This window comes from Toxotes jaculatrix, chromosome 1 (genome assembly GCF_017976425.1).
Source record: "Toxotes jaculatrix isolate fToxJac2 chromosome 1, fToxJac2.pri, whole genome shotgun sequence".
In the NCBI taxonomy this organism is placed as follows: domain Eukaryota; kingdom Metazoa; phylum Chordata; class Actinopteri; family Toxotidae; genus Toxotes; species Toxotes jaculatrix.
In genome coordinates, this window is record NC_054394.1 from 13,701,832 (window position 1) to 13,939,491 (window position 237,660).

The 237,660-nt window shown below is 40.1% G+C and overlaps 6 protein-coding genes across 6 annotated transcripts; 2 read left to right on the forward strand and 4 right to left on the reverse strand.

Annotated features, from left to right (window-relative positions):
- The first annotated feature begins 16,844 nt into the window (after nucleotides 1-16,844).
- LOC121184019 (frizzled-3-like) lies at nucleotides 16,845-46,804 on the forward strand. Its single transcript, XM_041041366.1, has 11 exons — nucleotides 16,845-16,890; nucleotides 17,985-18,951; nucleotides 36,633-36,829; nucleotides 37,494-37,796; nucleotides 37,924-38,086; nucleotides 38,342-38,641; nucleotides 38,937-39,188; nucleotides 42,282-42,430; nucleotides 43,016-43,130; nucleotides 43,650-43,813; nucleotides 43,909-46,804. The coding sequence occupies exons 2-11, from the start codon at nucleotides 18,571-18,573 to the stop codon at nucleotides 44,129-44,131; spliced, it is 2,247 nt and encodes a 748-aa protein (XP_040897300.1). The 5' UTR covers nucleotides 16,845-16,890; nucleotides 17,985-18,570; the 3' UTR covers nucleotides 44,132-46,804.
- Nucleotides 46,765-55,223, reverse strand: kif28 (kinesin family member 28). Its single transcript, XM_041041353.1, has 26 exons — nucleotides 55,053-55,223; nucleotides 54,871-54,921; nucleotides 54,593-54,745; nucleotides 54,446-54,481; nucleotides 54,208-54,327; nucleotides 54,008-54,115; nucleotides 53,538-53,692; nucleotides 53,344-53,455; nucleotides 53,168-53,235; nucleotides 52,908-53,050; nucleotides 52,703-52,824; nucleotides 52,206-52,296; nucleotides 52,016-52,076; nucleotides 51,599-51,722; nucleotides 51,361-51,496; nucleotides 51,168-51,286; nucleotides 50,867-50,974; nucleotides 50,638-50,730; nucleotides 50,027-50,167; nucleotides 49,847-49,917; nucleotides 49,503-49,637; nucleotides 48,821-48,987; nucleotides 48,488-48,582; nucleotides 48,012-48,144; nucleotides 47,683-47,810; nucleotides 46,765-47,354 (listed from the first exon to the last, which is right to left on the reverse strand). Exons 1-26 carry the CDS (start codon nucleotides 55,206-55,208, stop codon nucleotides 47,196-47,198), a joined length of 2,985 nt encoding a protein of 994 aa, XP_040897287.1. The 5' UTR covers nucleotides 55,209-55,223; the 3' UTR covers nucleotides 46,765-47,195.
- A 1,385-nt stretch (nucleotides 55,224-56,608) lies between these two features.
- ahctf1 (AT hook containing transcription factor 1) lies at nucleotides 56,609-76,363 on the reverse strand. The gene is made up of 40 exons (XM_041035301.1): nucleotides 76,165-76,363; nucleotides 73,803-73,929; nucleotides 73,139-73,289; nucleotides 72,928-73,030; nucleotides 72,221-72,401; nucleotides 71,810-72,017; nucleotides 71,372-71,488; nucleotides 71,171-71,255; nucleotides 70,873-71,023; nucleotides 70,435-70,567; nucleotides 70,003-70,184; nucleotides 69,689-69,750; nucleotides 69,241-69,369; nucleotides 68,971-69,061; nucleotides 68,688-68,777; nucleotides 68,102-68,242; nucleotides 67,723-67,827; nucleotides 67,390-67,486; nucleotides 67,137-67,260; nucleotides 66,955-67,011; nucleotides 66,388-66,534; nucleotides 65,917-66,107; nucleotides 65,593-65,737; nucleotides 65,325-65,456; nucleotides 64,996-65,143; nucleotides 64,754-64,904; nucleotides 64,554-64,661; nucleotides 64,011-64,155; nucleotides 63,685-63,900; nucleotides 62,893-63,562; nucleotides 62,568-62,741; nucleotides 62,042-62,147; nucleotides 61,832-61,953; nucleotides 61,411-61,697; nucleotides 59,372-61,201; nucleotides 58,845-59,088; nucleotides 58,484-58,660; nucleotides 58,311-58,399; nucleotides 58,037-58,125; nucleotides 56,609-57,788 (listed from the first exon to the last, which is right to left on the reverse strand). Exons 2-40 carry the CDS (start codon nucleotides 73,921-73,923, stop codon nucleotides 57,590-57,592), a joined length of 7,698 nt encoding a protein of 2,565 aa, XP_040891235.1. The 5' UTR covers nucleotides 73,924-73,929; nucleotides 76,165-76,363; the 3' UTR covers nucleotides 56,609-57,589.
- Nucleotides 76,364-77,978: 1,615 nt separating this feature from the next.
- On the reverse strand, nucleotides 77,979-84,691 carry si:dkey-127k13.1 (PWWP domain-containing DNA repair factor 3A). The gene is made up of 14 exons (XM_041044670.1): nucleotides 84,468-84,691; nucleotides 83,450-83,615; nucleotides 82,992-83,302; nucleotides 82,614-82,872; nucleotides 82,199-82,342; nucleotides 82,015-82,085; nucleotides 81,783-81,859; nucleotides 81,388-81,448; nucleotides 81,214-81,289; nucleotides 81,035-81,085; nucleotides 80,673-80,914; nucleotides 79,158-79,370; nucleotides 78,937-79,025; nucleotides 77,979-78,836 (listed from the first exon to the last, which is right to left on the reverse strand). Exons 2-14 carry the CDS (start codon nucleotides 83,454-83,456, stop codon nucleotides 78,728-78,730), a joined length of 1,710 nt encoding a protein of 569 aa, XP_040900604.1. The 5' UTR covers nucleotides 83,457-83,615; nucleotides 84,468-84,691; the 3' UTR covers nucleotides 77,979-78,727.
- Nucleotides 84,692-87,280: 2,589 nt separating this feature from the next.
- Nucleotides 87,281-164,481, forward strand: kif26ba (kinesin family member 26Ba). The gene is made up of 27 exons (XM_041043486.1): nucleotides 87,281-87,340; nucleotides 88,817-89,209; nucleotides 111,109-111,831; nucleotides 118,527-118,708; nucleotides 124,425-124,632; nucleotides 136,054-136,269; nucleotides 136,865-136,958; nucleotides 141,496-141,641; nucleotides 141,933-142,049; nucleotides 143,084-143,270; nucleotides 144,542-144,731; nucleotides 147,922-148,093; nucleotides 148,880-149,218; nucleotides 149,331-149,501; nucleotides 150,095-150,233; nucleotides 150,454-150,730; nucleotides 150,836-150,937; nucleotides 151,159-151,286; nucleotides 152,115-152,294; nucleotides 152,460-152,776; nucleotides 152,970-154,556; nucleotides 154,815-155,047; nucleotides 155,237-155,386; nucleotides 155,528-155,742; nucleotides 158,229-158,494; nucleotides 159,744-159,894; nucleotides 160,831-164,481. The coding sequence occupies exons 1-27, from the start codon at nucleotides 87,281-87,283 to the stop codon at nucleotides 160,977-160,979; spliced, it is 7,092 nt and encodes a 2,363-aa protein (XP_040899420.1). The 3' UTR covers nucleotides 160,980-164,481.
- A 3,547-nt stretch (nucleotides 164,482-168,028) lies between these two features.
- On the reverse strand, nucleotides 168,029-233,760 carry smyd3 (SET and MYND domain containing 3). The gene is made up of 12 exons (XM_041058884.1): nucleotides 233,563-233,760; nucleotides 218,321-218,384; nucleotides 218,045-218,152; nucleotides 217,598-217,655; nucleotides 217,184-217,338; nucleotides 183,444-183,511; nucleotides 179,355-179,457; nucleotides 178,661-178,771; nucleotides 176,946-177,033; nucleotides 175,808-175,982; nucleotides 169,400-169,508; nucleotides 168,029-169,271 (listed from the first exon to the last, which is right to left on the reverse strand). The coding sequence occupies exons 1-12, from the start codon at nucleotides 233,721-233,723 to the stop codon at nucleotides 169,170-169,172; spliced, it is 1,302 nt and encodes a 433-aa protein (XP_040914818.1). The 5' UTR covers nucleotides 233,724-233,760; the 3' UTR covers nucleotides 168,029-169,169.
- Nucleotides 233,761-237,660: the final 3,900 nt, after the last annotated feature.

A 237,660-nucleotide genomic window follows, 5' to 3' on the forward strand; every position in this document is an offset into this window, starting at 1 on the left:
CAAAAATTTTTTTGACCTCAAAAAGTCATAAAAAACGTCATAGTATAGTATGGCGTTTTTTTCGGACAAAAAAAGTCAAAATTTTTTTTGACCTCAAAATGTCATAAAAAACGTCATAGTATAGTAAGGCATCATAATCTGACAAAAAAAGTCAAAATTTTTTTTGACCTCAAAATGTCATAAAAAACGTCATAGTATAGTATGGTCTTTTTTTCGGACAAAAAAAGTCAAAAAATTTTTTGACCTTAAAATGTCATAAAAAACGTCATAGTATAGTATGGCGTTTTTTTCGGACAAAAAAAGTCAAAATTTTTTTTGACCTCAAAATGTCATAAAAAACGTCATAGTATAGTAAGGCATCAAAATCGGACAAAAAAAGTCAAAAATTTTTTTGACCTCAAAAAGTCATAAAAAACGTCATAGTATAGTATGGCGTTTTTTTCGGACAAAAAAAGTCAAAAAATTTTTTTTGACCTCAAAATGTCATAAAAAACGTCATAGTATAGTATGGCATCAAAATCTGACAAAAAAAGTCAAAATTTTTTTTGACCTCAAAAAGTCATAAAAAACGTCATAGTATAGTAAGGCATCAAAATCTGACAAAAAAAGTCAAAAAAAATTTTGACCTCAAAAAGTCATAAAAAACGTCATAGTATAGTATGGCGTTTTTTTCGGACAAAAAAAGTCAAAATTTTTTTTGACCTCAAAAAGTCATAAAAAACGTCATAGTATAGTATGGCGTTTTTTTCGGACAAAAAAAGTCAAAAAATTTTTTGACCTCAAAATGTCATAAAAACGTCATAGTATAGTATGGCGTTTTTTTCGGACAAAAAAAGTCAAAAATTTTTTTGACCTCAAAATGTCATAAAAAACGTCATAGTATAGTATGGCGTTTTTTTCGGACAAAAAAAGTCAAAATTTTTTTTGACCTCAAAATGTCATAAAAAACGTCATAGTATAGTAAGGCATCATAATCTGACAAAAAAAGTCAAAATTTTTTTTGACCTCAAAATGTCATAAAAAACGTCATAGTATAGTATGGCGTTTTTTTCAGACAAAAAAAACCAAAAAATTTTTTGACCTCAAAATGTCATAAAAACCGTCATAGTATAGTATGGCGTTTTTTTCGGACAAAAAAAGTCAAAATTTTTTTTGACCTCAAAATGTCATAAAAACCTCAAAAAGTCATAAAAAACGTCATAGTATAGTATGGCGTTTTTTTCGGACAAAAAAAGTCAAAAATTTTTTTGACCTCAAAATGTCATAAAAAACGTCATAGTATAGTAAGGCGTCATAATCTGACAAAAAAAGTCAAAATTTTTTTGACCTCAAAATGTCATAAAAAACGTCATAGTATAGTATGGCGTTTTTTTCGGACAAAAAAAGTCAAAATTTTTTGACCTCAAAATGTCATAAAAAACGTCATAGTATAGTAAGGCGTCATAATCTGACAAAAAAAGTCAAAATTTTTTTTGACCTCAAAATGTCATAAAAAACGTCATAGTATAGTATGGCGTTTTTTTCAGACAAAAAAAGTCAAAAAATTTTTTGAACTCAAAATGTCATAAAAACCGTCATAGTATAGTATGGCCTTTTTTTCGGACAAAAAAAGTCAAAAATTTTTTTGACCTCAAAATGTCATAAAAAACGTCATAGTATAGTAAGGCATCAAAATCTGACAAAAAAAGTCAAAAAAAATTTTGACCTCAAAAAGTCATAAAAAACGTCATAGTATAGTATGGCGTTTTTTTCGGACAAAAAAAGTCAAAAATTTTTTTGACCTCAAAATGTCATAAAAAACGTCATAGTATAGTAAGGCATCAAAATCGGACAAAAAAAGTCAAAATTTTTTTTGACCTCAAAATGTCATAAAAAACGTCATAGTATAGTATGGCGTTTTTTTTCGGACAAAAAAAGTCAAAAAATTTTTTGACCTCAAAAAGTCATAAAAAACGTCATAGTATATTAAGGCATCAAAATCGGACAAAAAAAGTCAAAAAATTTTTTGACCTCAAAATGTCATAAAAAACGTCATAGTATAGTATGGCGTTTTTTTTTCAGACAAAAAAAGTCAAAAAAATTTTTGAACTCAAAATGTCATAAAAACCATCATAGTATAGTATGGCGTTTTTTTCGGACAAAAAAAGTCAAAATTTTTTTTGACCTCAAAATGTCATAAAAAACGTCATAGTATAGTAAGGCATCAAAATCTGACAAAAAAAGTCAAAAAAAATTTTGACCTCAAAAAGTCATAAAAAACGTCATAGTATAGTATGGCGTTTTTTTCGGACAAAAAAAGTCAAAATTTTTTTTGACCTCAAAATGTCATAAAAAACGTCATAGTATAGTAAGGCATCAAAATCTGACAAAAAAAGTCAAAATTTTTTTTGACCTCAAAATGTCATAAAAAACGTCATAGTATAGTATGGCGTTTTTTTCAGACAAAAAAAGTCAAAATTTTTTTTGACCTCAAAATGTCATAAAAAACGTCATAGTATAGTATGGCGTTTTTTTCGGACAAAAAAAGTCAAAAATTTTTTTGACCTCAAAATGTCATAAAAAACGTCATAGTATAGTAAGGCATCAAAATCGGACAAAAAAAGTCAAAAAATTTTTTGACCTCAAAAAGTCATAAAAAACGTCATAGTATAGTATGGCGTTTTTTTCGGACAAAAAAAGTCAAAAATTTTTTTGACCTCAAAATGTCATAAAAAACGTCATAGTATAGTAAGGCATCAAAATCGGACAAAAAAAGTCAAAAAATTTTTTGACCTCAAAATGTCATAAAAAACGTCATAGTATAGTATGGCGTTTTTTTCGGACAAAAAAAGTCAAAATTTTTTTTGACCTCAAAATGTCATAAAAAACGTCATAGTATAGTATGGCCTTTTTTTCGGACAAAAAAAGTCAAAATTTTTTTTGACCTCAAAATGTCATAAAAAACGTCATAGTATAGTATGGTCTTTTTTTCGGACAAAAAAAGTCAAAAAATTTTTTGACCTTAAAATGTCATAAAAAACGTCATAGTATAGTATGGCGTTTTTTTCGGACAAAAAAAGTCAAAATTTTTTTTGACCTCAAAATGTCATAAAAAACGTCATAGTATAGTAAGGCATCAAAATCTGACAAAAAAAGTCAAAAATTTTTTTGACCTCAAAAAGTCATAAAAAACGTCATAGTATAGTATGGCGTTTTTTTCGGACAAAAAAAGTCAAAAAATTTTTTGACCTCAAAATGTCATAAAAAACGTCATAGTATAGTATGGCATCAAAATCTGACAAAAAAAGTCAAAATTTTTTTTGACCTCAAAATGTCATAAAAAACGTCATAGTATAGTATGGCCTTTTTTTCGGACAAAAAAAGTCAAAAATTTTTTTGACCTCAAAATGTCATAAAAAACGTCATAGTATAGTATGGCGTTTTTTTCGGACAAAAATAGTCAAAAAATTTTTTGACCTCAAAATGTCATAAAAAACGTCATAGTATAGTAAGGCATCAAAATCGGACAAAAAAAGTCAAAAAATTTTTTGACCTCAAAATGTCATAAAAAACGTCATAGTATAGTATGGCGTTTTTTTCGGACAAAAAAAGTCAAAAAATTTTTTGAACTCAAAATGACATAAAAACCGTCATAGTATAGTATGGCGTTTTTTTCGGACAAAAAAAGTCAAAAATTTTTTTGACCTCAAAAAGTCATAAAAAACGTCATAGTATAGTATGGCGTTTTTTTCGGACAAAAAAAGTCAAAAAATTTTTTGACCTCAAAATGTCATAAAAAACGTCATAGTATAGTATGGCGTTTTTTTTCGGACAAAAAAAGTCAAAAATTTTTTTGACCTCAAAAAGTCATAAAAAACGTCATAGTATAGTATGGCGTTTTTTTCGGACAAAAAAAGTCAAAATTTTTTTTGACCTCAAAATGTCATAAAAAACGTCATAGTATAGTAAGGCGTCATAATCTGACAAAAAAAGTCAAAATTTTTTTTGACCTCAAAATGTCATAAAAAACGTCATAGTATAGTATGGCGTTTTTTTCAGACAAAAAAAGTCAAAAAATTTTTTGAACTCAAAATGTCATAAAAACCGTCATAGTATAGTATGGCGTTTTTTTCGGACAAAAAAAGTCAAAATTTTTTTTGACCTCAAAATGTCATAAAAAACGTCATAGTATAGTATGGCCTTTTTTTCGGACAAAAAAAGTCAAAAATTTTTTTGACCTCAAAATGTCATAAAAAACGTCATAGTATAGTAAGGCATCAAAATCTGACAAAAAAAGTCAAAAAAAATTTTGACCTCAAAAAGTCATAAAAAACGTCATAGTATAGTATGGCGTTTTTTTCGGACAAAAAAAGTCAAAAATTTTTTTGACCTCAAAATGTCATAAAAAACGTCATAGTATAGTAAGGCATCAAAATCGGACAAAAAAAGTCAAAATTTTTTTTGACCTCAAAATGTCATAAAAAACGTCATAGTATAGTATGGCGTTTTTTTTCGGACAAAAAAAGTCAAAAAATTTTTTGACCTCAAAAAGTCATAAAAAACGTCATAGTATATTAAGGCATCAAAATCGGACAAAAAAAGTCAAAAAATTTTTTGACCTCAAAATGTCATAAAAAACGTCATAGTATAGTATGGCGTTTTTTTTTCAGACAAAAAAAGTCAAAAAAATTTTTGAACTCAAAATGTCATAAAAACCATCATAGTATAGTATGGCGTTTTTTTCGGACAAAAAAAGTCAAAATTTTTTTTGACCTCAAAATGTCATAAAAAACGTCATAGTATAGTAAGGCATCAAAATCTGACAAAAAAAGTCAAAAAAAATTTTGACCTCAAAAAGTCATAAAAAACGTCATAGTATAGTATGGCGTTTTTTTCGGACAAAAAAAGTCAAAATTTTTTTTGACCTCAAAATGTCATAAAAAACGTCATAGTATAGTAAGGCATCAAAATCTGACAAAAAAAGTCAAAATTTTTTTTGACCTCAAAATGTCATAAAAAACGTCATAGTATAGTATGGCGTTTTTTTCGGACAAAAAAAGTCAAAAATTTTTTTGACCTCAAAATGTCATAAAAAACGTCATAGTATAGTAAGGCATCAAAATCGGACAAAAAAAGTCAAAAAATTTTTTGACCTCAAAAAGTCATAAAAAACGTCATAGTATAGTATGGCGTTTTTTTCGGACAAAAAAAGTCAAAAATTTTTTTGACCTCAAAATGTCATAAAAAACGTCATAGTATAGTAAGGCATCAAAATCGGACAAAAAAAGTCAAAAAATTTTTTGACCTCAAAATGTCATAAAAAACGTCATAGTATAGTATGGCGTTTTTTTCGGACAAAAAAAGTCAAAATTTTTTTTGACCTCAAAATGTCATAAAAAACGTCATAGTATAGTATGGCCTTTTTTTCGGACAAAAAAAGTCAAAATTTTTTTTGACCTCAAAATGTCATAAAAAACGTCATAGTATAGTATGGTCTTTTTTTCGGACAAAAAAAGTCAAAAAATTTTTTGACCTTAAAATGTCATAAAAAACGTCATAGTATAGTATGGCGTTTTTTTCGGACAAAAAAAGTCAAAATTTTTTTTGACCTCAAAATGTCATAAAAAACGTCATAGTATAGTAAGGCATCAAAATCTGACAAAAAAAGTCAAAAATTTTTTTGACCTCAAAAAGTCATAAAAAACGTCATAGTATAGTATGGCGTTTTTTTCGGACAAAAAAAGTCAAAAAATTTTTTGACCTCAAAATGTCATAAAAAACGTCATAGTATAGTATGGCATCAAAATCTGACAAAAAAAGTCAAAATTTTTTTTGACCTCAAAATGTCATAAAAAACGTCATAGTATAGTATGGCCTTTTTTTCGGACAAAAAAAGTCAAAAATTTTTTTGACCTCAAAATGTCATAAAAAACGTCATAGTATAGTATGGCGTTTTTTTCGGACAAAAATAGTCAAAAAATTTTTTGACCTCAAAATGTCATAAAAAACGTCATAGTATAGTAAGGCATCAAAATCGGACAAAAAAAGTCAAAAAATTTTTTGACCTCAAAATGTCATAAAAAACGTCATAGTATAGTATGGCGTTTTTTTCGGACAAAAAAAGTCAAAAAATTTTTTGAACTCAAAATGACATAAAAACCGTCATAGTATAGTATGGCGTTTTTTTCGGACAAAAAAAGTCAAAAATTTTTTTGACCTCAAAAAGTCATAAAAAACGTCATAGTATAGTATGGCGTTTTTTTCGGACAAAAAAAGTCAAAAAATTTTTTGACCTCAAAATGTCATAAAAAACGTCATAGTATAGTATGGCGTTTTTTTCGGACAAAAAAAGTCAAAAATTTTTTTGACCTCAAAAAGTCATAAAAAACGTCATAGTATAGTATGGCGTTTTTTTCGGACAAAAAAAGTCAAAATTTTTTTTGACCTCAAAATGTCATAAAAAACGTCATAGTATAGTAAGGCGTCATAATCTGACAAAAAAAGTCAAAATTTTTTTTGACCTCAAAATGTCATAAAAAACGTCATAGTATAGTATGGCGTTTTTTTCAGACAAAAAAAGTCAAAAAATTTTTTGAACTCAAAATGTCATAAAAACCGTCATAGTATAGTATGGCGTTTTTTTCGGACAAAAAAAGTCAAAATTTTTTTTGACCTCAAAATGTCATAAAAAACGTCATAGTATAGTATGGCCTTTTTTTCGGACAAAAAAAGTCAAAAATTTTTTTGACCTCAAAATGTCATAAAAAACGTCATAGTATAGTAAGGCATCAAAATCTGACAAAAAAAGTCAAAAAAAATTTTGACCTCAAAAAGTCATAAAAAACGTCATAGTATAGTATGGCGTTTTTTTCGGACAAAAAAAGTCAAAAATTTTTTTGACCTCAAAATGTCATAAAAAACGTCATAGTATAGTAAGGCATCAAAATCGGACAAAAAAAGTCAAAATTTTTTTTGACCTCAAAATGTCATAAAAAACGTCATAGTATAGTATGGCCTTTTTTTCGGACAAAAAAAGTCAAAAATTTTTTTGACCTCAAAATGTCATAAAAAACGTCATAGTATAGTATGGCGTTTTTTTCGGACAAAAAAAGTCAAAAATTTTTTTGACCTCAAAATGTCATAAAAACGTCATAGTATAGTAAGGCGTCAAAATCGGACAAAAAAAGTCAAAAATTTTTTTGACCTCAAAAAGTCATAAAAAACGTCATAGTATAGTATGGCCTTTTTTTCGGACAAAAAAAGTCAAAAAATTTTTTGACCTCAAAATGTCATAAAAAACGTCATAGTATAGTATGGCGTTTTTTTCGGACAAAAAAAGTCAAAAAATTTTTTGACCTCAAAATGTCATAAAAAACGTCATAGTATAGTAAGGCGTCAAAATCGGACAAAAAAAGTCAAAAAATTTTTTGACCTCAAAAAGTCATAAAAAACGTCATAGTATATTAAGGCGTCAAAATCGGACAAAAAAAGTCAAAAATTTTTTTGACCTCAAAAAGTCATAAAAAACGTCATAGTATAGTATGGCGTTTTTTTTTGGACAAAAAAAGTCAAAAAATTTTTTGACCTCAAAAAGTCATAAAAAACGTCATAGTATATTAAGGCGTCAAAATCGGACAAAAAAAGTCAAAAAATTTTTTGACCTCAAAAAGTCATAAAAAACGTCATAGTATATTAAGGCGTCAAAATCGGACAAAAAAAGTCAAAAAATTTTTTGACCTCAAAAAGTCATAAAAAACGTCATAGTATAGTATGGCGTTTTTTTCGGACAAAAAAAGTCAAAAAATTTTTTGACCTCAAAATGTCATAAAAAACGTCATAGTATAGCGTTTTTTTCGGACAAAAAAAGTCAAAAATTTTTTTGACCTCAAAATGTCATAAAAAACGTCATAGTATAGTAAGGCGTCAAAATCGGACAAAAAAAGTCAAAAAAATTTTTGACCTCAAAAAGTCATAAAAAACGTCATAGTATATTAAGGCATCAAAATCGGACAAAAAAAGTCAAAAAATTTTTTGACCTCAAAAAGTCATAAAAAACGTCATAGTATAGTATGGCGTTTTTTTCGGACAAAAAAAGTCAAAAAATTTTTTGACCTCAAAAAGTCATAAAAAACGTCATAGTATAGTAAGGCGTCAAAATTGGACAAAAAAAGTCACAAAATTTTTTGACCTCAAAAAGTCATAAAAAACGTCATAGTATATTAAGGCATCAAAATCGGACAAAAAAAGTCAAAAATTTTTTTGACCTCAAAAAGTCATAAAAAACGTCATAGTATAGTATGGCGTTTTTTTCAGACAAAAAAAGTCAAAAATTTTTTTGACCTCAAAATGTCATAAAAAACGTCATAGTATAGTAAGGCATCAAAATCGGACAAAAAAAGTCAAAAATTTTTTTGACCTCAAAAAGTCATAAAAAACGTCATAGTATAGTATGGCATCAAAATCGGAGAAAAAAAGTCAAAAAATTTTTTGACCTCAAAAAGTCATAAAAAACGTCATAGTATAGTATGGCGTTTTTTTCGGACAAAAAAAGTCAAAAAATTTTTTGACCTCAAAATGTCATAAAAAACGTCATAGTATAGTAAGGCATCAAAATCGGACAAAAAAAGTCAAAATTTTTTTTGACCTCAAAATGTCATAAAAAACGTCATAGTATAGTATGGCCTTTTTTTCGGACAAAAAAAGTCAAAAATTTTTTTGACCTCAAAATGTCATAAAAAACGTCATAGTATAGTATGGCGTTTTTTTCGGACAAAAAAAGTCAAAAATTTTTTTGACCTCAAAATGTCATAAAAACGTCATAGTATAGTAAGGCGTCAAAATCGGACAAAAAAAGTCAAAAATTTTTTTGACCTCAAAAAGTCATAAAAAACGTCATAGTATAGTATGGCCTTTTTTTCGGACAAAAAAAGTCAAAAAATTTTTTGACCTCAAAATGTCATAAAAAACGTCATAGTATAGTATGGCGTTTTTTTCGGACAAAAAAAGTCAAAAAATTTTTTGACCTCAAAATGTCATAAAAAACGTCATAGTATAGTAAGGCGTCAAAATCGGACAAAAAAAGTCAAAAAATTTTTTGACCTCAAAAAGTCATAAAAAACGTCATAGTATATTAAGGCGTCAAAATCGGACAAAAAAAGTCAAAAAATTTTTTGACCTCAAAAAGTCATAAAAAACGTCATAGTATAGTATGGCGTTTTTTTTTGGACAAAAAAAGTCAAAAAATTTTTTGACCTCAAAAAGTCATAAAAAACGTCATAGTATATTAAGGCGTCAAAATCGGACAAAAAAAGTCAAAAAATTTTTTGACCTCAAAAAGTCATAAAAAACGTCATAGTATATTAAGGCGTCAAAATCGGACAAAAAAAGTCAAAAAATTTTTTGACCTCAAAAAGTCATAAAAAACGTCATAGTATAGTATGGCGTTTTTTTCGGACAAAAAAAGTCAAAAAATTTTTTGACCTCAAAATGTCATAAAAAACGTCATAGTATAGCGTTTTTTTCGGACAAAAAAAGTCAAAAATTTTTTTGACCTCAAAATGTCATAAAAAACGTCATAGTATAGTAAGGCGTCAAAATCGGACAAAAAAAGTCAAAAAAATTTTTGACCTCAAAAAGTCATAAAAAACGTCATAGTATATTAAGGCATCAAAATCGGACAAAAAAAGTCAAAAAATTTTTTGACCTCAAAAAGTCATAAAAAACGTCATAGTATAGTATGGCGTTTTTTTCGGACAAAAAAAGTCAAAAAATTTTTTGACCTCAAAAAGTCATAAAAAACGTCATAGTATAGTAAGGCGTCAAAATTGGACAAAAAAAGTCACAAAATTTTTTGACCTCAAAAAGTCATAAAAAACGTCATAGTATATTAAGGCATCAAAATCGGACAAAAAAAGTCAAAAATTTTTTTGACCTCAAAAAGTCATAAAAAACGTCATAGTATAGTATGGCGTTTTTTTCAGACAAAAAAAGTCAAAAATTTTTTTGACCTCAAAATGTCATAAAAAACGTCATAGTATAGTAAGGCATCAAAATCGGACAAAAAAAGTCAAAAATTTTTTTGACCTCAAAAAGTCATAAAAAACGTCATAGTATAGTATGGCATCAAAATCGGAGAAAAAAAGTCAAAAAATTTTTTGACCTCAAAAAGTCATAAAAAACGTCATAGTATAGTATGGCGTTTTTTTCGGACAAAAAAAGTCAAAAAATTTTTTGACCTCAAAATGTCATAAAAAACGTCATAGTATAGTAAGGCATCAAAATCGGACAAAAAAAGTCAAAAAAATTTTTGACCTCAAAATGTCATAAAAAACGTCATAGTATAGTATGGCGTTTTTTTCAGACAAAAAAAGTCAAAAAATTTTTTGAACTCAAAATGTCATAAAAACCGTCATAGTATAGTATGGCGTTTTTTTTCGGACAAAAAAAGTCAAAATTTTTTTTGACCTCAAAATGTCATAAAAAACGTCACAGTATAGTATGGCCTTTCTTTTCGGACAAAATAAGTCAAAAATTTTTTTGACCTCAAAAAGTCATAAAAAACGTCATAGTATATAGTATGGCGTCAAAATCGGACAAAAAAAGTCAAAAAATTTTTTGACCTCAAAAAGTCATAAAAAACGTCATAGTATATTAAGGCATCAAAATCGGACAAAAAAAGTCAAAAAATTTTTTGACCTCAAAAAGTCATAAAAAACGTCATAGTATAGTATGGCGTTTTTTTCGGACAAAAAAAGTCAAAATTTTTTTTGACCTCAAAATGTCATAAAAAACGTCATAGTATAGTAAGGCATCAAAATCTGACAAAAAAAGTCAAAAAAAATTTTGACCTCAAAATGTCATAAAAAACGTCATAGTATAGTATGGCGTTTTTTTCGGACAAAAAAAGTCAAAATTTTTTTTGACCTCAAAATGTCATAAAAAACGTCATAGTATAGTATGGCGTTTTTTTCGGACAAAAAAAGTCAAAAAATTTTTTGACCTCAAAATGTCATAAAAAACGTCGTAGTATAGTATGGCGTTTTTTCGGACAAAAAAAGTCAAAAATTTTTTTGACCTCAAAATGTCATAAAAAACGTCATAGTATAGTAAGGCATCAAAATCGGACAAAAAAAGTCAAAAAATTTTTGACCTCAAAAAGTCATAAAAAACGTCATAGTATAGTATGGTGTTTTTTTCGGACAAAAAAAGTCAAAAATTTTTTTGACCTCAAAAAGTCATAAAAAACGTCATAGTATAGTATGGCGTTTTTTTCGGACAAAAAAAGTCAAAAAATTTTTTGACCTCAAAATGTCATAAAAAACGTCATAGTATAGTAAGGCATCAAAATCGGACAAAAAAAGTCAAAAATTTTTTTGACCTCAAAAAGTCATAAAAAACGTCATAGTATAGTATGGCATCAAAATCGGAGAAAAAAAGTCAAAAAATTTTTTGACCTCAAAAAGTCATAAAAAACGTCATAGTATAGTATGGCGTTTTTTTCGGACAAAAAAAGTCAAAATTTTTTTTGACCTCAAAATGTCATAAAAAACGTCATAGTATAGTATGGCCTTTTTTTCGGACAAAATAAGTCAAAAATTTTTTTGACCTCAAAAAGTCATAAAAAACGTCATAGTATAGTATGGCGTTTTTTTCGGACAAAAAAAGTCAAAATTTTTTTTGACCTCAAAATGTCATAAAAAACGTCATAGTATAGTAAGGCGTCAAAATCGGACAAAAAAAGTCAAAAAAATTTTTGACCTCAAAAAGTCATAAAAAACGTCATAGTATAGTATGGCGTTTTTTTCGGACAAAAAAAGTCAAAAAATTTTTTGACCTCAAAAAGTCATAAAAAACGTCATAGTATAGTAAGGCGTCAAAATTGGACAAAAAAAGTCACAAAATTTTTTGACCTCAAAAAGTCATAAAAAACGTCATAGTATATTAAGGCATCAAAATCGGACAAAAAAAGTCAAAAATTTTTTTGACCTCAAAAAGTCATAAAAAACGTCATAGTATAGTATGGCGTTTTTTTCAGACAAAAAAAGTCAAAAATTTTTTTGACCTCAAAATGTCATAAAAAACGTCATAGTATAGTAAGGCATCAAAATCGGACAAAAAAAGTCAAAAATTTTTTTGACCTCAAAAAGTCATAAAAAACGTCATAGTATAGTATGGCATCAAAATCGGAGAAAAAAAGTCAAAAAATTTTTTGACCTCAAAAAGTCATAAAAAACGTCATAGTAAAGTATGGCGTTTTTTTCGGACAAAAAAAGTCAAAAAATTTTTTGACCTCAAAATGTCATAAAAAACGTCATAGTATAGTAAGGCATCAAAATCGGACAAAAAAAGTCAAAAAAATTTTTGACCTCAAAATGTCATAAAAAACGTCATAGTATAGTATGGCGTTTTTTTCAGACAAAAAAAGTCAAAAAATTTTTTGAACTCAAAATGTCATAAAAACCGTCATAGTATAGTATGGCGTTTTTTTCGGACAAAAAAAGTCAAAATTTTTTTTGACCTCAAAATGTCATAAAAAACGTCACAGTATAGTATGGCCTTTCTTTTCGGACAAAATAAGTCAAAAATTTTTTTGACCTCAAAAAGTCATAAAAAACGTCATAGTATATAGTATGGCGTCAAAATCGGACAAAAAAAGTCAAAAATTTTTTTGACCTCAAAAAGTCATAAAAAACGTCATAGTATAGTATGGCGTTTTTTTCGGACAAAAAAAGTCAAAAAATTTTTTGACCTCAAAATGTCATAAAAAACGTCATAGTATAGTAAGGCATCAAAATCGGACAAAAAAAGTCAAAAATTTTTTTGACCTCAAAAAGTCATAAAAAACGTCATAGTATAGTATGGCATCAAAATCGGAGAAAAAAAGTCAAAAAATTTTTTGACCTCAAAAAGTCATAAAAAACGTCATAGTATAGTATGGCGTTTTTTTCGGACAAAAAAAGTCAAAATTTTTTTTGACCTCAAAATGTCATAAAAAACGTCATAGTATAGTATGGCCTTTTTTTCGGACAAAATAAGTCAAAAATTTTTTTGACCTCAAAAAGTCATAAAAAACGTCATAGTATAGTATGGCGTTTTTTTCGGACAAAAAAAGTCAAAAATTTTTTTGACCTCAAAATGTCATAAAAAACGTCATAGTATAGTAAGGCGTCAAAATCGGACAAAAAAAGTCAAAAAAATTTTTGACCTCAAAAAGTCATAAAAAACGTCATAGTATATTAAGGCGTCAAAATCGGACAAAAAAAGTCAAAAAATTTTTTGACCTCAAAAAGTCATAAAAAACGTCATAGTATAGTATGGCGTTCTTTTCGGACAAAAAAAGTCAAAATTTTTTTTGACCTCAAAATGTCATAAAAAACGTCATAGTATAGTAAGGCATCAAAATCTGACAAAAAAAGTAAAAAAAAATTTTGACCTCAAAAAGTCATAAAAAACGTCATAGTATAGTATGGCGTTTTTTTCGGACAAAAAAAGTCAAAATTTTTTTTGACCTCAAAATGTCATAAAAAACGTCATAGTATAGTAAGGCATCAAAATCTGACAAAAAAAGTCAAAATTTTTTTTGACCTCAAAATGTCATAAAAAACGTCATAGTATAGTATGGCGTTTTTTTCGGACAAAAAAAGTCAATTTTTTTTGACCTCAAAATGTCATAAAAAACGTCATAGTATAGTATGGCGTTTTTTTCGGACAAAAAAAGTCAAAAAAAATTTTGACCTCAAAATGTCATAAAAAACGTCGCAGTATAGTATGGCGTTTTTTCTGACAAAAAAAGTCAAAAATTTTTTTGACCTCAAAATGTCATAAAAAACGTCATAGTATAGTAAGGCATCAAAATCGGACAAAAAAAGTCAAAAAAATTTTTGACCTCAAAAAGTCATAAAAAACGTCATAGTATAGTATGGTGTTTTTTTCGGACAAAAAAAGTCAAAAATTTTTTTGACCTCAAAATGTCATAAAAAACGTCATAGTATAGTAAGGCATCAAAATCGGACAAAAAAAGTCAAAATTTTTTTTGACCTCAAAATGTCATAAAAAACGTCATAGTATAGTAAGGCATCAAAATCTGACAAAAAAAGTCAAAAAAAATTTTGACCTCAAAATGTCATAAAAAACGTCATAGTATAGTATGGCGTTTTTTTCGGACAAAAAAAGTCAAAATTTTTTTTGACCTCAAAATGTCATAAAAAACGTCATAGTATAGTATGGCGTTTTTTTCGGACAAAAAAAGTCAAAAAATTTTTTGACCTCAAAATGTCATAAAAAACGTCGTCGTATAGTATGGCGTTTTTTCGGACAAAAAAAGTCAAAAATTTTTTTGACCTCAAAATGTCATAAAAAACGTCATAGTATAGTATGGCGTCAAAATCTGACAAAAAAAGTCAAAAAAATTTTTGACCTCAAAAAGTCATAAAAAACGTCATAGTATAGTATGGTGTTTTTTTCGGACAAAAAAAGTCAAAAATTTTTTTGACCTCAAAAAGTCATAAAAAACGTCATAGTATAGTATGGTGTTTTTTTCGGACAAAAAAAGTCAAAAATTTTTTTGACCTCAAAAAGTCATAAAAAACGTCATAGTATAGTAAGGCATCAAAATTGGACAAAAAAGTCAAAAAATTTTTTGACCTCAAAAAGTCATAAAAAACGTCATAGTATAGTATGGCGTTTTTTTCGGACAAAAAAAGTCAAAAAATTTTTTGACCTCAAAATGTCATAAAAAACGTCATAGTATAGTAAGGCATCAAAATCGGACAAAAAAAGTTAAAAATTTTTTTGACCTCAAAAAGTCATAAAAAACGTCATAGTATAGTATGGCGTTTTTTTCGGACAAAAAAAGTCAAAAATTTTTTTGACCTCAAAATGTCATAAAAAACGTCATAGTATAGTAAGGCATCAAAATCTGACAAAAAAAGTCAAAAAATTTTTTGACCTCAAAATGTCATAAAAAACGTCATAGTATAGTAAGGAATCAAAATCGGACAAAAAAAGTCAAAAATTTTTTGACCTCAAAAAGTCATAAAAAACGTCATAGTATAGTAAGGCGTTTTTTTCGGACAAAAAAAGTCAAAAAATTTTTTGACCTCAAAATGTCATAAAAAACGTCATAGTATAGTAAGGCGTCAAAATCGGCCAAAAAAAGTCAAAAAAATTTTTAGCCTCAAAATGTCATAAAAATGGTCATAGTATAGTAAGGCGTCAAAATCGGCCAAAAAAAGTCATATTTTAGTAAGACCGCAAAATGTCATGAAAAGTGTCATACGGCCGTAAGACGTCAAAATAAGCCTAAAAAAGTCATATTTTAGTAAGACCTCAAATTGTCTTATAAAACGTCGGTAACACTAGAATAATGATCCTTATAAGACATTTATAAGCTATTAGTAGATATTAGTAATTAACTAATCATGAACTAAACACTTATATACATTTGTAAATGATTATTAAAACACTTATTAAGTTACCAGACATTTATAAGCTATTAGTAGATATTAAACTAATCATGAATAAACCATTTCTATAAATTTGTAAATCATTATAAAACCATTTATAACTAAAGTTGTACAAAATAGACATTATTAAAAATGCTTTGTCAAAATTGTTTGTACATGATTTATTCATCAACTAATTTTCAATATGATCAACCTTATTAGTAAGTTTTTGGTGAAACAGTGTAGATGTGTTAAAAAACCTGCTATACCACCATTTGTTTATTCATGTTTAAGATGATGATGATGATTTGTTAGGCATTCATAAAAAAATCTATAAATCATTTGCAGATGTTATTATGTCCCTTAATCTAAAGTGAAGACTATTCATTATTTACACATCTTTTAATGTGCCACCATTTGTTAATTCATATTTAACAGATGATTTGTCAGGTATTCACAAAAAATCCATAAATCATTTGCAGATGTTATTATGTCCCTTAATCTAAAGTGAAGATTATTCATTATTTACACATGTCTGTTTATAAATGATTTGTGGACCTTTTACTCACCTCTTATGAACAATCTGGCTTTAATAAATAACGCCACCAAACTTTGGGGAGCCACAGAGGCCACGCCCTTTAACTTAGAGAAAAGCTTTTAATAACTTTTGATGATCATGGTCTTGAGGTGAGGTCCACCAAATATGAAGTTGATCGGGCGAAATCCCTAGCACGAATTCGTCCGCATACCAATGGTGTAATTGTCCAAAATCGCCAACTTCCGACCACGATTGCGGACTTCCTGTTGGGTTGAGGTCATGGTGTCAAGAGACTTTTTGGTGCGTCTAGGTATGATGAACATGTGTACCAATTTTCGTGCACCTACGACAAACTAAGCTCAATGCGGGGCGGGGGGGTTGAAATACAATGTTTACAATAACCACAAAATATCAAATCCAAACCTGACAAGTGTTCAAAATTTCAGGAGTTTTTGAGTATGGGAAGAGGTCGAAAAATGCAGTTGTTTGGGAGGACTAATAATAATAATAATAATAATAATAATAATAATAATAATAATAATAATAAACATTAGGAAAACAACAGGGCCTTTGCACCACTCGGTGCTCGGGCCCTAATTAAAAGTATATCTGACTTTGGATCCATCCCGCCTTTATTAAAATGAAATACACAACGCGCGTATTTCCTGGAGCTCTAGCCAACAAATACCCATTATGCATCTATGGATACTGTCGTACATTTGTACATTCGGTATGTCCACAACAGCATGTAGTGTCCAGTGGGGCCAATTTGGTCGTGTCTGTGCGCGGCCACGCTGCATCCGCGTTCACGATGTGTCGGCTGCACGCTGCAGGGTACCAGCTGCAAACAGTGGAGCAACGAAGTGCTGCAGTGAACAGAGCCGGTGGAGCCGAGGAGCGCCCGAAACCGCTGTATATTCTTCGCACAAGGTAAAGCATGTGTAACTGTAATGTTAGTCTGGATATGGGCAATTTATTTAATTAATTATTGTCTGCAAGGCAGCCAGACTTCGACAATGAATCATGAGCACAAACAAGCGCGCTGCTGGGCTGAAGACACTGCGGTGACAAACACACACGGCTCCCAAGATTGATAGGCTCTCTCCGCTGTGATCCTGGCGTGTCACCGTCGTGTGTGGCTGTGCAGCGAAGACGCCTCTCTGAAGCCTACCTTTTGAAGGGTTGTGCTTACGAACAACCGGCCAGGTTCTTCTCCGTCGAGCAGGAGAGCGCTAACGTTAAGGGCTGTGACCTGTTACGGTAACAACATTAACCATCCACCGGCTAACGAGGTGGACAGCACAATTTAACGGTATCAGTTTATAATAACGTTAACGTTAGCTTACCAGCTATCAGTGTTATTGCAAGTTAGCCTGTGTCTAACGGTCGACTGAGAGCAGTTTGACGCAGGTGTAAATTAAAACTTAATGTGTGTAAGTGAACGTTCGCATTCGCCGTTTTACTTCAACAGTAACGTTATGTAAAACAGTAACCGTAACAGTAACGTTACGGTTACTGTTTTACTTCAACAGTAACGTTATATTATCCAAACCCTTTTCTGAAGTTTGCCGTGTAGTCAACCATAAAGACACCGAGTCGCAGAGTGTGAAACATCGCAGGGGAGCGCTACTGTTGCCCCGCCAACCTCACACAAACATGAGAGCGGGGGAGTGTCTGATCGTCCGCAGGTGTAGCGTCCACATCAACGGCTTCAAAAGCGTAGCAGTTGTCGGGGTTTGCTTTGAACATGTTTTCATCAATCTACCGCATAAACTGTGCATGACCCCGCTGACATAATAATGAATAGATAACCGGAGAGTCCTAGGCTATTGCTCTAAGGGGTTTTTGTAAGTATGCTTACAAACTGGTGTAGACTACATCAGATATTTTAATCCAGACTTGTATAGAGACAAAGGTGTGGCTGATCAAAGACCAAACCAGATCCAGTGCAACTTTACTCTAAGCAAGCCCACTCTGCTTGTTTGACCATTAGGCCTTTCTTCTTTGTGTTTTTGAACCTGCAGGACCTGCTTGATGAATCCACTCCAGTGTGGCAACGGAATGTGAAAGACAGTATTTTGTGTCTCACAGAGGAATCAGCAAAATCATTTGGAGGATAATGACATATTGTGGGCTCGAGCTCAGGTGAATCTTTGAAACAGCAAGAGAAAGAAGAGACAAAGACAGGGTGGAAGAAAGGAACTTACAGAAACCCAGTGGAGACATCCAGCAGACATCTGATGGTGGAGCTGCTATCTGAGGGACATGCTCTCAGTTTGGGGATGGAACAAGAAGAATCTGTCTTTGACTAAGGGAAGTGCCAGAGAGTGGAGAGAAACCATGTAATTTATTTTTTACATGAGAAATAATTCAAATAGTACATTTAAAGGCACATTGTGAGACACTGTACAAGAAAAGCAAATACTACAATGGCTTTTGATTTTGAAGATTGATACAAAGGGCAGATTCATGGTATTCCACCACATGTGCTATTCAGGGTACATTTCCAGAGTGTGCCTGCCTTTGGATTCCTTTCTTTATTTCCACCACTGACCCTGAAAATGGACTCAATTGCTTCTAACGTTAAGAAGCTTTAAAAACAATTCCTGCATGTCTTTGGTGATATCTAGTGGTTTTCTGGGTGATGAAAAATCCATCAGTCTGAGCCACTGTGCAGAAATGTCAGACATTAAGATGCAGGCACCTGCCAGAGGAGGATTTATGACATACTGGTTTTCAGAAACTACAACAGTCTACTGCAGACAGCGAGTTCCTGTCTGTTTTTCTTTCTTCCTTATCTCTATTTTCTTACTACTTTTCTCCCTGGTTACACCTGCTCTGTCCATTCATATGGAGTCCATAGAGAGCCACAGTGAGTTTAGCTGTGAGCCCATCAGACTGAGAATGTGCCAGGATCTGCCTTACAACACCACCTTTATGCCCAATCTACTGAATCACTATGACCAGCAGACAGCTGCGCTAGCCATGGAGGTAGGTTATTTGTTTCATTCAGGCAGTATATGCTGTGTGTGTGTGTTTGTGTGCAAGTATCACAGCACATGGGGAAATTGGATAGCTGTTGCTGTGAATGATTTTTAAACTGTATTGTGGTGAGTTTTAATTTTTTTTTTTGCAGAAATCAAACAATAAGTTACCATTTCCTACAAATGTACAGATGTCTTGGTGACAGGGTGCAGAAACTGAAGAAACTATGAAGCAGTAGCCTGCAGAGTTTCGCGCTGTAGTGCCATGCACCTGCTGAGAACAAAAGGACTTCACATACAGTGTAAAGAGACAGTGTCAGAGACTAGGGTAGCTCAGAAGTGATTGAGACATCCTCTGAAATGGAAAATATCTCAGCAAATGTAAAAACAATTATTGTTGGCTAAGGTAAAAAAATATATAAATTGCACTCGTGTTAATATAGCCTGAAAAAAGCCACCTTAGGCAAATTAGTGATTCTAATTTACTTAATCAAAGCAGTGTTGTGATTTCAGTATTAATGATTCTAATCAAATCACTGTCTGATTATTTATGTCCTCTGTAAATATAGCACTATACAAGCTATCAACCAGCAAATCACCCACGCCCTTTATCCTCGGAGTACACAGGAAATATTTGCATATAAACAATTGAGAGGCCTTGTTTTGCGCTGCTTTTGTAAAACGCCACCATAAAGCCTCATTTGCAGTGAAGTGACTTTTAAACAGGCGTGGAATATCAAAGCATTAACAGGAGCAGGGAAACACATGAGAAAGGGTGATAGTCAATCTAGCCTCCTCATATTACAGCTCCATCTTCTCACTGCATGTTACTGTTCCATGTGGACACAGATGAATGTGTATGCACTCGCTCAGTCACTCACGACCTTTCTTGAATGCTAATAGTAGCTGACAGACAGAAGGTGCTCTCTGAATCTATGTCTATGTGACTGATACATCCACATCATTGGTTTTAAGCAACGCAGTGGTTGAAAATACTGTGTTACACTCTGAGTGCAATAGTAGACACGCACTGTCATCTGTATCATGTTACCCCTCTTTCCTACTCCTTTGTTACTCCCTTGAGAGGGAGAAATAGCACAGAGCAAGGTGTTGCTCAATAACTAGACTGTAATTGGCTGTTTACAGCAAGTATTTGTCAGTACTGTATGTGGGACTTGGAGACGTTTGGGTGTGTTACTTTTACCAAACTACTGTAGGACTACTTAGTCATTTCCTAACTGTAAAAGAAGATAATTTATTCCAAACAAGCAATAAACACAAAGACAAAATCCTTACAGGCAAGGCCCAGCCTGTTTTAGAGTGAAAGTCAGGTTGACTTCATACTTTGTCACATTTCTGTGTCTTCATCCATCCAAATATCTGCAGATATCTGCCCCACTACACATGCAGATTGGCTTAGTTTTAGCCATGTTTTGGCTACCATACAACTGTGGTTTGCAATTTGAAGAACACGGAAGGATAACAAATATCAGTTGAATTAAATCTGCCTCCAGCTGTTCATAGTTGGCATATTAAATTACCCATGCTGAAAAGCAGATGAATTTGGACAAGGCCTGTGTTGGCTGTGCACTAGGCGTGTTTAATCTTGAGGGAGTTTTATTTTTAGTTAATGTTTAGTTAATATATTCCCATGTCAAAACCAGATGAATGTCAGCCAAAAGATCAAGCCACAATTTGCTGTGCTGTTATCTGAATATTTAATCACAGGAAGCGATTTCTGACATTTTCTATTTGCAAAATATGATGCAGTGCAGGAGACTGTTAGGATCACTGATGTCAGACCCTCCTTTTTCTCCCTTCAGAAAATAGCAAAATGAAGCAAGATGATATTTTGGATCGACAGCATGTTGACACTCTTTTAGATTCACTCAGCACATTAAGAACCATGCAAATGTTCAAATCAAGTCCATTCCCCAGTGTCATGTCAGAACACGCTGTGTCAGGGATCGTAAGAAGCATTTGTTGTTGAACTTGATTTGACCCAGATGAAGAAGGAGCCAAGTAACTGACACCCTCAGTCCCTCTAGTCATGGAAGAGACAGCTTTCTGAAGATGGTTGTGTAGCAACATGAGCCTTGTTAGTGTGCCTGCTCTGGTCTGCTTTGACCAGGCATGGTAGTCCTGGTGGGAACCCTGGAGGAAATTTAATAATATCTCTCACGGGACACAAGCTGCATAATACCAACTTGTGTGCTTGTGTGTGTACACAGATATATACATGGATGTACATTAATTTATGTGCAGGTATGACAGTGCTCAACTGAATCTAACTGGCTGGAAATAATGTTGTTACACGTGTATGTTTTCTGCATTTTGTTTGTTAGTACTTTAGTAATTAAACAACATCTATGAGGTTATTGTAGTATTGTCAAATATAAATCATATAGAATACATTTAGACACATGCATTTAATGGTGTCTTTGGTTTTGCACTCTTTACCTTTAGACAGGAAGCTAATATTGCTGCCTTATGTTGTACTAAAAAATCAACAGTGAAATGTGCAATTCAAATGATGTCCAATGGAGAACACAATTTCCAGTTAATTCTGCAGTTTGTGTATCTCACAGTCATGACAACTGTTTTTCCATTCTGAGAAAATCCCCACTGGTTTGATAAAATTATTTTGTCTTTTATTGTTACAGCAATATCAGTTGAACCCTGACAAAGTAGTACCTATGCTCTAGAGCAGTTGTGCAGCAGTTCAACATGTGGACTGTCAACAAAATAATCTGTATGAAACTGAGATTTTGGCGCTCAGTGCTCAGATGTGTTTAACAGGAGTTGGTTCCTGATGAACCATTTTGTCAAAGTCCGTCCACCTCCAGTGTTGTGTTTGGTTAGTGTCACAACATGATAGCTTAAGCCTTGCTTAGTCCTTGCCAGTTCTGGTTTCAAAGATGCCCTACAGTAAAGAATGGCTTTTGTTTAAGTATAGACTTTTTTTTTGTTGTTGTTTTTTTACCATGTGACAGCTGAGATGAGTGATTCAGAAACATAATTTTGTGTGTCTGTTCAGGAGTTTTACTTGCTGTAACAAAATGTAAAAAAAAAAAAAAAAACTGCTGCTGCCAAATCAGCGTGAAGTATTTCAGATGCCTTAATGAAACTGGAGCCATTGTCAGCAGCTGCTCTAGTCACTTTTTGGGTCATATCACATGATGAATGTTTGCTCTGCCTCAGTGGCAAAGTTTGCATGTCTATGCTTCTTGCAAAGCAGATTGATCATTCTAGTGAGCTGTCATGTTACTTATGTTTTTGTTGTGAGTTGTCCTCCAGTCATGGGTTGAGACTTATTCAAGCCCAGGACTGAAAACATTTTTGAACCATGCACTATTTTGAAAACTGTGGAGACGTGCCCCCTCAGTCGTGCCAGAGTCATGATATTGAAAATATTGCCTGTTCTTCTTCCTTTTAGACATCAAGCTAAGCCAAAAATTGATTCTCTCCTCAAGTGTCTGTAGATGATTAATGTACTAGGCCACATTTGTTCAGCATTTGAATGACAGACTTTGAGGTACAGAGCAGTATTTTTCACGTGTGTAATTGCTCTGCCAGGCTAACTGCTAACTGTACATTAATATTTCCTGTATGTGTGGGTGGTGTGTGTGAGTGACAGGAGAGGTTAACGGTGCCAGCTGTCATCTCTCACTACTGCTAACTAGCTGCTAATCTCTCTCTCAGTTCCACAATAAAGACATTGATTCCCACAGACCAACCGCCGCCCCATCTGCCACAGCAGTCAATTAAACCTGAGTGAAGAGGGTGAGGGAGACTGAAACATAAGAGGGGGAAGTGGCAGACAAGGGAAATGGCTTTCGAATAGGAGAGTGTTTAAATGGCGAAATTATTTATTTGAAGATATGTGTTTACAAGTGTGTGTGTGTGTGTGTGTGTGTGTGTGTGTGTGTGTGTGTGTGTGCGTGCGTGCGTGCGTGTGTGTGTGCGCGCGTGCATGCGTGCTTGCATGTTTGCATGCTTTTGTGTCTGCATGCCATTTAGGAATATGGCCTCTACTGTCCATCTGCCAGAATGTTATGGTTCCCAGAGGATGTGCTATGGGTCTGTGACATTATCTGAGGTATGCATGCTAGACACAAAAATGACAGCTTATTTGTGCTTAGATAACGTTGTGCAGTTACACTCAAAGAAAGATGGCAGGAAAGAGGAAATGCCCCTTCAAACAAAACTCAAGACAGTTATGAAAAGAATAGCTCATCATATCCATTATAGTTCTTCTTTGTTAAATATATAAATAAATTAATAGGCACGCATCATGCGAGTGTTGTGTGCCTGAGGTCTCCGGAGCCCAGATGTCTGCTTGGCCCGGGACTTTCCCCTTGAGTTATTGGGTAGATATTTGTCTCTCTGCACTGGAGTTTTATTGTGGTGTAATTTAGGTGAGACAGAGGGCATTCTCTGCCATTAACAGTCTAAGATATTCAAGTGATTGCTCCTGACTGAATGAGGGTAAATACATTTTATTAAATCATTCAAATGAAGAAGACAAAAATAACAAAACTTAGAGGGATTTGGGTTTACGGTCTTGCAAATCTGTCAAAACCTAGATTAAATTTCTTAATTTTCCAGTTTGCGTTTGTTGCATGGAAACATTCCCATTCTCTGATATAATTTTCTCTTACTGACTAAAATAATACAAAAGCTCTGCTGTAGTTTGTAATGGTTAAAGAAATCTACACAACAGAAGGGTATTCTGTGCTTTTGTTAGGTGAGACAGAGGACATTCTCTGCAATTAACAGTCTAAGATATTCAAGTGATTGCTCCTGACTGGATGAGGTGAAATACATTGTATTAAATCATTCAAATGAAGAAGACGAAAATAACAAAACTAGAGGGCCTTGGGTTTATGTTCTTGCAAATCTGTCAAAACCCTAAATTAAATTTCTTAATTTTCCAGTTAGTGTTTGTTGCATAGAAACATTCCCATTCTCTGACATGTTTTCTCTTACGGAATTCAACTCTGGTAACTCAACTAGATGCTGTAGTTTCTAATGGTTAAAGAAATCTACACAACATAAGGGTATTCTGTGCTTTCATTATACCTCACTGAGTTTTTCTAGACAATTCCGACACAATCGTCATTTGGATCCTTGAGTGAAAGAGATTCGACAGCCCCTGGTCTAATGGTCTGTTTAGAGAAAGACTTGTTTGGGCTACAATAGAGCACTCTGTTTGTAAAGCACATAGACAGCAACCCTAGCTCTGCATGAATGAATCTAGAGCTGTCAGTCTCTATTTACACACACACACCACAAAATTAAGTTATTGGAGAAATCAAGTTTAGGCAGGAAATCTGTGAGTGCATTTACATGCACTGCAATAAACTGATTATTATAAAATTCTAATTTACATTCAGCTGATCAGTAATTACATTTCTTATCTACTGACACACCTTTTTAAAGCAGTGCTGACAGTTTAAGTATATTTATGATATAAGACTCTGCAGCCCGAGGAAGTTTTTTTTTTCTTTTGCTAATGCAACATTCAGACTGTCAGAACAGGCTTTATAATAAAGAGGTCGACCAGATTTTCCTTACTGTGTGCATGTGTCTGAAATTTACAGTCTCCTGTTCATCTATGGAAACAAGCTTATTTAGACTTACTTATTTTAGTGTCAGTTTTGAATTAACAAGAGTCACATGGGTTACATGTAGTTGTGTTTTCTTTCAATCTACCACACTGCTGTCTCAGAAACTCAGTTTCATGTATACATGGCCAAGAAATGAGGCTTCTCCATCTGAAAGACATATTCACTGCGCTTCTCTTAATCCCTACCTCAAGTAATGGAACCGGGGTGTTCTTTACATACATTTAAGAAATCGAGTTACTGCAGAAAGCTGGCAGTAACCTCAATACCTAAGTGCATGTAAACACAGTCAGGCATTCTCCCTTCATCTAGCAGGGTTCTGGTTACATGCACAAGTAGCCATCTGACAGTAATGTGATGCTAATATGGTAAATTAGAGCAATATGATGCCCCACTGAATGATTAAAGGTTGACAGCAAATTTTCAGAACTGAAATGGTGCTTTCTCTCTTTGGGTTTTTCACTTATAACAGGTTATTGGTGGGGGGAAAAAGCTCATAAACTCCCTTTTAAAAATGTCAAAAAGTAGTAGGAATTGTCATTGCAGGGAGCTTGTCATTTAATTACAATCTCTTAGAATTGCCTTTCAAGGCTTGCATAATAATGATTAATGTTTGAGTGTGCTCTTATAAACATATACTGTATGGCTACAGTCATGTGACCTGTTATAGATCTCAAGCTATTGTTCAAAAAACAACAATGTAATGGAATATGATGAACTGACATTATGAACTTACATAATTAATTACTATGAAAAGACACTTAAGAGCCTCTTTTTTGTCCCACAAGACCAATGAATTGGCTGAGATTTTTAAAAATGTAATACTTCTCATTTATAAGCCCACATTATATAGTGCATTATAGTGCCCATTTTCTTTGTGTGTTTTTCTTCATGGAAAATGTTACCACTGAACTTCATTTTATTATGTTACTGAGAAAATTTAAGATAATGTAGTTTTGCTGGTATTTCTGAGTTGAAGAGGTATACAGATTAAACTGTGGGTGTCACTAAAAGAGAGGGAGAGAGAGAAAAAGTGTTAAAAGAAGGAAATGTGTGGGGCAGCAGAGCAGAAAGAGAATGTCAGAGACTAAACAGAAGGAAGTACTGACAGAGTGACAGGTTGTGTAAAGTCTTTAGACCCTACTGTCTCCGGTGTTTGTGTTTCTCTCAGCATGAGGTCCTGTCCTTCAAAATAAGACTGTTCTGTATAAGAAGGGCCACCCTGAGGCCACCAGGTCCCCACAACAGAGACCGTGTGTGTGTGCCAAATTTTGAGAGTTCGGCGCTTGTTGTGCTTAAGTGTGCTCTGTTTTGTTTTTCTCTTTGTGTGTCTGAATACGAAAGACAGAATTAGGTTTTATAGAAGTGTGTTTTTGTGAATGTGTGGTTGTGTGTGTCCGTGTGTGTGTGTTTTCATGGTGCTCAGTGCATTTGAAGAGGCTTACCCTATTCTCTCTGGTAGAGACAGACAGGTCCTCATTCAGTTTAAAAGTTCCTGTTTTTTTAGCTGAACTCTTGATTATCCTGCTTATTCTGACAGAGTCTATTGAGGCTGCCAGCCCAAATGAAGCAATCATTTATTTATGCACAGAACAAAGGCACTGCCTGGTGCTGTTTTTTGGCAGACTGTTCCCATCAGCAGAGCGACCACCACTGCTTATCCAGCCTCATGGTGTTCAGTAGAGAGATTTGAGAAAAGATTGGAGCGATTTTTTCATTGCTCAACTACTGCTCTGTGGCCCTCTATAAATATAGTAATACTGGTTTCCATGTAGGCCACTTGAATTCCCTAACTTAATAACATGCGTAGTGCCTTCGGACAATATACAGCTGAATGCGTTGTCATAATGCCTCAAATGTAACTGCATCAGATAATCAAAAACAAAACAGTACAGTAATACCTGCGTTCTGCCATTTACTCCTTTTTCAATTTGTTCATCACCTCTACAATATTTTCAATATAGGACTAGGACTGAAAGTACTTATATTGAGAAAATGGAACCAGTGCATGTATACTGTTTTTGAGTGACAAATAACTTAAACAGGTAATCATAATTGTTGGTGGTACTGTCGATCAAGAGACTGATTAATTGGCTTATCACTTCAGTTTGTATTAGCTTGCCAACAATTAATATCTCTGTTCATCCACCTGCCCTCCCATCCTGATTATCAGTGATGCATTGAGGATGGTGGAGGTCTATAAATGTAGAACTACATATAGAATAATATGTTTATGGTGCTAAGGTTACATAAACAACCTTAGCACCATGCTCTTTACCTAAGCCTCACTCCCTACCAACAGTTTAAAACTGGCCCATCAATTTAGAACTGCAGTCAAACATGTAAACCATAGGTGTGGATCATATAGATTCTATGAATTCTGTACTATGATCTTTTCATCCATTGGTATAGAGCCATGCAGTGTTAGACTCTGATACACATAACACAACACATAAATATAGGTTATCCATGTCTTATGGTCTTAATCTGAACTCATGACCCAGCCTGGGAACTGCGTGTATGTGTGTGCGTCTGGTGAGAGTGGGAGATGTTTAACCCTCACTGCTAAGCCCAACTTCACACTAACATACACACAAACACACTAACACACACATCATTGATCCCCTTCTCACGCAAAGCCACTCAACACAAGGCAGCTCTAACATTTTCAACATACTGCAGGTCAGGACCAGCATCAGCATTAAGAGCTGTATGGCAACTAATTGTGCACTTATCGAACCACATGCAACTCTCAACTCTCCCAAAATAGTTCCCATATAAATGCATATAGTCACATGGATTTTTAAACACTTATAATCAGTGTCAGTAGTTTGAGGATTCAGACCTCTCATTTTGCAGACATATTTAATTTTGGTTTTAGAAAATAAGGTTGCTTGTAGCGCTGCATCTAGAATAACTGCCACCCTCTATTGTCTGCAACTAGTTGAATTTTGCTTTATGTGCACATTTTTAAAAGCTGAACCATGTCAAAACTATGGATGGAGCAATATTTTAAATAACGATTTCTCCATTGCTTTGTAAAATAAAAGAGTAAGTTCACCAGTTCACAGGCAGTAAGTTGGTCTGCTGCTTGTGTGTATCTATTTCTGATCCAGTACATCTCTTTCTCTGCACTGCCCCAACCCTGGCATCCCACTCACTGTGTGACTCACCCAATTAATGTCTGTCACCCTCCTATCTCCTCTGCAACTTCAAGAATCTGTTAGTGATTAATGCACATTTGAACATCTGAACACGGACTGTCTCTTGATCACTGATGCATCCACATGGCTGTGCTTTTTATGTTCTCATTATTATTGATTATTAATTTTATTAACTGAGGAAGAATAGTATGAATAAACCCAGTGGCTAAGAAGCAGTATAAATTGCTCTTTCCTCCAGAGTAATGGTTTTAATTTGTAGAAACAGGACATACAATATACACTAAACAGGCAGTATATTAATGGATGAGACTGCCAAACTTGTTCAACATATGCAATTACAAAACTGATGTTTTATTTGGTTCACTAATTTTCTAGATAATTGTGAATTAAGTGCAATAATTAAGTTATTAGTCATTAGTCACTGGGCAATTTCTTACTTCAGCTTATGAATAAATTTGTATAAGGTTCTTATGCTTTGCAAACTGATTCATTAAAAGAATATATTGATAAAATAATATATACTTTAAAATTTATTGCACCAGGTGGCAGAATATGAATTCTTGATTCCTCAAGTGCTAGAAGTCGTGGGTTTTCTTCTGACTGTAACAGAGCGTATGTGTCAGTGTTAAGCAGATGGATATGCACAGGTGGCTTGCATGGTGTTAGGACATGTGTGGGTGCTATCTGATTCAGCTCCATTGTCACATTCTTGGCTCGCCATCTACATCTCTATCATTTCATTTGACCCTCTCTCCTACGCCTCTCAGTTTCTTTTATTCTCACTTTCACACTTTCTCTCTGTGCTCCTTGTGCGATCTTGTTTGCTATACTCTTTGGATGGTTTCTCCCTTTAAAGGAGTCCTACCTCATTGTGTGTGTGTGCGTGCGTGTCTGCACACATGCATGTTATGAGACATAGTCCAGTGAGAGCCTCCACATCACCTGTTGCCATGGTAGTTAAATAGGCAGAGAAGGAAAGGGAGGAATGGAGGGAGACAGACAGACAGGCAGGGGAGGGAGGGGAGGAAAATTGGATGATGAGTGTGTGCTCTGGACTAAACCAAGGAGAGGAGGAGGAGGGAAAGGACTGCTAATACAAGGGAAAGAGAGGAAATCGGCAATTTATACTTCTCACTAAGTAATTTCGTTGGAAAAACACACATTGCTCTCAAGTGTTATTTATCTTGGAAGACTGAAATAGTGACTGAAAGTCTGCTGTCTGCAATATTGGCAGTCAAATCTGTGTAATCATGGAGAAACATGGTGTAGTTGAGGAATATAACAGCTCTCCAACCAGTGAGAAGGCTGGCGTCTATTCCTGTTCATGTGATGTATAAGGTGGAGACATACAGCAGGCTGGAAAAGTTGACCCTCAATTTTTGCTTTGTTCGTTGTTGTCTGACGAAGGCAGACATGTTTAAACTGGATAAAGATATAATTTCAGGTCATTTCAATCTATATTGTAAATTATTGACAGGTCTCATCTTAAGTTGAATAATATTGACCCTGCTCCACCTAATTGAAGGAACATACTACTCTTTAGACTGATTAGGGTTTGTTTTGCCTTTATCAGTCAGTAGCAAGTGACAAATCTGTCCTGCCAATATTCCAGTTGACATGGAGGCATCATTGTGGTTGCAAGGAGCAGTTAATTGATAAAATGATAATAATGCCACACAGAGAGAATGGGAGGTGAATTGAGACAAAGAGATGAGAGCTAAATCAAAAAGTCTGAAGACAGGACATTTTTGTTAAAAGAAACAGGACAACAAAGGTAAAAAAAAATGCATTTTGATAGCCTGTACAAAGGTTGCTAAGCAGAGAAATAGTAAATAAATTACAAAATGATGAGATGAAATAGATTTTGGGTCACTGACAAGAAATAAAGGGATGGGTAAAGTGAAGAAATTGTGCTCTGGGTTTAGCACATAAAAAAAAGAAACTGCTAAATAGTTATTTGTCAAATGTGAAATGAAAGGATAAAAGAGTAGGAGAAGTCAATGAATGCTGATGTTGGAAGAAGCGAAAAAGGAGAAGAGGAGGACAAGTGCATGTCAGAGTAATTGCCAGGAGTAAATGGGAGGCAAGGAAAATAAGAGATGAATACAGGAGAAAGAAGATAGGAGGAGAGGAGGAGGGGAAGTGAACGTGAAGGGGAATGCCATTAACGGCTTTGTCCGGTCCTCCTGACTGAACGATGGATGGGCACGGATAAATGAACAAATGAATGAAAGAGGGAGAGAGTGTGGGAGAAGGGTGCCCCTTTCTTAACTGTCTTTTCAGAGATTAAGGGGGAGAGCATCGCGGTCTGTTCAGTTCATCTGTTCATGGCCAACGCCTGTCTCTCTCACAGGCGTGTGAGAGGAGGTAGGCACATACTCAGAGGGAGTGTGTGCACGAGTTGTGGTGTGAATTTGTTTATGAACACATTTATCATGTGCTCATTATGGAGTGGGAAACTAGAAAATGCTAGTCAAGATTAAATCTAGCCAATAAAAGTGGAGAAGAGCAGCAGTAAGAAACCAGTGGTGTGCTTAGAGGATAAAAATGAAGATAGTAGGTGAGCTGGTGAAAGGAGAGGGAGACGGAGGGATCACGTAATTGCTAAGTGATTGTGAACTGAAACGATACACTTCTCTTACACTGCAGAGAGAGACAACATAATTGGCTCTGATGTATGGATGTAGTGAATGAGGTGCAGTTTGAGCACAGGAGGAGAAATAGAAGGATTGAGTGGCAGTGGAGAAGCGAAAGCAAATGGGGATATTATAGTTTCTGCAGAAAGACAGAAAATGGAGGATTTTGTTCTAATAGCTAGAGAGCGGATGTTGCGGGGATGTTATATTGTAGCAAGCTAATGGAGGTAGAGCTGATGTGGTCTGACAGCATTTGTGCTGCAGGGCTGGACCGACTGATTTAAGAGTGAGTTACGGCGCGAGACAGAGATGGCACAAGAGAAGGAGGCAATAGAGAGCCTGTGAGGTTGATGTGTCCAGATAGGCTTTCGCAAGGTTTAGTAGCAAAAATCCAGATTTTTCTCATCTAAATTCCTCTTCATCTATCAGAAGTAGGTGCAAGCAATAGTACATTAACACGTTTTTAACAACTTTTTAGTCCTTTTTAATGTGCTGTTTCATAGGACAAAAATATAGGTATAAATAGTGACAAATAGTGCACTAAATATCCATAAAACTTATATTGGCAGGCTGTTCGTTTTTTACAAGATTAAAATTTTAAATTTTAAAGACACTTTGATTTTATTATATATTTCACTGGGTTTTTATAACTGTATAGACAATCACATAACTATGGGTGTGGTTTTTGCCTCATGATTAGGCACTGAAAGCACTTTAAAGAGCACTCAACAGTCATAACCACAACAACATAAAGTCGATGAAAGTCACTGATAAGCTGTGTGGAGGCAGTAACTCTACTTGTGGAAATCCAGGACCAGATTAAATAGTATGCATCTGATAATAATGCATTTGAACATCACAACACTAAGTTAGACACCTCTGGGGGAAAAAAACAAACTTTTTTTTTTCCTCTGAAGCAGACTTGCCAGCTCAGGAGCTGTTTCTTTGGAGGCTTAAACCCAACAGCCTGTCACCTTGATCTGACCACAATACAAAGCTGGTGACAGTTTCAGGAAGTGTGTGTGTGTGTGTGTGTGTGTTCATGTGTTCGTCTCAGGTTCTCACACTCTAAACACTCCTTACAATCCATTTGACTCCCTAATCCACCGGGAAACCGCCACTCTTTTTTCCATTCCACTCCAGTTTTTCTCCCTTTTTCCTCCATCCCTCCCTCCCTTCCTACTCCTCCTCCTTCACTTGACAATGTGTATGAGTTTCTGCAGAGTTGGCTAACTGGATTTTCTACAACTGTTCTAAGCACCAAACCTCTCACATACACACGCATATATACACACACACACACACACACAAAAAACACACCCACTGGATAAACAGAGTACTCAAGGATATTAGCAAGTCCAAAAACCCATATAAGTGTTCTCTTTTTGGATCTGAATCCAGATCAGTGCAACTCCATCAAAGAAGGAACTTAGTTGGAGCTATTACACTCTAAGGGTACTAATGTTGCCATCAACATAGTTTGTGGTTAGACCAGTTGCCATAACTTTGTGGGCTCATGTAATAAAGGAAATGGAACAAAACAACTTATCTGATTACAATACCATTTATCATCTGTGTAAAATTCCCAAGTCTTTTATGAGTAATTATGTGATATGAGATTGTGGATTGTGGAGAGCAACTTCTGATCAGGGACTTACAAAATTTCACTCTTGGTCAGCATTTATCAGGCTAACAAGCTGACTGTTGGACTCTAATTTGTGTACTGTGCAAAGATGTTCTGTCATATAGTCACAATGGATATTGGTTTCCATCCCCTATGCCCAGACTGAACTGGACACTTGTGGGAGGAAACACCACAAAAGTTTTGCAAACTGGCGCGAAAAGTCCTCACATTCAACACGCCCTGTACTTTTTTATGCTGTATTCACTGTTCTCTCTTTGCTACCAACTTTACAGCAGTTATTGGTATCTGCCTCTTGTTTGACAAAAGCTTCACCAATTGCTTGCATTGCGTGACTGTTAATCATACGCCTCTTTCTTCCTTTCGGTCTTCCTTTTCTGTTTTTCTTTGTTGATTTGTTTTTTTCTTTACTTGAAGTTTTTTTTTCTTTCTCTCTCTCCCTGCTGGGTTACTTTGGAGAGAAGGAGTAAAGAGAAAGAAACTTAATCCCTCTATTGAACAAGAGGTGGACCAGTCAGGGGCTTTTTTTTCTCATTTTCCTCTGTCAAAAAACCCACCCTGCTTCTCACTCTGAATGCTCACAATTGGCTGTCGAAAACACACGTTGGAACTCACAAGTAAACCTTTGATTTTATTTATTTTAATTAGATTAGATTTTCTTCTTGCGTTGTCTGTTAACCTGCTGATATTTTGATGTATAGTTTATTCATGGCACCTATCTGTGGTTTAGCCATTCTGATATTCTGCTGAATAGCTATTAGTTGTGAAATGGAGTAGTTGACATCACTCATACTGCCTATGAAAGCTGAATTTGTGAATGTTGAAATGATTGTGTGAAATGTTTCTCACAAATTTAGTTGCCAAATGAATGGTTGAGGTCAACCCACCATTCATTTTAAAGCTTCATGGGTGGGGGAGACATCAAGTTGGAGCAATGCATGATGGATGGCATTTTGGTAGCATGTGGTCTGCGTAACAAACTTTGATAATTGTAGATTTTGTTTTCTTCATCATACTGGTTTAGTTTGGATTTTTTTTTCCACAGATGTTTTACTTTTTTCTTTTTATCATGTAATGTGAGCCTGAGTTTTAGTCTTTGAAGTAAGTGTGGTCCACCGCAGTGACTCAGCAGTGCCAACAACAGCACAAAGGCATTTTTACTTTAAGACCAACCTTAACACAGTTTCCAGTCAGGGGCTGTGGACTGTTGTAGCCACAGCTTTGTTGAATAAATTGCATACTACTGCATAACAGGGCTTGCCATTTTAACACACATTTACACTTGATTTTACATCAGCATGTCGTTCCTACATAGGATGTCTTGACCTGGCACAAAAATTCAGCAGCTCATTACAATAGCACATCTATTTTTTTTTTTTTTACAATTTGAGCAACTTTTAGCCAAATAACCAAACCATACTGCACTTGGTATAGTGTAGCTTCAGCACCCAGTAGGTGCAGCGTGGAGCTGGTTGGTTTCATGTTATTTGAGGTAAAATTGCAGAGCGTCCAAGACGCAGATGTATTGTGTTCCCATTGTCTGTAATGACCGGAAACTAATTCTCTCTCCTATGTTATTAAGTAGATTCAGTTCACTACACTACTGACCAGGATGGAAGGAGAGAAACAAGCAGAGAAAGATTGATTGCAGGGTGCTGATGCACTACATTCCCTCTTACTGTTGTATCCTCTTTTCCCCACCCTTATATTCTTCTGCCACATCATTCCTTGTTTTTAGTAGGACTGTTCATTCACCCTCAGGCCAGGTTTGTAGGCTTTTCTGCTTCCCTTTCCCTGCTCTTCCATCACAACTGACTACAAAATGCCAGACAATTCACTGTAGTTGCCTTCCATGGAAGACTGATTGCCATCCCCCTCCACTCTCTATGGGAGGCACAGTTAGGCCACTTAATATCAATATTCTCTTTGTGGTGGAAGATCGGGGGCAATTGCCGTGACTGTCAGAATAATTGCACACAGATATCTGCACACAGGCATTGACTTGCACACTCACACACTGGAAAACACAACAACTGGGACATACTTACACAGAATACAAGCACAGTGACACACACATACATATGCACATGCACACCCATGTAACCCCACATGCACTGTTGAACCGGGCAGAATGGGGACACACAAAATGGGAATCACACACATATTCGCTGTAGAGTTAGTAGAGGAGACATGAGGAAAGGCCCCATTCTGCTGGGCAGTGAGACACACTCATGCAGAAAGCAACTAGCATTCAGTTAAGTGTGGCCTCAGGCTCTCTTATAAATCGTTTTTTATTGACATATCTTTGTATCTTGCATTAATATGCGCTCAGAAAAAAAAAAAAAAACAGCAAATATATTTGTCCAAACTGAGTCTGTATAGGTAACATTACTGTGGGCTGCTCTTCACAGTGAGAGCTGGTACTAAGGAGGCTTCATGAGAAAGATATAATAATAAGTGTAACTAGGCAAGTAAGTTTTTCTTTTTCAAATTCCACAGGGCTTCGGTCTGTATGCTCATCTCTTATTAATGAAGAATAGTAGTTCTCTATTAATATCGGTGCATCTTTGTTAAAGTCACCAATGAAGCAGCACCTTTTTTTCACCAAATCTTCTCTGTACATTGCAGGATAATGCTTGTCAGTCAGTCTACTCATATTTAATTGCTTATCAACTCAGGTATGAGGTTTGGCCCACAGCTTAAGCTCCTCTGGTTCCTGTCTTTCCCAACACAGTGAAACTTGCATGTTAACACGCAAGAAATAAAAATGCATGGGTAGTAAAATGTGAATTATTGAATGAAGTTGAGTGGTTTGTGTGTATATGTGTTTGTGCATGCTCGCATGTGTTTCTGTACAGCATTCAAAACTATGTCACACAGCTCATGCACCACTGCACCCATTTACTGGTGGAACATCTCAGCAATGTGCAGATCTGGAACACAGCAATTGAGAACGATCAAAACATACTCACAAGGCCTGACTCCACACAGAAACATGCATAAAACACACACACACGCACACATATTCACTGATGCATGGCCATGAATGCACTCATACAGTCTGTAGGCATATACTATAGCTTTTGTTGTAAGCAATCAGTTTAAGTGCACTGTTTTGTGTCACATGTACACACATTTCATAATCACACCCACATTGCGGTGTTGTGTGTGGTCAGCCTAAGTGTTTCGTTCCATCGCTCTCCATTCACTGCTGTCGTGGCTCTGCTCTGATTTCTCTGTTTTCTCTTGTTAAAGCTCCATTGAAAACTCAGCGTCTGTGCATCCAGATGATATGAACTTTGAAATAGCTGAATAGATGCAGGTCATTTAGCACGCATTACCACATTAACGCTGCACTGTGCACATCATGTTGCTGAAAGCTGCTGATGTATAAGCACATCAGTAAATTATGTTGAATATACATTTTTTAAAAGCAGAAATTGACATTTGTTTACCATAGGAGTCTGAGTCACTATCTTCGGTACTCTACCTCATTAAAACCTACAGTAGTAGTTCTGTTTTGATATTGAGCCTCATAAACAAGGCTTTGACTTAATTTTGTTCAGAAATGTTTAGACATGGAGAAACATGAGCTACTCACACAGTTTTAAACTGGTGTACACGTTCACAAATCTCAGTGCATATTTTAAAATGTTCTGGCTTGTATTTTCAGTATTCGAGTCCTAATTTAATTTCTGTGGAAAGGTAGATTTTTATAACAAACTGATAAATAATTCACCTGTCAGCATTAGCAGAAGCAACTCCCAGCTAAAAAGAGAAACTCTGTTTTCATTAACAGAAAAGAGAAATTGCTTTACTGGCCACATAACTTAAGTGGCCTCTGACAGAGCATCATAGCTGTGGTGTTTTTGCAGTGTAGCTTTCACCAGGACAAAGAAAAAATCAGTGTCACACAGGATCCTCACTTAGAGTATGTGTTCAGCCCAGGGTAAGTCAGCAGTAGTTGTTAAAGGAAAAACTAAGGGCCCTTTTTGTCCATCCCATTCCAGTTTTCCAGGCCCTGTGCAGAAGGTCACAAGCCTCACTCTCCTCTAGACTACCACTCCAGGGAGCTGAATATACAATCTTTAGTGTGTAGATGGCCCTTCTGTTCAATATATTGACACATGGCTGTGGCTCAACCTTCAGAGGGCCTGTCTCTCCACTACTTCAAAGCGATGCTTGGTAATACGATTGCTGCTATACATATTTCATAAACTTCTGAATATTGATGGAATACTGAGTAGTGTAATTTGCAGCTGAGAAGTAAGAACACACTTGTCCTCTCGCTCTCCCTCCATCCTCTTTGATGGCTATTTCAGGTTAAATATGAGCCTTCTCATATGTGCCACTGAAAGCAGCTAACTTTTTCCTGAGCCTGTGTGTGTGTGTGTTTCCCACATGAATGACAAATTTAATAACAACCTTGTCAAGCTGATTCACAGTGATATTGAAATATAACATTGGAAAGATGAAATGTGTAGGTGTTTGCAAGAGAGTTTTGCCACTGTATGACTATGATACACTACTCTTGCCAATTGTTTCAATTTTGTTGCAGGTTTAAACAAATTAAAAATTTTAAATCTTTTTGTTTCTCTCCATCTTGGTCTCTCCTGTAGCCTTTTCATCCCATGGTAAACCTAGTGTGCAGTACTGACCTGAGGATGTTCCTGTGTGCCCTGTACGCCCCAGTGTGCACGGTGTACGGCCAGGTGTCCATGCCATGTCGATCACTCTGCCAGCGGGCCAGAGACGAGTGCCACAAACTCATGGAGATATTTGGAGTAGCTTGGCCAGAAGACATGGAGTGCAGCAGGTGTGTTTTAAAGCAACTCAGTACTAAACAGTGCCATTACACACAGGATATTGAAGCATCTGAAAGAACAGGCAATAATATTATTATGGTTGTTTCACATATGTACTGTACATTTACCCAGCAGTAAGCCTGCAATATATGTTTTGCATATAGGTCTAATCTGCACTGTTATTGTTTGCTTCTCCTCTTTGAACTCATGACAACCTCAACCCCACATCAAACTAACTCTGAACTTCAGAATCTTGCTACTGTTCTCACTTTTTTTTTTCACCTTTGGTTTCCAGCAGCCCGCTTTCATCTTTTTTTTTTCTTCCCTGTCTCACTTCTTTAAATCTTTCATTCTGCTGTCTTCCTGGTTTCTGACAATGTTTTAACTGTCTTTTCTATAGGCTTTTTTCCCCTTATGAAGTCAGTTGCCAGCTTTTGAGGTTCACCTGACTAAAGCTAATGCACTCTAATCCACCAGCCCTGCAATAAATCTTACTCTCGCAAAGGAAGTAAAGTTTAAGTTTTTTTCTTTAAACTGGGTAAGAGAGGTGTTGATTCAAGCTCTAGGTCATTTTAGAGGCTGTACTTAGTGCTGCTATTTGTTCCTAACATTTAGTTATAACAGTGAAGCTCTCAGAAAAATTGATGGCAGATTAATGTAATTATTCTTCTCCAGGTTTCCAGATTGTGATCAGCCCTATCCTCGTCCAGAGGACCTGCTGACAGACTCTGATCCTACTGACCAGTCATCCATGACTGTGCAAAGAGACTTCGGTTTCTGGTGCCCTAGAGAGCTCAAGGTTGACCCAGACCTGGGTTACACTTTCATGGGCAGGAAGGATTGTTCTGCCCCATGCCCCTCCATGTTCTTCAACCAGCAGGAGCTGACATTCACTCGATACTTCATAGGAGTCGTCTCTATTGTCTGTTTGTCTGCAACACTCTTCACCTTCCTGACATTTCTCATTGATGTTACCAGGTTTGAATGCTTTAATGTTGTCCTAAATCTGATGTCAACTTGCTGAGTATGATTTATCGTGATGCTTTAGTTAGCCCTCAACAACAACATAAATCAATGTTTTTTGTTTTTTCTACCCCCCCACTAGGTTTCGATACCCTGAGCGTCCAATAATCTTCTACGCTGTGTGTTATGTCATGGTGTCACTGGTGTTTTTCCTTGGTTTCCTATTGGAAGACAGGGTAGCGTGCAATGCAGTCAGCCCTTCTCAGTTCAGAGCTTCAACCATAACACAGGGCTCACACAACAAGGTGGGAACTTGAGCTAACACAAAGATTTCATGGTAATATTTTTGGTTTGTATGTGGAATGTCTGATATATAAACAAAAAGTACAGTATACTTCTGATAATGTGTAAAGCTAAAAACCTTGTTTGATGAACTCTCTCATGGTTAATCGTAATGAATTTAATACAGATGGCTAAGTAGACAGAAAAGTAAACAAATGCATGTACTGTATACTCTTGAAAATAGATCAGAAGTTTTTTCTCCCACCCTTCTCTTTCAGGCATGCACTCTGTTCTTCATGGTCCTGTATTTCTTCACCATGGCGGGCAGCGTGTGGTGGGTCATACTGACAATCACTTGGTTCCTGGCCGCTGTGCCTAAATGGGGCAGCGAGGCTATTGAGAAGAAAGCCCTCCTCTTCCACGCCATTGCCTGGGGGCTCCCAGGGGCCCTGACTGTCACCCTGCTGGCTCTGAACAAAATTGAAGGAGATGGGATCAGTGGAGTGTGTTTCATAGGCCTGTATGACATAGACGCCCTGAGGTGGTTTGTTCTGGCACCACTCTGCCTCAATGTGGCGGTGAGTACATTCAGAAGATAAATGAGCGGGTGGGTGGATGAAAGAAGCGATGAGTGGGATGATAGGATAGATAGGTGAACAGATTAATGGGAGGGTGCCTGAAATGATACAAGTGTGGACTGTAGGCTGAAACTATGGAGAGATGGATAGATTAGTTAATGGATGGGTGGATGGTTGACAGTGTTTTGTTCTGTCTGCTTGTCAGTCATCCAGATCTTTAAAAAATCATCAAATTTAATTTTGTCAATTTGTCACAGAGTTTCAACTTCACGTTTGTCTAACTCTCTCTCTTCAGGTGGGGGTCTCTCTCCTGTTGGTGGGCATTGTGGCTCTGAATCGGGTGCGCATGGAGATCCCTCTGGAGAAGGAAAACCAGACCAAACTAGTCAAGTTTATGATCCGAATGGGAGTGTTCTCGGTGCTCTACCTTGTCCCCCTGCTAACTGTGATTGGGTGCTACCTGTACGAACACACCTACCGTAACATTTGGGAGACAACATGGATGGAGGAGAACTGCAGGCGCTATCACATCCCCTGTCCATACAAGGTAGAGAGAGAGAGAGAGAGAGAGGAGAGAAAATGTATTTGTGTGAGACCATGTAACATTGCTGTCCTTGCAAGATAAACTGCCATTTGTGAAGACGTTTTTGTTGAGGACACCTGGCCGTTGACAGGTCAATAGTGAGACATGAGAATCAGAAAAGACAGCACCAGATTCTCTGCCTATTAACACAGTGCAACTATAAATAAAAGTAGGGATCAGTTGTCCTCTAACTGTATACTTAGATTATCTCTTAAATTCCTCAGATACCTTAAAGTAGATTTGCCTGTTGAACAGCTCATCAAATCTGTTCTTCCACCCTCTGTCTGAAAACAGGTGACCTCTCACAAAATGCCTGACATCTCAGCTGGACACTGAAAACAAATAGACACACTCTTAACAGGATTTCCAGCTGTATTCCTACCACAGCTCTATGCAGCTCACTCACACGCCCACTCAGCGTGTGGTGTCACTCTGCCAAAGTTAGCTGGTGTGAAGTACTCAGTTGCCCAGTGTAGAGGATACAGCGTTTTTCTTTCCTCTTTAAGTCACTGTGATAGGTTTATGTGTGTAAGAGTAGTATGCATACCAAGACCAATCAGTAAACAAGATGCCTCTATAGTAGAGGGACATGATACAGGTAAAGGATGGACGCCAAGTCTTTAAAGGATAATTCCACTTTTTTTTTTTTTACAACTTGAACCTTATTTTCATAGTTTTGACCAAACTTTTTCTCAGTTATGGAAACAATGTACTTAACAAAGTATCTTCAGAGTCTGATGGGGAAAGAAACATGCTCATCTTGACGATCAGACAGGCTGTAATGAATACTTACAAGGGACAGTTGGGGTGATTTTATTGTTTGGCTTCAGTTTTCTCTTTCATATAAGGTCATCTAATTTTGTTTACAACCTGTATTACAGTCATCTGGGTGTTTTCGTCCTGTCAGATTTTGGTATTACTGTCTCCCACATCTCAGCATCAACTTGAGTAGTGTTATTATTACCAGTAAAAATAATGGGCAAAACTACAAAAAAACAAGACCCAAGTTATTAACTAAAATAACTGAAATAAAGAGCAAAGACTGTGTGTGTATTTGAGTGAGTGAGTGAGTACGGGATGTGCGATGTGGCTGAGCGAGTAGGTATTTGTGAAGAGGAGGGAGCAGGGCGTAGTATACATCATTAGCTCAGCTAATAGAGCTCTCAAGACCAACTCCACACAAAACTGCCATCTCTGTTTTACTCTGTTTCTTTGTCTCTTTGTCTTTCCCTCTCTCAGCTGGTTCTCACACACTTACTTCTTATACTCACTCTCCCCCTTCTACCCCTCCACTCACTCACTCACTCTGTCTGAGTGTCTCTCTCTCAGGGTTTCAGGGCTTGCTCAGTCATGCTCTGCTGCCTGTACTCTATAATGTCTTTGTAGCAGTTTGCAGCAGTGGTGGGAGTGAGATGTTGTATGCTGTCTGGTGATAAATTAACAACCAAATAAATGTGCACAATGCAGACACAGACCCTGTAACAAGCAGGCAGACAAGGAAACAAAAGCTTTTCAACAGTTTCTCACATAAACCAAAAGATGGGAAAACTTGGACTTCAGAAGCATTTGTTTATGTTTCCCTTTTTCACTATCATTAAAGCAGAGTGCTGTTACACTGGTTTGATAAAAGCGAAGTGTCAGCTAATTTGTGACTGACAGTCTATATGAGAGAGGGTGGAGGCAGGTGCAAGTGCTTATGTTACTTGTGTATGCGTTTATGTCAGTAGCTGTTTGTGTGTGCGTGTGTGTGTGTGTGTGTGTGAGAGAGAGAGAGAGCTCATGAAGAGAGACCCCCTTTACGTCTTATTGTAGCTCTGGAATTTCAATATTGCTATGTGTTATTTGATCTTTGCCCTGGGGCGGTGGTTTGCGTGCAAATGTTAGCGTGTCCATAAGAGTCTACAATTGCATGTTTTTGGATAATTGGAGATTCTGTGGGCATTGTTCAGGCTCAAGTAACTTAAATTTTGTGTGCGTGTGTGTGTGGATGGTAATTTACTGAAGGTTCAGGGTTTCTTGTTTTATCTCAGGACCTAAATCTGAGATATTTAATCTCAGGCTGGGTGAGACAGACTAAAGCTAATTATACATAGCAATTCTCCTGGCCCCTGGTTCTTTCAAAAGCAATATGCCTAAGCTTTGTAAAAGTCCTCCTCCCCTAGGAGTTGCCTTAGGAGATGGCATGAACGCTAAAATACTTAATAGCACACTAAAATGCTAAATAGTTAATAGAATCTTTGTCAGGATTTAATCTTAATAGGATAAAATGGGACATTTAATTGTCTCTGTGGAATCCTGTTACCACACTGATTCTCTGATTTTGATTAAACTATATGTTGAACAACACAATTAAAACATGTTCTTCCAAAATGGAACTTTGGCCTCTTAAACATTTATTGTCAGAGCAAAGTTTTAGCTTTATGAAGAGAAAATTGAGGCGGGATACGTCACATTTTAATATACTGTACACTCTCTGGAGTTACTTTCTATTTCAAAACTCAACACGGTTCTTAGTTGATGTTTCAAAACATCAGCAGTGAACTGGAAGAACATTTTCAGGATTTGGATTCTATAAAATGCGAGTGTGTCCTTAAACCAGCTACAGCTTGCTTGTATCAAGAACCCACATAACCTACTCAACAGCTGTAAAATCCTGCCCTCTGCTGTGAGATACTGTATCCTGCATCTAAGTCAAAGTCCTATGGTGAAGACAGCTGCTGCTATACATCTCAACCATCTCAGTTCAGCTGCTGAAGCAGCAGCAGCGATTTTGTCTAGGATTAGTGCCCCTCCATCATTCATAATGACTCACTGAATTGTGAACACTTCAGTGACGTTAGTGATACATAATTTTGGTCCCCTTATTGAGCAAGTATTTTGTGTGGCATCCTAAGCTGAAGGAAATATCTGCCCAGCATTTTAAACTTGGTCTGTTTCCAAAATAATAAAAGCTTTTCTCTTCCTCTGACTCTTCTACATTTCTCTCTGTATTTCCAACATCTGTTGTCTTTATTGGCTGATTGCAGAGTTAATGTTTAATATTTCTGTCCTCTTTAGGTGGAGCAGACCAGTCGGCCACTCATGGTTTTGTTCCTAATTAAATACTTGATGATGCTGGTGGTGGGGATTCCCTCCGTTTTCTGGGTGGGCAGTAAGAAGACCTGTTTTGAGTGGGCCAGCTTCCTGCACGGACGCAGACGCAAAGAGTAAGACGAGGGACTGTTTGTTTTTAGTCCTGTTTTTACCCTGTCCTTGTATGATTCTCATTTAAAGTGAATATTTATTAGGCCAGAAATATTTTTTGAATGATCAAATTGAGATAAGTTTTTGTTTTCCATGTGAGGTTACTGCTTCAGACAGATAAACCAATAGCATATTCAGAATCACTACCCCAGAGAAACACCTACCCCTGTAGTGTCTGTCTCTGTGGTGACACATGGGTATCCTCTCACCACCAGTAACAGCACAATAACCCTCTCCTCCTCCTCTTCTCCTGTCCCACTGTTTCTCCTCTCCACCTCTGCTGTGTCGCCCTCACCTCCTTATCTTTCCTCTCTGTTTCCACTCCTTTCATCACTCCTCCCCTCTTCTCCTCCAACCCTCCCCTCTTTCCCTGCTGTTGCCATGTCTCTTCTCTCGTTTTCTCTCTCCTGCCCTACTGCTCTCACCACTTCTCTTCTTCCCACTCCCCTCTGCCCCCCTTTAAATTCTTTATCTGCTCCCTCTGGATCTGCCCCTTGTTACCCATTTCCTCTGCACCTTCCCCTTGCCTCTCTCTCTTCTCTCTGCAGCAGTGGCGTGAATGAGTCTCGCCAGGTGTTGCAGGAGCAGCCAGACTTTGCCCAGTCTCTGCTGCGTGAACCCAACACACCCATTATTAGGAAGTCCAGAGGAACATCCACTCAGGTACGACTGTAAACACAGAAGTGCTACAGTGGTATCACAAGCACTCATTGTAATATTATTTGTAGAAGCAACAAATTAAGCAGGAGTAGTATCAATAGTGAATCCTGTATGTTATCTTCACTCCCCCAGATTAGAGACCAGAAGCTATATTCTTGCTTTATTTCATCCATGACTGTCCATTAGCTCCCCAGGCTAGATTGGCCACTCATTCCTTCTTCCCACTGGGCATTGCACAACAGCAAACGGATGCAGATTACTGGCACAGTCAGAGAAAGAAACTAGAAAGAAATAAAGTGCTTAATAAATTATACTTGATATTTGATAACTAAATTCAAACCCAACTGGGGTCCAAAGCTTTATGCAACAAACCAGAATTGAGCTTTAGATTATGGTTGAGACTATGTACTACAGTATATTTTAGACAAGGACTTCTCGTAAATTGTGAATTATTTCACAAAAACTGTTTTCCAGGGGTTAGTTACTACATCTATCTGATCTCTCCTATTTGTGTACCTGTAGGGCACCTCCACCCACGCCTCCTCCACCCACTTGGCCGTCCTAGATGACCTTGACGAACCAGTCAGAACTCATCACGGCCACCCCGCCTCCACTAGGAGCAAAGCCAGCAGCGTCCACAGCAAGGCCAGCTACCACGGCAGCCTGCGCCGCACACGAGATGACAGGTAGAACAGAAAATCCGTGACACACTGTTTGTCTGTCTGTCAGATGGTCTGACTCAGATTAAGCAGGGTCTTTCTCCTCTTTCCTCCTCTCTCAGGAGCGATACTATGGTTTACCGAGGTACAGAGGAGCGCAGTTTTCATGGGAGCATGCCTCGTCTTGACCACCCGCTCTCCACTCACAGCAGCCTCCATCAGTTAGACAGCCGCTCAAGGCACAGCAGCCAGCAAGACATATCTGAGGCCCCACCTACCCTCATCACCCACGGAACCTCGGCAAGTGGCAGCCAAGCTGCAGAAAATGATGGCACCAGCGCCTGAGAAAGGTCATAAATTTTATAGGAAATTATTGTCAGGATGCTGTCGATACCTTTCGAAGGAAGACTTGCCCTCAGCAGATACGCACTCGTCCGTCTAGTGTGTTTGCCTCTATAGAAGATGGAGAATGTACCACAGAGTGCTGTATTGGTGATTTTTGGTGTTAGTTCCTTCCTGATCAGTTGTTAGCTGTGCAGCTAATGGCTAACACGGTTCAGTTAGTGGACGTAACCGATGTTTTGTGGATTCACTTAGGTTTCGCTCTAAACGGGACTGTTATGCTTACTTATTTGAATTCACACGTCAGCTGACTCCTGACAAGAATAAATCCACTTCCTCAGACTTTGGTGACTTCAGTGATACTTGTCAAGATGTTATTCAGGGAAAGTGTTTAACTAGACAGGTAAACTACACACACACTTGTAAAATGTGGAAAGTGAGAAGAAGAATGGTTACAGTGTGTGCAGGTGTACTCTGGATGATTCATCAGATCCTGGATTTGGAGTCTGGACACCAGTTTTGCGATTTAACCTGTGTCATAACCTGTGTTAGGGTGGCATTACCTCCAAATAATGATCTTGCATCCTGCCACAAGACTTACATGAATATTGTTAAATATGTGAACAGTGCTGAGTATTGCTTTTGTAACAATCTTAAATGGTTTGTCCTCTCCCTTGGTAATGTCTCATATGAAACTTGACTTTTTTTTTCAGTCTGATTTCAGCCTGATCTAACTATTCCCAATCTTTGTTTGTCTTAGACTGCAGCTCTTAATGAATGACTGACAAATATGGGCCTAAAGTGACATCGTGGACCTCTCTGTGGTTTAGTGAAATATTTTTTTAATGTGAAAATCATCTGTCTACTGCTGAAAGCTTCACTATGTGACTGTGTGTGTGTGTGAGAGAGAGCGTGAGTAATAGATAGAAGCAAGTGGTCATATATGTTTTAAACTTCAGTTCCCCCCTCTGGTAAACAGAGAAGACCTGATGGAGGGAACTGAATCCAGAATGTAAAAGGGTTGTTTTCTGAGTGAGTAAGAGGGTGATGTAATACAGACGTGGTTGTGTGAAATGAGCTGGAATAATATTTGTGCACTTACGTTACATGCACAGAGAGGTTATTCCAGCTCAGCCTGAAATAATTTTAGCACTGACCATTCTGCAAAGAGGCATTAGCCTGGCAAAGAAAGACAAGGCAGCTTTAGAAACAAGCAAGGTAATAGTTCACTCAGCCATTGCTTGTTCAGTTAGTAGAATCACAATCTGTACAACATTCAATATCCTCTAATCGACCCTTAGAATAAGACTACTGTTAAAATTAGCTGACAACTAGAGTAACGTAAGCAAAATTCAGGTACACATCCTTTCATTCGCGTCTAATGGCTGCATAGACTGGAGTGTAATTTAAAAATGGAAACAGATAATGGTGCTTTTATTTTGAAATCTGTCACATCCACGTGGCTAAAAGGTTGTTTTTTGGGAGGAAGTACTTTTTTTCTTTTCTAATGACATTTTCACTCGTGTAATTGATATGTACCTAAACTGCTTACTGTACATGCTCTGTGAGCTTGTGTGCTTCTGTTGTTCAGACTTAAACTCAGACTTGTCCGAAGCTGTACAAACAATTAGCAGTGCAGAAAAAGAAGTAGTCAGTCATTGTGCTTTTTATGTTGTCAGACTTTACATTTGAGTAAATGTTACAGGAAGTGTATATTGTCACTGTTTTTATATTGTTTGTTTTGTTCCCCAATCCCTCAAGATCCAATTAACCTACCTCGCCTGTACCTTCAGCCTTCTCTGTACCTGCACGCATGTGCACTCACACACACACAAACACATTTTTTCAGGTTCTTTTAGAAAAGTAAAAAATGGTCCTAAGCTCAACACATAAAACCAGTTCAGCAGAAGTGGTGCTTATCCTGAAGAATCTGAGCTACTGTAAAATTTAACACAAACCAAACAGTTAAATTGATTCATGGGCTCTGCCTTGATCACAAACACACGTATACACACACACACACATCAGTAGGATCTCTGTAGCTAGCTGTCTCTCCATCCCCACAGTTGGCTTTGTGTTTTTCCATTCTACCTCTTCAGTTCAAATGTACCTAGCTGACTCTCTGGCCTTTCACTGCTGCCTCCCTCCTCCTCTTATGTTTACGTCTCTGCAACTGTTTTAAGTTTCTTACGACCAACTGCCTACTGTCAACTTGCCTGCCTCCGTATCTGTTGTACATAGATTTTCCATCCTATGTGATGACTAATCTGCCTCACATCTGCCTTCTGCCTCTCCTCCTGTAAATGTGCCCACACTAATCTTTTTTTGGACCTACAGCGACTGTCTGTACTGTTGCAAGTCGTGACTGCGCACAAACATTAACCGTTGTGCTTTTACCTCTGAATTGGACTCTGCAATGAGAGACGCTGTGGTAAATACTACACTCAACCTAATGAAAGAGGAAATCTCTCCTCCTCTCACATGAAACATCTCGTTCTCCATATCAGCCCCCCCACAAGCAGACATGAGGACAAAGAGCCTTCTTGATTTCTGTGCTTCAGAGTGAACCACAGCAGCTTGAAAATATGACACGTTATCAATGACGGTTCAACAACATAATAATATTGTGAATTCTGAAACTTGGGTTGTATTCGCCTTTTAATTTATTTGCAGTTTGGGGACTGTAGTGACTTCTTTTACATGCAGTCTAATAAACGTTTTATAGACTTCATTGCTTCTGTTTTTATTATGTTGATTTGTTACCCTGTTAATGACAGAGTTGTGTATTTATTCCTGCTGACTAATCTGCCTACCTCACCTTACTCTTCTGGAGGATCCTGGAAATATCAGTAACATAAAAGTTCAGTTCAGTGACCACATTTCCTAAGCAGGTTCCAGCGACATAATACTGTGATTTTACAACTAACACAGCAGCGCTTTTAGAAACAGATACTTATAAATGGCAGTATGTTCATCCTACACACACTTTACAAGGGAAATCTCTGCAGTGTTGTGAAACGACCAGAGACATTTACCTTCTTAATACATACTTTAAACAGTTACTCAGTCAGGACCAGATTCCTGATCTCTCACGTTTCCGGCGGACAATGGCGGCTACATCTTGTTTGAGTGTGGAGACGCTCTGTTCCAGCTGCTCTGAGAAGTCTCTCAGCAGACGACTGTGCTCGTCTATAAACAGCCTGAGCCCCAGCAGGTCTGACTCCTCCTGGAAAATACACAGGAACATACACACATAAAACAACAGTTTAGTGACAGTGAGGAATATGTCCACAAAATATAGACTGTAAATTGTACAACTGTATAAAGTAGCTTATAAAACAACCTCTCATGGACCATTTCTAAAATTTCCTGAAATGTTTCCTGACTTTGGTCCAGTCTGACCGGATCTCACTTTTCTTGCATGCCAGTTAATACATGTGTATTATTCTCCACTGATCCACTGCTGATTACCAGCTACCAAGAATTTTGTATTTACACGGCCTCACTGTAGTAATGGTCGTAAATATTAATGCTGCAGACAGACAGATACATACACTGGGTCTGTGCCTGCGCAGGCGCTGCAGCTGACCCCTGACTGAGGTCATACTGTGGTAGAAAACCTTAAGAGCACGAGCAAACTCTGCATCGCAGCTGGGACGCCGACCACGCACACTCTCCCCACCTGAAACAAGAAGAGGTGTGTGTGAGCTAGAAGAAATTAATCACCAAATACTTCTTTTCTCCTTTTTTTTTTATAAATTCCTTTTTAATAGAAAAGTATAGACATGATTTAAATTCTCTTTTCAACTTGTGTTTTCAGTTCACTGGAATGAAAACAAACTGACGCCCACCCTTTGGAGTGTACAGTATGAGTGTTAGTTACCGTTCCTGGCTGTGTTGAGTTGTTCTCTCAGACTATGATTTTCTTTCCTGAGGGAAGCATTAACACTCTTTAGTTCTTCGAAGTCCTGCTGAAGAGCTCTCACTGAACAGCTGAGCTCTGCAGAGTTTGCAGGCTGCAACACACAAAAACACACATTTTACCTCATGAACTGTTCTTCGAATAAGATTTGCATGTGCAATAAAGTTGCCTGGAATTTCCCATTCTATCCTACAGGAACATAACTGTGAAAAAAACAAATATTACAGTTACTGCAGTCTATTCTATGATCAATGGTTGACAGTTAATTAATTCTACAGTCTCACAACTTATCTTCCAGTTCGGTTCATGTATAATGTATTAGAATCCATGTGTATCTCTTCCATAGTTTCGTATCTTTATATATCCAGATTTAGAAACAGGCCACAGATTGAAAGATCACTCCCGATGCAGGGATACAGACTTAACATCAAACTCACTGCAGTGTTTGCCGGGCCTGTCTCGTCGATGATAAAGACACCCTCTGCAGTCATCCTCACTCCCTCCAGAGATGAAGCCAAGTCTGTGCAACCGTCTGAAACAGGAGAGCTACACCCATCAGCAGCCTGGTACTTTTCACTGCATTACTATTTTGACAACGTAGGAATAACATGAAATGAATCTAACCAGAGTGCAAGACAAACATAAATGTCAAATGTTCAGGAGGAAGGAATTAAGACAGAAAGATATCTGATTTTTTTCATTACAGCCAAAATTATAGTTATGGTTATGAAGAGTCTTGTCCAGTTGTGCATCCACTTCTTCATTCTCACCTTGAAGGCCCCAGAGCTCCAGCACGACTGCGCTGCTCTGCAGGTAGTCCAGCAGACGTTGGGAGGTGTAGAGGGAGGCGAAGTGGACCCTGTGATCCAACAGAGGGTTGAAGTTGTGCCACACAGCTGGAGTGTAGAGTGGCTGGCTGCAGTCAAATAACTTGAAGCTAAGAGAGGTGGAGGAAGAGGAAACAAAGGGAGAATAAAGTACAGTTTATCAGTTCTGGCCTTGTGAATCCAGAAAATGAACAGCAATGTTCCCCGTCTATCATGAGACTTCACTCTCAGTCTTCAGCACCTTTGTATGGCTTGTGCTATACACAAATGTTGAAATTACTGTTATCCCTGGTTTAATTTCCACAGAAAATGCTAAGCAGATCAGAATCAAGTCACATTCTAAGCCTTTGCCTTGATCAAAAAAATCAAAAGGACGTTTTCACAAGCCCATTCATGTAACCATTTAACCATTTGACCATTAACCATTTAAGTCATGTCTTCTTTCCATTAAAAGCTAAAATTCATTAATGATCATGAATGTTCTCCTTACATGTTCTGCTGTACCCCATCTTGACCTCCAGTTCCTGGGCTATAATTTATTGTAGGAATTCTCTGCACTTTCCCTGTACTTCAGACTCCCTTCAGGGCCCCGCACAGATCAATATGACACCCCCCTATGCCTCACCCAAATTGAACCCCTCTGTTGCGGTCCTCTCTGATCCAGCGCAGGCCACAACACTGTTCCAGGACCAGCTGGAAGTCCAGTCGTCGACCCAGCAACTCAGACGGGTCGATCAGGATGTCATCTTCACCAAGAGGGCTGGAAAGTGAGAAAGATTATTTATGAATACATCTCTGTGTGTTTATCAGGACTACTTGGCACTACAGGACTACAAGCACTATGAATTACCTTGTGTACGAATGGTGCTATATAAATAAACCTTGCCTTGCCTTGCCTTGCTTGCAATATATATGTGTGTGTGTTTGTGTTTGTGTGTGTGTGTGTGTGTGTGTCTGTGTGTGTCATACAGTCCAGTGGAGTTGCAGGGAACCAGCTGTACTTGAAGAATGGCCTCCTCTGTGCCCTCTGAGCCCAGCACCTGCAGGCAGACGTTATCAGCCAGTCGGCTCTATACTTGTCAACCATCTGCCTATACTGTCAGATGGGGACGTGTGTGTGCATGTATGCAGTATTTTCTATGGATCTACCTCCAGTTGCTCCTCCAGAGGGATGCGGAAGGCCAAAGACTGAAGCCAGAGGTGAGCGGTACCCAGGAGCAGAGGCTCCACTGGATCCCAGAACGGGTCTTTGTCTCTGGGTAATGTAGCTGGAGACGGCCCCTCTACCCTCTGACAGCAGGAGAGTTATTGCTTTGAAATGTAAACCTGTTAATGGCAAAGCTAGCTCATTCTCATTCCCAGCTATAATAACTCAACATGTGGAGAATGATTTCATTATTAAAGACAAAGCACTGTGAAATAACACTGTGATTGTGTGATCATGGACTCTCCTCTTCTGTCCATCTGACTTTTTTTTATGTTTCTCTCTGTTTCCTCAACACAATTTACTAAATTCCAAACATTAGTGCTATAAACAATATGTACATAGCAGGTTTTGTCATTTTCTCAGATCCCATATGTTCTGTTCACAGTGTCTGAACCACGATTCTTTTGCTGAAACTTTTTAGGCTCGCTGATTTCCCACAACACAAAAGAAGGGATAGCAAAAACAGAAGCCAATCAGGCACCTCTGCTGATTTGTAAACATTCTCTTACTACATTTTAAAAAACAAACAAAAACCTTGACTCAATTTACTTACATTGTCTCCACTCTGCTCAGCCTGATGCTGCTGATAGACTTCTTCCATCAGGAATTTACGGTTCACAAACTTGGCCTTGGACCACATCCAGACCTGGGAAAGGCGTATAAAAGTGGTTTAAACAAAGAAACAAAATTCCAAGGCCCAAATACAAACCTAAATTGAAACTGGAATGATAAAAAAAAAGTTAATGTAAACATGAGAGACAGTAAGGGAGCTTGAGACCTACCTGTTTTCTTCCCATTGAGGTGACCCTGACAACAATCTCCTTCTCCAGATCGTGGCCTTTTGAATCTGACAGTGCCAAATTCTTGATCTCCAACTTGAACTCCACCCCCTAGAAAATTATGTAATAAATAACCATGATTACGAGGCTGTAAAAAAAAGAAAAATATTTGTTTACATAAAATTGCCTCCAGTATAAACATACTAACTAGACAGATAATCAGCTTCCTTAACTTTCATTACAACCAGAGAGAAAAAACATTTTAACAAGAACATCGGTGTGAGTGAATGTGGCCGTGTGTCACCTTGCTCAGCTCCTTGCTCATCTGGTTGGCTTCAGCCACCATGGGCATCAGTTTGATGTAGTCGTAGAAAACGGCCAGCAGACTGGGGTCTGCCTGACTGGACCCAGTACTGGTCTCACCTAAACACAGACACATGAATGAGATCACCAAAAAAAACCAAAAAAAAATCTCTTTGTTGATCCCCCCCACTCACCCAGGTGGATGCCCTCAGCAGCAGCCAGTTCAGACTGGAAATAGTCGTAGTCGTAGCGGCTCCAGTCATCCCCGCCCCTCTCAGACGGATAACCAATGAACAGGTAGGTACAATTGGAACCGAGAATGAGACGGTCCTAGGGGGAGACAGAGAGAGAGAAAAATGTTGGTGTGTGTGTGTACTGTAACAGCATGTCACACTGTCATTTCATAAAGTTTGTGTTTGTGCTGAGACCAACCAGATGCTGCAGCTCAGTTGTCTGGGAAACAGCATGACCATTGACAATGACCTTTGACCCTGGAAGTGGAGTCAGTGTTACCCGGCGCTGTTCATTCCTGAACACAGCGTGACGCTCCTGGATCCTAACACACACACACACGTACACGTACACTCATTGCATAAACTTCGGACATGTCTACACTTACTTCTCTTGCATACTCTTTAAAATGGTCACAGAGCCTGCAGCCTATCCCAGCATGCATTGAGTGGAATGAAGGAGAACACTCACAAGAGACTGTCAATGAATTACATCATTCACATCCACTTGTAGACATCGCATACGGACAGATTAGTGTCTCTAATCTAACTTTACGTGCCCTGGGTTTATGGTGTCCTATCATTCCCTGATGTGATCTCGATGTGATGAAAAACTCACCCTAGACCCTTGATGGAGATGGACCTTGGAGAGGAATCGCACAGGCCGATGTCCCAATCACCTGGAACACAAAACAGCAATAATGACACTAAAACTAATCGCTAAAAGTAATAACTGTGGTGATCTGCCCCCGCCCCCCTCCCAATACATTCGGTGAGACATTCAAAGAGACAGGCACAGACAGACTCACCCTCCTGGATGAAAAGCTTGACCACCCCAGACAGCTGAGCGTCTTCGTTGATGTTCAGGATGTAGGGATGCATCTGCATCATCCTCCTCTCCTGACAGCGAGGGAGAGACAGAGACACGTTGTGAATGGCAGTAGGAGACAGGAGAAGACAATTAAATGCTGAAAAATATCCACAAAGATTTGTTAATACACTAAACCAGAGGTGTCAAACCTGTTCCACAAAGGGCCGGTGTGGCTGCAGGTTTTTGTTCCAACCAAGCAGCAGCAGCACACCAGACTTGACTCATTTAATCAACTGATCTCAGTCTTCAGAGAGTTGATTGGTCAAACTGTGTGTTCTTGATTGGTTGGAACAAAAACCTGCAGCCACATGGCCCTTTGTGGAACAGGTTTGACACCTATGCACTAAACCTTCACCAAGTGTGTTCTCCAAAGCTCATTTGAAACTATGGAACTCCTGAGTGTGTGCATGTCTGATTGTGTATTTGTGCGTCTACCTGTGTGATGTTAGCATACTGTTGCTCCCAGTCCTTCAGCGCCTCCTGCAGGTGTTGTTCCCATAGAGTCTGAATGGCTCTGATCTGGAGCTCATTGTGGGTCAGCAGCTGACGAAGCTCCTCTAAACACACAAACGTCCATGTTGACCTCACCAACCATCACGTGTTGAATTCTATTCGATTCTGTTGTAACAGTGACCCTCACTGGTCTCGTCGTTAGCTCTGCGTCCCTCCTGGCCCAGCCGGCTCAGTCGTTGTAGCAGCCTGGCGTTCTCAGCCTTCAGCTCTTTAACCAGACGCTCGGTGGGGCTCTCGTTCACCACTGCCCGGTTCTGGATCCGCTTTGCCCTAAAGACACAGGGGGCGGTTGGGGAACAAAGAATAATGTGTGTTAATGGGGAATAGTTGGAACAGAGGTAACGGACGGCTCATAATAGTTCACACTGGATAAATGGTTTGTTGTACCTCTCAGCATAGCGAAGGGTTGAGAGAGACTCCTCGTAGCACATGTCAGCAGGGCTCAGCGTGGCAATCTTGAAAATTGATTAATTTTTACAAAATGAAAAATAACCAAGATGAAGCCTCAAAGGGGATCAGCTTCCTGTAAAATGCTAGGAATTATTCTATACAGCATCTGTTACCATAACAGTGCGACTGTTGCCTCCCAGTGCAGACTGCAGCAACTTGGTGAGAACTGAGTCTCTGTAGGGAATATGGACGACCCTCTTCCCCACTGCCACATCAGCAAGAGCACTGGGGGAGATGAGAAAGCAGAAAGTTCAAAATACAGATTAATCAATTAAAACAAAAAAACTAAATTAAACAGCAGGTCTACCTGATGACATTTCCCAGGGTGGTAAGGCTCAGGTTGATGGCCGTGCCCTCTTTGAGCCTGTCGGCCTCTGATCCCGACGACCTCTGACGCTCGCTGCCAGCCAGGTCCACCAGGTTAATGTTGGACTGTTTTGTGATGCTCTCTTTGGAAAAGATCTGACAGGGAGTCGCAATAATTACAACAACAAATGATGGAAGGCACCAAATGGCATCACAATACTGTTGAGAGATGAACGCATGTAAATGGACACAAATAAAAGATATGAGTGAATAGGAAAACCATTTAAAAAACAAAACCCATCAATTATTGATCAGAAATTTGGAGAATGATGTGGAATAATACTATTTTGAATTAGTTTTCATTTTGATGACGATTACCTGAACAACCTGTGAAGCCACAACAGCTTCAGAAAACAGCGTGGATTCAGTTTAATGTGATTGAAATGGAGTGCGTGAAGGCATTCACAGTACCTGTTTGAGCTGGAGGATAATCAGCATGTGTGAGCGACTGCTGTTGGCGTTCATGTGAGTGGCAGCTGTGGTTCGAATCCTGGTTCCCTGTTCCATCAGCTGCTCCACCTGCACACCATATTTTTTATTCAGCTACCCCTCACTCTCACATAGTGTCTGCATCTAAAAGACTTTTACTTTCTTTCCATCTCCCTCTCTACCTGTGGTGCACTGTCACAGGGGACTGTCCGGAGACCCTCCACATAGAAGCCCCTCTGCTGCTCCTCTCGAACTCTGAGCCCTCCTGGCGTACGAGACCCCCGAGAGAGCAGGTCAATTACCTGGACAAGGGGGGGGGCAAAAATGTATACAGATCCTTTTCCTCCTAAGAAGGAGGAAAAGGATATGATCCAAAAAAAAAAAAAAAAAAAAACACAACACACAACAAGAAAAATTTACCTGCTCATTATAGATTTCCATCATACTGAAGAAGACCTGTGTGGACATTAGGGACAAAGACATTTTCACAATCACCACACACACACCCAAACATGAAGCTGTGTGATGGTACATGATGATGACATGAAGTTTGCACACATATTCTACCTGACACTGTCTGGTATCCTGGTTTTCTCTAATAGCGTCAAACAGTCGGTCACAGAGTTTAGGAACCAGGCCTTTGTTCGGCCCATAGCCCACCATTGAGTAACTCTTCCCAGAGCCGGTCTGCCCGTAGGCCAACAGTGTGGCATTGTAACCCTGTAGACATTGTTTCAGGACACTCAAAAGTGTCCATGTTAAACAAGGAACACAGAACAAAAGCAGTCTGCACCTCATGATAAATGGGAACAAGACTCTTGAGTTAAATACACAGTGGTCATTACTTGCAGTGCATTCTCCAGTATTCCTTCTCCCAGGTCTTGGAACACACTGTCCTGGGAACAGAAAACATTTTATGAGCCGCAATACATATTTATGCACCGAGAGACCCACAACACTCCTACATGTCAGGTGTAATGACTGTACCAACGCTTTGCCTGTTCTACCAATTTGCCTTGGAGCTGACCTGGTCTGCGTATCGTTCCCCCGGCTCCTCGGGCACGTACAGGCCACTGCGGTCTCGGGTGAAGCCGCTGTGGGACCAGTAGGCGTAGTCGAAGCAGAACGAGCGCCTGTTCTGAGAGTCACGTGGGTCCTGGATGGTGATGAAGCTCGACACCATGGAGACGACACAGCGGCTGCCTGCGTCCCTCTCTCTCTGAGTATAGGAGAGAAATGGAAGAATAAATAAGGAAGAGGAGAATTTAAGGATCACCACAGGGTTACCAGATTATTTACCTGACTTAAACCCTATGTTGTTTTGCCGTTTTATTTTGAAAAGAAATAAATGTGTATGAAGTCAAATCATCCTGAGTTTGTTTCAAACCAAAGTTTTTGAGTTCATACATTTGTCATTACATTGCTGAACATCCATGCATAACACTAATGCTATATGGCAGTATACAGTAATATGCCAGTGTATGTCAGACCATAAGAATAAAGCACATTGTAACACATACATTAGGAAAGCTGCAGGCAAATAACAGAAAAATAAAATAACAAAGGAGTGACAGATTTAAAAAGTGAAAGTATAGAGTAAGTATATCCTACAAAATGGCTGCACACTGACCTTGTTGAACGGTCGGACTCTGACGGCCACTTTGACAGAGTCCTTGCTGTGCATGTCTGAGGCTTTAGCTCTCATTCTCTCTGCAGGCAGACAGGTATCAGCACGGGAGGCTGGCACACTGAGTGATCAGCTCCCTCACACAGAGCACGGGAGAGCAAAGTGTGTCGAGTTACATGCTGACACGGACACTTTCAGGGCGGTGTGACAGGCACTATGGTGAACAGACAAGTCTGTTGGGAAATACCTCCCAGGGTTTTACTGAAAACGTGGAAATTTTTTTTTACTGTGGACGTGACTCTTAAGACTTTATCATTAACTAAACCAGACAATAATGCAAAGTAGACACTGTTTCAGACTAAAGTTAGTTGCATGACAACTGATCTGTTATATATAATAAAAAAAATCATCAGAATTCAAAGTGGGAGGAAATAGTGTGCTTTTAAATTTTTTTTCCCCTGGTGATCTTTTTAGTGAAGAAAAGCAGTGGAGATAAGGCTGGTTTCACTTTCACCTTGTCTCCCACTTTAAATTATTGAGTAGAGACAGCACCCTGGGAAATAAGAGTCAAGTTTATACAGAAGTTACACGTTTACTGCTACATTTATGTCAATATGTCAGTGACTTTCTATGAAATCAAACTTCACCTTAGCAGCTAAATTGCTGATATATACTATAACTTGACTTTTATAAACATTTAGAAAGTTTCCTTTTCGAAAGTGGAAGCTGATGGAGTTTGATGGATGTCGGACACCTGAGGCACCAGCAGGATAAGCTCTCAGCTATTTCTGAAGGATAATTAGAGGCTTGTAGCTCCATTCAGGTGGTTGACTGCACATCTCAGACACACAGAAAGAAAACGGCTTTGTGATACAGTCACTCCAACCACACACCAAACTAAACACGTGCACTTAAGAAACTGAACCCAGACAATCACTCAACATCAGAGGTAGAGAGGTTTTCAAGCGTTGCCATATTTATCAAAGAGCAGTCATCAAAAATAAGACATTCTACATACATTCATCAGAAAATAGCCTATGTGTCCAATGGTGGTTGCCATAAATTTAATTAAACAAGCCTATTAACATGTCCCAAAACAAGTTTAACAACTGCAAACAGCTGTGCAAGTCTTTTTTTTTTTTTTTTTACCCCCCACTCTTTCACAATATATAACATCCCCATGACATAGAAAAACAGTCCAATTCTGTTGGCAATAGTCTGTGCCTCTTTCACAGAAAATCTCCAAAATCAACTGAAATTTTAAGACTATGGCATAGGCAGTCTGATTAGATGATCAAACGCATTCGAAACACTTAAAACTTCAAAATGAACATAATTCTTTAGGATTTATTTATTAACTTTATTTGGAACATAGCAAAAGACTATATACAAATTCAGCAGTAGAAACGTCTTATCTCCACTGGGTTGGGTTGCTTTTCTTCTTAAATAGAAAAAACAGCAGGCCTTGAAGTCTTAAAAGTAAACAACAATGAAAACAAAAAAAAAGAAAAAAATTAAAAGAGAATGTAAATAAAACCTCTTTATCAGAGGTAAGTTCAACTCAGTCTCTGGTTATATTAACGGGAGCCTCTAAAAACCAACACTGATTTCTTTCCCTTGTGCCTTTTTTGTGCCCAGAGAATTTAGCTGATTACAAGGAGCGTCACAAAATGGCCACAGATACGATATCAAGTGAAATAAAGTTCGAGAACGAGCCGGACGTGTAAACTCCAAAAATATAGTCCTCTCGTTGCTTTTATTTTTATTGTCCTACAGGGAGGTCAGAATACAAAGTCAACTGCAGCGCTGTGAGGCATTTGAGGAAACAACGGTGGTGAGTTTAGGCATACACTTTTATTTGACAGCTCCTAACCGAGTTGGTTCAAATCTTGAGGTGGCTGTCTGAGGTTCACTGGTTAAAACCACCACCAACCTCCTTATAGTTTCTTCCTCCGGGTGACTGGTTTCGTGAAAACGGTGTCCATTATGCGTTTGCGTCGAAGGTTCATGGTCGAGGTCGGGGCCTCTCCCTCTTTAACCCTCTTGTGCGTTCGCGGGAGCGGATCGACTGGACTGGGCAGAGGCGAGATCAGGTCCACCTCTGCCACGGGAGGTGGATCTGAAATGCCTTTGGATCTGTAGACGGAGAAAATACAAGAAAGAAATGATGCAGAAAAGAAAATCTCAAACAGCTTGTGAGAGTGTAAAGTGTGATTAAGATCAATAGAGGTGATAAAAAAAATATATATATTTTTAGTAAATACAGAGATCTTAATTGGGTGGTCTTGTTTAAAAAGGTAAACAAAGTTTCTTAGTTGTTAAAACTAAGCAGTGGCTTCAGTGTGTGATATAGGGCACATAAAGACCAAATAAAAAAGTCTTACTTGGCTGTTCGTTTGCCTGTTTTTCTCGTTTTAGTGACGCCTGCTGCTTTCTCCACTTCCACGTGATCTTCTTCAGAAGCAACTGCATCCTGGAAAAAAGAAAAAAAGAACGTTAAAAAAAATGCTTTTCTGAAGACCTCCCATTCATTATTTCTCCTTCATAATGAACGTGATTATTCCTGATTTTTAAAAGGAAACTAAAAGAAGAACTGGCCTATGGACTAACTATGTTGAGGTTAAAAACACAAATCCAGCCTCCGTCAGAGGCAGTCACCTGAGGAGCATCATCTTTGACTCTTCTCCTGTTGCGAGTGGCAGGTGGTGCGGACTCTTCACTTGGGCCAGGAGACTCTGCTCTACGGGCTGACGCACGGACACAACACAGGGTTAAAATCATCACGGGCAAATGGCTGGACGGCTGTATGGATAAACAGATACTCAGCTCACCTCTTGTTCTTCTTCGTGAGGGGGAGTAGATGAATGAGTGCTCGCCTGGACTAGACTCGTCCTCCTCGGGTTCAGGGACCAGGCTGTCTTTCGTGGGAGGCACGGAGTGAGCCTGCTCTGCTGACGACTTTGTACTCCTCTTGCTGGCTCTCACCATTTTTGAGATAACTACTCCTCCTGTGATTTAACAGAGTTTACATTTTAACACATTTTCTATTCTTTATTTTACAGTATAGCAGAATTCTCACCCCTCTTTAATGTGTCACCCATGCCAAAGAAGCTCTTAGTTTTCTCATTTATTTATTTTTATTTTCAGTTTGCAGCTTTATTTTCAGTCCAAAGGCAGAGGCTTCATACGTACCCTCCTGCTTGTCTTCCTCATCCTGGAGTCTCTTAATGAGGGCGTCTGCGACAGGGGTTTCAGAATCCACCTCCAATGGAGAGTCCAGTAAGGGAAGATCTTCCTCAGGGTGGTCCCAGAGTTTGCTCCTAGTTGGTCGACGGGAGTTGGCGCGACTAGCGTTGCTGTTATGCTCAGACTCGAGCAGATCTTCACTTTCTTTGATGTTTTCAGCAGTCGCCTCTCGTTTTGTCTTTTTTGCGCTCTGAGGAAGTGATACAGGAAAGATTTTTCAAAATGTCAAAGCGAATGTTGTGTGACAGATGCATGATAATCACTGGTTACAAAAAAATAGATTATAGATATAGATAAAAGTTAAAAGCATAATATGGAGTGTTCTGTCTCAAATGTCATTATGATAAACATCTGACAGTTTAAAGTCAAACAAAAGTAACTTAATATGTGTCAACAGCAGATGATGGTGAATGAAATGATCTCTGTAGCTCTCTGTAGATCTCTGTAAAAAAAAAAAAAAGCTCAATCCTTACTTGTGGATAAATATTTAGGGTAATCCTGTTGGACTGCCGAGTCGTCCTGCCAGGGCTGGACGGTGGCTGTTTTTTGTCCTCTTTCTCCTCCAGCGGGGCCAACTGTGTCTCTGACGGTTCCGTCTTCATCTTCCTGGAGCTGCGTTTCACAGGGGCAGTAAAGGCTTCTTCCTCCTCTTTCTCCTCACTCAAGACCTCTAATGGTGTTGACTCCACCTCGCTGCTGTTCAGTATCCTTCGGCTGGACCTCCGTGGAGTGTTTCCCTGAGCGGTCCTGCGTTTGGATGGTGTCGAAGTCTTGGAGCTTGTTCGTCGACCAATTTTTATATATGTGACTTCCTCCTCTCGGTCTTCCTCCTCCTCCTTTACAATATCAGCCTCTGTGTCTACAGGCAACTCCTCGCTGCCAGTCTGGGTGCGTTGGCTTGTCCTCGTTGAAGTGGCCCTCTGGGAAACCCGTCGCCTGGCTGGAGAAGAGGCCTTGGAGGTTGATGCAGCTGTGGCACTGGTATCCACAGCCTCTCCCTCTTCAATGTCGTCTTTAGGAGGCTCTGACTGAGCTCTGCGGGTACTTCTTCGAGGTGTGCTGGCCTGGACTTTGATTTCTTTGCTCTGTTTACTTTTTCTGGGTGTACGACTAGGTGAGGCAGGTACCTCCAGAGTGCTCGTCTCTGCCTCATCTATTTTCACATCCTGCTTTGGCTCCTCTGCTTCCTCTGGGACAGGAGAGATAAAACTAACAGCCCTCCTCCCTCTCGTGGTCCTCCGCGTTGGGGTGGAAGGAGCCTTCTTCCTCTGAGAAGTGGGAGTCTCTGGTACAGGCTGTTCCTCTGGCTTGCTATTGGCCTGCTGCACAGGCTTCTCCTCAGCATTTTTATCTTTCCTCTGCCTTCCACTAGTCCTCTTTTTTGTTTCCTTCTCTTTTGTAGTTTCTTCTGTGTTGTCCTCTTCTGTCTCTGCTAAGTCTCTGTGGTCCTGCGGCTGCTCCTCCGCAGCAGGAACCGTCTCTGCACTGGGTACAAGCTCTGTTTCTATATTAACAGGTCCGTTCTCTTCAGGCTCTTCCTGGTCCTCACCAGGTGTTGGTTTATCCTCCTTTTCTCCCATTTTCTCATGTGCAGCATCTTTCTTTTCTGCAGAGTCTTCGTCAGCCGCAACTGCTGGAAGTTCTCCCTCTGGAGTTTGATCAGAAAGAGCTGCAGGTTCGCAATTTTCAGCCGGAATTACCAGCTCAGTGTCCTTCTGCTCATTAGCATCTTCTGTCTCCTGTTTTGTCCCGGTGTCTTCAGTCCGTTGGTGAGTTTGGAGTTCTACAGGTCCCGATTCTGTCAGTCCATCTACCTCAGCTCCATCCAGGCTCTCCATCTCTTTCCTCTGGTCAACTTGTGAGACTTCGCCAGTAAGGGGAGTATCTTGATCATCTGTTCCCAAAAGAATAACCTCAGGTTTGACCACAAGCTCCTCACTAGCCTCCTCTACTGGAGACTGGGTGGAAAGACCGGAGGACTGCAGATCATTCTCCATAGGTGGCGTGTCTGCCTCTTTATCCCCATCCTCGTCCACATCCAGCATCAGAGAGAAGCTGCTGTGAGTCCCAGTCTGTGGGTCATCTGAAACGACCTCTTGCTGAATCTCAGGAAGACACAGCTGAGCGCTATCGACCAGGCCGTGTTGTCCTCCCACAAGCTCCAGGGGTACCAGGAGAGTGGTAGAGGGCTTGAGCTCCATGTATGGTGATCCTTGCTCTTCATTCTCCTCTGCCTCCAGCCCTCCTTCATCTGCCCCGAGTCTCACCATCACCACATCACCCTCCATGTCCTCTTCTACCATCTGTGGAGGAGCAAACACAGCGAGGTTATTTGTTGACAGTTTTCTTTTTTCTTTCCAACTAATCAATGGATTAAGTTTACAATGCAAAATCCTAACATTAAAGGAGTTGGAATCAGAGATTGTTTGGTATTTATCCAAATAAACGACTTAATGAGTTGCCAATTAATTTTCCATCAGTCATCTAATCATCTCGGCTCGATGTCAGTTACCTTCATTTCTGCACTGGGTGCGATCAGAGAGAACTCAGCAGCCTCCTGCTCTGACAGACTTGGCAGGAAGTGTGTGTGTCCTTGTTGTGCGAAGACTGAACTGGGATGAAGGGGAGGCAGCCTCCCATTGCCCTGCACCTCCTCAATGATCTCCACCTCACTACCAGAGTCCTCCTCTTCTTCTTCATCCTCAGCTTGATCAGACTCCTCTTCCTCCTCCTCATCTTCTTCTTCTTCCTCAGACGCAGGGCTAGAAAGTTCTTCGCTATCGTTTACACTCACAACAGCTACAAGACAAAAAAGAAAAAAAAAAAAAACAGCAGAAAAGTGAAGGCGTGTTATAAAATGTGTTACAGTAAAATCATACTGTAACACTAGGAGCACTGGTGTTACTGTGTATGTGTATAAACTGGGTCCTCACAGTGGGAGTCTGTGCCAGTTGGCTCGGAGGACGTCACAGAGGCGTTGGATTTCTGGCTGGTGAAAACTTGGGGAGTTTCAGCAGCTGCCTGCTCCTCCTCTGCAACCTCACCTAATGACTCACTGGGAGAAAGGAGGGGGATAGCTATTTGTAACTTGCTACACGCATATCTTCAAACCAAATTATCATATTTGCAGAAAAGGTAAATACCTGTTGAATGACACCTGTGCCCGTGATGCATTGTGGATTCCTGAGCGGGTGAGCGGAGGAGACAGATCGTCGCCGAACAGATGTCGCTGCACAAACTCTGTCAGATCTGCTGGCAAAGAACGTAAATAAACAAATGGTTGGCATCATCTTTTTCCCACACGCACGTAACAGTAACCAAACCAACACCGAATCAAAGCACTAACAACAGTATGTAAATTCATTAATGCAAAATGAAACCCAGAATCTTTATCATTTCACTTGCTCAGGTATTTTTGATAATACACAAGAGTGGAAATCTTACTATGAATTCAATCATTATAGCCTTGGTATGGTTGGGTAATATAATGTTTTGTTATCTACTAATAGAACTCCAGAAAAGCTCAAAAAACATGAAATATCTGTTTTCTGAATCCGCTTGTAAGTTATTCCATTTCCCCTTAGTGCTGAATCACAACAGTCTTGTCTAATATGAGGTGGGAGTATCTTTGAACTTTTGACAGTATGAATGCATCGATTAAGGATGGACCTGTAGATTGTTCCAGATCCTCCTCTGGCTCGTCTGTGGCTCCAGACAGTTTCAGAGGCTCAGTGAACTCAGTGGATTCAGTGGCCGTGGACTGGACGTCCTGTTCGGTGACTTTCACTGGCTGATCCTGGGATTCGACCCCAGAATCTGTGCTCTCAGGTGCCTGGTTATAAACTGGTGGCATAAAAAACGTGTTACACCACGTTTTAGAGAAGCAAAGGACATGTTTTTGGATTTTGGTGCTGACCAGTACTGGTGTGAAACAAATCAGCTCTAATAATAAGTCACGGAGGAATCGATAGAGCATATTCTGCAAATGAATTACCTTGACTGTGACCAGGTGTCTCCTCGTGGTCAGGAGTTGCAGCATCTCCTTGTCTGATACTTAACTCAGCATCCTGTTCATCTTCCTTTTCAGACTGAACTTCTTCCTCGTTTTTAGCCTCCTGTTCAGGACCAGTCTCCATCACATCTTCAAATGTCTCATCTTCCTTCACCTCCTCTTCTTCCTTCTCCCTGTTCTCTGATGTCAGGACAGGGGTTTGATCAGTGGTTGGTGATGGCTTTTCCTCTGGTACTTCCTTTTCAGTTAGGGCTCTGATGTTCAGCGTCACTACGTCCTCATCTCTCTCTGTAGCTGTGCGCCCCACCTCCTGGTCTTCTGACAGAGGTGCATCATAGTACTCTAGGGTGGTGTCTGTTGACTGGACAGATGTGTGACTAATGTCAAAGCTCAAGCTAAGTCGTGCTTGCGTGGCATCTGATGGTCTGGTTTCTGCAGCGACTTCATGGATGGAGGATGACTCGCTCTCGGAGCATCTCAGCTGTGGTGAGGGAATGCCACCTTCGGGAGGCAAGAACTTTACGTGTTGTTGTTCCCTTTTCTCATCTTGATCCTCTTCCTCGTCAGCAGGCTGTGAGGACCAGGTTTTACCTGTGGCCTTGGACAGCCTGGAGCCTCTGGTCAGCAAGCTAATCTCACTGTCTGCTGCCATCTAGAGAGGAAAACAGTTCCAAAGAGGATTGGAAGACACATTTTATTACAAAGAGAAAATCAAACCTGTTATTTGGCTTCCCCGAGTCAACACACCACTCCCATGTAGCAGCCTTGTCTTACCCCATTGGTCCACCGGATGCCCTTCTCTGGTTCAGGAGATTCCGCCTCTTCGATGAAGGTGATGCGGCTCTCCTTGCTGCGGAGTGGAGGGGTGATGGAGCGCCCTGGAGAAGCAGAAGGGGTGGCAACGGGTGTCGGCCTCAGGCTGCTGCGGAGGATGGACTGGGGAGTGAAGGCTGAGAACACTGGGCCAGAGGCAGCCAAGGCCCGAGCTCGCTGAGGGGACAAAACCCACAAAAAGTATAGGCAATAAAATACCCCAAAAATACACACACACACACACTTTAAAAAAAATTGAAAAAGGAAATCCACATTTGTCTATTCACCTTGACGACCTGTGGTGTTTGCAACAGACTGAGTTCAGGGGCTTTGCTGATGCTCTTTGGAGAAACCCAGAAGCTCGGAGGTCTGGGGGGACTGAGAAGAGGCTGAGGGCTCTGACAGGAGGGGTGAACCACCAAGTCCATCAGCCTGGGTCATGTTAAAGAGGAAGAAATACACAGCATGCATGATTTTAAAAAGCTGTCTTAACAAAACTGGGTCCTGCATTCATGTAACATTTTTGAGAAAATGAATAAGGCGAGTATTTTTTAGGAGGGCATACAAACAATAATTTAATAAATTTAACAACCAAAAGAGTTTGTCAACGTGAGTATATCAGAAATTTGACTTATGCACATTACGAGGTGCCGTGCTTTGATGCTTCATTAAATTTAATTATTTTAGAATAAATTACTCAGCTCCTGGTTGAGAAGCAATTTTAATATATAATCATGTGACATCACAGATCTGGTTAAGGTAAATGTGTCCATATTCAAAAATACTATGAAGCATACATATTGTATGTATCACTTTCACTGAAAAAGTACCTTGACTTTCGTTTTGAGGTCATGGTGATAGGAGTTCCCAGGAAAGGATCAGGAAGGGCTGAAGAGGAGGGCCTGGGGCTCGGACTCTGAGTATCAGCTGCCCTGGGGCTGGCAAAAAGAAATTGAAAAAAGTAAATAAATCAGAATAATAAAAAGCATTAACTTTGGGGTGAGGTACGATTTTGGTATTTTATGCTCACGTCTTGGCTGGTGAGGACTGTGGTGTTGCTCCTTTGCCTAACCACACCTCCTCAATCTTGGTCAGGACATTGTTGATAAATCCAGCCCTGGATATCACTTTCTCAGTGGCAGAACGCTTGGTGATGGTCGACAGTGGCTGTGGCCGAGAAACTGGAACACAGTGGTTTGAAAAGTTTCTAGCAAAATGTTGATACTTTGACCCCAATGTGGTAAACTGTAGCGGACGGAGTGAATTCCTTACCTTCTTTGTGGATGGTGCAGGGGTGCTGGTAGGGCTTGGCTCTCTCCATTGCCAGTTTCCTCTGGACTCTGGGCAAAACTTTGCCATACTGATCCAAAATAGAGTTCCTGGTGTTGGATCGTTCTTTGAGCTTTGGGTCTCGCTCATTCTAAGAACAAAGGTGACAGAAAATATATTTATTAATCTTATATAATTACATGTGATTACATAATTACATGGTCGCAGAATTCTGAACACTTTAACAGATATCAAATATTCCATCATCACTCCACATCAAGAAAATCTTGTGATAACTGATATACGAATTTGTATGTGTGTGTCAAACATACCACCAGATTCATTTTAAGGCTGTGGTTGAGCTGTAGAGCAGGTATGTAGTTGGCCTGCTGAAGGTAATGAACCATCAGTAGTTCTCTGTTTTGAAGACCCCCTGTACCCTGGAGAAACTTCTCCAAACATTCCTGAAACACAAACCCAAGAGTCATGAGTTTTCATCCACTTTATAATCCAAAGATGCAAAGGAAGATTAATCCACAAGCAAAACTATGAAGAGTTTGGGCTTTTAAAAAAATGCAGTAATTAAATTGTCTCTCCTACCTGTTCAGTTGGACCCAGGGGCAATTTGAGCAGCTCCTTGATGAGGCCCAGCTCCTGGCAGCTCTCGTACAGGAAGCTCAGCAGCTCACCCATGTTGAGGCGATTGGAGTGCTGCCGAAGTACGGACCACGCCTCTACGAGACACCTGGAAAAAGTGCAAACTGATTGGTTAATAAAGGTAAGGTAAGACATGTGAAAGGCTGGAACTGAACCACCACGTTAGTTTAATGAAAAATAAAACCCTTTTTCTTCTAGTTTCAAAGCTTCAATAGTGTTGTTGAGTTTTACTGAGTGCACATTAACGTCCTCCCCCTTTGCTCCTACCTGTTGTGTAGCAGTACAGACAGACAGAGTTTGGCCTGGGAGGTGGAGGAAATCGGGGGCTTCGTAAGGTGGAAGTACCGTAGTGCCACTGAGTGCTGACCCTGGCACATGAGAGCTTGCAGGACACGCTCGTGCTGCCACGCAAACTGACACTGGGAGGCAGCTGGATGAAGGAGCAGCTCAAATGAACTCTGATCAACACAAAGAAGAAAATGACATTCAAATAGCGCGAAAACCCAAGAGTCGGATAGTATCATAAAAAAGAGACAGAAGAAGCAGCAACAGAAGTATTTACAGAAATATCATTAATGTTTCCACTGTAAATAGTGATAGTAATATGTACATGCAGATGTTCCATTAACATTTAAATACAAATAAAACTATTTAGCCTTGCACAACCTCCCTGTGTCCAAATTTACATCTTAGGAACAATAAAATGCAATTAAAATAAATAAATAAATAAGTGAGAACCTGGTGGTCATGATGGTCCAGCAGCCAGAGGCCTTGTACCAGTTTCACCAATCCAATAGGGATAGCAAAAGCTGTGGGGAAAGACTCCACTGATGTGCCCTCCTTATTGGGGAAGGAATACATGACATCCAGCAACAGGTAAATCACCTGAGATCACAGGTCAAGGCTCATACAAGCAGTAGGCTTAATGTGGTCTACCCATGGGAGAATCTCTATTCTGTCACAAAAAAAAAAAAAATAATAATAATAATAATATTTAGAATCTCTACTATGAAATAGTAAATAAAACAATTAACACGATGTATCCAGTTCCATATGTTCCAAGCTATCAAAACAATGCATGCCTAATGGATAAATGGAATAAAAGCACAATTAAATCATTTCCAAATCCAAATTATTGAAAATAAGTTGTTGTTACATTTACAGTTGTTATTATTTTCTATAATTTTAAGACTCTGAAATGTGTCTCAGTTGAAAAAAAAATCAAATCAACAGCTGACGTAGTGATGTCAGGATTTATGAAAAATACTGGAGATGGCAAAAGGCCAATTTTATCATGAAGGATACAATTGCATGTTTGGTAGCTTCTTCAATATTGTCCAGTAAATAAATGTCCAACAAGGCCTGTGGATGAAAGACAAACAATTAATATCCTGTTCTTTACAATGCTGTAGCAGCAGATGTAAACTTGGTTTGACATAAACTGGATGGTACAAAATAAGCATAATTCAAAATATTTTAATGCTTACATGCAGTGTAGGTGGTGGATACTGCCCTGTCCCACCCTCATCCCTTTTCCATAGGTTGGTCAAGCGTTCACCACACTGATTGACCAAACCGTCAATCATCAGGCAGTCTGCACACCACTTGCCCCTGAGAAGACAACAAGAGAGTGTCAGCAAGTGATTAAAAAGTACTTAAGACAATATAGCTTCAGTCATAGATTTGGGATGGATTAAAGACTGAATTCATCTTTATTGCTTCTGAGCAAAGAGTACTCACTTAGCTAGCCTGGTGAGCTCCTCTCTGCGTATGGTATAGTAGTTGCTGATGACCGAGTGGGTGTAAAAAGGCCTGGAGATCTGGAGAGCATCGTCATCTGATGGGGAGGGCAGTTAAAACCAGTACAGAAAAGGAGAGAGACAAAATAGCATGACTACAGATATATGCAAAAGTTTTGCCAAAACTTGACTTAAAAACATGAGCCGACTCTGCAGAATCTTTCCAGTTAAAGATATTTAATGCCATCTTATATTTATTAGCATAATATTAAACCTGCTTTCAACCTGCTTTTTTCCACAGACTGTGGAAAAGATGTATTTTGTGATAGTTTACCTGATCCCTCAGGCAGCAAGCCGGTACGACAGAACCAGAGGACCACCTGAGCGTACTTGGAGATCAGACTGGAGACCATGTTTTTGTTTATCAGACCCACCAGACCTACACAACAAAAAAATATAACCAGAACGTTTCAATAACAACAAATGGTTCACACAACACAACAGCCTCTCAGTTGCTAAACATGGCTTAACACTGAACAATGCATTATAACTCAAGTTACACCAAGCCATAAGAGGTGTGAGGGGTTGAATGTTTCATTTAGCACAAATGGGAATTCAGTCACAGTGTATTTGTGCTGGTTGAACCAGCTTCACTAATATCACAGGGACATACAACACTTGGAAGTGTAACTGTTTCTGCGTGGACACTACACCTTTCTGTGTGAGCTCCTGAGCTTCACTGAGCAGACAGTGGAAGATGGTGCTGAGGTTACCCAGCAGTCTCTGGCTGTGCTGTAGCAGCTGCAGTGTCTGAGGGTCTGTGAAGTTGGATGAGCTGTCAAACAGCGGTGCGCCTACGAAACACACACACACACAAAACCACAGATACACAGCATAAATGTATAAACTAAAACAAACTTGTAAACAGCATAAAAACTGAGTGATTCACAGGAGGACTTTATATCCGTTAAGTGATTTATAATTTACATTATCAACAAAGAGGCAAAGCAAGCTTTTCCTGTAATATAACAGCCTGAGAGGTAAATTTACCTTACAAATATGTTATGCAAACATAGCTGCTCTAGTCTAGTCAAATTTAGCACTGGGAGTGGTCACAATAAAGTGCCAAGTATAATGTTTGTACAGATGTCCAGCTCAAGACCACTGATAAAATCCATGAAAACTAGTATTAATAAATAAAACAAAACAAAAAAAAACTTCTCCCCATCTTAACAACATTCTAAATAATTCAGAATATCTTCTGTTGTCCAAGAAAAACAAACAAACATTAAAACATACAGATGCCGTCCAGTTCCTCCTTGGTCTGGACTACTTTGTTCCAGGCCCAATCCAGGATGTAGCGCAGGTTCAGTGCAGAGCCTGGTTGTTCTGTTAAAAAACAGAATTTGAAAAACAGAATCAGAGCTGACTGCAGGGCTCGTGGCTGTGGCATGAATGTAGCAGTACAGATTTAAGGTACTATGTTTATGTATGTGTGAGATGAAGCCAAAGAGTACTACACTAAGGGGCAAATGATATTGATATTATATTTGATTTTGTTATTCCGAGTATGATTCCTCACCTTCTGCAGTCCACTGCTTGATACAGCCAGTGATGAGTCCCAGCGAACTGGTCTCCACCGCTGTGGACAAGATGGCATCCAGCTGTTCCTCCTGAAGGCAAACATCAAGTTGCATGCGTTACTATCAACACTTCAGAATAAGTATTTTTATTTAATTCTGTGAATTCTTTGTGTCACAAGAAAGATTTTTTTTAATGTGAACTAAAAGAGGGAGTACAAAGTACAGGTTTCGTGAACGTGTGCGGACCAAGATGTCAGCCAAATATGTACCTGAGAGAGGCTGGAGGCCTGGGTGTCAGCCAGGCGAGATGAGAGTAGGCCAGACATGAGGCAGCGAGAGTAGCTAGTGGAGATGATGTCACTGGAACAAGGAGCAGCTTTCTTCAGAAAGCTCAGGGTCTGGTTTTAACGACAATGGAGAGGTGTGAAGAAGCCCCCTTTCCATTCAAATCATCATCAATTAATCAATTATACATATCACATAAAATAACCTATACGTAAATATTGTGCAGCCTTAGGAATAAACATCATATCAAGCACCCACAAAGCAAAGGCTACATCCCCATAATATAGAGGAAAACCCATGTAAATTAAAACAGAAACCGTTCACAGCACAGGATTTCACATTTATATGCAGTCACATGGCCACTTCTTATAATTTGGACTAAATGCCATAAAATAAATGATGAGGTGAAAAAAATGAACACAAGAAACTTGCCTCCTTCTGATACCCAGAGCAGGTTAAGTGCACAATTCCAGAGTTGAGCAAGCAGGTAGCATCTGTAACATAAAGAGTGCAAAACAAACACAAAGTCTTTCAACCTCTCTGTAAAACCATATTTCAGCTACAAACCAAGGCAAGCCCAGGCATGTCTGCACGAGCAAAGTTCTGAGCAAAACAAAGAGGCAACACAAGCACAGAAAGCCTGGAATAAATTACATAGACCTGGGAGATAATTCCACATTTCATATTAATGGTCTGTCAATATAACCTTACATCAAGATGGTGGTACATACAGTCTTTACACTTACCAAAATTGTATGTGGTGGGGTTAAAGTACTGTTCTGGTGGGGGGCAGGTGAAGGGCAGGCCCCTGCTTAGGCTGCGGTCGTGCACCACTACATCCAGGAGGGCATGTGGAGACACCATCTGCACCACTGGGTCCAGAGACCAAACTGCCAGGTAGGGGCAATTTTGCAGAGATTCCCCCATTCTGAAAACAACGCAAGTGCAAGTGAAATGCAGTGTCACTTTTTTTTTTTTAATCTGCATCTCTAATATTTTGTCAAACCACCAATTAATAACAGACAACATCCTAAAGCCTGGGTGTCATATCATTCATGTTTTGTTTCTGGATACACTAAGTTTAATATGAATAATGATTTTAATTATAAAAATGTCACTTTTCTTGTTTTAAATTGTAGAACTCTCTTGACCAGCTTCCCAATCAGTTTTCACTGTACCTTAACGAGTCTGGCATTTGTGCGTGATACCAACGGTTGATGTCAAAAACCCCGATGTAGGTAGATGGGGTTCCCTGACCATAGGCCTTGACTTGCCAGCTGAAGATAGACACGCTGGTGTCCGGAGATGCAACTGAAAATGGGAAGAGTTTTGGATGATGTGATTAAGAAACTAAAAGGCAGGTAAGAAATAAGAGGGCAAGAAGATAGAGTAAAGAAAAAGAGACAGAAAGTGCGACTGTTCTCCATTATGCAGTCATTTAAAACAGAAAATGTAATGGTATAGTCGTTTTAAGATTCCTTTTAACTACTAGGACAACACTGAAAATGTCAAAGCACAATGTATTGGAATTTGAATAAAAATGCAGAGAACCTGCACAAATTAGCTCCCTGCATAATCATATCTTCTACAGGTGGTGTCATGAGAAGCAGGCTAACCTTCGTTCATGCTGTCATCCCTGTCAGGATGGGGTCTGAATTTCTCGATGGTCTGACAACTCAGCAGGCGGGTGTTGGTGGTCTGGGCCCTGAGAGGGAAAGCTGTGCCACTTAACTCCTGACTGTAACGTTCCTCACAGTACTCCAGACCCTGAGCAACACAAAGACAAAGAGGGGGGAGAATAAATCAAAGGAAGTTAAATACACAGTATGTTTGCGAGAACTGACATGGGAACACCATTGTAAAGGTTTTATTAAACCAAGAAAATACTGTCGTAATCTTGTATGCACTGCAGACCTCATAAAGAATCTTCCCAGAAGACAGACACTTTCTCTCACTGAAGGCCAGCTGAAGCAGGCGGAGGCTGACGGTATCTCCCTCACTGCATGAGAGAGACAAGGGGCAGAGGAAAAATAAGAACTTGGAAAAACAAAATAAACAAACAAACAAAAAAAAAAAAACAGTTTGTCTAGATGAAGTACTATATGTAATACTCACAGGTCCTGAGAAGACTGAACAGCCCAGAGGTAGCAGCAGTTCCTGGGGTCATTCTCTGGCTCCTGGAAGGTGAAGGCATACACAGCCACCCCGCCGCCCTCTAACTGGGAGTGGTATCTACACATGAACAATAAAACAAAAAATACAGACATATGTGGTGATTTGAAGAACATATAAAATGTACGTATCACCGGTATAAAGTTACATTATATCGTATATCCAATGAACTGAAAACAGCACAGACTCTTGTAATTTCGCTCGACTTTTTCAACTGCATTTTCAGCTAATGTTAACAATAAAAACAGAATGTCTTGTAAACAATAAAACACTTCTGTTTGTAATGCTATGGGACCTTATCTCAAAGGTAAAGTTATCCAGGAAACTCACTTATCTTCCCAACTCACAAAGTACGAACTAAGAAGAAAAACAAAGCCTCACTCTTTCTTAAGAGTCTTCATGTTCCACAACTGTAAGTATCCGTCAGAAAATCCCACTGCCAGCTGGTTGGTCCTGGAGATGTACTGCAGAGCTGTGGCTCCAACTCCACTGGGCCCATTCAGCTGGAGACAAAGATGCCTGCCCTGTCTGGTGCTGACTTCTCTAAGCCTGGGGATCTCTGCAGGAGATTTGGTCACTACCTGCAGGTCTGGGAACAGAAAGTAAATATAAAAAGAGATACTCAATGTCTCACAGCTTGTTTCCAAAACATATGGTGTGCAAAACAGAGGAAACTGACCATTGCTTGTCTTCCAAATAAGGCTTGTAAGGGACAGAAGACAAACAAAGGGAACACACAGACAAGCATGCAAACACCTATAAACCCAGCCCCTCCTCAATCAAGCTCCTCACCTGAAGCCTCCAGCTCATTTTGGCTGCAGGACAGATCATCGAGACAGAGGTCCACAAGCAGAACGTGACCGAGATCTGTTACTACTGCAGCAATGCCAAAGAACCAGCGCAAACTCTGGTGGAGGTGCTGCGTTGAAGTGCTTGCTCCGCCATAACTCACTAATGGCTCAATGGCTGTGATCTATATGAGAGACAGCAGACAGTGCTCAATGTTTTGTACCTGGGCTGAGATATTTTTTTATACAGTTATTACAGTGTGCAAAATCCGTATGTGTGCTTTTCCAAATGCCTCAGAAAAGTGTTTCACAAATAAATTTCAGAATTTTACAAAATGTATCTGAAACACTATTGTGCCACCACAGCTTTTAATTGACTTTTCAAAATCTGAAGTTTTAATTTAGCAATTCCTACTTGAATACCCACTAACACAATAATCTGCTAATGTGAGATATTTCAGAACTACAATTTCCTCTTCCAGGAACATTGCCTGTAGCAAAAACGACACATTTGCATGTGGTTTTTTTTGGTTACAACTGAAAAATAATAATTTTCTATATTCCAATCAATCAATTAATGTTAGAAATACTGTCTTATACTGGTGATTTAGCAACCCATGTTTTTACCATTTAGATTCAAACCATATGACTGTATTTATTGTTGCTTATTTACTGAAGAGCGAAGAGGCCTCTGGTGTAGTGCCAACTCACCCTGCCTGGTATAACCACAGCTTTGACCACCCTTGACAGTCCCAAGTCATAGAGACACAACACACTGCCCTCTGCTTCCTCCAAGCCAACCAGCAGTCCAGACCTGGTAAAATTAAACAGTAAATGAGTTAACATTTGCTATGCCACTGATTACAGTCCTCATTTAAGAGTGATAAACAGGTGAGGATAAAGAGACAGACAGGGCTCTGACCGTTTGAGCCAGCTGAAGTCCCTGGCAGCAAGGACACTGGGTGGGTGCTCCCCTCCGCCACTGAAGCAGTACGCGGACAGCCGTTCTCCTGTCACTGCATGGACAACCTCCAGATGAGGGCCACAGGCCAGCCAGGCCAGGCCACTGCGGCCTTCACACACACAGAAAAGAAAATGAAAGCTTAGGAGGTTGTGATTTAGGGTGTAGGTCATCACCGAGCTGGACTCGTTTTTTTCAGTCACACTGCTTATGAGCCAAAACTCATGATGCTTAAGTCAGAAGACATAAAATGCTCTGGAGAAAAGTCTTTCAATGGGGGGCCGACAATAATATTTACTTCATGAATTCCTAAACTTCCCTAATAACTAGGAAATCTGGAAAAATTGACTTTGTTCACTGTGAATTAGCAACAAGTATCAGATTTCAGACTAAGACAGAAAAAATGATGGGTCAACAGTTTTTACAATGTGTTACTTTGCAAATTCTTAAGTAACTTAAGGTGTATCAGCTGTTTCAAATGCTTTAAAGAAAATTAATGAATCAAAAATGAGTCATGGTCCCCACCTGGATGTTAGAAATTCTTTGATGTGTTGATTTTGCTTATGAAAAGAGCATCCTGGAGTATCATTCAACAATTAATGAAGAAAGGCTAAAAATGGCTTACCAACAGTGAACTTCCCATGAAGAACCGAGTCTAGAGTGATCTCATCCTCCCCCAGAGCGTCTACAGTCACTCCTGGGAAAGGCAGCAGGCTGCTGGTGACTTGGGCAGTGAGGTCACGCATTGTTCACTGTTCAAACAACACAGGACATATATTAGTAAGAGCAGTTTGTCCATTTACCCTTCACAAATAGCTCCTCCAAAGCACACTGAAATTATTGCTTAAGTTATATGGTCAAAAACTGTCATTTTATTTTGTAAATATCACCCTGCCCTTGACACTTTCTCACTAATTAAACATCAACATGTAACAGTAAAATGACAACCTGTGGAACACCCTTTCCCAACCCTTCCAACTCCATAAATCCACTTCAGGCAGTATCTGCTTGACTGGGTTTTACAATACAAAAGAGGTCTTTCTTTCAAACCACTGTTGCACCCAGTTGTCAGGAAATGTGCTGTCAGCAGACCTGCTGACAACTGGGGCTACAACTGGGTTTGCTTTCTAGTCAACGAGAACACATGGCATACTGCTACACGTCTGTTAGCAGGTTCTGACGGTCACTTCTGATCAATTTCTAGAGAAAAGCAATGTACTAAACTGTACAGTGAAATAACGTATAATTAATCAATCTACTTTTACAGTTTGTGCCATCGGGACCCCAAGAATTTGGAATAACCAACCTGTTTAGTTTAAGCTCACAAATTCTGTATAATCTGAAAACATGTTAAAACCTTTTAGAAATAAATGTACTTATAAATCATGACTTCAAAATGGTTATTTACATCATCACGTTTCCCTTATGTCCATGTATACTTAGTTTCCTTATTATATTGTTACCATTACTGACCCCAGTCCATAAATGTTTATGCTGTCCCTCAGCGCTGTTACTGCACTAATGGCCCAACAAGATAATAGTGTCTCCAGCAGTATACACAGTGGTGTTTCCAAGGCCAACTCAAGCTGAATGGAAATTTGCCCGTCAGTTTCAGTGTTCAAAATTGAACACAATACTGCCCTCTGTGACCACAATGGAAAACACAGTGAATTCAAGTGAACTCCCGCGCAACAAGCCTGTCAATGCGCTGCCACATGCCATGGCTTGAGATGAAACAAGCAGGCGTAATGCATTATGATAATTACAAACAAAACAAGTCCAATCCGTGCACTTAAAAACATCGCGACATTATAACTGACATATTGACTGAGGCTAAGGTTATACAGTAGCAAACACGCCAATTAAACTAACAAACGTAGCTTCACTAAATATAACACCTAGCGCTCACGTGTGTCAATGTTTGCAGGGTTTGTATGTGGCAACCTGTAACTCTCATAGCTTGTTACAACTCAGAACAACTTCCAAAGAAAGTCGTGAAACGTATGAAGCGAAATTTAGACGTTATGTGTAATTAATCGTCAGTTAGCTGGCTAATATTAGCGCGTTAGTTAGCACATGCAGAGAAAAGATTAGCTTCATTAGCTGCACTTGTTAGCGTCGAAACTAGCTTGACACAATGTAAACAAACAATTGATCGCTCTCTGTATAATGTAATGCGCTGAGCTGTTAAACACGGGCCACAGTAACGACAGATTTAAAACCTGCATACATGTTATTTGGTGCAGAATAAGAGCTGGTGGCTGTCTTACACACTTTCCTCAGTTACATTAGCAGGCTACCCAGTTAGCTTGCAAGGTCACGCAGGATTACAGTTTATCCGAGCTCAACGTTAAAGTTGAGCTAGCTAACCTAGCTAAAGGCGTATGCGAACATTTTGAGGAATAGCAAATAACTTATTTCACGTTAGGTCTACTCTTCAATTGTCAGATTATGTAACAACAAATGAACTACGGTGTTGATTAACATATCATCATAAAGTTAATCGTCCGAGCATAACTAGTTAAAAGCTAAGTCAGGGTGGCTAGCTACACTAGCCTGAAGTACACTGCTACTTTCGCTAACATACAGCGATTTCTGGCGTTAAGTTCATATTAAGGTTGACAACCAAGAGTGGCACTTTACCGGTGGCAACATCACACTATAGGCTCTTTGTCATCAGTGACGAGTCTTGCCTTTACTTCAGTCTGTGAATTTTAGCTAGGTAAAGGTAATTAAATGGTCTAGCTTTAGCTACAACGCTGCGAACGTAACATAGCAGAACGAAATTAGCTTGTAGCTACTGGCAACATCACAGTATGGTCGATCTTCTTCAACTACGGTTCAAGCTGTGTCTGTAAATCCTTTTTTATGTTGCCAGCATATAAGAGTTTAGAGAGCTAGCCTTGTTAGCCCCCTGTCAACTGTACTGCGTTGGAAAACGTGATGCAATGTACCGCTAGCTGCTGCCACCGTTAACGGCACACTACCTGTCCGAGGATGTTGACGGCTTTATCAGAGCCACGAATGTTTTGTTTTCCTTGACGAATCTCCCGATTCCTTCTTCCCTGTGTCATAATCCGCTCCTTTTCAAAGTACAACTCATGCGTGAAGCCCTGTGGACGCTTCAGCTGACTGACGAGCAACGAAAAGCTCCACACTTCAGGGGTCTACGGCATAGAGCGCCACTTCCACTGTCGGAAAGTGGTTCATGCGCGTCTTCTTCGCCGTCCTAGGTACTGGCAGAATACACTCAGTATTGGCATATTGCTGCCCCCCTCTGGTGGGGAGGTTAAGTAATGTACTCACATGAGTTACGGACTTGTTTTGTTCTTTAAGCTCTGAAGAGTACAGTCAGCTTATGGAATAAAATCTGCAGTGCATACCCTTCAAACTGCTCCTACCTCTTTACAAGTATGCAGGGAAAAACTAAACGAAAATCATTAAAGGAGCAAAGAAGTGCTATGGATCACATATTGTGGGGAAACGGCCTTTGTATCCCCTACATCTGCCAAACCAACAAAAGACAAGAAAGAGTGAAATCTTGTGCCTTTTCTGTAGCTTTCTCAGCTTAAAAATGTGTGATAAAAGAAGTTTGGCTTTGCAACTCCTTTCGTAGGAATATACAGTGAAAGTCAAGTATAACCACATAGAGGAAGTGGCTCTATTCTGCACAAGCAAACCCTGCAGCGAAGATTCTCTCCCAGTCTTTACATCACATCACATCACACCACTGCTCAACAAACAAAAAAGTTGTGTATTACAGCACCATTGTCATCTATTCCAGCTTTTCAAAGAGATCAGTCAAAGAAATCCTCTATGCACAGATGCACTGTGGAAAAGAAACAAACCTGGAAGCACGACAGGGCTTCAGCTTTTTATTAGGACATTTATTTAGCAGTGGTCATTTCCTCTGACATTATAATGTGTTCATAATGTTTGTGCATGTGCCACTTTCACACTGTGTGAGAAATATTATACTTAAATATGCATGAGGGAAAAGTTGTGCAACACCACCAGCACACTGCCAGGACCCAGTGTTGAATTATGACAACAATGGCACAAAAAGACATAAAATAAACAAACAAAATGCATTTCTAGGCCAGCCTGTGGAGCATGTAGTGCACATGTTGATGAAAGGAGTTTTGTTTGTTATCATTCATAAGCTTTGGGGAGTTACCAAAGGAATGAGACTGCAGATACATGCGGCTGAAATGAGTTTCCTCCACAGGGTAGCTGGGCTCACCTTTAGAAATGGATGGTTAGGATCTCTGACATCGTGGGGGAGCTCGGAGTAGTGCCGCTGCTCTGCCGGTGGTTCGGGCTTCTGATTAAGATGCCTCCTGGGCACGTCCTACTGGCAGAACTGGAACATATTCTGTTCACAGCTTTATCCCACCAGTGATTCTTGCAGAAGCTGGGGGTATGAAAAGCCACAAGTTCTTGGAAATGAGAGATTTCTGATGGGATTTTAAGGTCAGAGGGCTATTTTATTCTATTTATATTTAGCTGTTTGCTCTTATAAATTGGCCTTGTCGCTTATATTGGAATATGCTGAACAGGAAACACCTGCAACCCACTTATGCTTTTTTAAATTTTATCTTTGATGTTAGAACATCATCAGTACCTTACTACTCAAAATCAGTGACAACAATGAGATAAGGTGTGTATACAGAGTCTAATCCAGCCACAGTTTTTCTGACACGCTTTGAGATATATGCATTTCATCTAGTGTAGCTCTGAGAGGTAATAGTTCAAAAAGGGTGCCTGTTTTCTCACAAGGATTACTGTATGGTGACTCAGTGTAAGAAGAATGTCTTTCATGAAAAATAACCAGTTCCTTTTTAATAACACTAGGCCTTTTCAGAAATCAGGTGCAACCATGACCTCACAATTGTCATACAATTGCATCACACATCTCATGGGACAAATCCAATACACTGCTTAACAAAGTACAAATACATACATTTTATAGACTGATTTCCTCATCGGAAAAGGTACTGAGTGATTACTAAATATATGTACAGGTTGACAGCACTTCTTTCAATACATCAAAGGGGGACACAATGGTTCATTTTTGTCCTGAGACCCTCTAGTGGCTGTGCTGCTGGATTCATGGATCACCTGGGGTATTATGTTGTGATGATGACTTGTATTGAGAGATCTATTTTTTATTTGGCAGCTGTCCATCCTTCATTGTGTGTACTATTGGACCGGCTTTATTATTATTGATTTTCTTTTTTAATAAAACAAGCACAAAAGTATACACAAACAACAGTTAATGTAAAAAAAAAAAGAAAAAAAGAGCTCTATGAGGAATTTGACAATGTATCAGCAAACAGGAAATAAAGCTAGGTGATTAGAACAGATAAATCATTATTACTGTTCACCTTTGGTTCACATTTTGAACACATTTTTACTTACAAGTACACCGTTACAAAACGCAAAGGAAAGCAGAGTCGGTGTGCTGTGATTTATCATGATTTGCAAGGCACATAGAAATGCATACCTATGAACAAAATATTTGACAAAATACAATCCCCTTTTCAATACTCAGTCTTCTAAACCAATGGGGTCAGAGAACAATGTAATTGCAGTGTTCGGATGCTGCGATTTTTTCCTTATCTCCTGCTCAATCAGGAAGTCAAACTCCTGTCTCTCTCTGAAACAAAGAAAAAAAACAAACAAACAGTCATTGATCATTTTCAGTATTTAGTGTAAAAGAAATGGTTACTTTAAAAGTTTTACCTAATTAAACTTACCTGTTACTTAAACGTCGTCCTTTTAGGTACTTTTCCTCTGCTTTTTTTACTGAGACATTGTCCACCCCAGCTATGGCATAGATGATGGCCTGGACAAAAATACAATAACATTACAACACCTACACTGCATAAACTGTGAACTTCTAACGAGGAAACACGCCACATGCTACTATAAAAGACAAAAATAACACAAAGGAGTGCTGATGAAAGCTTAAGCTCACCTCAGGAAGAAGCACATCAAGGACAAAGGGGACCTGTTCCACCTGAGCCAGACAAGGAGCGATGGCAATGGCTGTCGCATAGAGCTTGCTTAGGTAGCAGTAGACCTGGTCCAACTGCTGGTCATCTTCCAGGTATGTGTTCACCACCCGTCTCCGGTTGGCGCTCAGAAAGGAGCGAAGCCATCTGGACTGCTGCTGCCCACGGATCACAGCCTGTAGGGAGAGTGAAACGGTAAGGGTGGATTTATTCATCCAGGGATGGGTGCTCATCTTGCATGGTCTTCTTTAGTCTGACATACTTGTGTAAGCCTATTAAAATACTAACCACATTTAGTTTTGTGATGTCTGATTGTATCATAACTTTAAAACCTCAAAGTGGATGTCACGAGTGCAAGACAAGTGTCATTGAGAGCAGAGACTCCAATGTCAAATATAAAACAAATTAAGATATGTAGTAAACTAAAACAAATGTATTGCATGTCTGCTCTGTACATCTGGGTGCACCCATGTGCCTTTGCAAAACTGGTTGAGCTCTTGCAAGTAACATATTGGTTGGGAGTCAACAGCAAGTTGTAATTTGACAAAAACTCCTGACTGGATTCAGGTAAACATGCAGGACACTCATTGTGGCCTCCATCACCAGTTCCCTATTCATTCATTTATAGTTTTTAAGGATGGCCTGCTCTGGGTAGAGTCACAGCTGTGCCATTTTTTCCTTTTTTGAAATATTTGAGCTTAATGCAGTCTGTGTAATTTTTAAGTAGCTTTAGAATTTATCAACAATATTTTTTCTACTCTGTCATTTTCTATAACTTTGTTATTGTGGGTTTGGGATGTTTTGGGATCTTTGTTTTCATGATGTAGTTTTTAACAAGGTCATGAACAGACCACCCTCCAGAAACAGTTGTTTTATAGCAGTTTCACCCAAAAATGACAAATCATACCTTGATTTTCATGCAAGTGGTCTCTGCTTATGCTTTTATCATGTGATAGATCTGTACATTTAAATGCTTTCTATTTGTAGTCAATTAAGATCCACATAAAAGTTTTATTTTCTGCTTATCAGTGTCAGAAACGTCAAATAATGTTCCCTGTGATTTAATGTTGTAAAACTAAGAATGAAAAAGCCCAAACAAATCACTAACTGGCCTTGCTGTAAAAGTCACTAGCTAAAAAGCTGAAAAGTGATATATTCCTGTCCAGTCCTAGGTACACACATTAAAATGTGTTTCTTGTTACAGTGGGACAGGTAAGAGACTGATTCCAATGACTCATTCAAATCATTAGCGACAGTTCAACATGTAGAGCTGGTTCATCTTGTCAGATAACATAGAAGTGACTGTTTTTTCACACAACATAAACTAGAATGGCCGAGCCACTGCTAGGCACACCGACCTGTTTCTAAGTGGCAGCATTACCGACATGAACCTGGAGTAAACTGTATTCAGAAAGTGTTTACTTAATCCAACAACTATATTAGCAATACCCCAATACAAGAGACTTTATTAATCATACCAGAAGGTGTCCCTCCACCATGCGCTGCTTGACGATGAAATGCACAAGCTTTTCATTAGCACGGTTGTGGGCGGCATGAGTCCGGTCTGGCAGCAGCCTCTTTGAACCCCTGCTGACCTCCACCTGCTGTTCACTAAAACTGTCCTCTTTATGATCGTCACAGGGCTCCTCCATCATTGTATCACTGGTGATGGTTAGTCTCTCTGAGGCTGCCTGCGGGTACTTCCTCCTCACTGGATAGCCTGGAAAAGTCAAAAACCAACAGTAAAGAGAATTGTCAGGACCAAGGGGGCAGTAGGTGTACTCAAGAAACCTAATATTCTGTGGTGCCATGTCAGTAAATGTCTTTCAGTGAAACTTACTCATGCCGTGAGCAAAGTACTCAATGAAGGAGCCAGAAAATGAGCCACAAGCTATAAAGACAAAACATGGTTAATACGGCTAATAATTCTGTGGTATCAAAACAAGACCGTTTATATAAATGCATACAAATATAAGTGATCTATATGTTTCTATCTGCATGAGAATGGGCAATACTTACCAATCCGTATTCTGTAGTCTGTTATGAGGTCCAAGGACCACTCAATTGCAGCATCATACTTTTCTTTGGCTTTACACTATGACAAAACCAATAGGAGAGACAGATAGTCGGCCACTGTGTCAGGAAAATTTTATTTTCAGAAAATTCAGAGTATAATGTGTGAGGAATTCTTACCACCAGTTCATTAGCTTCTTCACAGTCAAAAGGCTTCAGGGCTTTCAGAGCCACAGAAAACCTTCAAGAACACAATAAACACATTCAACAAAATGTAACTTCCTGATGAAGTGTGCCAGTAATGTTATGTTTTAATTTGCACAGTCAGGTTTAATGACATCATGTCAGATTATAAAGGGATTTTTACAACATCTAGTGCACAGGGAGTCTTCATGACTTTTCATCATTTTAACTCATTCTGAGACACCACAAGATCAAAAAGTGTGATGTGCAGAGACACTCGGTGGCCCGGGGATCCTCAAAAGCTCAAAAGCTATAGTGTAATCATATACACTTTAAAAGTCCAGAGACACTAATCCACAAAGCAGTGCGAGAACATACAGTTTACTTCCTACCCTTTCTTTGTATGAATCATCGGGTCATCAATGAAAATGATGCTGGCTTTTTTCTGCCTACGGTTCACACTTTTTACCTGCAGAGAAAAACAGTATGGATTTTAAACCTTTTAAACCATTAAGGCTTGAAATTCACCAGTTCAAGCTTCTCCAATGTGAGGATTTTGCTGATTCTTTTATAAAAGCATGTGCTTGTGAAAAATCAATGATCCACACAGGTATTTGCGCTTACCAATGCAGGCCAGAATGGATAATTTCTAAATTTGTACCACACAAACGCTCCCTCTGTAATGGCCGGTGGCTCTGAAACACAGGAGTACAAACAACCCAGTTAAGATTTACAGTATATACACATAATGTAGCATATTCACTCCTTGTAGAAGTTATCTGCATTCAGCCACTGCAGTCTCTCTCACTTTTGTCCATCTGCATCGAGAAACTTGGTAGCTCCTCCTCTTCCTCCTCCTCACTTTCCTCATCTTCCTGGAAAGACAAAGATGGCAGCTGTTCCTCATGGTGACTCAGCTCGATTGATAAATCTGAAGACAGCAAAGACTCGTCTTTTTTTGAGGGGTGGAGGGAAAGTAGTAATACAGAATTAGAGTGGATCATTTTACCCACCTGAATTATTTCAGAATGTGAGGTTATGTGTGAGTAGTAGTTACTGGCTTAGAGAAAATAACTCCCCACAGAGCACAATATATTTAAGGCAGATTTTGTGTCACCATTTTATTATACTTTAAAGTGTGAAGGTGATGACATCCTAAAATACACAATTTCTTCAAAGTATTATGTTGACTCTACATGAGACAAACACTAAGAAGACACTACCTTGCTCTGCATCAGGTTTCTTCAGTTCAAATCTTGGTCGAGAGCGTTCAGATGACTGAGAAGAGGTATCCGTCCGTAAATTTCCAATTTGCTGTCTCCTGCCACGCCTGCGCTTTGTTTGTGGACCATTGGTTTTACTGCAGGTCTGCGTTTGCTCCTTCACCACCCTTTTTCTGAGTTGTCTTGGCGGGGAAGCATGACAATTCTTGCATTTGCGCTGATATTTTGATTTGCAGGATGGTGAATCTACCTCTGATGTCTACAACAGAACAGATGTTAAAGGAGTTAAATAATATCACTGAAATTCACTGTGGGATTAAAAATTTGTGGGATCAAAATGCAGAAACAATATTTATCAGTAAAGATATGATCAAATACCTTTAACTGAGTGATGACTTCAGTGTATTCTAGCTCTGCTTGTTTTGCTCCAAAAGGGGGCTCTGAGATACTGGAGTGGTTGTCAGTGGAGGAGCTGCGTACTGGTGTGGAGTGCCGGACTTCTTCTGTTTGTCTTGTTTGCCTCCTGCCCCTCTTTGGAGTACTTGGTAAGGAACATGGTGAGGACTGGCTGACAGTGGCAAAATCCCTGCCATTTGATTCCTCTGTGACTTGAGATGAAGCAGCGTCAGAGGTGACTGTCTTTGCTACAGTCTTCTTAGGTGCTCGTTTTCTTCTTTTCCGAGGTCCACCTGAAAGATCATGCACAGTCACATTTCTACTGTCATTTGCAGTTTCTTCCTATGAGTATGTGTGGTCGTCTTTAGCAGACTACCAAAAGCGTTTCGGTTGCTTACGAAAATCCAGAGTGTGAATAACTAGATTACATGTCGGGTTACCTTTCATTGTTGGTGTAGTCCTCTTGCTGAAAAGATTTCCCTTGAGTTCATTGGATCAGAAGTCCACTGAAATATGTGCCATTTATCAGGGCAGATTTGCTTCACCTGGAGAGGTGACTCTCAAGCGCTGGCGCCAGGGCTGGCCAGCTGGTAAGAGGTTTGACAACTGTGTGGTGGAAAAGAGAAAGGGAACGACAAGAAGATATCGTTCAACATTTAATGTCCTACCTTAGCAGGCCGTACTTTCGCTTTAGCGATGGACCATGTCGACACTGAGATAAATGTCTTCAAAGCGCAGTCATAATTTGCATCTGCTTACGCCAGGTAGATTGAACGTACGGGAAAACCTGTCGCCACGGAAACCAAGCCTCATGCACACACATACAAAGAACAGCTCACTAACTCAATAAGGCTGCTTTGACGTTAGAAAGTCGTTTGCTAGTGGCGAAGATAACATCACGTTGACAACTTTGCTTCCCCTGCTGCAGGAAATTTAATAATTAAGCTCAGTTTTTCAACAGAAGACCTAACGTTAAAGTATTTAGCAATAAACAAAACAAAAAACAACGTCACATATGTGAAAACATTAACGTAAACCACTACAACAGCAAGGTTTTTATTACCCACTGTAACACATCACAACATGAGCTGCGAGCTAACACGGTAGCTTGACAGAAGCAGGACAACTTGACGCTAACAGGCTGCTAGCAAACAAGCTGCAACATGACACCGTGCAATTGACGATAGCACGTCAGTAAACAAAATCCCGACCTGTTGTTTATTGCAAAGACACGCGGTGTGATATAACAAACAAACAAAAAGTTAGGTTTGGACGAATCTCAGTGCAAGTTTTGTGTCAGTTTCATCTGTTCCTCATCGCGACCTGAACCTGGCTCAAACAAACACTAAATCGCCACATGCACGTCTCCAAACTAAGCGGTGAAACCATGAACGTGATAGACAAGTTTTACCAAGAGCAAAACGAAATAAGTCATTTTAAAAAATAAAAGCAACTCACCTTAAAATCTCAAATTCAGCCTACTGTTTGGATAGTTAGCCACCAACTTAGATTCAGTTCAGTAAAGACTTCAGGCACCGCCGTGTCTGCACTGATTCACTGCTAAACAAATCTGTTTATCGCGGACTAAATAAAGACTTCCACACTGCAATAAAGTGTTTAGGTGCTTATTGTATTGTAGCCAATACACTGTACACACAATTCCTGTGAACCAAACCCACCACTACTACTTCGTCGTTGGCCGTTTAAGAGGCGGATACCGCCACCTGCTGTACCGGAGTGCGTAGGTTCATACAGCACTGGTCAGTAATGAATGTTCGGGGCAGGGGTGTCCAAACTGTTCCACAAAGGGCCGCTGTGGCTGCAGGTTTTTGTCCCAACCAATGAAGAGCACACAGTTTGACCAATCAACTGTCTGAAGACTGAGATCAGTTGATTAAATGAGTCAAGTCTGGTGTGCTGCTGCTTGGTTGGAACAAAAACCTGCAGCCACACCGACCCTTTGTGGAACAGTTTGGACACCCCTGGTTTTGGGGGTAACAGCACATAAAATGTATTTGTTTGTGTGCTTAATGTCTATGTGTAGGCCCGTACAAAGTCATAAATCTGTAGAAGCAGTAGGTGTTGCCAATCCTCGGGCATGATGATGGTAATATGTCACACTGTTTATGTTGTAATCCTGTGTTAATGGTGATAATGTGTTATCAGTTGTCAGTAAATATTTCTTTTTCATGCATGCTTCTGTTCTTTCCCACAACAAATTGCCAAAAAGCCTTTATCACAGCAGGCATTTGACTTGTCGTGGAAGGACTTGCACAGGTGTTAATAATAACATTAATAATGACTCTCAAGTGTCCCAGTAAGCCATCACAGTGTGACAGAGAGCCAGCATGCGCAGTACCAGAACCCTGAAACACCTGTGCTTCATGAGGCTATATGTCAAAATGTCTTCTGCGAAAAATACTGGTAAGTGTAAATGTGCAAACGGTTATTCTCTTATTTCTGTAATATAGTTTATATGAGAGAAAAATTCCCTGTGGCCTTTTTATGATTTCACACAACATTCTGCAAAATGTAACCATAAACATTTCTATAAAGATGGAAAATTGAAAAACGGCACCATTACCGTGAAACTGTTTAAATCAGTCCCAACATGCCCTGTATGTAACTTAAACTTAAACTTATTCAGTCAGCTGCTAGGTTCCTGTGTGTCTCCAGCAATAACTTTATGACAACAGCAGGGGGCACTGTGTCATCACTCATATACTGCTCTTTATTTCAGTATGATGGTTCCTAAAAACACTTGAGTGAGTTTATGCAGGGGTGGCAGGGTGCCTCCTCCATTACAAAAACAGTTTAGAAGTTAATGTGTAAAGATTAACTGCTCTTGTGGATCTTAATCTTTTACTCTTAACTTTTCATCCATAAAATTTTTCTTTGACTTTGCACTCCTGAATTCAGAATAGAAAAAGTTCCCTGAGCTACAGTCAGGATTTTATATTTATATTATGTTTATATTCTTAGGTCATGATAAACCAATGCAGCCATCCTGGACACCAAAGATGAAATCTCTAAAATGCTCTAAAATGTTATATTTGTGTGTGTGTGTATCCACCCCCTTCATTCATTCAGTTTACTGAGTTTAATTTAGTGAAATTTTCTACAGATGTGTTTTCATGTAAGTCTAAATGCAGTTTTTAAGACGTTTTCACACTGCCAGTAATCAAATTACGGTAAGGAAATCTGTGTAATTTGACCATTTGTGTAAAAGAGATTAAACTAAAATATATCCCATCTAGAAATACTGGAATCAGTCTAAAATAACCCCATGAGTTAGATTATTTTACCTGTGCAGTGCAAGACCTCAGTGTCCTCAAAGCTACAGCCATGGAAGTGTCCCTTAAATTACAATAGGCCTACACAGGTGCCTCAGGTTTTGGCTGTAAGTATAACATATAATCCTAATAACGACATATCCCTATCTAAAATGTACCGTTTCCTCACTTCAAACAGGCAGCAGTCCACCTGCCACTCAGCTGGAACCTCTGGATGTGTATTGGCCTGTGGTCGATGAGGGGCTGGGAGGCCCCGCCTTCATCCAGATGTGCGTCTCTCTCCTGTCTCAGTCCACTGCTGGCTTCAGCAGAGTGCGGAGCCTCGGGAAGTCAACAGGAGGGTACGGATAGTAACACTTTAACTATAAACGGACTCCTTTTAGATGTGGTCTGCGCCAGCCAGATTTTACACGAGCTAATGAGTCTTGACTTTGTCGGTAGCCCATGAGACCTGAACCGTGCACCGGAATTCGCAGCGCTTTTTTTTTTTTTTTTTTTTTTTACCTGTCCAACCTCAGACGCAGACCTGATGGAGAGAGGCAGGGCTGAGTGCGATGCCAGCCCGGAGCGCTGTTGAGCAGAGACCCCCATTCAGCGCAGAGCAGACTCTGCTGACAGGGAGCGGTCTGCTTTCACGCACGACCTGCGTGAATCCCCAGTCCGCTTTTTACAAGTGATCCGAGGGCTCTCTCTTGAAGAAGCAACCTATGGAAAAAGAGAAGAAAACCATATAGGATTTTTTTTTTTGCTTGTTTGTTTGTTGGCGACCGAATGGGGATGTAACCGGTTTCCACATGCACTTGGAAGTGGCGTGAGGTTGCCTCCAGATTGAGAAGAGCAAACTGCAGGGGCGTGTAGTTAATTGAAATCGATCCGGTGGTCTCTCTTTGAATGTGACGCAGCAGCGGAGGTTCTTTCTCCTCTCCTCTCCACTCCACTCCTCACCTCTCCTCCTCCCCCCCATCTCTCACCTCCAACATGACTTCACTGTCGGGGACCAAGGAGAGGTCTGTGAGCAGCCGGAATAGAAAATATGGGGTAGGTTATTCATCCCAGTAGCCGAGGGATGGACACACCTCTTGTTACCTATAATCCTGGTAAACATAAGAAAAAAAAAAACTTATCATCCATTCAGTGCTGCATGCGCTTTATCTCACAAAACCCACCCATTTAAGCGGGAAAACTGTAGTTCCAGGCTGACATAAATATGAGTCTGACACGTTAGATTTGTGTTCATGCTGTTGATTGATTGCTTTGTGAAGATCCCATTTTGCACATTACTGCGCTCGGTGTCACAACAGTGGCTTGCGTTTACACTGACAGAGCTTCTACATCTCTTAATTATCACTAATGGCTAACTAACTGAGGACCAAGCTGCTAAATTAGGTAGCCTAACTCACACCTGTGTCACTGCTCATGCCCACAGCCTTATTAGTGTTAACTGATAACACAGGGTTGGCTCACATGATACCAACCTCTTCACTTGGGGATGATTGAGCATTCCCACCTATCAGCCTACCCAATTCTGCCTTATTATAGCCCTTGTGAGGGATTACAGCAGCTATAGTACCCAACCTCTCTAGCCATCACCACATCAATGGGTCTCTCCTCTCTGACTGGATTTACCCAGCCGCAAAAGATCTAATTTTCAACTCCTTGCGGCTCATTTGATGTTCTCATGTGGCTGTCTGAGTAGGGAAAAATAACACAGGTCTACACACGGAATCTGACTTGATCCTATTTAGTTATTAGATGCATCCAATATGTTGACTGCCTCGATCTGGGCTGTAGCACCATCACAGTGAATGCTCAAGATTGTTTCCTGTTTGTGGGTTTTTAACTGAATGACCATGATTTAATTACCCAAATGGTTGTTTTCACTCCTTGCCTACCCACTGACTGCCCATTGCTGGTGTGTATTATTGGCACAAGATGACTGTCTAATGTACATTTAGCCTGCAAGTTTCTACATGAATTCATATTCACCATTTATCAGCTGTTGGCATATAAGCTAAGAATGGACATGCAAGCTGTGAGTCAGGTTGATATTTTTCTAAGAGAATGATTTGTTTTTGATTCTCTGTCATGAATTTCAGATATATGCGTAACAGACCCACAAACACTGGATGATTTCTTAAATTCAACAAAGTAGGGAGCCTTCTGAATATAGATGGAGTGGATATATTGGACGCACATGGCTTATAGTCCATAGTTAAGTTTAAATAGCTTGACTGATAATTTGCATGGTACAGGTCATGTTCCCTCACCCCGTCATGATTTTATTCTCATCCCGGTGCAACCTGTTGTGTGGCCACGCTCGTATAGCTTTCTTCATGGCAAACTTTTGACTTGTACAAATAACATTAATATTGGCACCGTTCCATTATTTGCCGCAGTAAGCTATATCAGTGAGCCAGTATGCACAATAGCAGGGCACTGGAATTGCAAAACCTATGGAGGATGCAGACATTATTAATAATTTTTAATTCACTCTTTTTAAAACATTTCTCACAGATGCCTGACACTTCACCGACCAAATCTGCCTCCTTTTTCCCCGACACATGGTACCGAAAGGCCTACGAGGAACCCACCCGGTCCAGCACACACCCCACCCCGGAGGGTGCTGGCTCCATGCCAAGCTCCACAGGCACTCCATCCCCAGGCTCAGGAATCTCTTCTCCAGGGTCCTTCTCTGGCTCACCGGGGACCATCTCTCCGGGGATTGGAACAGGATCGCCTGGTTCTCTTGGTGGCTCCCCAGGTTTCGGTACTGGATCACCAGCCTCAGGCAGTGGAAGTTCCCCTGGCAGTGAAAGAGGGATATGGTGTGAGAACTGCAATGCCAGGCTGACAGAGCTGAAAAGACAAGCGCTGAAACTGCTCATCCCTGGACCTTACTCCAGCAAGGTAAAAACATGATTGCTCTACTTTCCTTTCTGTCTTACGGTGTGTATGAATCATCTTGCATGTGTTTTTCTACTACCTGCTCTGTTACCCAGTGGTAGGTTGGTTATGCTCAGTAGCATAGCCTCTAAAAATAACTTGTTCCGTCATTAATTGTGGCATTCGGACATAACATTAATTAACATGGTTGCTCATGAAAGACTGGGCCTCTAATCATTCCCTTACTTACTGCGGTGTTGTGTTGTCAGAGTTATTGTTCTCATAAATCATAAGGAAGCTGTAATTTGTCTATTCCTCATTTGACCAGCTGTTGAAAAGAGCAGAGACCAAATGGCCTTTGGGATTCTGGATAATTATTGTATCTGAAGCTGTTAATCAATTACTGACAGAGTGCCAAAAAACAAAATGACAAACACAGATAAGAGTATTATGATTTTTGTCTTGGAGTTTCCCATTTCACCTGATTGATCATATCACCAGAATCGATGAGTACACTTCATTCTATATTGCTTTTCCCCTTTTGAGGGAATTAACATGATGGATGACTGAGAGATATTAACCACTTAGAGCAGATACTCATTCATAAGGATTGCTGCCTTTTTCTAATTTCCTTTGACAGGTGATTTCTTTTTTTCTCTGGTTAGTCCATATAATCAATTTTAATTCCATTAGTACAGCGATTCTCAGCCGGCAGATCGTGAGGTCCAAAGTGGTGCAAGTTGATTTATGATAGACAATCAAATCATGTATGAGTTTATCATATATGAATCTTATTTCTCTTTTTCTTATTCCTACACTAAGTAGTTTTCTTATAGTTTCCATGGAAGGCATAAAAAACATACTGAGAGCAAGGCTTTTGATTATGCATAATTTTTAAACATGTTGCCTCTGGGTTCGATGTTCTTTTGCTGCACTTGACTGGATTTTAGTCATGAATACAGTGAGGTCACACATCAGGCTTTGAGTTAATGATAACAAATAAGCAATTATTATGCTCCAGGGGGTTAATAAAGTGCAGCCAGCGAGAGAAAGAGAGAGCCAGATGAAAGACTACAGTGGGACAGAGACTTACTGTAGAGAGACAGAGGTGGAGACAGTGGGTTCTTATTAACGCCAGAACATGACAGTCAGTTGGAAATGGTTAGGAACAGTGGGGGTTAATGGGAACTGTCAGTGGGCAGACCACTAATTAAAACGTTATTTGTGAAGTTGTGTTTAGTTCAGGCTGATTAAAGCGTCCCCACTGTAGTTAACTTTATTGCACTGTAGAATAAGCACACACACGGTATTGTAATTGGTGTGGTTAGCATATGTCTTTGTGGAAAATGTATCTTCATATATGGTAAATTGAGTCGGTATGCTGTTACCAGCTAAAGATATGGAAATTGGCTTAACATTTTCACTTAACCTACAACACAAAAATATTGTATGCCATATTTTGTAGTCATCATAACCCAAAATATCTCTCTTTGGCTCAAGGATTTTGTCAATGAAAAGTAAAGATTTTACTGACTTGTGCGTGACCGTTTCAATCTGAAAAATTAGCTCTGGGGTCATTATCAAAAAATAGAACAGTTGTTGCACAGTCATTTAGCCAGACAGGATTTCTTGGCTGGCTTTCCTTTTTATCATTATGACGTCTTCCCCAGGCTCTTCTCACAAGAGGGAACTGATCCACGCAGGTGTTTTGTGTTGGGGAATGCTGAACTCATGTCCTTGATGAAGCAATGTGACCTAATAATCCTTCTCCTTTGCCAAATGTGCCGGAGGAGCAGTTCAGTAGAGTGTGTGTGTGTGTGTGTGTGTGTGTGTGTGTGTCTTCCCGTTGTGCTATCAGCATGAGACCCCATGTTATTCCCACCGGATACTGGGACATACGTGACCCCTCACAGCAAGAATAAAACACACATCCACCGACCAAACCCCCCCACTACCATCATACACACATACACATACACACACACACCTTTGAACCGTGTAGACCTGTCTTTGTCTCTGAATATGAATACATGATAGGTCATGCTTGACTGGGGCTAGCAACTCCTGCACACACACACACATTCTCACACAGGGCTTTTAATACTATGCTAATGATGACCTTCACCAGCTTACCATTGAATATTTTGCTGTTTGGGTGCAGTTTAGTGTGTGTGTGTGTGTGTGTGTGTGTGTGAGTGTGTGTGTGTGTGTGTGTGTATGTGTGTGAGACTCTGTGTGCTTGTAGGGCATTTAGCATTTTGGGTGGCAGTTTGTTAGAGCTGTGAATACACGAAGAAACACACACGCACACTCTCTCTTTCTCACACACACACACACACACACACACACTCACGTGTCCATGCTAGACTTTGTCACTATGCTTAAATGTTAAGATATTAAGTCGCAGCAGACAAGCCACTGTTTGTATGCACTCATCTGCTTGTAAGTTGTATAAGCAACTATTATTCAATGTAAACAAAGTCTTTTCTTCTTTGCAGTGTTTATTTGTGGTCCACTATACTTTGTCTTAGAGAATGTACATCAATTATTCATTCACTCATTGAGTCATTCACAAGCAGTCTGCTCCCTAGTGGCTCTGAGGAGACATGGCACTTTACGGATGAGGAGACTGAAAGGAGACAAAGATGAACTGAAACAGTTATTGATATCAGACATAAAGGGAGACAGACATACTGTGTATATTCAGTATAGTGTAGGTTTTTTTTCCTGATGTGACTTAAGTGTTATCCTCAAATTAAACAGAAATCCATTTCAGGACACTTTGCCTATACCTTTATTACTGCTGCTCCTCAGTCAGCCAGATAAAGGAGTGAGCGAGGAAAAGAGAGAGGCATGCAGTTCATATTGCCAGAGGCAGTATGGACGGGTGTGCGGGGTGTGAGAGTCCTCTGTTGAGGGATTAGAATGAGCAGAGTAAGTTTTCAGGTTTGGACGCACGTGCACACACACAAAACGCATGCACACTTGAAACCACAGCACTCAAAAGCACATCTGGCTACACATCTGTAGTCACTTAAGGTCACTGTCCCCACTTTGCTGGTGTGTATGTCTGTGTGTCTGCCTGTGTATGTGTATTCATCCCTTACATCCACACCCAAATCACAAATGGATGGAGGGTGAACTGTTTTTGGATGGTCCAGTTCAGCTCAGGAAAGTGGGTCACTGTGTGTGTGTGTGTGTGTGTGTGTATGTGTATGTGTGTGTATGTGTGTTTCAGTCACGAGCAAAGTGTCTGTTTCCGATCAGCTGAAAGTCAAAACTATCCATGTTTATAAAGTGAAACATATACAGTTCCACTTCAGACATAAAAATAGAGCCAAAAAAGGACATGTTTTTGAATACATTCACTCCCTGAGGACCTCTTACTAGCAACTTGAGATTTATAGAGATTGCTTTCATCTGCACTTCTTTTTTTTTTTTTTTTGAACATGTTACATGAAGTACAGAGTACTGACTGCACTTAAAATGTTTATATTAGCAGACCCATTGATGTGTCTGTCTAGATGTAGCTGTAGATTAAACAACTGTCAGTTACTTCTACAGGACATGGATTTTGAACTTTAATACACATCGCTAAGGCTGGGATCATTTATAGATACCTTTCAGTGACATTAGAAAAGTAAAGCTTTCTATGGTTTATTCAGGTGTCATTTATTTCTAATGTTTCCTTAAACAGTTATCTGGATAATGCAGCCAAGGGTCATCACCTAGAAATATCTCTGTCTATCTCCCTCTGCATACTCTTGCAAACAAATCAGTTTTGTTGTCTGATTCACTTTTATTTTTTATAATTATATAGTGTTAAGCACCATTGACAAATAACAGAGTCAGTATTGCTTTGATACAACTTCTTGTACTTGCATCCAGAAAACATCATACCAACACTGAACAATTCTGGCTTTAAATGCTGTTATTGAAGTAATGGTGTTGGTTTTCTGTGTATTGGATTGTCGGAAAGGTGTGAAGTGATGTTCTCAAACCTGCTAGAACTGAGTTTATAGTGAGTTTTGGAGGAAATGGTTAACCTCTCACTCACCTCCTCTGTGTCTAGATAAGGTACAAACTACATAGTGTTAGCGTCACTTAGCTTTGGGCTGGTGACATTTGTGGTGTGCTGGTACTTTAAGAGATAGAAACTTACTAATACATGTGTTGCAGAAATATTCCTTTCTGTAAAGGAAATAATGGCGATGGAGTTTCATTCAAGCTTAGTAGCTGCTATAACTAGGATTTCTTGTCTGTGTCGCCTCCATTAATCATAGTAGCTGGCACGATCACTGTTGGTTTCCAAATATAAAGAGTGAAAAACTGATATGCTGTGCAAAACACATCTTTTCAATTAGATGTAAAATTACCTCTAAAAGTATTCACCCTAATGCTGCCAAAAAGATGCTTTTAATACTCAACATAATCAAAAAGCTCCACATCAGAAGATCGGTCAGTAGTACACTTGACTATCAGGTGAAATAAAGACTGAGATTTAGAGATTACTGATCTGTCTAATGTTTCAAATGCCTCTCCAACCCACAAATACAAGTGGAGTTAATATGCTTGTGGATATAATCGATTTAACTAATCCCAGCCACTAGGTAATTTTCACCCCAAACCACTAGTTATTCTGTAATTAGTCTAGTTATTAGAGCAAATGGTGGAGTATTATTGCTCCACTATCTTTCCTCAAAGGGATTCACAGTATTTTCTGCACACAGGTAGTTAGCTATCCTGTAATAACCAAATCCCATAACATTACAGAAGCAGGCCTCCGGTAACCACGGCAGCTGGTGTTGCCACGGCAGCGACATGTGACAGATGTGAGCCGCATACATATCTCCATCAGCGTTAATGGGCTCCTCTTATATGTGTGTGTGTTGGTGAGAGACAGAGAGAGGGTGAAAATATATGAAGTTCATGTGAATAATAGCACGTGTTACCGTGCATGTGTGTGTGTGCGTGTGTTTTTGGCAAGAGGTAAGAGAAAATATACACTGGAGTTAGTGTGATAGTGTATGCACATACATACATGTGTGTTTGTGAGAGAGAGAGAGCGATCATGCCCTCCTGATGCCTTTCAGGTGTGAAAGACATTACCATATAAAGAGGTGGCTTCATCAATAACAGCATGATGGTGTGGATGGATGGAGGTGTGTGAGGGGAGGGAGGGATGCTGATGCAGGCTGAATGGAAGAGCTTCTCACTGGGTTTATGTCAATTTAACCCACCCCAAGTGCACATACATTCACACCTTCTCAGGATCTAGTATTATTTACTTTACCCTCTCTTTTTCAATCCTATAACTTTACTGGTATTTGCAACTTACTTTAAGTGACCCCAGTTTGCTTCATATACCATGTCATGAAGTAAACTTTGTTTAACGTTAAACATAACAGTGACTTCCTGTCTACTTCAGTCATCTGGACAGTCTAAAGATCTTAGCCCCTTTGGGATGAGGTGGAACCAGCATGAATGTGCTGCTTAAGACCTGCAGCAACAAATTTACATTGACTGAGATCCCTGTGGAATTTTCCCAGCACTTCTTGTTATCTATACCATGAGGAACCTACATGGTATCTCTCTCTCTCTCTCTCTCTCTCTCTCTCTCTCTCTCTCTCTCTCTCTCTCTCTCTCTCTCTCTCTCTCTCTCTCTTCTCTCTCTCTCTCTCTCTCCTGTCTTATTGGCTGTAAGATACCAGCATCATAGACAGACTAACCCACAGCCCCTCTCTCTCTCTCTCTCTGTTTCTTTGTGACACACAAACTAAATTAGGCTCTAGATAGAGAAAGGAAAATAAAAGGGAAAGATGTAAATTTAGAGGAGAAAGGGGACGAAGAAAGGGAAAATGAGGAACAGGGGACAAATGAGAAGCTAAAGGAAAAAAAATCTTTCCCGCATTGTTAAGTTTGTCATTAGTATGCTGTGAAATGTTTGCATTAAGTTGTTTTTTCAGCAATGTCGCCCTTTTAGTGATTTCCTGGACAGTTAGAAAAAATATATACTTGAGATACTGTGGTCAGGTTGTCTTAATTCTGGCCAAAGATATTTGTTGTCACCTCTTGTCTCCTTCTGTCCTTGTTTCCTGACACACTCTACTGCTGCTGTTATAAGGATACAAATTTAAAAAAGACACTGAGGTGAAAAAATGCTGTAGTCCACTTAAAGCCGGGACAAAGGGAATCCAGTTTTACATTTATAGCACCTCTGCATAACTCACGGGCTTCAAGACCAAAACAAACATATCCATCACCCCTGTGCACCGACAACACATCGCAGTAACAGACAAATCACATGCACGAGTGAACACACCCAAACACACACTAGCACACAACAGTGTGTGCCGACACTCACAGTTGTACTGGCATACAAACACCAAGGCACCCTGAGGTTCATATGAAACGACACACATATGAACAAACACACAGACTTGTGTGCATGTGTATTACTAGTACACACTGGATGGCGGTGAAAGTGGCAACAGCACCTGCTGCCATGAGGTCTGTAGCTGCCATGGCAACTGCCTCTCCATCACCCCTACAATACAGAAATAAGTAGAGAACACTGTACAGTAGTTATGCAGTTGTCTCCCATCTGACTTCTCCTGTCTACATGCTCATATATGGTATATTTGTGTGAGTGGTGAAACAGGATTTTAAATTGTATATGTGCATTGTATTGTACACAACCTGTGACAGTGATAATATGGAAAACTCCTTTACATCAGTTGTGCATGATGTATGCATGCATCCATCTTTTTTTATCTGTCTGCCTGTCTCTCATCTATTTGTGTATCAGTCGTGCAAAATGTGGTGTGCTGGCTCAGACAGTTTTTTTCTTAAATGCGTGTTTTCTACAGAGTTTTAAAAGTTTTTGATTCCATTATCCAGAGCCAAGATGAAAAGTGAAAATGTCCCAGTGTTCCAGCAGCAGGTGACAGCTCCACCACCCTGTGACACTGTGAAGCCTCGCTCGCTGAACGGTTTATTTGAAGACCTGCTAACCACACTTCTAATATTGGCCAACCTGCTGTCACAAGCTGATATATCACACAGAAGCATGCACATGCACTCATGCAAACACACCTCGTGCGCACACACACACACACACACACACACACACACACACACACACACACACACACACACACACACACACACACACACACACACACACACCGTCACAGGCTATTACATACTCAGAAATAACACATCTATCTTGAGCATCTCGCACGAGGAAAATCTCTTGACGGGCTGAGGTGTGAGTGACAGGGATGATGTGTGTGTATTTTTGTGTGTGTGTGTGTGTGTGTCTTTGTGCATGTCTGTAATTTATCTTTGTGAAAACTAAAAGTTTTCAACTTTCAAAGTAAGGATACATACTTTTGGCTTTTAGGGGTAGGACTTTTAGGGTTACATTGGAATGATAAAGTGTGAGTGTCTGTGTGTTGGTGATGTATGTATGCTTAAAAGAAATGGTGAGTACAGCACTAAAACCACATTTGAAAGGAGATATAAGGAGCATTCTCTCCTCTTAGTTCTTTTGCTAATGATCAAACATTGTTTAGCACATTTGCATATACATTAGTGGTTTAAGTGCAAAAATTTAATTGAGAAACATTTAATACTAAAATGCTATAATTCAGTGGCACAGCTATACAAATTCAATAATATAGCTTTAGATAACTCATTAGGACCCATAGGTATGACTTTAACTGTTGTAAATATACACTTTCAGCCACATTGATTAGTCCAGTAAACTGCTATTTTAACAGTCAATATCCAGGCTAAAAAGTCAGGAGGTCCTGCCAAATTGGTTCATATATTTACTCCTGATGACATTTGGATGTGTAGCAGTGTGGCATGTATATAAAGTGATGAAGTGATCATGCTACATCTGCTCGATACAGATTAAAATAGAGAAGCTTGAACTGGAGTCTGGAGGGAGAAGGATCAATTTGTTTTCTGTCAAACACACACACACACACACACTCACACACACACGCATAACCACACACACACACAAATATATATTACATACATGCAGGTATGGCCTCCTGTGTAGCCCTGTTACAATGCAGTGCTTGTGTTGGATAGCAGGTTTATTAGTATGAGCTCACTAATATATGATAATGCATAACAAAAGCTTCTGTCCCTTTGCTGCTATTTGAGAGAAGACACTGGTGTTTCAGACTCAGATACATATGGTGAAAACAAAAACACTAAAGATGGCCTCGCGGTCATTAGCTGACGTTCCCGTTTTAACATTTTGTAAGAAAATTTTACACATTTCAGTTCAAAATGATATACTCCTCAACTACAGAAGATAAATGTTGTCCTATTGGTATTTCTATAATTACGTCCTTGGGAATTTTGTATCAAGGTTTAAGGTTTTTATTGTGATGGTCGGTCTAATTTAAGTGCACAGCTGTTAGCCTTGTTAATACTGCATACCTACTTTTTGTACCTCCACCAGTAAAGAATACTTGGAAGCTGAAAAGGGAGATGTGAAAAACAGAAAAGGGGAGTGGGCTGCAGAGAGGACATCAGAAAGAAACAGAAGTCAGTGTGTGGGAAGGGGTGACGCAGTTGCCTTTACAAAGGTGCAGTGGCCTTGTACACTGTATGCCTGTATGTGTGTGTACATGAGAACTACCTTTTAGGGTCAAAATTAGAGCCAGGGGCTCTGCCAGTCAGTCGTTCATGTTTTACAAGTAATGTAATGGCATTCCTGTTCTAAATACACTGCACTGCTGGGCTGCAAAATTTGTGTGTGCGTGTTCATACATTCCTAGCTTAACTATATAGGTTAAGAGGCTGACTACTGCCAAAGATAGAATGTGAAGAGAACTCTGTGTGTGTGTTTCTGTGTGTGTTTGTGTATTTTAAGCAGGACTGTGTGTCTATTGTGTCAGAGCATTGTAAAGGGCAGGAGGTGAAACGAGAACAAGGCTGACATTTAAGCTGTAGTTTCCAGTCTGGCTCCGTGGCAGACTTCACTACAGTAGCTGTTGATCAATTACTGTGGTGTTTTTATAAAGACTTCCTAGAAATATTTTAAAAAACCTTTGACTTTAAATACTATCCTGGTTGCGGTTGCTTTCTGCACAATTTAACATCTGTTTCTGGTGAAAGTGATGCACTACTATGCTGTACAGTTCTGCAACACTGCACGCTTTGTGCAGCTTGTATTACATTAACTGAATGAAAAGAACTGATTCTTAGTAAACAAATCTTTAGTCTATGATTTGTCCTCTGTCAGGCTCCTTTTATCTCCATTTGTCACTCCCTCACACTCCCCCCATGCTGACTAATAGACATAAATATCATCCACTTTCTCCTTATACTTATCATCTATCTCAGCTCAGCAGCATCCCCACTATCCTCACATCATTCCTCTTATTGAGCTTATCAACAAGATGAAAGTAGAAGAGGGAAGGAAAGAAAGAAAAGAAAGAAAGAAAGAAAGAAAGAAACTAGTCAAAAGAAGGGTTTAAAGAAAAGGAGAGGCAGTAATCGATATAGGCATATATAGGTAGTAAGGCATAGATGGAAAGAGATAGTGTGCGCACATGCGTGAGAGAGAGAGAGAGAGAGAGAGAGAGAGAGAGAGAGAGAGAGAGAGGATTAAATTGGCTGTTTGTTCCCAGACTGTGCTTCAATCAGAAACAGAGAATAGCCTCTGGCCGTTAAACTTTGCAATTACCTTGAGCAGATGGAGCCTGCGAGGCTCGATTTAGAGGGTTTAAAATGGTTGTTGTTGTTTACTGTTATCTTGTATTGACTGTACAACAGGCTACATACAGTGTCAGAAGTCATACTAAAGCTGAGTCGCTCTTTAATCTTTATCTCCATATATCTGCCTTTTTTTTACACTTTATTCAGGCTCACTGTATCTCCTATTGGATATCTGACAAAGCATGAGCAATATCTCACTGATCGTATCTTTCAGGTCAGCAGCAGTCTAGCAGTTGGTAATGCAAGCTTGTGGCTTGACGGTTGTCATTTTCAATCCAGGTTTTATGTCCACACGAAAGCTGGATAAACAAATTTCCCCTCTCTCAGTAACAACTCGGCTCTTGAGAAAGACTCTTAAACCTCATCTGTTCGACTTGAGGAGCTTAGTGGCCAACAGTGAAGCACTGTGGTTGCTTTACAGAGCTCCCATGTATGAAGCCTGTGTGAAGCCTGGCAAAGAGTTGTTGACTTTCATGGATAAAGAACTGGTCAAATGTGTTTTAGTTTTAGAGGCTTGCAGGATGATTCAAGAACACCCTGAGGAGGTTTAAGGTTTATGTTAAAACACATAAAACCTCTTTGTATAAGCCTGAGGGGAAGCACCTGACAAATTGGTTTAATGTTCTGGTCAGTGGGGTACTGTTTTGTTTTTTTAACCTTTTTATTGTCTGTGAATATATTTGTATGAATATAAATGCAGATTGTATGTGTGTTCCTATTTGTCATGTGTTTCAGCGTACAATTTAAGCAAAATAATTTTTAACAGTTGAGTTGGTCTGTGAAAAATCCTACATTACATACATACAAATCATACGTTCATATCTCATTCAGGATTAACTGTAAAACATTTCGTAGACTTTTAATTTTTCATCTAGTGCCATCATCACGTCAAAATTTGACTTTGTCTAATACTTAATTGGTTTATGACCTGCTAAGTATTTGTTAAATATTAGCAAATGTTAGCATGCTAACACGCTAAACTAAAATTGCGAAAATAGTAAACATATCAGTATGTGCTGTCATTGTTTGCATGGTAGCATGTTATTGTTACAATTTATCTCAAAGCACTGTAGTGCCTATGTACAGTCTCACAGAACTGCTTGCATGGCTTTGGACTCTTAGTCTTTTCATCACTTATTTTGCTTTTTATTAGTTTTTGTTGGAGAGGTCAACAAGAAATATGGGGCAAAAGAAAGGGATGTGACATGCAGCAAAGTTTCCTGGTAGGAAACCAATCAGGGAAGTTGCAGTTACACACCTGTACAATTAAAACCACAAGACCATCAGGACACCCTATCATGATTTTGTTAAACTGTAGATTGAGAACAGTATTTAAGTCATGGCCTGATGCTCCCCATAAACAGAGTTGACAGATACACACTCGTGCATGTGACTATGTTATGTCTGAATTTATTTTCCCATTAAAAGTTGTGTGCTTGTAGACTCAAATTCTGTAGTAATTCATGGGTCACATATCAGTTTATTTGCCTCTTTTTGAGCGAGGAAAAACCTGGAGTTTGTATATTTGAGTTTGTGTGTCTAAGGGTACAGTGTGTCTAATGTTCCTGTGCGCACACACTTCACCTTTCTCCTTGTGTGTGCACGCATGTGTAAGTGGGAGTTTTCAGGCAGATCTTTACCTTCAGCTCCACCCCGGCGAGCCTTGCTAACCTTGGCACTGGAGGGAAGAATGGATGGATGGGAAAAAAGAGGAGGAAAAGAGGGGAGTAGAGGAGGAGTGAGAGGGTGTCGGAGAGTGCGTGTTCAGGTGTGGGATATGGCAAGATGGATTACCCAACCCAACGGGCAATTAATCACTGTCAGAGAGAGAGAGAGGGGGAAAGACAGACTGCAGAGGGAGGAAAGGAAAGAGGGGAGAGTGAGAGAGAAGGAGGGTGAGGGATATCCTGTAGAAAAGAAAGGATAGGGTGGAGGCAAAGAGGGTTTGAGGCAAAGGTAGAGAAAAAGTAGGTGCAGGGTGAAAAAGGGGGTTAAACAGTTGTGAGAGAGAAAAGTACTGAATCATACTTTATACACAATAACAGAGATTCTTACCGGAGGTCAAGATGAATTGGAACCCTGTCTCTGGAAAGGATGGAGACAGATCAGAGACTTAAGCAAAAGTGTAGGCAGCAGGGTTCCAGACTGGTTCCTGAAGCATGTGTACTGCACTTGCTGGATTTAAATGCTCTGTATTATTCAGAGACTGCTTTACTGCGCAAGAGTGTGTTTACTTTTAGCAATGCTGCCTGTGTGTAGCACAGTAGTTGGTAAAGCTATTAAAGTAACTTTGCTGTATAGTTCAGTGTGTTGGACAAGGTACAACCAACATTGCCTGAGGTGTGGATCCTTGCGGTCCCATATGTGGAGCATCATGCACTCGGTGGTGTAGAACCATCTGAAATTTTTCACTGGCAGTAATAAGGGCCATGCATTTTTCTCTTAGTCCCTTATATGAATGACCAGCCCATTTACAGTAGGGCACCAAAGTGAATATTCCTATTTACAGGCACTGTTTAGACTCATGATAATGAATAATCCATTTATGCTTTGTTGAAAACGTAGGTAACTGTCTCCCTAAATAACATTTGTTCAATCAGACATTATATTTTGACCTGTCTGGGAAACACAGCATAAAGGATAGCATCAAAGAAACTGTATTTTCACTGTGAGCTATATATGGTGTTATAGGATTTAGCCCCCTGAGCCACCTAGACCTCCTGCAAATATCCCATGTGAAAACAGGCATTTACATAGACAATTTTCCCACTGAAATTAACTAGCAATGAAGTCAAGCTTCTCATCTAAATTCAGGTGCCAGACAACTAGCTAATTGGCAGCTAGCTTACACACTGAAGTAGATTATTTTCACATATAGCTTTGGTAACAAATGACTCATTTACAGTGCAGCTCAGATGCAGATGGACTCATTTAAAAACAGGCAGCAGAGTTTATATGCAGTTCATTTACAGTCAGGCACCAACCAGGCACAAGCAAGCAACTTTCACATAAAAAAGGGCAGTAATTTAAAAGGGCAGTAATTTAAACAACTATTTAATCTTACAGCTGGGCACTGATTCAAATGGCCAGCTAATGAAGACCAGGCTCTCTTTAAGGCAGCTAGCTCATTTACATTGTACCGGTGGGCTTGTGTGTAGACTTCAGACTGTGTGAGCTGGGACATGATTCATAGCTCAGTTTGTAAATGGGAAGGCCACGATGGCTATACATCGTGTTCATACAGTTTGTACACATACATAGACAGCTTAGCAGACACAAACTCTTAATCATGCATAAAGCATAAATGAAAAATCCACCAATACACATATACTTGTTGCATTTGCATGAGAGCATGATTGATCTGATCTGTTTGTAGCATCTGTTTTCAGTATTTTGTTCCCTCTTTGATTGGGTTTAACGTCCCACTGCACAAATATACTCTGGTCAAGCAATGCTATTTTTGTATATAACTTCACGTGTGTGTAGTGAGGAAAATATAGCTTTGTGGAGCAGAATGCCTCATGAGCACTTAACCTAAGTCAATCCAGGCAACGTTCAGACAGCCAATTAATTATAGTTGCTTATCCCAAACAGTGGCTGCATAAATGTAGCCTCTAGCGGGCTGCAGACCGAAGTACGTCACCACCATGGTGTAAGAGAGTGCTTCAAAGACTCTCTGAAGGCCTCTTGTAAAGACCTTCACACTGACCCTACTTCATGAGAGTCGCATACCCACAACCATTCAAAGAAGTAACATTTCAAAGGGCACTAACATCTATGCAGACCAGCGCATCAAAGCATCAAAGCATGTGAAGCCACTGTCCTGTCCTCTATGAGTGAACTATCCCCGCTGTCCTACCCCCACTGGGAGTAAAGACAACCCTCTGCAAGTAATGGAGGCGGATGGAAGCACGCGGTTCACGCATAATATCTACTCATTAAAAAGGAGAAACACACATATTCGCATAGTATATGTTTCATGTTGCATGAACAATAAGATTTATTTTACTTGGTCAAGCGATTTGTGTATTCTTTACGTAATTGATTCATTATTTTCTACAGTGATTTACAAGATCTTTTGCAATATAACAGACTGTGTAATTACTAGTGGTTAGAGAAATGGAGAATATCAGCATGAGAGAGAGATTTGCAGTTAGAGTATGTGTGCAAAACATCTCTTGGATGTTATCAAATCTGACACCTGACAAATCTGTATTATTACTGATAGTATGAGGCCTCACCAACACGCCCAGCTTTATACACTGCACACACATGCTGCACAAATATCGACATACAAATATGTACACACAAACACACTTTAAGTCTCCAGCGAGACAGATTGCAGCAAGTAATCTATATCCCCTATAGCTAGTTAGTTGTATATGCTAATTGATTTCTGCATTGCTATGGCAACACAAACATTCTAATGTGTTTTTCTTTGCTATTAATATAGAGTGTCAACATCACAAGGGAGGGTGTGTACATGTGTGCAGACAAAAGTGGGTGTCTATTGATCTAAATGTATGCATAAGTGACTTTTTGCATGTGTGCAAGCAGCTCTATGTGTGTGTGCATAATAGGTTAGAGTCACGTCCTAACCAATCCCACTCCTACATCCATTACTGGATCATATGAAGGAATGACCAATTAAAAAGGTGATTAAAGGAGAAATACTTAAGAGGGGAGGAGAGAGAGAGAGAGAGAGAGAGAGAGGAGAGGGGGAGGGTGCAGCTAATGAATGAGAGCGAGACAGAGAGAGAGGGAAAGAGAGAGGGAGAGAAGAAAGCTGCTGGGCTCCTGAAGTTATTTGTCACTGAGGGGAACAAAGAGAAAATTCAGGGGGGGGGGGGGGGGGGGGGGGGGGGGTTGGTCTCCTCAGTGTCTGGACTCTCACGAACATGCTGTTAAAAAATAGCTTCTGCTTTGCGTTATTTCTGCAGCGTGCTACAGAAATACTAATCTGCCTCTCAGCTAGCTATTACTCCCATACACACAGTAAATTCAGTGTTTACTTACAGTATGTGTACAAGTAGGTATTGCATTCATCATTTATAGATCTGATCCTACCAATAACCCACAAATAAATACACACGCACGCACAGTGATGTCGCCATTTTTCAACAGACAGTGTGTTTTGGAGAGATGGTGAGTGAGACCTGTGCTTGACCTCTGCCAGTGTAACATTTGCCCTACATGTGTGCATGCCCATGTGTTTGGTGTGTGTGTGATGTCATTTATAACCTCTGTGTTATTGACCTTGCTACTGCACAGACACTCAATCATGCACACACTCACACAGATAGACACACTATCATTCTCCATCATGAAACCACTGTATGTGATCATGGGCCACCAACACGCTTAAAATTTATAGTATTTTCTTCGCAGTCTCTTTCCTGCTCTGTCTTTTTGCTGCCTTTCATTTTTGTGTGTGTGTGTGTGTTGTCAAAGCAGGTGCGAAAGGCCGACTGGATCTCTTCTGCATGAGTGCACTGATCCCAGACCTGCTGAGAAATTGCTGTGTATGTGTGTGTATATATCACAGAGTGTATACAGGAGCAAGTGGAGGAAGAACGAATGATGAGAGAGATGAGAGGAAGTAAATGAGTATGGGGGGAGGAGGAAAGGTTTACCTTCCTTGGTCACTCATCTGGAACTGATTACACACACACACACACTCAGCAATAAACCAACGTCATTCTGGCTGTAACTGGCTAAGAATGTGTTCCTCCTCTCTTTCTTTCTCCTTTTATTGAAGAATTAGGCCATTTTTGTCACATTCTTTCCTTTCTCTCTGATCAGTCATGAACCTGTGCTAAATATAGTTGAAGTGAAAACAGGGAAAGGCGATGGTTTGAAAAAGAGGAAGGTGGGTTTCAATCACAGTTCAGTGTCTAAATGTTGTCTTATTCTGAGTCCGTGGCGGACAGAGTGTGTGTGTGTGTGTGTGTGTGTGTGTGTGTGTGTATGAAAGGGAGGTGTATTTTTGTGTTTGACAGCCCATTTTCCTGAACCCTTTACCTCCAGCCTTTTCACACACATGCACTGACACACAACATACACACACAACAGTAAGGGACAAACAGGGACACGCTGTCTTTTCTTATCAAGTCTCAGTAATAGCATCCTTCTGTGTCCAGTCTACACACAGACACACACACACCCACAGTCATTGCTATACTGACTGGCTGTCAGCACACTAAGTCACTGAGGTCTGCTTTCTCTCTTTCTATCACTCACTCCATCCTTGCACTGTAGAGCTGAGGCTGTGTTTGTCTGCCCTCGTAGGAGGAAATGAATCACACACACATGTAGGCTATCTGTGGTGCTCTGACTGACTGAGTCACTCACAGAATACTGATGAGCTCAGAGGTGAGGAGACGGCTGGAAGAGACAGTTTGATGAAATGAGGAAAAGGGAGGACAGCCACAAATTTTACGGGTTTCCAATGGGACATTCTTGTCTAACCGCAATCTTTAATGGTGCAATAACACTAACAATATGAATTTAAATCTGATAATGTAAAATATGTTAAAGACTTGGTAAATAAAATCACTTCCACTGAGATTTCCACATCAAGCTCCTTACTCATGATTGTTTTGCCTGGACTGGACTCTTGTCTGGTAACATAATACTGTACTAATGAGAGAGACTTTCTATGTATGTGTGCGTGTGTGTGTGTTTGACCAGGGGAATATAAACAAACTCAAAATTAGTGTCTGTTCTGCTGAAAGATGAGTTCGAAATAGCAAAAAGGAAGCATTAGTGGGAAGAGAAATATGGAAATAGGGTCAAAGAGAGTGGACAGAAAGAAAGAGAATGTGTGTGTGTATGTGTGTGTGTCTTTATTCAAGAGATCTTCATGCCCAGCATTAGCGAGAGCTCCGTCTCTCTTTCCTAGGCCCCCTTTCTCTCTCTCCTTTTTCCAGTATTTTTTTTTTTGCAATTCGGCAGCTTGGCTGCTCCCCAAATCTCAGCTAATTTGGAACAACAGGGCCCTCATCTCAAGGACCGTACACTGTGTCCACGTTATTGCTCCTTTGGTTGCCTGTCTGCTGTGCGTGTGTGTTTGAGTGTGTGCAACAAGGAGATACAGAGGGGTCGAAAGAAGCCAAGAGAGATTAAATTTTCCCTTTTCACTGAATTTTGGCAAATGTCTGACTTTTCCAATTCTTTCCAAACAGGAAAAAACAAGTCCAATATGTAGCATTTATTGGGGGATTGCTTTACAATTTCTTCCCAGTGATTTATTTTCTCTCTCTCAAAGACAATTTATAAGACAGTAAATGACATGCAAGAACATGAGACTGTTATTTATTACAAGTAAGACGAAATGAGCATCTAAGCTTTAGACCAGTCATAAAACTCAACCTTTACCTTTTCAAAAACATCACACTTTGGATTTAACAGTAAAAAAAATCCATGAAAACTGCAAGAAAACACCTCTGCATCATAATCCAACACCTGTCCCGCATCCATCACTACTCTTTATGTTTAAACACTCACTGAATATGGCTCACCACACTGCTTCCATTTAAATGCTTACACACATACCTGTTGAGTTTGTGATTCTGAATGCGCCTTGCTTTGTGTGCTTCACACCTTTTGTCTCCTGCTCTTTCATTTTTCTGTTTGATGGTGCATTTTCTCTCATTACCATGGGTAAGTGGCCAAATGGAGTTGACACTACATATTTCCTGTACAGCTAAAGTTTTATGGTAGAATAATTTGCAACCATCTATAATAAATGTGTTTCAGTCTCAGAAGTTAAGGTAAACTGACTCTTACTGGAGAGGTTTTAGTCACACAGGGAGATTTTCATCGTAGAAGAGGAAAACATGCCACTTTGTGCTCTTACAGAAGCTTTGATGAGCCAGAATGAAAATGTGCAACCACAACATGCTGCATAGAGCACTGAAAACTTGTTACCACCTCTGTTGCTATCATCACTGCTCCCTCTCTTAGCCAGTACAACTAATTCAGTCAAAGTCAAATATACAATTTTTGTGGCTAGCAGAAAATGCATTACAACCCAACCCTACACCCAGCCTTAGCCAAGCAGAACCATTGGACATACACTGAAAATTGAATACATGCATTCATAAATAATCAGCTGCATTAAATATCTTCTTTCTTTCCCTGAATCTGTCTCCTGTCATGCGTGTTACTTTGCAAACGTGTTTTTTTTCTTATGTGTGTGTGTGTGTGTGTGTCTGTGAGAGAGAGAGAGAGAGAGAGAGAGAGAGAGAGAGAGAGAGAGGACCAGAGAAAGAGAGAGACACCAGTATCTTTTTTTATGTAGCCTGGAGTGTGTACGTTGTGTCTCATGTCAGGCAGGAATTTGTGTGTTTGCCCAAATTTGTGTATATATGTATATATGTTTAAAAACCATGTTCTATTCATTATTCTTCTTAATTTACCTGAGCGACAAGGCAGTCTTTATCCATAAACACACACACACACACCACTCACATGCTCGCCAAGGTTTGCATGCATTTGTGTGTGTGTGTGTGTGCGTATGTGTACTTGTGTACTTCTCTCTTTGTGAGGACCACTTTGAGTTATAGACCTCACGGAGTGAGCACATTTTGGGAAAGTTAGGACATTTTGGCCGGTCCTTCAAAGGGGTGTTCGTGGGTTTGTGGTACTTGGTTTGAGGATTCAGGGTAGAATCAGGTTTAGGTTAGGGTCAGGAGTAAGGGTTGGGCTTAAGGGGCTAGGAAATGTATTATGTTAGTGAATGTCCTCACAAAGGTAGAAGTACAAGTGTGTGTGTGTGTGTGTGTGTGTGTGTTTGTGTGTGTGTGTGTGTGTGTGTGTGTATCTTGTGGTCTTGTGGTTTGTTGACATAGCCTAGGAGGCAGCTCTCAGCCTGAGAGGTTGCATTTTACTATTAGATGAACTGTTGCTTTGTGTGCAGACGTATTTGCACACACACACTTCCACATGCACAGACGGTATATTGATTGAGGAGAGGTAACAGGTTTGTTAGTGGATAGAGGCTTATTTGTGAGTGGCAGACAGTGTGATACATTCACCCTCACTTTCTTGCAAACAGGCTCCTATTCCATTTATAGCATATGGGCCACCAAAGAGGTTGACCCAGATCCAGAGGCTGATTGAGACAATCTACAGTTAGAAAGACTTTTGGTAGAACTTGATATACAGTACATTATTTGTTTTTATAATTATTAAAAAAAACTAAAAATGGAGGAATCTCTGCCTGTCTGTGTTTTCTGTTCATCAACTGACTTCAAGGTTCACAGTTGTATTGCTGAGGACACAAGGAAGAGTACTTTTGACTCTGAAGTTTTTTGGGTGAGTGGTTCTTGAGAAAGCTTCAAACATTGCATTTCTATATTGTACTTGACGTGAAAAAAAGGCAGAACTACTCTGTGCAGAACCCACACAATCTACAGCGCGCACATGAAGGCAGAAATTGACTGCAATGGTTTATGCTAAGTGCGTGTTGTGCACTGGACGTTTCACCCCTTTGACTGTGTAATATTGGATTAATGGAGGCCAATCAATTAGCCCTTACCGACAGGCACATGTTGAACGGGCACTGCACTAGTGATATAAATTCATTCCAATGGATGATTGGATGTTGTCTGCAGAAAAGCTGCCTGTGGATATATCTGATGTCTTTCTTTCTCCATGTCCGTCACTCATTATTCACCCACATTTCATAGTTTTTCTGTCTTGTCTGTTGGTCATCTGTCTCCCTGTCTTAATGTCTGATTGTATAAATCTGCTGAGAGATAACCTGTGTCCATCACATGCCTATTGATTGGACACACATACAAACTCTGCATCTCCGTAACTCGGGTATTGATTAAACTTCACTAAACAAAGAGTGCCTACCCATCACTTTGATTAATACTGTACATACACTGCCTCTTCCCTGGGATGATGTACTGAGATATTCAAATTAAAGTCCCTGTAAAACTGTTGAGACCAATGAGTTTGATGTTACTACTAGTACAAACAGCATGTGTCATAAGTAATTAGATTGTTTTGTCTGCAAATGTAGAATCTTTACTAGGATAACACTTGGTGTCCCAACCTATTTTTTGAGAAGGTGGTGAATCTAATGGCTTTGTTTTTGAGTCAGTTGTGCTCAGTAATAGCACCGATTCAAAAGAAAGCGGTCTCAGAGAAAAGATTTCATGTCATCTGGCGGGAAGAATGTGTAGAAAATATCAAAGAATGGCAAAAAAAAAGTATCACTATCATTCCTCCTTTTCTGTCTTTACTGTCTAACCCCGGTTAGAATAGCTTGAGATAAATGTTTTTATATAACCATCTCAGTTTACTGTAACTATCACTTGTGCAGAAAAGGACAAGGGCCAACACAGATACCTGGCTTTAGTTTTACAGAAGAGGTGGGCTGGTGGAAAGCAGGAGGGTAATTACAGGTATCATGGGAACTGGCACTACCTCCCACAGATGTTTTGTTGAATTACAGAGCTCCTAAGCCGACATACACTCACTGATAATGCAACAACACTACGCCTACACTTAAGCTGACAATTAGTTCGCAACGTCACTCTCAGTCTCTTTAATCCCACCATCAGTCTCAAGGGCCATGAGCAAAGGCAGACTTTTAAAGGAAAAACTATTTCAATTCAATGACCTTTAGCCAGATAAAGTACTGAATGTTTTGTGGAAAAATTTAGAAAAACTATTTTTACTGGGGTCAAATAAGATTTAGACACAGATCTGTATCTGGATGTGTGCGTGTGTTTTGCTTGTTAACTTTGATATTTAGACCAGAGAGTCATGGCAGGAGATTTAGAGTGGCTTTGCTCTGTGCGAGTGGCTCCAATTAGTCTGGGAAAAAGCACATGCACACGTACACACACATAATACATACCTGTGCACGCACAGACATTCATGCACACAGGCACAGATAACTGCACAAACAAATTGGACAAATATCCTGATTTCCTCTCACAAGAAAGCCCACTTTAATTGCTCACACACACGCATACACACAAATTCACCAGGCAAACACTGGCAGAGAAGAAAAAACATACAGTGGACTAACACAAGGGCAGGAAAGAGGAGGGACAGAGCAATACAAATAGCTTTTATCTAAATTCACACAGAAGATTACATTTGTGGTTTGTTTTATCTTAAATACAGTACTTTTCTAGCATCTTGAATACTGATATTTTATATATGGGCTTTCTCCGGAACCTGCAAGTCTGGCAGTGTTGGGCTGACCCAAAAAGGTTGACCATGAAATGTTTATGAACAAGGGCAATGCACCAGAAATAGTAAGTTTGGAACTGTATAACGATGACCACTCTTTTAATACTATAAACCACTTACAAGTGACCTTAAACTTTGTGCAGCCTCTTTGGCCCATTGAACTGTGCACACGAGAAGTCTAACGCCGTGGGATTTTTTTTTTTTTTTGTGGTTTCACAAATGTTTCCCTTTGTTTGGACAGATCTTTCAAGGTTTGTTCCTGTAAGCAGACCATTAGCATTCAGGGCACCAATTCATCTACAGACAGAGTAGGAAAATGGGTTTTAAAATGCTTGGATGAATGCTCTAAATGTCAGGGTGTGTGTACTTGTTGAGTGCTGTTTCAGCTGACATTATCTTACATGTCGTTACCTGATGATTACAACTAGGATGCCATTTCATGTGAGTGCGACATTTTCTAAGATGTACTTTTAATGTTTTGAACTCCTTTCTGAGACATGAATTAACAAGAGATAGTTTGTCACCTTTACTAAGCTGTTCCTTCTTCATGAAATGGTTTTATTGCATTATTGTGAGAAATAAGACAAAATTCTGTGTGTGTGTGTGTGTGTGTGTGTGTGTGTGTGTGTGTGTGTGTGTGTGTGTGTGTGTGTGTGTGTGTGTGTGTGTGTGTGTGTGTGTGTGTGTGTGTGTGTGTGTGTGTGTGTGTGTGTTTCTCCAAGCATCTTCCCTCAGGCTATGGTTCTTGGATTTTCTATAAATATTCATAGTCATGACTTGTTAAACACACCTATCATTTCCACTCCTATGCTCTCTTTTAGGCTTTCTTAACATACATTCAGTGTGGCTCAAAATGTGCTGTCCTTGATTCGTTTTGCTCTCATTAATTCCTCCAGACACCCGTCTAAATCCCTGCCCTTTGTTTCTCTCTCTCTCTCTCTCTCTCTCTCTCCTTCCAGGATCCCTCCTTCTCTCTCCTCCTCCATGATAAGCTCCAGGTGCCTAACAGTTCACGACGGGCGTGGAATGAGCGTGACAGTCGCTGTGATGTCTGCGCCACTCACCTCACTCAGCTCAAACAGGAAGCTGTGCGCATGGTCCTCACTCTTGACCAGTGGGATTTGTCCCCCACCTCTTCCCCCCCTGCTCTGATTGGAAGATATGGATCTCAAGGACCTCCAGGTCCACTGGGAGCAGTACCAGGAGGTCCTGGATCACGGGACTGGCCTCCTCCTTTTCTCCCTTCCTCTTCCTCCTCAGCCACAGCTGCCACTTCACATCTCCCTCACCAATCGTCCCAGTCACCTTCCCCAAGCCCAAGCCAGACCCCAACGCCCAGCCCGAGCCACGGACCATCCAACCCCACCCATGGGAGTCCCTCATTGGGGCAAACATCCAGCTCTGCTCCCACAAACCCACAACCTCAAGGTCAAGGGCACAGACTGGGGTCCAAGCCCAGTTCCCTGGGGCTTGGAGGTGGGGTGGAGAGAAGGAATGGGTCTCCCAGTTCAGGAAAAGCAGCTGGTGCCCAACAGCAACCAGTGACTGGAGTAAACAGCCCCAGCAGTAACAGTGGTAACAGCAGTAATAACGGGAGTGGAGCAGTACTGAGTACAGCAGCTCTACAGGCACATCAGCACATGAACCGAACTAATGGAGGAGTTACACTCTATCCGTACCAGGTAAGCTATCTGTGAAATGTGTGTGTGCACCTGTCTGTGGATGTGTGTATGCCTTACATTCACATATAAAAATCTGTGGAGCTTCTCCCACGAGGACATTGTAAATATTACCACGGAAACAGAATAAATTAATTCTGGTCTCATATGGTTATACCCAGATGGTAACGGGCTACCAGCACGCAGATGAATGCATCCCCTGATGTGTGTCAGGACTGGAACATTTTAATTTTTCAGCTTGTAGGTGCACCTACCTACTGTAGTGTGACCTTGTTAGCTATCAACCACTGACAATACCTGACTTCTGAGATTATGTGTTCAGCTCTCTCCTCTCCTTTCCTCTCCTCTCCTCCCCTCTCCTTGTACAAAGTCAGACTAGGCTATACTGCATCTACCCCAGGCAATGTGTGTGTCTATGTGTGTCCATGTGCACATGTCTGTGTGTTCCTAGTAAGATAAGAAAGGAGGGACATGAGGCAATTAAGGTACTCTAAAAACTCTCAGCGCTCAAATGCCACAAATTGCAGGAAAATTCTCCTTCTATGAGTCATAACTCAACAGACGTGATACACATATCGTGAATAAACGTCCATCGTGATGTCCATCTTGAATAAACGTCCCTTATTCAAAAATACCTTCCTTAGAATAATGCTAGCTAATAAACCAAAATTGCTAATTAGCTAACTCCATGGCAACGTTATACCTCCTGTTTACATTTCCCATAGCACTGTAGGAACTGTAGTTCCAAAACCCAGAACATGACTATCACCCAAATCAGTGTCAGACCTGCTCTAAAATAAAGAAACAACTGCGGAAGGGCTCATTTAAGCAACTAACAAACAACAAACAACCCTCTGTGAGGACACAATAATCAGATTCTTGAAACTGATAAACGTCTCGATTATCAAGAGAGAAGCAAAACACCCCTTCTTCAACAGGATCGAGCAGGACATCAAGCAGCAAGTTTAGCACGAAGCAAACCGTAAAAGTGACTCAAATGGAAAATGGAGATAAAAGAAAAGGTTTTAGGGGGAGAGAGGAAGAGAGGGAGCGTGAGTAGACAGGAGAGGAGGATGGTAGGAGGAAGAAAACGCCTCAGGTGACGAGTGGTCTAGAGGTGTGTAGAGGCAGGAGAGCTGAGACTCCAGGGTGTGTGTGTGTGTGTGTGTGTGTATTAACGTGTGTATGAGCATGTAGTACAGATGTAATAATTCATACAGTGATAATTAGGACTCTGGGGAGTCTATGTCACACACCCCCAGTACCCCTTCACTCTTTCACTCTCATTCACTCTCTCTCACATGCACACTTACACATTTTCTCTCTACATATTCCTTATGCCTATTTCTTTCCTTCTCCCCCATCATTTCTGTCTTTCTCTCACTTTGACTTGATATTCATGTCCTCCTCTATCTTGCTGTTCCCCCATCTCCCTGTATATTTTTATTCAGGCCATGACTTGAATCAGATACAGATATCTGGAATCGCAGGTGGAAATTACTTTGTACAATCTCTGGAATTGTTTCGTTATCTTGTTCTACTGGTCAGAAATAAAGGAGGCATAAGAGCTGTCATGTATTCTGGCCTGTCTTTGTGGAAATTACAGAGAAAGTGTTCAAATCTGAAGGAGGTTTTCTCTTTTCTGAGCTTTTGTGTGTTTGCGCTAGTACCTGTGTCGGGAGGTGTAAAATGTTCGTGAGCCTGAGTGTCTGTGCTGTGACTTTGACAGTAATGGTGTTTCAGCAGGAAAGGAGAAATAGAGCAGGATAATAAATCACCCTTGTTTAGACTCACCCCTTAGAGAGTAAGAAAAGGAGGGGGAGCTGAAAAGAGAGAGGATCAAAAAATGGGAATGAAAAGTAGAGATGAAGTAGAGGGAGATCAGACTGAAAGAGAGAGATGTAGACAGAAAGGATGAAGAGAAGGTAAGAGAGATGAGTTTAGAATAGACATTACAATAGACGTTTTATTATAGGGGCTACATCTGGCATTTTAATTTCTTAGGACAACATACACTCTGAGATTTTAGTGCATATGGACACATTGCTGAGATGTGTGAATTTTTTTTTTTTTTTCCAGAGAATTTTATTTTTTGGGGGAGATCAGCTTTACTGCTGTACAGCACAAAATGTAAAAGATATCTGCTGATGCACAAGTCAAAATGAAAGCAAAAACTTACCCATGTGGACTGACAGCAGGGAAGATAAGGTGGTCTGAAGTCAAAAAGGTGCAGTGGGAATAAATGGGCTTCATAGGAAATGTGTGTATTACTCTACAGGAAGACTACCAGCAGCAACACTGGTATGGTCTTATTCGATTTAACCATTTTTAATGATTAAAATCATCATTAAAGTCACCTTTAAAGGTCACACATCAAGACACAGAGAGCTGAAAGAGGGAGGACGCAGAGGGACACAGAGAAAGGAAGCAACCTGTCTACCAGTGTAGCTGACATTAAAATCTTGCTGGGTCAGCAGTCTAAGAGGTGACAAACCAAATGTCCAGGCTGCAAAACTAATGGGTGGGGTCAGACAGCAGTGTGCTCAGTGATTTATGGTTCTTTAATTTGCTTCAAGAAACAACACAGAAACCTTTATGTTATTACTTTTTGGGTTTTTTTTTATGGTGGTGGTGCAGAGAGGATCGGCCTCTCTCCTCCTCTCTCTCTGGCACGAGAAAACAAATCTAACATTGTCTCTTTGCCCTCGCTCTGTCCTTCAAGCAGCTAATTGAAAACAGGTTTATACTGTATGGTGTGTGTCTCTGTGTGTGTGTCTGTGTACTGATTTCAACAATGGTTAGATGAGCTTTCCTAATTTACCATATACGTGTTTGTTGTGCCTGTGTGTGTGTGTGTTTGTTATTGTATATCTTGGAGAGAAAAAAACAGGATGTGAGATACAACACACCACTTTTACACATCATATGATATTGTGCATGAAGTAAACTGCTAAACACAGCCAGTCTCAGCTGGATGTCCGTTAGGATCAAGATTGTGAGGCAGTGGTTGCTTAAAGGTTAAGTAAGCTTGTGACTGGGAGGTTCGCCATTTCGATCCTTGATCCTGAACCAACAGGATAAATCTGGGTGGGGAAAGAAAAAGGGCAGTGCTTGTCGCCACCCTCATGACCACCACAGTGGTGCCCTTTAGCAAGGCCCTTAATCCCCAATGCAAAATAAGAGCATGATAGGAGTGTGTAGTTTTAGCTAACAGCCTTTTCTCTTGTTATTCCATATAGTAAATAATTCTGCAGAGTGAACATACATGAAACTACATTTCTTCCTGTCATCATCTTTTCTTTTAACTGTTTGTCTTTTTCATGTTTTTTAGCATATGTAGCCTTGAGGCTGCTTCTGATTTGATTATACAACATACCGTACTGTGTTCATATGTTGATATGAAGCAGCAGATATGCAGTCCCACCCTCACCCGCTTCACCTTTTCCCTCTTTCTCTCTGCTGTACATACATTTATAATTCTCTTCCATTTCTTCCTGTGCTTACCTCCTCTCTCCCTACATTTCATTCCTTTTTGTCCGTTGTCCATTTTCATGACTGTTTTCTGTGTCCTCTGTATACACTTGCTTTCTTTTCCTTCCCACTCTGTCTCCCATACACTCTCTCTGTTTCTGTAACTGTCTCCAATGTCAAACAAATAAACACCTTGTTCCATTCACTCACTTCTGTTTTTTGTGTCTTTCCTCCACTTTTCTCCCCCACTTTCGTCCTGAGAGGGCAGCCCCTTTCACTCTTCCACCACTCCACCTCAGTAAGCATTTAGTTTCTTTTACAGATTGTGTCTGCCCCACTGATAAAAGCAGGCAGGACCACACACACACATGCGGACACAAAAACACATCATTTCCCTTTTCACTCTCCTCATACAAACCTGAAAGGTTTGCACAAATTGTATGTTGGTTGCCTGTAGCATGTGGTTGGAAAAGGATGCAAAAATAAAATAAATCTAAGAGAGACAAATGAAGAAGGTGAATGCTGGGGAAATGGCGTTTGTGTTGTAATGAAGATGAATGAGCCAGCTTTTACCTTTTTCTAAGAGCAGAGAAAGAAGGGTGTGGATAAGTGCTGTGTAAAGGAAGAGGAGGGGTGAGAGTGACAGTAAATGTGTAAGTGTTTTTGTTTGTGCCTTTTTTTCACTTTGTGTTTCTGTGGAAATCTGACACCACATTAATCAGTTTCACAGTGACAGGTACAATCTCAGAACCAGGTGTTCTGTGAAAACATGGTCAGATTCTGTGTTTTTATTGATTTGTGTTATTTCCTACACATTTCATTGTTGTATTACCCTCGCTACTCTTTATTTGTCCTGTTATTATCTATATCCTTATCTCTCCTGTTGTGATGACCTGATATCCCCATAGGGACCATTAAGGTTCCATCCAGTGCAATTTAATCAGATTTACACTTAAATGTAGAGACAGCAACTTAGCCTCTATGTCCTGTGGGAAAATCTGAATGGAACAAATGGGACAACCTCATAAGAAGAAACAATAAGAACAAAAGCTCAATTTATTTCAGTGACTACATTACCCAAAATGCCACCCAGGTAAATCAATGTGGATTTAAATTATCATGCTATCCATCTATTTTCTCTATGCAGAAGTTCAGATTTAAATTTAAATTATAAATTGCATATATTCATTTTTTAGCCATGATAGCAGTAATGTCAGTCAGTCTGTTGGTGTAACATGCTAACCTGAAGTGGTAAACCTGGTAAATAGTACTTGCTACACTCTGACTAGCTGCACCTTCACTGACTGCCACACATTTTTCCACCACCTCCAGTTTTCAGCTCACATAATAACTCTCTGTGGGGGCATTTCCTCTCCTGTGTGGAAGTAGTTTTCCTCTCCTCGTTCATGAGGATAAATGAGCACCCAGTACAAATGCACAGGTATTCCATGTAGCTCACTGAACCTTTATTCCATATATTCATGACTCCTTTAATAATGCAGGGGTGGCAAGCCAAGTCTGAGCATTTGAAATGGGCGTAAATGCACAGAGGAGTATGGTACATAAACTATATAGAGGCATCTCATTTACAATAGGTAATTTATCAAGGCAGTGGGCTGTGCACTTGGACCCCAGGAGCCCTCAGCAGTAAATATACGCACAGAGAAAGAGATTTACACACATACACACAGGTGCAGAGAAGTGCAGACACATGCATGCACAGGGACACACACAGACATACTCACAATAGACATATATGCTCGCAGATTAACTCTCACACAAGCTATGGTTCCTTTATTAGAGCATGTGGTTATGATTTAAGTGTCCCTCTGTCTGGCTACTGGCAGCACATAAAGAACTATAATCAATAATCCATATCTATTTCACGAATGGATTGCCTACACACACGGACGCAAACACACAAACATGAACACACAGACGTATACATATACGTCAGTGCACACAGATCTGTGCATAGTGACAACCTAATGAATTACACTCATACAAAGCAGTTAAATTGTCATATAAATTTGTGTGTGTGTGTGTGTGTGAGAGAGAGAGAGAGAGAGAGAGAGAGAGAGAGAGAGAGAGTGAGTGCATGTCTCAAGCATCTTCTGAATCTGGTATAAGACACACACACACACACACACACACACATAAACAACAAAACTTTAAATTGCTCACAAAATTTGTTCAAATTGACACGAAGGAGAAATGAAGAGATTTGGAACAAGAACTGCACTGGGACAAGGGATAACAATAAATTTAAGATTTTGGTCACTCTCACAAATACCTTGGTACACAGGCACATGCCACTAAATGGAGGTCCAGTGGCCTGTGGTTAAGGAACATACCAAGTATGTACAATGTTCAGCTCCACCCAAGGGATCCTTGTTGCATATCATGCTCATCTTTCTTTCTCTAAATGTCCTGTTTACAATATATCTACACTATAACCCATCTAATAAAGGCCAAATGCTGAACAAACATCTTAATACATACATAAACTTATTATATTTATACCATAAATCAGATGACACAGTGACTCACACAGGCCAGGAAATTTCATTTCTTTACAGTGTTATAAGTTCAAAGGTTTCTCTCTTCATTCCCACTGTCCTTCTTCCCTGCATACTATCTAATAAAGCACGAATGCCATGAAAGATGATCCAATAATAAAGGACACACAAAGGTGAATAGCTTAAGATGGCAGAGCAAAGGGACAGAGGGAATGAAATTGAACAGGGCAGAAGCAATACTTAAAAAAAAAAGTTGTCAGAGGAATAAGGGTGAAAAAGAAGGAGAAGGCTTTATGTTAAAAGAGAAACTGAGGCACGATGGTGTGTTTGTTTGTTTGTTTCTGTCTATCTGGGAATTATTCTGCTACTGGTTCACTGGAAAGTTTATCTGCCATCTGTCTGCCATGGAAAACACACACTCACTGGCATAATACATTCCCTAGCCCCTTAGCCTAACCTTAACCATCAAAACTAAATGCCTAACTGTAACCTAAACCCAATTCTAACCCTAACCCCAAAACCAAGTCTTAACCCTCAAACATCCATTTTAAGGTGTGTCAGAAAGTGAGGGCCAGGCAAACTTTTCCAAAATATCCTCACATCAGTGATTTATAATTCAAGCCGATCTCTTGATTGTTGATGATGACACAGATACACACATGTAGTCCAGCTGCATCTATGAACCTGAACCTTTTTGTCTCTCATCAGATCTCCCAGATGATCTCTGAGGCCTCCAGGGAAGGACTGACTGAAGCTGCCCTGAACCGTTACAACACACACTCTCCATCACACACAAATTCACCATCGCACACAAACTCTCCCTCTCACACGCCAGCTGTAACCACCACGGCACCGACCGCCACCTCCGCCGCTGCCTCTTTCTTTGCCAGGTAAGATGCTTTCGCATCAATGCACAACTGCCAAAACAGGCTGACACATCTGTAGCACTTTACTCAGTGGTTGCATGTCGGGAAAATAACCTGACATCCTGTTTGATCTGATCTGTCCACACACTGCCAGCATGCAGGTCTTTTATTTTGATGTTAATGTTAATGGTCAGGAGAGGACAATGATTGACATCCTGAGTTTGGCTTCCACAGCTAAGTGCACCTGATCAAAAAACTTTGAATTATATCTCCAGATCTGTTCCTGTTTGTCAGCAAGGAGGTGTTTTAAAACAGCAGAAACTCTGTTGCTGCTGCGTCTCCCAGTTTTCAGTTAAGCTAAGCAAACAGAATGCAAGACTGAGTTTACAAATACCTACTAGTAGGATGAAGAATAGAATAGAATACGATCATGTTCTGTACATACATGTTCTTACTCATCTTTTGGTGTGCTAGTGGATAAATCAACTATCCAGTCACCAGTCGTCAATGAGCTGTGTAATCAAATCTAGAGAAATGCAGAGCGACACAACATAAATAAGACACGGGTAATATGGGTAAATTATTGATGAATAAACATGGCAAACTCAAAATGAATGTCTAAATTATTCATGGGTAACACAAGACCATGAGTATGTCACAGTGTCTGAAGTATTGCTGAGACGCCAAATCTAATGAGCTGCTTTAAATCACATTCTAGATAATACCCGTTCTCCTCCTTACTTTCACTCTTCTCTTCTCCACATTCCTGTCTTTAGTGCTTGTGTGTCTTCTCAAAGTCTTCAAAAGTATGTGTGCGTGTGTGTGGGTTTTGATATATAACTGACATGTTCCAGTGTAGCAGACACAGTGGTGTCTGTCTTTCAATGCACCAGCAACCAGGCCGACTCATAAATTGTGCGGGAACGCTCACAAACATGTGCACACACTCTCTCTTTCGCTTTCTTTCTGTGACCCCCTGAACCGGCAGGTAACAAGGCCATTTTACACAAACACACACACACACACACGTACACACATCTGGTTGACATTCCAAACGTACAGCCAGCTGTCTTGCATTGACTTATGAGCATTAACCTTCTAAGTGAAAGAACGTGGTTTGTTTAATGGTGCAGGTGTTACTGTGTGTGGATATGTGCATGTCAGTGTGTGTGTCTTGCTCTCAGTCTTCTTCTCCTGTTTTAAGGTGTATAATTACTGTAGATCCTCAGTGCTGTGATGTTTAATTTCCTCAAAGTGACAAAATGTCACAGTGTTTGTTTGCTGTGCAGAATTTCAGATACACATCCACAGTCTGTTTGCATTTTCCTGTCATTTGTGTGTGAGTATAAAGTAGGATTTCAGTTTAATTGGCAAAAAAAACAAACAATGTACACTCTGTCACCTTTTAGTTTTGACTCTTGTGCATTCATGTGTGTATTTGTGCTTATGGGCGATAGATGCAGCCATGCAGTGCTGGTAAATCCCATGGTTGTCTTGGTTTTTACTCTCAGACGTGGACTGCATACAGACACTCTTATTACACATACACACACACACAAACACAATCCTCCTCTTGCTCGCAGTCTGCACACAGCACATCGTCTTTCACCTGATCCCTCTCTTCTTCCTCATCCCTCTCTTTCTATCCCTTCTCTCATCTTCACATCTTTCCTTCACTCTCCTCTGCTCTGTTTTTATTTAATTGTTTCCTCTTTGTTCCGTTTGCTCACCACTTTCTCCCACTCCATTCTTCTCTTGCCATTGTCCTTTTTATGCCTCTCCACTCCTCTCCTCACTACCTCACTAATTTTTTTTTTCTTTCCATACTGACCCTTTCTTCACCTCTGCTAATGTGCGTGTGAGTAATATCTTTCGTTAGTACCAATCTGTCTGTGAATATGTCACACTCACACAGCAGTGCTCCATCTTCCCACTGCTGCAGTGGCCCTCTGGGGATGCTGGGATAGAGGATGGAGACATGCTGTACTTGGCTAGGTGTGTGTGTGTGTGTGTGTGTGTGTGTGTGTGTGTGTGTGTGTGTGTGTGTGTGTGTGTGTGTGTGTGTGTGTGTGTGTGTGTGCATGCACAATTTTTCTCACTGGGGGAGGGGAGTTTCTATCAGTGCAGGAATTTTTTACTGCATGCTCAGAGAATTGGATCTTTAGGGATTTGGCTTGCTGTGTGTGAGTATTTGTGTGTGTGTGTTTCTGGAGGTAGCAGGGTAAATGAATAGGTCCCAAGTGAATTGGTGAATTGGGAAGGCATTGTTATTTTGGATGGAGAATGGCTTTGAGATGGGGGAGATGCTGTCTCTTTCTCTTCCTCTGCTTACCTCTTGTTACCTGTCTTATGTTTTCTTGAAAAAGAAGTTTTCAATCAAATGATAATTGGCGACCAATTAGCCACACTTAATAATGGTTGATTGATGATTTAAATAGGTGGTCAGTGATGAGCAAATTACCATATCAACTGTGATAACTGTGAATTCAATTATTCTATCAATTCAATTCAATATTTTTCCCTCAGTAAAAATACTGACAGCTCACAAACATTAATTTATTACTTTACGTTGTTTATTAGAAAGTGTTTCATACATTAACACATTTATATCCTTCAGGAAGATGAGAGACCAGTTCAGATATCTCCAGTTCCACAGACATGTGATATGTATGTCAGGACACACATGAGCCAGAAGTATCATGTGGCCATTGTAACTCCATGTTGAACACAATGATGTATTAATATTTTACTGCTCAGGCGTGTGTGCACTTTCACAGTGCAGCATATCTGGTGGTGTTTTAATAGAAGTAGGAAGTGTGTAAATTGGATGGTACATGTACCTGTCAGTAGATAGTGTCAGTAAAGCCATTCCTCTGTCCATGCCAGTCTCACTGACCCAACACAACACAACCCACGCACACACACACACACATGCACACACACACACCATCGCTCTCTGCCTGTCCTTATATCTCCCTCCACTGACGGCCTGTTAAATAGAAAGTAATTTGGTACTGAGAAAACAACGCACCCAGGGACACCGGTCATAAATCAGCTGTGTTTGTGTGTCTGTGCATGAGTGTGTGTTTCAAGTGAGTCTTTGTTTGTACGTATATGTCAAGCGTAAGTGTTTGTAGTTGTGTGAAAGGAAGAAGAAAACAAAGCAACAGAGTGTCATTGGCCAGACTATTTGTGACCTGTGTAGCTTTTTAACAAGAGAGAGACACATGAAAGGATGGAAGGGAAGAGAGGCAAGGATGGATGACGGGATGAATATGTGTAAGGAAGGTTGAATGGATGGTGGGATGGATGGGTGGATATATGAAGGAAAAAGAAGATGGAAAAGGGAGACAGGAAAAGATGAAAGAATAAAAATCATGAGGGACGGGAAGAAAATAGAGGGAACAATCAGGGATGGTTATAGAGTGAGAAGCATTTAAAAGCGTGGAGGCATGAATGACGGTAATGGAGAAGGGGGGTAAATAAAAGGATAGGGGTGACAGAGGAAGAGCTGATGGATGGAGAGATGGAGTAGACGGATGGAAAACAAGTGCCCTTCACTTTAGGGTTTGATTGGAATAGATCCACTTGGCCAAATCCCCGGACACTTGTCATTAAATGCTACCCATTAGCTTGTGTGCGCATGTTTGCGCGTGTGAGTACCATGCCTGAATTGTGCCGTAGACCGTAAACCAGTCAGGATGTGAGAACATAATATTAGGGTAACAGAACACGCAGATATTTGAAATCGGCATGGTTGTTGGATTTGAAGAATGTATTGTAAGAACAATAACAAAAAAAATCTGACATGTTTTGCCAAGGAAGTAGCTCAATTATAAAGGCGTATATGTGAACAGAAGAACGGAAAAATGCTTTGCTGCAGGCAGTAATGGAAAAAAAGTGTACATGCTACAAGTAGGAATCTCCAGCAGCAGAGTAACCGTGCATGATGTCTCATCCTACGACCATCAGCACTGCAGCAGCAGCCATGTTGTTTCCATTGTTACTTAAAAACCAAGTAGTAGATTTTAATTCAGACACATCTTTTTCACTGAATCCTCAGTAACACCAATAACACCACTATTATTTTTTATGGTACAGTAAATTCCTGCATGTGACAAGTAACAGTTTTTATAATATGCTACACATTTATCTTCATGCTACCAGGGTCATTTTAAGCATTCAAGTGATATAGTAAGAAAACCTCTAATTGCTTTTAATCGCATTTGCCGCAGTATGTATGTAAGCTTAGCATGCGCACAGTGAAAATCCACTTAGTGGTCCTTCCTGTGGAGCTTTGTTTTATACAATACACGCACTCACGCTCACATTCACAGTCAGAAACGCACACCTACACACAGAGATTCACACACAAATCTCCTGGGAGAACTAGTCAAATGGTGAAACGCTTCGTCGTTCCATGGGTCACTGAATCCACATCTCTCTTCTCCCCCCTTCCTCCTCTTCTATTTGTCCCTCTCTCTCCCTTTCTCTCACTGACTCTCCCCCTCGCTCTCATTTCTGTAACCTGCTGCAGTTAATTGAAAGCCAATGGTGTGAAAATATGGCTCTTTGACAGAGAGTGTGTCAGGGGCGCAAGGTTTTCTCTCTCTCTCTCTCTCTCTCTCTCTCTCTCTCTCTCTCTCTCTCTCTCCTTCTCTCTCTTTATAATCTTAGAAATATATGTGAGGATAGATTAAAGCAGAACAGAGCATGAATCCCTGCCAGTGCTGTTTTAGTGGTATTTTATTTTATCATCTTGTTAATACAGCTGCTGCGTGTGACTCAGATTGTCAGGAAATCTGCCTGTTTGAATTGTGGCCTCTAATACTGCAGAGAAGGAAATACACTGACAGATACAGTGAAGAATGACAGTAAATCACTTGGGTGAATTATTGCCAGAAAATTCACAGGCTCTCCCTCAAGATATATCTTTTTAACAGAGACCCTCGTGGCCACAAACCTGTCGTCAAGTACAACCAAATGAAGCACATTTTAAACTAGCAAACGTTTACCAGTGGCCATTTTAAAATCATGCAAATAAACACTTACATTTGGCCATAACAGTTATGCCTAAGACTTCACTATAAACTCTTTCATGTAGATTAAACCAAAGATTAAGAAATGGATGTATGGCATTTCTGCTTTCTAAGAAAGAAAGAGAGTTAGAAAGGTTAGACATGAAAAATGATGTGAAGTACCGTTGTGCTGAAGACGGAGAGAACCTGCTGTGTTGAGGTTAGAAATGAGAGAACAAGGAGAACAGAAGGACAGACGCATTTCATCTGGAAGCTGAAGTTAAAGGGAGAATCTGAGTGCAGAATAGATGGGAGAATATGTAGAAATCAAATTTTTTGTGGCTCCTTTTGAGCTAAATGCTGCAGGGAATTGGGCAACAGGAAAGCAAATGAACCACTCCCCATCCAGATGTTGCTACATATGTAAACAGCAGTGTGTGTGTGTGTCTTCGTGTGTACATGTGTTGAAGGGTGTGTAAACCAGTTCTGTTCTGCAATTAGCATATTTGCCATGGTTGTACTGCAGTAAACTATAGGGATGTAATTATAAAGCCATGTGGGCCTGCTCATGTGCCACCATCTTTCTTGTCCCTCCTCATCTCTTTATATTTATCCATCTAAACTATGTAGTGTTTATGATATGGTTTTTACAGTGACAAAATGTGGTTTTGACATATTAAATAGACTGACTGGCTTCTCTCTCCTCTGCTTTCTTCCCTCAGAGCTGCACAAAAGTTGAACTTAGCATCCAAGAAGAAGAAGCAGAAGACCGCCGCCGTCACAGCCCCGGTCACATCATCATCACCGTCATGTGATCCCCCTCTGTTTCCCACTAATTTCAGCTCCGCCCTGTTGATGGCCCCTCCCCCGGCTCCACCCTGCCTTCTCCGCGCAGCCAATAAGATAAAAGATACCCCTGGGCTCGGGAAGGTAACAGAGAAATATCTTTTACTAGTGTTGGAAGAAAATTAACGAAGTCTGCCTCAAAGCAAAACTGATTTTCTATTTTTAAAAGTCTAATGTGTCCCCTACTTAACACCCAAAGTGGGTATCATTAAGGTATATATTAATTTAAATTAATGCAAATGAAAAGCAAAACTTTATTTTTTTCATTAATGTTAGATATTCTGTCACTTTTATCTATAATGCATCTCAGTGACGAAGTGGAAATCTCTTTATTTTTCCACTTATAAAACCAGGACATGACTAGTGACCAGAGGTCAGACGCATCACTTGCTATCCATTAATTTTCATGACCCGTGCAGCAAACATTTCAGCTCAGTTAAGACTAAAAAGTTTATTATTGTAGATGTAAACTCTGACTCATCTTCCTTGGCTTGATTTTAACACATGCCTGAAGACAGAACTGTGCCATAGCACGTGATTCAGCAGAGGTCCAAGTGTTTTATCACTTTAAACCAGTCCAGTCTGTGGTATTGTACTGTATTAGGGGACTATTACTGAGATACTGTATTTACTGTATTTATTATACTGAATTTACTCTAAATCAACAACAATAACAAATCAAAGTGATTTGGTTGTAGTATTTCTATCTGTAGCATTTTATCATGACCTTGGCCAGTTTGTCTGAGTGTATCTACTGGTACGTGTGTGTCACCCCTGCTGTACCGTACCGAAATGTAGCCTAATGGTTACCACGGTAACACATCTCAGGCTGACAAAAGTCATCTGTCACCGTTGCTAGTGGTTGATGAAACGTGTGTGTTGTGGATGTGGGTAGCCGTTGTGGTGGTGGGGGGGTGTCATGCCTCTCAAGTGTGTGCAATATTGATCGTCCATGTAATGAGTTTTTAGTGCCCCCTCCTCCACAGTTTGAGCGCCAGGCTCACTGACTGTATGTGTGTGTGTGTGTGTGTCTGTATATGTGAATGTGTGTGTTTCCTTACTGCTAGAAAAAGAATATGGTAAGAGTATGGATATCAAAATCAAAACTGCAGTGTCCATTACCATACACAGAGTGAAAAGAGACCCCACACACGTGCATGTGCACATAGGTGTGAGTATGAAAGTGGGAGAGTGCATCACAGCTTGGTGTGCATATTGTGTCTGTGAGTTCTTGTCTGTCTGTGTGTCCTTTCATGCGTGTGACAATACTATGTGACATTTCTATTAAATACCAGATGAGAGGTCAAAGCTAGCCACTCATGTTATTTCAGGTAAATTTGTAACGACATAGAGTAAAATGTTACTTATTGAAATTAATCCAGAATGACAACAAACATTTAATCATAAAAACCTTAAAACATTTTGAAAACAATCTGTGTAATACAGTAATATAATGAAATTAATCTGCAGCCACCAGTTTTTTTGAGTTATTTGCTTGATCTAAATTTCATGAATTTACCATGTTGTGGTTTGGATCTGAATCGTGATCTTGTTTCCCATTTTTTCCTGCCACTTTTCACTGTCTGTTATAAACAAACAATAGCAAATATTGAAAATAAGTTATTTATAAATGTTAAAGTAAATTAAATTATTAAATCTGCAAATCTGCAAATCATGCACAGAAATGTGACTATGGGTAGAAATCTGTATTCCTACTATTTTCAACAAAATGCACTGTGAGAAAAATTATGCTTTCACAGGAGCAGTATTTATATTCCATATCTTGAAATCTCTGAGTCATATTCAGTTCAGGTCTTCCATATTTTATTTGTCTTTGTGTGCATTATTATTTTATGTGTTGTGATTTTTCTGCTTTGTTCCTCCTTTGAGTCTCTATCTCAGTTTCTGTCCATATGGAGGTGACAGATGTCTCCTCAGTTGTCAGGGAGACAGATTCACACTCACATATTTACAAGCAGTCACATACACAACAGCCAAATTATTCTTATATTACACACACACCCAACCCAAATAACACATATGTATATGAAACCACATTCACAAAAAAAACCTCTCACCCACACCCACACACTCTTTCTGTCTCCCTCTTTGTCTCATTATTTCATTTCTGGCTTCTGTTTCATCCCACTATGATCCTCTGTGATCATGTGATAGAACTAATCAGCTTGTCTGGCCCGACCTACTGTCTACTAATGTCTGCTACTACTTCTGTTTAATTACAATTGTCAGACATCCTTCTTTCCACAGTCATGTGGACTCCTCACAGCCATCATTCTGGTGTGATCTGTTACTGGAGCTTTGATTTGAAAGTGCCCAGTTGTTTTAGCTATGTACCAACTTTGTCTCCCTGTTGTCCTGCTGGCAGGCTGCCCATTCTGAATCAGCTGTGATAGAAAATGGAAAATGGAAAATTAAAAAGAAATTCCCAATTTATAAATTCCCTGTATAACTAGTCTAGACATGTTTCTGATAAGGGGTCATTGCTGTGGTTTGAAAAGAAACGGGGATTGGAAGAAGGAGGAAAAATGGTACCAAGGCAGGGAGATATTCTGGTATTTGGAACATAACAAGCCTCTCCTGTGAAATCAATTGAAGCTTGCCAAGACCTAATCAAACACACCCACACCCACACGCACACTCACACAAACATATGGGAAGAAAATGGCTGTGGTGACATTTTTCCAGTAAAAATGTCACCTGCAGTGGGGGTCGGCTCCCTGCTGAAATGGCATTTGCGCACATTCACACTCACAGATAGGCTTGCATGCTCACAAATTCATAGGATTATAGTGTACAATGAAAGATGTCAGGGAAGCAGCAAAGCCCCCGGTGGAAGTGTGTACGATACATCCTGCAGAATACATGGGCTTGTCTGCAAGCGTGATGGGGGGGGTTAGTGTTCTCCCTGATGTTAATATGGCAGAAAACAGATTGAGACATCACATGTAAAGCCAGGGGAAATCAACCTGCACAGGTCAGATGTACTGCTGTGGGTGTGTGTGTGTGTTACAGAGAGAGAGAGGGAGGGAGAGAGAGAGAGAGAGAGAGAGAGAGAGAGAGAGAGAGAGAGAGAGAGAGAGATGGTGAGAATACAGCCTTGTTCCCTTTAGGGATGTTAAATTAAATAGAATTCCCCACTGGATCTGTCCAAGTGGCATCTGTATCTCAAACTCCCCTCTGTTATTTCTATGCATGGTACCTTTCTACATGTTGTTGGAAAGCTCCATTTCACTTTAATCAAATCAGCCAGCTGGGAGGCTTCCATTCAGACCACTGTCTGCAGGGGGAGGTGTGTATCAGTCGAGGAAATTTAGCTGTATGTATTATCATCTAGAAAACCAACTGTAGAGTTACACTGAACTATAGACTTAACACATTTTTGAAGCCGCCAAGAAGTTTTTTAGTGATTGAATAAGAACAATACAATTTTCATACATAATTAAGAAAGAAATCTTATTTTCTGATTGCTTTCTATGTATCTTACATGATTTCTTCCAAAACGGGGCTTTTCAGCAATGGCATTCATGAAAGTGAGTGTCGTTCAGCAGTGGCTGAGATAGACAAATCCTTGTAAGACTGAGAAATTAAGGAAATATAATTCTTCATGTTTCAGTGAATACACAGTCCACTGTGGTGGACAACAATTCCAAGCCCACTAATTCAAGTCCCCATCAGACAGCAGTAACTTCCTGTTTCATGTTGCTGTGCAGCCACTTTTCATTGTAAACACCCTCTACTTTGTGTTTATCGCTAATTATCAACTGTAACCATGCTAACGTGCTAAACTAATGATGAACTTGGTAAATGTTATTGGCACCTTGCAAACGTCAGTATGTCAGCATTGTTGCTGTGAATAACTTATCATTTGAAAATGGATGACAAATATTTTTAAAAATTTAAAGCTAATATGGGGAGCTTCTCATCTCTCCTCTCCTCTCCTCTCGTCTTGCCTCGTCTCTTCTCTTCTTGTCTCTTCTGCTCTCCTCTCCTCTCTTCTCCTCTCTTCTCCTCATATAACCTAATAATCTTCACCTCATCTCTCTAATATATGGATAAGTCTTATCTCTTGCCGTACCATCCCTTTATCTCTACCCTCTCTGCTCTTCTCCATATCTGAATGACAATGAAAGAGTGTGGGAGTTTTTTTTCCACCTCTTTCATCTCACACACACACACACACACACACACACACACACACACACACACACACACACACACACACACACACACACAGTTTGTGACTTGACCTTGGGGGAAAATGATACTATGACAGCTAATCAATTTTTAATAGCAGCTACGATCCCTCTCAGGCCACAAGCTGTGTGCGTCTGTGTCATGAGTGAGCATGTGCAAGTGCATTTTCCACGGGCATTTGTGTGTCTTCATGCCTATCTGGGAGTCTGTGTGTCTTGTATCTAAATGAGTCAGTGAGTCTGTTATGGGAATCCAGAAGGCACTTTGTTCCACCTCGTATCTGAAATATTAATGCTGTCAGTGACTGACACACACACAAACACACAAACACACACACATACACACATACACATACACACACACACACACACACACACACACACACACACACACACACACACACACACACACACACACACACACACACACACACACACTCACATCTCACTCCTTCGAGTTTTCATGTGACTTGAGTTTGGTGACAGACACACAAGGTGAGCAATCGTAATTCCCTCCTTCAATCAAAACATTCATTTTACTCTTGACTGATCAATTTATAGCAACAAATGCTTCTATCCCTCGCAATATTAAGTGACTGCAAGGCTGTAAGTTTGGTTGTGCAGCCGCTAAAACGATCCTACAGTTGAATCAAAACCTTGCTAAAATAGTTTCAACAAAAGTGAACATTACAGCTTTTATGAAGTAGGATTCAGTGACTGTTGTATTAGACTGCATTAGTTTTAACTAGGTGTACCAAATGAATTGGCAACTGAGTGAATAAAGTTGTTTATTGTTCTTTTAACAATGAAATTATAACCAAAAAATGCTACATAAACCTATGTATTGTTAATAAATTAATACTAAATAATTTTTAGTTTCCTCCAGCCTGCAGATACCTGATGTATTTTTACATTAAGTTATATCTGTGTCTTTACTACACAGTACTCACTGCTGCTCTCAGATGACTGTTTATCCACTCACATCTTCTCTCATCAGCACTGTGCAGCTGAATAGCGAGAGAACAGTGTTCAGAGAGAGTTTATAGTCCAATAATGATACTCAGCTTCCTTTTAACTGACTATATTGTGCTTCTAGCAAATTGTACATATCATTCAACTATTGTTCACAATGGAATGAACAGCAATGTGTGATCTGGGCTTGATCTAACCTTTGATATTTACCTATTGTCAACAAATCTAATGAAAAGACCAAGACCAACATGGTTGTCTCTCAGGACTGATTTTCATACCTTGTCTGTTGCGCTCAGCCTAAGTCCATTTATTCTTACTGAATTGACAATGATTTAAGAATATCAGCAGCCTTATGCTGTAATGTTAAATACTTGAGTGAGGGCTTTGAAATTGTTAGTGACCTGAGACCAAATATGCAAATAACATTGACTGTCCAGTGTTGATATGTTAACCACAATTATAATGCTTAGTTATTCCACCATTTCCGGGACAGGAGAGTTCCTTTAGGTAAAGCAGTGGCTTGTCCATGTCAAATTACAATTCGAACACAAATTCAAACCTGACAGTTGTAAGATCTCTGCAGTAGGTCCAACTGCGAACAGCCAACATGGATCTTAGGCTGGGAGCTGAGCTAGAATGAATAAATTGGTTAAAATTAGAATTGATCTGAAGCCTGAACTTGCTATTCCCATATGGTATTTGTATCTATCTCTCTGTACATGTGTTTTCATGGATGTGTGTTCCTGCAGTCTTTGGGAACCAATTAGAGCTCAGTCTCAGCCTCTCATTGATTTTTTAGCCAATAGTAATGAAGCACTGCTGTGAGGAACTATCGAACAATCTTCTCTCAGCTCAGGGTTGTTTGTTGCTGTTTAGCTGAATTCCTTTACTTAAATTGGCTCAAAGACTTCATTGTGCCTGAGTGTGATGTACAAAGTGGAGGAAGCTCTATATCCAAGAGAGTGTACTAAGGGTCAGGACAGTTTCTCAGGGAAAAAAAAAAAAAACGTGGCTCCTTGCCTCCACATCTGTCACAGCGTGTACCCTTTAGCATGGGAATGATCCCCCCAAGCTGTTCCAGACGTCATCAGCAGACCTATAGGTCAGGCACAGCTTATGCATTTCTATTTTAAAACTAGTAATCATACGCGGTTAGACTCACATTACAGCAGAACATACATATTCATTGTTCTTAATGCAATTAGAAGTTAGATATTCACACAGAGACAGAGAAAGTCAAACAAACTTGCTTCTCTAGCATCTCTCCCCCCTCCTGTTTTTTTTTTCCAGCTTCAGCACCTTGCATCAGTATTCACTGCAGCATGAAGTGAGAGAGAAAAGAGGAAAGTATAGAACAGATAATAGGAGGAGGCTGTGATTTGTCCTGTCATTTGCTCTGAGGAAGGGAGAGAAAGTTATACAGTGAGAGGATGGAGATGAGACAAAGAGAGACGGGAGAGAATGGAGTGGGCGGACGGTGATATCGAGCAATTTTTCTCTAACATAAAGAGAGACAGAAGAAGGGAGAGGTCTACACGTGTTGTGAAAGAGGGACACATAGAGGGAGGAGGGAAAAGAGGAGAGGAGGGTGAAAGGATAGGAAGGGATCAAGGGAGAAATGGACAGAGTGTGAAATCACAATGAGATCATTGTGAGAGTGCTGTGTTAGTATCCAGAGAGTTATTACTGACCTGTTTCTCGCTCTCATTATTTCCCTTTATTTCTTTCAGAAACAAACACTTCTCTCTTTCTCTCTCCACCTTATTTTTCATTAGACAGAACAAAGAGTCTATTAACTTTGTGTTCCTCTTGCATTTGTGTGTCTGCATATCATATTGGCTGCAGCACTCTGCCACACGTATTGATTCACCAGTGGAACTAGGCCAAGGGCCCTCAGAGTATTGTGGGTATGGGTTTGATAATATACACAAATACCACTGAGCTTGACTCAGATTTGCACTTCCAGTTGAGTGTTGATGCTATGTTCAGAACCGAAACATGAAGTTCTGATTTGTTTCTGGAGACCAAAACTTACAAAACCAAAACTTACCTCTGTCAGATCATGACATTCCTTAAAGCCGGTAATCATTTTGCTGAGATATCATTTTTTTTCCTGATTTTGTTTGGTGGTCATCACCACGGAGCTTTGATAGTTTTAAAATAAGGGGAATGGAGGTTAATGACCCCATGTATGTGTCTTGCCTTTTCACATACGCCTTTAATATTTTTGAAAAATGGACAAGGAATAGCATTATAGCCCCATTTATACCTCAATCTCACACACACACATATACACACACAAACAGTGGCAACCCTCTTACCTTTCACACTCTCAGACATGAGGAGGAAATGGGCTCTCGGGGGGGAAGACTTTATGAGTTACGCCTTGTAAAGCGTGCATCGGTAAAATCCTTCCCCCCCAGGCTCTTACTGATGTGATGGGCTCTTTTATTGGGGTCAGGAGAGGGCGTAGCATGGAATAGTGTGTGTAAATGTGTAGTGCTGTGGGTAGTGGATTTTATTTTAACACAAACCCTTGACCTGACAATAAGCCTTAGTATCACAGATTACCTGGGTCACCAAGGTTACATATTTAGTGTATTCAGGTGGAATCTCAGTTTATGTCACACCCTCATCAATGGATACACTTTCATATTTACACACGTACAATTACCTTGATCTGACAAGGACTTTAACACAAACACTCTCATACACACTCACTCACACAATTTATTGAACCAACTCTCTCAAATGGCCCATGGTCATTTAATGATGCAACCAAGGGAAAGCCTATTAATGTGTTGTATCAGGTGTGTGTGTGTGTGACAGGCAGAGAGAGAGAGAGAGAGAGAGAGAGAGAGAGAAGCGTGCACATAAACAGCAACACAGTAAGAGCTCTTAGAATGATATTGGCCTTTGTGCTCTTCACTCATCAGTATGTATTAGTAACCAGCAGGCTTTTATGCTTTTATTTTTTTAACACTCAACATTCAAGGTGAATTCATTCTCTATAACATGACCTTATTCTTGTTGCTTTTGGCTCTTTGCCCCAGGACAATGAAATAATTAATAGCAAGTAATTTGTACCAAACAGGACACAGCTTTTTTTTTTTAATCTCTTTTACAGAAAATTGCTTCATATACGTATGTTACTGATATTATTTAGCAGCACAGTAATGCAATGGAGGATAATTAATTAACAATCCAATTTAGTTGAGAAATAAAGTCAAGCTCAAACATGAGAAAAAACTCAAACATGTACTGCTGTACATTTACATACAGCATTTGACAGATGCTATATGATCCAAAGACTTAAATGTCATTAGTTTCATTAGTTTTCTTCCTTGTCATTGACTTAAACTTTATATATTTCAGATCACATCTCTGTTCACAGCTAATGGATCTGTTATGGTTGGTAAATAAAAATATATAATTTAAATTTGTTTTATTCTGTGAATGCTCTATCTCAGAGTGCAGTGGGATTTGGAGTGTTTTGGGATTACTGTGCGATTCGTAATCCCATGGTGGTGTTTAACTGGAAGCGCAGTGTAGAATCACACTTCAGACGATGATTCATCTGTTCTAACAAGCACAAACAGACAACAGCTCTCTCCTTCTCTCTCTTTCCCTCTTAGGAGCCACATAAACACAATAGTCTTTTTCATCTAACCTGCACCTCTGAGCCCTGACGACATAAATTCCCACCTTGTTTTGAAAACGCATGGTATGACACAAATAAAAATAGATTTCACAGATTTTTTTTTTTAGTATGACCCTGTATGTACTCTGTAAGTAAGTTAGCACACAATTAGTAATGTAACAGTATGAATGACTGAGATTATCCTGCTGATTCCTAATCTCTTGATATATTATCAGGACTTTAATTCTCACAGAAATACTTAAGTAGTCTCACTCTATTATCCATATATCCCTTTGTCTTTTGATTCTCTACACTGCACTTATCCTTTTTAGGGCCTAGAGGTGTAGCGCCTATCCCAGCATTCACTGGGGAAAGGCAGGGTATGTACAGATACTGCACCCTCATTTAGGGTTTGAGATTTGATCCAGACAAGAGTGTGTCTTTTCGAGGACTGAGGGCCAGACTGAACTTGCAATTTCTCCCCAAATGAGACTCAGAGTCTCACAGAGGCCGAATCTAATGATGCATTTGTGCAGTTTCTGTCATCAAGAATGTAAGGATGAGAAATTGCATATCTTCTGCCTGTCAGCCTGCACATTGTATACAGTCAGCTGCTTTGCTGTTTGGTAGACATTCAGCTCTTTGCATCTGTCATGCATTTGTTCAAAAAAATCAGTGTTTTGTGCCTTCAGTGTTCCAAGCTTTAGCCAATTTACCGTGAACTTCCACTGATACGGATTTCAAAGTCTGGCCATCATTCATGTTACAGGGCAAATTCTATAGAAGCCGAGGTTGCTGCATCCTTGTTTTTACATTTTTACTTTGCATACCTACATGTGCTTTCAGGGTTTTGACTCTGCCTGGCTTTTGATTTACATTTCCATAATAATAGTGTTGGATTTCTATGTTTGAAAGAATATAGTATGAAATATGACAAAGCAACTAGGAGCAACAAGAAGTGCAAAACACATCACTCAGAACTGTTTTCTAAGATGAAGAGATTTTATGAGAAAAAAAATTATAGTAACTACCCTAGCAAATAATAAGCCTTTTGACCAAATAGTCCTGCAGGAACTTGAAGCCTGAAGTGGTTAAAATTCAGAGTTCTCAGGAACTTAAAAAAATCCTTCCTTTCACTTTGCATTCTAAAATGTTACCTAAAATGCTAAAAAGCATTTTGTTGCATCTGAAGAACTGAAGGCAAATTGGATCAATAATGGAATAAAAAGCGTCTGCCTGGATTGAGACATGATTCTCGCATGCATCAATTCAACAACATGGAAACATCTCATGGCAACTGCTATTTAAATCAATGTTATAAAGGAAATGCGCAAAAGTATAAAGGAAATTAAGGATGACAGAAAGCAAGAAATCTGTCTTCAGTGTAGAGTGTAACTCTAAAAGATGAATAGAGTCAGATACTTTAGCAATATCTCCATGCACAGAATCAATCAAATGTTCCAGCGTAAATATCAAATACATCTGATGATCAGGGTGCCTCGGATCAGTCAATGAAACATTTGCTGTGGTTAAGACTGAATCATAAAGCACTCAGAGTACCTGACACTCTGTGCCAATCATCTGTTTCACCCAAGCCTTTCTCCCAATTGTCAGAGAGGAGGATCTGGTATAAATCTTCTGGATAATGCCTTCGCGTGTAGCAGGAAGAAAGATTTAGTGGCAAACATGGCAAGAGTAAGACAGATGGAGTGGATCAGAGAGTGAACTAGGCAGTGAGATTTCAAAAGAGCAAGAGAGACCAAGACTAATTCACCCAGATGAGCTAATGTGGGAGAAAGAAAACAACAATGAAGTAATAGAAAGTATTTCAAACTTTAAAACATCTTTAACTAACAGAGAAAAGGTTGTTTATATGTTAAAATGTTCTGGAGCAGATTTGATGACGCAGCGTATTTGCTTCTTCCGATATCAAAGAAAACAACAGCAGCTGTCATGCGGTAAATTGCGGCTGCTAACACTTTGTGACAGGAGTGGGAGGAAAGGAATAGCGAGAGGAGGAGAGAAGGCTAAAACAGGATTCCTGCACTTGAGGCTTTTGATGTGTGGCAGGGAGCTGAAGGTGGAAAGGGTAGGTGAAGAGAGAAAAAGGAAGGGATTTAGGATAGAGGGAGAAAGATAACAGAAGAGTGACGGGTAAAGGAGGAGAGGGGAGGAGGAAGGGAGAAATACTTAAAGCGAATAAGGTGATGAGAGAGGGAGAGCATGTACATACTCGTTTAAGGAGTAAAAAGCTGAATATAGTGGCTCTTTGGGAGTCTTGTCTCAACTAAGGTGCAGATACGTTCAAATGCCTTCTAGCAACAGTCCTTCAGAAATATCAGATCTGTTCATAGTTTCAAGTTGGGAAGGTTTTCTCAGAAAAAAAACTTTCATTGCAAAGTGAAAAAGAAATGGGTAATCAGCATGAGACTCAAAACTTAATTAGCAGAGAAGCACATCAGAGTACTACATGCATAGACAGGTGATCTCTGAGGAAATGCAAAGACATTGCTGGAGTTTTTATTAAGCATCAGTTTGCTATAACTTTCAGCTGGAGAGCTATTTGCTTTTGTGAATATATATGCGTGTGTCTTGTGCCGGTTGATCACAGTCCTATGTCACTGTTTTCTATAGTATTGGACCAGAAGTAATCAAAGTATCTGTGCGTCTTACCCTCAGGTGAAGGTGATGGTGCGTGTGTGCCCAGTGTCGCAGTCAGATGCAGCCGAGTCCAGCTCCTTCCTTAAAGTGGATCCCAGGAAGAAACAGATCACCATCATGGACCCTTCAGCCAATCAGACACCAAGCGCTGTTTCCCAGAAAAGGGCGGGAGCCAATCAGGTCCCTCCGAAGATGTTCACATTTGATGCTGCGTTCCCTCCTGATGCATCACAGGTAAGAGAAAACACTTTAGAAATCAAAGGACTTTGACGTGATTTTGATACACGTGATTTTCTCACAGCTACAATATTTCTCATGTGGTGAAAAAAAGTGTTAACAAGCTGGTGACAAAACTTCCATTGCTGGCATCTATGTGAAGTCCAATATTAAAGAAACTGTTTGACATTTTGGGAAGTACACATATTCATTTCTTGCCGAGTTAGATGTGAAAACCGAGACCCCTCTCAGCCACTGCCAGTAGAAACAGATTATTTAGGCTTATTTTCATTTATCTGGTGTCACTACAAGGCTAGCTATAGGGGTAACTATCTTGGAATAGGGCTCCCAAGTTGGACCAATTGGATGTTTTTTCATTCTCCCCCATAATGTCCTTTTTTTTTTTTGTACTTCAGACAGACAGACAGACAGACGTAAAGACTTTTCATGGCCCTTCATGAAGACAGTTCGTTAGATTTGACAGTCATGGCTAATACTAAAAGACAAAAGCACAGTTCTCAAGTGGATTATGTGTAGCTATATGTTTTTTTTACCCTTTTCCAACATCTCTCTTCATTTCTCTCTCTCTCTCTCTCTCTCTTCCCGTTGCTAGGCGGAGGTGTGTGCGGGAACGGTTGCCGAGGTGATTCAGTCGGTGGTGAATGGAGCAGATGGCTGTGTCTTCTGCTTTGGACACTCCAAGCTGGGTAACGCTCACACACACATGCACACAGGCAACAAAATCGGAGAGTGTGCAACTTGTGAATCATCTTTAGCGTGTATGTCTGACCATCAGTGTGTCAGTCTTTCGCTTGGCTCTCTCCCCACTGGCCCTCATCTATCAAGAGAGGGAAAGAAGAGGATTTGTGTCTACTGAAGCTGAAACCATTCTCAGTCTGCTCTGTCTGCGTTTCTGTCTTCCCCCCTCTGTCTCTCTCTAATCCTTCTGAAGCTGGGTTTTTAGAGAAGCTGTCTTAAAAAGGGTCAGGACCTCTCTCTGCACACTGCAACATGTCTGAACCCATACACATGCAGTGGAACAAAGACCCACCACACACACACACATTCACATACCGACATGTTCTTCAACTCTGGGTCAACCCCTGTTGTGTTTATCCCTGTACATGCAAGCAGCATTATCCTTTTTGGCTTGTGATCTTCATACATCCAGTTGGAGTTTCTAAGTCCCCTTGAACTGCTGGCAGAGAGTTAAAATGCTACAGTTCAGCAGGGAACACTTCTGTGTTAATGGTTGAGCCATTTACTGGATCAAACAGTAATGAAGTTTTATGTATAAACCAACATGCAAACCACTGTGTTTCCTTGTTGTGCTGCAGGGAATTCGTCTCTTGCCAAATCGGTAGTAAAAGTAAACTCGTTTAAAAATGTGTAACAGTTTTGGTCTATCTCTTGAGGCTGTGTTCAGTTAAAGAATATTTCTGTATTTTTTTTTTTTTTTTTTTTTTACAACTTGGGTCAAATGTTTTGCAATATTTGCTTTCTTTTCCATTGGTTATGATAACGCTGAACTCATTAGAGTTATTGCCGAAAATGGGAACACGGCAACGTTGCTACAATAAAGGTCAAATGGAGCAAAAAACATGCTTGATACTCTGTCCAATAAAGAGGCATTAAAAAATGCAATAAACACACCCATAATGTTGGTAATAATCCCTCATTGCACAGGAAAACCACAAGTGCATTAAACTATGGCAAGCACGATAAGCACAGGAATAAGAGTGTAAATATGAAATACGAAAATAAGACCCAAATTGTACTAAACCTTGTTTTTTTAGGCTCTGACACATGCAAACAAGAAAACTAAAGAGTGGGCAGAGAGCAGAACCTGCCCACCTAAGACAGATCAAACACACAGATGCACATATAATCACCACAAGTCTCCCAAAACCCAAGCCCAACATGGCGTACACATCAGACCGCCTGTCTAGATCAGAGTTTTGCATCTCAGCATGTTTACATGTTTTCAATCAGCTGTCAAATATTGACACATTAAAAAGGCGTGCTGTGTCATGATTCATCATGATGATTCATACTGTATAATATGACTATGACTGGAACCAATATGCCTAACACGCCCCCAAAGCAGACCTCCAATTGTCAGTGTGTGATTAGATAGATAGATAGATAGATAGATAAAACCTTTAATAGTCCCACAATGGGGAAATTGCACTGTTACAGCAGCAGAAAAAAAAAAAAAAAAAAAAAAAAAAAAAAAAAAAAAAAAAAAAAACACACTCAGGATTTACACAATAATAATAAATACTATAAACAGTAAACAGTATGAAAAGAGAAGAAGAAGAAGGCTGCACATAAAGCACCAGTTATTAAGTCCAGAACAGAGTATGTGTGCAAGTGGTTTTGTGCATGTGGTTTGCTCAGCACAGCTGGTTGTACAGTCTAACAGCCGCAGGAAGGAAGGACCTGCGATAACGCTCCTTCACTGTCTTGGGGTGAAGAAGCCTCTCACTGAAGGAGCTGCTCAGTGCAGTCAGTGTGTCCTGCATGGGGTGGGACTCATTCACCATCATTGATGATAACTTTGCTACCATCCTCCTCTCTCCCACCACCTGCACTGGGTCAAGGGAGCAACCCAGGACTGAGCTGGCCTTCCTGATCAGTTTGTCCAGTCTCTTCCTGTCCGCCGCAGAGATGCTGCTGCTCCAGCAGACCACACCATAGAAAACGGCTGATGCCACAACAGAGTCAAAGAAGGACCTGAGGAGCGCCCCCTGCACTCCAAAGGACCTGAGTCTCCTAAGAAGGTAGAGCCTGCTCTGACCCTTCTTGTATAGGGCATTAGTGTTATCAGTCCAGTCCAGTTTATTGTTCAGGTGAACACCCAGGTACCTGTAAGAGACCACACTCTCAATGTCCGTTCCCTGGATGTTCACTGGTGTTGGAGGGGGGTGGCTGCGTCTGCGGAAGTCCACCACCAGCTCCTTGGTTTTCCCTGAGTTGATCTGGAGGTGATTCCGCCGACACCAGTCCACGAAGTCCTGGATCAGTTCTCTGTACTCCCTGTCATCGTCGTCTGTGATGAGGCCGACGATGGCAGAGTCATCGGAGAACTTCTGCAGGTGGCAGTTGGTTGTCCTGTACATGAAGTCTGCCGTGTACAGGGTGAACAGGAAAGGAGCCAAGACTGTTCCCTGTGGAGCCCCTGTACTGCTGACCACCATGTCAGACTCACAGTCCTTTGTCCTCACATACTGTGGGCGGTTGGTGAGGTAGTCCAGTATCCAGGTCGAGATGTGGTGATCCACTCCTGAGTGCTCCAGCTTGTCCCTCAGGAGCAGCGGCTGTATGGTATTGAAGGCACTGGAGAAATCGAAAAACATGATCCTCACAGTGCTGCCGGGCTTCTCCAGGTGAGAGAGAGCTCTGTGCAGGAGGAAGATTGTGTTGGATGATACAGTTGAGTCTCCTGGCTTTGATACTGCAAGCGCTTTTATATAATTGAGAAATCCATCAAAGACAGTTTGCTCTTTCAATCAATTTTACTGTTATATTAATGCTATGGAATGATCCTGACCTTGCTGGTTTCAGTTAAAATGGCTGCTTCTGTAGCAGCAGATGAGATAATTCTTTGTGATATAGCTCACCTAAGGCCATGGATCTTAATGAGACTGCATTATAACGCCATTACCTTTTTTTTTTCTAATTAAAATGGGGAAAGTAACACATGAGCATTTATCTTTGGCTCTGTGGCCCTTGGCTGTAGACACATATGTGAGACTCAGACACAGACAAGTCTACTCATGTACACACATACGCACACTTTCACAAAGAGTAACAAGTTTTTCATTGAATAGGAAAATTAAATAAAAGTCCAAATGACACTGAAATAAATGGTTGAACTTTAGGAATGTAATTGAATCGTCTGGCTTTAAGTCACGTCTGATGGATTCTGTTATCGGTTATTGGATTATTGGATCATCTTTTAGTAATGATGAGCGTGTGTGTGTGTTTGTGTGTATCTGTAAGCTCATGTGTGCACGTCTTTGAACACATGATACAGTGCTGCCTTGTTCTCTCACACTGTCTTACTTCGATCACTTTCTCTCTGACAGCATTGGCAGCTCTGCTTAAAGAGACCAATTACTGGGAATATACATCAACTACACAGACACGGACACACACTCACTGCTTTACTGCCTGTAGCGTAGAATCACTATGTTGCAGTGTGATGTTAGTCGGTGGAGCAGTCAGCTAGCTGACCATTTCTTGACAGCCTGTGGTAGTTAGAAGAGAAAGAAACACTGTCGAACTACACATATACTCACAAAGATGTGTAATTTAAGACTCGCACTTACACACAGGCCTGAAAGGATAAAAGAAGAGGAGGGTTGTTCAAGTGCTCTGCGGTTGTGCTAGTGATACTACATAGAGCCATTATGACTGAGAGAGTCTGATCTGATTCGTTAAATAAAAAGAAATCAACCGGTAAAGCAGTTAGATCAAAGTAAACGATCCAGTGTTGCTTTAAACAAGTTCTTTTAATATAGCTGATTGCCACGTTATGTGTTCTTTCACATTTCTTTCACAGAATTTTAAGGCTCTGTGCAGAACAATGTGGGCACTGTGCTTTAGAGAATGTTACAAGGTTTCAGCAAGATATAAACACTACTATAATGGTATAAACCTTTTCTGACCAAATACCACTCTTTTTGTTGAACGTGTTTACTGTTTCACGTCTAGTTTTTAGAATGTTTTTGTGACAAATTATGAAATGCGTCTTTGTTTTGACAGTAGGTCTAGACGCTCCACGAAACACTGAGGGAGAACAATGTAAAATTACAGTGTAGCTGACAACCTCCCCTCCATCCCTGCCTCAGAACAAATCACACACATCTCTCTACCCTGCATCACAGGAGTCAGGCTTTTGAAGTCCTCTGGTTTTGCATAAGTGTTCATGTCGCTATGATTGTTAGGTGTGACATATGGCTTTGTGTTGAAGTGTGTTTGATCTCCAACTCCTGACAGTCAGAGCAGGTGTGTGTGTGTGTGTGTGTGTGTGTCTTGGGGGGTTATCATCATCTTGTGACTCAAAGGGACAGATCTGGATGCTCCACATGCACATGCATGTTCAAACACATACATTTCACACACAGAAACATCTGTTCATACAAAGTTCCTTTTTTTCCTGTGAGTCTTTTTTGATGATTTTCTTTTTGATTAATTTCACCCTTGCCCCATTTTGTCTTTCCGTCTGTCTCCCTCCAGGTAAATCCTACACAATGATCGGCCGCGATGACTCTCTTCAGACTCTGGGTATAATCCCCTGTGCCATCTCCTGGTTGTTTAAACTCATCAATGAGAGAAAGGAGAAAACCGGAGCACGCTTCTCTGTTCGTGTCTCTGCAGTCGAGGTTAGTGCTACTGATGAGACTTCAATCTGAAGTGTTCCCGGCAGAGTTAAACAGGTGCCATTACTGACACAGACAATAAAGAAAGGAGACTACTGACAGTCTCTTTTCAAAGAAGTAGTGGCAGCAGCTGTAGGGCTACCAGTGTAGTGACGCTACAGTGTGTAATGCTGTAAGTAAAGATTGACTCTTCCTTCCTAAGATTGGGCTGACCACATTTAGCCATAGATCAGTTTAGGAAAAGATTTTGACTACTGCAAGTCAACTAATGTGTGTGTGTGTGTGTGTGTGTAGGTCTGGGGAAAAGAGGAAAACCTTAAGGACTTGCTGTCTGAAGTGGCTACAGGCAGCTTACAGGATGGACAGTCACCTGGAGTGTATCTATGTGAGGACCCCATCTGTGGCATGCAGGTAAATACACACAAACACGCATTCATTTAAATACATTTGCAGTCGTATTCATTTATGTAATGTGGCTGAAGAAGATTAAATTCTGTGAGTGTGTGTATGAACAGCCTCATGCCCTGTATCAATATGCTTTACCTTTGTCTTTTTAGCCTCAGGCAGTTCTCTGTCTTAGCTACTGGATGTGTGTGCGCGCTTTCACACATGCGTGCACACACACACGTGCACACACATGCAGCAGCAGATACAGAATAAGTGGTTTAGTATGGTATTAGAATTGTTTTATCCATAAATTCATGAGGCATTTATTAAAATACTAAAAACACAGAATCAAAGAAAAACAGTGTCAAGTGCAAAAACCTTGAAGACAATGATTAACGTCAATGACTCAAACTCTCCAAAACAGTGTCATTTTTGAATTATTTAGAATTTACTGATTGCTAAACAATCCACTTTGATGAGCAAGATTCAGATGACAAAAGGCTGCTAACACGACATTAAATCTAATCACCATCAGAATTATTACAATCATCATCATTCAGTTAAAGGTAGTAACCACTTGACACTCGACACTGGTGTGTGTGTATGTAGAAGAGCGCCAAAAGTGTGACAGAAGGTGAGCTTGTGTGTGTGTGTGTGTGTTGGGGGGGGGTTGCAGTTATATGTTTATAGGATTACAGGGTCTGATACAAGCACATCTGTGTAATCCTTAACTAATCTGACATAATCTCATCAGTAATGATATCCACACACAAAGATATACACACACACATACACTCTCTCGCTTGCTCTCCCTCTCTCTTACTCATCTCTGCTTCCCTCCAACTCCATCTCCCATACCTGCAGGCAAATTCTTTATTAGAATATACCAATCAGTCCTCATAGTACATAATATCAGAGTTTGGACACTTCATGGTAGGTAAACCCCCCAGCTAAGATGAAGTGGTACCTTCCCTCCTCTCTGGCTCACTGTTGCTTCCTTTTCATGTCTATAAAAGTCCAACCAATATTCACACTATTTTTCCCCCTAAATTTTCCAGCTCCAGAACCAATCTGAACTGCGTGCTCCAACTCCTGAGAAGGCAGCCTGGTTTCTCGATGCAGCCATAGCAGCTCGCCACAGCAGCCAACGCCCCAACACCACCGAAGAAGAACATAGGAACTCACACATGCTGTTTACATTACACATATACCAGTATCGCATGGAAAAGACAGGAAAAGGAGGGAGTAAGTACTGTTTGCTCCAATACCGTTATCACTCTCATTACTGTTATTACTGATGACACTTTTTCTAATGTAATTATTAACAATAATTGTTAATAACAACAGTTAACTATTACAGTTACTGTATGTCTACTGCAGATACTACACAATTGTTATCATATCACTCAGTGCCTCCTGTGAGTCCACCTAATAATTGTAGCAGGATAAAGGCAGACACAAACATGCTGTTGCTATTAATATATTGCTTCACCGCACACAGGACAAAAACAAAGAGTGTGTGTAAACAATAATGATAGACAGATCAATCTATTTATCTGTAGTCACTACGGATAAACAGGGAGCTTAACCATCAGAATTCTTGACAGAGTTGTTGGCATACCTATCACAGACTGTGTGATCCCTGTACAGACTCTTTGTTTAGATTAATTCACAGTCATATCAGTGCCACTCATGTCTATATAAATAAACAGGTGATAATGCAAGCGTAGTGTGGGTTTCTTTGTGTGTGACTGTATGTTTGACAAATAGAGACTGTGACAGAAGTCTGACGAAAATAGATATAGATAGATAGATATCATAGATAATTAGTTTCAGTGCATTTACACGTGTGCTGGTACTCTCACACACAGAGATATCACACACTGGCAATGTGGATGTTTAAGGATGACATAAACAAACTAATGTGGGAACAGGCACTGTTTCTACAACATGTCTTCAGCCATGGCTGCTCACACACTGTAATTACAATTTTTAACAGTCTTAACCTTTAGAAAACAAGGATTCCCAGTAGGTTGCTACAGAATTCAGACAAACAACTCCAGCGGCAACCTTTACTAATGTTGGCACACATTCTTATGATTAATTCAGGAGATTATACAGATGTCTATACTGAGGGCTACATTCACTGTTTGGATGAACTTACTACTGCAGACACTGTTATTTGATGATAGATTGCTGACTTGCTACAGTACTATAGAGTATATATACAGCATACTATAGTGTTAATGCATACATATTTCAGGCATATTTCAAATCTATATTTAAGTATTGATGCTTGAAATAGCAATTGTGTGCAATTGTGACCTTTATATTGAGCACCTTTAAAAGTTAAACAAGATTGTTACAGAAAAGTAAATTTTCTGAATGGTCATTACAGAGATTCAAGACTGAAAGATGAATATCTTTCTTAATTTGAATGTTTGCTTGACTTGACTTATACACTTACCTGTTTGCCATCCTCTGTCTTTCCTCCTCCCATTTTTTCACTTTGCCAGTGTCTGGAGGTCGCAGTCGCCTCCATCTGCTGGACCTGGGCAGCTGTGATGTCAAAGTACTTGGGGGAGGAGGAGGTGGGAAGAGCAGGGAGAACTCTTCACCCAGCTCGGCCCCGCTGTGCCTTTCTTTATCTGCCCTCGGCAATGTGATCCTGGCCCTGGTCAACGGAAGCAAACACATCCCATACAAGTAAGGTGGTGCGTGCAGATGTATGTGTGTGACAGAGGAGAGGAGCAGAAATCAGAGAAGACAATATGAGAGGCCCAATTTGGCAACAGACCTGTGGAGAGGATTGAAGGGCAGATTGAGGAGGAAAGCAGGATGTTTTGGAGCTGGAGGAGAAGAGGAACGAAAAGCAGACAGATCAGATCTGTTAAGTAGCTTTAGGTTTTGGGAGACTTAATGTTATAAACAACAACAGCTGCTGTTACATATTCATCACATTCATTTTGCTGGTTAACTGACTGGCAAGGAGAGCAAAGGAGAGAGAGAGGGGAGCGATGGAGAGAGGATACAGATGGAGACTGAAGACAAAGGTAAACAGTGAAGAGGGTAGAAAATAAAAAATACATGTAGTGGAGACAAAAATTACAATTGCTCTAGTAATGTTTAGCATGCCCAGGCAGTACACAGTATGTACAGTATATGGACCAAACTATAAATGTCCTCATTCTACCTTTCTCTCATTTAATTCCTCTTTTCTTTCCTCCTTCCTCTTTGCTCTGCCACTCTCCTTAAGGCTGTGTAGCTCTGTGCTCCTTGCTGGGTTAATTTAATCACCAGCTTTTGCATTTACATTGCAAAACAACCTGCAACCCAACACTGAAGCTGTAAGCAAAGCTGTGCTGAGTCTGGTTTGGCACTGGTGACTCAGACTGTTGTCAGACTGTGAGGGGATTTGAGCAGTTTTATAGTTGATGCTTCAGTAGATCCAAGAACTGAGTGCAAATCTGTAACATAATAGTCGCCACAGAATCACAAGTGACTGAACAAAGGCAATGGGGCATAACTAAGCTAATATGAAAGTAAATGGAGACTGTTGAAAGCTGGTGGAGTGTGATACTGCAGGGTTATAGTCAGCAGGATATTTAAGACTAGCTAATAGTTTTTACTTAACAAAATCGCTGTTAGTGTTTTTCACCAGCAGTTGGCCATTAGATCTTCTTCCTAGGATTTGAAGGTACCGGTAGTTAGCACTGGAAGTTAACCATTTTAGTTTAGTGAGTTAGCATGCTAAAAGTAGCTAAAAAAAAAAAAAAAAAAAAAAAGCACTATACAGTGGACAGCTAAGGATTATGGGTATGTCAGGTATATGCGGGTATTTGTTCAAAAAACAAATTACTGGACAAATTTAAATTTTGAGGATCACTCTGGTTATTACAATCCTTCTTGAGGGGACCATGAATGTACAAAATGTACCAAAATTTCATCAAAAAACATATATGTCAACCTCATGGCTGGCACAAGAGAAAAAGCCATGGGATCATCAGAATCTTTTGGATTCAGCCTCTGGGGATGATAAATGTTGGCACAGAATTATATGGCCATCAATTCAGTAGTTTTAAGATATCTAAGTCAGGACCACAGTTATGGACCGACTTTAACATCCCTAGAAAGCAAAACAATATTAGACAGTTAAAGTTCATTTCATCACAATTAAATGCTGAGCTTGTCTCCTAGTTGTTCACTACTTCAATACTCTTGGAGCAAGGTCTCATCCTGTTCTCATAATCCCAGTCCTGCACTGCAGTTCTGTTGCTGGGTAATCAATGACTGTATGCCATTTGATCTGTAGAGTTTTAGACACTGTCTTGGATCTACTGAAGCTTCCCAAAGAGGCAGACAGTTGTCTGTCACAACAAAATCAACACCATGGCTCTTGCAAGAATGTAAGCATCTTAGCGTGATCCCAAAATGCTAACAGTCCTGCAAGACCCATGTTTCAGCCACAACATACTCATGTAGATTTAAAGGCTCTTCACATATTCACACAATATCAACCCTCTCATCAGGGGACGCGGTACAGCTCCTCATCCAAAATCAGACCACTATCCATCTGGTTTGCCATCTCTCTCTCCTGGCAAAGTACGCCTTCAGTCATAAAGCCCCAAACATTACTTGATTGATGTCTCTCTGTCATTCAACACACTCCAGGGACACAGGCAGTTTGTCTGTAAGCCAATATCCAGTCTCACAGTTGCAGTCCTTGATATTAGCAATAGTTGTTCAGTCATACATAAGCACCAATCTGTGAGTGACCGTCATGTTTCCCATTGTGGCTGCATCACGTTCGCTCCTTAATATTAGCTCCCTTTGGCGATGGTGATCTAGGAATTCAGAAGCTGCATTCATAATAGACCAGCTTTAATAGAGAGCATCATGTTACATACACTAGCCCTCCCTGGTAGAACTCTGGTAATAAATCTAGCACAGGCTGAAATGTAAGATCTAATCCAGCATCCTCAGCACTTGAATTAACATGCAAATGAATACTTCATGAGTCATGAATTTACCTACATTAATCTCAGGGAGAGATGTAGAGAGATAGAGATATATCGAGAGGGAGAGAAGAGGGTTTGTTGAAGCCTGAGGCAGCAAAGTGAGAAAGAAGAAGAGAGAGAAGAGGAAGAGAGCATCGATGAGAAAGAGGAGGTCAAGATAGGAGTGTGTATATACTTTGTGTATGTGTGTGTTTGTGCACATGTGAATGTACACATGTGTGAGACATGCCTGCAGGCTGTGTTTTTAGAAAAGGGGGACAGCAGCATGAGGTATTGGGCCACAAAGGAGCTGTACTCACTGTCAGCCTGCAGGCCCCAGCGTGCATGCTCTCTCTCACACACACACACACACACACACATGCACGCAAACGCACACAAACACATATACACAAAGGGCTATGAATGATTGCAGTAGCCCACCCAGGAGAAAGTCTTTTCTTAAACACACAGCCTAGTTTTCCTCTCCCATCTGCTGGTATAATCTCTCTGGGAGATAGATCATCTCCCAATATTAGACTGCGTAATATCCAGAGTGCCTCTTTTTAGACTTTATGAGCTTTAGTCTGGAACAGCAACCTTTCATGTGTTTTAGCGACATTAATCAATAAACTTAATCAATAGTTACCATTAACTTTGCGTTTTGAGTCTTTTAGCTTCATTTATATGAATATGTTGGTTTAGTGTTCTTTACAACAAAGCCTATTACCATACTGTCCTTCCTGTCTTCTGGCCAAAACAAGCTATTAGTAATCCTTCATCAAATGTCAGATGTATGTGGGCGTCGGTTGGAAAATCGACCGATTTTGTCACGTTTGAGTAACTGTGTGCGTTTCCAACCTGTCTTTAGTGCTCACATCTCAGTGTATGTGCGTTACCAGGGACAGCAAGCTGACCATGTTGCTAAGAGAGTCGCTAGGCAACATGAACTGCCGGACCACCATGATTGCTCACATCTCTGCCTCACCCAGAGATTTCTCAGAAACCCTTTCCACCATCCAGATTGCTTCCCGCGTCCTCCGCATGAAAAAGAAGAAAACTAAAGTCACTGTGGTGAGTTTTAATCAAACCTTGATGCTTAATTAAAGTCAGGCGATAATTTCTCTTAATTTCATGAAACTAAAACTTTGGGCATGCTGAGTTCAAGATAAACACAGCTGCAGCCACTGGTAATATACCTTAGACAGATGGACACATAACTCACTTGCTCTGCTGCTAATCAGCGTTCATGTCTTACAATGAAACATCCCGTCCTGCTCATGAGCTTGACATTGCATTGCATAAGGTTTTATTTCTGGGGCTTATATGAAAGGCTTTGCATGACCAACTACAAGTTAAAATTAATTTAAATGATGACGCATTTGTGTTGATTTCAAAACACCATGCATTTTATCACCTCATTCCCTTTTTTCATCAAAACCATTTGCCCAAAGTGTTGCTGACACTCTCTCTCACCTTGCACTTCTTATGCTCACTTCAAAATTGTTCAGCAGAAGAAAAGAGGGTCAAGTGAGGGCTACAGAGCTCTAAAAATAAAGTTCCAGGTAGAAGAAACTGAAGTCATGAGATTTTTTAAATTGCCAGCCTTTGAAAGAAATAGGAATAATTGAATAAAATATTAAATTAAATTCAAGTACATTAAAGTTCTTACCTTAAATCTGGTGGGTCACTTGGGTTCATCTGGTCAAGGATCTGCATTGATGTCATCCTTTTCTCCATCTTTCCTGTCTCTCTTCAGAGTGAACTGTCAATTAAAGGCTCTGCAAATCTAAAAAGGGAATATTTTTTCTCACCATCCCTCTCTGCCTCCACTTCCCCTGTCATCAAATCTCTCTGCAGCAATACACCTCCAGCTCCTCTGGAGGAGAGAGCTCCTGCGAAGAGGGCCGTATGCGTCGTCCGACCCATCTGCGTCCTTTCCATCACCGTGGTGACACCGACTCTGACCTTCCATTGCTGCGACTGTCCAGCGACCCTGACGAGTATTCGAGCAGCGAGCAGTCATGTGACACAGTGATCTACGTAGGCCCGAATGGGGCTGCGGTGTCAGATAGAGAGCTGACAGACAACGAGGGACCACCGGAATTCGTACCAATTATTCCTGCTTTGCTTCGAGGAAAAACGTCAGAGCAGCATCAAACACAAAGTCAGAGTCAGGCAGCTGGAACCCAGAACAAGGTATCTAAAATCATTTTAACTTAAGAGTTCAGATAATCAGAAGTATATTTATTGTGAAGAAACATTAGACAACCTACTAACTTCTGTGTGATTTCTGCTTGAACTGCTTCAGTCACAGCAAGAGGACCAGCCCAGTGGCCCCTCTCAGCCCCTGCCCCAGCCCTCTCAGTCACTACTTGGGCAGCCGTTGGCCCCCGTCCCAGAGGAAGGAGCTGAGTGTCTCAAGTGCAACACCTTTGCTGAGCTGCAGGAGAGACTCGACTGCATTGATGGAAGCGAGGAGGTAAGTACAGTTTTCTGTCCCTTTTTTTGTTGTTATTATTCACAGAAAAATTACAGCTAGAAGACACATTGTTCTGTTCGTGTAATGGAATCTGTATTTTATGGTATATTGAATGTTTGACAGGTTGTTTGACGAGTTGAACACTTTATTCAAATGTAAAAATGTTTTGTCTGGATCTGCTTAAGATTTTCTGCATGTATCTGAGCTACACATTTACTTGCTGTCACCACTTGAGTTTACTGTGGCAATTTTCTGTCCATTTCAAGAAGCATTTGCTTTCACTTGTCTTACAAAATAATGCATTTGAAAAGGCATTACCTTATTATTGTTCAGCTGTTTGTACAGGACCCTGTTCCTTACATGTCACTAATGTAGCTTTTTATGTTGTGAGCAGCTCAAGTGGCTTTGTTTATTCTCATCCACACACTGTTATCCAAGACTTTCTCTTGGATAACAGTGTGCTCTTATTTTGAAATAAAAGTGAGTTACCTGGAAAGTGTTTCCTCTGACCGCAGTCTTATTGAAGTACAGTATGCTCATATGAAGAACAAAGCCTTTCCCTTTTTCATCCATCAATATGCCCCTTTGTTCAGGTGGCAAAATTCCCCTTTGAGGAGGTTCCAGCAAGCAAACAAGGTGCCAAACAAGAGCCATGTCCATCTTTAGTTGCCCAAGCCTCAGGTCCTGCTGCTCCTGGTTCTGCTGCTCTGTTGGATACAGAAGCCAAAACAGGTAAAAGCTTTAATTCCTTTAATACATATGCTGTATATTAATATTGTATCCCAGTGTTGTATACTTAAGAAACCCAAATAATTTGTGACCAAAAATTGGATTTAAAGGCTTCTAAATGTAGGTTTATAATTCAGATCAATCACATTTCTATTGTCATTGATCTTGCAACTGACTGTTTGGTCCCCACTTCATAAATCTCTGTTCTGTCCAACATCTCCAGGCTCTGCATGTATTGTAGGAGGTGCTGGTCAGGTCTCTTTCTCCTCAGCAGCAGCAGCAGCAGCAGCAGCAGCAGCCTCCAGGAGGAGGACCAATGACCAGCAGCTGCAGGAGATCAAGGAGGTGGTGGAGGAGGCAGAGTTGGCCCAGACAATGATCCACAGTCTGGCTCAGACTTCTGGTTCCTCTATAGTTACTAGTACTAGGAGTGTAACAGGAAGCAGCAGCATCACCTCTAACCCACTGCACAGAGTTAAGGGTTCCCGCCTACATGATAGGTGAGGACAGGTGTTGCTGTATTTAGGTAGATCACTTTTCTTGCAAATGTTGCTATTTGATTTCGGCTGACTTGATGTCTCCTTTGTTTTCTGTCTCCTTTACAGCTGTGAGAGCCTGAATGTGGGCAGTAATGCTGAGGGGAAGGCTCGTCCACTGGGATCACCACGCCTCGGCATCGCCAGCCTGACCAAAACCTCAGACTACAGGTGGCCTACACATGCATGCGCTATGAATGGGCAATAACACTGACTGTAATTTAGTTTTAATGCAAAACAAATTTCAAAGTTGTCTAGAAAACCTTGAAATATAAATACAGACATTTCTTACTGATGTACTTGCTGATGTTATTACTGAATCAACCTGTATGATAAAGGAGTTACATGTTGGCTAATGCTCCATAATGTCTGATTCTCGGTTTCTTCTTCAGGCCTCCATCCTCCCCATCCCAGCGGTGTAAAGTGTACACCCAGAAGGGCGTGATGCCTGCGACGCCCCCTCTGTCCTCACACACTCTGGCTCAAGATGGCCAGGCCACTGACGCTTTGACCTCTGACAGTATGTATTTTAGAACTGTGTTTATACTGAAAACCTTGGAATGCATTTTTAAAATTTGACTTTTATTTATTTCTACTTGTCCATTTTTGCTCTTTCCTTTCCTAAGCTCATATTTTTCAGTCTCAATTTCCCCACTTTGAATATACATTCTGTTTTGAAAACTAGATTTAAGGGCCAAATAGTGCTTTTAGTTCCAGTCCATTACAGGCATCCGTCCATCATATCCACCCACCCTGTATTGTTTACATTACTGTTACATTGTTTGTTGTATAGTGTTTTAGAGGACCAGACACTAAAACATTTCATGGTTATCTTTCTGGGCATATTGTGTTTCTTCGTTAAAAAAATGAGACAGTTCTTTAAACTGCTGTGTAGATTTGCTCTTTTCATTTAATGTTGTATCTGTCTGGATAGAGATAGATAATAAGCAACTGTGGTAGAATGTGACTGATTTTTTGTCTAACTCTGACAACATCCAAGACCATTTCTGCACTGAGTACAGAGGGATATTCATATCTGCATCAATTCTATAATATATATTTAGAATATTCCTATTGAATGGTTTGATTTTTCTGCAGGTGTTGTTATTTTATACCAACACCTTTACAAGGCAGTAACAGAGTCTACATAACTATCTTAAGACATATTAAAGTCATAGACACATACTGAGCACAACACCGTTTAGCTGCATAAATAACCAGTGGTGTGATATTGGCATCATAGTCTGATGCCAATTTCTTAAATTTGTCAGTGCACCAGTGGGTGCACGTATTCTGCTCTTGGAAAACAAAATTAATTACGACGCCAAATGTGTTTCTGATTCGGCAGACAGTTTGGCTGCAGACAGTGGCCGTTCCTCTACAGAGTCCCTGCTGTCCAGGACTTCTCCTGTGGGCATGAGCCCACAAGTCCGAGAGCCAACTCCGTCTTTGTCTGCCAGCCTGGGCTCAGCTGAGACACTCTGTGATGATGACGTCCCACCAATACCCATGGACACGCACAGGGATGGTGAGTTGCAGTAAAGCACAGCTATTTTTACACAAGGAAAGAGGTGGTGAGATGCAAAATAAGTCATGAGTCTTATTCAAACCCTCAGAATTATGATGATAAACATACTTAAGTACCAAAAACAACAAATAAGAAATCTCTTTTCTCTTACCTACCTACCTGCAGCCTCACGACCAGCAGTATCTGTAGGAATGGTTGGACCTCACTCACTTGGGGAGGATGAACTGGTGTACACTGTAGCTTCTGGAGCTGAGGAGGACCTTGACATTGCAGCTCTCATGGAGACTCAGGGCCTGACCTGTCATCCGACAAGCATCATCAGCTTCAATAGCGAATGCGGCACTGTCACCGCCCTCCCTTCAGGCTCTCAACCCATTAGCATCATCAGCGGTACTGCTGAGGATGCAGCTGTGGAGGGTTATCACATGCCTGCAGGTCCGGGAGCAACCTCAGGGGTTACAGAGGTTGTTGCCATGGCAGAGGTTAGTTTGACTGACTTTGCATTTAAAATAATTCAGATCATTTCATATGTGGGTGTGCGTTCTAAAAAAAGCTTTTGGACAAATAAGACAGATGTAATAAAATTTAAACAAGCAGCCCAGTCTTAAATCTTATATCTTTGTCTGATGATATGCGAGATATCATATCTGATATCTGTACTGCTCTCTATTGCAGGTGGCAATGGCCAAACTGCGGATAGAAGGTGAAGCTTTTGCGACAGTGATGTCTAACTGTGGTTCACCCATCTCCTCTTGGATGAGTGATCTGAGCATGGGCAGTGAAGCTGACCAGTCTCTCCACAGCTTCAGCCAGTCCCAGAGCCAGCAAGGGGAGGCCCTAGCTGATCCTGAACCCAACCAGAGCTTTGGAGTCGAGGGGCTGGGAGGTTATGAAAGCTGTGGCAGCCTGAGAAGAGGGAGTCTGGAAGGAGAGGTGGTGCTGCAAGACAATGGGAGTGATAAAGGAACTCCAACCAAAGACAGGCTGAGGAAACTGCCTCCCTCCATGGCTAAAACTAACATTCAGATTCTGGCAGGACCTTGTAACCTCTCCCCTTTCAAGACTACAATAAGTGCCCACCCATGTGTGCCAATCAAACCCATGGTGATCCAGGAACCAACCATCCTCTCGTCACCTACCAAGTCTAGCTTAATGAAAGACACAGGCAAATTTAATGCACCACTTTTAGCCTCTATTTCCAGTGAGATGAGCTTTGAAGACCCCTGGTTGAAGCGTGGCATGGAGGAGGGGAAGTCCAGGGAGCTTGTGTGTGAAGCAAAGCCAGAGAAAAGGGAGGCAGACCATTCAAAGAGTCAGGCTGGTGTGGATCATGGCAGCTCTAGTTCAGGTGGTGAGGTTGTATCCTCTCCAGATTCCTTTAAGAGAGTGGTGGATGGCTGTGAGATGGTCACTGTTATTGCCCAGGGAGAGTGCCTGATGAGTATGTACAGCCCAGATATCCACCGTACTGCCAGTCTTCCCCGCGGCTGGCACCGTCTCAACCGACATGATGGCTTAGATAATGGAACTGAGTACCGTAATCTTGGCGTCACCACTTCAACTCCCTGCAGTCCCCGTGCTACACTTGACCGTCGGGGATCAACTGGAAAACAGGGTTTTTTCTCCCACAAAAAGGGGGGGATCCCACCTCTGCCACCAGTGCGTAAGTCAAGCCTTGATCAGCGCAACAGGGCAGCCAGTCCTCTCCACCAACCCAGTCATGAAGTCTCACTGATGGGCAGCTCAGCAGAGGATACAGGGATATCTGGATGTGGCCTCACTGGTGTCACCAGACAACGAGGCTCCAGCATAGACAGCAGTAGACTTTTCAGTGCCAAGTTGGAACAGCTTGCAAACAGAACCAACTCTCTGGGTCGGGTGCACAGCTCCCATAGTGGTTCTCACCACTACGACTGCTTTTCCCTGGAGAGGGGCGAGAGTTTAAGAGGGGGAGGAGGAGGAGTGAGGGGGGACAGCACCATGCCTCGCACTGGGCGCAGTCTCATCCGTGCTGGCTCAGTATCCTCTACTTCAAACACAACCAGCTCCAGTTTCAGTGGCAGTACCGGTCCGAGCAGCGCCCCACAGTCACCAGCCAAAGCCAGTGGCCAGTCAAAGATCTCAGCTGTCAGTAAGCTGCTGATGACCAGTAGTCCCAAAGCCAGGAGTCTGTCGGCCTCCAGCACCAAGACTCTGAGCTTCTCTACCAAGTCTTTAAGCCAAACAGCCAACCGCAGCTCCAGCCTTCCTCCTAATGGAAAAGTAAGAATTCTTCTTTACAGTCAATTAACACACTTTCACCCATTTCAGCACCTATAAAGTACATGCTTAGGCTCATCAGACAAAACTAGTTGAACCATGTGATGACTAGTATTAAGCAACAACTCAGAGACCTTGTGCACTTTCAGTTATGCACAAGAAGAAACACAGAACACATTCACCAATAACTCACTGCAGGTAACTCAAACATGGTCGCGGTTTCTCCTGCCATCCAACTAAGTAAATTATCTGTTTCCTCAGCCTCAGAGCTCAGTCCAGGGCCCTCTGCAGCAGCAGGGGCCTTCCCCGGGATCCTGGTCTACCCAGTCTCTGAGCCGCAGTCGGGGGGGAAGCTTGGCAGCCAAGCTGCCTCTCCGGGCTGTCAACGGTCGAATCTCAGAGCTCCTCCAGGGAAGTGCAGGCTCCCGTTCCAGGAGTCATGCCCAGGGACCAGGCACAGATCCTGGGGAGGAAAGAGGGGTTGGAGGGGCAAGGCTAGTCAATTTTACTTTATTTCACTTTATATTTCAGGAAGTGCAAAATAACAGTTTATATGATGTGCAAGTGGCAGTTTCTAGCTCTTACCATTATTGTGTTATTCACAATAAAATAATAAAATAATCAATTTATGGTTTAAATTCACTTTACAATAAATCCTGATTGCTTTTTCCTTGATTTCTCAGTGGAGGGGGAAGTGGTGGTAGTGGTGGTGGTGGAGGTGGCCTGGGAGAGGAGAGAGCAGCAGTGGTCCAAACATTGCCCTCTCCTTACAGCAAGATCACAGCTCCCCGAAAACCACACAGATGCAGCAGTGGCCATGCCAGTGACAACAGGTAACCACTCAAGTTCATTGAGAAACAAAATGTGTAGGTAAAGTTAGAAATTTTCTCCCAATATTTCTGGTGCTGCTTAAAAAAAAAACATTTCATTTTTGGACATACCATTAAATGAGATATTATTTTTGACTCTAACAGCAGTGTACTGAGTGGCGAGCTCCCCCCGGCCATGGGGAAGACAGCCTTGTTTTACCACAGCGGAGGCAGCAGTGGCTATGAGAGCATGCTGAGAGACAGCAGCGAGAACACGGGAAGCACCTCCTCTGCTCAGGACTCCCTCAGTGAACACAGCACAGCTACCAACTCCTCCAGACGGAGCTCCAAGAGCAGCAAGAAGAGCAGGAGCAGCACAGGTCACGTCTTTTCTAAGTTTTGCTTTAATGATATTTTCACTTAACTGGATAGAATTATGATAGAGGGTGACAGCCCCGAGGCATTGGGTTATCACTGTTTGCAGGCAGTTTGCTCTGTCTCATTTGCCTTGATTAACTGAGCTACAGAGAAACATCTGAATTTAAATATGACAAAGCTATATGAATGATCGAAATTACATCTGAAACTGCAAACACTCTACAAGCATGTAACAAGAACATAAAGTGAAAATTTGAACTCACATGAAAACTGCATGTATAGTTGGCATTTGTGAATGAATAATGAACTGATGAATGAATGGACAATATAAAAGCCAAATGCAAAGATGACTTTTTTTTTTGCTTATCAGTATGCTCTCTTTTTAAAGACCCATGCTCAGCACTTGACCATGACAAGCTCAGCCATTACAAAATGTAATCAGAAGACTTCCAAAGCTTTAAAAAAAGAAATGAAAACCAATGATCACTGATAGAAAGAGAGCAAGACAGTGTGTTATCAAGAAAATCCATCAGTTAGGAAGCACAGTGAGAAAGCAATGGGCAGGTGAAGGAAACGTGAGGAAAGCTGTGGTTGCAGAAGGAGCCAGGTAGGAAAGGTGACCCTGACCACCCATCTGTGAAATGGTAAAGGGAATCTGCTGGTGTGGGCTGTAATGAATATATATTCACCAGAACACCACACAGAGAGCCTGCTAATGTGGCCTCCAATTTACACTTTACTGGTTAACCACAAGGATGGATATGTGCATAAAACCAGATTGGACAGAGGCAGCTCTTCCTGGTGTGTCTCTGATTGATTTAAATTGGAATAACCCTTTTCACCCATGCGTGTAGGATGTAACCTCACCTCCTGCCGTGCAGCGCAAAGTCTGGATTTACTCTCATTTTACTTTAACCACAGCTGATCCTGTGCTTCAAAGAGAGCATTCACTGCCAAACTGTCACAAAAAGACACAAAGAAAGAAACAAGACAGAAAGGACTGCCTGCGCTTGTTGTGCATGGAGGTGAAGATAGTAATGGAGGCTGTGTCCAGGATAGATACAACAATTCAGTCTCACATTCAGACAGACAGAATATAAATAGCAAGAGGAAGAGAGGACAGTTGTGCCACAGACTGAAGCGATGTGTGACAATGTTAGTGCGACCGAAATGTTAATCACATCTCCAGCTGAGTCTCTCTTTGTGCTTGATTTCCATTAGATTAGATTCACGCGCTCTTTCTCATTTTTTCCTCCATGGCTCTACCTGTCCTGATCTTTTTTTCATCTTCGTCCAACTCCCTCCCCTTGCACCTTCTCCTCCCTGCAGACCCTCATTCTTTTCTCTGTCCCCCTTATATGCTGCTTCCTACTATGTAATGAAATACAAATGTCTCTGCTTGACCTTTCTGTACCGCTCTGAGACCAAAAGACAAGCGCAACCTTATTAAAATCACCCCTTTCTCCTCTCTCTCCCTCTCACACACCTCATCTTTCGGTTTCCTGTGAATCTGATAACTCTCATTCCTGTCTACATGGCTGGCAATTTCTATGCAAAGCGTGTGTGTGCCCGTATGAGTGTGTGTGTGTTCATCCGAGCATAGTGGGCAGATTAGAGAGTGACCTGCTGCTCTTATCTCTGAGCTTCATGAACAGAGACTAAACTTTTTATCTCGCTTCACACTCCATTATCTGTTTCTCATTCTCTTTCTGCTTTTTCAATCACTCAATGCTTTTCTTTTATTCCCTCTGTTCGGCCTCTCTGCCAACCAGCACCTCTGAAACTCAGTAGTTAACACGTTATATCTCATTTGTTTAATCCATGCAAAAACTGAAATGCAAGAACCTCAGGTTGTTGTAACTGTAGAAGTGTTTATGTGCCAGACTGTTTCTTGGCTGGGCACAGTGACTTTGTGGAGCCTTGTCGTTGCCGTGAAATTGCCAGGCAACCAACAATTTTCTTCCATTATTATTGTGAATGGACAGATGCAAGAGTAGTAGCAGTTTTCATGTTTAACTCTCAGAGAGAAAGCTAATGAGCCTACTTCCACTACTGCTACTTTAATGGTATATACTAAAAGTTGTAATATTTTTGGCAATAAAGAAAGTTTTTGTTCTGCCAATTATTTGAGCAGAATATCTCCATGATCCAGAAATATAATTCAGTGGTAGCAATTAAAGCCAACTGAGCATTAAGCTAAGCCATGCTACAGCAGTCTGCATGGTGTACTGTACATATTTATGGTTAAAACTGGTGTCTGGTCAGATGAAGGTTTTTTATAGATTCTATAGATTTTTTTTTATGTGTACCAATAAACCAGTATAAGCATTGAACATAGAGGATAATTCATGCTTCTCAGTGAATAAATAAGGGAGGGCTACAGTATATACCATCAAACTGTGTTTCAGTGCCTGGAAACATTTTGTGATAACATCTGCTGGTGTGTGACACTCTTCTTTTGTTATCTTCATCTTATCTGTCCTTTCAGGCCTCCAACGTCGCCGTCTGATCCCAGCACTGACCTTGGACTCTTCCTCCTCCTCGCCCTCTCATCGCTCCTCCAAACAGGCCATCACTTCCTCTTCTTCGTCCTCCTCCAGCCCAGGTGCCTGCTGGGTAGATGGCCCACTGGGACCCCCAGCTCCCTCAAACCTCAGAGGCACGACCGCAACGACAGAAACCTTTGAGATCAAGGTGTACGAGATAGATGATGTCGAGCGACTGCAGAAGAGGAGGGACAAGGGAGGGAGCAAGGTGAGAGGGAGAAAGGAGGAGGGTGAGGGACAAGTAGTATTATTGGCAAAGCTGCATCGGAAAACATATCTTTGTAATCACTTTCCAAAGTGTACAGGAGTGAGTCTCGATATCAGAGGTGTCAAACTGTTCCACAAAGGGCCGTGTGGCTGCAGGTTTTTGTTCCAACCAAGCAGCAGCACACCAGACTTGACTCGTTTAATCAACTGATCTCAGTCTTCAGACAGTTGATTGGTCAAACTGTGTGCTCTTGATCGGTTGTAACAAAAACCTGCAGCCACATGGCCCTTTGTGGAACAGTTTGGACACCTCTGCTCTATAGCAAAGGTGCATGTTGTCAGTACACAAAAATGTTAATACTGATAGCAGCAACAGAAAATGAAAAAAAATGGTGATGGAATAAAGAGAACAGGAAATGAGACAATGTGTAAGGATATACAGTATGGTGGTAGGGTGAGGGAGAATGAAGAATGGGAGAGAATTAAAGAAGGTAGAGAGCAGAAGAGCAGAAAAGGAGACCCAGAGGCTAGGTGGCACATTGCACTTGATGTCAGTGAAACTGATTTGATGAATAACAGTAGTGGGACGCATTAAAAAGCAGTAAGTGTTCTGTTTGACAGTGCTGCTAGACAAGAACAAGAGGAGGAAGCTGGAGAAGAAAAGAGACATAGCAGGAAGCGAAGGGATGTGAGCTACTGTATGCATCAGTGAGGAAAGAGACTTCAGAAAAACCAACAAGTTTTAAAAATACAACAGTAAGGATTTTCACAAAATGAATGAATCAACATTAGCACTACGCTCTGTGTGAACAGTGAGCATTTTTGAAAAATCCACACTCTCTGAATTCCCAAGACTTTGCAGAATACAGACTGGTACAAACCCACGAAACTGTTGCAAATGAATGCATATAGCAGTTTTTTTTTATCTCCACTCTTAAACCTTTATGTATTCAGAAGAGGGAGGACTGTGAGCTTTGTGAAGGAGGGAGAGAGACAAAAGCATGAAATATAGATTTTCCCCGGAGCTGCCTTAAGAAGCCACTTAACCCCCGACTGCTCCAGTGAAGCTGCTCAGTGTCCGAATGTACTCGGCTGCGGTCACACAGGGAGTCGATGAGGTGTGAACCTTTGTAACTGCGCGAATGTTAAGCAGGCTCCTGCTGAAAGGGAGGCACTTGTGTTTCACAACACACTTCTGTGGATAAATAACGGTGAGTAAAATCCATATCTGTCCTGTCTCTGTGTGTCAGGAGGTGGTGTACATCAGTGCCAAGCTTCGTCTGTTGGAGCACCGCCAGCAGCGAATCAGTGAAGTCAGAGCCAAGTACCAGTGTCTGAAGAAAGAACTGGAACAAACCAAACAGTACCTGATGCTGGAGCCACACAAATGGACCACTGAGTGTGAGTGTAGCACTGACACATCAGGACGTGTGTGTATGTGTGTGTGTGTGAATGAGAGAAACAAGGTGACATCACCTGTCATGGTGTGATTGTGGGGTGTGTGTTTGAGTCCAAAGAAGTGTCTCATTGTGTGTTCTGCACCAGTGGTTCTCAGCGGGTAGAAGATGATTTTTTGTAAGTAAAGAAAAAAAGAAAGAAAAATTTGTCTCTAATATTTTTTGCAAATTGTTATCAGCCTGATGTTGATATTCAAGAGGACTCTTTGTATTCTGACTGTAATGGCAGTTATATCTGCCAGATAAATCAGTGGTCACCTGTGGATAAAGTCAGTGTTATTCTATATATTTTTACACTGTCATCGAAACCAAAAAGGAACAATCCATTAGTCTGCACCTGTACTTTTCAACTTCCTCTTAAGATGTAAATCTTGTAAAATGGGCCACAAATACATAGCTTCATTTTCAAAAAGGCTCATTAATTTCCTAAAATAGCTGGGTACTGTAGTTTTTAGATGTTACTCAAATGGGAGTAAATAGTGCATTTGCTGGAAATAATTTTCAGCTGTGGACTGTTGCAAACTGAATATTTACAGCAGCAGGACGGTGTATAGTGGATTCATTCAAAATAAACTATATAGTAACTATAGTAAAGGGATAAATAAGCCAGTGCGACGGTGTGGCTGAATGAAGTTTCAGTAGAGGCCTGTGACACAGAGGAGCAAGAGGAGCAAGCTGCCTCTGACTTTGACTACAAATACAAAACTATTTTGTATCAATTGATTGTTGTTGTTGTCTTTTTTTCATGGGATTTGTTGACAGTAAGAAAGATATAGAGTATCACCCGCCTGCCTTTTTGATTGATGAATTAAGTACATGCAACAGCGTTATAGCAAGTTGTGACTTGTTGTTCTTCTCTGCTCGTCTGTCCAATATCCAGTTGAGCTTCAGCAGGTCTACGAAGTGGACTCACTGGAGTATTTGGAAGCTCTGGAGACAGTGACGGACAAACTGGAGACCAGAGTCAACTTCTGCAAAGCCCATCTCATGATGATCACCTGCTTCGACGTGTCGTCAAGACATCGATAGACAGAGGGAGAGAAGGAAAGAGGGGGGCGGAGGGGTAGACACAGAGCTGGACTCTATTGTTGATTAATCAAACACATTTAGAAAATATCTCCTAAATAAATACATCTCATTGGATGACTGGATAGATGGAAGGAGGGATACAGGGATGGACTGTCCACCTACTTCATTGAGTCTGTCATCCTTATATCTCCAGGTGTAAGTTGGCTGAAGGACAGATGGATGGAGAGATGGAGGGATGAAAGGAATGGAGATATCTAACAGGCCAACAGACAGATGAGCTTGTAGATTTTTGCAGTGGGGCTTGTAAACAACCTCAGAAACAGCATCTAATGGACAAGCTACTTAGAATCCAATACATATGGCTGCCCAAAAAGGGGCAGACAGATGGTTCAGCGTCTGAAGAGAAACATCAGAGGTGAGCGAGTGACCACATTTTTCCAGAGAACCGAAATAATTGGATCGCTGAGAAACCTCTTAGGCTCAGTCGAACATTTAGGAATGTATGGAGAGGAACGGAGAAGAGAGAGGGACAAAAACTGCCATTCTTTTTTTTAAACAGAGAAGGATGAAGGGGAAGTGAAGGAGAAGAGAAGAAAAAAATTCTCATGTCCCATCATTTTGGAAAAGCACTTTTTAGAGTACACGCAGTTGAGAGCCTTTGACTGTAAATACAGAGTGCTCACTACAGAATGGCCTGGTATTGTTGTGCAGTTGAGACTGACCAAGAGAAAGCCAGTAGGACAAAGAAAATGATTTAGATAAGTGCCTTGCGAACATTTCAACAATACCAAGACCAATTCTCTTTCTCTCTCAATATGTGTACATGCAGTAAGTATGGTGCTAGCATAGAAAAAACAAAACAAAAAAACAAAACACAAAGATCAGTGTCCTTGGAAAATCTTTGAATTTATAGCCATTATTAAATGTAATGTTTTACTGTGGGTCAGTGTTTCACTATATTATGAGAATACTAATATGTATGTTTGAATTGTATTTGGTACACTGATGAGAGATGAGACTAAATTTAAGATGTTTAGATCCCTAACCACAAAAACTTAAAAGAAGACCTACAGGATGTGAAGACCAACACCCAGTTCTTTTTAAAACAACAAATCTGTTGCAAGGACCAAAAAATGTATTTAAAAAAACATACATAATTTTTCCGGGACACAGAGTAATGTGTGTTTAAACACAGAAAAAAAAAAACACTAAATGCGAGGGTTTTTGTGGTGTTGTTTTTTAACCATTGTCTTCACTCGCAAACAGAGCACATTTGAATTTTGACCCTCTGGGGCATACGTACCATATATTCTCCCTGATACAGTTGTGATGGCTTTTTCATGTTCACAAAGCAATGAAGCGTCTGAGTCACGTGTCACGAGTGGAAATGAAAATGCTTTTCTCTGATCCAGTGTTAAGTACATCCATAGACTGTCTGACTGACAGGCGGACTGTCTGTTATTTGTATCTGTGTTGTTCTGCTCTATCCTAAAAGAAACTGAATGATTCGTCAATGTGTGTGTTTTATAATAAGGTATCCTTTTTTATTTGAGTGTAATGGGACCATGTAGAGACTATGTATGATAGCAGGATCATGGAAATAGGTATAAAGAGATGTTTAAGAGTAAATTATGAGGAAGACGCAGGTACAGGAAAAGCCCATTGATATACAGTGTTAAAATTTAATTTCTTTAAGGCCTATATTATTGGAACAAAGTAGTGAAATTAGTAGTTCCTTTGGACTACAATTATTGGTACAAATCGCCTACTTAAATAGCTCTTGTGCTGTGTCAAGACATTATAAATGAACAACTATAAAAATATATAAAGGAATGAAACTAACGAAGGAAAAGGACGATGACCAAATTAAGAGGCATAGATCTCTGCCTGGTTCCATTTTTTTTTTGGACGGATAGCAACACTTAAAATTTGTTAATATTATTATCTATGGTGCTTGAGATGTTTATGATCTAAATGTTTGTACAAATATAAATATATGAAAGAGCCTGTTTCCCTCTGAAATACAGAACAATACCCTTCGAATGCTTCTTCTACATCGCTGTCTATTGTTGTCAACATCCTCCACCCTCTCCTCTGAATGCCCTTTGCCTGCGAAGCAGAGAGCATTCTGGGAGATCCTGTTTGTAGTCTGAGAGGTAAAAGAAGGAACAGACTTCACAGGAGAGGAAATGCTGTGATGTTGGTATGATTTGTCAAAAAGCTTGGAGCTAAATTTATCTTTATTCTAACAGAACAAGCTCAGTTTTTATCTTTTACTCCTGTGATGTCTCCACTCCTTTCCTTTTTTTTATCTCCCAGTTCTCTGTGCAAGTCATGAATGAAGTTTTATTTATTTGAGCTCAGGAGAGCAAGAGTCACTTATTAACGTTCTTATTTATTTACACCTTATGATCTTAAAAAGTTACTATGCATTTAAGAAAAAGAAAAATAACTGTACATACTTTGCTGAGCCCATGTCATATATAAATATATATACTGTACACATAGCATATATGCGCTCATCTTTATTTTATATATTTTCAGTTGATTTCATTTGCTCCTGCTGTTCCTGTTGGGGTTTTTAATGGGTTTGGGTTTCCTAAAACTTCCACTTCCAGAGTAGTTATGTGATTCCAGCACAACAGGAATTTCGGTCGACTAAATATTGAGCACAACTTCAAAATTGATGGCTAATTTTTTCATATGTGAAAAAAGAGAATGTTTTAGCATGAAAACAGCTGTGTTGTTTTAAGTGAAATGCCAGTATGTTCTACAGTATTAACTACAGCCTTGTGTAATTAGCAACGGATGTTTTGGGAACCCCAACCCTCTGGTAGAACTAAATGGCCTGTTTCCCGTTTAAAATGCTATGTGTGAGGTTTCTTTCTCGATGTGTCACTGCCAAATGTACCATGGTAGCGCTTTATAATTCTAGCAATAACTGAGAAAAACAACTTTGGTTTTGGTGGACTTTTCAGGAATAGGGGTTCCTTTTTCATCAGAGGCAACCACGCTAAAAAGCGAGGTGTTCAAAAACCTGTTATGTCAGGTTTCAGAACAAAAAAAACAAAAACAAAACAATAGCATACAGTCAGTAATGAACAAAATGATGTATGTGCTGTTACATATTTTTCAGGAGCGTTCAAGAATTATAATGTGTTATCTGGAAATCTGACACATGGCATCTTTTATAGTGTATTGTGTGTTAAAGTCTGGGTCAGACCACATTTTCCAAAAAACAGATTTGATCGGTAGCAGGTTCAGGGTCAGTTGTTGGAATTTTTCTAAAGAAACCAGTTTGTTCATGTCTGCTCAAAGTGCCAATCTCCCCAGTTTACAACACATGGTCAGTGCAAGTGAGTGAATATGAGGTGCAAGCTTCTCACTGGGTGTGCGTTGTTTCCATGATTCAAGACTGCGATCATACTGTCCTCTGCAGATTCACTGTTTTTGACAAATGCGGTCTGACACTTTGTGTTTATGGAAGAGCAAGATGGAGGGATGTAAATAAAGGAATGTATTGAAAGAGTTTGACATCTGACTCTTCATTCAGTCAGCACAGAACAGTCAACAACAAAGCACTGGCCAGACATCTGGCATGTGGTCTGTCCCAATCCCAATGAAAGGCCCACATTATGCATTATGACTCAGACATGTCAAAAATGAAAAAGATGTCCCTGACATAAAACTGGCACGCAGTCAAAGGATGGCTCCATTATTCCATTATTCCTCTGCATTTGGATGTTTAATGCACATAAACAAAACTGAGAAAATCTCCCAGTATATCCAAGCTGCTAATCATCCCCACCTGCTCTAAACCGCTTACTGCAGAATGTGCAGGCTCTTTGCTCGGTTCCCTATTTGCCAACCAAACAACTTCTGCTGGCATGTGAAATATGCCAGATGCAGCAATTCTTAATGAGGTGCTCCACATTTTAATGACTAACTTTGAACAAGATATTGAAAGGTAGTTTTAAGCCACGTCTCATGTTATTTCCACATCAGCAGTTGTTTTGAGGTTCCTGTGAGCAGGTACAGCAGCCAAATGGACACAAGATGACAGCATTTTTTGATTCATTTGTGCAGCACATAATACACACTAACTACAGTCACTTGCTTTTTTTGGGATGATGCAGGTATGCCACTGTCAGGCAGTCTACTGTTCATCACTGCAAAGCTTCAATGGTTTATTTGTTTCCTCAGGGAATTTCTGTGTAATGATGCAGGTATTCCTGCCAGACCTGGTGTAACCCCATCACCCTGAGAAAAGTCTCATCAGCCCAGAGAAACTATTTCCACTGCAACCAGCTGACTTTCCCTGGAAACTGTTATCTTGTGACGGATGCTAACAATTGAGATATCTGTCACATGTCACTTTCTCACTTGTCATGGGAATATTTTAAAAGTTTCCTTCTAAAATTACATATTCATGCAAAAACAACCCCAACTCTCTCGCAAGGACTGCTGCTATTAAACCACAACGCACGGTATGCTTATTGGCCAATAACAAGGGGGTGGCCGTGGCGCAGCAAGTCAAGAGTGCAGCTTTGGACTTTGGACCACCTGGAGATCGGAGAGTCACCGGCTCAATTCCTCGACCAAGCACAATGGATATACACAACGGATATGGGTGGTGGTGAAGGAGATGGGAAAAAGTATCACTTCCAAATACCAATGTCAGCAAGACAGGGCATTGTATTGTGATTTTCTCTTTCTTCACCAGGATGTAAGAGGAGATGTCATTTGTCTGTCTGTCTTTGTCCTTTAAAAAACAAATTGTTAACATATATCTGTGTCAGGACTCTACATATGCTGTCTAAAGGGAAAGTGGTAGATTGTATTCCCTTCTTATAATAGATATAATTTAGTTTCCACTGTATGTATTTATGTGTGTGTGTGTGTGTGTGTACCTTTACTACCCCGGAGGCAGCTTTCTGGGTGACATATTGCCCTGTTGAGCCTGCTTTGATCACCCACGCACAGCAGGGAACAGGAAGAAGGAGAAGGAAGGAATGGCAGAAAGAGGGAGAGAAAAGATGAGGACAGAGGACAATAAAGGTAGCAAAAAGGGAACTGCAAGGAAAAGAGAGAGAACAGGAGGAAAGGATTACAGTTTAGAAGAGTGGGAGAAGAGAGATGAGGCGTGGAAGAGCTGAAGTAGTGCAAGAGAAATAAAATAGGGTGAAGTTAGGCAGGACAAAATGGGGAAACAAGTGAATTCCTGAAATTTGTGGAGACAAAAAAAAACATTTAATTTGGAAAATAAGACAAGCAAGAGAATTATCTCCTGGCTAATTTTTAACAAATAAAGTGCAATCATCGCTCGCCAAATGGGCTACTGCTCTCCATTCTGATCTCACCTGTCTGCTAAATCGTTTACCTCAGGCAAGTGAAAGCGTTTAATTTTTCTACCCAGGATAGAGGGACTAATTTCCTTGCTAAAGTCAAGTACTCCCTGTTGTTGTTACTCCTGAGATTGGATGCTAATTTGATAATTGGTCCATTTAGCCTTTGTCTTATCTTGATTTATTCAAGTAATGCTTCTTAATAGTTTCCCTTTCAAACTACTTAAAATAGCCATTTGTATTCAGGTGTCTGTATGGATGTGAAAGGAAGAAAGATGGCTGAACACAGTGTACTTCTATATAGACCAAGAATATAAATAAATATATAAATATTTGCATTCAATTTCATGGCAATCCATCCAGGCTGGAGCAAAGTGGTGCATCGACTGACATTGCCACTGCAAGAGCCATGCCACTAACAAGGCTCGACCTTACTGCAAAGGGCTCACGGTAAAGTTTTAAATGTATTAAAATAGCTGTGTAAAAGTGGCAGTTTCTGTTCTGCTCAACAGTCCTTTCACAGCCTGCTCTGATTATGAAGAAGCCTAATCAAAGATAAAAGAAAGACAGAGAGGTGATGAGGTCATAACGGAGACACAGGGTTAATAGTGAGATATGGTTTGCCTTGCCTTTTCATTCTAGGAGAAGATCATAAATATATGGTAATATCTACACTAGCTCCTTATCAGCGAGCCATGAAATGCAGGACAATCATTGAGAAATGATACGCGAGATAAGATCTACCGTCTCTGGCTGTTATTACATCTTCAAACAGCAGAATGTCTCTGTATGAAGAACCAGCAGCAGAGAGAAGAGAGGATAAAATACAAAGTACTGTTAACTATTGATTTGTAATTAAGTTAACAAGTAACTTGATGATTACAAATACTTTACAACAACATTACTGATGTTAAGAAGCCTTGATCAGAATTAGAAAACTCTGATTTAGTGCAGCCTGTCGATCAATTTGAGGAGGAGTGAGGTTCCTCTTTCATGTCTTCAATTTTGGTGGTGGAGGTACACTTCGATTACAGATTGGATTTATGTAAAGGCACAATAAGAATGGAGAGGAGATATGTGAAGATAAAGGGGGGGGGGGGGGGGGGGCGAGGAAGTGAGAAATGATAGGAAGGGGAGAGTAAAAAGCTTAGAGATGAAGTGGTGCAGTGAGAGAAACACAGAGAAGGGTAGTGTCTCTGAAATGAGAGAGAAAATTGAAAATGGGGGAGAGTAAATTGCAGGAGGGTGAGTGAAACAGAGAGATGAGACACCCATGAACAGTGAATTCGGTTTGAAAGCCTTTGGGGAGTGAGAGAGACAAAAAAATATAAATAAAATGGGGGAGAGGGAGTGACAGAGAGGGAGAGAGGCAGGCGGTTATGGTTAAGCAATAGTAAATCTAATTTGATGGACATTATGAGGTGAGAGGAGAAGAGAAGAGAGTGAGAGACAGAAAGCAACAGAAAGCAACAGAACCAATGAAGTGAGTAATGGCGGCAGACACAGCAGTATTGTACAGCAGGACAGATTCTTCCACTGGTCATTGAGTCCAGTAAAGTCATTACTGCACATCCTCGCTCAGCCTTCACATTAATTTCATTCAATCTCCTCAACATACAGTTAATTTTAGCTTTTTCTCTGTTTCTACCACACACACCAGAGGGAAAAAAAATCTTGCTCTTGCTGCCTTAATATCTGCAATTATTGTCAATAATTAAAAAGAAAAAAAAGCTACATATTTTTTGACAGTATTTTTTATGCTGAACAGATGAATAATCCAGGATGGATGGAGGATTTGGGGGTTTTTAACATGTTGATTATTGCAGTACTGAGAGAGCAAAAAGTGGCACAAAAGCAAAACCTTTTATTGGTAACCTTAAAGCAAACATAATATCACTCAAATCCTCCCATAAACCACACATACACAGGTTTTCCCTCTCAGAGGAAATGCTGTCATCAGTTTGCCAATGGTAGAATTTTGGGATTAACATGGGAAGTGTGTGTGTGTGTGTGTGTGTGTGTGTGTGTGTGTGTGTGTGTGTGTGTGTGTGTGTGTGTGTGAGAGAGAGAGAGAGAGAGAGAGAGAGAGAGAGAGAGAGAGAGAGAGAGAGGGAGAGAGAGAGGGAGGAACCCATGAACCCATTCCATCATAAACACACTCTGGGCCTAACTTGGAGGTCACACAGTGACAGAGTAACACAAAAAACAGGGATTAACATGGGAAGTGTGTGTGATGGATATGTATAGAGGAAAGATGGGTGTTTTGAAAACCTGATTACTAAAACAACACACATGCATGTGCCCCACACACACACACGCACACACATGCACACACACGCATACACACACACACACGCACGCACGCAACTATGGCCATGAGATCACTCATCACGATGGAATCTATAGATTACAAACAGCAGACAGGGGTCTACTAACTCTCTCTCTCTCTCTCTCTCTCTCTCTCTCTCTCACACACACACACACACACACACGTACACAGATATGGGGGGGACTAAGATCTTTTGCTTTGTATGTCCACAAACTTCACTTAAACAGGGAATAACAGGCTATAAACCAAACCAAAGCGGCTAAAGCATCATGGTATAAATGTCAATGTGTCAACACAAGCTGTCAACCAAAACACTTTATACCTGATATTCTACAGCTGCCAAATTTAATTTAAACTTCTTCAAGCCACAGTCTAAGAATTTTTTTTAAATTTTATTTATCAAAAATCTGATGGATTGAAGCTGAAGGATACACTCGTGGTGTTAGAAAGTAAAATCTGTACATTGAGTTGCATCTAAAGGACTCAGGTAGCAGCTGTGTGTTAGTGACTGCTGAGTTACTGTTGATCCATCTCAGTGCGACATTCTTCCATCTTCATCAACAAATCAGTGGTGAAAGGGTGATCATCACCGTGGGTGACCTTCATGATCTGATAGGCCTGGGAAAGGAGAAATAAGATGACAAGCTTACCGAGAGTCTTGGCTGTCGTCCCTGGATTTGACAAAATAACAGGAACAACAGGAACAACGGACAAATCTCTGCTTGTCAGTATTTCATCCCTCACACCTGTCTGAATGTGTCCAAAGCATCCTTGATGTGTCCCAGGTAATGTTGCAGCTTTCCAACTCTCATCAGCTGGACTCCATGGACAGGATGGGGATCAGGGAAGTATTGCCTTTGGAAGGACGAGAGAGAAAATGAAAACAGAAAGAGAAACAGTGGTGTGGGAAAGATCATGTTTGAATCGTCATGATTTAGCTGTTTCACCGTAACCTTTACACAGATCTGTTTGTTGTTTTACCCCTGTTATGTTGTTGCTCTTCTGGTATCCTGTATTTTTGCTGTAATTCTAATCCTCTTCTCTTTTTGCTGAAAAATATGTTTACTGTCGTTTATTGATGTGATTAGTTTGTAATGTATAATCTGACCATCAGTCTATTTATTTTCTTATCCTGGTCCAGGCTGTGAGGTGAGAGAGAGAAAGCTCAGACATTACCTTTACCTTTCCTCCTGGAACATTCATAATGACCTATTGCAAAAATGGAGAAACAACTCTCCCTCTGGTTATAAACAGCTGGATGGCTCATAACAGAAGTCTTGTTGCCCCACGAGAAACCCAGAGGGGCACAGCCATAAGCTCTATGCATCTCCCATCATCCGTCCAGTATCTTTGCAAGAGTAAAAAACTGGCTCACTGTTGCATGATCGGAACAAAATCCACAAAATCTATAGTTCAACAATCATCTTCATTCGCCTGACTAGCACGTCAGTATGAGCCTTTCCAAAGGAAGCTGGGAATATTCAAGTGTTTGCAAGTGTGGATGGAAAACATTTCTCTCTGATGTATCTGTGTTTAGACAGTTTGAAATGTGTTTATATAAAATGCAAATAATTATATGATAACTGAATTTGTAACCATCTGTATGCACACATGCATGCAAGTGGATGTGCACTGATGCTTAATGATCCAAACACACCCACTCTCTCTCTCTCCCACACACATACAAAGAAATGAGACATTCCTAGTCCTGTAAAGATGAATACACACTAGGGAGTATTAGGAAGCAGCTTTGTTGTTGGTAAACACTGGAGTTTTCACAACACACCTTTACCCAGCTCCACTTGCCATTTATCCTCTTTTCTTCTCCCTCTCCACTAATCTCTCCTTCCTTTTCCTATTTCACATCTCCTTTGCTCTGCTCCTACCTGTTTATATTTGTGTATTTGCCAAGTCAGTGATGTCGGTCAGTCGGGCGGCCGTCTCTCCTCTGCTGCTCTCCATTTATTCCTCTTTTCCACTTTACCTCTGTTGTCCTTTTAAGTCTTCCATCTATTTCCTGTTCTCTCTTGATTACACACACATTTTTTTAAATATATATATAACTGCTGCAAGACGGCATTAAAATGCTCACTGACGAGGCACAAACCCTTCTCCATTTCTATTCTCCCACTCCATTCAATTTTCTTGCCGAGCAGAGTCGCGCTCCCTCCCTCTAACAACGCTCTGCCTCAGATATAAAAAGAGCTGTGAGTAAACACAGACACATGAACACACACATGAATGCCAGCATTGATGTATGAGCATGCATGCACACAAAGATAAGGTCAATTTGAATCCACTTCACCCTCAATAATCGGGTGTATTTTCCAGATTTCTCTTCTCTCCAGAGTAAAGACCACAGGAGGGTTCAATGTGCTGTCAGTTCGATCAAATGCAAACAGAAACTGCTCTGCATCTGATATTAACAGAACATTCATCTTAATTATTTCTTCACCGACTGGAAACGGTAAATTTCTCCAGCTAAAAGTTTTTCACTCTTTAATTTAAAAGGAAAATATGTTTTCTGAAACGAGTGAAATCAAAGTCAATTAGTTTGTAGTGGCCACAACCAGAGTAATCTACAACTATACAGGTTCTTTGAGAATTTTCCAGCAGTTTTCACTCACATTGCTCTAAACCCATTTGTTCGTACCTTCGAGTCTAACCAAACGACTAACTCACAAACATACCAATTACAGAGGTGGTCCCCAGTCCTTTGGTTACAACTGAATCATTAAATAGGAAGTTCAAAGACTGAACCAACAACATTAGTCCTCCATGAATAATAACAAGTTACAATATTGATTTAATTACCAAGCCAGCAATTCAAGCAGCCATGACATGTAAACACACTCACATCATGACCAAACTCCAATTATATTTCCTCTTTGCATATAGAAGCACACAGCAATTAAAATAATTTCATTAACTTGCTGTCACCTGAATTCTCCCCTCTTTTTTCCCCCAGGAGACTAAATTGAAGAGAAATCCAGTCTTGCCGTTTGTAGCTCGTTAGAAAGCCATAGCCCTCAGCTATGAGTAAGAGAGGAGGCAAGAAGGAGAAATTAATAGTTGTGGAAAAATGTAGCATTTCCAGGCAAATGCTGTGGAACTAATGAGGCTCTTGTTTGGAACAAAAGATCCACAGCCCGCTGTTTTCTGAGGGGGAAACATGGATTATTTTACTAAGTAGAAAACCGAGGAAGGAGAACGAAAACATGGAGGAAAGATTAGCTGTGAGTATTCTCCGTAATTGTATTTTGTTTTCTGTCCAGTGCAACAGTAAATTCACTCCTGTATTTCTTCTTCCACATATTTCTTCACTTGTGTATGTTTGATAAACTTAACACCACCATGTGCATGTGTTACTAAGACAAAGAACATTTAAATAAAATTTAAATCACAGTTTAACTTAATTTAGCTGACCCTTCTTTCCAAAGAAAGTCAGCCACAAGTTTCAGAGATCGTAATAAAAGACGCTTATGTTACAGGAGAGTCTCCATAGCTACCGGGCAAAACGTTTTTTTAGTTTGCTAACAGATGAGCAGTGCCTGCTCACGGCCCCTAATCCCAGGCTGCATATACCTACGAGCTGCAAGCAGTTCAACCAATGATGTTCCCTTCTTACATAGTACATAAAGAAAAAAGCTAAGATTTGAGAAAAGCCAAATTTTTTTAGCATACATGTTTTGTTTTGTTTTGTTTTTTGTTGTTGTTTTTCCCAACTTGAGACCCCCCATATTTAGCCTTCAACCTCTTGGCAGGTCCTGATGCACAGGTTTGGAAACCACTGATCCATGCTGTGGAAATACAAACATAAGCACTGACTGATAAATCACATCCTAGGGGACTTCTGCAACCTGACTCTGAATCTCAGCAAATAAAAATTAAAGAACAAACTGGTATGCTTTCAGTTGCATTATGGGAAGTGTAGTATCCAGCATTTCTTAAACTTTCTTAAACCATAATGAGGACTAAGTTAGAATATCTCAGCCTCTGTTGTGTGTTTTTTTGATCATTGTTTTTAACTGTCCGTCTTATGAGGCATCCAATAAGAAAACTTCCTAGGAGGTTCAACACTAAAGCACTGCAGTAACACTTTAACCTTTTCTGTCAGTTAAATCCCAGAATTGCTGTCATTTCCACCAGAGAATGGAAACAGCAGTGCTGGAGATTTGAGGCACCGACCATGAACTGTGGTGTCCCGGGTTCATTTCTGGCCAAGGGCTCGTTGTTGCATGTCGACGTCTCTTTGCTGTCTGCTCTCTAATGAAGGAATAAAATTGCTGAAGAGGGCTTTGCATTTGCTGCCACAAACAGGTTCACAAAGGCTGACATTGTGGGAGCACTTCACTGGTCTACCAAGGCTACTGTCGACGCAGAAATCTTACGCAACAGACTTCTCTCTAAAATACTGCAAAACAGATCCAGAGAGGTTAGTCTTGCTTATCTTATTTATTCCGAGGGAAGCTGCACATTGCTGAAAAAGTTTTGGTTGTTGCTCTCTATTAATGCAGCCCTGCAAATATCCATGGGATGTCACATCTTAAGAAAAAAAAAAAAGATAAACAAATAAACAACAAAATGTGTCTAGAGGTTTATTGAAGTAGTTGTTTTCAGAGTGAAGCTTTACTTCGTATACACAAACGCAGAATACACTTGTTGATACACATATATCTACATGTTTTCATGAATACATGAATGTGCATGCATTCATGTATTCATGCATGCATGTGTATCCATCTGAGTGCCAGCACGTCTATGGCAATAAAATATGTGCAGCATGGAGACATTCAATAAGCCTGGCGTGTAGAGCCTGCAGCAGTTGTGCATCATTCGCGCACACAGCAGCAGCAGGGAAAAACCCTCGCTATACATCACAAACTGAATAGTGAAGCCGAAAAAAAAAAAAAAAACCTGCAGAGAGAGAGTGAAAGAAGAAAGGAATACAGAATGAGGGGAAGGACAAGGGAAAGAGAGAGCTAGAGAACTCCTGCAGCTATCTTTCTTCTCTGCCATCTGAAGAGCCCAGAGGAAGATAGGAGATGAATATGGAAGATCCTCCTCCCACTCTCTCCCTTATTTCTCCTCAACAGTTTTTCCTCTCTCCTTCTCTTTCAGTCTTATTCTTTTATCATTGTCTTCCGTCCTTGCCAGACTCATGCTCAGTGCATTCCTCAAGTCCTCTTTTTGTCCATTTTCCCTATTTTATTTTTCACTTTTCTGTTTCTCTACTTTGTCCAACCATCTTCCATAAGACTCTGTCACTCTCAAGTTACTTCCTTCAATTTTGCCCACTCGCCCTCCCTCCTCCTCTCTGCCAGGTTGTTTCATTCATTCACCCCACGCTCCTCTGCCCCTCCCTCATTTTTCTTTTATCTCCTGCTCACTCCCATCCTCACTTAACCCCTCTCTCCACTCCCACCCTAAACCCCTCACAACCATCCCTCACTTCGGTTTCACCTCTGCTTCCTTGAGACATATTTTTTCTCAGTTTCTTTCAACTGACACTGAACTCTCCATCCCCTTCTTCTCATCACCATCTCTCTCTGTCTCTCTCTCTGCTGCTGCTCTGTGTCTAGTTATTTATTGATAGGCTGTGTTGCTTCTCTCCTGTGGATATGTTGTTGTTGTCAGTGTGTGTGTGAGAACATGGCTGTGCCACTAGAGCTCTGCCCCTCACACAAGATCAATTAGTCTCTCTCTCTCTCTCTCTCTCTCTCTCTCTCTCTCACACACACACACACACACACACACACACACACACACACACACACACACACACACACACACACACACACACACACACACACACAAAGTCAGTGGGAATAATGTTCAATTTGAGAGTAGGAAAGTGAAATGCACTGCAGAAAGAAGAGGTAGGGGTGTGTGTGGGTATTGGACATCCTAAACCAGACAAAGAGAAGTAAACTGTTGATGCAATTTACTGTAATCTGACATGCGGATTTAAAGATTATAGACACTACCTGTTTTTTTTCTGCTAATTACATATGTATTTATATCCTCCCTTTCAACTACTCCTGTTCCCATGTAGGTTTTCTTCTTTAACTGTAGACTTTAATTTTTATTTTTTGCTGCTCCTACCAACACTTCCTTCTTCTCTTCTCCCTATTTATAGATGTTTTCTTCATTATGTCACCATTTTACTTACTTTACTTGTCTGTTTATTTCTCCTCTGTACTCTTTTGTTCCTTTCCTCTTTCCTCCCTCCTTTCCATGTCTAAATACAACATTTGAAGATATCTGGCTGTGTAACTGGTTAAAGAATTAAGCACAATTTGAGATTGTATTTTCCAAGTACACATTATATTTTAAACAAACAACGCTGGACACACATCACTCTGATGGCTGTTCACACAATTTCATTCCAATATTTGATATTTCTTTCTGTCTTTTCATATCTTCTTTAAACAAATTTTCAATCCCGATGATCTTTATTTCGCCTACACAGAGATTACAGAAGGAAATCCACGTCTCCTTTATCAGGTCAAGGAGTCAAATCTATTGCATGGTGAAATCTTCTCAGAGTCTTTCTACGTTCAATTACTGCTTTTAGTACTCGTCCTCCACTTCAAACTCAGGAACAAGCAAAGCATCCATGTTGTGTTATCCTAAGAGATTACAATAATATGCCATGTAACCCTTTTCCCATCACACTCTACCCCTGCTAAGCATCTCCTGAATCTCTGCAAGTAATCTGTCTGAGACTCTTCCCCATTTTGTTCATGTGTTCAAAATAAAATAAAATAAAGTAAAAAATTAAAATTCCATTTGGAAGACGTGATGACTATGAATCCATGGGCAGGTCAATTTATTACTTCAAAGTTATCTGAAGTAATAACTTTGAAGTAATAATCCACATAACTGTAAAGACAGTTATGTAAAACTGCCTTAACTAAGGGAGTTGCACTTTAGATGCACTCTTTTCCTTATATTTCAGTCTATATGAGAATCAGAAAATTGAAAGTCTCTCAGTCCAAGAGTGTATTACCTCTTAAAGGTAGAGGATGTTTAAATCTGGGGACATATATGTCACACAAGGGTGAAACATACAGGAATTTAGTTTTGCCCATACAGCAGTGTCCTACCTGCTGTATGGGCAGACACACAGACACACACACACAGTGACCCACCTGTATACTGGAAGTGTCCTCTCCCCATATCTTACAGCTTGCTCCCAGTGTCCCAGGTGAATGGAGGCATCTAAAGCCATATCTGTCATTCTGAGCTTGTAGATATTTCCATCAGGCACGTCGCCACCAACAGTTGATAACAAATGACTACAGGTCTCTAGTAGTGCTGGCCAATCTGGAAAGTCACTTAAGGAAGAGCAAAATTTATACTGGTGCAAATGAAAGCTACTCATAGTATCTCCAGAGGGAAATCTTAAGTCTTTACGAACACAACTTTGTATAAATTTCTTTATAAAATTTTGCATAAAAACTCTATTCCAAGTGCTAAGCTGTGACGATTAGGTAATGTTTGTCACGTTCCTTTTACCCTATCACAGTCCATAAGGGGCAGACTTAAGTAAATGAAAGCATAGGACATATTTGAACAGCATTTCAATTCAAATTTAATGAGGGTCTCATTTAATAAATTAGGGCCTAGGCTATGGAAGCCTACAGGGGACTATATTAAAATGAAAATGTAAACTTGAATGTTAACTTGAAAATGAAAACATAATTACACAATTGTATAATTACAATACTATTATAATTTTCCACTTATGTTTGCTTCATTTGAGTAAAAATTAAAACGAAAATGTAATAATTCAATTTGGATTTTCAACTTCACATAATTGTATTCTATGTCCATGTTAAAATGAAAATGGTAATTGACATTTAATTTTCAAAGTTGTACCCCACTGTACAATGTGCAATGGACAATATTAATACAAATCTGAAAATTAAAATCCAATGAAAACAGAGTAGCCAATTCCTAAAAGCAATTCCTGATCAGCAATTACTACTACAACTTACATCTTGTGCAGCCTTGCTGATCAGGACTTGCAACAAATTCTTGCAGAATATTGTTGCATTTTAATTTTCAAATTGGTTCTTACACTCCTTGCATGTTGCATGGCAGTCAGAGAGACCTGAATCTCTGAAATGTGTAACATTTCTATCAGTCACAACACTGTGCTCATGAAATGTTGTTAGCAGAGAAGCCTCAACTTATTTAATCATCATCCCACAATACAGTAGATGACATTTTATGACAATGCTTACATGTCCACTGGATGTAGTGGATCTTGGATGTAAAGGATACTCGACTCTGCTTTCAGTCCTTCCAATCTGGGTAGAGCCTCATTCAACAGCCTCCATTTTGCTTCTTCACCAGACAGCATGAGTCCATCCTGGGCAGAGAGGAAAGTAGACTCAGTCCACATTGATGTTTTGTTTTTTCTTCTTGTGTGTGCCTCGTAACACGCACAACATGCATATGCACAGAGGGGAAAAAAACAACAACACGCAAACACCATCTCCCAGGTTTGTTGTCAACAGTCATCTGCCGCCATGACAACTTTGGGTCACAGCCCAGCAGCCTGCCATCATTATCTGAAGATAAAAGAGGGAGAGGGAGAATGACACAAAGTGTGCGTGTCTGTGTGTGTGTGCTGTACATAGAACAAAGGTGGGTTGAACAAAATGGGCACTACTGTCCCACAGAATTAAGTGAGTGCTCTCTCCTTCATTATGTCAAACTCACAGAGACACACGTGCTGTTGTGTTGTGGTGTGGAGTAACACCAAAGTGTTATATACAACATATGGAGAGAAAAACTAGAGATGGAAATGAAGTGAGGGGAAAAAAGAGAGGAAGAGAAAGAGAAAATGAAAACATACAGATTGAGAGAGAGACAGTGAGAAACTGGAACAGAAAGATGGAGTGGATTAAGATGGATGGAAAAGAAAACTGCAGCTGAAAGACAAGATGATTTTCTCATTTTTCAGTAGGTGGTCAGAGAGTGAGAAAGAGAGAGGTGAAGAGGTGGAGTGTGACAGAGTGACAGAGAGGAAGAGGAGGACAGCAGGAGATAAGACAGAACGCGAGAGTGAAGGAGGAAAAGGAGGAGAGGACAGGAAAGGGTACGATGTAACACGTCATGCACCGATACACTGTCTAAGCCAACAGTGGCACAGCAGAGGTGTATGTGTGTCTCTGTGTGTGTTTGTGAGAGAGAGAGAGAGAGAGAAAGAGAGAGAGAGAAAGTGCATGCATGCATGTGTGTGTGTGTGTGTTTGAACTTCTGGTCCATACATTTCAAGCAAGAGCAATTTTTGTATAGGTAAATTTTTAAAAATTGGGTTAGGTTTGGTGAACAAAATTGTCATCCAGACAAAAATACAAGGATGTGTGTATGTGTTAGTTCTCATGAGAATGGGGCAGAGTGGAAGAGAGACAGAGGGAATGCATGGGAGAAAGACAGAGAGAAAGAAGGAGTGAGAGACATTTATCTGTGATTATTTAACTTTCAAATCGCAATATTAAATGGATTTTAAACCATTTTTTCCAGATTTTCACACTGCAGCATACTAGTGGCACATTGCAATCCAAGTGCTTGACAGCGTGTGTCATAGACATTTCTACACTGGTACAGAAAGACACACCACTGTGTCAGCTCTATTATTTTGTTACTGACAAGTGCTCTCTGGACAGACATCTTTGTACATGCTGTGTTCAGGCGACGGCAAAAACAATAAATCAAAACAGTGTTTCATGGCAATTTTTCTACAATGAAAGTCACAAATGCATCCCAACAGGAGCCTGAAGAGAGAAAGATGAGGACTGATTTTGAATATTTGAGTGAAATTCTAATATTGTAACATAATTTGGAGCCATCAGAGGGTGAACTGATGGAAACATTTTAATCAGATGGATACTCTGATCATTGGCCATATTTGTATCATAGAGGTGCATGTAAACATAGCTAGTGAATTAGTTTGAGTTTTCATGAATGACAAACAGTGACGCGTGTCTTACTTTGTCTTGAGAGTCGCATTGTCGGCAGTTGCAGGTAAAATGGTACTGGTCCTCCAGCTGTCTCCGTCGATCTTCGGTCAGGGACAGTGTCTCAATGTAAGTTATAGTGAGCTGGAAGCAGGGAGAACAGTTTAGTCTGAGATTAAATTATTTGATTATATTTTAATTTACTTAGCTATACTATAGATAATTAAATGCAGTTCAGTGCAAATAAACAAGATATTTGGAATGGAACGTGTAAATTAAGTGCAGAGAAAAGTGTGTGTGTGAGTGTGTGTGTTTGTGTGTGTGTGTGTGTGTGTGTGTGTGTGTGTGTGTGTATTTATTTATTTATTTATTTTTGTTGCAGTGATATTTCACTTGGCAATACTTTTTAATAATGACATTATGTTCATTGGACATCCATCAACATTTATTAATACTTGTACTATAAAATTCAGACAATAACCACAGTGATGCTGTGTCCAAGGAATATAATATGGCTCTCAGTTTTAGATTATGTGTCATTAAACAGCCTGAGGGATTGGCTCCTCCATCAATAACAACAGCGAATAAAAATATTCAATAAATATTGCACATAAAGAACATGGGCATAAAAGCAGAGGCCACAACACGGTCAATAAAAACAGTTATACTCCATGTTGTTAATGTTGTGAAGCTGCAGTGTGAGTTTTTTTTTTTTTCTTGTTCATACCTCCTCTTCAGGGTTGATATCTCGAACAGCTCTGAGCTGCAGTTTTGTTCCCTCAAACACCATCACACAGTTTGGCCTGCAGTCATGGTTTAACAGAGATAGACTGGGAGAGAGCAAACAAAATGATGAGGGGCAGGAGGGGGGTGGGGGGGGGGGGGGGGGGGGGGGGGCACCAGAGGGTGGGAGGAGGAGTGAAGGAAAAATAGAAAGAGAGGGGAAGAGATAGAGGAGTGAAGAGAAGAGGGATGAAGCAAAGTCAAGAAGGTAGAGAGACAGAAGGTATGCATGGAGTGGGAGGTGAAGAAATTTATCTGTGATTAAATGTTTAACTTTCAAATGAATTCTACAAATTCTTCCTGGCAACTCTGTGTATGTGTCTGTCTCCTTAAACCATGTTGACTGGCAGCTCTTTCGCTTAAGAAAAAAAAAAAGCAGCAGCATTTCTCATCTATTAAAGCCTTCTTTGTGTATCATAGTACATCTGCGGCATGCTAAATAAGTAGAGCAGACAGAGAATGCATGATAAAGGCTGAGGCAAATTTGAACTTGTTGGTGTTTGGAAAAGAGGAGCGTCATCCTGCTGAGCCACCGACTGCCGCAGTTCCAACTGTTCTGGGATTTCTCAAATCGCTGAGACCAGTGTTGACTGAAATGGTTATTTGTGCCAACATATTCGTGAGAGAAAAAACAAATAATGAGTGACACGTCTCCCTCAAGATTACCATGGATCTGTCAGGTAGTGGAGAGTGACAGCTGAGGAGCGCCAAGTGTCTCGGTCCCCTGTATCCAAAGAGCTGTTAGGGGGTTAAATATCATCTGGCAGTATAACTAGTCCTAACGTGAATCCTGCACATATAAGTTAAGACTGAGAGCTCACATGAACCACACACTCAGGAAAAAATTTTACACACACCAACACCAGTAATTCCCTGCACAGTATGACAAAATGAGTACTCTGCTTCTGTCATAACAAATGTCACTCTTCATTTCTTTCTGTCTTTCAGTCCTCACTCTCTCAACATACACACACACAAATAAATCAGGAAACAATGAGTACTCAACTTCTGTCACAACAAAGGCTTTTGACTCATTTCCCACATTTATAATAGATACGTCCCATCCACCCACTCATCCACACGCAAATTTATTCAGTATCGCCACAAACTGGAGCCTTTAAAATGATCATAAAGTCGAATCAACACCTCTAGAAAACAGTTTTAAGAAAAAAATGACCACTCTAACCTTTAACAAGGTCAGATTTAGTGCAGGGTTGTTTTCAGACTGCATTAGCTTTATCTAGGTTATAACTGTTGTTTTATATATGGCCTATGCTTAATGCAGAGTAAATGTTACTACTCTGAATAGTGCCAATCCGCAGAGGTGATTTTACTGTATTGCAAAGTCTGTATGTGATGAGCATCCTTCCCGAGCTAAGACTCTAATTGTGCTTGCTGATGCTGCGATTTAAAAAAAAAAAAAAAAGTATTTTAAGACCTCCCTGACCCGTAAAAAGACATTTACTGTCACTGCACACATGGCTGAGAAATAATACTGAAGAGGTTTGTCTGTTTTTATGACCTCCTCATCAATGGTACTCTTATTTATCATATTCACAGAGCAAAACAATGGGTGCGAGAGATAAAGACTGAGTGTGTGTGTGTGTGTGTGTGTGTGTGTTTGTGTGTTTGTGTGTTTGTGTTGAGCCTTTGTAAAATCATCAGTAACCCCCTGGCTTTGTTCTACAGTGGAGAAGTTGCAGGTTGAATATCAACTAGAAATCAAGCCCTCCAAACGATGTTTTTATCTGATGGAGAGCAGCTCATTAGCATACTAATTAGATTAATTAACTAAACCACATCTCACATTAACCGTATCTGCTCACTCTGAGACTAACTGTTGCTGTACATAGCAGGGTGGGGAGTGAAATTTCAGTGTACAGACTGTACAGGACTATTGTGCTTAAATTTAATTGATACTTAATGAGAGAAAAGGTTTTCTTCTCTTTCTTGTTGTCATTTGCATCTTTATTTCTCAGTTAGGGATTCTCTATTCTCTGGCTGTCTTAAACTTCCATGTGAAGACGCCCAGTGTACGACTGTATAAGTGCAGTGGAACTAAACCTGAACGTTGTGCCAAGTTTTTACATGACACACAGAAATTACTTAAATCTTAATCACCTGCCTATAGGAAGTATAAAAAGAAGAAAGTGGAGAAACACATAATTTGAGCAATTTCACATGCCATTTCTTGGAAAACAGTTGTGAAGGAGCCCTCATTCATTTTCCATTATTATTCTCTAAGGGACTTAGATCTTGTATTTAAATTTTGATGGATTCACAGGCTTGAATGTTATTTGTCTAGCTAAAGGAAAGCATAAAGATGTTCATGTTTAAAGTCCCTGCGCACCCATGGTTTATTCCACGTTTTCACTCATGTCTCCTAATTAGAGCTTTTCTCAGGACAAAGGTCATGTGTTAAACATAAATCATAACATAGCTCAACCAATTTTGCACCTAAGTAGAGGTTTAATCAGCCAGAGAAACTAAAACCCTATGTGGCTATACAGAGCCTTCAATGATAATAACAATAAAGATAATACATAGAATGCAAAAGCAGCATGTCTGAAGGCCAATGCTGCTACCGAAACTTGTTAACTGAAATGTATAAGTATCTTTGACCATTGTTGTCATGGTGTAAAATCCTCTCAAACTGTCTCCAGCAGACCTGAGGCTTATAAAACTATTCTACCTGAGACAGTCAGATGTTCTTGACAACATAACACCTCTGATTGGTGTGCAACTCATAAACATCTCTCGAGCCTTTCTATCATATTGTCAGCTAATCTCTTCTTCCTGTTTTCATTTCAGCATATCTGTTTGAGGATTTGGCTCCAGTTGGAGTTCAAGTAATACTGAGGTGATATGAAGTACATGGTTGGGGTAGATTACAACAAGTGAACAGAGATGCGTGTTATCAATACAGCTGTGAATTGTTTTGCTCCTGATAAAGCTCTCGGAGGATAGGATTTTACATCATACTGTCAATAGGCCAATTAGCAGTGAAAGAGAGGCAGACAGACACAGACACAGAGAAGGATGAGCTTAGCGGAGACAGAGAGGGGAATGAGAAGGTCCGCAAATGAGAAGAAGAGTTTTTGACACACAGCGGAGAGAGAAAAATGAACAGACGGACAGGGTGAACAGAGGTGTAGCCTCACCAGAGTAATCCCCCTCTTTTCAGCAAACCCATGGTTGCTAGGCAACCCAAAATATGAATAGGCAGGGGACCATCCTGCGAATGGGCCCATCATTTATGGATGAGTTACGACACAAATCGCACCCACACACTGACACAGACACACATGGTTTTTCTGGGCTGTGGTAAAGCCACTGTGACCATCTGACATCGCAGCACCAGCCAGATAAACTGGCTGGGATACCTGCAGTGTGTGTGTCTGTGTGTCTGTGTGTCTGTGTGTGTGTGTGTGTGTGTGTATGCAGCAACACTAACAACGTGCAACAACAGGCCAAATCCCACCCCATTCACTCAGGACTCAGTACTGGGATTACAGTGCATAGCGCCTTGCTCTCTCTGTGTGTGTGTTTCCCTCCTGCATGCCAGACAAGAATCACATGCCAGTTGGAGCCAAACTTGTATTTCACTCCATATGCATGCACACACACACACACACACACACACACACACACACACACACACACACACACACACACACACACACACACACACACACACACACACACACAGACACACAGACACACACACACACACACACACCCAGCATTATAATATTCTGTCAACATTAATTTTCAAGTTTTCGCCTCACAACAAAAAATCACTTCCTCCCTTCTTTCTTTACTTCAAAGAACTGCCAGGAAAATAGTGAGAGGAGCTCACTTTCAGAAGGGGGGGGCTTGAAAGTGAGTGGATAAAGGACAGAGGCACCAAAAAAACACTAAAGACTATGAGCTAGATTGAAATTAATGATGCTTTTTAGATGTGTATGCTTCATGCATTGCCCTTTGTGTGTGTGTGTGTGCGTGCGTGCGTGTGTGTCCGAATGTGTGTTACCTCGGATACAGCCCAACTCCAATCTCCTGCAGCTCTCCATCACTGATGGTGAAACAATTACACGTCACCTAATACAGAAAGAAAAGTGGACGAGAGAGGGATTATTTGTTAAATTGCTTCAGGGAACCAGCAACAATATCTTTCATCATATGTTCTGAACGTTTTTACATATCTCTGCCACCTGCAAAAAAGTCCCACTGAAACATAACACGCTTTGAGATGCAGATTACTAGATTGTGTAAAATTCCCACCTTGTTATTTTTGAAACAGGGAAAATTCTTTCATTAAAAGGAAAATAAAAGGTTTTTTGATGTAGACGGCTGTCTGCAATATTGTTCATCAACAAGAGTTAACAAGCTCTTTCACTGATCATGTACAATGACTTTTAATAAAGCAAGCAAAAAAAATTTTTTCCCCAAGGGTCTGTGAAAATGAGAAAGTGAAAAAAAATCAGAGTAAACGTTTAAAGACAGTTGACAAAATACACTCAGTAATTACTTTGGAATAGACCTGGTATGAAACCAATTTATCACCTTAAACATACATAAAAGGAATGACAGGAGGAAAAAAGGGGGAAAAGGATGGAAAAGACAGGGCAGGATAGGAGATGATTAAGGACAGAGGAGGAGGAGGAGAATTTCACAAATCACAGCGCTGCAGACTGTAAAGCTAATGAATGTTTCGTTAGGCCAGTTACAGGCAGATCAAACTCTATGAAAAATAACATGAATTATTTCACAGCATAAACTGAAGACCGCTACTATTTTAAAAAGCTGGCAAAGTTTTAGAGCTGCTATACTGTAAATAATAATAATTCACTATTATTCACTGAGTCAGTAACTTCGCTAAATAACAATAGAAATGAAGATTTGTTTTCAAACAGCAGCAACACAGTGTACTTGGTAAACTAATGACTTTTCCTCTGATTCATTTGAACAGTGCCAGTCGTCCAAAGCACCGGGTCATCCCGCCAAAAAGCTTGACTTGGTTCAACATTTTTCATTATGCAATTCAACATCATGCATCAAAACGCTATGGTAACCAATCATACGTGTAAACACACATTCCAGTAGAAACTGGCGTGATGAATGATATAATAATTATACTGTGATAATGTTCCAGGGTTGTAAAATCCAGTGTGACAGTATTAGAAACCGCTGTGCAGCGTTTTGGCTTCTGATAAGCCTTCAAACTTAGGGATCTGTTTCTCACACTTCCTGAACTTCCTGGATCATATTTCATTGTCTCATCGGTGCCTGAAGCAACATGCCCCCCACTAGCACAGCCTCTGTTTGCTGTTTTAACACAGGGCTGCTTTCGATCTGTACAACTGATTAGTGCAGCATCATAGAGCTGCGAGTGTGGCTGAAAACTCTTGCTGTTCTTGGCCTCTGCAGCGCAGTGTTTATTTCTCTGAATTAAAAAAAAAAAAAAATCTCTTTCAGCAAAAACTGTGTGGTAAAAACTGTGAGAGTCCTCAATGTCACATTGCTAGGATATTAAATTAAGCTGATCTATTTTTATAACCATTTTATTTTGAAACAAACAAGTACTGAATTTATAATCAAATATCCGATTTCTTTACACTATAATACACACATACACAAAGAGCCAGAAAGTTGAGAATTTTACCTCCTAAATCTACACAACAACAACTACAAGACAATTTTAGTTTAGTTCACAAATCTAAACACTTGCATGAGCAAACCTCCCACAATGCATCAGGGTAGTCTGCATGATTTAGAAGACACATTTCAGAAATATATTGACAGAGCCAAAGCTTTCAGGAGACAGGAGAGACTTCAAATGAACAAGAGATGGTTTGTTTCTTTCAACAAAAAATCTTTATAACAGTTGGTGCAGAGATGGTTTTAATAATAAAATGTTGGAAGAATTTGATTTAAAAAAGAGACACAGAGAGAGATAATAAAAGGGAAAACAGCAATAAACACATTAAAACATAATTTCACTTAAAAGAGAAATGAATGCTAAAAAAAGAAAGAAGAGGGAAAAAAAGGTATTTGTGTATTTGATGTGTCAATTACTGAGCCAGTGATGGTAAACAAGCGTTTTTGTTGCAGTCGCTGCTGTTATTTCTCTGCCCTGTGCAGAAAGTAGATGAATAACTGTAACTTTAGTAACATTAGTATTCAGACTGTCAGAAAAAGAGACATGCTGAGAGGGAGGGTGAGTTTAAAGTGAGCCACAGACAGATGTTCCCCATCCTGCTGATATTCACACCAGAACCAGAACTCATCAAAATAATTTGACTTGAATCTGCACTTGTTATAAACACCATTAGAGTCGGTCCTCGAGGGAAATAAGGTTTTTTTTACTCAACTTATTCACCACAAAGCTGAGGAGGGAACGTGATTACACCAAAAACTCTGAGACGCACACATAAATCATTCTTTCTCCATCTCACGCACACTTAGACACACTTCATTGATATTCAGTTGATCGTCTGTGGCATAAAGAATGCATTAAAGTGCAGGAGACAGATACGTCATATAATACAGTAGTATGACGAATATGAATAACAATACATCAAGACAGAATCACAATTAAGAGTTTTCATGTGATTGTCACCCTTAACAGAGACACATGGACGGTTATGAGTCCAGGCCAGGCACGATGACGTGCATCTGCTCTTTAGATTGTATTGCATCCAAAAAGACAACACACGAGCTGCTGAACGAGAAAGACCAGAGAAAGAGCAAAACTTTTCCCCATGTCATAAACTGTATTTCCGTATCCCACAATATTCCCCTTATTAGGAAAAGGCAGCATTGATTAGTGATGGCAGGGACAGAGGGATGGCTGTGCATGGAGAACAGAGAGGATGATTTTGAGAAGAAGAAGGGGGTGCGCTCGTTCTCTGCCACACACACACATAAGTGATTCTTATGAATCCCAGGGATCTTGGCATCTTCTTTTCTTCCTGCTTCTTCATAAACTCAGTCCAATTCCATCCACTACAGAGCTAACCCAAAATGTTTAGTGAGGACTGGAAGTGAGCTACAGAGTTCTCCAACAAACTGCTTGACAGTGGAGGAAATTTTGTACTAATTACATGTACAAGTAACATGTACTGTTCGTCTTGTTGCTTCTTCACATATTTTAGACCATTTTTTTAAATGAGCTTAAAAGTTAGTCTATGAGACACTCAGCTTTGAAGATGTTATACATTTGCAGAGGAGCTGCACATAATATAACACCACAGCTGGGAAAACATATCATCCATCAGTAGTCATGGTGACGGCTGTTTCCTTGTCATGATAAGAGATGGTAAGGGCCTCCCCACAGTTAACCTGTTTATTTATAACCTCCCCATTAATAAAGAGAGCCCTCCACAGCTGCGAGTGTGAGTTCATGCGAGGGGACGGAGTGGTGAAGTGGCAGTGAGAAGGGACCAGATTGGGAGAGGGCTAGAAAGAGATGTTACCGAGTATGGAGAGCTACCTTCTATCCATCTTGAGTGAATGAACTGTATTCAACCAAGGGGAATGAAAGGAGCTCGCCAGCAAATAACAAAGAAGAAATTCTTAACAGCAGGTTCTTAATGGGGATTACAGGCCTGATATGATTCAGGCACTGCCATAGCCTCTGTGGAGAATTACACAATTACTGCATCTGTACAAAAGATACCAAAGCGCGCATTTCTTTGTGGTGCAGAAAATGTCAGTCCCCACACCCATTCAGTCTGTCTGCTCATTTATTTTTCTGCCTGTCACACGCAATATTTCTGATGATTAGATTTGGATGAGATGCGTAGAAATTATAAATGTGAGATAGAAGAACAGAAGCAAAGACAGTCAAATGAGCGAAGGGTGTGGTGAGCAGCCTGTGATGTGGAAAATGGAAAATAAGATCAAAAACACCGCCTGTATCCAAAATACCATCCTCTGTGGGGGAGGATAAAGAAAAAATGCATTTTTCAAACTGATGGTAAATTTTGGACTTCCTTTTATAATTTCTAAAACACTGTAAAAAGGTTTAGGGTAACAAACACCAATCAGCTGTTAATTAGACACAGTGCTAGTTTGCAGATTAATCACATTGCCTGTTCTTTCTGCCAGTACCTCTTCATTTGCATGTCACACATTCACACCTGTACTGCACACCTGCTTTAAGAATAGAACTGCAACCTAATCTATTACTAAGTGGACTGATTTTTTTAGGGACTGTCTTGTCATCCATCTGAGTTTGTTAAATGTATAAAATCAACACAGTAAAGAATCTTTTAATGTCAGCAATCAAACCCCCAGAAGCAAATCCAACTCAAAATGTTCACTGTAAGTGTGTCCATTATTCTTCTTCTAAATTAGTAACTCAGCTGGTGGGGTTCTGCAAACTTGACAACTTGATAAAAACTGTCACTTTCAGTTGTTCTCTTGGTCTTGATCCCTGTCGCTCACAATGAAAATAATAATATGGGAAGCATCTTAGAAATGCAACCTGCTGTAGTTTTTAAGGCTGAGATGATACAAAGATGGACGTGATTAAATCAAACCCCACAATTCCCCACCAGCTTCTAGACCGGAGTAGGAAAACACTGAGATGGTAATACTAACCTGCGGGCTCACAGTAAACTCAGCTGCAGGACTGCACTGTGAACGTCTGTGCTGACATTAAGTATTCATGGAGGGAGGAGCAGATCAAAATGATTTCAGTGACATTTTGGAAACATATACGGGTGGCACATTTCTGAGGGGATGGATGGGGGATTGGGACTGTGGGGAGCGGGAGGTCCTGTCATCTCATATCGGAGGCGTTGGATTGGTTTGCTTTGTCCTGTCATGTCAGTTCAAAAAACTTGTGACTGGATGGTTTATGTCTTTAATGTTGCTGGAATCGGTTCAATTACTGTCAATCTGGGAAAAACTACAAAGGCCATCAGACACAATCAAAGGCCGCATCTGTGCGTGCGTGTATCTGTGTGTGTGTGTGTGGCATGTGTGCCCTATTAATGCTTTGATAAAGTATTTATGACCTAAACATGGTTCTTTCATCTCTCAATAGACAGGCAGACAAACATATTCAGAATTAATATGAAGAAAAAAAAGGATAAACCTCATCATCTCCTCACTTATATACACTGCTGCATGCACACACTTTTTTTTAGCTTTAATTATTTTTAATGTCTCTCTTTGTCTCAACTACCACTTTTGTAGGCAAAGACACTGAGGATAAAAATGGATAATAACAAAAAGTCTTCATCTATTAACTTACTTTCTTACATATTTGCTATATGCAGAGTCAGAGAATATTGGTAGAAATCTAATTGTCCATGCTGCTGATGGCCTGTCATGCCAAACATCACAGAGGTAGAACATGTGCACATGTACATATACAGTGTATGCATTAAATCTAAATCTCCTAAAATGTGGCTTCCTGCTGGTGAGCAGGAAGCCACAGTTTATCACAAAGTTGCCTTCTTTACTGACTGAATGGCAGCTTAAAGAGTCCTCTCACTGCAGTGCAGTGCTGGCTTGTCAGTAGGTGACAGAGGTTATGTCCTGATGCGATGACCCCTCAGGAGCAGTCAGCTAACAGTCCTGTGTGCACCAGCTGCCACAGAGTGCACGGTATGTGTGCTGAAATGCCGTTCGATGTGCTTGGACACTGCAGGGATAAAGCTGCTGTCAAGAGCAACAGTAAAAATCCACAACATTATTTTATAACCTGAGGTCTAAACTGGAGTTACAGTACCGTCTGAAGGACGTGTCAAACTAAATCAGTATCCAACTCCCCTGCTGACTGGAGAGCTGACATTGCACATAACTTTATTATTATTCCTCCATTTCTAAGTTTAAGTCAATTTATTTCTTTTTCTGGGGTACTTCTGGTATCACAGAACTGACAGGCTTTATTTTTGCCTGATTGCTGTCACTGCACAGTTACAGTTTCAACAATGAACAGCAACGTCACTGGTTCAAGTTAGGCTGTTGCAAGTCATTCCCCATCTTTTTCCCCCTTCGTTTCCTGTCATGTCTCTCCTGTCAACTCATTGTCTGCGGCATGTGCAGCCTCCGTCCACACCAGTACAGGCCTGTTTCATCCTAAGACTTGGCTCTATCTGTTAAGTTACTGCTCTTTAAATTAAATGACCTGCAAATCATCACCTCTAAAAATCTTAAAACTCTTAAATCAAAGTTCGGAAACATAAAGTTAGATGGGGAGGAAAGAAGAGGGAATCCTGACGATACTGAAGTGTGTATATTGTGTATATATTTTATATTTTTAGTAGAGTCTGTCTTCATTTAAACAAGCGGAAAATAACTAAACCACCTTGGGAATAGATGGGGGGAGAATGTGTGAGAAGACGGGATGGGAGAAAGAAATAGGGAGGAAAATGGAAGAGAGGAGAAGATAAGACGCTAGGGGACAAGTTGAAGGAGATAGCTGAGAGGCAGGAGGAAGATATAGGAGGGGTGGACAGGGAGGAGGGACAGGGCAAATGTCAGAGGAGGAAGAAAGAAAATGCTTGATATAGAAAAGAGAGGGAAAGGGAGGAGGAAAGTGGAAGAGAAATGTGTTTAAACTCATTAGTGAACTTGTTAGTGAAGTTGCTGAGTGTGAACAAGAGCAGGCGAGCTGAATCAGAGAGGTGCACCCTGAGAAAACGTCGAGCAAGTGGGAGGCCACACGCCAACTGTGGCGTGTGGCCCAGGAGGAAAGAGGTTTTAGATCCTAGATCTTTCAGGAACTGCAACAAGATTTTGGGATGGTTGCTCTGTGAAACTGTAAAATGTTAGCACATGCTGCTGAGTCGTATTAGGTGACTGGTACTTTCTTTTAAGTGGGAAACCTGCAGCAACTTGGAGGCTACAGTAAATGTTAAGTACTGTTAAACAGTATGGTGCTTAATCTAGCTTGGAGTACTCACATAAAAAAGTCATAGCTACAGTATGTCTGGCAGTGGACAGTGGCATCATGGAAAACACGCTGCATCTGTTAAATGTCTTTATTTCCCTTAACATCCATTATGTACATGGAAAGACATTTATGTCAGTTAATATCCAGGTTAACACTGGCTGCATGGTGTCTGTTGCTTCTGTTTATGGCACTGATTAAAATGGATTAATTCAGTCTTTTTGGTCCAGTGACTAGACAGCCATCTGACACATACACACAAATGGATACTATTCACACACATGCACAGTTACAGAATGTGGAGAGAACTATTTAAGAGAACAGGGCTGTAAACAAGACCTTAAATTTCCAACACACCTGTGTCAATGAATCCTCACAAGCAAATACTATGTGGTGAATGAACACAAAACTGATGCTCACACACATACAAGCACACACAAGCACACACACACACACACACACACACACACACACACACATACACACAAAATCAGCCCCGGGCTGTGTACAGTTGAACACAAGATTGCCTCCTGCTCTCTAATGACTTATTTCCATGTTGGTACCCAATCATCTCCGAGAGAAATGAGAAAAGAAAGTCGACATGTGTTTTTGTCAAGTTGGCACATTTTCAGCTGATGAGCTACTAAGCTCCTGCACCAATGTGTGCACAAACACGCAGACACACACCCACTCACAGCATACCTCACCCACACACACTGTACATCCAGATCTCAAGCACACATATAGAATATGGAAGCAGATTCATGGACCAAAATGTATATCACTCACACACATACACACACACACACATATTAGGATGTATGTTTCTGGCTGTGCTGCGCTGTACATTACTGCAAAAGATTACAGCTGGCAGAAAAAAATGTGTGTATATAAAGGTATTAAAATCTTATCAGTTTCCTAAACAGTAACAAATAAATCTTCCCTGATGTCCAAATTAATCCCTTGGTGATTTTTTTTTACTTTCTCCTGTTGCCCATCAAAAGGCTTTTTGTAAACATGTTCCTAAGTAAACTGGCTCATCCAATAAAGGTTGAATTTTGAATATCATTAACAAGATAATATGATTTAAGCAGCCCTGTGTGTTGTGTTGGCTCAGATGGATAAACTCTACAGCACGCAACAGATGTCACAGTCATTAAGGCTCCAGATGAACCCTTTTCTTTCTTGTCTTTTCATCAGCATTAATGAACAAAAAATGCAAATATAGAATAAATGTGCAATCTTGGCTTATGGAAAGAATAATCTTGGCCGTCTCCTCTGCAGTGATAGATTCAGCAAGGTTTTAACCATCAACCGCTTCAGGTAAAGCTGCTCAGTGACCAACAGTAGAAGACTCTCAAATATGAAGCAGTTTGATCAGTGAGCAGTAAAGGTTACACAACAGCCAGCCCTGATTTTCAGCCCAACACACATACTACACACACACAAACCCGACCACACACTGAGACAGTAGTGTTTATCCATCCACTCTGTTACTCCATTTCTCTGACCACTGATTTTCTGTATAGCAACAAGAAAAGAAAAAGAGACGATGCAAGAAAGAAAGAAAGAAAGAAAGAAAGAACAGTTACATAAAACAAGTATGCAAGAAATTAAGAAAACAGATAAGTTTAGCCAAGCAGACAGTCTGAGAATAGGTTAAATCAAAAGAAAAGGGGTGGGTGAAGATAAAAAGAGGTTATTGTTTTCAGGGCTGTATTCTTTGTAGGAAATCGTTTTTTACTGCTTGACTGCTCTGCTGTAGTCTGAATCAAAGGGTGTTTCACGGGGGAATGGGCGTTCCTCCTTCCACTCTGAGCAGCAGTCAGTCAGCTCTGAATGGGTTTTCCTCTGTGCATTTGCTGCGCCCATAACTTTCTTCTCAATAACTGAAACATTCTTTTCAACCTTAACCCTGGGTGAACACAAAGGAAATCAAAAGCTACTGAACATACATAAATATCATGCATCAGCCCCAGCATTTGAATGTTGCGCCGGATTGGACTGTAGCTGATTTCTGAAATGCAAACGCTATTCTCATCTTATTTCCATTTTATGTTTCATGTAAAGAGATGCTGATCGTGAGTGTTAAGGCCTGAATTATGATTTAAGTACAGAAGATTCATATTACTGAAATCCCATCTTAAAAATCTGATCATTTACAACCAAGGAGCGTACTGTATAAAACCTCAATCTTCTTCTTGGGTTTTAAATTGTGCACCTATAAATCACCTGGATTGAAGAGTATGCTACATAAACTGCATCAGTATGCCTGAATAATTCCAGGTCTACAGAAACCACCTATCCCCCTGAAAAGGCTGATAGGTGGTTGGAGAAGACACGTGCCCCTTTCTTATACCACCTCCTAAACCCCCTCCCTGCCCACTTCCACTTCATTTGCACATTCATGTGGAGGGTCCACCACATTAAGTGCCATCCCCAACCAATTAGCGGGGAGTGGAAGCGGGTTATAAAAATCTCAGTGAGTATACATTGATGCTGACTCTCTGGCCAAGGTTCAGAACCCTGTTGTGTTTGTCATGGAAGAAGCTCTGCACAAATGTAAGTTCTGTGCGATTACCTGTACATTTACATGTAAACTGCTCAAACTAAGACAGATATTTATTTATACCGGTGTTAACAATTGAAAAGTTGCATTCCAATTAGGGTCAAATAGAAAGAAGTTTGGGAGTTTTATTTTTCTCCATAGGTTTAGGCCTACTGTGGAGTAAATGTAATGTGTGTGTCACCACACTGCCCACAGTGTCACTTTTATAAGTGATACGAAACCACGGTCATCAAAAGTTATGACAGTTCCACCGGAGAGAGGGAAGTTTACCCCAAAGCTTGCTGCTGTATTTATACCATACGTCTTAGTGAAGAGTGATTCATTCAGCTGTGAGTGTGACTATAAGCAGAGTGACACTCACAGAGTGGCAGTGGGGAAGGTCCAGTTTGAGAAAGGCCCATATGCCTGTGTGTATACATGAGTTGAAGTACAGCTACAAGTATATGGAACATGTGTCCTACAGGTGTTTATTTAAGGTGATGCATAGAACTGTGTGTGTAGCTAAAACCAGGGGTGGAGCGTAGAGTTACAGTTTGTCAGCCACATGAGGCTGAGGGAGGCTACTCAAACCCTGTACACACTTCACTTAATAGAAGCCTTCACTCTCAACTTGACCGCTGATAATGGAAGACTTAATATTGCCAGACAAACCACTTTGGCTGCAGAGATATGAGAGATTTGTTCTGACACCGTCAAAAGATTGAAAATTAACAGGTCGAGCAGAGTAATGCAGTAGGATCCACTGCCCCACATTTTATACTGGTACAGTGCCAAACACTGAAGCACAAATCATGCATTGGCTCATATTTCTACCGGCGTGCTGTTAAAAACATAGCTGTCATACCATTAAATTCACATAGACAAGCAAATAGATAGAGAGGGATAGAAAGTGAAAAGAACACCTAATTAATTCTTACACCAAGGACAGCAATGGAGGGAAGAGTCTGAAAGTTTTCAGTCCAGCCAGATACTGTATACTGCAGCCGATCCGGACACACCTCTAACAAGACAGCCTAACTAATGAAGTTAGTGTTCGGCTGGCATGAAAATAATGAAGACACTCGGCCCTCTGTGGAACACGGTTGCCCATTTTCTGTGTTACATCATTCAGTCTCCCTTGAAAGAACCAAGAGACTTAATGAATGTGGCTATGCACTTAGACTGCACTCACAGACTATTGGTATTCAGAGCCAGAAAACTGGTTTCCTCAGAAGCCTAAATCGTTTCAAATCTCCCTCGCTATGAAACAATGAGAATACAGAGACAGGAGGACAGGACAGAATTTTGATATCTCCTATTTCATGGGTAAAGTTGGATTGACCAAAGAGCCACCGGGGCAAATTTTACCACCATCCTGATGATCACCTTGATGATTATGATGAAAAAACTAATGGATGAGGCTGTATTTTTAACATATCTTTGTCCTAAAAAAGAATCTGTTATATTACATCTATTATATTCATCTCAATGCAGTGCAAACAGTGAACACTAACTCTAGCAGATATGGAAAATCACTGAACACATTAAGCATCAATAAGCAGAGACAGAAAAAAAAACTCACTGTATTTATGTTGGTTTTGAAAAAAATAAGGTGAAGTAACCACACAATATTTGACAATTTGACTGATTTAAGTGTAGTGATATTTATTTGTTGATGGTAAACATATGTCTCATCTCATCCCTCATTCAGTTTCCATCTGTTGATGCTGGTACATGATGAGCAGCGAGCAGTGCTCTTACTGTAGCATGTCTGATTGACATTTGTGACCTCAGGAGACTAACACTCATAAGAGAGATGTCAGCAGCAGCAGTGTACTGGGATCAGGCCATCGGCTGTGTGCATTACAGAGCAAGTCCCAAGGCACACAAATAGTCTGGGCACGTTTTTTGGGGGCAAACATGTTAGCACTGTGATGGTTGCCAAGTAACTTGTAATTCTCCTCTCATCCATTTTCAATACTGCTCACCCTGACCAGGGTCGCTCGGACAAAAGCTGATCTCATCCCAATTACTTTCCAGCTTCTGGGCCCTTTTAACTTCTTTCTTTTTATCATGACATGATGGCACAGTTGTCCACAGGCAAAGCTAAAATCTGCAACTTTCTGCACATTATCGCAGCTGCTGAAGGTTGTTGTTGAAGCCTGCTGTGTGTTTGTATCAGCCACTGCACAGTGAAATACCACTGGGCTTAGGCAGAGATTTTAAATGTGTGAAAATAACAAAATGCATCACTTTAATGCTTTGGCTTTGTTCCAAGCAGACCACATTTGCATCTTCAGGCAGGACAGGTGTATAGAGAGCATCTCCATGGCAACCATGGTACGCTGGTTTGGGTTTTATGATACCCTACCGCACAGATTAATATATTAATGATTTGTATTAATTCACCAAGATGCATTTTACTACCATGCTATGAGTTTATGTCTGATGGATTCATTCTCTTTCTCTCTTCCCCTTCTTTCCATCATGTTTTTTGCTTTGAGGAAAAAAAAAGTGATGTAATAGGTCTAAATTGTGAATCAGATATGATACATTGGCTTTGAAAATGAATGTAGATGGGGCGACCACAATAACAGCAATATCTGCCTTTCTGTAGGATACCAAATGCAATAGCCTCTGAAGCATTTATTTGTTGTTGGGACTGTGTGAGGGGGGTATTGAGTCAAATTTCTGAAACTCTAAATTGTTGTATTGCACTTCACTGTTATCATGAGTTCATGATATTTCATCCTTCCTGTCACTATCCTGACTCTGTGACTCTATCAGGTTATAACAAGAGCAACCGGGATGTGTTTACCTACCAAAGATTACAGCTTCTGATTAACCAAACTACATTGCAATCCTGTCAAAGACATGCAAGAACATCTCAAGTAAAATCAGCCTGTAAATGAAAATGTAAATCTACCTAGAGAATTATGACTTGTGTCCATCTCTTCTCCAGATACCCCTGTTTCCCGTGAGTCACTCAGCCTGATGAATGCTTTTACATACATAAACCACTGTCGCTGGGTTTTATATTCTCTCTCTCTCTCTCTCTCTCTCTCTCTCTCTCTCTCTCTCTCTCTCTCTCTCTCTAACACACACACACACACACACAATCCCCAAGGTTGTAAAACTACAATTATCTCCCACTCCAGGAAGACTGTCAGGTTATAGGTCAAATGCTTCATCCAATTATCTGTGTGTACACTTCCATGTGCATGTCTGTATGTGTGTTTATGTGTTCAGGCATGTCTACATGCTTACATATTAGAATCATACCAACAAAAGCTTGTGCATTTATACTCTGCATGTGTGCTCCTGAATGTTTTGAGCGTACTAGGTTGTAATGATAATGGTGTTTTTATGGCAAAGATAGTGTTTAATCAATAGTCATTGTAATAATGACACCATACCCATTACAGCTGTGTTAAGAGAAGAGACAGTGTATGTGTGAGTGTGTGGGCATGATCGTGCAAGCATGTGTGTCTTTGTTGTATGTTTGCATGCCACACAAGCACTGGGTGGATGTGTATACATTATGCAGTTTTTCCAGGGTTACAATGATCACATTCCCATTAAGGTGAAAATGATAATGGGAGGATGCAGAGGAGGCATAGATTATCGTAGAAATACCCACTGTTTTAGTTCTAGTAATCAACAGCTTCTTAACATTTTCCTTCTTGTGTTCTCTGCAGATACTGTTGTCTGCTTCACTTTTGAATGTATATAAAAATTTGGCTTTTCATGAATTAGCTACATTAAACAGGTGGTGAAACTATATTTAATCTAGCATCAAATTCTAACCTATGCTGAGTACATATGATGTCAACACAGCCTAGTCTACTAAACACAGAGTGAAAGATGTTCGTGAAAACACTAAGCTATGGTCTGTGTGCTAGTTTTATATGGTGATATTACATGAAAACCTGCCATGATGAACAAGTCTCAGTTTACTGCAGAAGCTGAAGCAAAGAGGCTAAGAAGCAAAGAGGCAAAGAGGCAATCTGATACACCATACTAATGACAAAATCTAGTGGCAGTACTGAGAGAGTTTTACTATGGTGCTGAGCAAAATATTTAAACAGTGTCTGTTGCCGAGGGCTGTGAGGGAGGTCTAAGAAATCAGTGGTTCATCTAGTACTGTAAAAGCCCAACCACCAGAAGTTGGCTGTTAAGATACAGAACTTACACATATTCTGTAAATTTTCCAAAAGTTGATTTCCAGATGCCAAATTATATATTTCTACTAACAAGATGTGAGTTGGGATTTGTTTGGTCTTCAAGAGGAATCTTGAGTGATTATTTGTTTGAGTGATTAGCTTGACCTTTATTCTAACTTCTATGAGCCATGGTTGTGTTTTCTCTGACTTTTAAACAAGTCATATAACAAACACCAACACATCTAATGCCAGCCTGTCATCTACAGGTCATTACGTTTGTATATACTTACATCCTCCCTCTCTACACTCACACACATCCATCTGTGTGTCCTTCACCTAGAAGGGACTCCTAATTTAACTGGTGTCATTAGCATAGAGACATGCAATCAGGGAATTAGCATAATAGAGAATCGTGTGAGTATGAAAAGGCAAAAAAAAACAAAAAAGAAAAGAAAAAAGACAAAAAATCTCAAAATGAATCTTCATCATGACTGATGAGATTTAGTATGATAAAATATTGCTTCAGCTATATAATTCTTTTTACAAGATTTTTTTTTATTCATAAAATTTAAACATTACTGAAACTCACGGTGACCTTGAACCCTTGTGTAGAGAGTATGTTTGCCCTTCTGGCAGCCAATGACAAGCATCCATGCACTTTTCACTGGTGCCTGTGTGCTTGTGCATAAGGAGAGCAAACCATTCGTTTCTGCATGTGTGTGTGTGTGTGCATGCGTGCCTGAGTGTGACATATACAGAGGTGTAATGTAATCTGCTTTTGATTTAAAACCCTGTGTTTGTTTCTTATAGTGATAAAGTAGTGCCTCGGGCTGTGTGTGTATGTATATACAGTATGCATGTGTGTGTATGTGTGTGTTCACTATAGTGATAAAGTACTGCCTGGGCCAATGGAAATTACCCTCATCCATCTCCTACAGCGCACATGCATGTGCACACACACTCACACACACACACACACACACACACACACACACACACACAGACACACATACACTGAACAAGACAGACAACAGAATGAGGAGACACTGATATAATGGTGGACTGACCAGAGTACAGCACTTTGACAGATTTCTGGTGGTTTAAAAAGGATCCAAAATAACATGTACAGCGGGCCTCATGTATTTAAAGCTATCAACTCAAACACTAATGAAGCTCATTCAAACAACATCTAAAACATGAGCCACAGAGGCTCTCTAATAAACAATAAATTATCTATAATTAAAGGTGACATTAACAAATGTGAGGTCTGTGGAGTGAGGCACACAAAGCAAAAAGGACACGACTTTGGGAAGAAGTTAGGCCAAGAGGAATCGACAATTTATTGGATTGCCCAAGCACATTCACCCCTTAATTAGAGCTTTTCTGAGAGCACTTGTAGGGGGTATCTACTCTTCTACTTGTGTGCAGTGTGGAACAAGAACAGAAATTTCTGGAGGTAAAAAGTCAAATGATTTTTTTGAACCCACAAGGCACCTTTTTTCTAGTTTGTGTTGCACTAGTCATTAGAAAATGGTCATTTTCAAAATAAAAAGTGTCACTGACAAGACAATAGCGAGTGAGTAGATTATGACTAAATTGTTACTGGTCAAACTACGTTTTAAGTTCATGCTTTATGTATAAAAACAAGTTCATTAATTTGCCTTCAGTTGTCCTTAATTTGTCCGCAAAGTCATGATGAGAGAGTGAAATACTTTTTTTTCCCTCTTAGATAAACTACTATCCTGTTTATTCTCTATTTTTCAACAAACATGGGTCCTTTCTAATTGTGTAACTAAGGAGCTAAGCAAAAGTTCATTATTCATTCACTGTGTGTGTTGTCTATAGAAACAGTGTCCCATTTATAATTCATATTATTCAATAATTCATTTATTTATTCCCATTTATTTATTAAACTCCACAGAACAAATACAACAAATAGAGCTAACCTCTTACTGATTGTTACCGTGGGAGAGAGAGAGAGAGAGTCATGTCAGCACAACACACACACACACACACACACACGCACACACACACACAAAGTAGTTAATTAGTGAAACTTCATGGATGATATTTTTGTCTCAGGAACAAACCATGAGCCCCTGGGGTAGAGAAGAGAGTTGGGGTAGACAGAAAATATTACAAAAAGAAAGACGAAGAGAAGGAAGGAGAAAGCTGTGACTGATGATGAGAGAGAGCAGAGAGAAAATAAATGTAGACCACGACAAACAGAAAAGGAACAAGATTCAAGGATGCGTAAAAAGGAGGAATAAGCAAAAGCATAATCATCAAAATGAGAAAAAGAAGAAATGAAGATAACAGAGAAAGAGGAGCCGCATTGTTCAATTTGCTGTGGAGTCACACTGGATATCTTTAGCTAATGATTCATTGCTTTGAGCAGGACAACAGATCCAATCTAAGTTTTGTGTTTTTAATCAATATTTTCTTGGTTAGTGTTAATAAATGAGTAAAATTCTTCCAAAATAAAAGTTTACTAATGCTCTCAAAATTGCAGAATGATAAGGTGCCATCACAATCAGTCGTTCAAATGATTTACACTGCACTCATTTGGTTCAATTTCCTTTTAGTTCCCTTTAGTTCTTTTTCATTTTGAAGGATTGCTTTTGTAAATGGTTCACCAGCTACAGAGAAGAGATTCGCCCCCCCCCCCCCCCCCCCCACCCCCCCCCCCCCCCCCCCCCCCCCCCCCCCCCCCCCCCTCCCCCACCCCCCCCCCCCCCCCCATCCAACTCGTTTATCCTTCTCACCCACTTGTCCCGTCTTGTCTCTCATCACTGCCTTTTCAAGTCCCCCATTATTTGTGTGTGGTGTGTGTGTGTGTGAGTCTAACACCTGCAGCCCAAGAGCCTTCTAATTTAGTTTCCACTCTCATGAACCCTCTAACCTTTCCACCCTATAGTGACACATATATGTATAAAGTCACACACAGTGCCAATAATGCTGCAGCAGCTCACAAAGGAGAGTTAAGTGGAATTTACTGTGTCTCATTTTAATATTCTAGTGATCAGTGCTCAAGTTATTAATGGCACTGGCCAAAACAGAGAAGAACTACTGTAGCTGAACTCTTGCTGTTTCCCATTCACCAACTGTTCATCTTTCCACTGGCTTTTGGCTTCACACATAAGTACCCATTATGAAAATGTACCATGATGACTGTTTTAAAACATAGCAGTACTGTTACAGTGATCACCTGCTTATACTGAATGTCTGAAAGTTTTAATGTCTTTCTAAAGAGATCCACAATGGTTAACATTACTAAGCCACAGAAACTAACAACACGTTTTAAAGGAGAGCATAATAACACTTCTGAACCAAACAATAATTACTGTGCAACAACATACAGTATGACGATTATGCTCATACGATGGCCAACGCTAGCAAACTTTATTTATATATGCACAAATACAGCCTTGCTATCCTGCACATTGGGTTTTTGAGTATATAAGTCAACAAGGTAGGTAAGACAGAACTGGGCATTGCAGAGGGAGAGATGGGGGACACAGAGGGACAATAGAGAGATAAATGGAGAAACAGGGAGTAAGAGGGAAAAGACAAAGAGAAAATCAAAGGATGAACACACATGCACACAGGTCTGGGGGTTGAAGTCAACAACAGCAGGTGACTGTCTGGAGGCTTGCTTCCACCAGCAGCTTCAAACAGCATGATGGAAATATGACACACACACACGCACATGCATGCACACACACACACGCACGCACACACACACACACACACACACACACACACACACATTCATTCCTGCAGGGAGGGTTAGCCTATACCCTTAGCTCTCAGTGGTCAGACAAATAACCCTTCAGTCTCAGCATCACAGAGTCACAGATTCCATCCTCTTCTAGAAAATAAGTCTATACATCTCTCTCTTTCTCTCTCGCTCGCTCGCTCTCTCTCTCTCTCTCTCTCTCTCTCTCTCTCTCTCTCTCTCTCTCTCTCTCTCTCTCTCTCTCTCTCTCTCTCTCTCTCTCTCTATCTGATGCCTTCCTCAACATAATGAAGCTGCCTGCAAGTTGGTGGAAGCTTCACATCACTCTAACACTGGACGTTTTACTTTAGATCATGTAGCAGAAAGTGGTTTTAGGCAGGTATTAAGTGGTCGAGTCAACCACAAATTAAACTGATGATTCATAATGCACTGTTGTTTGCCATGTCACAGAGATCCTAGAAATATAAAACACTGAAAAGCTTGTCATCACAGGAGCAACCGGTGTGTGTAGCATGTGTGTGTCTGTTGCGCAGTGTGGTGGAAGAGCATTTTTTCTGCTCAGCGGAGCTCACACACACCAGCTGTACATGGCACTGAGGTAGCTGCCCAGACTCACCCTGTCATCACCAGGAATGTTGGGTAAATGGTCCGATTGTCTGGTTATGCTTAGTAATCCAAGGTGACAGCGCTTTTAAACTTTGGGTGACAATGACGGTAGATACAGAGAGTAAGAAGACAGAGGTGAGTGAAGAAAAAAAGGAAACTGCTGAGTTAGAGGGAGAACAATTAGGAAATAAGAAAATCAGTGGACTAAATGATGAGGAAAGAGGGAGAATGTCTCCTCTCTGGCCTATCTCTACATAGAGCTGGCCTCTTTGCTTCACTGCTTTGCAGATATGTGTGTGCATATCTTTCTGAGTTATTGATTCATAGATCCCCTAAAGGAATAGGATATTAATGGTGACCTCTACAGAAAAGGTGACAGAGAGGGAAAGAGAAAAAATAGTGCATGGCAGATGAAGGGATATGTAGAGAGAAAAGAGAGCAAACAGGCAGTGCAGGGAGCTATAGTAAGATAGATGATGAGAGCTTTAGACAAATACACGCACCTAATATTTATCATTTAAATCCCAGTGCGATTGGTATAAAACACCATTCCTGCTCTACAGCTCCACAAAGTCTGCATTCACAAACAAAACATGTTCACTTTACTACAGGGGCATATATAAAGAAATATAAATACAGACCATGTGGACTCTGACAGTTAGGAAATAGAAAGGAGGCTGTAGACAGGTCACAGCTTCAGTTACCATCAACTGCAACAGCACAGTAATCGCTCACATTTCATCAGGTTTACATCTGACAGACAGCAACACAATGAGGAATGGAAGGAACTAATGTGGGGAAAGAAGAGGAGAAGCATTTGCTTTTTATGCATTTCTTGTGTTTCCAGCTTTAAATTACAAAAAAAAGAAGGAGGGAGATGGGAGAAATATGGAGTGAGGAGGGGGGAAACTGAGAGAGCTTTCATATACAAGATTTCTCCTTATTTTAAGAACACGCTCATGGTATGGCTTTGGATACTGGCACAGTTAGTGAATACTAAGTGGCAAAAATAAAAAATTCTATCTAAATCATCTTAGAATAACAGGGTTAAGGAAATTGTGCCTTAGGTATTCTGCCTCTGTAGCATCTCAAATATCACTGGTAAAGCAGGAAAGGAGAAGCCAGGATGAAAAGTGACAAGAGCAGTGGTGGTAAATAAAGGTAAAACTACCTATTGCTCACCCTCCTAACCTCTTCTATTTGCCCCCCACCCCCAAATTCCTCTTTCCTCAATCCACTCATTTTACTTTTTCTCTCATCTTTCCCATTCCTCGTTCTCTTCATACACTTCTCTGCTCTCTTCTCCCCATCCCCCTTTCTCTCTGCTCTTCATCAGCCCATTGCCCATTCCTTCAGAGAGATGGAGGAGGCCCGCAGTAAGTACGATCTGATGGTATAACCACTGGATGATGAAAGGATGAGGGAGTAAAAAGGAAGGTGGGGGGTGGAGGGGTGGAGGGGTGGAGGCAGCAAAAAAGGGTGTGGTGCGCAGAGATTGGTATGTGGAATAAAAGATCAAAAACCTCTAATCTCTGAAATGTCAGCTAACTGGGGGGAAAACCGACCTACAGACAGAGAGAAAGCATTATTTTCATACTGATAGTTACGCACTTGGAATTTTTGGAACAGGCTTCAACAAAGTCCTGGATTTTGGACATTTCAACACTGCATTTCAATCAGGAATGAGACGTGGAAAGATGATTGATCTGCTTGTCTTAGATCTGTCTAAAATCTCAGACACTGAACAGACTAGAATTTGAGGCATTGATGCATCTCACCATTGTACTGTTGCATGTTCAAAACTGCCATTATTGCCCCAAGCAGGGGTTGCTATGGTTGTTTGCCCATCGGTTACAGCTGAAAATAGAACGCCACAATTTCACTTCAACAAGGTGGAATATTTGTTAGCCACTCTTTATCTTTTTTTGGGTGGGGGGGGGGGGGATTTCTCATTTGAAGTTACCTGTTATTTTCTCCTTCCCTCCACTCTACCTCCTACTCTCCTCTTACATCTTTCACCTGCCACCCTCATCCTCCTCTTCTCCTTTCCCTTGTCCTCTTCCTCTCTGCCCTTCTCTTCTTTCTCATCCCTGGCAGAAATAGTCTGTGTTCCCTCACCTGTGAAACTAGAAGATGTCCTTGACTTACAAGGACATTACTGCACTCTGTGTGTGTGTGTGTGTTCGTTCTGTACAAGGGAGTAAATTGTATAAATAGAAGGCCTACATTACACACCTTTGTTGCCATCTGTCATGTCACTCACACTCTCTCAGACAGTCAATATCAGTGTCATTACGTGACACCTTAGCCATGTGTTAAAATTGGATTACCTGTAGCTGGGAGCTAATGACATTTACACTACTGATGAATGCACCTGAATACAAGTGAGCCAATACAACTGATGCGCACACACACACACACTTTGCCTGTAGGGCTGACCATTCATCAACCCATCTGCTTCTTTAATCACAAAGTGAGGACTGGTGCGTCAGTGGACACTATACACTAATGGAACTGTTCTCATTATTAGAACATATCTGGAAGTGAAAAGTGTTTTTCATTGTCATGACATTACTGGTATTATCATTATTTGCTATTTTGTTTTTCATAGGTTGGTGCCCATACATTATTCTCTATTTTCCTACTTTCCTAAAACTGACCTTTGATAAGTATTTCCTTTGAACAAGTCTAAAAGCAGATATATCAGGCAAAATGGACAAAGAGACAAATGAAGAAAAGATTCGTCCACAGGGACGTGGATGGGTTTGTTTGCATGCATGATCCGCCAAAAGCCAAAATCAACATTACATGGACCCAAAGCCATGTAGATGCAAAAGGTGCATCTGTGGTAGTAGTGCAAACTGGCCTTTAGGGTAGGGAAGAAAGTCAAAGTCAGGTTGGGCTAATCAAACAAACCCATTGTGACAACAGCCAAAGATAAAACCCTGAACCGGACTGTGCTATTGTCACTGATGTAGCACATATGAACCAACACGCAAGACAAAACTGTATTCAGTCATAACAAAGCCTAAAAATAAAGCCAAAAATGAAAAACCTCTGAGGAAAGCAATGCTGTATTAAAATTACTTCACAAAATACATTTTGATACTGCTTAACCTGAAGTTGTTTATTAAAACGCTTCATGTGGGATTCTCTCCTTCGCTCTCTCTCTCTATCTCCCCCTCCCTCTCACTCACACACACACGCATGCACGCACGCACACACACACACACACACTCTTTGCAGACTCAGGGGGTTTGCAGTAGGAGTCAATTAAAGGAGCTCCCCATTGTAATTACACTATGTTAGATATACTGGCCCACTGGGACATGAGTGTTTGTATGTTTGTCCTTCCTCCTCCTGTCATCTTCCACTCCCACTCTTTTACTCTCTCTTCATCTCCACCTGGGGGTGTTTTGAGGGAGGGGCTCATTAAATTCCCAGATTTCCCCCTTTGGTCTCTTCAAATAAGAGGTCAAATACAGAAATTGTTTTGTTGCTATGATCCTTTCAAGTGAGGTGGAACATAAATCTAGTAAACGAAGGAACAAAAGGAAAAAAATAGTATAAATAGACTCATATCAGAGGACAAACCAAACAAACAAAGAGTGCTTAATTTTAGTAATTAATTCTGTTTACCAATTATGGTTAAAATTATTGCTGTCTGAAAACATGGAAAACCCTGAAAAAACCCCATCAATGTGCCTCCTCTCTGTCCATCTGTCTCACCCTCTGTCTCTTCCTCTTTCTTATCCTGTTCGCTTTGGGACAGAAAAACTGCTGACACGTCTGAACCTGCTCTGCCAGATTCAATCAATACAAAAACACTATCTCACACCAACACACACACGAACACATGAAAACACTTGTTTGGAAAAAGAGCACTGACTGACACACACATTTTTATGTGTAAGCTTTTCTAAGCAATTCCAGTTTGCATAGTTACAGGGAGGAAGTGTTAATATGGGCTGGGTAACGTATTTTTGTATAGAGGTCTCCAGAAAATACTGACTTCAGTCTCTTAAATTTATAGTATTAATTTTACCACATTCAGTTAAATATGAATGTAATCCCATTCCTTATAATCAGTTTTGATACCAATGCTGTATTATGTTGTTCCCGATCCCGTCTCACAACTTTCTGCAGGCCAGCGCACGCATGCTTCTTTTTTACACACTGCAAAAACCAAAAGTGAGATATGCCTGATCATAAGCTTGAACTGAGATTTGTGGATATATTTGAGAGAAATAAAATATAATGGTTTACAGTCAATCTTCATCTCCATGGTAACACTAGCCACTGGCCAATGGGAGATGAGCCAAGTAAAGACGTGTACATGTAAGTGTGTCTGTGTGTGTGAGAGAGCGAGAGAGCATGTGTTTGACCTTCATCTAGTGAGTTCAACAAACAACAAACAATACTGTACAGTTACCTATAAACTATAAACGTTCACATATTCATAGAGGGTTATCGTATGTAGCAGTTTGATTTACATACACACTATGTAATACAAACAAAATTACACAAAGTTGGGATATTCTGTTCATGTCTCACCAGTGATATGCTGATTCTATTCAGCAACTACAGATCTCATGAGCCTATGACGCCACTGAGCTGTAACAAATCCGAGAATTGTAGTTCTTGAACTGTAAAAAATAATTATGCCACTGTTACAATTAGTTGTGATTCAATTAGTGAGTACCACTGTACTCGCTAATTGAATTACTGATGAGTAATGTGTATTACTGATACACATTAGTTTTTGTATAACAAAATATCCAAGCATCATCTTCAGCTTATGTAGTAGAGAGGAGAAGAAGGAAGAGGAGAAGAGGGGGAGACTGAGGATGGTGAGCAGTAAGGATGACACATTGTTTGGCATTATAGGAAACAGCTAACGTGTGCAGATTCTACAAGATTCCGCACGAAAGCTCTGTGTGTGTGTGTGTGTGTGTGTGTGTGTGTGTGTGTGTTGTCTCGCTCCCGTTCTGTGTACACCAATGATCTATTTTCCATCCTTTAGAATTCTCAAAAGCTGACATTTTCCCTCTACAGTGAAAAATCAATGGTAACCAAAAATTTCATTATTAGGAACAGTTTGACATTTTGAGAAATACACTTATTTGCTTACCTGCAGAGCATTAAATGAGAAAATTGCTACCGCTATACCGCTCTCACGTCCATATGTTCAATATGAAGTTACAGCCAGAAGTTGGTTAGCCTAGCTTGGCATAGTAAAAAGAAAAAAAAAACTGAAAACGGGGGAGAAACCCTACCTCTGTCCAAAGGTCAGAAATTAACATGTGTTAACAAGGGTGCAGTGACTTCCTAGAGCAATGTTGTCACCATGAAGTTGCCAGGCAACCAATGGAGATTTCAGGAAATGACTGCTCTCAGCCAAGAAATGTCTTTATGTGTGGGACATAAACCCTGAAAAAAACAGTTTTCACACTTCAATTTTTATACAAATTAAACAAGTATATCAGTGGCTGTTAGAGGTGCTGGTTATTTTGCTATCTTTGGATTGTGCCAGGCTCCCTATTTCTAGTCTTTACACTAAGCTAAGCCAGCTGGCTGCTGGCAGTAGCTTTATATTTACCATACAGACATGAGAGTGGCATCAATTTTCTCATTGCACTTTCCCATGAGCACAAAAGTGAACGAGCCTATTTCCTAAAATGTCAAACTGTTCCTTTTAGAAAGTATAAATAAACAGTGGAAGTGGATCACTTATTTGAGAAAGAGTGTCATAACTGTCAGTGTTAGGTTTTGGAGTAACTCAGTATTTGGACAGAAGTTTGTAGTTTACTGTAACAGTTATTCACAGCAGTGAATCTATTTTTGTTTGTGTGACAAGGGAGAGACTAAAGTGCATGTGTGTGTGTGTTTGTATCCACACTCACACCATCTTATTTGTGTTCCTAATGAGCTGCTGATGTTTAACAAGAGGAAGCACAGCATGAATGCCCATTAAAACGGAGAGAGCGGAAACCACAACTACAAAATGCAACCGAGCTCTCATCTCTGCAGCCACAGCGGGACAACAATTCAATGTACATAAAACACAAGCAGACGTACATTTATTTGCTGGTCCCTGACTGTAAAAATAATCCTCATCATAATGAGGTGCACCAAATAGGCATTTGGGGTTTCCAAGTTTTGTACGCACATTTGCACTTTAAAAGATGGCAAAAACACAAATGTCGCAAACGCACACAGTCAACTTGAAAGTGTGCGAGGTGTGTCTCACTGTCCCTGAATAGAAATGAGGGTTTCGTGCTTGGCTGTGGTTTAAGAAGAGGAGACAGAAAGAGGGAGATGAGAGACCGATGAGAGGGAGACAGAGGGAATGAACCCTGAGGAAACTAATTTATATTCAGGATGGAAATAAAAGGATTGATGGTTAAGCATTCTTCAGCTGGATACTTTACAGGCTTCTGTGTCTTTGTTTCACAAGACAGTGTTCATGGAAGCTTTACGTAACTCGTTAATGACCCGCAGAGAAAGACAGGAGAACGGGGAGAGAGGATGGGTGAGTGGGTGGATGAGTGCATACTTGAGATGGCACCTGAACCTGGCCACTGTCACCATAGCTGATTGAGGAACTGACACTGACAGCCAAGGGAAGTCTGAAAACATTTCCAACCCATTTCATGAACCAAGACACTGATTTCCAACCAGTTGCTCCTCTGTTCAGAACTTCTGAGGCTTAACAGGGAAAAGCAAAAAACTGATTCTACTCAATAAAGTATCACAATAGTATTTGCATTTGTCAAGGAAATACAGTATGATTTGATATTTCAGACAGCACTGATACTTCATACAGAATATTTAGCTAATGAGCAGAAAATTTTAAGCTATGAAGTGTGTCTGGTAAGCTAACTTCCTTCCTCCTTATAAGGCAAATTGACCAAAGATATGTGTTCTGTACATTGTGAAGTAAAGAAATAATCTGTAAAAACATTCACACTACACACTCAATATGCAAACATCTGTGTTCTTGTGTGTTCAACTGATATATTCACGCACATATTCATGATCAGGTTCTACTCTGGGCTTTTGTCATGAAGATCTGATTTCATGGGATATTTGCTTAATTGCTTTAATTATTATCAAAATGATCTACAGAAGCTACAGTTACTATAAACAACAAGGTTATTATAATCTTGAAGAGAGTGTTAGACCCCACAGTCTCACAAAAAAAAAGTACTCCAATTTATGGGGTATGGAAACCTGGGGACATACATACGAGTCCTCCTGGATCCAACTAGCTAAAAATTTCTTCAGAAGATCTATTCACAACACTGCTGAGAAGAACAAGAGAACTCTTAGGTCAAGAAAATACTAAGTCAGTCACTTCAAATGTTTTTAATCCCACTGACCTTGACTTTGTGGTGTGCAGCATTTAAATTTAATCTTCTTAAAAGCACGCTTTTCCAAAACTGCAATGTACACACGTGAAATTACATTACAGAGCACTGCACAAACTAAGTTACTGAAGCTACTGGAGCTGAGTTATTCATTAGGCTGAAAAAAGTGACAAAAAAATCTCTGCTTTTCTTCAGTCGGCAACAGTCAAATCGACAAATGCAAAAAAGAATCTGTGTTTTCTCTTCCCTGAGGGCTGGGCATCCTGCAGGGTTTTCTGCAACAGTGAACTGTACACTGTGTTTTTTTGGGTCTTGTTTGGAGGCTGAAGCAAGATTCTGGTAATCCCTCAGGTAACATACTCTGTAAGAATTAAGGAAAAACCTCAGTTTTATATAAAGGAACACACGTATCTGTGGTATCGAGTTACACTGTACAAATGCCATGGTATATGTCATTACTATTACATAGTTTATAGATATCATTATATATTTCTCATATATGTAAATATATTTTTTCCTGTACACAGTAAATGCCAAAATAAGCCCATGTAAATACAACATTAGTTGAGAGACAATAATTTAGTGAAAACCAAAACATAAGCTGTGAAATATAACAAATAAGTGCTGCCATCAGTGCCAGGCTGGCCATCTGGAGTACCAGCACTTTTCCCCATGGGCCACTCAAACTGTTATGAAAAGATTAAAAAATGTCTCATGCTGTGTGATCTTGCATTAGTTTGGCCTGCTAGCACCAGACAGGTGTGTGTGTGTGTGTTTATAGAAGGGATATAAACTCATCTGAGTGCATCTCTCCTTCCTATCCATATTTACAACATGACTGTTGGAGATAGTAAAATTACAATCTTAGCATGCAATAAAAATGGGATACATTTGGACACAGATAATTTTCAGTTTTATTTGTATATATACATATATTTAATTGTATATAAACATATATGTGTGTGTGTGTGTGTGTGTGTGTGTGTACAACACATATACCATATAACCAATGCTTCATTTTAAATATTATATCCCTAATAATTCATTCTCCAAACAGAGGGTGGATATAATGATGTGAACTGATACATAGATCCAAAAGGTACGATCTGCTACAAAGCTGTTTTAATAAATTGTTCAAATTACGTTCCCATCTCTCTTCCTGTCTGTGTTTGTTAGTGCTGGGCAACAGGACAGAAACACTTTGGTTATCAGCAATAAGCTGGATGTACTGTGTGTCAGATGATAGATGGCTTTTGTATATGGATTTCTACCTCATTAAGATTCAAGTGTCAAATGTGACTGCAGCAATTAAGCTCCAAAAGCACAGTCTGTGGGACATCAGTATTTGCAATGGAACCGGCAATAAGGGTTTTCATTCAGTGAGAGCTTGAGCCTTTATTAAACACTGGGCTTTTATTTGTCCTGTGTGAGAGGACTGATAAAAGGATCACGAGGATAGGAGCTGATAACCCACAGGGCTGAGTAATGATAAACGCAAGGGGCTAATACACCAAAGGGATGTTTGCTTGCCAGTGCAAGAAAAAATGCCACCACGTGTATAATTACATTGTCGTCTGTACTAAGCTCTACACCAAAACACAGAATTATACCACGTATTGTTTAATTCTTCACTGGAGTTTCAAGACGGTAGATGATAAACAGAAAGTTGTGACTTAATAGGAATTCTTTTATCTGAGCGCCTTGTTAGCAGTGAATGGGCAATCTTACACTCAATAATTCAATTGTTAAAATACCTCTACAACTGAATCCTACCATCTGGTCGCAGTAAATCTACAATAATCCTACTACTGCTACAAGTGTCATGTTTAACCTTTTATCCCACAGCAGAGCAGATTCAGAGCCTTGTTAAGGGTCAGGAAAAGGTTCACGATCCCAGGTTGGAATACTGAACATGTGCAGACCACTTCACCCCAACAGCAGGCACAGGTCTTCCCCGAGGTCATAGTGAGATTAACCTTGCCTAGAAATCTCACTTTCTGGAACATCCCTCTGGAAGACATTCGGAGACGCTAGACGAAATCCACAAACACTCGCACGTTGGTATGTTATCAGCCTCTATCCTTGTTTCCATCCCTCTGAACCACCAAAGAACACTAATTACTGTAAACGTTGGAGCAACAGAGGAGAGAGCAGAGAAAGCACGAGGGAGGATAAAGGAGACGAGGAAGATAGTGGCTGTCGCAGCTGGAGCCAAAAGCTGTTCATTAAGCCAACCCCACCCCCAGCTCACACGCACACATAGCACTGCAGCACACAGTAGAACATAGATACAATGCACACAGAAATATGCCTATCTCCTGCAACATATTGCTGCTCAAATCACTTTGCAGAATAAACACATCCAGATTTGCTTTCAAAATGTGTTAAAATTTTCAGTTGCTCCTCCTCTTGTCTTGATTACCCCCTTCTATCCATCTCCAGTTTCCTTGTCTTTCTTCCCATCACTCCATTTTCCTCCACCCTTTTCTTTCTCACTCATTTTAACACTCTCCATGTCCATGCCTCTTTGCCTAGTCTCCTTAACCTCCTTTGTTTGTCCTTTATTGCGTCCATCTCTTTTAGTTGTTTCCTCGCCCTTTTCCTCCTCCCTTCTTTCCCCCTTTCGTTCACCCATTAGCTAGTTTCCTCTTCCTCTTCCCTTCTTCATCTTCTTTTCTTCACCACTCCCCATGAGCCCACACACATGCAGCCAATCTAAGTCAATTAAACAAATGGTTTTTATTCTCTCTTCCTATTACGCTGTCTGTGGCTGCATTCATGATGGACTTAAAGTCATTACACTAAGCTGTTAGTGTGCGCCTGTATGTGTGTGCGTGTGTGATTTTGCAAAGCCTAAGCTAATTAGGTAGCACCCATGGCACGGCCAGCTACAATGGAACCATGGAAATGTTAGAGAGATAAAGCTGAACATACTAACACATACACACAAGGATTATTATTAAGACTTCAGGTAAACAGCAAAGGGCACAGGAATTTTCTTATTCAGCAGGTTAAAACATGCAAACCTCTTTTTCACTTTCATTTATTCAATTGATATTTTAATTTAGTTTAATTTATTCATTTATTTTTTTTGTTTCCTCTCCTAAATCCTTTAATTATGTGAAAACTCTGTAATTTCCTGTCCCTTTCTTTGACTTCATCCTTCCTTAGGTTATTTATTCAGGAAACAAGTAATCTGTACTTTATACTTTCTCATGTGTAAAAAGTTTGGGGAGTGATAACTTTCCCATTTGTTAAGGTTTGCTAGTTCAACTGCGCCTGCATCCTATTTAGTTGCTCAACAGATGGCCAATAAATATAAAGGAAAGCCATGAGAATAAATTACTCCTACACACAAACAAGAAAGTTACACTCACACATCGACAACGCTCATCCGTCCACACAGACAATTACACCTACACAGATATGCACAAGCTATATTACGACAACCCTGACACGCACACAATTATAACACAGAAAATAATAACAACCAAAAAAATAAGAGTCAACACACACAAATTGAAAGTAACAGCTACACCTACATACACACACATGCACACACACAGACACACTCATTTCTGCCCAGGTAATTGAAGCCAAAACAGTTTTCAGCAGGGGTGTAAATTTATTGGCTCCACACTCACACATAACATCAGGTAGTTGTGTGTGTGTGTGCGTATCTGTGTGAAGCCGATCTGTGATGAATCGTCTCTATACATAGGTAATAAACAATACAACATACTGTTCAATGGGGAGATGCCTCGCTTCCAGCATGGTCAAATGAGGTGTGTGTGTGTGTGTGTTTCCCAAGAGTCTCAGTTACAGCCTCATACACACTGAACCATAAATACAACAGCTTCAAACCTTTTATCGGGCAGAGTATGTGCTCTCTGTTCCTATCCTTCATCCATTTGTGCCCTCTTTTTCACTTTCCTTGTTCTTCCTCTCTTTTTACAGTATCCCCCAGTTCTCTGCTTTTGCCCCTTTTCCATCTTCTGCTTTTATTCTTCTCCTAATTCTCAGTGTCTTTGTTATTCTACCTTTTTTGTCCCTCTGCAGTCCCTCATTCCATTTTTCTCTTTTCCTTTGCTCTGGACTTCTAAAAGCTTCCACTAGTAAACTTTTGTTCCTAGTTTCCTCATCACCTGGCCAGTATTTAAACCTGCTATTGCCACCAGCTCCTTATAGGATCGTCTGCTTATGTCTCTACTACCTGCCCGTAATAACCTGTTGCCTGTTCCTTCCTGTCTGTCTATCTGCCTGCCTGATTGGCCACCCATCTGTCTGTAAGTTTGGTTTTCTTCAGTTGATTCCATTGAAGTAACTTCACTGCACCTGCCTGCCTGTGTGCCTGTGCTGCTATGAGCAGTGGTGACACAGTGTTTCTTCTGAGATAAGACTCAACAGGACAATTATTGTGCAGAGTCAAAGATTTTTTATTTTTCTCCTGGACTGAATGAAATATTTATCACAGACAATATCTGAAACCATTTCATACAAGTCTTGGTGAATGTGCACAATTAACACAAAACGCACAATGAACACCCTGTTGGGCATGAGCGAGATGAGGCATGTTATGTAGCTCATGTGGCAGCTGTTCTTTTCAGTTTCCTGATTCTGATGACTCTCAGTTTGTTTTAGAAAACCTGTTACATGCTCAAACCGCATATCTACTAATAATTATCTTGTCAGTTAGGCCGCCCACTTCATTCTGTGGACAAGTGTGCTGAGCTTAAATGTATGCAGGCGCTTTCTACAGTATGGATTTTATTAAACAGTATATCTCTATCAAGTACAAATACATACTGTATTCTAGGCATTTAAACTTGTGATTTTCTGTGGTACTGTAGAAGTTGTAGAGTTCAATTTGAGTTCAAATTGAAACGATTTGAGAATTCAAAATCTGGTCCTGTTCAAAGCATTTAAAGTGTCATTCAAAAGCTATATATATAACACACATATCAAAAGATGCTGAGACCTGACCTGAGGAATGTCAGTGAAGTGGAGAAATGATAGTCAGGCAGCAGAGGGTGAATGAATGAGGCAGAGGAAGTGAGAACAAGACACATATGAGCAGAGGCAGAGGTGTGTAAGTGTGTGTTTTATGGAGTAGCATGTTGGTCATGTAAGGAGTACGTGTGAGAAATGGGACTCAATGCAGCAAGGGCTGATGCAGCATAATAGTAAGTTCACACATGAACATGAATACACAGTTTTAAGCATATACACACAGTCACACACACACACACAGACACATAGTCACTCCAGAGAGGGAAATTGCTTGAGGGAAGCAATAAAATGTGTCGTGGTCAGATCTCACCTGTCACTGCTTATTGCACCATTGCAGTCTGAACAAAACACAAACACACACACACACACACAAAATAACCCTACTGTGGTCCAAAGCAACACACAACAGACCAGAACCTGACCCAGACACACATCAGCAGTCTATCTGCATCACTGCACAGTGCTGCATGCACACACACCGTGAAATACATTTACAGCACATAACACACAGAAACGCAAAAACTCCCTCCCTCACTGCTTCCCTTGGGTATATTAAGAGCAGTAATGATGCTGTGGCATTGCTTCATTGTGTATGTCAGTGTGCATGCATGTATGTGTTTGTGTTTTTGTTGTGTTTGTGAACATTCCTATGTTCCCAAAGTAACGATCTATTTTGTAAAGCACACCGAATATTCCAAGAACACAATTATAAACTCCTCATTTGTTATGTACTTAAGCCATTAAGGAGAGAGAGAGCATAAGGCGGGAGGAGGAGAGGGGGGAGAAGGAAAGAGGGCAGCAGAGAAAGGGCTGTATGAGCAGAGAAGAATAATCAGACGAATCATCATGATAGTTAAAGCAGATGAGAGATGCAATAAGAAAGAGAAACTGAAAACAAAACACGTCCACAGAAAGAGAGAAGACAGCCGAGAGGATAAAGACAGAACGAAAGTGATATGAAAGACTTAGTATGCTGTCCATGAAATAACAGTGCCCCCTATTGGCAGCTTGTAGAATACCACTCTGGATCTTGGCAAGACATTCAGGTTGAAGTTTCCTACATTTCTGTGATGCTTTATTTTCCATTTTATTGTGTCTGTCTCGGTTTAACATCCTGTCTATGCTCAACAAATTACATATATATACGTGTTTGGAAGTAATCCAGTAAATTCCAAAGCTCTGAATGTGTGATTGTGAAATGGTGAACTGGTGGGTGGAGGCAGTGAGACCCTCTTTTTGTCTTTCACGCAGAAAGTCAGTTTGAAAATATAATCTCATCCAAAGCATCCACAGTAACCTCTACAGTGCCATTACTATCAGAACTATCAAAACAGTTTTCCATGTCACTTGCTCGTCCTTAACAAGCTTGTCTCTAACACTGCTCTTGTGCCTTTGGAATGAGGAAGGACTCTGCCATGTCATTATATAGGTGTTAACCAGATCATCACACATTTCAATAATATCTGTATGCTGTGATATTATATACCTAAACGTTGCAGTTAACATGTTACAGATTCTTAGTTTTCCATTTGTTTCTCTTCTGCAGTTCAGTGCCTGTCTTACACACAGAATACTGTACAGGATAGCTACAGCCAAAACACTGCAGTCATTCTATCATGCTCGCTGCTAAATGATTAATTCCTTATTCCCTTGGCTCTTGTTTTTGAAAGGTATCACGCAGTCACCATTAATGTTAACTGACAAATTAACTGTGACGCACTTTGCAGATCTTCTGCACTCTTTTAATCTCTCTCCCTCTATCTGTATGACTTCCTTCTCTCTCCTCCCTCCCTCATCTCTCTCTGCAACTCCTCTCGTTTTCTCTCACACACTCTTCGTCCCTTTCTTCTTCTCTTTAATCCACTCAGTGTTGTTCGCTCCTCATCTCCCTCAAACTGGAGCAGAATTCCCATCGGAATCTTGAACCGAATTTAATCAGCAGTTTTCCAGTTTTCCCAGCTTCAAATCCAATGCCACATACACATGTGCATGCACATACACACACACACACACACACACACACACACACACACACACACACACATTTCCATACCTTATCTAACATATTACATATTACATTCTCTCCTTCTACTTTCTCAATCCATCTTCATAATTCTTAATAAATTATGCAAAAAGATGCAAACAAAACCACACACAAATATATGCGTGTTTGTTAAATTCAAGTCTACAGCTGTCCCACTGCTGAGATTCTGCTGTCACATACAGTGTCAGAAAGGAAATAACAAGACTGAGAATATAAAGCCAAACTAATAGCTCTGTGAGGCTGTAATGCTCATTGTAAACCAAACTGTGATCCAAATATAAAAATGGTGGTTTGTATGGCATTAGCTCTCATGTTAAAATGCTTCTAGTGACAATGTTATTTATGCTGCTGCCATTATTTTTCAGGTGTTTGAACATAAATCAAAGCTGTGTACAAAGGAAAACGTTGACCTGATGGTAATGCTAGTTGAAAAAGTTATTGTTGTCCTTTTTTTTGAGGAACCTAAATGCACCGAGAACAAAAAATGTCAACCTCATGGTGGCGCTAGAGGAAAAGTTGATGGATCAACTCATTACGTCTCATTCTTATGGGACATTGAATGTCTGTATTAAAATTTCATGGCAATACATCAGAGATTTATCAAGAGCTCTTTAGTCTGGATCAGAATGGTGGACCGATCAAACTGACAAACATTATCATCGCCAGAACCTCGTCATTAGTGAGAGAAAAAACACCTCTCAGCCTTTTGTATACTTTGCATCGAACACCAAATCTAAGCACTGACCTTTAAGTCAAACACTTCTGAGAGTAGAGCATCAAGGTCAAGCTTGTGGGTGAGTATTCCCCATTTGCAATTTTAACATTTGTTTAAACACAAACACTCTGAGCTCATTCGCCTGGCTGCTTTCAATTAATCCATACCCAAATGCAATCATTGTGATGGGACAAACACAATACATACACACACTTGTGGAAATTCAAACACCTTGGAGCCATGAAGTCTCGAGAGGAGTCAAGCATCAGATCACAGAGGTAGAGCGAAATCCAGATAAACACATTCTTGCAAACATGACGCTTTGCGGTTTAAATTCTAGTGAAGGCAGCTGGTGTTCTTTATGCTTTAAGAGCATAAGACCTGAGGTTGTTCTGGGAATACGCACACATGCACACACACACACACACACACAGACACACACAGACACAGGGATCTAACCACAGATGCTAGCAATATCTGAGACATACGTTGGGGTCAATCCAAACGCAGCAGGGGATGCTAAAAGCAATAAACAGTTGCTAGTATCTGTTTTTTTGTGCACGGGTAGGCGTAGTGTGTACTTTGTGTGTTTTTGTGTATTTGCATGTGTATGAGTGCCCCAAAGTGTTTATGGGTCTATTTATATTGTGTTAGATGCATTTGGCCCACCTTTGCAATGAGGCTGAGGGGGTCTTGGCAGGAAGGCGGCAGTGCTGATGTCATTTCCTGTGTCAGGTCAGGTGCTTCCTGTTGTAGGTATAACTCTAACATGGAAGCCAGCTGAGACAGACCTTGTTTCTTCTGCTCAGACATAGAACTCAGGTCTGTAAAAAAAAAAAAGAAGAAGAAGAAGGAGGAATAAATAAAAATCATCTGGCCGTCCCTGGGAGCTTCTGACAATCTACGAAAAGAGATTTAGCACAAACAAGCTTCTGCTTTGACACTGACAGACACTGAAATGCACTCATCTCTGAGAGCAGAAATGTGATGGTGAGGGCAGCCATGTTTTTTACTGACCCAGCATTAGACTCAGAGAAAACACACAAACAAAAACACACGCACACTCTTGGAGGAGAGACTTACGTGATTCATGCTCCTCCAAAGTGTATAGCTCCTCATTAGTGCCTTTAGATGGACTTAACTAAAAGGAAAAAGAAGTGGGTATTAACATGTTATTACAGTATTACAGAATTATGTGTCCTGCTTTTGTTACACATTATGTTACACTCCCTGAAGCATACTGTAGCTGTTAGATGAAGTGAAATGAACTTCTCAGGGACTAAGAAAATCAGCTTTCAAGAGGGTTTCATAAGAGCAAGAGCATGTGAAGTTTTCCTAAACCAACTGAGGTGCTTTTAATCCTGTAGTGGAAGTAAACAGATAAATATTCAAAAGAATTAAAAGTTACAGAGCCTTCATAACACAGTGGCAGTGCACAGCACTTCACAACTAAGAAAAGGAAGGATTATTGCATCTTTCTTTGTGCACATTACTGTGAGCGTCTAACAGTGAGAAACTCCAGAAACATACCAAGGCGAAGATGAGTCTCGCAGCCAGACAGACTGAGTCAGTGGGAATTCTGGGTAACAGGCTCCGCAGACATTTACACTCTCTCTTATGGCCAGACCACGCTTGTTTCTGCCAGAGAAGGGCATTTTAACAATCTGACACAAATACAATCATAGACACTCTCTCTCTCTCTCTCTCTCTCTCTCTCTCTCTCTCTCTCACACACACACACACACACACACACACACACACACACACACACACACACACACACACACACACACACACACACTATACCTGGCAAGTGATATTGCAGTAGCGAGCCATCTTACACTGTGAACACCTCAACAAGGTCTCCTGTCTAGACAGAAGGAGAGAGAAAAAGATTAGGCCATTTTGCACAGACTGTCAACTGAACTTCTACAAAGAAAAGTCTGGCACTTCAGCATTAAAGAGAACAAAATCATTCCAAGGCTGATTCACTGTTATCAAAAGGTTCTCGAGGCCAGAGGTAGAAAAAATATTAAAGTAGTTCTTGTAAAATGAATGACTCAGTGACCAGGAATGGGACCAGCACTTTGGATTTCTAAAATCACAGATGCCAGACTTTCATTACTATTGCGCCATTTTAGTGTTTGAATAAAAACTGCTCAGCTGCTCCGCATACAAAACCGTCTCAGTCATAGCTAAGCTGCTACGTTATCAACCAAGTCCACATGTCCACTCAAGCATTCTTCGTGTTCCTGTCATTGTCTTGACCTTTTCCCTTATAACAACCTTGTCTTATCCTTTTCTATTTGCTATATTAAGCTGACTGTGTGCATCCATTATCTAGTTTTATCTACCTATTCATCTTCTTTTAGATTGTCATCTAAGAGCAATACATTAGCTACACTCTCCTCACTGTCACAGCCTATTTTTGCATTACAGCGTTTGCATGTGCCTGAGTGCCTGTGTGTGTCCGCTCGCGGTGTTAAGATCTGTTTTTGTGTGTATGTATGTTTCTTGCCTCCAAGGTCTGCTGTGTGTCTCAGAGAGACACTGCTGTCCTTTCCAGTTTGCCTGTCAGTTTGATAACAAGCCAGAGCGCAGCAGTGTCTGTCTGCTTCACACAGCCAATTACAGCCAGAAGAGTGTGCATCACTAAAACACACAGGACAAGATCTGATTCACAGGAACTTTGTGTTTGTGTGTAGGTCGGTACAATTCAACACAACATGCTTGAAATTTATAATAATATAGCAGTTTTTTTTTTTAAGGAGGGGTTTAGAATAGTGAAGTTATATAGCCATTTGAACACTGAAACTTTTGCTTGCTGTATTCATTCTTCCATCCATCCATCCATTCTTTCATGGATGTGTTAAGAGACCCTGATACAGTGCTGCCACTCTGCCACTTTGCCCCAACAGCCACTCTTGATATTTCAGCAAAAACATCTCCTGTGGCACAAAATGTATTTTCTCCTCAGAGAAAATACATCATTATGATATGAGACAGATATGATATGAGATGAATATTTAATCCATGAAGGTTTTATATCAATAAAACTTTGCCAGAGCAGAGAAAAGCAATTATAATGTGAGTGACATCATCCCAATGTAAAGTCTATAGGCGGAGTGGGAACGCTGGGGCAGCACGAGAAATGCTAACGTGAACAGAAGCAAACCCTGAAGCCAGAAATGTTTTTTCTTTGGTTTATCAATTCAAGTTACTATTAAATGGCCATTAAGAGATCCCTGGACAAAATCCACAGTCCTTATTTTGTGCAAAATAAACTCAAACAATTGTCTGAAGCTAGTATGAAAAATGAGGCAGGCATGTTCCAAAGTCTTTTTAGTACCGTTAGTTTTAAATATATAACATAAAACAGCATATTCCTTTAAGATGATACTTCTTCTCTGCCTTTACAATCATATTTTATTCTAACAGAAAGGAAACACACATGAAAAATGACAGGTGCAACAAAGGTCCCCAGCTGAAACCAAACCGGGAATGTTGCGATTAAATGGTCCGCATCTTAGACCACTGAGTGACAGGGCTGAACCAAATACCAAATAGCATTTTTTTAAAGTCTATAACTCTGAATCTCACCACTGTGACAACATGGTGTTGAACTGTGTGTGTGTCTGAACAGCTTAATAATCTCATTTTATGCAGTATCACCTCACAGATTTGATTTCATCTTATTAAACACAGTTGTGCTGAAAGTCTCTGCATTTAGATGCACAAGCACTAACAGCAACTGCCAAGCCAGACTGTTCAGTGCCTTGCATTCAAGCATGTGTGTGTGTAAAAGATTTCACTGTATTACTAGTGTCATTGCTACACTAGAGCGTACAGTAATCGTAACAGAGGAGCCCAAGGCTTGCGTGGCACGAGTTCATATACAGTAAGAAGTCACCGTGTGGTTCATTATGTGATGGAGAGAAAATGATAAAATATTGCTAATAAAAAGTGACAATGGATGGTGTCATAAGCTTACACACACAGAATGTCTGGTAATGGCGAACATGTTATGATGGATGTAAATACATTAGCCCTGGGCTTATCGTGCTGATGGGACATTTGATTAGATTGGACATACTTACGAATGCTGTAGATGACATTATAAGAACCTTAAGGCAAAAGCAGACATAATATGAACACATACACACAGTGTGGGTCTGACAGAAAGCTGTTGCCTGTCAACATTAGTGACAGAAGTTAAGTGTTTCCTATGACCATTTTTCAGTGTGTGAACAGACTGGTCTGTTGTTTTTGGCTCGAAGCCCCTGTAGACTCAGACAAGTTTCCAAAACACACATTTCTTTTCTGTTCTCTCCTCCTCACTCTCTTAGTTTCTCAATTTACAGCTTTCCTCTCCATCCGTCTCATCTTTTCCTCCCTTTCCTCACCCCCCTCTTGTTATGCCACTGTGTCTGATTTGCGATGAGCTTTCCAGCCTGGAACCCACTGGTAAATTTATAGTCTCACCCTGGGATGGTGGTTCATGAAAACACAGCTATTCCTGTCATGTTGAGACCGACCAGAAACAGGGAAGCCACCCACCGTTTAAGAAACACATGCCTGCAGTGTGAGACGTAAAGCAATAACAACAGATAGGACCAGGCCAAACCTAAACGCAGTCAGGTTCTGTGCAGCCTCAACAGATCAAGTGAGAACATAACTCAGACACTAGAAGTTTGGACACATCACAAGCTGCAGGCTACAGGAAGTCCATCCATCTTGCATGACCCCAGACAGGAAGGCTGATGCTGACCACGACCCCATTTTTTCTTCTATACTTGTTGTATGTAGCTTAACATTGTGGGAACTGTTGTCCCTAAGCAGGAAATCACATGCTTTAAGAGCTATACTGCTTGTTCATGTACATGTCATCTTGATTTCAGGTAGGATTTCCAGAGCTTCCACAATAGGGAAACCATAATGGGGAGATGGTTTCAGTCCAAAATCTGTTTAAAAATGAATTCAATCATGAACATGGAATTATTATTTTAACATGTGTAAACATGTCTGTGAGGATCCATGCTGAGGTAATGGGTGTAAGTAATGCGACAAAGCTAAAAAGAGCCGGAAGCAACACAAGACAAAAAAAAGGAAAAAAAAAAAAAAAAAACTGTTACCGAAAATTCAAAGCAGAGTAATTTCTAAAGGACGTTTAATGAGGAGGAAAATCAATTATTCCAATGGGTTATTCTAATGACTGAATGGAGATACACAGTTTTAAAACCATGCAGCAACTGCCTTCAATAAAGGACCAAGTCAGGATTTTTTTGTACATAAATGTTTTATACAGAAATGGTGAAAGTTTTCCCCATTTTCTATATGTCAGTACGTTGCATATCTGATAAAGTTATAATTTAATTTTTAAGAAACACTGTAAAAAGGTCAGTCAAGAGACAAAGAAGAAATTATTGACTTGTAATGAAAATCATAAAACTGGTCACTTAGGTAAACTACATTTATCTAAAGTGCCTACTAAACTCCTGTCTAATCTGTACATGAAACATCATGCACCCATCTGATCTCAAAGCCATTTCTGAAACCACTGACTCTACAACAGTTAGATATTTCATAATTGTATGGAAGTAACATAATTTACAGAAAGTTTCTGACAGATAGTAATGAGCAACCTGACAATAAACAGTACATCACGGGACGATAGATTTTTCCATTGTAGGCGATTGTGAATCAATGAGCATAGCTGTTTTATGACAACGCTGAATTTACAGGACTGGTATCTACAGACTTTCCCAGCTTATTTGTATTTGTTAAATCAAGTTTCAAGGAAATTTATGATATCAAGATATACCGTATCAAAATGTTAAATGACATCTTCTGTGATAAAAGATTGCTGTCAGTGCTTACAGTAATAAAATATCAATGCAACAACTGAGAGACTGAGAGGAGAGGGACACAGGGAGGATGTGAGACAGAGTATCAGTCCAATGCTATATATGTAGTTACTGAGCCACATTAATGCACGGTTGCACCACAGCAACTGTTGTTATGGTGACCGCCTCAGGCTGATAATCTCTCAGCATTTACAGGGTATTCACTCAAAACACACACACACACACACACACATTCATCACTGTATACATAGTCACATGATCCAGGTATTCCAGCAAGACTGTAGAGGTCATATCTTGGCTGAACATAATTGAATATTTCCTCTGGGTAAAGGCTTATATGACACTCATGAAAACCAATATTTTTACTCTTCGCTCATTTCAAGTGAGACAACGGGACAGTAGAGATGTCCTCTTCAGCAGGGACTGGCATAAATCCTTCCAACTTCAGAGGTGATTTAAAGGCCATCTGAAACGTCTAACTACAGATCCATAAAATCAACAACAACAACGACAACCACAACAAAAACGCATTCTCTTTATAGTAACCGTGGTTCAACAGTTCAACAAAGTGCTCTTTCAACTGACTGCTTACTGTTTCTCATCTGGGATCATGTGGGTAGGGAGGAAACAAACACCCTCACACACATTTCACACACATTATTTCATGATTCATATACATAGAGACGACTATGCTCCGGCCTCTAGGCAACAACCAACAAGAGTTCAAGAACATACAGCGCTACATACAGCACACACAGTATGACACACACACACTGATTGAACGCAGTCCAAATATAGATGTGGATAATAACAACAGAGCAAGAACGATCACAATTAACTTAAGAGGACGGCAAAAAGATATAAACTTCCTTAGTCTTCTTCAGTTCATAAGCAAGCTACAGAACCATAGAAATGACTCATTTTCATATGGAGATTGTGATTCTCCCCCAAGAAGTACATCCATCTCATCTTCAGCCATCTTGTTATGCTCCCTCTTTTTTCCTCCCTCTCTTCATCCCTTTCTTCTGCTCTCACTTTCTTCCCTCTGCCTTTTTTTCAGCCCTTCTTATCCCTCTGTGTCTCTGTCAGATGTGTGAAGCGATAGTCTTCTGTATGGCAGGTCCATGCTTGGTCTGCAGGCACAGTAGGAAAACTCATGAATAACATTAGATGGGTTTCATTAGGAACATGCAGAAGGCTGAATTAAAAAACAGACATTCTTTCTTGCTCAGCAACCCCCTTCCTCTTCCTCTCGATATCATACTCTCTTTCCTATTTTTTCTTGTTCCGATTTTCCCCCCATAACATTTTCATTGGGTCATTCATTTCCTTATTCTCTTCCAGACTCTCTATCATTCTAAGATCTATCATGATTACAAAAATTAACAGTTAATGAACCAATAATTTGGATTATCAGCTGGATTTTTTGACTGTTGGTTGGACATAATAAGCAACATGAAGATTTCTCCTTGGGTTAGGGGAAAATGAATTAGAGCATTTTCCTGGCATTTAATTGACTACGGTAATCAATCAATCCAAAAAAAAATTCACACAATAATCCATTATGAGAACAACTGTTCAGCCATAATCTATCAATCAGTCAAAGTCTATGGCCGCACTTTGTATTTTCTCACCAAGGAAACACAGAGACAAAAAGAGTCATTAGATGCAACATAACGTCACTAATTGCAAAGAACATGATAAACTGTTTTTACTGTAAAGAAACCTGGTTGTTTTGCTCAAATTAAACATTATCCACTTCTATATAAGCTTAAGTGTATTTAGTAAAAATTGTTATCAAGACAATGCCACATTTTTTAAATATACAACTATGACATAAGAAACAGAGTGTGTGAGAAGTGCAGAGACATTAACATTATATATTTTTATATGTGTATATGAATAGATGCTTATTGTGCCCAGTTTCTTTTCATGTTTTCTTCTTCGAGACACCATAGTCTGCTTTCATGACCTTGACAATTAGCTAATTCTTAAGTTGTGCAAAGTGTAAAACACTCAGTCACCATGAAAAGTGGAAGCTGAGAAGTGGCTTTCTTTTTAAAAGATAAAAGCCTCATGGAGAGAACAGATAATTTGTCCAAAACGAGTGGAGATGGGACATTAGGAAGTTAGTGAGAGCACAAGCAGTAGAAAAACAAAAAGAAAAAAAAATAGGAAAAGGAAGAATAAAGGACTTAAAACTGCCACTTGACAGTAGAAGTGACTAAAAGATTGCAGTTTTCTGCATTAATATGCAAGAGCATAGGTATGTGCTCTCACATGTGTGTGTCTGTGGTCAATTTTGTTAAGTGTATGCTATCAGACACCTAATTAGGCCTACCTCAGCATGTCTCTGTTGGTGTATGTGTGTAGCATGGTAATTAATTTCCCGTGAGTATTGGCTGTTGCACTGTAGCCACGAGAGTTAGTTCTGCGTTTATGTGTGTGTGTGCGCTTGTGTATGTTAATAATTAGTGGGGTCCTCTTTTCTGGGCTGTCCGGTCGTGCCTGAGTGAATTTTTTCATTTCCAGGCTGAGTGGGCAACACAGCATGGTCCCTTCCCACATGACAGGTAATGGTGTGCGAGTATGTGTATATAAAGTAAATTACTGACAATCATAAACATAAATCAACTGTAAGATTATTGATGCCTTCAAAATGGTTGAAGGACACCCACCAATCCCATGACTGAGTTTTGAATGATTATGTGTTGTTCAAAAATACAAGAAACCTTAACATTTTTTTCTCAAAGCTGTAGTAGCTTTTCCTCATGCAGCAGAGCTGATTCCAGCACAAACCGTCTCTTTTCCAGCACTACTACTGCTATGTTTTTCAAAGTAAATGTGAGAGAATGCAAGAGTGTGTTGAAAAAAAATGAGCCAACACTTCCTGAAGGGACACTACTGCCATCTAGCTGTGCATCATCACTACAACCGTACAGCCTGCACAGAACTGAGCCACTCAGTACGCTGTGGGCATCCACGGCACAGCTGCACCAACACATCAACACATGAGTTTTGTGTAGATCGGTGACTGGCATGTAAAGCATTGTTGCCAGTGTGTGTGTGTGTGTGTGTGTGTGTGTGTGTGAGCGAGAAAGACACCAGCTGTGCTGCATCTCAAGCTGTCCTAGAACCCTTGCTGAGTTCTTAATGGTTGTTTAGAGGATGATTCATTGACACCTGAGGGGACTCACATGGGACGAGTTTCCTTATGGTTTTATTATCACGATGATGAGAGTATACACACACACACACACACACAAATTATGGCCCAAAGTGAACATCTACCTATTTACCCAACAGTTTTTGTTTTCTTGTAAAGTCTTAAGTCCTTTCCAGAAATAATTAATTTACTCCAGTGTAAGTTAGGTAATTTCTTCAGTAATGAACTTAATTTAAGATAACATAAAGCTTTAAAAACTGTCTAATGAGATCAGGATGATACAAAAGTTAAAATCTGACATACAGATGTAATCTAAAGCCAAAAACCAAAAAAAGAAAACAGGTTAGGATGGAAGTCATTAAAGCAGATTCAGCTATTCCAGCATTATATTGTACTGTAGTTTTTCCATGCAGTGTATCGAAAGTGATCACAAGAAATTTTAAAGTTATTCGAAAACATACTTGGACGTGGTGTAAAGGGAATATGGTGACAGTTACATTGCAAACAACCAAAATTCTAATTTCACTGAATTATGCAAGTAAAAAGAGAATTAATCGTCTGAGAGGGCTGTGTAATAGCATGAATAACTTTCTTAGTGTCCTAAAATGAGACGAAGGATCTAAACTTTGCTATATTTCTGAGATAAAAGAACCATGGCTGAGCTAGTTTTGTAATATACTGATTGAAATGCAAACAAGAATCCACAAATATCCCAAGCCAAGTGAATTTCAAACAACTTCAGGACTGGCATCAAGTTTTCCGTCTTACCAAGACTTAACTGAAGGAAGAAATCTTATCCAAATTGGTCATGGACAACAACGATTCAAATGTTGAAAGAAAGGGTTTATCTCAAACATCATTCAGAAAACTAATCCTGTCCAGATCAAATTATGTTGAACGTAATGTGCATCTGTAACAGTTGCACTGTTTAAGACCAGTGGAATAATGTGAATCTACAGGGAGCCTTTTTCATTTTATCCAAAGTTCTGCTGGGAACAAACACACACAGACAAACACTGGACGTTACGCACTTGCTAGAAAAACACACCAACTTTCATTAATTTTGTTGCACTAACTACCCCAGAATTATTAAATGTTCATCCTCATGAGGAACGACATAAAATTTCTGTAAAGGTGTGTGGTCCTCACAAGCAGAGTTAGAAATTATCCACCCAGATGTTTTGCTTGATGAATACCAAGCATTACACACATGGGAAGGCGTGTTCCCACTTTCCAGCAAATCACTTGGTTTCCCAGCACCAAGATGTTTTGAGACACCTGGGTATCTAACTGCAGGAGGCAGCGAAAACTAGAGGGAGATGGAGAACAGATGGGAGGAGGAGATAGAAGCAGATGCAAGCAAAATAATCTACTTCAGGAATGAAGCAGGGAGAAAGAAGAGAGGCAGGTGGGACAAAAAAAAATGTGTATGAATGAGGAGGGATGAGGAGATGGTGGAAGAGAAGGGTGGGGAAAAACGGGAAGAATGAGGAGAAAAGGAAAGCAGATGGGAAGAAAACTGTGGAAGGAGGGGAGAAAAGGAGGAAGACAGGGAGATGTCAGGAGTGATGGGAGGATAAATCCAGAGGAGGTAAGAGGTGAAAGAGGAGGAAGAGGAGAAGTGCTGACTTGCCTCTTGAACTGTTTCCCTCCTCTCATCTGTTCCTGCTCCTTGTTCTGTAGGTTCATTGAACTGCATCTAAAGTAGCAATCTGTATGCCTCATATACCACTGCATCTACGCTGTGTGTGTGTGTGTGTTTGCTCTTATTTCCCGGGGGGGGGGGGACTTTACCTGGAGGGCACACTGTGTTAGTGACTCATGTCACTGTGGGGACAAAAACTTGCAGAGACTGCTTTTGAGGGTTAAGACTTGGCTAGGGTTTAAGGTATAGTAAGTGGTTCTAATCCAGTGCACTTTTTTTTCAAATTCAGTGAATATCTCCTCACAGTCTGCTAGCTTTCAAAGCTAAGGCTGTCCTCTGAACGTCCATGATTTGAACTGTCAGTCAGGAAACCCATGAACTGACTTGTTTGCCAAGTCACTGTACATGTAGTAGCAGACTAAAGCAGAAAAGTGCATTTCAGTTTGTAGCCCGAACACTCTCAGCTCCAATGCTTATTGTTAGTAAAGTTAGCTAAGCTTTTGAACCAGAGGCACCTTTGTGTGACGCTCACATGGCATGTGACCGATGTGCATGCAGAGACTCATGCAGTTTAGAAGAACAACCCTGGGTATTTTCTGTTGCTACAATTTACCAATGTTCCCTAAACGCCTCATATGCAGGGTATCGGCAGACACCATCTAAGCAGCTACACACATATTTGCCACTGTTGAAACCCTGTGATTTTAACTCATAGTAGAGCCTATGGGTAAAAATCGCTGGTAGAGCCTATATATGGGAAATGCTGACCTCTTCTAATGCAATCCAGGACAAGCAATTCTTCAGAACTATCAGCAGCCCAGCTGGAGACCCTCTCAGTGGTGCACTACGATTTTAAAACAGAACTATGACCAGGACGCATGATTTTTACTTCTCTGATTATGTGCGGAAATCTGAATTCTAAAGATTAAGAGCAAAGGCAATAAAATGTGAGTCTTATAGGTAAAACATGAGACTCATGTGGGCTGTTATAAGAGCTGAGTGTGGTGAAGCTGCTCTGCAGGTGCACTGGACTGAAACAGGGCAGAAGCTGTGAAGTTGAGCATTTATAGAAAAAGAAAATACTGTATATACAGATTAAACAAAGCACGGACCACAAGCAAATGACAAATTAAACTGCAGAGGTTGCACCTAATAAACATGCAGCTCCTTATAACAGGCATTTACATCCAGCTGAAATTAAAACAAAACTCTCAAGTCAACTGCCTGTGAATATTTTTTATGTTCTTTTACATAACAAAACCCCCTGGAAAATGATTCATCCAACTTGTCATCAAAAGTTTCTTGCTATAAATAAGGCAAAAGTTTTCAATGCTCCTACTGTTCTGCATTGTGTGTGTGTGTGTGTGTGTGTGTGTGTGTGTGTGTGTGTGTGTGTGTGTGTGTGTGTGTGCGCGTGTGTGTGTGTTTATGTTTCTGTGTGGTCCAAAGAGACAGTGAGTGAGAGATTGGTGTCAAACATAAAGACTTCATCTGACAGAGATAATGTTGCCACAGCCCCCCTTGTCTAAACACACATACACACATACACTCACACACACACACACACACACACACACACACACACACACACACACACACACACACACACACACACACACACACACACACACACACACACACACACACATGACCTGACAGAAGAGAGAAACACATCTAAGTTCTTCTTTGCTGTCAAAACCGGAGGAAAAACCCATCAAAGCCTGTGTGTGTTTGATGTGTTATCTGTCCAACAGAGACTGTGTCATCTCTCCATCTTTCCCTGAAACCTCTTCTTCTTCCTCTCAGAGTTTTAAGTTTGTGTGTCACAGTGATAGGGATTCTGAGTCTCTTATGGTTGTGTGCAAACATTTCCAGCTGAAATCTGAATTGTAAAACACAACGTGCTTGTACTGCAGTCTTGCCCTGTGAAGCTCAGCGTTACTGCTCAATGATGGAAAACAAAAATGTGTCTTACTCTGTTAGTGTCATTGCATTGCAGGCAACTTACCAGTCACAACACAAACAATAACCAGGAACTAACCAAGAATGACGGAGACGTGGCCACAATACAGAAACGATGAAATGCTAAAGAATTCTACTCCGTCTGTAAATTTTTTTTTCTCTTTTCTTTCTTTGTTCCTCGTGTTATCTGTCCTCACCCCCCTCCTCTCTCTCTCTGTGAGTCTAAGAACCTCTAATAGTTGTTTGTTTGCTGACCTCTGGCGATTTGAATCCTGCTGAGACGAGTGTGAGTGAGTGTGTTTGTGTGTATGTACTCAGCATTTATCACTCATTACTTACATACAGCCTTCAAGGCCTGTAATTAACTCCAGCTTTGATGCCCCCCCCCACCTGCTCATTTCCTGCACACACACACACACACACACACACACACACACACACACACACACACACACACACACACACACACACACACACACACACACATGTGCATTCAAACATAAAGTGCATCTCTGTTGTTCATGCAATGAGATACAGTCACACAAATAAATGCACACCCACACACACAAAGATTTGCTCACATTCTTCAACGCTCAGTCATGCTGTGAGCCTAATTGTGTTTTAGAAAACACACACCTTACATCTCTGAGACCAATCTCTGCTCTGCCTTGGGTTGCATGTGTGTGTGTGTGTGTGCACACACATGCTATGTACCATCCTACAACTGTTTTTGCAGCACCAACACAACTTACACATCTCTCACTGATATTAAATCAATAAAAGATGTGCAACAGACACTCAGGTTGAGTGTCGGCCACAAGCCAAGCAGATGTAGCCATGACACTTATTCAATATTTCAAACACATGATCATACTCTGCACAACATGGCTGCCGTCTTATTCTACACCCATTCTACACACACACACACACACACACACACACACACACACACACACACACACACACACACACACACACACACACACACACACACACACACACACACACACACACACACACACACCTCTATTTGCCTCAAGCTCATAGAAAAATAATGGAATTCAGTGGAAGCACAAACTCTCTAATTTATTATTGATTTCTGTTGTTATAACTCTGTCTTCCTGTGTGAGAGGGTGAATATGTTTTTTTGAGATATTGAATAAGTGTCAAGTTACAATGTTAAGGCGTGTCGCCAGGAGTCCTGAAACTCATGCGTTTGTGTGTTTGTGTGTGCACTTATATGGCAAGGACGGATGGAAATAAGGACATTTTGGTCAGACCTCACTCTCTGACATATTCTCAAAGGGCTGTTTGAGGGTTAAAACCACAATGTAAATATCTGATTTGATAATTTAATCTGGGTTCAATTTGGTCTCATTTGGTTCAATAAAGTATTTATTTGAACATTTGCATCCTGTTGTCTTCCTTTTTGTTGTGACCCTTTGATCCAGGTCATGACTGTGTGTGTCTGACATATCTGTTAACCTGTATATGGACATTAAAATAAAAAAAAAGGCCTACTCTTTATCTATTTTTGTAATATTAGACACTTGTGAAATCACTCTCTGCCATCTCTTAGTGGTGGTAAAGGCTAATATAGTGCAAGACAAAGGCTAATAATAATAATTATACAGGAGCATATGAAAAAAAAAAGACTGTGGAGTCTACAGCCATGCTAGCAGCACTGCGGGGCTGTGCTTTGTGCTGATGTCAGCGGGCCAGCCTGATCACAATGACAATGATAACACACCGATGTTTAGCAAGTATAATGATTCCCATGTTCACATTTTTTTCTTCTTGAATTGTCAGTTGAAACAATGGATGCCTCCATATTAGCCCTACCATCTTCCTATGATGTGTGAGCTACTTTTACAAACCACATCACCACAATAAAGGGCACTATGACTATTAAGCATTAGGAGTGAAGTGGGAACTTCAATATAAGCAGACATGAAGGAGGGCATGTGAAAGATTGTTGCCCTCCTACAATATTCAGGACTCACATCAACACCCACAGTGATGTGAGTGGTGAAACTACTTTTTAAAATCAACATACATTCGTGTCATATAACACTCCACGTGCAAATTCAGGTACATGTGTGCTGACTGATAGGTGTTCAACTCCAGTTTTATGTAAATGGCTGATGGTCTATGAAGGGAGCAGCTGAAGGAATAAATTCAAATTACACAAAACAAATAATACTGCCCTGCTGTTACTTCATGTAGCGGCAATTCTCCACATTTACATCCCTGCAGGGCATTTGTTAGCTATTCTTTAGCTAGACAAAATGACTAAGCTCGCATTCCAGTAATTGAGAGCAAACACACACACACACAGCAGCAGCAGTCTTCTACTGCTGTCCACAAAACAGTTGACGGTGAAGTGTCTCTCTCTGGGGCACATGAGGGTTAAAATTGATTAACTTCATTAACATTTACATTTACTCATTTGACAGATGCTCTTATCCAGAGCAGCTTAACAAGTGAAGAACAAAACTAAGGCTTCAGTACAGTACGGGATCTTGAAGTAAGTACTAAGTACTAAATCTATCCAATAAGACATTATCAGTGGATAAAGTGGATAATCTTTAGAGCTACATAAATTCATCACTGACTGTGGATGCTGTGTAACATCTACAGCCTTTGTTTTGAAAGCAGACAGCCTGGGCAGTGATGTAAGAGAAACCCAATGAAGAGATCTGTCCCAGGAGGGGACTTTAAGGACCTGACTGACCTTAAATCCATCTTTCTGTATCCTCACCTTAAATTTCTCATCAAACATCCATAGTCTTTCATTTCTTGTTTCTCTCGTGTCTTTTTAAGTACAGATCAGACGTTGCCTATTTCCCAAACCATCCAAATCTTGTATAGCCCAGAGTCCAACATGAAAACATATTGATGGGATTTTCACCACCAAAGGAAAGATACTACCTGATATACCATCATTTACTGTACTGCATATATCTCGACTACTGAGCTCATGTTTTTTCAGCACTACACAAGGCACACCAGACAAAAAAAAAACACATTAAAACAACAGTAAAAAAGTAAAGGGATAATCATTCCCACTGGAGTAACAAGAGAAATATATTAGAGAATGAGCAGTTGGTGCTGAACTGATCATACCCTCTAATAAAATGTACCTTCATGTGGAAATCAAACCTGGATATGAAATATGTCTTTATGTTCTCCCAGAGGTTATCTGCATTAACTGATCTCATTAATCATCTTCCATTTGCTACCGAGGCTCATATACATACTGTATATAGCCCATAGTAATTTACCCTTCATTCACCTTGCAGCCCCTGCACCAGAAATCAGTACACTGGTCTCTCTCCTCACTAAATTCACTCTCATTAAATTCACGTACATGCATTTATCTTGATGAAGTGAGTTTGGCCACAGTAGCAGCAGTGCCATCAAGCATCCAGCTGGACAAATATCACCAGCAAATGAGATGAAACAGGACAAATCATCACATTGTCCATTTCTATTAGATTCATGTCTACATAATGTCTACATAACAGGACTGGGCGATAAAAATAAAATCCTCTATCACAACATTATGTAATTTTTTCATAAAATCAATATTGTGAAATATATAGTAAACTTGATTGACAGTCAGTTAGGACACAGTTTAAATAACCAGACAAGACTGTCTTGGTAACAAAATTAAAACACCTACAACAAATAAATACCTAATGAATAAAATTACTTCATGACAAAGGTAACTGTGCTATAATGAAGTCCTGGTCATTGACTGAGGTCAACTGTATAACTCCCATATATATATATATATATATATATATATATATATATATATATATATATATATATTCAGTTTGACTAAGAGACACATTTTAACTACTTTGCACAAGAAGCCTCTCATCCATATCTGTGCAGGAGAACACGTTCACAGCGAGGTCAGTGAAATTATCTTATTTACGACATTTTACTGCCATTTCCCCTCCAAATGTAGAATTTTCTACAGCCTCAAATACTAACTTATCTCCACACCACGTAGTATTCAAGTGTCACTTTTGCCCTCTTGCCTCCTCTGAAACTTTGACAGAGCCACGGTGCCATCTAGTGGCCACATGAAGAATCGTCCACTACTGTGTATGTTGAGTAGCTAAAAATTAAAAAGCATGCAAGACTTAAGCTACAGACAGACACCCACAACAGCAACACGCTTGTACCATTACCTGTGTATAACAGAAATGAAAGTTGACAGAGAGTGAATATCAAACTATACTTTATCAGGGTGCTTGCATGCACACGTCCTTAAACGCTACACTGCCAGCACACTACCTCACCTCGCTGCAGCCTGCACAGAACATTAAACTACTTAGCAGCTTTTCATTCTCACAGCAGGATGTCTGCAGCTAAGGAGGACCTCTGTCCGTCTCACCGTGTGAAGCAGCGGTGGCAGACATCTCTAGCCAGTCTGTTGGACACACAGCAGGCCAGCGGCTCGGCGGAGTACACCAGCTCTCCTGTCTTGATCCTGGCTGTCGCCCGCAGACCATTACCTTTTCCAGGACTGACAAACCGCTCCAGACTTGGTGCCATAGTCGGTTTTATCTCCACGTGAACCGAACAGTGTTTACATCCGTAATATACGCACTGTCTGCGTCATGGCGTCACAAGCACGTACAGACGCTGTAGACGCATACAACGTCTGTTATAGGCAACTACATTGCTTTGACAGAAAAAAAAAACTTTAACCTTACGATTAATTTTGTTAAACTTATTTTTCAAGCGTTCAGGTTCAACTACAGTGCTACTGAAACACACAACTAAATAAATGCGAAACCCAATATGTCAAATAATCATAAATAATTACAAAAGGATATTTTTTTTGGCACTGGAAAAACCTCATCACAGTTAACCTTGTCTCTTCTGATGGTCAGCTGCAGCAATATGTAAAAACGTATGTAACATCTGCTGCCCTACCATTTATTTTTTATGTCCAGTGTACTTTTGCTGTAAGATGATTTGAAACCTTGCTGTTTATCCAACTTATGTGGTCTTTAAAGTTTCAGAAATGCTCAGAAACCTGCATTTTCTACAGATGTAGAAAACCCTCTCCTGTCCTGATCACATTTCTACATTCCTTCCTGTTCAATTTTGGACAGAAGACACAGAAATAGGAAACCGTGACGTATTTCTTAAGCCACTGCTCCTATATTGTGCACTTTAAGCCACTGTTAATACAGACCTTATTTCTATATAACAGAGTGACAAGACAGTTTGACTATCCAAGGGTGATTAACTGTCTCAAGTCCAGACTGATGTAGTTTAGTTGGACAATGAAGACTGCTGTGACTACCTCATAAAGGGCTGTTCCACCCGTGTTGACATAGGCTCCAATGGGCATCAAGAAGCAAGTAGTTCTGTGCTCAGTGTTGTTGCTCTTCTCACAAAACTGGAAAGTGAGCAGCAGGGCAGCACTGCTTGGAGAGACACAATGTGTCCTTTCTCTGTGAACTAATTACACCTCTTTCATCTCAGCTTATTAGATTCAGTAACTTGTCAGTAGTGGAGAACTGTTCACCATCACAGCTTTGCCACAGTATAAGCACCGCCTGGTTTCATCATTTGTACCAATATTAATCCTACACTACATATCCAGGGTTGGACACAAGAAATCCTCGATGGAGCCTCCAAATACACAGTATAATTGCCACTACACCATACCATAATGATTCCCAAACCCATAACAACCTCTCAACCCGAAGACTTTACTTCAGTCAATACAAACAGTACATTCTAATGAAACATGCTCATGAGTCAATCTCCACAATATCAGATTCAATCCTCAGAAGCCAATAATAAAGTACTGTAAGTAGTCTTAACTGGGTAACGAGCATCAAACATTTGGTTTACAAACCACTTGATAAATGTGTCAGACCTAAATGTAATACAGGCAGGCAGGTTTATTTTCCAGAAGATTCAAACATGTATCTTATGCCAGAGAAGCCAGACTTATTCTACAATAGAGATACATGGAGATGTACTGGAGCGCTTTTTTTTTTAAATGACCATACATACAAAATTTTGTGACCTTAGCCCTTGTAAGTTTTAGTCTGTGTATTCTGTCCTCCACATGTTGCTTCGGATGTGTAATGTAACTGTACACCAGGGTGGATTTTTCCTCTGAAGCTCAAACTTGAAAACCCCTAAAACACTTACAGCACACCAACTGGGCGACTGTTTATAAGACATGAGGTGCTTTTTTGTTTGTTTTGCTAAATTATGTTATCTAACTCATTGTTATTATGTAACTCATCCATTGAGTGACCTATACACAGCCTGCACCAGTACATTTTAAGCTTTGCACAGTGAAGCAGAAAAAGTTTTCACATCAGCTTCAACATTCCTAAATATAAAGTTTGGCCCATAAGCTTTTTAACTGTACTGAACAAGGACAGAATGGAGGCTGACAAACAACTTTTTTTCCCAATGGCTTTAAGAGGAGACAAAGCAGGGGGGAAAAAATCATCTCCTTATAACAATCTATAAGAACAAAGTGAAAAGAACTCATCAAACAATTCATAAACATCTTACATCAGGTTGATAAGAGTGGTACACAGTACACAAAAATCATTTTCATTCATTCATTACTCATGATTTGTTAAAAATCAATTGGGGATAAACAAATAAAAATATATCCTGTGCCCTCACACAAAGAAGAAACATGAACCTTTTACAATCTGTGTGTGAAGAAGACGTTGCTGACAGCAGGAGCACAAACTCACCCGTTTCAAATCATCTTCAGGAACTGATAAGTGAAAATGAGTGTAAATATGCAACATATATTGACGAGGTTATAAAATAAGAAATCCAATTCAAAGCTTCCTTAAGAATAATGACGATATAAGAGATGAAAAACCTACCATCTAATGCATGATGACAATCAAGCGAAGAAAACAACAGATGCATTTCTTTTTTCTTTACTTGACATTCTTATTATTATAAATAATTAAATTCATCTAAAAGATTAAATTAGAGGTTTTCTGAGTCATAGTCATCTGAACCAGCCAGAAGACGTGTGCAAATAAAAAACAAGTCTTGATCAACTACTATGTCCTGGGAAAACCTCATATCTTGAATGAATTTTCTTTTTTTTTGTTAGTGACACCATAAGAGGAAGATAACACTGTTTTCTTTTAATCTGTTAAAATGCATAGGTAAGACATTTGAATCTGTCCTTTCTTTCTTTACTTGCTGACATTTAAGACCTTTGTAAGATATGTGGTTTTTCTAGGGCATTTTTTATGGCAGCCACCTCTACATCAAATGAAAAGAAAAATAGTGAACAGGACACCAGACATTGCAATATGCATGAAATAACACATGAAAACTATGAATGTTTAACTGGGATTAAGAAGCAAATTGTCCTCACTAAGACTAAAAATTGCTTTCAAATGATTAGAGTTAATGGACTGGTGTGAGAATAAAGGGTTGGTTTCATTCCTTTTTCCACACCAGATTTTTTCCGGATTCATAAGGAAATCCCTACTCCACCCAAAGAAATTTCTTCTCTTTTAACAGGACTCAAATTTCAGCAGATGTAAACACATCAGACATATGTGGCAAATGTTAAGTTGTCAAGTTGTGGCAAAAATCTTTCTGAGATGCAAAAAAAAATATTTTTGGGAAAGCCAAATTTGACATTGAAAGCACTGACAGTCACACACTGCAGAACGATTTTTGCAGAGAATCTCCAAAAACAGCACAGACACAGACAGACAGAGCTGGACTGACACAGTGTTTCAAATTATCCCATCAACATCAAAGCTGTACTGATGAAGTACACTGAACAATTATTGTTTCCAACATTTTTACATCTCTCATTCATCAGTTGCTTGTTTTTGCACTGACATATCCCACACTTAGACTTGAGTAACAGAGAAAACAGAGGGTGGATGTGGACATTTTTTGTCTCTGATCAAATCATGCGGAGCCTGTGTTCATGTAGGACCAATAGAACAATGTCTGCTGAAATATTGCAATAATCTTTAAAAAATGAATATCGTACCAGTCTCATGTTCAACATGTTAAACATTCTTCTGACAATATATACAGAGGTGCACTGTGTTCCTGTACTTGTTGCATATGCTACACAAAGCTAAAATTAGCTCATTGAAACCCATAAACATAATTTGGAGTTCAAGTCTCCAGTGGCAGCCATGTCAGCTCGCTGCAAATCAGTTGTTGGTAATTACACAGAAAAACGGCAGCAACAGGACACTCATGTCAAACGTGTGCAGGGGGGGAAGTACATATGGAGTACGGCTGGTGCAGAGTTCTGCACCAACTGCTCATTGCAAATGCAACGCATAAGTTAACATCACAGTTGTTACATGCAGTGAAATGTGTAACTTCCCCCCACGGGACACATTTGATGTGCCTGTTGTTCATTAGCAGCTCAGTTTACACAAATACCAAAATAATCCCTTCAATCTTTTATCTGACAATATACCGTGTAAATGCCCCACAGATG

What these genes read in the sequence shown, in the direction of transcription:
- kif28 (XM_041041353.1), bottom strand. Translation starts at nt 55,208, where the DNA reads ATGGTGTCGAGCTTCATCACCATCCAGGACCCACGTGACTCTCAGAAC. An exon ending in GGGAACGATACGCAGACCAG is followed by an intron (nt 54,922 to 55,052) that starts GTCAGCTCCAAG and finishes TTCTGTTCCCAG; the next exon opens with GACAGTGTGTTCCAAGACCT. An exon ending in AACAGAGGGGTTCAATTTGG is followed by an intron (nt 48,988 to 49,502) that starts GTGAGGCATAGG and finishes CACCTCTCTTAG; the next exon opens with CTTCAAGTTATTTGACTGCA.
- ahctf1 (XM_041035301.1), bottom strand. Translation starts at nt 73,923, where the DNA reads ATGCGTGACCTCACTGCCCAAGTCACCAGCAGCCTGCTGCCTTTCCCA. An exon ending in CAAATGCCAGACTCGTTAAG is followed by an intron (nt 70,185 to 70,434) that starts GTACAGTGAAAA and finishes CGTTGTTTTCAG; the next exon opens with AATGGGGGAATCTCTGCAAA. An exon ending in GAGCTCACCAGGCTAGCTAA is followed by an intron (nt 67,261 to 67,389) that starts GTGAGTACTCTT and finishes TTGTCTTCTCAG; the next exon opens with GGGCAAGTGGTGTGCAGACT.
- si:dkey-127k13.1 (XM_041044670.1), bottom strand. An exon ending in AAGAAGCTAATGAACTGGTG is followed by an intron (nt 81,290 to 81,387) that starts GTAAGAATTCCT and finishes GTTTTGTCATAG; the next exon opens with TGTAAAGCCAAAGAAAAGTA. An exon ending in TTGATGTGCTTCTTCCTGAG is followed by an intron (nt 79,026 to 79,157) that starts GTGAGCTTAAGC and finishes ATTTTTGTCCAG; the next exon opens with GCCATCATCTATGCCATAGC.
- kif26ba (XM_041043486.1), top strand. Translation starts at nt 87,281, where the DNA reads ATGACTTCACTGTCGGGGACCAAGGAGAGGTCTGTGAGCAGCCGGAAT. An exon ending in TCCCTCCTGATGCATCACAG is followed by an intron (nt 136,270 to 136,864) that starts GTAAGAGAAAAC and finishes TCCCGTTGCTAG; the next exon opens with GCGGAGGTGTGTGCGGGAAC. An exon ending in GGGACAAGGGAGGGAGCAAG is followed by an intron (nt 158,495 to 159,743) that starts GTGAGAGGGAGA and finishes TCTGTGTGTCAG; the next exon opens with GAGGTGGTGTACATCAGTGC.
- LOC121184019 (XM_041041366.1), top strand. Translation starts at nt 18,571, where the DNA reads ATGTCTTTGGTGATATCTAGTGGTTTTCTGGGTGATGAAAAATCCATC. An exon ending in CACTCTGCCTCAATGTGGCG is followed by an intron (nt 38,642 to 38,936) that starts GTGAGTACATTC and finishes CTCTCTCTTCAG; the next exon opens with GTGGGGGTCTCTCTCCTGTT. An exon ending in CACGGACGCAGACGCAAAGA is followed by an intron (nt 42,431 to 43,015) that starts GTAAGACGAGGG and finishes TTCTCTCTGCAG; the next exon opens with CAGTGGCGTGAATGAGTCTC.
- smyd3 (XM_041058884.1), bottom strand. Translation starts at nt 233,723, where the DNA reads ATGGCACCAAGTCTGGAGCGGTTTGTCAGTCCTGGAAAAGGTAATGGT. An exon ending in TGCCACCGCTGCTTCACACG is followed by an intron (nt 218,385 to 233,562) that starts GTGAGACGGACA and finishes CCTTCTGTCTAG; the next exon opens with ACAGGAGACCTTGTTGAGGT. An exon ending in GGAGTTGGGCTGTATCCGAG is followed by an intron (nt 179,458 to 183,443) that starts GTAACACACATT and finishes GCTCTCTCCCAG; the next exon opens with TCTATCTCTGTTAAACCATG.